This window comes from Cygnus atratus, chromosome 6 (genome assembly GCF_013377495.2).
Source record: "Cygnus atratus isolate AKBS03 ecotype Queensland, Australia chromosome 6, CAtr_DNAZoo_HiC_assembly, whole genome shotgun sequence".
Lineage (NCBI taxonomy): Eukaryota > Metazoa > Chordata > Aves > Anseriformes > Anatidae > Cygnus > Cygnus atratus.
The window spans coordinates 4658467-4946824 of record NC_066367.1 but is presented as its reverse complement, the minus strand read 5'-3'; the positions used below and the strand labels follow the sequence as shown (position 1 = coordinate 4946824).

Genomic DNA, 288358 nt, shown 5'->3' with positions numbered 1-288358 from the left:
GTATTAAAAGTTAAGATAAATAAGGAAAATACATCTTCTCTTATAAGTTCAGCTTTATCATTAACACAAAGCATTATAAAAATGATGAAGTCTTAGAAGACGCCCAAAAAAGCTGTCGGGCAGAACACCACTGAAAGCTATGAACATGAATTACAAAAACATTATCAAAAATGAACTAGAGACAAACTTGAGTTTTTACAGTTTCCATCATACAAAACTGATCTTTCAAATTTGTATTGAAATAGTGTAACAATATAGAAATTATAACTTTCTGTATAATAAACTGGAATTCTGAGATTGGTGAAGCCAATTGTAGTTCCAATGCCTTAGAAAAGGTATTATTTCCATTAGCTTTGATTCAAGTCTGTTATTACAATATACAACTGACTTTATTACCTCTCCTGTCTTAGCTCACATCCTTTTTCACATCTTAAACTTAGTAGTGACATTCTAGGCAAGGACTCTGTCTTCCTAGACTTGATGCAGCACCTGACACAAAAGGTCCTTTGATGTAATTTGGGCTTTTGACTTCATCAACATCTACGTAAATAGTCTGCAAATCTGAGTATGCACACTTGTGAAAATGCAAGTTTCTGCAAGCAAGTATTGGGCAATTAGAGTAAATATATTCAATGTAACATAAAATCCATCAGGGCCATCCCCCAGTGGATAAAACTGCCAAGAAAAGTCACTGCTTCAGGAATTTTATGACCATATATTTTAATTTAATTCCTACAACCTAAAATCCCCCCAAACAAACTTGAAAGGTACATTAAATAATCTCTTGGATCATTAACTTTAACACTGCCAGCATGTCCTCATGATTGCATTTACTTTAATTAACGTAAGCTAGTAATTAATGGCATGCTTTACACAAAGGACTGCTCTAGCATATTGCCCATTTCAAGCAAACACAATACAGAAACTTCCAGCTGCTGAAGCAAGACTGAAGACAATTACAGGTCAAAAGTATAGGGACAAAAAAGATGAGAATACTGTCATAACTTAAGTCCAACATAGGTTTAACTTATTATAATGTATATGGCCTGCATTTTACCATATTTCTTTTAAGTTTTATTATACTAGTTTGATTATCAATAAAAATTTAAACCTGCAACCTACAATTCTATTCAACATCATGAGAATTAGAGAAGTGTTAATTCTATTCTAATACAACAGTAAACATTAAAATAGAGCTCAAAACATCATTATCATCCCGCTACCTCACACATTCTTCACCAGAAGATTTCTATTTCAAGCTCATTTTCCCCTAACTCGTGTGTCGAAAGGTTTCAGCTTGGGGTAAAACTGAGTCAAGGATAATCTCCATCAAGGCACAAATGTTCTTCAAAGCACTTTATACAAAATTTCATGTTTTTGAGAACTAAGACAACAAAAATCCCACTACCAAAAGTGCATAAGTGTACATAAGAACATAATTGTACATAAGTACAGCAACAGGGTTTAAGGTAAAAAGCTTATCTTTAAAATATTCTAAAAATGAGTAACCTGCAAAAGGCCTTTACCAGACCCTATGACTAAATTCACTGTGTTGTCCAAAGCCAACAGTACTATTTCTTCTGCAGTCAATACAGCAATTAGACAGTGAATTTTAATTGTGTGCTCCTTGGAAGAATAGGTCAATTATCAAACTGACAAATCTTATTTTACTATAGAACAGAGCATGTGGTATAGCTGATATACAGAACAGCAATGGAAAGGGAAGCTCAGCGAAGTGAAAGCCCACTTCTTTGACTCTTCCTCTTCCTTCCTGGATACTGACTTGAAAGAATAGACCTAGGTGAAGTTTGCATGACATTAGCACAAATGTTTTCACTGGCAAAGAATGAGAGACGCTATTGACAGGAAGAACGCAAAGTGATCCCAGCTATCCGATTTCTTTTCATTGATTCCAAAAGACATCTGTATGCCAGTATTAACAATTTACTTGGAGAGCCATGTGTGGGATATATCTGTACCCAAAGTCTGGCAAAAACTAGTTTTTCTTTCATAACTGATTAGCTCACTTTCTCCCTCTGAGAACAATAAAGCTTCCATGTTTCTTTTTACCCTCTTTAACTGTTACCTCTGCCTGTTCTCTACCCTCTAACAAGTTAGGGACATGATTACAGCTGTAACACTAAGGACCAGTACACTTAATCCATGCCTACAGTTCCCCCCACACTTCAATTTGCTATTCCCTGAATAATTGTGTTACTTTCACTGAATTATTTTGCAATCATTTAAAGATTTGATTTACTTTAAGTTAAAATATTTCTGTCCATTTCTGTTTTCACAGAGCATTAAAGCATTCATAGAGAGAACTGGGAAAAATAGTGGGACAGCAAAGAACATGAACAAGCCTAATTTGGAGAGGGGGGTGCACCACAAGCCTTTGTCCCCCTCCTGATTTTTTATTTCCACCCAGAAGCCTGGTGTGCTCTCCATCACTGCAGTGACAGAATTCATTTGGAGGTCATAAACAGGTTGGAGTCCTTCAGTCAGCTGTAACCAAGGCAAAGCCCGAGCCACTTCAGTAAATCTCTGCATGCAGGTGTATGTAGTGCCTCTAGATCTGCAGGAATGCTCAGTGCCAAGGAACATTCATCTACTGTCCCTTATAAGCTTCAATTTTTCTTCATGATCTGGAGTTGTGACAAAGGCCAATTTAAAATAAAATGTAAATATGTAATTCAGAATGCACTGGCATTTTTACAATTTAAGTTTGTATGTTTAGGGACTTTATTAATGGAGAGTACTCAAAAACTGGTATCATGACTGCAGTAACATGACTGATGAAGCATCAGAAATCAAGTGACTGCAGAATCTCAGGCTAAAACATCTGAGAAAAGCAAGTGAAATCCACCTTGTATAAGTACAAGCCAACAGAGCTCAGAAACCAGTTTAAGCAAATAAAGTTACAACATGAAGAACACTGAAAAGTTATATGAATTAAAGACATCGCTGCAGGATTCCCAATATAACCAGTCTGCAAAAATGGCAGAAACAATGACAAGGCTTCATTTCTGTATCAGTACAGAAGAGAGATCACAATACAGAATCAGCAAGTCAATTCTGATCATGCTTCTTTACAGTCATCCTTGATACCAACTACACAAAAAAAAAAAAAAAACAGCGCATACCAACCAAGATAATGTTGACTATATCATTCAAAAAACCTACCATCAAAATTAATATTTTTAGTCAGCTAATGAGTAGAGTGCAGCACATGATAATGCATTTCTGAAGAAATGAACTCAAACTTGATTGAAAAGAAATAACACCTTGAAATTTATCTTCAAGAAAGGGAACTAAGCCAAATAAATTAGACTAACAATGTTTAATATGTAAAAAAATGCAGATTTATCCTGTCAATACATAGAGATAAAGTGAAAAATCTATTCCATTATTTAAAAAGTAATAAAAAAATTACCATTGCAAAAAAATTAGATTTAACAAAGTTGAGAATTACACTGAGGCTGTGGGGGGAAATTCAGAATATTTGAAGGCAAACCAAAAAAGAACAAGGAAATGGACTTTAGCTTACTATCACATATCAGATATGAAATGGATTGAGCAACCCAATCACCTAAGTTCTCTCCTAAAAATAAAAGTTGCCACAGCTCTCATTGAAGTGATACAATTTCCACAGTATAGAAAGGACCCCTCCCCATATCTACGGCTTTTCTGTCCCTTTTATTCTCACCTGCAGACATAACAGTTGCTGAGATTAGCAAAAAATGAACACTGTCCAGAGGTCACTTTTAGTTATGTAACAGTGGCATGATTTATGTTCATCTTACTACTGATATCTCTAGGTTTTTTTTAACCTTTTTATCTGTTGATCATATATGTGCTAAAGCTTTCATATGTCAGTGAAGTACGGCACTTCAAAATATACATTTCCTGAAAAGATGATACAGGATGAACCCAGCCATCAGGCTGTTCCAATTTCAAAGCACACATTTAGGGATAGATATGTATGCATTTGACATCACATTCTGAACTATACTTCAGAACAGCTGTGTAAAACTGTCTAAGAAATGCCTAATTTGTCCTTAAATATTTGATCACTGACCCACTGCAGGGACGTCAGTGGCTAAACAATAAGCCATAGTTTCTGAGGAAGTGATCTGGAAATCACTTCCCAATTAAAATCAGTGTAATCCTTCCCCATGGCAGGACATATTCAAGTACAAGTCTGACAATACTCAAGGGCTGTCAACCGAGAAAATCTGAGGAAATTGTCCACAGTGGAATAACATCCTCTACAGTTCAATGCAATTTCCAATTTAATGTATATACATACTAAAACTAAAAACAATTTTGTATATCTGCTCCACAAGCACTTATATTGTATAAATCATTTGATCTGAGGAGCCAGTACAATACCTGACGCATGCAGAAGTGACAAAAAGTCAGCCAGTTCGAGCATGCCCACACGTACAGCCTTCAGTGATGCTATTTTTTCTGCCCCAATCAAATTTATAGCTGACTTTGTTCATTGCTGTTAATTAGTTTCTTTGGTCTCTATAGCAAGACCTATAAGAGCCTTTTTTTTTTTTTTTTTAGTGCATAGGACTGGAAATGGTTGACTATCTTACAAAAATTATACAGATAAAGTCTGACATGACTAAGACTGCTAATCCCAAGTCTTTTGCAGTAATTGCAACATCAAGCAATGGACAGGCTGATTAAAATCAACATTTTCATCTGAGCATATCAGCCCTCCAGAATCTAGTCCATCATCCAAATTGCTAGGAATTACCCATGCCTTGTTCATCACCCCATAGGCAGAGACTTGCACTCAGGATTTTGAGCAAATCTTGAAAAAGCCACTGTTGCCAAGAAAGATTCTCAAAAACGGATTTAGAAAGAAAAATTCTTGCATTTCTTTCAAAACAGTTCCTATTCAAGATCCATTTGCTCATTTAATATTTTGACCTACATGTATCTCAGGATTATAAGTATATCATCAAGTTACATCATTGTGTTAGAACAATGTAGTTACTTGGGAAACCATAAGGAAATCCTGATTCAACATAAAATACTGGAAAAAATATAAGGTACATAATGCAATAGAAATAAATATTATTTTATACATCTTAAATTATCCAGATAAGTACACACAAAATCACATACATATATATATATATTTGGACATATATTTATCTCAGAGCTACAGGGAAAGTACATTTCTAAGAACAGCTAAAGCCATAATGGTCTTGAAAGGAACACTACTCTTGTATTTTAATTTAAAGCTTAGCATGCATCAAATGAAATGCTAACTAGGCATACTCAAGGATTCTCTTCTGATCACAAGAGGGCCAAGGCAGAGGCATCAAGACAGAACTTCCCTTAGATCATTAAGTTTGCGTTAAATGATGAGGTAAGATTTCTAACTTTATTTGAAAAAATGAAGCAAGGCTGACAATTAATATAGTTTGTGACTCCTAACATTAGACTGTTTTAAATGTAATATAGAAATTACTGAATCGTGTTTTAAGTCACACAGATAATGCTAGATGATTATTTAGCCTATTCCAAAGCCAAGAAAAGTTGTTTACCAGACATTTTCCCCCTTTTACTCTGTATAATCCAATAATGATTCTCAAATCTTGAGTTGTTTTTGTCTCCAGAATCATTATTTGTATAGCCAGTAGCTTCTTGCAGGAATCTTTCCTTTAAAACAAACACTGATTTGTCAAGGGCACATTAAAATAAACTTGCTCTTTGATGCTCAATAACAACAAGCTTCCCTTGTAAATACAAACTAGTATCTTCAAAGCGTGCCTCAACTGAAAACAGAGCAAAGCTTAAAATGCTTACTCTTACAAATCTTGGTAACCTGAAGTCAGAGGTTTAGTGAAAGTGCTTTTCCTAAATTTTCTTGGAGTACCAAAGGTCTACATGCACCAAGATCAGCTGTAAAACAGAAATGTCACATTAACACTAAGCAAACAGGTCAACCACCAAAAAAACTATTTTGACATTTTGTCCTCAATTTATAATTACTCCATCAAGTCAGGTGTTAGATTGATTAGCACAAAGCCATTGCATAGCAGATCATGCATTACTTGCTGCAACCACCACAACTTTTACAGTTCTGTTTACATTCCTCTTGAATAAATATCATAAGCAATCAAAATCTACATGATCACCTCCATAAATCACAAGTTAAACACATTAAAAAGTTACATTCTGATGATCCATATTTACAACTGTGAAAAAAAGATCAATCAAGGTGTTAGATACTGCCTGTCAGCACTACAGTATGATACATAGTATACCTAAATGTAGAGATAAGAAAGTGAAGTTATTTCCAAAGGCTTAAACCAATTTTGAAGTGTCTAAAGACAAGCCATGGCAATATTGCTGTAACAGTGTTGAGTACAGTCTACCTGTGTGCACAGAATAGCTTCAAATCTTGTTATTCTGGAGAAGCCTTCCACTTCATATTTCACAACACGAAGCAACATATCGATTGGCTGTTAGTTACATCACTGTCGCCCACTGAGTCATTACTGCTGGCAAAAGCACATTACATATGAACATTCAATTTTGTGTAAACTGTTGACTGACTTCCTACAATCCTCAATACAGATATTCCACACCAGTTTTCTGACATAACTTGGCTAATCAGTTCTCCATTTGAAAACATTCTATTTTGTAAAGTTGTGAATTCAATATCAAGATGCACTGAAGCAAGAATACAACATAGCTGAACGAGTCATCTGTAAAGATTATAGTAAAGGTTACAAGCCTGAGGCTGTGTACAAGTTACGTCCTACAATTTCTTTGTTAGTGTAGCTATACAATTTAAACTCTTGATTTCCTGAAGCCTATGGGAAAAAACATAGATCCTGAAATTCCCTCTTTTACATTTAGCTTAGACTTGTCAATAAGGAAAACAATGTTGTGCCAAAGAGGGCTGTTTGCCCCAACTGGCATTTTTGGAGTTTGACAAAGAGAAGCTTGTAGAGTCACTCCACTGTCATTCCAGAAAGTCTGGCCTCTATCACAATTTGACATTTTAAAGAAATAGAAATTGAACTTGCAGGCCCTCCATTATGAAAAAATTAGATCTTTAATAGAGACAAAATTGTCCTTTCATCAGAAGATTGCTGTGATTTCAATAGGATTGTCTGACTGAGTTGTTAGGTGATCTTAGTTTACTGAATAGCAAGGATAGGTCAAGAGTTGAACCAGTGATTAAATATTTCATAAAACTCGGGAAAGCCTATCCAGCCTGGAGATCTGCCATAGAGCACAGATTTAATAAGTGTTTGAATTAGCTCTTCCGAGAATTCTTCATTAGAAAGTTACTTTTGATCTACAGCCAGGTGGAAATGATATGTTTTGTTAAAATGGGATTCCATATACACTAAACAAGCTGTTACTAGAAATGTTGCATGCTTCTGTCCAATAAAGGTACATGAGCTAAATTTAAATGACTAAATATAGAAAGAACATTTCCTTGGAGGAATTTGCACACATGGTGTAAGATTGCTTCTTCAGTATCCCTAAACTGGCAAGTTTGTGAAACAAATGTTATTAAGAGATAAGCATACTCTTCACAGAAAACAGCACGATGCTGACCACAACAGGAAACAGTGATCTACTTTGCCATTCTCATTAAATAATGAAATTTAAACAAGCAAAATTAATCTTAATCACAAAGCATCTACAATGAAACGGAAGTAACTTTACAAAGACTATAAACACCATGATGTATTCAGGGTCAGTTATGATAACTTACGAAGGAACAAGCTCAAAATAAGCAGTGTTTAATAGCTTATAATCAGAACCAACCTAAGAAAAAAATACATTTATTTGTTTTTTAAAATTCTTAGGAAAAAAGCTAGAGTTTAAGGGACAATGCATTTTCTAGTTGTAAAAACACCAGATTCCAGTTTGCTTCCTCTGCCAGAACTTTGTTATTCCTGTCTGTAACAGAAATCAAGACTAGTGCTTTGACAGCCTTCACTGTGGAATGTTGCCAAAATGCGTATTCAGTCTTTAGCTTCTTCAGTTATGATATGACACCAAATCATTAAGCATCTGAAGACTGGTGTGGATCAAGAAGCCATTAAGGGACTTGGACAAAGACAGCAGTGTCCAAGTCTCTCTACAAGAGCAAGCAGCAGAAGCAGGTTCATGTGTATGCTACCTCACATTGCCAAAGTAGAGAGGATGGACTTTGTCCTACAAGATGATTTTTCAGTGATGACAATGGGGGTTAATCTGGAAGGAGTCATGTCCCTTCCTTCCTCCTCATTTTTGGAGTAGATGCAGTTATTCCATCTGTTGAACAATGAAGTGAGAGGACAGGAAGGAGTTGAAAATAGTCACTCTAGTTCTCCTGAAAAATATTCCATTTGAAAACTCCTTTGCTTTTGACCCAACTCAATCCAATAGACTGCACCCTTCCACTCTCACCAAACAGATGACTAGAGCACATTACAAGTCATATGAACATGGAACAGCAACATGGATACAGACAGCTCTCCAAAAAATTTCTTTCCCTCTCTACACACCACAGAAGCATTTCTGCTGGCAATTCTAGGTAACTGTTGAAGTTTTCAGCAAGATGAAAATGTATTCAATCTCAATAGAAATGTTTTAGTTGTGTTTACAGGAAATATTTATACTCAAAAGCAAATTTCAGACTCTCTGGTTTATAAGTTTAAAGCTAGCAGGTAATTTTCATTCAACATATTCATTTAAAATCATGACTATTTTCTTCCTAGAGCCCTTGTTGCAGTTCATGCTCATTTTAACAAGACAAGAGTTATTTAAGCAGCTATAAACCACAGTTGAAGTTTTGACCAATTGATAAGCAAGCTAAAGTATTTTACTGCAGAGCCCAAGGTCTTAAATAATCCCTTTTTACATAGTATTTAAATAATCTGCAGCAAGTTAGCTCAAAGTATCCAGAACACTGCCTTAGAATGAGTTTTGGAATGAAAGTACTATAGTGTGCTTCTCTTTCTGAAGTCTTTAAAGGTTTACCCTTTTGCACATCAAAAAAGTGATTTTAAGTTACTACTATGGGGAAAGTATACAAACTAAGTTTGCCTAGTAGCTGTATTACTTAAGTTACAAATGTTCAGATAGTCTGACCTACTATTCTCTCCTTGTTAATACTTTACTTTTCCCCCAAACAGCTGAGTAGACAGGGAGAAAAGGAAATGATCTTCTCTGTACAGGCGGCAGGAGCAGAGAAGCCTTCTTACTGAAAGTAACAAATGCCGGTGCTTCCCTCCCTCCCCCCAGCAAATATTGGCAATGGGATCAGTATATTCCATCTCAAGTAGCCTAGGAGGACATGCCTTGAGAGAACAAGTCAGTCTAAGCAACTCAGCCTGTACCAAGTATTTTTGCAGTAGCTAAACAGTTAAGTCTAGGATGAATTCATTATCACCTCATGGCAAGACTTCATTACAAAATTTGATGAATCTGTTAAATGAAATAGCTACTGCTGAAGGGCTTTATATAGCCAAGTTTTATGTTTAAGAAAGCACTCTCTTGATTTTGACAAAAGCAAATTCATTAGAAGACTTCTAGGAGTGCCTTTAAGAAATTCAAGGTATCACAATAGACAATTCCTGTTTTAATTGCTATCACAAGATTGTTCTATTACTTGTTGAATTAAAAGAAAGAATAATACATGGGTAAAAAAACTGAAGGTAATTTGAGTACATAGACATTTTGCTCATCAGGCTCCGTTTCCCATATTTTCCTAATTTTATCAGTTTCATAACCCTGCATACTAAGTTTAGAAATAAGTCTGTGTGACTGAGAACCACAGAACGGAATTTATTCAAACCATTCATTTTAAGTGCAACATCAAAAGGGTAGGAGATAAAGTTTCCCCAGATCTGTTTGATAAGCCTTATGAAAGTAACTAACAGTTCATGATAATTGTTTAAAGCATTTAGGTTCACCATTAAAGAATGGACTGTTTTTGACATGCAAAAAGACATTCATCTAACTGGCAAACACAGAAGCTGTAACACAAGTATTCATGTCATCTGACTGACATACACTTGAGATTCTCTTCAGTTTCCACTTAGTGATCCTCCTCTACAGGAGAGAGAAACCACTCAAATCAGTTCTACAGTTAAATTGTTCGAATACATTTGTTGCTCTGAAGTAGTAACCTAGACTTAGCATTTTTCCCCCATGCCAAGAATTATTTTTCATAAAAGAGGATGAGCCACCTCATCATAAAACATTGCCATAGGCAGAAGAGTTATGCCTGTCAAAGAGTTCCTTAAGAGATAAACATGTTGTACTTGATACAGCTTAAAGGGACATGTCAAGTCTAAAGGAAGACTTGGAAAAGATGTCGTTTATTGGTAACACTCCTCCCAAATATTACAGAAAAATATAATCAACAAGTATTGCAGCTAACATCTGGAAATAAGCTTTGTAGTAAAAACTAGCATTAGAAAGAGTCTCTCACACTACTGAGATTACTACTACCTTAGAAGTCAGTATTCTTCAACATGCACTGTGCAAAGAGGTGTAAACCCATCCATCCAAAATAGAAGTGACAGCTGTCCCAAGGAAAGACTGAATATCAAAAGTAAAATTGAGCAAGTGACATCCGGTGTTCAGTCAGATCATATTTCCAATATCAAAAAGCACCACTGCTCTTCCTTTCATCCAGAAAATTAAAAACCTCAAAACACTAAATCAGTGCATCCTCCACACAGCATTAAACCCTTTATTTTCTAATAGAAGCCTACTCAAGACATATGCTTACAAGAAGAATTCAGAATGGAATAGAACATTTCCAGGACTCTGAAGCAACAAATCCTATGCCAGGTCTAACACTTATTCTTACTTCCACTGCTCAGCAATTGCTACTTGTTTTAAAAAAATTTCTTCCAGATATTCTTTAACTTTCCAGTATTCTTCAGCTTTCTACTGTTTGAGACTTTTGCTTTCAAATTTTTTGTAAGGAAGCCACTGGCAAGTGCTCACTGAGTTTCAGAAAGTTTGTTTTGCTTACACCTTTTTACTTGTCCCATGAAGAGTTACAGCACAAGTATATACTATTTTTGAAATCTTTAGTGATAACAGAAGGGAAGGCATTAAGTTTCTTCATGCTTCTCCTCATATTCATATCTCTGTAGAGCTTTAATATCATGCATAAGCTAAAACATCATTTTTCACCCAGTTTACAAAATTAGCAGAGAAACAAAATGAAGTTTAGCACTGTACAAGTGAATTATCAACTACAGCTGTATTACAAACCTCCCCAAAGGTTTTATCATTCAAATTATATATTATTCAAATATGTTTTCCAAAAAGCTGGAATTGTGTTAAAACTCTCCTAAGTTTTCATTATTTTCAGGCTTTTTTCTTTCACGCACTTAAGAAACGTTGAATTCATTGTATTAGTCTTCATCACACAAAGCTTTGGTGAAGTGTTCATGTCAATTAGTGCAGTAAATGAACTAAGAATGGGGATTCACAAGTTACATTATCAGAAGTTAGCTTTGTTTTATGGAAAAATGTTTTTGCACCATATACAACCTGTATTCTTTTGTGGCTGCTCCAGGGAAGAAAATAAGTAGCTGAGCTTATTACAGCTAAGCAAATGAGTTAGAGTAGTAAAATCCTTATCAGGCAAAACTTCAGGAAGAAAACTCAAAGAGCACTAAGCAGCTTACTTTCTCACCAGCAGACTGGGAAGTAGAAGGAACAAGACATAGCAGCCCCTTCTCTCACTTGAGAATCATTAGCATTTACAAAGTCTAAGCCTTGAAGGGAAGAAAGGCTTCCAAACACTCTGCAAAGAAAACCTGTCAGAGATCAACCAAGTGCAAATAAACCATGTGCCAAGTTTGCTACAGAGAAAAATGTGAATGCCAGAAAGTTTTGCTTCCCCTTTCTCAGAGGTTGGAAAGAAAGACAAATTGTTTATGCTGAGTCCTATAGTAAAGTTCCCACAGAGATCTCCACAGAGGTCTTAACTCCTGGTGTACAACTAAGTGGAATTCATCAGTAAGCAGGCAAGAAAATTGATCAAGTACGGGGAATTGTCTTAATAGTTATTCCACAAAATGATCAATAGATTTAATAAAGTTCTGTGCATCTACAGCCACCCTCAGTTAAGCACTATGATGTTGCCAGGACCAAACACCTGATCTGGACTGCCCTAGCCAGCAAGCTCAGAGGCAAGAAACAAGCAAAAAGTTTTGCTATGTTCTCCTAACTCAAGCCTGACACAAATTAAAGATTTTGATGTTGAAAACAGTTGTAGGAAAAGAATTAAACACTAAGATTAAATAATCAAACACATAAAACTAAGGATCATTTGTCTGTTTTACTGCTGAAGTTGCAAACACCGTAGCAGTCAATATAGAGGTAGATATCTTCAGATTTGATTATCACCTGCTATGCAGAACCTATTCCTAACTTCAAAGGACAAAAGAACAGATACATTAATGTGAAAGAAACAAGTCGATAGAGATAGCAAGAACTGTATTATACTCCATTCCTCTGTTGCATAACATGTGGGTAAAGTCATTGTGCAGGAAGATTTAGGAAGAAGTGTTGGAAATCAATTTAAGTGTCCACATAGGCTTGGAGGATACCTGTGCAAGACAGTTTTACTCAGGCTTAAAACTTACATACACAGGATCACACCTTGCTGTTAGTTTCTGCAACATTTGATTACTCTTTCAAAATAACATCCTGTTAACAGGCTTTACTATGTTAACAGACTATGCTAAAATAACCCAGCTCCAGAGCGAAGGAGTTAAGAGCCACATTTCACATTGGTTTCATCTTTCTCCTTTTCTTGGTTCTCAGTCTTCTGTGGCCACCTAAAAAACTTAGTAGTTTTTTCTTCAAGATAGATGACAACTTACCTACAGTCTCTTCAGCAGCATGATGCCATTTATGAAGCACTTGGAGAAACCCTCTCTAGGTCCAAATTCACCTAGACAACTGACATATTTAACCTAGCCTGTAGGATTAAAGGATGGGTGTAAATTTTGGGTACCAGTCTCCCACATACTCAGCATTGCAGTGCTGTGGTCCCATACAGGTCTTAACTCAAGCACAATTGGGCCGTTTGTCCAGGTAGCTGCTTCATCTCATGGCTGCACTAACAGGCAGCAATGTTATTGCTACATTCGGTGAAGAGTACACACAAATGCTTTCTAAAATTTAGAACACTTTCTTAAATTTAGAACCAAAGTTATATCAGATTATATTAGTTTTGTCTGCATAAGCAGAGGTTAGATAACTCAACACATCACTTAAAACCCACTTCTCCATTAAGTTCCCATTTATCAGACCTACAACTGACAGGAATCTATATCTTCTGGTCAATCTTTTATCTGTTCTTTGCATAGTAATTAATTGCAAAGTTCAAAGGAACACTTTTGCTCATCTGCTTTACTCATCTGACCGGATGATTAAGGCATTCTCCAATCTGCACTTCCATAAGCATATATTTCTCCAAAACTAATCAAACTTACTAAAGTAAGTTTGAAGCACTTGGTCATAATTTAAGTCCAGTGATTAAGTTCTCAGATACTTTATTACTAACTTGATTTGAAAGTCTATTTTCACTTGGAATAACTGTTTAGCTTTTTTGAAGGCGTTATATCTCTGTGGCCAGCTAGCACAGGTTACAGTAGTTAACATGGCACTTAACATTTTACTTCTAGTCAACTTAAACAGAAAGCTCTATAAATGCTTTTGAGTCACACAGAGCCTGCCCCACAAATCTCCTCTGATTTCAGTTGAAGCAAATTAGTAGCTTTGTTTTAGAAGCTCCACATAACAACATACAACTCATCCATAACAGCTTGCATACAATTTCCTGGCCAGTCCTCTGGCTCTGCATACAGGGACTACTGTTACAGCCCTTCAAGCTCCATTTTTTCTTGATTTGATTCTTTTTGGCCCCACTTGGAGGTAACAAGGCTTTTCTGTTCAAGACATTTCAGAATATGGGTTTTTGCTTAACACCACTCATCTTCATAGCATCTTACCTCAATTTATCAGCATCTTCCCTCTTATTCCATCACAGAAATCAAACCACTAGCCTATCTACCTGCACACACTTCCTCAGCTGCATACTTCTCCACTGAGCCCTCCAGCCCTAATGAGATAACAAAGGTCCCTCGCCGCAGGCTCAGCTCCTAAGCATGAGCTCAGCACACTGCATGCCTGAACTACCTTTACAGACTTCATACTAGCCCTTTCACAGGCTTCATTGCATATAACAGGAGCAAGAGGTTTGACTGATTGTTTCTGAACTACCAAAGATTGTCTTGAAGAACAGTGTGTGAGCATCCAGTCTCCCATGCATTGCTAAGCATGAACAGTATACAAAAATAGGAAAGTCTCCCACTACAGCTAGTAGTAGTCACTTTCTCTTCAAAGCTTTGGGATCTTCAGAAGTCAGGCATGCAAATTCCAAGACCAACACATCCAGAAGAAAAAGAAACTTCCCAAACCCAAGCAGTCTGAGGACAGCTACAGCTTTGCTGTACATAGAGGCTCCACATTTGCCACATAGGTGTATTACCCAGCCTTTGCACAACAAACTGCAGTTGCCTCCAGTTGCTGCTTCTTAAAGGTACATCTTGCTTCAGCCAAACATCCAAATAATCAACAAGCAGAAAGTAAGACCATTTAGCAATCCACCACCAATGACAGTACCTACTTCCCCAGGCCAGCTGAAATAATTCTGCTCAAATAAGGACCAAACTCTGCTGCTAGGAAATATTTTTTCCTTTAATAGATACATTGCCTAGGTGACAGCACTTGAAATGCCTAATATCAAATTCCTCAGCAGTTTCAGTATTTTCACTCTCCAGTGACACTGAAACAGCTCTGCTTTCTAAGCATGCTACCATTAAGGTCTTCAGTTTTGTTTGTCTCTCTCAGCAGCTGACTTCATTTTCCCAATGCTATTCTGTTGCCAAGCCATGCTACATTTTAACCATGAACCTGTAAATATGCCTTTTTAATAGGCACTTATTTTGGACATCTCCCCACACACCCTGAATTAGCAAGAGTATGAAGAGTAACATATATATCCCCAACTCCACAACTTCATGCCCATAAACCGAGTTTTTCCAGTCAGGCAGTAAAAGAGAAGATTTAATGTTTAGTGCCCAAGGACCTTCACCTGCTTTAATTATAGCACCTTCTAGTAAAGCAGTTTCAGGGAGGCAAGAAAAAAGAAAACCACAAGCAAGGAAAGTTTTGGGGTGGCCATATGATAGCTGTTACTGATTATTACTTTTAATCTAAATAGTGCAAATAAAGGCACATGGCTCTATCCTTTAGTCATACCACCACCTATGTCCAGCACACGTTAGAAGTAGCTACCTCTGCTATCACTCACACACTTTTGAAGCAGAGCAGATTACTCAAGCTAATATTCAGCTGTATTTAAGCTTACTGTCAATACTAATTTATAAAAAGTGTCTTAAATGGCTAGCAAATGTGACGCCCATCTACAAGAAGGGCCGGAGGGTAGATCCGGGAAACTATAGGCCTGTTAGTTTGACCTCAGTGCCAGGGAAGCTCATGGAGCAGATTATCTTGAGTGTCATCACGCGGCACTTGCAGGGTGATCAGGCCCAGTCAGCATGGGTTTATGAAAGGCAGGTCCTGCTTGACGAACTTGATCTCCTTCTATGACAAAGTGACACGCTCAGTGGATGAGGGAAAGGCTGTGGATGTGGTCTACCTTGACTTCAGTAAGGCTTTTGATACTGTTTCCCACAACATTCTCCTCAAGAAACTGGCTGCTCTTGGCTTGGACTGGCGTACGCTTCATTGGGTTAAAAACTGGGGTTGGTTTAAAAACGTTGGGTCAAAAACCCAGTTTCGTTGGGTTAAAAACTGGCTGGATAGCTGGGCCCAAAGAGTTGTGGTGAATGGAGTCAAATCCAGTTGGAGGCCGGTCACTAGTGGAGTCCCCCAGGGCTCAGTACTGGGGCCAGTCCTCTTTAATATCTTTATCAATGATCTGGATGAGGGGATCGAGTGCACCCTCATGTAAGTTTGCAGATGACACCAAGTTAGGTGCGTGTGTCGATCTGCTCAAGGGTAGGAAGGCTTTGCAGGAGGATCTGGATAGGCTGGACCGATGGGCTGAACCGATGGGCTGAGACCAACTGTATGAAGTTCAACAAGGCCAAGTGCTGGGTCCTGCACCTGGGGCGCAACAACCCCAAGCAGAGCTACAGGCTGGGAGATGAGTGGTTGGAAAGCTGCCTGGCAGAGAAGGACCTGGGAGTACTGGTTGACAGTCGGCTGAATATGAGCCAGCAGTGTGCTCAGGTGGCCAAGAAGGCCAACAGCATCCTGGCTTGCATAAAAAACAGCATGGCCAGCAGGTCTAGGGAGGTGATTGTCCCCCCTGTACTCAGCTCTGGTGAGGCCGCACCTCGAGTACTGTGTTCAGTTTTGGGTCCCTCGCTACAAGAAGGACATGGAGGTGCTTGAGCGAGTCCAGAGAAGGGCAACAAAGCTGGTGAGGGGTCTGGAGAACCAGTCTTACGAGGAGCAGCTGAGGTTGTTCAGCCTGGAGAAGAGGCGGCTCAGGGGAGACCTTATTGCTCTCTATAGGTACCTCAAAGGAGGCTGTAGCGAGGTGGGGGTTGGTCTGTTCTCCCACGTGCCTGGTGACAGGATGAGGGGGAATGGGCTAAAGTTGCACCAGGGGAGGTTTAGGTTGGATATTAGGAAGAACTTCTTTACTGAAAGGGTTGTTAAGCATTGGAATAGGCTGCCCAGGGAAGTGGTTGAGTCACCATCCCTGGAGGTCTTTAAGAGGCATTCAGATGTAGCCCTTAGTGATATGGTTTAGTGGAGGACTTGTTAGTGTTAGGTCAGAGGTTGGACTAAGTGATCTTGGAGGTCTCTTCCAACCTAGGCAATTCTGTGAAATTCCTTTCTAGTCACAGAGCTGACAAGTCATTTTTACACATGAACTTCATTCCAACATTTAGCTCTATTTTACTTCCAGATTGTTATCAAATGTTCAAGGGCACAGCTATCTCTAGCACTCTCCCACATTTGTAGCCTTTCTGCAGGCAGTAGTTTACAGGTACCCCTCTATGTAGAGATGGATATTTTAAGTCAGATCAAGGGCAGGGTTTTTTCTGCTTGAGGATGCTAACATGTGGTTTTCCATAGCACTTGAAATGAATAAACTAGTGCCCAGATCTGATGAGACTTGTAAATCTAGAAACTAATATGTTCCTTTTTTTTTTTTATAGACTACTCGTATCATGCCTGCTATTACTTTAATTCCTCAATTTCTTGCGTGCTTTAATATTTGCATCTCCTGACATCAGGCTGACAACAGCTCCATCCTGCCTGCACTTTCTTGCTCTGTCACATTCTATTCTTAGTAACTGATCAGTTCTCTTCTATTGCAGTAATCACTGTTTTGATAAATTAGGTCTAGATACATAGCCTGAAGTCTTTCCAAGTCTACCAAATACTCCAGCCATACTTTTCAGTGTTTCTTCAGAGCAAAACATTATCCATACACTCCTAGACCTGTGAAGCTTAGATATTAGAGCAGGGGCTCCCTACAATCCATTTTTGACTTCCATGTAGAAAAATAAAACATTGGATGATCCTACGTGGTTGGTGATACTGAGTGTTGACTGCTGCATGCATGGACTGTAGTTACCAAAACAGTGTCCATTGTGACTTAAGTTATTTTTCATTTCAAACAAAACCTACATACAGCCTCAGAGGAGAGCTCAATTTCTACCTGACAATACCTCAGTCTACAGCATGAGCATCATAATACTTAACCATTATAAAACAGACAACTGGTAATCTCAAAGTTAGTACTACTTGAGGCTCAGCTTGTCTGATACACCTTTACTTAACTTCAATACTGATTAGCAGTAGTGACTACTTTCTGCACCCCAATAAGCTAGACTTCTTACCATCTTTTTCCCTCTTTAATCTCCAGTGAAGTTTGTGTGTTGGAAGTGGAAAAGTATAGTGAATAGGTTTTTGTATTACATAGAATTAGTACAGAAAGCAATTGTAAAATCTTTAAAGTAAAAGACATGGTTCTCCTACAGAATTGCATTATTTTGAAACTTATTCCACAACAGTAAAAAGCTTGTTCACTTTGAGCAGTATTAGCACAGAGCTATAGTCCTGTGCCCTTATTAAAATCAAAACCAAATCAAGAACAGGAATCCCCTTTTTTCCACCCCATAAAATACATCTTCATTTATAAGACAAATGATTTTAAGAACTCTGAATTACCTTGCAGAATGATGTTTTTCTAAGAGTACAATTTTAATGACAAAATAGCAAGCAATCTGTGTGTTAATATTTTGTTCTTCATCTGCAACACCAATCATTGAAGCACTACAAGGTTAACATTCCTCTCAAAGTGTTTCTATTTCACATAAGTATCATTTGTACCTGGTGTTCAAAGTAATGCTTTATTCATTGCTCCCTGTACAGTACTGATTGACCTTGTAGATTAGTCTTTATGATATTGTATAAAATCTTATTGTAGTTAAGGAGAATTATATCTAGAGTGTTCCATCAGCCCCCTTTGTTTCAAATTCTTGACAATTCCTTTTTATTCTGACCCTTCACTACACAACCTTGGTGTGTAGGAGCTCTCCACTTTCAATTGTTTTATCAGTTAAGACAGAAGAACTGATTTAGTAATGTAATCACTAGGTAAAATTCGTGAAGATAAGGAAAATGGGTCATTCAAGATCCGGGACCCCCTGTCACAAACTTCCATATATGTTTATATAGTTCCTATTTTAAGCTTTTCTGCAGTCTTTCATTTTGCACTTTTCAGGTGATGAACCTTTTTCTTTCAGTAGTTTGAATGAGATCTTCAAGTCAAAGGTCAGAAATATTATGCACATACATGACTGTTTATGCAGCAGTTTTCCTCTTTTGCCCTCATCTTTCTTCATCCTCCCTACATCAGGTTCATGACTGTTACCAGATATTGTTAAGAGCAGAGACAATTCTGAAAATGATAATGGTATAATGCAAAACATCTGAGAGAATGATACAGTTCACACATACATCATGGGCAACGAAGGGTAATGCAAATAATGTTTGCAGTGTGCTTTTAACCTATCATCCTTCATGTTTTTGACTTTCTTCAGCCAGTTCTGCATTCACAAATTACTCTCAATAGTACAAATGTACAGAATATTTCCATTCCTCTGTCACATTACTGAAATAGGAGAGAATCAAATTAACTTTAAAGAAACATTGTAAATCTATGTTTGAACACAGTTCACTCCAGCATGCTTACCAAGTCAGCAAATATACTTTAGTGCTCACACAACATGCCTCCATGTTTCATTTACACTGTTTTAAAACAAGGTGAATAAATAAATCACCAAGATTCACTCAAGCCCCACACTGTCCCTTCTTTCAGTTACTATGTAAACCTCATGACTAAATCTCAAGTACATTGCAGGGGAAGCTCTTGTAAAATGATTAAGTTAATAAAAATATTCTTAGCTATTCCACACTCAAGTCTTTAGTTTCACTCTTTTCCCACCCCAACATTTCCCAGTAGAAAATAGCCTTCCTGTTCAATGAGCAATAGCTCTACAAAAATTGCCATTTCTCTGACAATAGAGGTACCCACAAGCTAGGCATATTTGTACAGGACTTGCTATTCTCATTCTGGAGCAGGAAGAGCTTCAGTAATCTCTTCTCAGAAGATATTTGATCTGCCCCAGATTCTCTCCCCAGTTATTTAACAAATTAATGTCAATTAAGCTGAGGTTTAGTAAAGATAAAACTTTTCACATTAAAACTTATACTCTGATATCAGATCTATCAAGAAATGTTTTCTTTCCAGTCCCTATTGCTTGCAATTTATCAATCAATAACAAATGTTTTGTTTGTGTTGCCTACACTCAGTACAAAAACAGTTGTTCAAGAGCTTCTTCCTCAAATGCTACCAGACATATGAAACCTCATCCTAGGAATTCAAATAAATGGATCCATCTCTGAACACACAACCACAGAAAAAAAACATTCCTTGATTTTAAAGGAAAATGTGATGAATATTTATATCCTAGACCTTCTTTAGCTTGTAGCAGTGCACAACCCTATCCACAGAATCCAAGAAAAGCCATGAGAGCCATTTGCATTCATCTGAGCGAAGTCTTAATTTAGAAATATTTATGATTTGAACATATTTTGTTCTGTGTTTGCAAAGCACTTGGGATACAAGCCTTCAAGTGTTTTCCTAGCTACAACAACAGTTTTTTTATGCTTTTATGCTTCTTCTAATTATTTCATCAGAAATTTCAATAATCTTTGAAAAATAGAACCTGCAGAATAAACAACCAATGCAAAAACAACTCAAACATCTGTCCTTAATACACAAATCAGTATCTACTACATCACAGTCCACTGAAATCCAGCCATTCACAGTTGTTCCATAGGAATACTTACAGGATAGCTAATCACTCAAACACTTCTTTCAAACACATACATACTCAGAGCACCTGCTCTACCCCCACCAAGGCTAATGCTTCAGCTTTTCAGAGATGCTTTCTGAAAATTTTATGCACAGGTAAGTCATGAATAAGCACAGTACCTAAGGATCAGAAGGGTTAAATCTACAAACAGGTAAAACTGACAGTCAAAGCACAAGGTATTACTCGCATTTTTTGAGGTAAAGTTGTTTTATTTAAAACATAAGAGTTGATAAAATGCCTTCAGTCAACAGCATTACCAGCAACTCAGAGTACATTAATAATGGCAGGAGACAACAATTTACTAATAACAAATGCATAGAGCAAGACTTTCCATTTAGAATGAGAAAAAAAAAGATTGACAAGACACTATAATTATTTTGAAGGGTGCAAGAGAACATTACTTTGAACCCAGTTGAAAAATTAAGTCTTCGCTGACAGTTTTTTAGACTTCAGATCTTGTAGACTTGCATTTTTTGACTTTATTTTAGCTTGTGCTCCTAGCAGTAATTCTGAAAGCTGGAAGTACAAGGTAAAAAGAGATAAAGTTATTTGATAAAACTCTACATGATCTTTTATTATTTCAAGTCTTCTAGTTTGTAATGTTAGCACAGCAAAGTTTAAGTAGCCTTACTTCAGAAATCAATAACCAAAATGTGTGAATTAGTTTAAACACATTAAGGCTGGGGAATCCCCTGTAAGTTGAAAATATTAATGAGACAAATCAACCAACTATAGTCAGGCATGACTGGTCTGCTCACTAGATCCTCATCTGCTTTCATCTTAGAGAAGTAAGCAATTTCAGTAGTTTGTGCACATGGCTTACAAAACACTAAATAAATATTTAACAGCAAACTGTCTTGGTTATGAAATATTTCTGGTGTTGCAGGCCAAATCTTTAATACTATTGTAATAATAAATAATTTTGAACTGAGTAGCACTTGAAGTAACTCTTGGAGGAATATATTTAAAAACATTTCTTTTCAGTTTATAGGTAAAGATAACAATGATTGATACTATGCTAATTGTTTATGTTTAAATAGGATGAAATGAAAGATAAAGAGCTACTACACTAGCTAGATCCCATCCTATAATAGACACCTTCAGAGCGTGCAGACAATGAATGCAATTATTTTGGTAGCACAATCTGAACACTTGAGAAGCCTAAAAGTTTGAAATAACTGCAGTAATGAAATGAATACTTTTACAGTCTCATTTTCCCCCTTATCTCTTTGGAAGGGAGCTGCTCTCAATTACATCTTCACCCTCAGGGAGGCTATTAGGTCACATAACAGTAAGGAATGTATTTTTCCATGGTTAAGTCTTAAAATTAAAGAACCATTTAGCTTTCTTCCTTGTCAAGGATATAATAAATTATAGTAGTATTTATAATCTGGATGTCCCTATTTTTTATTTGCTATATTTTAGAAGTCACATATAACAAATTACCAACATGACAGACAGGAGAGCATAGCCACCATATTTGTGAAACAACTCCACCTGTCTCTCCCATGTTTTTAAAAAAATCATTTCAGATTTCCTTGGGTTGTTAACTGTCTTGATCTTCTGGTTTCCTTAACTTACTAAACACTTTCTATTAAGCTCAATAAAAGCAATTATTAGTGTTACTATACAGAGCTCTTTTTAACCAACATACGTAGAGTACATTCACCTTTCCAAGCTTCCAGTAACGCTGAGCAAAAAAAATAAAAGTAGTCTAGTAGGAGTACTGAAATGAAATAAGCTAATAAAACAATCATCTTCCCTTACCAATTGTAGGGATGCTCTCATCTTCAACACTGATGATAATCAAGGGACAGAACTAATGCAGAAATGAGAAACCTCCTCCTCACATCTAGGCACAAAAAAAAAAGTGTTTTTTTTCTTAAGAGAATTATTAAATTACATATGGAGTAACTCATCATTGTGCACTAAATTCAGAGAACATACAAGGAAAACAAAGCCAAGAAGAAACAAGGAAAAGCTTTCTTCATTAAGAAAGCAAGCAAGGAGACAAGGCTAACCACAACACATCCAGCGGCAGTATTTTCACCACCAAGGATACAGGCCCACAGACCTGAACAATGAAAGAAGAAAACTTTAGAAGAGAAAGTGAGAGCAGAAAAGAAAAAAAAGAAAAAATACTTGGAAAAAATCAAACAGAACAAATTGTATATATGCAATATATATACATAAAACCCATAGAGACTAAAAGCAATCCGTATAACTTAGTGCAATAACATCAGTAAACATATGAGACAAATACAGACTGCCATGTTGGACCAAAAGAGGAATTGCAAAGCCCAAGCAAAAAAACACAACAAAAACAACAACAACAAAAAAAACCCTTACCAACATCTCAAAAAAAAGACCTTCCTATAGCTTGGAAATGGATCTTAAATAGATTTGTGCTGAGGGTGTGTGTGGGTGGAGAGCCCAGGATATCTGATCTGAGCAATTAAGGCCTATTGGTACACACTGGGCCTTGCAAATGAGTTAGCTGAAGCTGATATGATTCCTCGAGGTAGAGAATAATTGGCTAACCTGCATGTTTCAACACAGCTGGATAATGTCTTCCCTGAGGAAATCATTGATTACTCTTACTATACTTGGGTTGTCACAGTTATTACTAGATTTTCTCTGGCTTATAGGAACATACTCATAAATGGCAAGGTCATTTCTCCAAGTCTCCAAATAAAGCTGAGTAAAAGAAGTGAAAATATACAGCATGGTAGGAGTACTGAAAGGAGGCACATGACACAGACAGATTACTAATGATATGGCATGTGTATGACTGGTTCAAAACATTTAACTAAAATTGGAAAAAAAAAATAAAGACTAGAACTGCACATTCTCCTTTTTGATAATGACAAAATTTACATTTGTTTATGGTCAAGTGAGTAGATCACAATAAATGTTGAAAACTGCAGCAGCAACACCTGCTCTCGTGAATTTTCATATATGTTCATCCACCAATCTGTACATCTAGAAGGATATTTAAGAGATTTCTTCTGAATGCTGATATGCAACAACATTCTTATTTATGTAATCTGCTTCAAAAAAAAATTGTCACCCTTCAATTTATGATGGATCTGATCATTCTATTGTTTAAAAGAAGAAAAAAAAATCTCAGGGAAAAAATGTTCACACTTTTAAATCTAAGTTAGTTAACTTTCTTTTTCAATCCAATGTAGAAATGCTATCACCACTGTGACAGAGCAAGGCTGACCGTGATGTAACAATATCACAGCATTATATAGTACCACATCAGACCTATACTCCTCATTGATCTGTGAGGGTCTAATCAAATAGGAAACAGCATCTGCAGTATGAGGTAAAGCCACAATATTTATTTCTTCCAGCTTCTCTCAAAATCTTCCTGTAGGGAACATTCTCCACATGCTGCACCATCTCAAAGAAAGCTCTGTTTCTATATATTGAGAGTACCTCCACAGAAATACTATGGCAGTAACAATCAGTATATTTTGAAAAAAAAAATCCTGAAGAATTTCTTCATTAAAAACAATCTGATGATATTTTATCACCAGTAACTTAGCATTTAAAACATGGTTTATTCTGATGGATGAGAGTGTTTGGATCTTAAGCATTATTACTTTTAATATATTTAAGTGTATGTTTGTATAGTAGCATGATTACTTATGTAGGACAAAATCAACCTAAAATTATAAAACCATTAAAAGAACTAAAGGAAAAATAGACAATAAGTTTGGAACTATTTATAAAGTATGAATGTAGAAATCTGTGTAAAGAAATCATCCTGGAATTATTTAATCTTCTTTTATCATAATTTACATTGTATACCTGAGTACCTGTTTCTACCAGTTTCTATCTTATGCATCAGGAATGATGACTGCGACAATTTTTCAAAACAGCAGCTCCTTGTTCTGTTTCAGACATTACAATCTATATAACTTTGCTAAATGAAAACTTGACCTTCTCTAAAGAACAGACAATAGTTGTTCCACTACCCAGTCAAAATTAAGTGAAATTGTTTGAAGAATCCTTTCTTTGTTCAGCATTATTATCGTGTTTGTCAGAAATACTTTATAACACAACCTTCAGTGTTTTTCCTTATATTGCAGTATTGCAGTGATATTCTTTTTTTTTTTTTCTCATTTAAATCCTACAAAGAAACCGGTCAACCTGTGCAGGTCTGGTTTGAGAAGAAAAACTTTTTAAACAGACTTCATATCAAGTAGCTGGCAAAATAGACCTTGTGTAACCACAGGAGTTCTCCATTTCTATAACCCTGAACCTACAAATTGCACTTTTAATGATCTTATTCAAATAACATGAGAAAGAAATGGCATGTCCAAATAACCCATCTTTGTACAGTTACAATTAGAGTGAAAGGTAATTGAAACAGTCTGTTAAAGGATAATTTTGGGGGGTTTGATTGTTTGTCCTTTACCACTTTTCCATTATTATAACAAAGCCTCATTAAACTAAGTAGTCTTAAGCATGAAGGAAAAACTGAGTCAATCAATAAAAGCTTTTCAGAGCAGCAGAAAGTAGCATAACTTTTAGTTAAGCCTTGTTTCAGTGTAGTGTTCAGCTCAAAGAAATGTGGATATTTAATTAAGCAAGTGGAAAAGAGAGGAAAGAAACCTCTTGTAACTTAATCCGAAGAGACTACGAGTAACTGTGGGGAACAATTAATATACGTGGCTTTAAGTTTTAAAAGGTGAAATCTCAAGTATTGATTAGTAAGTATGTAATAGGGAGAAGGCATTCAAGAGAGATATTTTCTGGAGGAGTGACAAATGGCTCTGCAAAGAGCCAATAGGTACAAGACCAGTAAAACAATTTACACCAAAATACTAGTATGCAGAGTGGCATGGTGCAATATAATAAAAACACTGTCCCTTAAAGATTTCAATAGGTTTTTGGTACATAAGGTCAGAGGCCTCAGTGCACTAATAGGTCTTAAATGCCCTGACCAGACACATCTGGGGCCTCCTCTGAGCAGGAGCTCATTTAAGCTCAGGACCTGGTCTAGCCAGGTTTCTGAAGGACTGTGTAGTATTACTGGGAAGATTGTGGGCCTGGCTTGTGGCATTGTTGTGCCTGATGATTACCATATCTACTGTTATTGTTTGCTGCTGGTACTGTGGGATCACGCTTTTGTGGTGAGTTTTGCCTAGATAGCATTTAGCCTTTCCTTAAAAATTTAAAGTGTTGGATGTAGTACTGGGGTGGGGGTGGGGGATAGGGAGGATGTATTAGCTGATTAGGTGTCTAAAGGCTCCAGAAACCATACCATAAAAGAAAAAGATATATTTTTTTAAGCAGACTACTTTTCCTGTATGAAATAAAAAAGTAACAGAGATAATGGTAACCTTCCATCATGAAGTCATGCCCATAAAAGGAGAGACATTGTATATTCTCAAAGGAAGGGGAAAATAATTGAGTATACACCAAAAAAGATAGCAATAGTTGCTGCAAGGCTTAATGTAACTTATGCAGGATAAATTTTATAGTTGCTTATTGTGTGCTGTTAGGTAAATAAGCAGACTGTAAAAGCATTATTTGTCCTGCTTTTAAGGACTAACCTCACCTTTCCTGGGATGATAGGAGACAGTCGGTGACTCAGAACAATTTATATTTCCTTTAGAAGGTACTAAAGATTTCTCTTCAGCTATATATAGTGTTAAAATAAAATAGTCTTATCTGAAAATATTAAATTTTTTGACACTTTACTCATTGAAGGATAGGTTACAATAAAGCAAGATAATTTTTTTAAGCATAAATCTTATCTAATGGCTGCTCAGGGAAAAGAAAAAAAAATTGAAAAGCTATTGCAGTGCCACATCTCTGATCTTAAATAGGTGATCTTGACTTCCACGGCTACTTGATCAAACCCATTTTTTTGAGAAAGGTATGCTATTCTAGAAACCTTAAGTATTTTTAAGTGTTAAGTGATAATGAAAGGATGTCTATGGAGTATTTTGCCCAGAAACTTTTTATTTGGAGATGTCTGTGTGTATCAGATGAGAAATCAGAGTATTTCTTTTATTCAGCTTCTTGGTTTACTGAAGCTTAAAGAATGTCATGCCTGTTTGTACTTGAGTGATGCATAGAAACTATTTTTGTGTGTAGACAGACTTTAGATGGGCTGCAACAAGCTGTTGGTTATTGTCTGCGAAGTCTAAGCATTCAGTTAAAGATGCATTTAGCTGTGCAAAGGAAGTTTTTAGATTGGAAATAAGCGAAATGGATCATTTGGCTCAAATACTATATTAAATAACTCATGCATTAATGTCACATCTCTACCTTCAAATATTGATTCTACAGGGAAGTTGACATGTTATGGGAAACGTTTTATAAATGCTTCTCAGAGTAAAACAGTGTTCCTTTTCAAGCATTTTTTGTTTGTTTTAATCCTGGGTTTGGGTTACCAAACTGGATCCAGTGAACTGTTTTGTTTGTTTTGCTTCTGACTTTACGGCCTTAATATTGCTCTTTTCAGAAATGCAAAAATTGATATCACATTGAAAGGCTTGGTTAAATACAGCATAAAGGTACTACAACAACATGATAGATTACATATCTTGTTTCAGAAACTAATTAAAAAGTATGTTTTGCTGATGTGATGTATTGTGTGGTAACTAACTCTGAAAACATGCTATCTCTCTGCCTAGCCTCTAGCACCTTGCTAGTTCCCCTGCAGATTGATGGCATCAGAAGCTTAGGAACTGAGTAGCTGCTATCAGGCATATACTTCTCTTGATTCTATTACCCCATTTTCAGTTTGGTCAAGTCTCACAATATGAATGTAGATTAAGATTTCATAGCTATTTCATTGTCAAATGACACTTCACATATTTGCTTTTCAAAGCTTCTATCAGCAAGAAGATATTACATTGTACTTGATAACATCTACAGTGCTGACAGTAGCAACAACATTCTCCCTGCTAACCACCTCCAAGAACATGACATCTCCAGCAGTAGTTTCCAGGCTGTTGTGGGGAATGGCATTAGTTTTTTGTGCCCTGCTATATGGGACAGGGGTAAGGCATGGTAGGGAGATGCCCTAATGCAGGTTTGAGGATGAAGGGGAATTTAACTAGTGAGCTGCAGCTCTGAATGTCAGAGAGAATGAAGGCAGCAGAACAAATTATGTGAAGAACTCTTTGTTTAAACTATTTTAAACAGCAAATATTAAGCTTAACTCCTTTTCATTATCTGGCTACCTTACAATGACCTGTGCTTGTCAAAAAAGCCAATTACAGTGGAAAAGTATTGCACTTGTGTAATATTTGTAATGCAGCCTTGCAGTAGACTGTTCAAAAAAAAAAAATAATCTGCTTTTATGCAGATAGTTAATATCTTGCATTTACTAGTATATAGGTTTAAAAGCTGTATGGAAGCATAAAAAAATGTTCAAATGCCAAATTTTGGTGATTTTCTTGTTTTGGAAGAAATCTATAGTCTCCCACTGAGATCATGTTGAAAATCTGTAATTTAACCCTGAAAAAAAGATGGTAGCATTTTTAAGAAAGAGGAATTTTTCATTTTCATAGGGACCAAGTCTTTCCTACATCTGTTTTTGTCTATTTAATTTCATGTAACAGCTATGTATTTAAGTGAAAAATAGTGGAGCAGAGGGCATAGTAGTTAGAGTTTTGTGAATTGGATGTACTTTCAGTGTGTGAAAAGCATTTAATTTCACATTGCATTGTGGAAAAACATCGCTCTCTATATTTCTCCTGTTTGCCTTCTTCCCAACAGTGTTCACTTCTATTGAAGCTTGTATTTGTATCTATTAATTGAACTGCATCTAAAGGGTGTATGTGTGGCAGGTCTGAAGAACACCTCTATAAAGAAAGGTTTAAAAAAAGCAAAACTTAACCTGTTGACAAGTTTTTCTAGTCCCTAGATATTTATATTGAGTTTTTGTAGATCACCTTGCTGTCTGACAGCAAGATCTATGGGCCTTTAGGACTAAAGTTTGCAGGTTCGACTTCCTTGAATTTGTATTGCCTGCTTGATTTTCAATGTTACTGATGAATCATTCTTTTAGTACATTTTGAGCAACCAAGAAATTAGCTTAATGCAATTATTTCCTGTAACACATATTGCCCATTATGGGGAGCTTTTAATGTGAAGGAGAAAGTTCACTTTGCTCTGTCATTGTGATATTCTCTGTAGTTTCAGTGGATTGGCATCTCTACTGGGTAGGAGAACAAGTATTTATTGTGAATGTGTCTCTGTATTTTAGGTTTCTCTAGCAAATTTTTTTGATCTCTGGAAAATTTTGGATGGGTACCATATGATATAAACTCATGTAATAATTTGATTTCTGAAATGTGTAAAACACACCATAAAACAACCTCGGTGATACCAAGTTTGTACTTGGTTGCTCTGCAAGTAATCTTTCTTTTTCTGATTAAAGAATGTATGTAGCAAAATGTGACTTTGTGGTTGTCTTCATTTTTCTAAAACAATAGAAACCTGACCTATGACATACTGACTTCTATAGTCACAAATTGCAGTCACAGCTTGATAAATGAAGCTAAAAATATTAGTTTACAGAATTCATTGTGGGGCTAATGCACTCTAATATTTTACCTTTGGAAGTATTTATTTGGCAAGGAAGAATGGATTTTGCTTTTCTCCCCTGTAAATAAAAATGCCAGTCTCAATTAGGCCTTACCTGCACTTACCTGCATCTTGAATTGATAGTGATATGACAGCAAAATAACTGCAGAATTCTATCTACTGTACACTGCTTATATGATTAGGCTAGAAATAAGTTACCAGTGAACTGTGCTCTATATTTCAAGTTTCTGTATGCAGACATGTCAAAAATCACTACCAAAAATAAGGCAAACTTCAACAGTGTTTGAGTTTACCAGTGCTGAGGTGATGGGGGTAAAGTTCAGAATAACAAACCTAAAAGTGATGTTTATCAGGTGGATTTTTAAATTAGAAGGGGACAACCTGCAGCTGAAAACTAGCAGGTAGCTAGCCATCAAGTCCAATAAGCTGAGAGCATGATGCCCAGTAAGAAGTGGTACAGTTAATGGCTGCTGTGATGGGGTAAATGAGGATCTTCACTACTTATTACCTGTTAAACTTCTCTGTACTTGGTCCATTTCCTGACGGGGTCAGGATTTGACCCAGGACAAGACCTAACTGTTCCATAAGAATGTCTACCACTACTTACTTAAGCTTTATACTACTTTGAAAATAGGATTTCTGACAGACAAATGGTTTGCAGTATGAATTAACATGTTTGTAGTTTCAGTCAGATCACACATTTTAGGTTACTTATCTAAAGAATCTGCATCTTTTGACCTCTTCACAATTCTCTTGCCTTCTCTTCTATTGCTTGAACCTTGGGCCAATTCTAACCAAATGTAAAAAGTGAAAATATTTTTTAGCCATTGTAAGCTTCACTAAAACATATATGAGGAGACAAATGGGAGAAACCTCAGGTACAAGAAAAGCTGTGAGTTCAACCACACTGGAAAAAAAAAAGGAAATAGCATATGATATCCATATGGTATATCAGGTTTCAAGGCTTACACTGCTTACACAGTACTTAAACTACTTCTAATTTAGACTAAAGCAAAAATGTGAGTGCCTGTTCCTTCAGACATTATCAGACAGCATAGATCAGGCTCCCCTAGCATAAACACTAAATGAGGCACATGGGCAACAATCAATATTATTCCTTCAGCAAAATATTATGGTTGGAAAAAGAGTTGGCTTGCACAGGGGACACAACTGTGTCCCAATAACAGTTGCATTTTCCTGCAAGTGACTGCTTTCTAGTTTGTCTTCCTATTTTTTCTCCCTGGACTGACTATAATGGTTATCAAGCTCTCTGATAGTCCACAAAGCAAGTTATATGTGCAATATATTCCTCCTACCTTCCTTAAATAGGTTCCTCTTCAAGGAGAAGCTTTTCTTCAGAAAGCACAACACAAATTGGGGGGGAAAAAACAAACAAATGGAAAACAAACAAACAAAAAAAAACCACCACCAAACCAACCCTTTCTCTTCCATTTAAAACCAAAACACAACATCCAATGTGTCTTGGGAAGACATTGTGTAACTAAGTCAAAACACACATTGTCTGTATTAGCTGGCATATTTCATTGACTGAAAAGTTTGTGTAAAGTGAATTTAGACATTTCTGACTCCATTTATGATGTAGTTGGCAGTACTATTTTCTTACTGAAATTCTATCATTTCCTTCCACAGAGGAATAATCAAAGACAGGTGTTCTTTGTTTCTTCATATCAAATGTATGTTTTTTTTAAAGAGACAGACCGGGAAGTGATTACTTCTGTAAGAAAAGCATGTCCTGGAAAGGTGCATATTTATCTATATTTTACGTTTTTTCTTTTCCCTCTTGTCTATTCGATACTCATGATCTGTGTGTTTACATGATATCTTGATCTACTCTGAAAAATGTCAGAATTGCTTTCTGGAGCTACGAGACAATGATGGTTTCATCAATCTTTTCAAATTCCCCTAGTGTTTTTCTCCAGGGCTCTTGCTCAGTTTTACAGCTGTCAAAAAAACTAACCTGGAGAGGAGTAAGATTTTGTCTTAGGTTTAAAGAAGAAATATCTTGGCACCTCCCCCATTTACTTCACATCCTATCATTTCAAAAACTGAAGAAGTAATCCCATCTCCACTTTGTTCAAGTTACACAGAACCCATTTCAGAAATCTGAGCAAGGATCATGCCTGTGCCCAGAAGCAACCAGCTGTACTCACTCTGGTTTTGCATTGAAGTGAGTGGAGCTATTCCATCTCTGCTCTGCAGTCACCTTTATATTTCAGTGTTCAGTATAAAAACCTATGCCAAATGATGGAGAAACAAAGGAAAAACAAGCAAACAAAAAACAACAGAATTTGATATACCAGAGAAAGTTAAATACATTACAAAGGCATGAACGTTGGCCTTAGAATTTATTAAGAAAATTCAATATATTGCTGTGCACCTTTTCCAGCAACATAGAACCATCCTTCAAATCAGAGCTTGTTTCTTGTTTGTTTTCTTTTCCTCTTGGAACACCATCCAGAGTACAGCAATAGAGCCAATACCTTTTTCTCCACTGTTGGACTTTGGCTTTCCCTTTTCCCACCAGGATTTGGAGGTTTGAAGATGCATCTAATGCTTGCTCCAAAAGGGACAGGTCCATAATATCTAGGGAAAGAGAATTTTATTGGCTCCAGATCTCCTTTGCAACAACAGTATCCAAGTATTACAAGCAACGCTTCCAGATATGAATAACAAATATAATTTAGATTAACATATGACAGCACAATATGCATCAACAGGTAAGTCTTAATGTGTTTCCTGAATTAGTCAAAACAGTCCACATGCTGAATTACCATATCCAGTCTTTTGTCTAGTGTGTGAGTAGGCAGAACAATATTTTTTTCTCCTCCCCATTAGGAGCTTTCAGTGATGTAGAAATATCACATTATTCAGACTTCAGTTACTTATTGTTGTATCATGCCTGATCAATTCACGGGTTTTATTTTACTATCATCAAATTAGATATCAGGTGAGACAAATGTAATAGGCATGGGGACTATCTTGTTTTGGTGTCATGTGCCTACTAAGGCTATCCTTCACAGGCTAGTGAGGTTAATTCACAGCAAGGTGCAACAGTAGACTAGTAATTATCTTAAAGGCTTGCTGCCTCTTTGCTGTGAATTTGCAATGAAAATATCCTGCCAGCTTCCAGAGGCAGGTAAACAACCTGTATATAAATTGATCATCAGCTGGGAGATGACACCTACTACGATGAACAGATGAATGAGTTTTATTTCCGTGTATTAATCAGGTTCATGACAGCCATTTTGTATGCAGGATTTTCACTTCTTTGACACCCCTTTGACACTTTGTGTAAACTGCTATCTTCAGTCCTTCTCTTGCCCAGACAGAAAGCAAGTGACGATCCAGAGGAACCATCATTTTTCAGGCTTTCAGTAGACCAACATGATACAGAATACCTTCCCTTGTAAAGTCTCACCAAACAAAGCAGAAAAGCCTCTGAAGTATATCTGTAGTCCAGATCACTGAGCAGATAATCCAATTTGCTTTTTTTTCTGCTTTCTTTTACCACCCCATCATCCTGCTGAACTGCTTCCTGAGAAATCATCTGCACTTGAATGTGCTTAGTTTCTCTGAGGACTTCTTCACACCAGAAGGAGCAAACACTGTTAACAAATGTAATCGACATGAAAATAAATTACAAGGGCTTGAAAAGGAGCTCAGATAAGGGTGGGGGGGGTGTCACTATTTTAACTGTAGATAAGATTTCCTGTGCACACGTTGAAAGTGACTTGCAGTAGGACTTGGACTTTTTGGTGTTCACCAGCTTAATAGACAGTTATTGGTATAAGAAAGTTAGAAACGATCACACCAGCTGATTGTCTGCACAGTAAGACTAATGTGAGACTTCTTTGTATTGTAGAAATAGCCTGTAATTCCACATTTCAGAAGTATATTCAACAATTTAACTGTATATATTTGAATATGTAATCATTCTCCCTATTTCTTGATCTCTGGGATTTTGCTAATACTGCAACTGGTAGCATAATTTGGGCAGTAGAAAAAAAAGTCTATGCAAGACTAGAACACAAGGAGGTAAATCATTCAAATGATATAATATTAAGACATACAATTTCCAACCTGTACAACAATGATCTAAAATTAACACTGTTTATCTCGTAGTTTTCTATTTGCATGCAATTTAGGAAAAGTAACAAGACATACTTCAAGAAATATAATAGTGAATGCAATTTGTATGTAAATTTACAGCACATGTTTCTGTTTAAGGTAAATGTTGCTTTAATCAGTTCTGCAGTGGTGGAAGTATTATTCAAATTAGTTTTAACGTGGTGCAGGTGGCTTTCCAGGCATAGCCAGTCTATCTTGCAGTCATATAATGAAAAGCAAGGGCCATGACTTCACCTATGCTTTGGACCTTCTGGTGTATTTTAGGTTGTTTTACACTCTGAGGCTATGAAGTAGTAGATGCTAATATTGTTAAATGCACTGACTTTCTTCTGTGTCAAGTTGGACAGAAGAGACTTGTTTCTGTAGGCAATTTTTCTCCATTTTTTTTTTTTTAAAGACTAGTTCTTACCTAGTTTCCTTCTTGTAATGTAGGAAAAACATAACATATTGTATCTATTTTGATAGTCAGGGCACGCAAATATAATCATGTAAAAAGGAAGGAATGTTTTAAGGTTCATCTTCACTTATAGTGTATGGTATATAGCCAAAAAAAAAAAAGTCATATGATTTATATGTAACTTTTAAGGGTTCAGTCCTGCTGCCAAACAAATTAAGGGCCAGAGTTCTTTTGTGCTAATCTTGTAGCATTTGAACTGAATAATGCACAATTGTGAGTGTTAATAGAAAGGTTTCTTGTTGTCATTTACAACGTAATCACGTAACAGTATGTATTAATTTCTACCTTTTGTAAAAAGGTAAAACTCAATTTTATTCTTTTTTAATGATTAGGAACTTCACTGGACTTTTTATCAGTTCTAATTCTAAAACAAAGTATGTGAACAACTTACATCTGGGCAGTTATACGCATGCTCAGAGAGCTGACAGATGTTTGTAGCATGCACTTACATATTATGTAGTGCTTTCAACATATTCAGCTGAAAATTCGTAGATCTTTACTCCTCAATGTCCCTTTGTTGTCCTTAGGACACTTCTTGTGCTTGCTACCCACAGCTGAACACAGCCCTGAATGACAGCCTTGTTATTTTAAGTTTGTTGTGGCACACAAATTAAATCATAACAGGAATACATTTCCAGCAAGATTTTTATGTCCCAGTTGGTAACAAATGCTAAGACAATGTGATAAAATACTACTAGTCAATTCACTGTGTTAGCTGTGCTCCTGTCAGATTTGGTCTTAAAGGTCAGCTTCTTATGTATAGCTCTCAATTATCAGTTAACTTTTCTGATTCTTAGAATTAATTAATATTTTACCCAGCAGGTTCAATCAAAAAACCACTAAGTGACCTGTCAACTTTCAAACTCTTCAGATTTTAAATATAGGAAAGCTTCATTATTTTCTACCACACATCTTTGCTGCTTCTTCCTTTGTTATGAGTTGCTGTATACTATGAATTAAAAAGGAAGAAAACTCTGCCACCTTGCCTTTTCTTTTTTTGAGCAAGAGCAGCCTTGCACAGATTATCAAACACCTTTGTTATTTGAATGCAAGCCAAGTTATATAGGGGGAAAAAATCATCTACTTTGATAAAGTAACTTAGAGAATTCTTATTCTTTTCTCCATGTACACTCTGTTTCAAGGTAGAATTACACTTTTTTTTTCAGACTCTTGTTTCTAACAGAAGCCTAAATATTTTTGTTTTCAGCAGAACATTCCTGCTTCTGCTTATATCAGATCTTCCTTCAACACTGCTGGCTGGAAGACTGGATTTCATATAACAAGCTAGCTTGAAAAGGGCTTATCTATTCTTGGGAATTAAAATGGGCAACTTGGTTGTTTCTACATTTTATTTATTTATTTATGAAATGTTCCTAACCAAGGACATTAAAGCACCTCTACTTCAAACTGCTGACTTGCAACTGTGGTTGTCTTTCCTTTGGAATTTTTCCTTTTTTCTAACAAAAATATTTCTGCAGCAAAGTAAATCTACTCTTTCTGAAAACAGCTGTTTTAACTTGTGATTGTGTATTTCATGTCTGTTTCACTATACTTCAGTTAAATGTTTAAAGTTTCTTTTGGAAATGAACACCTGGACCTAAGCACTATTTCTGACTGCTATTGATGTTAACTTTCTACAGACTTGAGTCTTTAAAGCCACACTTTCTCATGTTCCCTTTTTTCCTATTATTATTTTTATAATGCTTTTTTTTTTGCCATATGAGAAAAATAAACAGGCAACAGAACCTCTCTGTTCTGCTGCTCATATGCTGAACACATACAGTCTTTATGCATTATGACTGGGACATAAAATCCAGCTGGTGTTGATTCAATAAGGAGACATTAATCAAACTTCCTTCATTTTTAATAAAATTGCAGAAGACTGTTCCCAACTGCATTGACACTGAAGATGTCTTCAAAACAATGAAACTGTAATAAGATGGCAAAAGAAAAATAGCTCTGTCTTTATGAATGCATTTTTAAAATGTATAAGCTTTTAACAATTGAACGTTCCTTGGCACAATGTAGCATAGCAAGATTCAAGAGGAAGGGACATGCAGTGATGTAACACATGCTGATAACAGCTCTGATATAAAAGTCCATAGTGATCTAAATAAGCCTTAGCTTATTTACATTAGCATCACTTTTTCTTGTGAAAACCATGTTAACCTACGAAGTTTGTTTTCTGTAGCTCTGTTATTTTGTAAGGTCACAATTTAAAAAACTTAAACTAGATTAAAATGGGGATGGTGGAGGACTTCAGGAAACAGTCATGCAATAGCAGGGTACAGGCTAAGTGATATTTTGCATTTTTTCAGTATCTGAGTCTGAAACCTAGCTTATAATAACAATGGTAAAGAATTGTTTGGATGCGGCATAAAAAGCAAGATCAGTACAAGGACCACTATCAAGAACTGGCATGTCATTCAGCTGTGATAGGTTAATGTTCTTATCTCATAGTTTTTTAATAATATGGATTAATGATCCTCAGGGAGGGAAACATCAATTCATTTTGCTGCTGAACTTAAGATGTTTGCTCTAGTAAGTTCTGTCTGTAAACAGTTGATGCATAACCCATCAGTAAATTATACCCCACAGCTTAAAATTTCAGTTAGTTTCATTGTCTCCTCCCTTCTTTGGGTCACTTGCTACTGCAGTTTTCATTTCCTCTTTCTCTTCCTATCTTTTTCTTTTTCTCCCCAGAGTCCTCTTTACTATATTCTCCAATTTTTCCTATATATTTTCATAAGAATTGCTTTCTGTATATCCTTAACTTAGGGGTACATGGAGTAACTGGACTCCATTTATCTTTCTTGTCTCTTCTTCACTATCTCTCCCAATTGTTGTTTGCTGTCCTAGTTGTCCCAATCAATTATTTTTAAAATCCTGCCTTCAAACAGCTGAGAAAGCCAAAATGAAAAAAAGCCTATATTTCTAGGTTTCTCTTCAACACAGATATTTGTAAATAAACCTACAAAGAGGCCTCACAAACAGCTCAGCTAGCATAATTAAAATCGAGGAAAGAAGTATCTAAGGGTGAAGAAGGAAAGTTATCCTTTAAAATGTTTTTGCAGTCAGAAATTACCCAAGGAATTGCGTCATTTTCTTTGACCTTTTGTGCATTATTTAAATTGCAGCCAAGGAACTTTTATTGGGGGAGTTTCACTTTGTTTAATTTTCTTTCAGTTCTAACAATATATTAAAAATATATCCATGTGGTATCCATTTTGGGCATTATTTACTACATCTAAACCCAAGTGTGCAATACTTCTAGCTAATGAGCAGTATAGATTAAGGGCAGATGTTTGCTGTAACCATCAAGTTGGCTTTCATCTCATACCAGCATGCTTAATCTGTGCTGTATGTTTACTTCTTGGTATGTTGGTTGTCAAGTAGTTGTAGTACTTCCATGTTGCTTTTGTGTGTGTTTTTGCTTTTTATTATTTTTTAAAGCCTCCATCTTGTACCCTTCAGACTTGTAGAAAATGGGAACTGGTAGTGTTTATCAGTGCCTCATGCCAAGCAGAGAACAAAAGGATGCCCGATTATCCAGAGGGTACTTGAGGGTGTGAATCAACAGGAAATTTTGAACAAAACCAATACTTTGAACAAAACCAGAATACTTTCTAAACTGAGGAAGTGGGATGACAAATTAAACTTTAGAGACATTTGAGCTCTTCTATTGCATGGTTGTAGAGTAAAAGTTCCAACCTCTCTCTACCTTTTTATCTCAGGTATGACTTTAGGCATGTGCTGGATGGTTTCTTGTTTTTTTTTTTTTTTTTTTTTTTACTATAAATTGACAAGTGGATGTATGAATCTCTACTTGGAACAAGTAGGTACTTAGTGCAGCTAGCTTTATTATTTATCTAACCATGTGTGAGACAATTTGGTGCTATGATCTTCTCCCAGGGATCATTTCTGTGCAATGATGGATGCTTCCAGTGCTGTTTTTCTTGTGCTTTCTGAATAGGCGATATTCAAATTTGAGGGAATATTTATTTGAAGGTCACTTTTGCTTACTTGGTTCCATGTTGGGTTGTGCAAACACAAGATGGGATAGGAGGGGGGCCCAAACAAAAGGTGGAAGAAAGTGCTAACAAAAGAAGGGTTAATATTAAATGACATCTACTAGAAGAACAGGGAATAAAATAAAGAAACAATTTGTGATAATACAAATAAGGGGACAGCAACAAACTGAAGGAAAAATACAGAATTGACATTTCTGATACAATATAACAATAAAATTATTTTTTATAGGAACACAATGAAAGAACATAGAAAAATAAATGACAGAATGATTCAGAATTATATGAAGTCGGAGACAGCAGAAAATGATTAGAAAAAATATTCTAGGAACAAATACTAAGAAAATACACTTGTAGGGTAGTTACTCTTAATCTATTGATGTTGGTAAATGAAGGTATTGCCCTTGCTTCATTAAGCTATAGAAGAGAGATTGCAGTGGGATGATTAGGAGGCTTTTCCAGGGGCATTATTTGGTTTGAGTTGCTAATATGCTGATGTAAAATCATGTGCCATATTGGAAAGTTACTTTTTCCTGAATATGAAAAGCTTTGCCATTCTAAATGTCAAACATTGAAAGGTTCTGAAAGGATGTCATTCTTCAAGGTGAGCTAAGGAACTTAAAACATAACAGGAAAAAATTGTATGTTTAGGAAGATTAGCTAAGGTTCTTCTTGTTCTTCTAGCCATGAAACGAAAAAATTACTTTTGGAAGAATGTTTTTTCTATAGGGAAGATCGTGGCTGGGTTATCATGACATGAGAAGTTTCTGGTTCATGCGAGGTGCAGCAACAGCAACTTGTAAGTTAATTTGTAGACTGCTGGAAATGTGAGAGAACATATTTGCTCACAACTTTGTATGGTAGCAAGACTGGCTTCAGAGCTGATGCAAATGCATAGAGTAAAGATGAAAACTACAAAAGACTCAGCAATAAATAAAAAATATTCTTTATTCCTGTGCTCCCATGTTACATTTACTTCAGTTGGTAGGGATGCCAAAGGCTGTCCCTCCTGTTAACAAAATCTGAACAATCAGTATGGGGAGGAAGGAAGAGACTCAGCTAAAGCCACGTAACTGCTATATTGCATACAAAAATTAGGGAAGAAATACGCAGCAGCGAGTGCAAAGTAGAGACTGAGACAGCTCTACTCTGGAAAGAATGAAAAATCAATAGAAGGAAATACAACCACGGAAAAGACAAGAATAAGAAGTAAAGAAAACAGTTCGGTATTTTTTTTGTGAAATGGGAAAACAATGCTAAAATAGGAAAAAAAAATTAGAAAAAATATTTAAAATGCCACATTTCTGACATCTGTGTATGTATTTCATGTATCATCTCTATAAAAACTTCAAGCTCATTTTGAGATTCCTAAGGAATATGCACAATGTATATTCATCTAAAATATATTTATAGAGTATTGTCACTATCCTAACTCTGGGATAGTTGTAGTTTTCTCCTTTTCTAATTTTGAACGTGATCCTGATTGCTAGGTGGGGAATAAAGGAAGGGAAATGGTGCTGAATTGTTTGTTTTGTTTCTGCAGCTAAAGCATGCCTTAGAAATTTCAAGTGATAGCTAGGAAATGAGATTGGTAGCAGATGTGTATTCTATTGTTCTTATGTTTTCTTTAGTAACTTTTTTTTCCGGATTCTTTTAATTGAGACTTCTGAGATTTTTGGTTTGGCAGAACAAATTGGATTTCCTGTTTCTTATTGATTGGCAAGGATGGAATGGGCTACCCAGAGGTAGATATCCCAATGAGCAACATACACCAGAGATTCATTCCACCCACGTGTGGCAATCTTTAGTAAAGAGTACGTGTATGTTACTCAGCTGTAAGAATCATTTTGTAAGTTGATACTAGAAGGTGTTAGGAGGCAAAAAAGGCAATTTACTTGTTAGGAATTAACTAGCAAGAAAAAGGTGGTTGGAGAAATAACTTATTACAGAAAACTATTGACTGATAAGTCATTATTAATGTCATTACTAAAATCAAAGTTAATCAAAAGCAAATTTTTCCCCTTTTCTCACACAAAGTGAGGCTACAAGACACCCAGAACAAGTTATCTGTCAACTTTGGTATAGTTATGTCTTCTTTGGTACAGCTATACTATACTGCTGTTTTGACTAGCAAAGTGCTTCATTAGCATAGTTTTGTGAATTGTATGCTCCTTATTCAAAGGATAATCACCCATCACTTTTTTGAGTAATATAACAACAACATCTGCCATCATGAATCAGAACAATTATTACTTTCAAAGGAATGCTTAGGCTTCATTTTGAAATGTGCTTAATGTTAAATAGTCTCTAGGGGGGTGTAGGAGTTGTGGATAAAGTCAGGGTTCATCTTGAACAAGATTTTATCACAATATTAAAATGTTGCTTCATCAATAGTAATTTTTGGACTTTCAGGGAAAGTATTGCACTCCATGTAATTACATGTACATTTAAAATGCACTCTGTTGCATCGTTTCAAAGTTCAGTCAGGCCTTTTGCCCTACCAGTTTCACGTTAGTTTTAAGGAACAGCTGTTTGAGACATGGTCAGATGTACGGTCCAAATTTTGGGACATGTTTATTCCTTTAATTTTTCATCCTTTGTTTTCACAAAAGGGACCTGTAGAACATCATTATGAACAGAATTCTAACTGCAGTTTCCATTAGGGAAAGCTGGTTTTTACCTCACCACCTGTGGAAGATGGACAGCTCTGACCAAGGGACTATAACAGTCACTAACATCAGAAGACCATGAACTAATTTTTGAGACTGTCAAGTATGAGACAGACAATATATTTAGTTAGGAGAGTTCAAAATGGTATCAGTCATAGGCCTTAGGGGATATCAGTCATCAGGCATGTTTTAATGTTCTTCAGATTTCATAGATTCCTTGCACCCACTGCTTTATTTTTATAATGTACTGCTACTTTTCAGATGAGTTGAATTTCCCCTGCAATATCCAAGTACATTTACAAGCGGTCTACAGCCTGAGTAGTTTCTCATCTAAAAGCACAAACCCAGTAATAATTATGTGAGATATCTACTAACAAAATGGAAAAAGGAAGAAAAAAAGTTTGAGAAGCTTGGTAGGGAATAACAGACGAGTCTCATTCTGGTAGCCATGGAAATGTGTTTTCATTGGACACAGGGTCACACTTAGACTTATGAATAAGTTCATAAATCACAAGTATCAATTGTCAACTAAGAAGTAATTTTATATTCATTTCTCACTCCTGTAATTCAAGAATAGTACCTAAGAAGATTAGAGGAAAACTTCAAAGTTAATTCAAATATCTAGATAAGTCTGTCCAAACTCTCTATTTGCAGATGCTGGCTCAAGGGTGCATTTTCAATTACAAGGTGATGTTCTGTTCTCCTTGCTTGAAGGTGCCAGTTTATGCCAGCTCTTGAGAAGTGTGCACCAGAACACACCAATACCATGTTTTAAAGTGATGTTTACTCCTATTGTTTTATCTAAGAAGGTAGTTTGTCTGGCACTTACTAAGTATTCTTATAGTTTCAGATGGAACATCCACTGGAAGAGATTAATGGAACTTACTGCTTTCCACATGTGTATTCCAGGACAGAGGGTGCATATAAAAATATTTAATGTTGAAGTTCTAGAAAGAAACACGTAGTTCTGTCTCTGAAAATTGAATAAGCAAGATATGTTTCATGATTTTGGTAGGACTAAAGGCTCATGATGGAGACAAGTAGTTTTAAAAATGATTGCACAGCTGACTAAAATGGATGACAGCTCATTCCTGCAGAACACAAATAATGCCAATAATTAATTACACTCCAGACTTCCAAACTATAGAGCAGTTGTAATTGGATGTATATCTTCCCTGCTACAGACTACAAAAAAACATTAAATGTAACTTTATTTCTTTTTCTTCCAGTATTTGGTCTTTGTTTTGATGTTAACCCTGTGCTGTGCTCAGCATTCATATCTTTCTACCAGAATTATCAAATGTCTTATTTTTGAGCTTTACATTATACGTACAAAATAATTTAAAAAAATGTTAAAACATGAACATTAAATGCATTCTTTGTCATCAAGATTGTGGTTTACATCTCTAGGACAATATATCTAATATGAATAAGTAAAATTCATCCTTAACTGCGAATGCATCTACATCTAATCCTCTGCATGTTGCATTAAGTGGAATGAAATATTACATGTGGAAAAGAAGGAAATGAAAATAGAGAAAAGTAAGGGTTATGAAAAATGCATTTAAAATATTGAATTGGCCTTGATTTGACAGTCTCAAGTAAATTTTTGGCTTTTGTTATGCCTTACCTGAACTATTTTACTTAATAACTTTGAAGATTTTAGTTTCTAGTTTAACTGTTGATAGATACTATATTGTTTATGTCAAGGACTAGAGATTCTTTCAGAATTCCATCTCCTTTGTAACATTTTATTTAAGAGAAGCCCTAAAAGCAAAGGGTTTAACAGATAAATTTATTTTTAGAGGTTTTATTTTTGAATAAATATTTTATTAATATATTATGATACTGCTCTCCAAAATCCCTGGGAAAATTCTTTGTGCATTCAAATAAAAGCTGATGTGAAATTTCACTTGGATTTAGGCATAATTGAGGACATTTTTATTGCATCTTTTCAGATACTAAACAGTTTTGAAAACTGATGTCCACGTGTAGTATAGATGATAGAGTAATGATTTCTTTTATTGTCCCTGTCTTAAAGAAGCATAATTAGGTTTTAGGCTGCCTTATGGTTCTAGAACATTCTCATAGAATAAGTAACAGACTATTTCAAATACTTTCTTAAATAAATGTTCTACTACACTTCAAAGGATAACTTGCTCAGGAAAAAAAGTGATTTTAAGTATTTTACACTCCTGTTCTTCACAAAGAATACCTTATTTTCATATTAGCCTTTTATTTTTAATGAAGAGTCTCCATTGTGTCTTCATTCCACAGTTTTGAGAAAAGGAAATGCCTCTAGTCTGTTCTTTTTCTCTCCTGGCTTTGTAGTTCCAATAAATAGTCTGTGAGAAGTTCTGCATGAGAAACTGCTTTTCCATTTTGCAAGTATTTTGTAGTGGTGGCTACACCACCTTAATGTTACACACTTCCACAAAACGTCAGGGATACAGAAACTGAACCCTTTGGGGTGGAAATTCTACGAGGGGTAGCATAGAAAACCTTCCTCTTCAGATAGATTGTTAGTTGATATTGGTCTCATGCTCAGGTTTACAATGATCAACAGTAAATCAGTCACTACCGATGGACTACAAGGACTCCAGTCAGATGGAAGCTTTAAACAACTCAACTTTTTAAGACACCTGGAAAAAACTGAGGAGGTTATGACACCTGGAAAATTTAATAGTTCTTTCTGAGCATATTTTTTCCCAATGATGAGGAAAAAATCATATACACAAACAAATTCATGTACACGAGTGTTTTTTCTTATGTTATATATATTCAGCAGGAATCCTTTTATAAATGGATTGAGAGGAATGCAAGAAATCTTGTAATTTTGAGTCAATAACCCTTCACATCTTTGAAGTATGACTGTGTTCCCAGTTAATCAAGCTAGACAAAATGGCTGTGTTTCATGTTCTTCCATCTCTCCCAAATAACTCCATATCAGATCTTCCAATATACATAAGCCTCTGTCATAGGCTCTCAGTAAATCCTATCTCAAGGGTTTCTGGTCAACTGTCAAACAAAAGTGAAAATTAAGGTAACGTGTTGCTATGTAACTGCTGTCAAGAGGCCAACATCTGCTCGGATGAGCTGAGGAACAGCTACGTGGTTACCCAGTTGATTAAGTTTATAGAAGATAAGGCAACTAGTTGTCTGGGTATTCAGCCCTCTTTGGCTTTGCTGTCTCTGATGCGATACACAAACCGACACTGCTTATGATGTCTTTCCCTTGATTGATATGCACACCTTTTTTTCCTCCTCCTAATGCCATTCAGATCAATGTTGGGATGTGATTTTTGTTTACAGTGTAAATATTGCCAGTTTTCTGGTAAAGCAAGGAAAACTTAAATTGAGGGTATAAATTATACTTCCATGACACCATTAAAAAAGGCCCACAGGTTAAATAAGAAATCAAGGACGGAAATTTCTCTGGCAATTTTTCTTCATAAGACAGATTGAATGGAGGTACTTTGCTGTCTTATTCATTGAACATTACTGCAGGGTAATGCTTATTTAGGTTTTGGTCTTTGTGAGGGGTGAGACAGTGCTCAGTAGGGAGGTGAAACTTTTCAGGTTGTGCAATTGGTGCAATCCTTTAATCTTTGTTCCTTCTAGTAACTCTTTTCTGTTAAATCAATCCAAGTGATTAATATTTACTCTCTGATCTTGGTGCAGGTACAGATGTAGATGAATGTGGATTCCATTGCTTTTGCACATCGTGTATTTTCTCCACTCAGTCATCACTATCTCTTTACATGACTGATGCTTACAACCTCACGGGAACAATAAAACATCCTTTCATATAAGGAGACAATTTTTATGTGTATATGAATGCCATTTTGTTCTCCCTTGAGGATATTCTTTTCATTTATTCTGTGCCTGTTCTTTGCTCAAATTCTCTGCAACACTCTAGAACGACAGCCCCAGGAAGGACCTGACTTGGTCCACTTCAGGTTCTGGGGACCTAGACTACAGAGGAAGTCACTGTTTTATTCTTTTTCCTCCTAGACTTGAACACGGATTATGCCACTTAAAAAATAGGTAAAGAGGTACTATTTCTACGATTCCTATGTTTCTGCCCTACTTTTCCTCTCACTGTTCTTATTTATTCACATAGGTTGCCATTGTTGATGGGGAAAAATGACAGGAGAAGAAAAAAAAAAAAAACATTTTTCTCTATTCTCCTCAGGGAATATTCACTGAATTTAAGTTGAAAATAGGTTTGCTCTACATTTCTTCTGTTTAAATATTGCAAGTCAACCTACATCAAAAATAACACATTAAGCAATACAAAGCTTCTCACTTACTGTTTTTGTGTTTATAAAATGTCTCAGTTTTTAAGAAACTAATGTGCATGCAGAAAGAATTTTTAAATACATCCTTTCCTGAGGAAACACATTCTACACATACAAATATTTTTATAGCGTTCTAAATGGTATAACTTGAAGTTGGACAAAATCTACCCTGACTTCACACCAGAAAAATCTGGAAAACAAAACCAAAAACAAGCCCCCCCACACGCACTCTATCACATTATATTTTTAATTTTCTCTGATGAAGAATCTGTCCTTCAGAAAGTACCCTTAACTGCACATTTTCCTTGCTTTTTGGATCATTTTCAGAGAACTGAAAATAATGTACTTCTGTAGCCAAAACGTTTTCTGTTTTTCTATTGGGTTCTGCTTTGCTATTGTGAGTGAGCTACTGACCTTAATTAGAGTTTTACTAACATTCTCCTGAAGCTTAGTTTTGCAAAGTGTAAAACCTGTAAGGGAGGCTATGACTTCACAAATATATATATTTTCAATAGGTAGATCAAAACTTTGAGATTTCATCTAGTAACCTAACTGCAGCTGAGCTTCTCTGATCAAAATAAAAACAGTACATATACCAAAGAGGTTTGAGTGCTTGTTTGCTACATCCAAAAAAAATTAAGGCTTGGATATATGTTTTGAAAAGCCAAATATAAAAAGATGCTTCCTGACACTGAAACGAACTGTAGTTTTGTCTAAGAAATCAATACACAAACTGCCTTTTTCCTCAAAAATGGTCACACCTATAAGAAACACAGGTGATGAGTCTACATGCTGCACACAATTAACAAATCAACCTTGAAATGGGCTAGATTACTCTGCTTTTATTACTCTTAAGCATGGTTCTGGGTAGAAATTTACCTTTATTTTTTTCTTCCATGCTTGCGTAGATTTCATAGATTCTCTCCTTATCCTTTCTCTCAGTTTTCTACAGGCAAGTGGATAAGGAGACGCATGCAATGCTGCTGTCAGTTTCCACAAGATGCTGATGAAGGGTGTACAGGCATAGATGTCAACAACAATAACAAAGTATTTTGGAAGTGTGTACCGACCACTCAAGGATCAGCTGTGAATGAAATAAAAGCATTTTTCTCAAATTCATTAGGTATTCAACTGTCTTAATATTTCACTACAGACAGGTTTATTATTATTTTTCAAAATAATGTTTAATATTTTCTGGATGCTGAAAACTATTCCTGGCTATGTTGTTATTCAGGATATAATTCACAGACAAATTTCCTCAAAAGGTTTTCCACTTTCCATCCTTCACAGGAAGGATAAATTTGTCTATTTATCTTTTGGAATTTAGCAGGTATGATTCTCCAACAGTTCAATCTTTTTTTTACACCACAATCCTTTGCAACAGCTTCCTAGCTTTAGTTTATTGGTAAAGTTTACAAACAACTCTGAAAGCATATAAGATGTTAGGGTTTGTGTCTTTTCTGTGAGAGAATTGAACTGATGGAAAATTTCAGAAGCCTTCTACTAACCTCTAGAGTAGACATAATTTGTCTCATTTCCATGTATACATTTTGGAGGTTCTTTATTGAGGTTAGGAGTGAATGGAAAAGGCAGCCAGACTACTCAACTTTTTATATAATTCACATCTATGCTTGTAATTACCTAGGAGTTACTGATCTAAAAAGCTGCCTGGTGTTGATTTTTACCCTTCATGTTTATTCCATCGTGATCATTTCGCTCTTAACTGTAAATTGCCACCCTGAACTGTTTTCCATCTATAAAGAAAACAAAACACCCACTACACATGAAACACCTTTCCTTTGATTTCAGTGGCATGTTTTGTTCTGCTAAATAGCTATTCTTGGGGTTTGTCTGTTGATCAATGAAAAATGAAAGGCAACTTGCACAGCAGTGCTGTGCTGTGAAAAAAATCAGCCGGGGGAATGATGGATGAATTCCCTGCCTTTCCAAAGACACTTCCTATCCTGTCACTGGAGGTATCATGGCAGAAGGCCATGGGGAATAGAGGAGAGAGGGCAAACTTGAATTCCTTTTCTTCTTATTAGAAATATGGTGTGTCCTAAGTAGCATCTCCCATAACTTGCAAAATATATTGGTGCAATGTTCTGGTGTTTCCAAAAGCACATTTTGACAGGGATTACGTGCAGGGACTGCATCGTTCAAAGGCTATGGATCTAAACACTACTGAGAGACTTACTCTTCATCACAGACTTATCCAAGATGTGTAGGAGTGTCTCCCTTAACTCCCTTTCCCAAACTCTGTCTTTCCTTGAGGCGTTTTGAGCCACTAACTTGCAGTCTTGATCCTCAGTTAACACACGCTCCTTCCGATTGTTTTCCTCCTGTGTCCTCACCACTTTATCGAGGAAAGCGCGCAGAGCATGAGTAAAACAAGCCGCGGGGGCTGACAGGGCGCGAGCAGCCCGCGCTCTGACCCTCTCCTCAGGAGCCGGGCCCCCTGCCCGAAGGTCGGCTGGGCGCTACCCGTCCCTGGGCGCATCCCCTCAGCCCCGGGGCGGTGGCGGCGACGGCTCTCCCCTGCCCTCAGATGCCCTGTTGTGACGCTTTCCAGCCGGGGATGGCGTCACCGAGGCTGCTGGGCGACCTCAGAGCCGCGCCTTTTGCCACAGCTGCCCGTGGACACAGCGGGCTGCGGCCACCTCACCTCAGAGCCAACCGCATCAACGGCTCCAACCAAGGGCTGCTCCGCGCGCACCGGTAGCGGCGCCCCCTGCCGAGCGCCAAGGGGCGCCTCCTCCTCCTCCTCCTCCTCCTCCTCCCGGCCGGAGGCAGGGGGAGCCCGGGAGCAGCCGGCCCGGCAGGCAGGCGGGGTCCCCCGGCCGTCCGCCCGCGCTGACGTCAGGAAACTTTTCTCGGCGGCTCCGAGGCGGGAGCGGAGCGGGGAGGCGGCCGCCATCACCCGCAGCTAGGGTCCCGGGGGGCGGCTCGGGGTGCGCTGTGAGGGCAGCGGGGAAGGGCAGCGGGGAAGGGCAGCGCCTGTTGGTCTCCTGTTGATCGCCGCTCCCAACTCGGCCGACGAGGTGGGTCCCCGGGGTAGGTGTGGCGGCGTGAGGAGCCGGGTTGTGGGGAGAACTGGGGGTCGCGCTGCCCCAGGAAACTTCCCACAGCTCGCCGGGCTTCGCTCTTTAACTTCCACACCGCGACGAGCTGCTGAGGGATCCCGGCTCTCCGGGAGCTGCCCGGTGGGTGCTGAGTCCCAGCCCCAGCCCCAGCGGGTCTGGAAGTTTGGGCGTGCTGCTGGCTTACAAGTTACTCGGGGTGTCTGCATAGGGAAGTGACCAAAAACATGCTCCAGACCTCCCCGACTGGGAGGCGAGGCACGTACAGAGGTGATTCGCAAGGTTCTTGGCTTGCGTGTAGAGAGAGGCAAAATGTTTTAACAAAACATGTTTGGTCTACTCAGTATAAATATGAACAGTCATCCTTTTTTGCTTCTTATGTGCGTAGCTGTGCACCCACGACTTAGAAATACTTGTGTCTTTTCTATAGTTTTCTTCCCCTATGTATTAGACTAAATTCCAACTTTGGTAGTGCTGTTCTGCTGTTGTACTGATGTACCGTTCCTCAGAGCTTCAACCCTCCGCTTCCGATGATGGTAATCAAAATAAGACAATTCCTACAAGGAGGGAAAAAACCTTTCTGAAGGTTAAGCTTCTATTTTGTGGCCATTTGAACAAGAACAGAAAAGCTTGCCTTTAATTATTGAACGGCTTAGTCAATTGTTATGTCAGGGACAGCCCCTGATGTTTGGAGGTTATCCACATGCACACAGGGAAAGGAACAACAAAATAGTGGGGAAAATGGTGAGAGTAAGTATGTGGTTATTTGCCGGATGGTTTGGGGTATGTGTTTCAGTTTTAGGTGCGTGGCTGTGTAAGTGATTATAGTGATTATATAAACTTGAACGTTTATATTTATGTGAAAAGGTTGAATAAAGGTTGTGATTCACAGATTAAAAGCCCAGGAATTACAGTGCAGTATTGAGGGATGCAAGGGAACAGTCAGGTCTATGCCTTTAACGGAGCTCCTGAGACAGGGACGTCAGTGAAAAGAGACTGGAAATCAGCAGGAGCAAGGATCGCCTTAGCAGTAAGGATGACAGTCTTAAGCATGACCTGGGTAGTGTTGGGCGTGTCTTGGGAGTGATGGGTACAGGAAAGAAAATGATTATGATGCCAAAAAAAAAAAAAAAGAGAAAAAATCTCAACTGCAACAGTGAACCACTACTGCAGGATCCTGTGTAATGCATTTTAAACCTCATGGGGAAATGCCAAACTGGTACTGGATGAGCAAAGCTGAGGAAGGTGTAGTTAGAGCAGCGGATGAGACTGTTATGTAAACTAATGGTTGGCACTGCCTTGTTGGGCTTTGGTAGCAACCCTGTAATCTTTTTGAGGCTTGAATGTCTTTTCAGAGTTCAAAGACTGTATCTACTGCTCTGCAAAATGCTCACCTGGTGGGACCTTTCAGAATGTCCTTTAGGAGCTCATTAAAGTAACGCATTCATCCTTTGCCTTTAGACAGTGTTGCAGAACCGAGACGTAACAGCAGCATGTGAGTGGGTGTTTACCCAACATTTGTAAATATTGTTGGATGCTCTGAAACTCCAAATCAAAAGACTTACACAAAGAACTGGAGAGGTCAAATACAATAAACTGGCGTTTATGTTACGGTTATCGAATTAGTTTTTCGTGTGAGATAATCCCTCAAGAGCATATTGCTTGAATTTGTCATAAGAAAGTAATTAAAGCTACTGTGTGAAATAATTAAAGGGCAACTTTAGCTTCAATGGGGGACTACTGTGTCTTGAAAAAGAACAAAAAAGGAACTCCCTTATCCTTGAATTGTTGATGTATTTGACATGAATTGCTTAGGATGCTAATTCCCTCGGTTTTGGAGGGTCCGTAGTGTGCCAAGAGCCCACCCAGTGCAGCAGGTTTCCTTTGCAGCATCTGGTGGCTGGGAACCATCAGTTGTCGTTGGGGGTGAAATGAGTGGCTGAGGCTGTATGGCGATTTAATCAGCTCGTGAGACAAAAAGTCCTGGATTAATCGGTTAGTAGAGCTGTTGCATAAGAATACACTAATTGGGCACAAATAAACCTTTTCCCCATCCCCTTTTTTGCATTACTGCAATCTGATTTTGGAAGCGGTAGGCGCCTTTAGAGGACCAGCTCTTGTCCCTGGTAAGAGTGAACAACACTGCCACTGTTACAACACACAGTGCTTCTGCATAGCTACCCAAGTGTTCTCTTCAGGTCTCTTGCCCTCAATACACAGCTTTTCATTTAGAGATATTTGTTCAAGTCCTTGTTCCCAATGGAAGTCAGCCCCATCTTAGTACCTCCTGAATCCCTGATTTTTCCATGCAGTTAGTCTCACTAGTCCTCCATCAGTGCTTCGCTGAAGATGCCCCATGACTTAAATGCCACATCAAATTGTTTCTAGCCTTAGATATTCAGGCATAGACCCTGTCTGTGCCACTTCACTTGCATTGTTGAGGGCCCATGCAGGTTTTTACCTTTCCATGGGCACTGAAAGAACTCTAGTGTTGGTCAGACTTAGATTCTCAGCCTTAAAAGCCTCACTTTCTACCTAGGGTTTAGCTCCACCCAATCTAATAAGCACAAGGTCATCTGAAATGCTGCATCTTGCCAGGTAATTTCAAAACTTGTTTGTTATGCTGAACTGAACATCAAGAGAAGGAGGTGATGTTACTAGGTAGATGTTATCCAGGATTTCAACAGAGAGTGTATCCAGCTGGAAACTCATCTTGAATTCCCAGGGAAGAGTTTACACTTTAATTCCTCCTCCCCTCTGCTGGTTTAAGCAGATGTTCTAATCACCAAGCTATGAGGATACTCTGATAACCGTCATTTCCTCAGGTTGAAATGGCTTGCTGTTTTTTGGGGGCTATAATTGTGTATTAGGCAAAGAACAACTGTACAATTTTGTAGCTTAATGATACAGACACTGCTGTAGAAGAGACATGATGTGAGTTTGTAACAACTGTATATATAGTGAGCTTTCACTGGAGCAAGAAACAGAGCTTAGGGTTCCCAACACCTGAAGTTTTATGCAGACTACTTTATAATGTGGCAAAGAAGTACCAGAAAAGCCCTGAGAGTAAGATACTGCATTTCATCTGTAAAGCAAAGATTATTTCTATTTTTAGAAATGTGTGACTTTTAAGGCAAATATTTTGACATTCAGAAGTGTCTGATGGCTGTTTCTAGCATGCTGTACTGCTTTAGTGGGGCAGGGCGAGCAGGTATTCCTGTGTCTGGCAATAGCTGTGGATAGAGGAGAGTCATCTCTAAGGGCTGCCATCTTCTTGGAATCCCTAGAATAACATCAAAACTTTAACATTCAACTTTCTGCATGTTATTTTTAGATAAAATGATTTTTTTTTTTTGAGGACTGTTGGATTCTCTGGATCTCTGCAAGATCTTCCATCTGTGTGTGTGTGTGTTTTTTGCTTTTTTTTTCCTCCCTTTCTCTGCTCTCCTGGTCCTCCGCAGTTTTAATGGGGGCAATCTTGGATGAAGACAAAATGCAGTAGCAACATGCAAAGCAGACCCCAGAGTGCTAGCTGCTGTGCTGTTTTACAGCGCATTCTCTTTTTCAGTTTTGTCCTTTTAAATGCAGATCCTAGATCTCTGCTTCTTCCCAGGCAGGATGCACTCTCAGGAACTTAAATCTTGTGCTTACACTTCCCAGGTGCTCAGGGGCACTCAAAACCCTTGCAGGAGCCCAAGCAGAAGGCAGGGCTGGGTAAGGCAGAGGCTGTCCTGGCTGGCAGCAAGAGGCTGCCCCTCTCACCCGTACCCTGAGGTGCACAGCATCCTCTGAGCTGCTCCTTGGCTGCCCTCTGTAACTCAGGATTTTCCTACACCTAGAGGCACACAGAACACAATCAGTAGATTTTCTCTTTTGCCAGATTGAGAGACTGTACAGATTTTTTTATGTAGTTCTTTTAAAGAAGGTCTTTTGAAACAATACTTTTTTTCTTCATCTGTTGTGAAATCTTCTGGAAAGCAGAGCAGAAGTGAGGTAATGAGCCTAGATAAGTGACTGTGTTCCCAATAAAAAATGATTTTTCCTGCAATCACATCTCAAAATGTAGTTTGGAACAGCAGTCATCTTTGCATGCCAATTACATTAGGAGTTGTTTAAAAAAAGTTTGGTGTGTCCTCAAACCTATTTTCTTAATGTTTGTCCGGAGCATCTTTCCAAATGCCTTGCTGTGCAGATATGTGCTGTCTCTAATGCCTCCTTCCTACATGCTGTGTTGGCAGGCGTATGCATTCAAAGATCGTGAGTCAGGTCCCATAACAAAATTATGAAATGCGCTTAAAAACAATACAGGCTTTCACTTTGTCCTTTTCAAATGTTTAGCGTTTTCTTCCTTCTTTAAAGTTTTTTTCTTCTTTTTTTTCAGTTCCTTAGGACTGAAACTTGATTATGTTAAACGGTGTGGTTCTTTTTCTTTTTTTTTTTTTTTTTTAACAAGAGCTCAATTTTAGGTCTTGAGTCTTCTAGAAAAACATGTCTGCAAAGCTTGCACTAAAATCATGAACGATGGCATCGCCATGTCTGAGCTTCTGCTGATACAAGCTCCAGTTTTAAATGGGAAAAGTATGTCAAAATATTTCATTGTCATTCTTGCTTATAATCAGATGCAACACGGGTCTCTGCTGATGGTTCTAGCTGCTTGTTCATGCGCTGAAATCAAAGCAGATTGAATCCCGGGCCTGAAAATACCAGCTGATAGTGTGTCTTTTCTTCTGCTTCCCACCTCATCGAGTGACAGCATGGGCATAGTCTTCACTTCCAAAGCAGTGGGCACTTGGTGTCCAGCTAGATGGTAGTTTCATCTTGCAGGGTATGGCATGGTGTGGCATGCACGAGTGTATGTCTGATGGTGTACACAGGTCATACCTATTTTAGAGGAACTGCAGTTAAAATAACATTAAAAAAAATCCCATTAAAGTACTGTGTAATAGTGAGAGGTGAATTGCTTATAGTATACATATAATATGGTGCTGAATCTTTACTTAGGACGGAAAATGGTAGCAGGGGACCATGTAGCCAGCAGAAAGTAGTTTGAGAGCCTAACCCCCACCATCATGCCCCTTAATCTGTTTCACATGTGTGAGCTTTCAAGGAGCATGTACAGGGGATTTGTAAGCACAAAGGTCCTTAACATCTGAGTTTAGTACGATCTTGTTCTTGATTTAGGTAGCCTAAAAATTGCAGTACTATAAGCTGTATGTTGTATTAATATTCAATTTATTCTGTTGTGCGAATAGGCTTAGGATTGAAGAAATACTTTTCCAACAAATTCTGCAACTGGAGCTGATACTAATTCTCTTATCTTTCTGTGCCATACAGTAATTGCACTTAATTGCCTGCTTCTGCTGTGTTTTGTGGTGTGAAATGCAGTATGTCAACACTGCTAAACTGCAACATCAGTGTGTATAATGCTGATGTTATTGAAAGAGAGAATTTACAGATCTCTCACCTAACTGGGTGAAACAGCTCTCCTGCAGCTGCCAACGCAGCCCTTTCTTGTATGTATTCTTGTAGTGAAAGCTTGTATTTTTTTTTTTCTCTGTAACATTATTGTTGTATCAAGTCTTGATAGGGATTTTTTGTGTCCTGTGTTGGACTGTTAAGCTGAAAGGCATGGAAAGGCAAGTCCATAGCTAGGAAGCCAGAGTGTAAAGACAGTAACATTCTCTTACAGTCCCTCAGAAATGCTGGAATTGTCATGAAATGACTTAATAGCCTTATAATTTAGCGTAGCTCTCCTAACTTGAGTCTCCTTTATCTTTTTTGAGGCATTTTAGTGTTTTGCAGACTCTGAGAACTTACCTAAAGAGGTTGCAAGTTGTAAAAAGGATTCTACAACCTTCCCTCAGCAGGTGGCGATGGGAGGCTCCGGGCACCTTCCTACATCCCAGCTTCCCTTCCCTCCCTGTCGGCCACTTTCTATGCTGAAAGGTAGCCAAAACTCCCATAAAGAACGGGGAACTAAAGCTGTTTTTCTGTAAGCTGCTTGGATTCTTCCAGAGGTAGGAGGAAAATACCAGCTGAAAGACTGGAAATCATGAGGGAAGAAAAATGGTGTGATTTTGTGTTAAGGTTGAAAATACACTTTGCCCATGGTTAGCTCAGTATTACAGTTTACACTTGAATGAGTATACAAAGGTGGCAAATTAGAAGAAATACAGAGGAAAGCAAGTGGAACTGTGACATTTGACAAATTGTCTGCTTGTCTTACCCCTGCAAAAAGTGGGGGAAAAACCTTCTATTCAGAAGTGTTACCTGTGTATATGAGGCTTTGGAAATGCATGGGATGATGATCCTCTTGTCCCCCTTCACATGGAAAATGATATTGTGTCCTCAGAACACCCTTTTTCTTTAGTTTCAATGGGACTCTGCATGCTTTTGTATTGGTTTTGACTGGAGCGGCCTGAGCCAACTCATGGCTACAGATAGCAAATCTGCAGGTGTGGAAAATTCAGCTCAGCTGCATCATATGAGCTGTAGTGATCATCTGTCAGGAGATCACGACGCAGCTGACAGCACTCTTGATTGTTTCTCTCCAAAAAGTGCTGGTATTTGCTTTGCTTTTACACTGACTGGCAAAGCGGGAGCGATGTGACTGCAGAGGGGACAGTGCTGCCACGAGGCAGTAGGTATCAGTGTCAGTGGGCAGGGCAGCAGGCAGTAAGTTCAGGGGTGACTTCAGCGTGTCGTAGCGTGTGCTGTGTGTGCTCACTGTGTGGGCTTGCAGTAATGCCACAGGGAGCAGCTGCTCCTTACACACAGCAGTTGATGCAAAACTGCCTTGCTGTTTGGGTTTTCCCTTTTGTTGCTCACTTTTCTGAGGGTAAGAAGAATGAGAGAATTATTGCATATTACTTAGTGATAATACACTGCTGAGGTATCATGTTTCATATATCTATGTGTTTAAAATAGATAATTACAAAATATGGCAATTTATGTTACTTACATTGTTTTATATGAATGTTTTATTTACAACTTTAACCTCTTTTGAGATTCCACTGATACTGGGGGAATCTGGGATGCCTCAGGCAAGTGTAGTATCAGCAGGAACAGTCAGCATCTGATCTCTGCATCCAGTACGCTGAGGTGCCAAGCCATGCTCTCACTTCATTCTTTGTAAAAACGTGGCAGTGATTCCTCTGTGATCTCTCTTGATATCTCACTTAGAAAACATCAACATAATGGGAGGCAGAATCGTAAATTATAAAAAGTAAGATAAAAACCAAGTTAATTCTTTTGATAATTCCCACATAATCAGAAAAACATTGCGATCTAGGTACTGTAATGGCTAATTCCTACAATGTTAGAAGAGCTTTTATAGGAATGTGACTGTCGTGCTCAGTTTCTAAGCAATTGGAAGCATGTGAACTGGGAGAGCAAGGACGTACTTCATGATGCAAGTCCCAGGTTTGAATGTGATATGCTTAATTCCACTCCTCTTTGCTAACATAACTATGGATGTCAGAACATTTTGTGCTTTACCTGTGGTACTTACCGTCAGTGCCTTTTCTGCTTTCCCTTTTCTTACAGAACTGTTGCCAATGTGTGTTACAGAATTGCTGACATTTTACTCAATGCATTTTATTTTCGAGTGGGTTTGAAGAATTTCCCTGCTTATCTTCATCTTGGGTGGGATGTTTCTATGCAGAAGTGGTAAGCCTGGTCTAAAGTCCCAGGCTGTGTAACACAGGTGGTAGTGACCAGATGAACACCAGCTTCGTTGCATCACTCTGTACTGCTTCATCCATCAATTTGTGTGGAGATCAGGGAAAATGGTGCTTTCATCTTCTGAGGCTTTGGTTCTGCTCTGCTCATCAAAATAGAATTTTTCATGGTAGTAAGAGTTCTTCCATTGGCTTTAAATGGAGGCAGGCAAGGAGGTAATTTGCTATTGCATTCTTCTTCTCAGGTTTAAAGAAAATACAGAACCAGGTCATATTCGGATAATTTAAGGATATTGCACTTTATTATGTAGTGTTTTTCTTATTGTTCTTTGGAAATACCCTTACTGTTTATAATTTTGTGGTTTATGAATAGAGCCTACATGAGATTTTTCTCTCTCTTCCCACTTTGGAGCTGTTTCCTCTGTACCATTGTTAGGCTTGATTGGAATCTAGGAACTTTCTGAGTAGTGAGTCAGGAAAAAAAAATAAAAAGCAGAGCAAGGAAAAGTGGAGGAATGGGAGAGATTTTAAATGTAGTTTAAAACCTTTCAGCTCTAAGCTAGAGGTATAGTTCCTTCCCTGTCCATGCACACCTTCTGCTTCCTCTTAATTTTTTCGCTTTTCTTCTCTTGCCCTTGCTCTCACCCCCCAAAATCACTATGGACAGTGCTGTTGTGCCTTCCTCAGACAGATTTGTAGGATATGCCTAGCTGTGCTTCTTCAAAATAAGACAAAGAAAAAAGTTTTCAACTGTAACAAGTTGTTTTAGTAGAATACACAGAACAGTAAATAGGCATATAACCATAAACCTTAATGATTCCACAATAGTCTCATAAGTATTTCTCACTCACTCAACTATGTTGTGACTATATATGCTTTCAGTTTGGGATTTTAACATTTTTTGACCTTATAACCGAACAGTGGTTAAAAGGTGTGAAGAAACGGATCACAGATTAGATATTTAGTGAAAGGTAAAGAAAAGCATACTTAAGATTAGTGGAATGTATTTGAGATGTGTTATGTTACCAGCATACCCATATCTTCTTAAACCTTGAAATAATCTGTTTTCTATTTAATCCAAATCACTTCCATTTGCTAAGTTATCTGCAATTTACTTTTGCTGAATGAAGTTCTTAGATTGCTTAGCCAAATGGCAGGGGAAAAAATGTCCAACTACTGAAGAATATGCCTGGATATTAAGGAACAAAATAAAATACTAAACATCTCAGTTCTGAAAGAAATAAGTGGTTGGCTAGAGATAAATGCTTTGAATTCGTTACGGTGAATTTTGCCAGATGTTCTTAAAGAGTGTTTGTGTACGTTGTATTTACTGTGGTGTTTCTCGTGCTCGCTGCAAGGCATGTGTATTTCTAGGTCATTTGATGCTGTTTATGGTCTAAATACTCCCCTCCCCCCCTCCACCTCCCCCCAGACAGCAGTATCCAGTTGTGTACTATGTTCAGATGCTTATTAGAAGATGTGATCCAAACATTAAGTCCCATCCAGCGTTTGTGTATGGTAAAATTAATAAACTGTATTTCTTCTCAGCTGGCAAATTTGCTTTGAATCTTACTATGTCTTGATAGAAATCTGAAACTTGAATTTTGCTATGTACCTAGGAATGCTTTACATGGTACGATCCTTAAGGAGATATTGCATCTGAAAGACTTTTTAAAAACATGTCTGGAGGAGGCAACTTATCAAGTGTACTCTCAGCCTCATACAGCATGGAAGGGTGAATGGCAGAGAGATCTATGCTCTCTACTAAAAGATCTCATCACTCATCTGAAAATGCATCAGTTACTCCTTTATAGTCTGCCCTGGTACATGCGTATTAGGAAAATCCATGTTTGTATATGGCAAAGTACTGGCTAGAGCAGCAGCGGATGTGTGGTCATCCAAAACATGGGTTTTCCACAATTATCCTGTTACTAGTTGTGTTGTGTCATGGATATATTAATTCTGTTCTTGTCTGTGCTTTGATTTCTCAGAGTATGTGTCTTCTCAGGGTATGCAACTCTGCAGGTAGCTTGACACAGCAGGGTGCAGCCGACAGGGTGGTCCAAGCCTTTCCCTATCCATTACCACCTTTTTCTGCCTGGAGCACCTTTCTCTGGGTGCTGGCTCAGGTGTGTGCAATATTGCACTGGGAACTGGGTCAAGTAGGACCAAGCACTTGAAGGGAGAGACAGGACAATTCACATGTGTTCAGTCTGATTGTGGAGCAATAGCATGAGATGCCACAAGGTTGCTTTTCAAATTAGCACGTACCATGTGCGAACCTGCAAGCCTTCATTCAGTGTGTGCAGGATTTTTTTGCTGCTTGCAGAAGAGTTCGTCAGCGACCTGACCAGAACAGATTCATGCATGTAAACAGTCTCTTTCTATCCTTCACTGATGTAGTTTTATATTCTGCAAGGCACGTCCACTTTAACAAGTGAGGATAAACAGTGCTGTATTGTGGAAAACACAGCTGCTTCTTACTATACCCAGTTTATTAAGCTTTGTCATAAATTCAGGTTACTAGAGATGTGTATTGGGGAGGTTTGTTTATTTTCCTGCAAAGCTTCATCGGAATAACACAGAAGTGTGTTTTTCTGGCTCCTGCCTTTCTTTCAAAATGAAAAATGCATTGACTTCTGAATACAATAGCATACTTATTTTACTCATTAAATAATAATAGAAAAACAGGAATTGAGCAATCCTTTAAACTTGTTTTCTTTGGGTTTGATTTCTTACGATTTTTTTTTTTTAAATGCAGACTTCCCTGAGTGGCCCTGCTGACTGCTTAAAGAAGGGAGACTGATGGCTTTCTTTCCTTTTTTTTTTTTTTTTTTGTCGTTGTCATAATATATATCACAGAGAATAAATATTGTGGATTCAGTGCTCCTTCCATGGCTAAATAACCAAAAACGCCTTGGTCTAATTTATGGTGTTGTACGTTGCCTTATGTCAATCATCAGGCTGACTGTTGTGGAGAAAGACATTTTTTGCCATTAAAATCAATTTCTGTGGCAGTCCAAACAGATGAGTAGTTTTAAGTTCATTCTGTGTGTGCTTGTGCCTGTCCTTCTTCATCAGAGCTACTTGGAAGTGCCTGAAGTTCATTTGCCAAATTTGATTCCCAGATTTCATGTGTTGATAAGAGATTAAGACAAGCTTATATTTAAGATAGCTACTTCATGTTAGGAAATTAAATTTAGCTGAATACTGATCTCTGCTGAGAATGGAAGCTGATACTCCTCCTGTTCCTGTTTAATAGATCAGCTGGGGGAGAATATCATCGTGTAGAATAGATTCATGGGCTGAGAGCTTTTCGGGCCAGAAAAAACAATGTGATAGTTCTGGCTTGTCCAGGGACTTGTGGTTGTGGCAGCATCCCCGCTCAATAAAACATGCTGTAGCTGAAGATTCAATTTTCACTTGGAAGCTCCACTGTTTTAAGTCCTACCATAACGTAGAGCAGAGCGTGCCAGTCCTTAACTACTTTTCAAGGGATCTTTTTACGGTTGGTGGTGGTGCTGCTGCTTGGATAGAGAAGGATTCTGGTGCTTTGGGGACTGATTGCTCTTGAAAATGAAGGCAGAACATTAAAATGCTTTATTTTCAGACTAAGCTCTAGTGGAATTAGGCTACAGTGGAGTAATCACATTTTTTCCTTTTGCTTTTCTCCCTGCCAATAATTTTGAAGTGTTGGCCTGCTCCAATTTTTTTTTTTACACATTTCACAAAACCTGATGAATGGTTAGAAGAGAGAGAGATTGGTATTAGCATCCCTGTGAAAGATGTGTGGCTGACTGGAGAATGACGTGGGAGAAACGCTGGATTCTCGCTTGTTGCCTGAAGCCTGCTGATTTTTAGTGACAGAGGTACCTGTAATTTTTACCTGCTGAAAACACTTTTCCCTTGCTCTGAAAAAATTATCCATTAAGCCCTGTCATTGCTGATGAAACCTAGCTAGTACTTTATTTTGGACTGATCTTACAGGTGCACAACATTGTGAAATTTAATATTGTTCTTTATCATGCTCATGCAATTCATTCAGTCTTCTCTATTACCTATTATCTTTTCTATTTTTATCACATTTTATCACATTCTTTTGTCCTGAAACTTTCATTTTAGCCCTCTTCAGTCTTTTTTTCAGCAGACACAATCCTTCACTTATAGGTAACAGTGCTTCAGCAGAACTGGCGTGAGACATTCAGTATATATACAGTATATATAAATCTTTCTTGCCCAAGTCTCCTTATATAAATAATCCTCATTCTGGATTTGGGGTGTGTATGTAGTTTGCCAATTTTTCTGTGGGAATTTTCTGTTTTCTATTTGCCTGAAGAACTTGTATGAACCCCATGTGCTCCCAGAATTTGCAGTTATTTTTTTTCTTACAGATTCCTTCAGAAACCTGGGTGGTTTTAAAACTGGACAGTATGTTCGGTTGTCTTCTGTGTTTCTTATTACGGAAAAGCTTATGATGCCAGTTGGGCTTGTTATTTTTCAGGTACTGTTTCTATATACTTTGTTCAGCAGTGTCCTTGGATGACCCTTTTCTCTATGTGCAACATCTGAACTTGTCAGGTTTTTTTTTCTTTTAATTACTTTTGTGTTTTCAGAGCATGGTATGCTGTAGTGCTTTCCATAAATAAAAAGCTAATGGAGTTGGAAATCCCGCGTGTTGTCTCTGCTGTCTGTTCTCCCTGTACAAGCAGCTACACAGCAACGCCTGTCCTGAGGCTTTGAAGGTTATTATTACATGAAAGAATTTTGGGATCTTCTGTCTTTTACAGGGGAGCTTCCCAGGGCTGTTTCATCAAATGTGCTTGTTGGATTGGTAGCTCTTCTATATATTCCTTCTGTTGTTTGTTGTTTGCTGCTTGTTCATGGTTTTTTATCTAGGCTTGGAGTGATTTTTTTTTCTTTCTTGTTATTCTTTTTATCTGAATGATCCTTAAAATTAGTTTCATATATTTTTAGTTATCTGTTCCATCTGCTGAAGATTATTTGTTTGTTCCCCTTCATTCCCTTTATACCTCTGTTTGTCCACCACATTCTTGTTAACTTTGCAAACGCAGGGCTTGGCCACTGATTTTTACAATCCCATTTGCATCCCATTTACTCTAACTGCTGTAGCTCAATATCACTTGAGTGTTCATTTCTTCTTGCACTGAAACCGTATGCATATGTCTTTCTGCACTCCCAGTTTGTTTACCGGAGTTAGTGAGAACTTAATTGATGCAAGCAAGAATTCAACATTTGGAGGAATATCAGGCACATTTGGTTGTTGTGCTTGATCTCTGTCTGTGATTCCTCAGGAGTAAACAAGGAATGTGGATTCCTTTCATGTCTGTCTCCTCTTTAGCTGTCCTTATAGAAATGCTGCTGCATTGCCATTGCAGGTCAGACTCTGCCTTTTTAACCAGGAATACAATTTTGATCTCTACCATGTTTCATAAATATTCTGTTTCCACGACCACTCTGGGGCTCTGTGTTCCTAGATTTCTAAGCTGATTTTCAAGATTTGGTGCAGACTGTGGATGATGAAATAAAATGTACCCAGACCTCTTGGAATAAATATGATCTGGTGCTATCATCTGGATCAAAAGAGAAGACAAATCCTGTTCTAAATTGTTTTCCCTTCATCTGCTGCATTGCAATGATGTCATGTAACAGGACATTTTTAACCTCCTGTGGTTTTTAATACTTAATGTGTTTTACAAAAGAGGCTTTTCCTATTATTGTTCCCTTGTCCTCTGTGATGAGAAATGCAAATGTCCTGCACAAAACACCTTGTGTAATTTTAGCTGGAATATAGTGCTGAGCTGGATAATGAGTAGGACTCTTAGGATGCAAGTGTGATAATACCACAAGTTTCAGCAAGGTTTTCTGGAGATTTAAGGTAACTGTTAAGGCCAACATGCTTAAAGTATGTTTTTTTCCATGTTTTCAAATTAAAAGAGAAAACAACAGTTAAAGTAAAAATAAATCTGTGATGTAGGCTTCAGTCATAATAGTAACTCTATTATTTTATTTATTTTTCTTCTTCTAGAGTGAATACAGTTCATTAATCCTTAATGTCCAGGGCTTTAAAATAATAGTATCATGCCATTAGTGCAACAACTGCCAGTTCAGTGTCCTGCAGCTTTTCCAGTCCTGAAATGCACATTCTAAGTGCGGTGATAGCTGTGAAAGGAGAATACATGTAATTGTGCTGTGCTCTGGACTGCAAATGTAGAGTGTGATGAAAGACCTCCTTGTGGTCTAAGAAGGGTTTTGAAAGAATCCCGTGCCTGAAGGGAGGGCACTAGTGAGCAGATTAGATGTTTCGCTGTAACAAACTGGGAATTTGGTGACAGAGAGATAAAGGTTTTTCCTTTGAGATTCCCCACACTTGCGTCCGTTTGGTCCATAGGTTAAGCTATTGATAAAACTTGAGCTTATATTTATTGCTTAGAATTGCTTTCAGAGTTATTCAAAGTGCCTATTCTTACTTAGATTGCAATATTTCAACTTGCCATTGACTTGATCACCTTGATCCTGATTACTTTTAAAACATATTTTTTAGTTGTGACAAATAGTCTGTTTCAGTCACATAACTTACACCAGCCCAAAGGAGCCTGTCTGCAAAGAACACTGAGAACCCCTCTCTCAGAACATTATACATGTTTGTTTTGGTACAGGCAAAAAGTGGCTTGTCCTATTTGTGTCAGTAAAAAATATTCTTTCCCCCAAAAGGAAAAGATTTGCTATTGTAAATCCGGGATTCGGGGTCCTATTCTGTATCGTCCAGGAATAACTGAAGTGTCTTTTTATGCTAGCTAGCAAGTAAATTATCATGTACAGTCCACGAAAAAGAAGAGGCTAACGTACTGCTTAAATCATTTGTGATTTGTTTAAGGAGCTGCTTTTGTTAAGATAAATCTGCATAGTTTGCTGTTTCACAAAGGTGCCTGGCTGTGTGTGGGTGTGCACCTTCTGAACATTTGGATTTGCAAAGTAGCAAAGCCAACGTCGTTTTGTTTTGTCTTTTTTTCTTGTTGCTCCTTGAATTGGTTGTTCATGGCCATAGACCTAAGATTTATACTGAAATTAGTATCTGTAAATACGTGACAGAGTTTTTAGAAGTGCAAGTGGTGCTTTTTTTGTGCATTTTTTTCAGTTCTATTTGCTGAACCCTGGCTCTCATTGCAACAGTACAACACTGATAGCAGGGGCTTAAAGAAGGCGGAAAAAGAAATAAGTATAATTTCTGCAATTCTGTTAAGAGTCTTATAAATTAAGAAAGTGTGCAAACCTGTGCTTGAGAATAAGACCATAATTATTGATCATACGTGTTGATGAGACACGTCAGGTCAGACAGACCTGAGCACATTAGCTTCTGATCTGAGCAAACTAGCTGGGAGGTAGCTCCATTTCAGAAACAGTGGGTTTATACCTCCAGAGTAATGTTTTGTGCTTTAATACTCTGTGAAGAGAATTCAGGAGAGGCAGAGTTTTTGACGTAATGTGATAAAGAAGGGTGTGAAGTTTCAGAGGTTGCACAGGTCGGCTAGAATTCAGAGTCATGCCATCCACCAAAACTGGGATGTTAAGAGGCAGCCTGTGAGATCTCTCCAGTTTCAGTGCTGCACCTAAATATTAGTGCCGCGCCATTTCTTCTGTTTAGTTTTCTTAGCGTAACGTCTGGCTGTCTCTACGCTTGTTGTTAGTTCATGAGTGTATTCAGAATCCTTTTGCAAATTCTTGACAGGTACAACTGTTAGATTATTGTGTTAGAGTTTCAGGCAATTGTGCTGTAAGTTATTTGGGGTAACATATGTTGAGAGAGGCATTTAGGTTCATTTTCATATTTGCCAGTGGGCTGTAATTTTGAAAAGGAATAGTTTGTATGTTAGGTTGAGGAAAGCTGTGCGTTCATGTAAAAAGTTCTATCTGTCATACAGATGCTTGCTTTGGACTCCCTCTGCGTAAGTAGTAGCCTGGGGGTTTGATGTGGCTTCTGTATGAGGCTGTGTTCTTACTGATTTATTAAGGGTCTGTGTACATATGGAAGTAAACATACTCGGCTTGAATAATTCAGTTGAATTAAAGTGAATACTTTCAACTTGCTGTGTGTGCCTAATAGAAGGGAAATGCTGGCAGCAGTAGGAATTTGGGGGGAACAGGAGAGCAGAAGTGTGAGGGAGGTCTGGCATGAATATTGGTGTGTCTCGGGTAGTCAGGATGTGATTTGCAGACAAATACAGCTCTGTTCTTTGTAAGAACAGGTAACTGTAAGAGCTACTACGAAGCACAAATATCCTTCAAATATGTGAAAATGCTGAAGTATTTGCTTAAGTTATTATTTGCTTTCTGTTACAAATGTAAGTGTTGGGGGGAAAAAATTGTTATTAACCTGAAAGTAGATATTAAAAATACCACTTATATTTCAAACCGCGTATGTTGTCCTCTTGGTTATCTTGAGACATTTGTCAAATTGGCACATTGCACTTGCATTTTTTAATATTTTAAAATAGTTGCTTAAGAGTATGGCTATGAAACCATGTGAACCGGTGTACCTAAAAGGTCAACTAGTAACCTACGGTGAGGGAAGAAGAATGAGTTGGGAGCAACTGGAGTGGTTTAGCAGGAATTGCTAAATCCGTTGCTGATGGAGCAGTGATGTGTGATCACAGCATTATGCTGTGGCCTCTCAAAAGGAGTTTTCTTTCTCTCTCTCTTTGCTTGCAGCTTTGTAATACCACTTTTTCATTGAACTGGTTTTCATGACTGATTATATACTTGTCATTCTGGAAGCATCTTCGAGTGAATCATAGCTAGTCCACAAAATTGAGGCTACATAATAATCTTAGTTATGAATTCTCTCTACTAGCAGTGGTGTTTGTATGCACATCATAAATGGAGATGATGGAATTTAATTTCCTAAGTTTCCCAAATACTTTCCACTATATAACTCTACTTTTAACTTAAATTTTTACTAAACTCTTAGCTTAAATTTTCCGATATAACTTGAGCTATATTAATAACAGGGAGAAAAAAATCTATTCAGAAAAGCCCCAGAAATAAACCTCTGAAAAAAAAAAAAATTAATATGGTTTGGTCCAAGTTGTAAAGCGTCAGAAAACTTGTAATGTGTTAGTGACATGTAGTATCATTTTTCTCATACCAGTCTTATATGAGGGATATGCTTTCTATTACTTTTGTATTTGGGAAATTTGCAGAATTCATTTGTATAAGCTAAGATTTCCTTCAGGTTCATATCTAGAATAATCATAGAATACAATTTGGAAGGGAATGTGGGAGGTCTGCCTGTCCCTTCCATGCCAAAGTGAGCCTGTAGTCAGAAAAGAGAGAGAGGAAAACTTGGGTCAAGATTTTAGGGCAGGGAGTCTGGCAATGAGAGGAGAGGAGCTTGGACTAGGAGCCAGTACTGGGTCAAATGGCAAATCTGAGGGGAACAGAAGAGCAAGATCCATTGGGAAGATGTACCTTGATCAGAGGAGGCAGATGTCACACGAAGAGCTGGTAGTTAAGGTAAAATTTGGACTTCTTGGATAAAAAGATAGAGACCACGAACTTAGATGGTATTAAAAATGGTCAAGGAGCACAGTGGATGTTTTGTAAGTGAGGAGGGACTGGGAATCAGGGTGATAGTAGGGCAGAAAGGGGAAGGGATTTGTGCAGCCTGTCTGGAGAACAAGCACGAAGATATTGGAAGGGATTTGGACGGAAAGGGTTGATCTTGCATAAAGCAGGAAGAAAAAAACTTTGTCCTCGAGAACTTATTTCCCTATCCAGAGCCTAGAATTCAACTTCATCAACCAGCTGTTCTGGAGAATGTGATTTTCTCCCTGTTTCTGCCATTCAAGATGCTCTAGAAAGCTCTTCACTTCTGTTAGAAATACTTGACTTGAACTCCTGGCTCTGATTTCCAGAAGTGTTGACATTGTATCTGAAATCAAGGGCAGCTTGCTTTGTATATGAAGCACTCCACATCCTATAGCTCTTTCAGAAATAACACCTGAGGGCTTAGACACGTGTTTCTTGGCAGATGGCTTCAGTAGTTTCTGCCAGGTTTTACTGCACCTGCAGCAAGAAAGTGTAGTCTTTGAGTGCAATCAGTCAGTGCAGCACCAGTCAGGAACTGAGTGTAATCCACGTCGCGCTGGAGTAGGCTGCTGGATATTTGATAGCAAGTGTCTTCAATTGGGACCTCCAACTCTTCAATCTATTAAATGCTGAACAGCCACTGTAAAATGAGGACAAGACTTTTTGTGAGGGGTTTTGGGTTTTGAAATGCAGTGCAGTTTGTGGGCCATCGAAGTGCTCTAGTGAGAGCTGCTGTAGAGCTTTCTTTCATGAGCATCGACTGTTTTCCGACTCTGCTTTCAGGAGTTTGTGGTGAACAATGCACCGGGCTTTGCAATTAGCTATTGAACAAGTTGCACATTTGGGAAAGAGCACACATTTTGTGTGATGAATGAGCAGCAGCCCTATAGAAAAAGTCTTTCATTACATAGATGCATGCTGTCATGATGTATGCCCGTAAGGGATCCCAATTGGGATCACATAGCACTGTTCTGGCATTTTACAGTTTCTGAATGATTACTAACATTGTTCAAGCATTGCATGTAGTATTTCACCTGCAAGATGAGACACTAGCATCACATCATTCTGCTTTCAAAAAGGACAGAGCCTGAATTCAGACAAGTGGGACAGAGCTTTGAAGCCACCATCAGACCATGCTTTTCGCTCCCTGGGCTGTGCGGACGGCGAGGCGTGGACGGCGAGGCTCGCCCAGCTTGCTGAGGGAAGTGGCAGCCCAGGCCTCCACTGCTAAGTGCTCTGTTGTCCTGCTCTTTTAGGAAGAGGCTACTTAGCTGTCTTGTAGCCTTCCTGGTGTTCAATCCCTGCAGAGTTATCTGGTGTTTGATTAACCCCATTCCTTCTGCCAGAGTGAATATTGGTAAATGCTGCATGTGTAAGAACTGTGCCTAGCTTGTAAAAATATAATACACAGAGAACTGAAATATCAGCATATGGCTCTGTGTTAGCAATCATGACGATTAGTGGTTAAGCTGGTATACTGTATCTGCTTCACAAATGTTTACGTTGTCGCCAACCAGTGTTGTGGAGACACAAAGTGCAGTGTGTGGCAGTGATCTCGAGCTATGGCCCTATAAAACAAACCAGAGATATGTTTGCTAGCATAGCCAGTCCTAACCCATGCTGACAGGATCATTTCTTCCTTCAAAGAAAACAATGAAGTGACTGAGGTCATTGTCGTTCAGTATTTTTACCCCTCTGTGTCTGTTTGAAAACAGCGTGCAGTGCTTATATGTTACCTTGCTGTCAGCTGAGGAAGTAGAAAGTTGGTCTTGTAGGATGCTGCTGCTTCTGATGGTCAAAGATTCTGACAAATGTCAAAAGTTGAGCAATTGCAAACAAATGACTGTGTTGCACTGTCAGCTGTTTGGTCCTTTGAATCCTGTGTTCTTTGAAAAGACAGATCAGCTAGTTCTTTGTTCCTTTGTAATTTAACATGAGATCATTGCCGGCTGGGATGTAAATTTTTAACGTTTTACATTCAACATATTCAAGTTTTAGAATTCTTAAAATTTAAGCAAGCCTGGAAATAAAATGATACTGATGCTTAAATAAAACCTGCCTTATAGATTTTGAAATGTTTTGGAATGTTTTCTCATTTACCAAGTACATGAGTAAATAAAATACACAATCTCTTTGTCTGTTCCGAAAATGCAGGCAGTTCTGTGGTGGAAGGCAGCTTGTAAAGTCATGCTGTTGTCATGAAATTTCATCCACTGATCATTGTCCATAAAAATCAGTGGAAAAAGCTCTATACTTTAAATGACCTCTGAATCTAACTTCTCCCAAGTGGGAAGAATGTGATAACTTTGTATTAAGTTATGATAGGTATTTAAGCACCAGAATACTTAATTTTTGCTATACTGCTTCTCCCATTGCAGAACCTTTCTCACTGGAAAGTCACCTCTGAATAGCATGGTGATTGGAGAATGATTTGTTTAAGTTAGGGATACAAAATGGAGCTTGTTTTAAAGTCTTTGTGAGTTAGAGACAGTTTTCTGGAAATGTCTGCATTAAGCTTTTGTAATTGTAACCATGAATGTCTACTGCGAATAAAAACAAAAGAATAATTGAAGTATTTCTGGTTGTATTCTTCCTGAAACTAAGACATGATTAGTGAGTAATTAATTGCCAGCGTTATGTCTTTGCATGCTTTCCACTGGCAGCATCCCAGAAGTAGTGTTCCCCCCCCGCCCCCCCCCCCCCCCCCCCCCCCCCCCCCCCCAGTGATGGAAAAAGATGGAGGGCTTCTTGCCGTTGTCAAGCTCAAGTGGCAGAGAGCATGGGTTCCTGTGACAAGTCCAGAGGGTGACTTGGGGACCTTCTCCTGGGTGTGTAAGTTTGTAGGGCAAGCACTGCTGGGCTCTTCTATGTTCACGGAGTTCTCAGTGAAGTGAGGTGTAGCCTAAAACTTGAGGTCCGAATGACTAAGCTCATATGAGTTTTTAGTACATTTTTAGTTCTTTCCCTTTTGTTTGGATCAATCTATGGGAACAGTAATTTTCCAATATCCTAAACTTAACCTTGGTGATGTTTGTTAGAGCAGGATACGTGTACCATGGTAAACAAACCTTTTTTTTTTTTTTCCTTGGAAAACACTGTGTTTCACGTGTTTATAGATGCTGCTATATAGATTTTTTTTTCAATATGAACCCCTTCAGAGTGCTGAAAACAATCTGGAAAGCTAATTGCCAGCTTTATTTCTCCCCATCTTCAGAGGAACTGCTTTTGTTTATTAAAACCCATTTTTCAATCTGCAGTATTTGGGGAAATAGATTGTTGATGAGTTTGCTAAGATTACTCAACATGTTGTTCAGATGGTAGACATATGCACAGCCCCTAAACTAGACATTTTTCTTTGTGGATATTCTTTATCTCACTTTCACATGCTGTTTATTTTATCTGTAGCTTTACTTTTATTTCATTCCTTCCTGGCTGGCCAAAGAAGACATTTCAGTGATTTGTAATAACAGCTCGTAAGAGCCTGTTAACTTCTTTGAAGAGTTGTAGTGGATTGTGTCCAAGCGAGTGCATACCTCTCCCATATTTTTACGTGCATTCCACCCTAGGAAATTAATTAATTTGTTCTTGGCACCAGTGCAGTTTTCATTTGCAGGTTTAAAAACAAAGGATCAACTGTGTTACAAATCACCTACTGGTTTGTGTTTGACCAGGTATTAGGTTAGATAAATCTGATATTCAAGAGCTGGTAAAATATGCAAGCATGAATTTAAGAAATTAAATGATCTTATTGGATCAACTCTTCATAGCTCATGATTGTGGTTTCTGGGTTTTCTGACAGATACCTTTCAGGTGAGATGCAAGGTAGGTGGGGAGGAGACCAAGTTCAGTAATAACTCTTTTTTCTGAGTACTCGAGTATACTGAATATCTACACCTGATCATAGAAATGTGCTGATAGCACTAACAGGTAATCAGTTGTGTTGGGTACCTTATGTTGATAGAGCTAATTTGTATTATATATCTGCTTGCCTGTTCCTGGATGAGAAACAAGATGACATTTGATTATGCTGGTTACACAGGAGAAAGTCTAGAAACACTCGGTAGTTCTTAGAGCTTTTTCTTATTCAGATTCTGTCTGCAATGCAGTGCTCCCTTTGATTTTGTGGTGATGGTAGCCACTGAAGTAGGAAACACACAAACTTTAAATTTTAATGCCTGATGATGCAGTTGTTTCAGCAGTCTGGGCAGTATGTATGTTCATCTACAACAAATTTATCTTAGGGTCTCTGTAGGCAGAAAAAGTCTTGTGTGTTCATCAACAGTGTGCTGTGCCCAAGAAGTTGTATGATTGCTGGTGGGTGGGGAAGCGTTCGTTTTGCTGAATCAATTATGTGCTCAGGATGAGACGCGTAGGTCTGACTTGTTTGTGATCAATAGAGTGCGTATTGAGTTCACAAGGTGCTGATTTGTGCTATCAGCTGTAGCCACTGAGTAGGAATATGATTCCTTTTATATCATGGTGTGATTGACAGGTGTAACGATATTGTAGTGAAGATTGTTGCAGCTTATATAATGCTGCTCTTTTGCCATCTGAATGCTTTCCTTTGCCACTTCAGGGCAGATGAAATGGCAATAATCATGGAATAAAAGAAGCTAATCTTTGTCCTAGACCACTGTGTGTAAGATCTTTCTAACCAAAACGCCTCCACAGACTCGTGTCAGCTTTTGGTACTAATTTACATTTCCTCTGTGTCCCTTTTCTTCTTGGATTTTCTTTCTCTCTCTTTTGCATGCTGCTTATTTTATCTGTTGCTTTACTTCTATTTCATTGCTTCTCTTTACCAGGTTAGATCACAGAATGTGCAGATGCAGTTAACAGGGCATTAGGTAGATAATGTTAGGTCTGTTTAGTCAGAATGATGTTGTCATTAGTGCTTTGAGAGAGAACAGAAGTCTAGCTGTTTTGCTATGGCAGCTTCTTATGAAAGTGTAATGCATAAAAATGAAATTATACTTCTGAACTTCTACTTGGGAAGCCCTTTGCATGCTGGAGGTACGTAGGTAGGCAAGTGAGGACTTGCTCTTGACGAACACATAGCAAGAGGTAGCCATGAAACAAATACCAGGATGCTTTCGTTTGATGAGTTGACTTGCTCACAAACACCTCTTATCATTCAAGATAAAATGGATTTTAATGTGCATGTTTCCTGTTGTAAGAATACAGCTGCATTTCTGATAAAAGGTGAAGAAATGTGGGGTGGAAGGGCACGTGTTCGTGCGCTGTGTCATGAGCAGTATTAAGCTGCATGGGTTACGCTGTCAGAGTTTGAGTGGCTGACAAATGATGCTTTGACACATGTAAAGTATCATAGCTTATGCTGACGTCTCTAGATTAAAATATTTCTGTGAAAGCAAAAATGGCTAGATGCTCAGATGAGATGCCTCAGACTGTGAGCTTTGGTCTCTTAGCTTAATGGAAAGCTTGCGTAAACCTGAGTTGCTGGGATTGTGCAAGCTCTTTTTTATATTTTATTTCATACATTTTATTCAAGTAAATTCATGTCTATAAGGAGGTGGTGTATCAAGGCACCAGGAGTGCCTTGCTGGGAGATGAGTGGCTGGAAAGCTGCCTGGCAGAGAAGGACCTGGGAGTATTGGTTGATAGTCGGCTGAATATGAGCCAGCAGTGTGCTCAGGTGGCCAAGAAGGCCAACAGCATCCTGGCCTGTATAAGAAGCAGTGTGGCCAGCAGGTCTAGGGAGGTGATTGTCCCCCTGTACTCGGCTCTGGTGAGGCCGCACCTCGAGTACTGTGTTCAGTTTTGGGCCCCTCGCTACAGGAAGGACATGGAGGTGCTCGAGCGAGTCCAGAGAAGGGCGACCAAGCTGGTGAGGGGTCTGGAGAACAAGTCTTACGAGGAGCGGCTGAGGGAGCTGGGCTTGTTCAGCCTGGAGAAGAGGAGGCTCAGGGGCGACCTTATCGCTCTCTACAGTTACCTTAAAGGAAGCTGTAGTGAGGTGGGGGTTGGTCTGTTCTCCCACGTGCCTGGTGACAGGACGAGGGGGAATGGGCGAAAGTTGCGACAGGGGAGTTTTAGGTTGGATGTTAGGAAGTACTTCTTTACCGAAAGGGTTATTAAGCATTGGAACGGGCTGCCCAGGGAGGTGGTGGAGTCGCCATCCCTGGAGGTCTTCAAAAGACGTTTAGATGTAGAGCTTAGTGATATGGTTTAGTGGAGTACTTAGTGTTAGGTCGGAGGTTGGACTCGATGATCTTGAGGTCTCTTCCAACCTAGAAATCTGTGTCTGTGTCTGTGTGTCTGGCAGCATTCAGCATATCTCCAGCATGTGATCAGGGATTCTTGATCATCAGAGTAAATTGATCTGTTGCATAAATTGGGAAACAAACAAACAAAAAAGAAACACCCCGAACTACACAGAAATATGAGTTCTGCAGAATGAACAGTGTGTTGAAAGTCTTCTGAACTTCAGATTAGGCTCCTAAAGATACGTTTCAGCTGTAGTTGTCAGTGACAGAGACATATAAATGGGCCCTTTCTGCTTCCTCTTCTCACATGAGACGGTCAGTCGGCCTTCTTATAAAAGAGTCTGTATGAGCTTCACTTATTTGTCAATTTTTTCCCTCTGCCTTCTGCCTAAGTATAAAACCCTAAATTTCAGTACTGGCATTGTGAAAATCGTTAGATTCGTCCAGTTAGAGTGAATACTCTTCCAGTGTCTTGTTTATTGGGAAGAAGAGAGGGGATGAATAGAAAACTGTTGTTTATATCTATATTCCCTGTTTACCCTCACTGGCATGCCAAATATCGAATGAAAAACTGCCTTGTCAGTTTTTTATTTATTTATTGAACAACGCTGGTGTGATCTTATGGTTCCATAGTCCTAGGCTAATATCCTACAAATGGCGTTCATTTCAAGCTCTGTCTTGGCATCGTTAACCCCACCTGTAGGATTAATGCAAGATTTTATTAGCTTCCCCTCCTCCCTTTTGCCTTCAGTGTTAATTTACACAGTAGTACTGGGTGCTTATTATGTTCAACAAGGAAGAGAAAATGTTATTTTGCAAAGGAAAACCACAAATAATTCTACTAACCAGTGTACAAAATGTTACCTAACAGCCTCAATTAGCATAACACAAAATCCAGATCAAATACAGGAAAAGATGGGCTGCCTTAGCCTTGGATTTGCTGCTGTTGCTATATTTTATGGTGATGGATTCATTTGGCAGGTCTGCCAGACAACCGAGACTCAAATGGTTAAAGAATAAATTCTCAGTTTTAATCTTTTTCAAGGAAAAAAAAAAAAGAACCTTTGGAACCAAGGTAGTAATTAGTTTGAAGCAGCACAGATTAGCTCCACTTAGAGTGGAATTTAATTATTTGAAAGCAATTAAATTAACAGAAACGGAGTCTGCTGAGCTTGGGTGGGGGAGGGTTGAGAGCAGGGTTTTGTGCCGAAATCCAGTGGTGAACACACTCCCTGCTTTGGATGTCAGTGAGAGAAGCACAGGGCTTTCATCTTGCAATTTGGCACCGTGCAAAGACAGCAAGCTGTGGGGCCGGGTGGGCTGCTCCCTGCCTGGGGTAGGGTGTGCACAGCTGGCTTTGGGTTCGCTGCCAGACTTCCAGGTGAAGCAGCCATATACCCCTTCTTCCCCCCAAACTGATGCTGCAGCTGTTGCTTTTGGGTTTTGGCATGTGAAGTGCAGTGTGTGTCCTATCTCCAGTGGGTGGGTGCCTTAGGTTTCAAACCACGTTGGTGTCCTGAGCTCTGAAGAATCCCTTGGATGTGTGGGACTTAAGCCGTTTTTCTGTAGGGACAGTAGGTTTGCATTTTGCAGCTCTAGTAAAGAGTAATCTGACTCTGTCTGAAAATCTTACATGAATTTGCAATGTGGTTTTGGCATATACTTTAAAAGGAGGAAAGTAGGTTCAGATTAGTGTATTTCCAGTGCTAGGCCATTTTAAAATTCATGGATAATCTTTTCAAATTTCTCTTGCCATCTTTTCACTAAGCAAATTGCCGGTGTGTGTTAGTCAGCCAGCCAGACTGTGGCAAAACAGTCAGCAAATGGGCCCAAAGTGATCAAGCCATCCGTAACGTATTACGAAACCCTCTGTGTTCTGGTGGCCGCAAGAATGAAGCTGGAATGTAAACTGCATGTGAAAGAGCAGAGCCCAGCTGGCCCTGCTGCTGCTCGGAAACTTACTGAGCTGTTTTCAACCCAGAAGGCAAACTTACAGCGAAGTGGTGACCCCAGCCTTCCTCCTTAGCCTCATACGTGTTGGGGTGGGAAGGACAAAAAAGGCTTTTCCTGACATCTTTCATCTTCTGGGCTGGGTTTGTACAAGGAACTGGTAATCCTACAGCCATTGATGTTATTCTCCCTTTTCCTTGGAGGGAAGGGGACTAGGATCCTTGGGATGCACCTACTTTTTACTGCCTGGTTGGAGAACCTGGCCATGTCGCTGCGTAATTTTGTAGCAGCCTCCTTACAGCAGTGTGGGCGCTGCTTCCAGTACCAGGCACTGAAGCTTTGACCCGATGGGCTTTATTAAGTGCAGTCATAGGTAGACAAAAGCTACGTTTGTAGGCTTTTTTATTTACTAGCTGCAAATAAACCTACTCTGCAATTTGTTCATTTTGCTGTGAATGAAAGAGCGGATGTTTTGATTTGAAAAGGGAATCTTATTTACAAGGCAGAGTACAAACAAACTGCGGGAGGAATGCCTCCTTGGAAAGCACAGCAGCCCCACCAGCCTGTCTTGCAGGAGGCAGTTCTGGGGCACAGCAGTACCCTGGAGGGGTATTGTACCAGTGACAAGTGTGCAGGTAGTTTTAGAAGGGCTTCCAAAGGGCAGCCTGCTGTGTGTTGGTGTGTTTCTGGTCCCATGTTATGCAAAAGGCGGTATGTTCCCAGCTCTGCACTCCTCATGTTTCAAGTTGACAGCCTGCCTTTATCTGCTCCCCATGAACCCCTGACTGGCACAGCGAATGGGAGGCTGGGTGATGACAGAGCTGGCTTTCTGCCTCAGTTTCCTTTTAAGTGGCATCAAACGGCAGTTGCTTTCGTTTTGCACTGCAGGAAGAGCAAGATACAGAGTTAGGGTTTGCTCTTCCCCTGCATTGTGTGGGTGGGACTGATGGAACAGAGCCAGAAGAATTTGGCAACGTAGCAGACTGTAAAGGGAATAATCTGTTTCTTCTGATGATGGATGGCACTTGGAACGCAGCTGAGCCTGACAGCCATTTCTTGTGCTAAGACTCTGTGATGTGCAGGTCAGCATTTGAACAAATGCAAGCCTTTGAGTGCAAGCTAATAGCTTGGCAGGTTGTACCTGACAAGCAGCGAGCAATTCCAGTTTAGTTCCTGGGCATGTGTGGGGTTTTTCTGCTTTTCTCTTTTCTTTTCTGTACTTTTTTTTTTTTTTGTGGATTGTAACATCCAGTAATTTTAATATTTTCTGAATTGCACGGTGACTTGTTTTGAAGTTAAGAAGTACCTTAAAGAAGACTCAGCTAATAAGGAAATCCATTTTTGTTTCTTAATATATTAAATTTCTTTAATGTCTAGAGAGTAGTTCTATTTAACTGCTGTTAAAATATAGGTTAAAAAACATATTTCAGCTTATTACCACAGCTGAGCAGGTGTTACAATCCTGGCCCCTCATTTTTTTTAGGGGCCCTTGATACTAGTGAACTGACAGCTCGCTGGGACAGAGCATCTCTGTGCACTGCCTTTAAAGCACTGGCTGTGTGACACTGACAGTGAGATCTGACAGGAAAGTCTGTAGTGGAGAAAAGCCGCATCCGTACAGGGTACCAGTTGTAAGAGGAGCTTCCAGCCTAATTTGACAGGCGACAGTCTTCGCTCCTGGAGAGCTGGTAGCGTCACACTTGTCTCTAGTTTTAACGGAGTTCTGTCTGGAAGACTGCTGGAGGAAAGGCTTCCTGGTAAATATCCAAATACCGAACTTACCCTCGGAGGCTCAAAGCTGGATCTTGAAGAAATCTAACCTTTGAAAAGCTGCTTTTATTTGGAGTTAGAGTATTAAGATACAAGAAGAGTTTTGTATTGAATAGCCAATTGATATACTATCTATATAAACAAGAATGTCCAAAACCATTCACGTCCCATTGTAAAATTTGGATTTTTCTCCTAGAAGATAAATCTGTGAGACTTAGTCACTAGCATGCATGTTATCTACTGCTCTGTGAATACAGGAAATTGTCATCTTTAAACTGGTTTTGGTAATGTTAAGTTCTGTACTGTGTTCTACTTAAAGGATTAGGCTTTGGTAACAGTTCTCGCTGTGACAATGTAAAGTTATTAGCTAAAACCTGTTGACTGCACAAGTAGGCTTTGTGAGATTGCATTCTTTAAGCAGTAGAAGCTTGACAATAAATACATTTACTTCATTTGTCTGAAGCTCACTGTTATCACTTGATTTTTATTTGATCATCACAAAGCTGGAGTTTGGTTTTACATGAATGTGTTGACACAGTAATCATGAATGCAACTTTTTCATATTTCTAAAAGTTTTACTAGCCAATATATATATTGAGATATTTTTCAAGACATAGACATGTGTTTGTATCTTCGTACACGTTCACTATATGCAATTTTTTTTAGGAATATTCAAGATTAGCAATGGGGTTTGATAAAGCACTTAGGAACATCAAGTCTTTTGACTTCCTTACCATCAATGAAGATACACAGTATTCTTGTAGCATGAACTCACATTTCAGCTTTAATTCAATATAACAACAACATATGGTGGTTACTAGTTAGTACAGGGTAAGAATCTGTTTCAAATTCCATATTCTGCTCTTCATGTGACTTCAGGAATTGCCCAGTGCCATGATAGGAGTGAAGTATTTCTAACGTCCTGGGAAGTATTTTTTTTCTGGATCTTAATTCTGAACTCAGAAAACATGTTCCTGTTACTCTGTTTATCCATATCTGGATGTTACAAGGACAACTAAGTAAATGTTGCATGGTATTTGTATCCTGTTTTAACTGTGATCCTATAAAATCTTGTGACAGTTGAGGCTAGGGTTTTTTCTGTATGCAGAGCCAGGTGTCTGCACAGAGATCCAGGAGTTGGTCTTGTCCTCACGTATTTGTTCAGCACAAGTTGGAGAACAGTGGCTTACATCTCTTAGCCTGAAACAGATAATTTTGTTTAATGCCAGATACAGTGTAAGGTGTTCACTGTACAGTTATTCAGGATAATCCAGTTAGTAATTGAATATGCTGGTGTGATTTAATCAAATAATGTAAAAAAAAAAAAGTCTCCAAAATCAGGGGATTGCCAATCTTATTTATTACAGCCTTGATCATTCTTATCTCCAGAAATGTGTTGATCAGATGGACATGAGACATTCAGAAATAACTCAACAATTGATCATGTAGGAGAGATCAGGCAAAAATTATAGGTCTGAATACCTTTTGTGTAGAACTGATATGCCTGTGGTGGGAAGTTATCAGCTCTGGAAACTTAATTGGTTTACAGGAAATAAATGGTGAATAATGCCAGATGAACAGCCAGTAGGTTGCTTACAATATGGATGTCAGCCTCCACAGAATGTAGAAATAATGAACATATTCGTAGTTTTATGTGCAAAATTATGTTCTCTTTAAAAATAAAGTAAAAATCTAGACTGTATTCACCAAATTCAGAGTGACCCTTGGAATTTTTTTCTTTTGCTCTGCACTTGAAAGACAGAGTGATACTGCCAAGTTTTAAGCAAGACAGCAACAGATAGATGATGCTACATATAATTTCCATTCAATTCAAGTTTACTAAAATATTTAGAATTTTCCTCTGCTTTTTAGAGAACGAATCCCATACAAGGAGAAGGGAACATGACAAGTTCATACCAATTGGTTTTCATAATTATACCTTTTGTTAAATTGATGCTCCAGACTTTGACTTTTTGCTAATGTTGTGATGTTTTCTTCTCGGGCAGTTAGGCGAAGCTGTGTTATCCGATCAAGCAATCAAGTGGCATAAGGCATGCAGTTGCCTACCAAGAGTCACTTGGCACTGCCGTACCATTACTCAGTGTGATTGGGTGTACTGGTTCTGCCCTAATTTTATAAATGAAAAGGATGTTGGCTACCTACTTGTGCCAAGTCCTAACTTAGCCAAATGTTACCTAAAGATTATGAAAGTAACTGTTTTATTTTGCATTTGCACCCAATGCTTTCTGTAAGTGTATAATGTTGTTTCAGATACTAGATATGAATCGGGTAAGAAGCTGTGTGAGTGCATTTATTGCCTGGAAACATTTTTCTTGTGCGGTGTCTCGGTACGGCTGGCATTTTTCCTAGCTGCAGCTGTGTGTGCTGGGACATGGCTGTGTGCCCGCACTCTGAATTTGACAGTCCTGAGCCATTTTTTCTTGCAAGTTCAAGGTTTTTTTCCAAGGTAAAGCCCCCATTGTTCACTAGCCTCATTGCGAGTCTTCCTGGAAAGTTATAAGGAAGGAATGCGTTGGCTTTTAGCAACTTTGTTCTCTGAGACTTTTAAAAGCTGTACTACTTGCAGGTGGTGGCATGGGTGGTCAGTCATCCCATGTCCCCTTGTGGCAGATAATGGATGCTTGCCCTGCTGTGCAGTAATGTGTATGGGAAAACATACTGACCTGTTGCAGCAGAGAGCGAGTGGGTGCCATATCCAGACTGTCCTGACAAGGAGTGCCCATTTCTTTCTACTTCTGTGAAAGAAGAATTCATCCATAACAGAATTACAACAGGAGAAAGCTGTAAACCAGTGTAGTTGAAATAATTTACTGTGAGATCTCAGTAGGGACAATGACAAAACAACAAAACCCTAGCCTAGACTGTCACTATTACTTTGTGTTAGACCCGTATAATCTGATAGCTGTCCTGGGAGGAGGAAAAAGAAAGTTGGCATTGAGCAAAGTGTTTTATGTCTAAATCATAAAGAGACTTTGGATTTCTTTAAAATAGTTGGCACTAACCAAAATATTTTGTTGCACAGAACCTTTCAGAGGGATAAGTGGTTTTGAGTTGAAGGAGACCTTACTTTCCACCTAAATCCAGAGGCATAACCTAGGAAACTCTAGTCAGCTGACAATATCTTAATGAGTGTTTTCGGTAATGCAGATGAAGTAGCTCATTATTCCTTAATTCTGGAAGAAGATTATTTCTGTTTTTTTTAGATTTTTGTTGTTGTTGAATTTTTGTCACCTGTGCTACAGTTTCTTCAGTTACCTGATTATTTTGTAGGTAGGTATAAAGCTCCAAATCACTTGGTCAGTTAGACTGCTAGTCTGTTGTTTCAGGGCTGCTGGTACAGTTAAGTGCTCTGTGGTGGTAGCAGTGGCTCAAAATGTGTTAAATGGCTGAGGAGGTAGACATAACTTTGGCAAAGGGAGCCTGAAATTAGAGGTGATTCCTATAGAGTGTCTCCCTAAGCTGCTAAGTGTGGTAGGATTTCCTTTGACCGGTGCTTTCAGCCACGTGGAGTAAGGGATGCTAGCTGTACATTGGCTGGACTCCTTGCTGGAAGGACCACATGTAGTGTTCAGCCTGGCAGAGAGCTCTGAGGAAACCAGCAGGGAGGCTTGGTAAAGACATGGCCAGACCTGTGGCCAGCTTCACTGGACTGGCCTACAGCAAAGGAGTGGTGGATTGCTTGAAATATTGCATGGGATAAATGGATTCCAAGGAGCAAATGTACAGACTTTTACAAAACAGTGTTACGGAAGGTGACTGCTGTACAACATCGCTGTTGCTCACCAAGTCTAACTCATGTCTGAAACCGTTCTGGTAAGGACAGAGGGGAAAAAGAAAAACCCCATTTTTCTTCTTTCTGTGTGTATAAAGACAAATTGGAAGAAGCCACGAAATTATTATTGTCTTCCAAATAACTATGCAAACTTGAGATCTGCACTATACTTTTGTATGTACTGATATTTTGTCTGGTTTCTGGAGCACCTAGAAGAGACAGCATTTAGTGCTGCATTCCTGCTGATTAGCATAGATCACTTCCCTTGTAGTAGTAGGAATATCAGCAAGAACCTGAAACAAAATTTGTTTTCTTATCAGAGTAATTACTCTTATTCCAACCTCACTAGATAACATGGTTTAAATTTAGCACTTGACACTCCCAAATTTCTTGTCTTACCTGCCACAGTTAAAGTTGTCTTTTTTCAGCGCTAGCCATTCTCTGTCCTTATGGAAATTAAAGCTGGGATTTGCTTACTCTTTTTGTAAAGAGAAGGTTTAGAATTGTAATTTCAAGGGTACTTCAATACCTGAATTTTGTAGTCATGGATTTTTGTGAACTCAAGTGTCCAAACAAAGAATCCCAGGGCTTGCCCAGTGTGCAGTGCTCTTAGAAACCCTGGGCTGCTCTGTCAAAAAAATAGCTATTAGCTGCAGTTAAGAGGACACAAGTGAAATATTCTCTCTCTCTCAAGGCTGCATACGCAACGTCATGAGAACTCCATGTATTATGAAACATGAAATCCCAGGGTTGGTAACAAAAAAAAATGGCTTCCATTCCAGTCTGGCATCTTTTGGAATTTCTTGAAAAGTTAAAGGTTTAGGTAACAAAAAAATTCTATGCTTGTGTAATAGGAATTGCTTGGGGGTAAATTGGAATTGAAAATGTATCAAGTGTTAATTGAAAGCGAAATAGCTCTATGTGCAGCAAAGTTACTTAAATAGGCAATTGTTTTGACCCATCAATTCTTGTTCCTCTTGCTGTGCACTAAGACTTGGATAACAACCATGGAACAACTCTTCTGTCATTCGTGTAGTCTGAGGAGAGAAACATCTTCCAAACCCAGTAGCTTTTTTCTCTGACAAGGCTGTTCTGAAAAAGATCAGGAATAGAGGGAGGCGAGGTGAAACAATGGAGCACTGCTACAACGTGGAAGGCTTCGTGAGCCCTCATCCCCCGCACATCATCATCCCCTTCTGTTCTTAAAAGTAAGCGGCAGCCTGAAGTTCGCAGCCATGGTGTGTTTGTTTCCATTTTTGTAAAAAGTGCATGCATCTTCTATGATTTCCTTAAAAGAAGCTTATTAGGGTCCAGTGTCATAAAGGTGAAATGAATCTTGGCAGCTGCATCTGAGTACGAATTGTTATCTGAAGTCTCCCTGATGGCATGTTTCATGCTGTTTAGTTGCTAGCTCTTCGTGTTCTGCCAAAAAATGTGAAGTTGTATTCCCAACTGCTTTCTTTGGTTTTTAAGAGAAGAATGTTAGTGCTTTTGTTTCATAATGGAGTGGCAGATTTTATTGATGGCAATGTTCCGGTATGCAGGTACTGTGGTCACTTCATTTCTAACACATGTTATGGCATGTTTGACGATGTAGGAAACCACGGAACTGGAATTAAATTTAATGCAGTTGTTGCTTCTCTCAAAATCCAGTTTGGGTCTCTGTCAGCCTTATGTAAGAGGTGTTAAATAAAACAGGTGAGCTACAGCAGATGGTACTGCCGACTGTGCTGACATTCAGAAGATACATGCTCCTGCTCCACAAGTCTCAGCTGGGCCAGCTGCTTTGTAAACTACATATATTTGAGTATTTTTCTTTTAGTGTTCTCCAGAAGCTACCAGTAACTTTTTTTCAGACCCTTTCAGGTGACAGTGAGCTGTTCTGATGCTTCTAGTTGTATCAGCATTTGTCTCCACCAGGAAAGTTTTGAGACTAATCAGTCACCTATGCCTGAAATAGTTGTTCTCTAAGGAGCTTTCTGTCTTCTGTGACACCTGTGAGTCTGGATTGCATGTGTGTTGTCAGTCTTGACTATTTGCAAGAGGTGGTGAATGATGTAACGCTAGTAGAGAGAATGAGGTGAAACGTAAGCGATGGAGTAGGTGATATCTGCTTTGCCTATGTCTCAATGAAATTTGATTCTAAGGTACAGTCTGAACCATGATGACTGCCTGCAGACCAAGCTGTTTAGAAACTGGGTAACTGTAGAAAAGATCCATAAAATTGCGGAAAAAATTGGCTATTAGGGACTTTATGCTTATCAGAAAGAAAAATGAGAAGTGCCCTTGATGTATTGGAAAATAGTGGGTAGTAATGCAGGTGCTCATTTGGAGGGAGGCACGTAACAGGAGTCAATCACCAATGCAGGTGCTGGATAACTCACTTCAGAGACAAGGCATATGTTTTCAACTGGGAGGATGATTAATCTGTTTAACAAACTACCATTTGGGAACAGCACTGTAGCCATCCTTTGAATGTTTAAATTGAAACTGGAAGTTCTTGCTTTAGCTTTTCAGATGTGGAAATTTTAACTAAGTGAAATTTAATAGCCTTTGATAGGTACAGCAGGCAATCTTAAATCCTTAAATCCAGGAATGCTCTTTCTTCCTAGCTTTGTTTTTGTGATCTGTTGTTAGCAGATGTGTACAGAACAGTCTCCTTTGCTTAAGTGCTTTTTGCTAAAATGCGATGTGATCTCGAGGTCCAGACACAAGTTCCCCAAATCACTTCAACTGCTCATCTGTTGGATGTTGTAGAAGCTTCTGCCATCTTAGTAAACATCTTCAATAGGTAGTTTCTCGTTGATTTGTGCTTCTCGCTTTTGTCACATTGTTCAAAACTCAGTCTCCTGTGTTGTTATTTGAGAAAAAGGCATTTTTTAGGATCATGGCAGGTACAGATTCATTTTGTTCTTCCTGTCCTGATAAGCCATCCTACAAGGAAGGTTTGGCCTTTAACCTACTGGTATCGTAAGTTGGTGTTATTTATGGCTTCAGGCTGCACCCAGATTTTTCTATTTTGGTGTCTTCACCGATGCATTGGAATAAAGCTCTAGTAGAGCACCCTGTCTTGTTTATTCTTAGCACTGTGGGCACTCCTCATGCTTGCGGGGTTGCAAACAACTGTATTTTTTTACACAGGACTTGGGAAATCTAGGGGATGGCGTATCTTATGTTACTTGTAGGTTTTTTGTGTAGTGGAACCATTTCATTCCCACTATATATTGTAGAAAAATCTTGATCTAAAAAGTCCTACAGTGTTGTCGTTGTTTAAATTAGCGTGACCTGACTTTAATAGCCAAACTACTAAGGTAGGTGTCATAACTGTGGTCAGATGCCCTGCCTTGTGGCAGAATGACCACTTTGATGAGACTGAGTTGTCTTCAAATGACTGTTTCTATTTTCTTTCCATTGGATTTGCTGTGTGTTTGCATTCCTTTTTTTGCCAAGAGTGTGTAGATCAGGGCCACCAGGTGGCAGAAGGGACGCACCTTCATCCCCTTAAGGACAAGCAAGCCTGCTGATGGGAGAGGCGTTTGCAGAGCCATTGTGACACCTGCCAAGTGCTGCATGAAGTCACAGCTCACATGAAGCCTCAGAAACTGCAGTGAGGAGCAGAGAGAGCTGGCAAGACCCCACAGGCTACAGAGGCTAGAAGGGACAAGAAGCAACTCAGCTAGTATGCAGACTCGCAGACCTACCACCTTGACTCAGCTAGAAGACATTTTAGGAATGGCTGCATGGAATCAGATAGGTGCTGGCTTTGTGCTGACCTGTTTGTGTAATAATTTTCTTCCTTGTTGTTTGTCAGGGAAGAGTATACAAACACAGTAGCACACAAGACTTCTCTCTTCCTGATCTGTAAGTCAAGGACTTCATGGACCAGAGATGAATTCTTTAGTGCTTAAGTGAATTTACCCCGATAGGTCTGCCCAGCCGTTTTTTTCAGTACTTGAAAGTTTTGAGCATGCAAAAAGCATAAGCTTTTATCGGTGTTGAAGCTGGAAAATCTGTGTGCCTGTGTATTGAATGCACAAAGGGAACTTCCTGTTATAATAGCATAAATACAGTTGCCAAACACCAGTAGTGAGCTGTTTCTTTGACCATGTACGTTTAAATTGACCGCTGAAGGGGCTTTGAATATATTTCCCTGATTTCTCAGGGGCCAGCTACCTGATTAGTGGACATCTGTTCAATATTTTAGCACAGCAGTTGAAATAATTAATTATTGTGTGATCCTACGTGTCTATTCTTTAGAGCTCAGTTTGAAAAATCATGCCCTTTAAAAAAAATAAATTGCTAAACTGTATTCCTGTTATAAATGATGGATGTAGGGGGAAAAGAGGCTCAGCAATCTCACTAGTTACACGCATTGCTACATGCTATGTTGCCTCCAGAGAAATGGCAGGTTGCTTCAGGAATACCTCTGAAGGGACATCTCAAAAGGAAATTGAGCACAACGATGTAAACTTGAGTGTCATTCCATGGGATAGGAAATCTAGAAGATAACTAAACTGTGAGAGGATAGAGGTATTGCAGCAGTTGTTTCATTTCATCAAAAATCATAGCAGTGGTAATGTTCTTCGGTTCTGTGAACCATAAAAAGTGAAGTTGTACCATTTTTTCAAATATGTACCATGTTTTTGTAGAACACTGTCACAGGCATGGAAAATCCTATAGAATTAGCTCATGAACTTTGATTTTATATATAAATATATTAATAAAAAATTGTAAGAATTCACTTTCATATCTGTCAGTCTCATATATGTAAGCACAAGTTTCAACTGGGCCTTTCTGAATTCAGAGGATTTGCTTATATAAACTTGGGAAGGTCATGCCTTACTTGGCTTTTGGAGCATTAGAAATCTGTGTAAGATTTACTATTAGCCTTGCTCTTTTCACAAAATTCAGTTATCCCACAAATGAGGCCCCCAAAATTCTAACACTCTAAAGAGGTGAACTGTAATAATTTTCAGGAATAAGTGGAACAACCACATTTCTGGTTTGTACAGAGATTTTATTCCAAAAAGGAGGGAGCAGGGAAATAGGTTTGTGTTTTAGATGGTGTTTGATATATGAGCAGAGATACCTTAAAGCTTTAGATAGTGAATACCTTATCAAACAGGAAGGATTTAATATAAGTTAGAGAAAATGCCAAGGTTAGACACTATATTACTGTTATTGATCCATCATTCACAACTGATGCCGTAAATGTGGGAAAAGGGGGTGTGTGGGGTGGATAGCATAGGCAATATGCAAAATGAGCTAACTTAAAATCCCTTATCTTAGAAAACTTATGGCTATAAGAATGAGAATGGTTATACTGAATGAGACAATTTTATGTATTATACAGTAAGAAAGCCTCAAAAGCTTTACCTTGTAGAATTTTTTCTGTATTTTGCCCTTTTTCAGTACAATTCAGTACGCTGCCTGTTTTAACTGTTATCACTTGAATTGAGCTTTCCCAGTAGCAGTTCTGACACGTCTATCTTTGATATGATCACAAAGTTGCTGTTTCTTGCAATAAATCTTTTGTTCAAATCTCCTCACCATTTGGTTTATGTTTGCATCATTAAAGACTATCCTGCTTCAGTACGATTATTTATGGTAGTGGTATAAATTTGATTTGACAAGGGCTTCCTTGGGATTCTGGTTTCTTTACAAGTCTGTCTTCAGAAAATCCATTTTGACATGTGTTCATGTAATGTGTTATTTTACTTATACAGATAGAGTGAGTGAGAAGTGCTTTTCAGATAAAGGTATCTTTATAGTGATGATTAACATGTTTGTGTCAGTCGCCTAAAGTTTTGTTCATGATCATGTAATTTGTCAATTAAAAAAAATATAAATCACTTCTTGGACTTAGAAGTCTGACTTAAATTATACTTAGCTAGAGAAAAAGGCTCCCATCCATTTCTCCCTGTGTTCCAGCTACCTGTCAGGGGAGCTTAGCAGTTATCCAGGGGCTTTAATGACTTCAGATGACATGCAAGGCATTTCCCACTGAGGCTCTGCAGGTCATCAGTTTCCCTTTGCTGCGAGCTGATGAGATAAATCAGCGTCTTCTCTCTGTTCACCCAACAGCCTTGCTCAGAGCTGATGCTCTGTTCATAGTTCTGGAGGAGGTTCTGAAAAAGCTTTGCTGTTGTTCTGGTAACAGGGGGTTGGGGCATGGATGTTTGCGTGACCTTGAGTTTTAAGAGCTATGGTAAGTGTTCTATTACAGAATATAAAATAATCAGGTGAAACGGGGGTAGGCTATCTTTCCTTCATTTAACTTCCCATATTGATATCATTAATATCTTGATATCAGCTCTTGTAGTTTTTGCAGTTCATTTTCTGCTGGACTAGCTTCTAACTAACTGGGGGAAGTTTGACTTAATTCAATAGGCAGTAACGTCAGTAAAATAAGTTATAATTCTGCTAGGATGCTCTGAAGCTTACCTGACCAGTTTTAAATTGCTGATTTCATCTTTTGCTAATCTGTACTGTATATCTCATATCCTGCGTTTTCCTGAATGTGTATGTATGAGTGTTTTTCCAATTGGGTTGCATTTCTCTTGTTTTTGGCTGTTTAGTAGTTACTCTGCATTAACAAAAGGTCAACTACATTTTTGCAGTTAAATTCTGGGTTTAGTATACCAGTGGTCCCAGCCTTTATAAAGGACTGCCTGTTTGCTGTAGGACTGTGCACACAGCCCTACAACAACCTCTTTGTAATGTATTAAAAATGTTATCCACGTTTTTCCTCAAAGTTGTGGTTTTTCCTCAAAGTTGTGGTTTTTCCTCAAAGTTGTGGTTTTGTATCTATATAAGAAGTATTTGCTCCCCACAGTAGAGTTAGGTTGGTCCTAATCTGAAATCAGAAAAATACAGAGATCAGGTTTTACTTTATTTATTTATTTTTGTTTAAGTAATTACTTTCTAGAAAAGTAAACACAGCCATAGAAGGCAAAGCTCAGATAAATTCCTGCAGAGCTGTTGGAGGGAGCTTGTGTTGGGTCAGGAGAAAATCCCCTTTGAATGGGTTCTGTTGTTATCCCCTTGGAGCTGGGCTTGGCTGCATGGGCTTGCACTGTGTCCAGGCCTAGTGGCTGTATTGTGGCCACATCACTGCCCATCCCACCCTGTTCTGTGGCAACCCTCAGCAGTGATTTTGCTTGGGATGGTTTGTACAGCTGGATTTCAGGGACCAGCGTTAATGTTTGAATAGAGGAGCTCTATTACTGATTTGTAGAGTTTACTGTGTATTTATATGCTTTGTAGAATCCTCAGAATGCTTTTTATCTACTTGGCAATTGTGGTTTTGGTCATTACATACACACACAAAAATTGTCCAGACATAACTTGCTGTAATGAAATATTAGTCCTCGTGAAAGTGAATGCCATATTGTGTTTTAACACAATTCATGAAACAATAGCGGGACTGTAATTGTAGCACAACCTGAATTGTACTCATACCATTTTATTTTATTTTATTATTTTATTTTATTTTGGCATATTACAGTGTGCCTCAGGGATGAAAAGGCAATGTGCATCGTAAAGAATATCTAGCACAGCCTGGAGAAAAGCAGAAATGGAGTGTGCAAATGAGTCCATCAGGCTTCTAGCCTCTATAATGCTCAGTGGGAAAGTGAATGGCTATAGGCTTGAACCTGACTGTGTTTGAAGCAGATACACCTGTAAAATGCAAAGAGGAAGGGATGTTCTTAGCTTTTTCTTTTTATCTATCTATCTGCATTGCTACTTATAAATGAAAGCTTACCTTATACATTTTTTTATCTGGTTTGGAAAAGGATTGATCCAAGCACTAACCTGGCAAGAAGGTAATGATGAGCTAAAGTGATGATATGATTTAAAATTAATGCTTCAAAGGCTATGGAGTAGCAGTGAAGGCTTTGAGAATATAACGTTTGGCTTCATACAGCCAGTATTAGATTTGGACCTTTCTACAATGTAGTTGTGTTTAGAGATGATCTAGAAACAGTATCTTTCCCTATTTAGTCGAGTGTTTGCCAAGCATGGCATCACCAGGACTCCATCATACAACATGATATTATAGTTGTGTTTAACTGAAATTGTTAAATAGCTGTTGCTGCCCAGCTCCAGCAATAGCAGTCTGTTGCAGAGCACAAAACACAAGGTACATGTAGCAGTGACATCCAGAAGTTGTGGATTACTGCAGGCATCTGTGTTCCATCATCAGTCAGTGTAAGTTGTGCTTTCTGTCATCCCAACAGAGAGAGGTTTTAACCAAGAAAGCAAGGGAGGGAAAAATGAAAGATGTATGGCAGCCTGTAAAACTGTCTTTTAATCTGTGCTTCTCTGAACATCTGCCATCACGTTTGCCACGGGATTATTGACTAGATATATAGCATATTAAAAGGATGTTATACGGAGGGTTGTGTTTCTTGTATTTATCCTCTAGATTTTACTTTGCTTGAAACTTTTGGCAGAGATGTTTAATTCTATTAACGGGTTTGATCCAGGGATAGTTTTTGAGCTTCTTATCTAAAAGTGTTTTATCAATCTAAATAATACATTTTTTCACTATGACTTAGGCTTATCCTTGCTTTATGTAATGTGATTTGCAAAACAAGAAGTTGAAGTGTATCTGGCTTTAGGTCACTGATTACAGCTAAACAGGCTTTTCTAGTGCAACGTGTTCAGCAAATTAAGATCTCTGAGAGCTTTTAAGTATTCAGATCAAAATTGAACTTAACCATCTTGTGGTTTAATAAAAAAAACTTAATACTTTTATCTGATGATATGGTTGAGAAATCTATCTTAAACACTTTAAAAGTATAGTTGTCTTACTTGCTTCTTGCTAGAGGAGTTTTTGCATTGTGAAAGTTACCTATACAATATCTTTATTCTGGATTAAAATACGCAGCAAATTGCTGATTATCACAATATGTAGTCTAGTTTTGTAACTGATAATCAAATGCAGTGTTGTAGTTTGGCATTTTTTTTAATTGCCTTCCTCTCCTTCTCCTGGATACAGTATTCTTAATTATATTTAAATCATATCTGAAAATTAAGATTCTATCTTACTTCATATAAATAAATGCTGAAAGGTTTCTTAATTTAAACTGTAGATTGCCTACATGGTTTGTCATGTCAAGTGTTTTCTACCACCTGTGTCTGATAGCAATTAGACTTTATCTTAGAGGAAAGGCAATGTCTCTATGGCCAGGACAATCTGAAATAATGCCAAGGAAGTTGCCAGGGATGCTGAAAGTGTTGCAATCCTAGTGCTCCCAGCACTGCACCGTGCAACTTATTGTTTCACCCTTCTTTTTCTTTGCTGGATCACTCCTGAGAAGTGGGATGAAACATACAGGATGAAGCTGGGTGGTGCTTCTAAAGTCTTACTATGTCTTGCATCAACCAAGCCAATTTTCTTAAAGGTCAGGGCAAACTTCTGTACGTGATGCAGCTGCAATGTTGGTATAACCCTAGGAGTTGCAGTGAAGCTTGTGATCTTCATTCCTTGTATTGCTTCCGTCCGCAAGGGCAGTCACACTTCATGTCATGCGTTTAGTCAAACGCTCCAAGCCTGTAATTAAGGACAAAACAGATTTAGCCAACAGTAGATTATAATATTGTGACTAACTCATGGACTGTAATCAAGAGCAGAGCAATAAGAAGGATCTTTAAAAGGTGTGATCACAGGAGAGAAATACGATTATCATTTCCAAAGTAATGTCTTATTTACTTGAAACCTGACACTTTTTTTCCCACTTGCATATCATTTTTGTGTAATGGCATGGTCACAACAAGAAATAGTAGAGAATGAGAGATGATATTTTGTAAACCATTGAGTTCTGCACCTGGAAACAATGCTGGAGGTAGCATATCATGTGCTTAGGCCATTACAAGGTAGCACAGGTGGGGCAATCAGCAGTGCTTCCAAGTGTAGGTATATGCAGTAGTAATAAACAGGAAACTTCTCAGAAAAACCCAAGGGGACACAGTTCTACAGCCCAGCAGTGACTTCAACTCATTGGAACCTAAAGTACAAGAGAATCTGAAGGCTCAGCTTTGATAATATTTTATTTTTATTTTTTAAAGCCTTGCTTACAAGTGATGTGCTGCAGAATATCTGGAGGGCCACGTATGTTCTGAAGGTGTCATTGGCAGGTAGATGAATCCTTCAGGACAAAAGCATTTCATCCACTTTTCTTTAAATGGTACTCTATATATTTCAGTTGTAATCACTGTAACTTCCTTTTTCACTAGTTGAAAGAATGCCTGGTAGTTATCCAGATGCAGATGTCAGGGGCTGACCTCTGAACCCTGCCAACCCTTAGCAGTTGCTTCACTGTCGGGTACAAAACTCTCCAGCTTTAATAATGAAGGCATTTTTCATGACCAATCCTGAGCAGTATTGAATCGGTGGATGTTGACATCACTTTCATTTGTTACAGCAGCAATGAAAGTAACTACGTCTGACGTCCAATCAGATCCAGATTTGGTCTGTTCGACAATTTCTGTTAGGCGGGCATTTTCTGATATGAAGCGATGTTGCTGTCGGTTGCTCCAGATGTGCCCGTACCCAGGCGGTATGTGCCCACGTACTCCCTCCCAGCACCTCCGTGTGCCCACTACCTATGTGATGTTGGAGGAGCCATCAGTTGGTTGGGATTGCGTATTGTATGATTTGGAGCTCCTAATCTGATTTTACTTACTCTTAAAAAAAAAAAAAAAACCTTCAAATAGTTTGGGTTTTCTTCCTGAATAAACCTAGGATTGAAGAATTCAACTAAATTATATTTTGATGTCCAGTGCATTTACTCAGTACTTTCTGTCTGGACACAGAGAAGATGCATTTTATTATTGGAAAATAATATGGCCATTTAGACAATCACCCAGGCTACAATATTTGTGTTGGCAGTTTTATTTTCTGGGCATAACAGTTCTGTTTCCTTTTTTATACCCATTTACGCAGAGATTAAATCATCTCCAATCAGTTTTTAAGGGCTGTGATGCTCAAGTTATTCTGTTTTATGCAGTTTTGGGCTGCATGGGTATAGGCAAGCTGTCATTTGTAACCTGGCTTTATTTAAGTAATCATTCTCAAATCGCAAATGTAATTGAACTTCTAGCACTGGGTAAAACAATTCTTTTCTTTAAAACACGCTTCAAATGAGTAACGTGTCACTGTTCAAATCCCAGTTGCTATCCAAACAGGAATATATAAATGAAAACAACAACAACAAAAAACAACAAACCCAAACAAAACCGGCAGAGTAGTTGCTTCCTTCCTTAAATCAATTTGAGACGAGCAAATGCCAGGTTTATGGAGAAGGGGTTGAAGGCTCATTTTGCTCGTGTGCCTATAGGACTAAGGGATGCACAGAATCTGCACAGAGAAGTCACTGTAATGGCCAGCTGTGGCCACCCTGGCTCTGGGGACAAGGGGCAGGTCTCCAGCTCAGGTTTCAGTGGCTCCTCTGGCTTTTTGCAATTGGAATTGACAAAACTATTGTAAGTCTGAGAACCCAATTTGGTGCTCATGGAAAAGTACCAGCTGAAGCTGGGTGACTTGCCTGTGAGTCTGTGGCTTGGAATTTGCAGCCCTTAAGAATATAATTTTACATCCAAGGAGGGCTGTGGGGATGGATGTTGGTTTGCCTCTGATGTGCAGATATTCTGAAAATGCTGAAATCCCTTGTAAAAGTGATGTTAGGGCATGTGATGGAACTTGTGTGGTTGCTATTTCTGAATCATCTTGATTTATGTATTATGATTGGACTCCAATAAAGCCTAAAAAGCACAGCCTTTTCAGGAGCAAATAATTCGTGTGATAGCTAAACCGAAGCGCAGCCTTGTGTGTCTGTTTGTCCATTAGCTTAGCAAACTGGAAAACTCTTTTCTGGTGTTCATCACCCAAATCTCAGCTTCATTTACTTAACACATTAAGCACAAGATGGTCCTTTTTCAAAGGTAAAGGGAATATTTCCCAAAGCTGTGTGTGTGTGTCAACTTATTATAGGCACCTGCTACAGGGGACTTTTTCCCTTCTGCAGCAATGAAATTGAACTTTGTCTACTCTCCACCTTCCCTGTCTCTAGCTCCATTTTCAGTTCTGCATCTGTCTTTGGACAATGTTTATAATCACTATTGTCTTCTCTTCTTACAAATCAGGTCTGGAGTATGCACTGAAATCTAGCACAGTACAACTAAGGTGTTTTTTTTTCTTCATCTTGTTGTGTTAGTGATGCTTCAAGAGACTTCAGAGATGCTTTGAACTTGCCAGGCCTGTAGCAGCCCTGTGAGAGAAGCAGCCTTACCAAACAGTAAATCCCACACTACGCAGGGTTACAGTATAAACCTTTCTTACAATGAAGGGATCCCATGGGGATAAATCAGAGCAGTGCAGAACAGCTTCAGAGCAAAGCTGCTCTTGAGGGCAATGGTATTTTTACTGTCTAGGGAGGAACTCGGACTGTTGGCATCTTCATGCACTCAAGCCCACAGAAAACAAAGTTGTGTTGCAAGAGTGCTGTTGAGCAAGAAGCAACACTATAATTACATTATGAAGTGTACAGAGGAAAGAGTCCTGAATTCCAGCTCCTAAAATCCAGTTTGTGCTCCTTGGTTGCAAAACACTTGCTACTGAGCCTTTCTTTGTTCTCTGTGTCTCATCCCCAGGCAAACTTAAAGAGGAAGAGAGTGAATGGCTGAAGGGAAGGCTGGTTGTCTGCTTAGGAAGCTCTTTAGGGAACGGTACCACCAAGATCAATAACTGAAGTATACAGTGCAGAGAAATTGCACAGTGGGGCTCTATAGATGTATACGCGCACGTATGTATACGTGCTCCTTCCATTCATTCCTCAAGTAGTTAAAGACAGGTAATTCTCTGCCTTATTTGTTTTTTTGTTTGTTTGTTTTTTGATTGTTTGCTTGGTTTTAGTGAGTTAGTGTGCTGATTTATCAGTGTTCTTTTGATCTCAAACTGTGATCTGCTTGGAACTATTTAATCTCATAGGCGTTTTGAAGCTAGCATGTGGGTATAGATCAGAAAATCCTTTAAAGTCTCCTTATGAATTAAAATATTCTGGTGGTGAAATATTTTGCTCTGGACATTTTCATCAACACATGAGATATTTAAAAAGTGCTCGTCTTTTATTTCTGGCAGAATTGAAGTATTGGGTGGTCAGTGACTTTCTTGTTTCTGTGGCATCTCTTAAAATATGGATTAGAATCAAACTGAAGTGTATCATGCCAAGCTTTTTCTGTTTGGTTGTAGACAGCTATCTCATACATACCTGAAAGGTTATGTAAGAGTAATGGGTGTGTACATGTATAAAGATGGACAAGTGAGCAAAAACTTGTGCGATCGCTTCTTAGGTACTGCACTTGGGCTAGCCTTAGCCTTCGTAAGGCAGGGGGCCACATATTAGTTGATAATTGTTTTGATTCTGGTAAATAAACAAATTCAGATAAATATTTTGGAGGTGGTTACAATTAATAAATGAGATGTAGTAGTAAAAGATTTGTATTTATATGTGGTACTGTCCATTCATGTAGCAAAACATGTTCATTTCTGTCAGCTTCCCCTGCTTACATTGTCCTCCAAAACATACTGGTTACCAATGTCCAGAAACGCCTGTGAGTCTTTCAGATTTTTCCAGGAGTCTTTGCTAACTCATTCTGTGTGGTGTGCTGATGCTGTCCACGTGCTACAGATCAGTAACCGAGGCATGGTTAGGGGACATTTAATGGCCAGCTAAGAAGTAAGCATAGCGCTGCATCTTAACTTTCAATTCACTGGCCCATCTGATCTCCACACTTCACTGTTCTTTTGTGTTTTTATGAAAATTTCCGTTGTTCAGCACTCCTACAGCACGGAAATCGATGTTTTCTACATTGTTGATTTTTTTTGTGTGTGTGAGAGTAGTAATAAAGCAAGCAGAAAACAATTTCATGGCACTATCAAGAAAGACAAAACATGAAATATATTGTCTAAGAGTAAAGTGTATTCACTGCCCAAGTAGTCTGTTCTGACAGGTAGATCACCCCCAGTCACAGCAGTGAAGGCTGGAGAATGAGTCCCATACGGCTTGTCTCTGCTAGGCGCTGCAACTTGGGCTACGCGAGGGTTTGAGTTAGCTGGCTGCAGTGCCCACATGCTCCCTCCTAGCATCTGTAGTAGCATGTAAAAGAATGATCTCTGATGACTCCAGTGACTGCTAACTTGTCAGGGTTTGGTGCACCTTCTGAATAGCTGGTGAGATAAACAAAAATGTATGTCCTAAAAATACTGTGCTCTGAATCTGTTTTAAGCATCTTATATTATTGTGTTGAAACGATTTGCGCAGACCCTTATCTGGATCTGCTGCCTATCAAGAAGCCATAGCATCAATAGGATTTCAGGCATGCAGCATTTCTTCAGTTTGCCTTCAGTTCTTTAGGGTGCAATCAGATTCAGGCTTTTGGGGCCTCTTTGCAATCATAAAAAGACATTTCCTTGATCTTGTCAGATATATTCTAACTATTAGTTGGGCATAAATTAAGCAGTAGGAATAAAATAGTTGTTGCATCCTGTGATAGGGCTGTCTATATATTGCTCATTTCTCTAGTCTTAGAGATCTTCAAAATATCCCAATGATAAATTTCTCTCCTACAGAGGAATTAAGAGGTGTTCTACTTTGATATTTCTTCCCAGCCTCAGAATGCCTGCATCTTTAGTTTCATCTTCGCAAATGCATTCTTATTCTATCTATGTTACCTAATATAAAGTGTGAGATATGAATATGTCTAAGCTGGGAATTTACTTAATCCTTTATAGCTTTTTCCTCCTCTTTCTGTTTTATAGAGGACAGTGTGATTTTTGAGCTGTAAAAAGTCAGAACTTTCCTCCTGAGAAGCACCCTAATGTTCTGCTCCCTGAATTAACCTTAAGAGAAGAACTTGGCTTAATGGCTTTGGATTTTGCACTAATTGGTTTGCTCACCTTTCTTTCCTTGACATCTCTAATCACCACATTGAAGTTATGAAAGCTTCCTCCCCCCTTGTTTTTAAGACTGTATAGGCAAGAGTCTGTCTAGATGACCATCAGACTTGTGGAGAGGTTTTCTACCTATGTGAAAACAGTTGCTGTTGCCTAATCCATGTTCTAGTTGCTTCCTCTTTGAGTCTGCTGTATCTCATTATTGTGTGGCACATGCGTGTGTTGCATGGCATCACACACTGTAGACTTTACTTCAGGACTTTGTGTCCACTATAACAAGTGCTTCATCCAAGAGTTTCTGGAAAATAAAATTTAAATGACTGGGAACACTTTGCTCTTTGGAGTAAACCCTTTTGAGATGATATCAAACATTCTGTACCTTGCATACATTTTATCGCTTAGACTGAAATGCCGTATGCTGCTTTCTAGAATTGGCATCACATCCATCAAGCTATAATTATGAAGAGGCGTCTTCCCTCCTTTGAAGGTAGAATTAAAATGGAATACTTAAGATGAACTTATACTGCATACTAGGACTTTTATAATTTGGACAGTGTTCTAATAGTGGATTTTTTTTGTGCTTCCCCTCCCATGTGTTGTTGTAGGATGTGGCCAGTACTGACCTGTGTACAGCTGCTGACTCTTGACATGTATAAGTGAAAAAATTCTTTACCACTTTTATAGATGGTGTACTTTATATGTGGTGCACATATTTTGGCGTTATGATAATTAAGAGATGTAAATGAGGAGGGATATTGTTACTCAGTGTTATGGATGCTGTTGTACCACCCACCTAAAGCTGAAGAGCTGCTGCAGTACTCTGAGACAAATTACTGGCTTCTGTACAAGAACAGAGCACAGCAAAGGGACTTCTGTGCCTTCCTCTGATAATTCCAGTATATGAACTTAGCTGCATGATTTCTGAAATGTCTGCACCTTGAATAAAACTGGTGTACTGCCTTAAGCTTCTACTACACATCTGAGTCCTTTTACTGAGAGGTGCTCTATGAATATAGTTCTTGAATATTGGTTACACTGATTGCAAACGATGCCATAGGAATGAGTTTGTGAATAACAATTTCCTGGCAGGTGACTATGTCAATGGCTTCAGACACTGTAGGATGAACTGTAAATAAATAAGAGTATAGCCACTGGGTCAGTGATTTCCACTTTCATTGCTCCCTTCTGAACCAGTTTTGAATGCTGCATTATTGGGTGGCTGTTGTCCTCCAGAGTCCCATGGCCTTTCCTTTTGTCCTGCTTTTACTGTAGAAGGGAAAGTTAGAATGGTGTTGTTAGTTACCTTCCTCTCCCTGTTTCCTCTTGTGATTAAACAGCTTTTTGTTTTTGGATTAAGCAGTGTTTGCCTCTCAAGGGTGAGGTGTCAAACTAGGTGTGAAAGACACTTTTACATATATTTCAGATGCTTTTCTGGATTGGTTTCTGTATCAGACAGAAAAATGTTAGGATGGATGCTGTCTTTAAAACCTAAGTTTGCAGAGAGGGGCTGAGTACCCAAAGCTTTTGTTGTTTTTAGGGAGATGAGAGGTGTACAGGCTCAAATACAACCATGAAGTTGTTGTGTGTGGTTAATGGTTTTATCCTCTCAGTCTGGAATCTGACCCTTTAATAGTGCAGATTTGCAGCAGAAACAAAAATATGTTGATGCAAAAGATGAAATTACTAGTGCTTGCTCTCTTTTTTTTTTTTTTTCTTATTTTTTCCTAAGGTAAAACACAAGAAATAGAGCATTAGTGTGAGGGTATGGCATTTGCTTATTGAGTTTGGTACTGTCATGATGATGAAATGGTACAGGATATATTTCACATTAGATCAAAGAAAAAACCTTTGTACATTGTAACTCTTGAACATACACTCTGACACAACCTTCAGTATTTATTATTTTGGTTCTCCTACAGAGGGTTGATAGAAGCAAATGAAATAGGCGAGCATGACATATTGCATAATTAATAAAATATACATGTATTTTGTTTAGCAGAATAACAAGGCAGTAAAATTACAACATTGTGGTGCAGTGTACGGTCTGTTAGAAAACATTTCTGATATGTTAGCACTCAACTTTTATTCTACTGGTATACTCTATCATTAGTCTGGTACTTTGGGGGTCTTTTGTTGAACTTAGCATACCAAGTTACAGGAAAAGCAAGAAGACAGAAGGGATTCTTGTTACTTATACAAAGAAGCAACCGGTAGCAAGCAAGAAGCATTTTCAGATTTTTCTCTTATTTTTTTGGTCATGTATTGCTTTTTAAAAGACTTTTTGATTGTTCCTTAACTAGAGGTTTATAGGAAAAACGAGGGAGGCAATTGTGAAATTATTCTGCCAACTTGTTGACTTAAAAACAAACAAACAACAAAAAAATAAAACAATGAATGTGGTATACTCAAAGTATAAATCAGCAGGTCTGAAGGACATAACCAGTTATTATTAGAGGATATAATTAATGAACTTACTGAACCGTTGGTAATGATTTTGAAATAGATAGGTAAGTGAGGCTACAGCAACCTGCTAGATTAAATGAATTGGAATATTAGTATTCAAAGATAAGTTTTCTTCGGTAGATCTGGCTTTAGTACCTAGCAGCACAAATAGAATAAGTAAGTGCCTGGTACAAAGTCTTGAAGCCTTTTTTGCTTCTGCTGTTCCCCTTCTTGACTAGAAAAGAAAATCAACAAAAACAGTCTTTACTTAAAATAAAAAATAGGTAAGAATCTAGATCAGGATTTGAGCAATGATGTGCCTAGCTTTCAGTAGAGACCCTCAGAAGTTGAAGTTTAATAGGTTTAATAGGAGTTTAACCTTCTTAGTAATTTGAGACCACAGTGAAAAAGTTCAGAACTTCACTTTCATAAATATTAAGTTCATGTGTGATGGTAGAAAATCTTTGTGATGACGCTGTATATATATACACATATATATAAATTTCAGACAGTCATTCAGTATCAACTATGTCATCTGTTTTATTGAAGTTTCTATTTTGTGTTTCTATGAATATGTAAGGATGAGCTAGTGGTAAGAACTGTAAGAATTGGTAAGAATTGTGTTTGATAAGAAAGGGAATTATAAATCATTATTCTTACCATAACAGAATACTGTAGTAGTCTTGAATATAACAACCCATCCGCTGAGTAAACCCTGTCAAATCTACTTCCATTGCAATGCATTCTGAATTTCTACTTGAATGAAATAAGGAGAGACAGACAAGGGAAAGGAGAATATATGAAAACAAATAGTTTGATAGAAAAGATAAACCAAATCAAAACCCAAATAACTTATTTTGAATAAGAGTATGAGGGAGAGAACTAGGAAGAAAGCTGCTTCATCCTTGAGAAATGGTTGAAAGTAAGTGAAACCAGAGAAAGCTTCTTAAAGAGGCTTGGGTGAAGGTTGTCATCCACATAAAATAGCTGAATCACTGAAAGGACTAAAAAATCTAGAAGTTCGGGATCTTCAAAAGCATCCTTTGGCTTATTTTCTCTTTCATACCTCAATTGAAAATTTCACTTCGAAGCATATGAACCTTATTTGCTGTATATTGTTTCTATCCAAAGATAGCTCTGGTATGTCACCAAGTGCGAGGCATGGTGCTTCACTGGAGGCACAATTAGCTGGCCTCACGCTACATATAGGTGTCCTCAAGGCTTGTTATCTCCAACAGGCCGCAAAGAGGTAATAGCAGGGTAGGAACCAGTGTAAACCTGCTCTTTATTACCTCCAAGTAGGTTTCTAGTTCTTACTCAAAGCCAAAATAAGTTGCTGGGGCTGGGCCTGGTGGTGTCAAGTGGCCGAACATGGCAAGGCCTTTCCTGCCTTAGCAACCAACAACACGGGCCTTCAAGAAAGGCTGAGCTGAGTCACCGGTGGAAATGGCTGCTGCTATCCTGTTGAGTTATATTACAAAAGGTGTTTTTTTATCATTATTTTTATTTATTTGTATATTGTATCACCTATTTATTCATTGTAGTGGAGTGAGTAATTATTTTTGTTGGGCTCTGTGCCATAGTTGAAAAGCCTTTGACATTTGTGTTTCTTGAATTTGCAATTGAAAAGAGATCCTCAAAGCCTTGAATGCAAGAGCTTTGATGTTCTTGAAAAGTGACTTAACAGCAAATAAATAAATAAAATGTAATGATAAATCAGAGGGTGTTGTCAAATAAGGTGCTGGAGGCATTGGCTTCTGCTCTGCTTTGCTGTCTTCACTAATGACAAGAAAAAAGGAAAGCAATTAATTTGACTGATTTAGGTGCAAATAAGTTGAGAAGTAATGAGAAAACTGACAATTAGCAGAAGACAAGGTACAGGGTGGGGAAGGACAGCACCATATGATGAGGAGTATTTTCTTCTTGAGTAAGAAAGCAACCATGTCAGGGAAAGAGGGAATGAATCAGAGAAATAAGAAATGACATGAGTTTGCATTTCTAAAGAAAACCAGTTTTTACATTAAGGCAGCATAAGACAGACTAACGAAAGTCATGCCTGCATAGAAGATCATGATCATTTCATGCTTCAGAGGAGTGCATTTCATGCATCCTTAGCTGTTTGGGTAATAATTCTTGGTATTGATATCTCAATACCTGAAAGTTGTTAACAGATCTGAGAGGATTGAAAGGAATAGTGTAACTGAACAGCTCAGAGTGAATCATCAGAAATACCAAGAGGAAAATTTGTATGGCAGATTCAAATGTTTAGTTAAGATGGTAAGAATATTTTAAAATCCTCTGTAAGTATCTTAAAATGGAGAACAGCATGGAGTGAAGGCCAGGCAGGTTACTTAGGAGGGCCATGTGCTATGTGCTTCTCTGGTAATGCCAGAGACAGGGAGCAAGAGCAGACTTCCTTGGCACCTGTTTTTGTAGGAGAGTGGATTGAATTTTCATGTGTTGAAAGAAGATATGGTACTATTCCTAAAGATGAACTTCCTAGCATCTGTAGGAGTGCAGTTCTCTCTCTCTCTCTCTCACGATAAGATTACCCATCAACTTTTCCTTAAAGGAAAAGGATTTTGGTCTACTGATGCATGCCTTGCATGTCTTATGTTTGGTGGACATCAATTAATAAATGGTCATGCTATTGTTCTGTGTGTTAAACGGTGCTTTTGTTAGTGTAGGATGGTTGTGGATAAGGAAATTATGGGAACATAATTGGAATCAGAATTCCTATCTGAAGATATGCTTCTATTGCTGATTTAGATCTTTCCAGCAGAATGCCACTAAAAACATAGTGGAAATAATGTGAAATAATGCCTGGTTGGTTGGGATGAAAGGCTATTGTTCTGACTTTTTTCCAAAATAAATAATGTGAAATAATGGAAATAGTGTGAAGTAATTTCCATTAATCTGATAACACTGCATTTCAAGAAAATACTTTCTATGCTTTTATAAAACACCAGTTCACTACTACTATGCTTTATTTTTTATTTTTATTCTAGTACATGAGAAACTATAAAGCACCAGTGACAAAGGTTCAAAAATGTTGACAAATAAGTGATTTCTTCCACATGAGATTTAACTGTCTGCTCTATTCCTTGGCAAGAAATTTGAATGTGGAAGAGTAAGTTGTTTCAGTGGTTGCTGTTAACTACTTTATATTAAGTAATATGCTAATATTTGAACTCTTTTGGTTAAGTGGTTGGAGTTTTTTATATAAGACTGTGGAATTCAGGTCAGATTTTTTTTTCTTTTAAAGAACTGTTAACAAAGCCAGATGGCTAAGTTTATAGACTTTGGAAGTTATGGAGGTGCTCAAGTCCACTTTTATTATCAAACAGTACCTTTATTATGGTCAGCCACTGAGTGTGTGGCAGGTCCAAGGTGTTGATTTAAAGCTCTGGCAGACAAAGCTACTGCATTTCAGTAACCATGCTGCTGAGAGACAGTTTGCCTGTTGGCATGACTATTAAAATTTGACTTTTCCTCTTTTTGCACTTTTTTTTTAATGTCCCTCCCTTCTCCATGCCTGATAACTCAGCACTTACATTGGAAGCACTGCTGCAGCATCCCTGTTTCTCTTCTCTTTACTGTAGAGAGAAAGGCTTACTTGGGTAAACGAAAGGCAGCAGATGTGAGGTTTCCATTGATTTATTGGGGGAAAAAAAAAAGGCAAAACTCAGTAACTTAGTGTTATGGATGAGGGAGGTGGCTGTGTTATACTTGTCTAAAATATTAAATAATAAAGCTGAATGTTTTGTAAGTGTGGGTAAGGAATTAGGAGCCTTTGGAGAACTGAATGTTTTACTTAGCAAGTTTGTACCCAACTTTTGTTTTTCAGACATCTGTTGATAAACACTTGTTTAGCAATCCAAACATTGACAAAAAATTTCTTTTGGCTTGCTTATTTCAATTGCAGCAGTGTGCTTTAAAGCAAGTGTGTATTGCTTCATTTGATTATAAATCCAAAAATCCACTCAAGTCCCTCTGAGAAAGTGTAGAGCTTAAGTCAGATTAGGCTGAGTCAGTCTGCTGCTTTCCCAGAGGCCACCTTTAAGCACAAAGATGGCTATTGCTATGATACTGCAGCCTCCTAAAAATGCTCCCTTATTTTCATTACTTCTCAAAAAGAAATTGCTAATTTACATTTCCTATCTGACAGACACAGACACAGATTTCTAGGTTGGAAGAGACCTCAAGATCATCGAGTCCAACCTCTGACCTAACACTAACTACTCCACTAAACCATATCGCCAAGCTCTACATCTAAACATCTTTTAAAGACCTCCAGGGATGGTGACTCCACCACCTCCCTGAGCAGCCCGTTCCAATGCTTAATAACCCTTTCGGTAAAGAAGTACTTCCTAACATCCAACCTAAACCTCCCCTGTCGCAACTTTCGCCCATTCCCCCTCGTCCTGTCACCAGGCACGTGGGAGAACAGACCAACCCCCACCTCACTACAGCCCCCTTTAAGGTACCTGTAGAGAGCGATAAGGTCGCCCCTGAGCCTCCTCTTCTCCAGGCTGAACAAGCCCAGCTCCCTCAGCCTCTCCTTGTAAGACTTGTTCTCCAGACCCCTCACCAGCTTGGTCGCCCTTCTCTGGACTCGCTCGAGCACGTCCATGTCCTTCCTGTAGCGAGGGGCCCAAAACTGAACACAGTACTCGAGGTGCGGCCTCACCAGAGCCGAGTACAGGGGGACAATCACTTCCCTAGACCTGCTGGCCACACTGCTTCTTATACAGGCCAGGATGCTGTTGGCCTTCTTGGCCACCTGAGCACACTGCTGGCTCATATTCAGCCGACTATCAACCAATACTCCCAGGTCCTTCTCGGCCAGGCAGCTTTCCAACCACTCATCTCCCAGCCTGTAGCTCTGCTTGGGGTTGTTGCGCCCCAGGTGCAGGACCCGGCACTTGGCCTTGTTGAACTTCATACAGTTGACCTCAGCCCATCGCTCCAGCCTATCCAGATCCTCCTGCAGAGCCTTCCTGCCCTCGAGCAGATCAACACACGCACTTAGCTTGGTGTCATCTGCAAACTTACTGAGGGTGCACTGGACGCCCTCATCCAGATCATCGATAAAGATATTAAAGAGGACCGGCCCCAGTACCGAGCCCTGGGGGACACCACTTGTGACCAGCCTCCAACCAGATTTGACTCCATTCACCACAACTCTCTGGGCCCGGCTATCCAGCCAGTTTCTAACCCAGCGAAACTCCTTTTGACCTCCCTTGTGGATCTTGATGTCCTCAACATTAGGTGTATGCAAATACTAACTAGGTTTCAGTGAAAAGCTCTGTGGATTTGGAATTACTGCCACAGCATCATGTTGTAGGATGATGAAGGATGACTTCAGTTATTGCTGTTTTCCAGAAGTCAATGTGTGTTTATGACTTTATTTTGGTATTTCCCCAACGAGCCTCAGACAGGTCATCTGATTCTCATTTCCTGGTTGGTTGGGATGAAAGGCTGAAAGGCTCTCGTTCTGCCTTTTTTTCCAAAATAAAACAGAAGAGATATAAATCCTTAGCTTTCTTCCTTAGACTGTTTCACTACTTGGCAAGAGTTTGTTGTTGAAATATCTTTCTCCCAGGGCAGATGGGAGCTGAGACAAAAAAAATATAATAATCATAATAAAAAATCTACACTTGTCAGTTGCAAAAGCATCTTGTAGCCTGGGAACAAATGGAAGGAGATTAGATATTTTTTACTTTATTTTATTTTATTTTTCTGACAACATCACCTCAAAATCTCTCCCATGCATGCACAGGATTCACCTTTTATCTCTGCACTTGAAAAATACTAATGTGTCTCCCCTTCCAAAATGGGGCAAAGCCAGACCCATTGCAGACAAATATCCTTCATAGGACTGATTTCCCATCCGAAACAGAGTCACTTTGTAGAAGCAGATCTACTTGAAACCGATTTATTGAAGATGCTTAGATTCTTGTGTAGCTTTTGCTGATTTGCAGCAGGCTTATGCAGTATGTGGACTTCTGGATTTTAAATACAAAGCTGTTTTTATACGGAAAGTCCTTTAATTTTAGGAACATTGACTCCTTGGACTTGTAAAGGTATGTGTAGACTTAGTATCCATCCTTTATTGTAATTAAAGGAAGAATGTAGCATTGCAGTTACAGCAGAAATTACATGGAATATCCATACACTTGCACCGAGAAATCTTTATTACCAGGCTTAATCAGTGACATTACCAAAATCTGATGTTGACTGATAACAGGATCTAAAAACTCCAAAATTGTGAAGGAGTTGTAACTTCACTGTAGTGAAGTCGAAAGAAATGTTTCAACATTCCTATGCTATTTAGCACAAGTTTAACATTTCTTTTTATTACAGCTCTAATGTACTGCGGTAGCAAATGGTGGGAGATTCTAGTATGCACGACCTGGTTCAGCTGGATAACACCATTGATTTTTATTTTTTTTTCCAGTGCCTCTGGTTTAGTTAATTGTAACTCCATTTTCTGTTTCTTGATTAGCTCGGTGGTAAGTTGTCATTACAGCATTCGACTCCCTAAGGACATGATCTATAAGACAGATCTTTCCAGTGGAGGGTCATGATTTAGCTAATTTACACATAATTTAAACAGCAGTTGGCCTAATACCCTGAAGTGGAATTTGAGATGCTTGAAGTCCAAGAGCGTAATACCATAAATTAGTGTTTAGGTTAAGTGCTCTTTAGAGACCTGCATGAGGAGCCAGTGGGACAAATAATGCCCCTCGTGTTCTTTTTTCAATAGGCAGGTGGAGTTCAAATCTCAAGAAGGATTAAGATGACAGTCGAATTTAATACAGAATTGCCATTTCATATTTCATTGGAAAGGCTTTGTTTCATCCAAGTTGCCATAACATTTGTTTCTCCAGACTTTGTATTTACCCATATACTTTAATGGCCCATTCAAATAAATTAGCATAGTAAAAATGTCGTCTTGTGTTTAGAGCAAACTAATGAACTTTGACTTTTCCAGTTCATGATGTTTTGCATTTTGTGTAAACTTAGTGCTGAGACTTTTAGTTACTTAAACAATTTTTATAAGATACTGAGAATTTGTTCATGTATTGGCATCTAAATGGTTTTGCCAAGCTGAGCTGATATCTCAGAATGCCACACAGGCGAGGTAGACTGGGGATAAATGAGTTGGATTCACATCTTTCCTGATGGGTTTGGCCCAGCCCCTGAAGTGTGACTGTCGCTTCTCCCAAGGAAAGGTGGTTATGCGCTGAAACAGTTCTATGTACATTCGTGCTGTGGTTTCCAGTTCTAGCAGTAGCAAGCCAGTGTAGAAGCTGGCTGAGACAGTCCTCCTCTTCTTCCAATTTCTAGAGCTTATTGTGATCCCTTACTTCTTGTTGGCATGTGGCAGGCTAAAACTTCAATGCAGATTTTTCCCTGACAGTTTGCTGTGCAGGACAGCTTGTGCCAGTGCAAGAGAAATGCAGCACAAGTGGGAATATGTGTTTCAGGACAAAAGAAGGCAAGGAGCACAACTGCTCCAAGAGTGCATTACATCAAATGTGGAACTATTTACATGATTGGTGATAGGCATGTCAGAGCTAAATGTGTTTGAATGGCTAAAATGCATTAAAAAGCTTTTTTCCTTAAAACAATTAAAACCATTTTTGTTTTTCTATAGTGGTCTCAGAATGAGTAAAATACATTAAGTTGGCTTATGAATAGGTGGGTGGGGTTGTTATCTATACAGACTGGATTTTGAAAATTTTCCCTGTAGATCTTAAGCGTACAGGAAAAGCAGTGAAATCTAGTGTGAATTGCAAGGTGTTTGCCTCACTGGGAATTTTCTGGGGAGTGTTTATGGAATACAGCAAGTTCCTCTGTACTGGTAAAGACCTGACTGTGCTTGGTGGTGTTGGCTATGATCTCTTTATTTAAAGCTCTGTTTTCTCTCCACTATTTCTGCCTGGCAGCTACTGTACCACACACTGGGTCTCTTCTTCCCTTTCTAAGCAGCTGGGCTGGTATCATCACTGCTTTTTCTTGGTTGGCTCTATTGCCTGTGGTACCCTTGTGGTATGGTTCAAGTTGCAAAATTGCTTCTAGGCGTGCTTCATGGTACTCCCTTGAGTTACTTCTTAGCACCTATATTACAGGCATCCTCCTGCCATTTGGGAGAGAGTCACTCCTTTTTAGAGGATCATTAAACTCTTCTGAAATTGTACAGGTGGTGAAGATTCTGCCATATTTTTAATTAATTTTTTCTTTATAGACCATTATCCTTTTTTAATCTTGCTTCTAGGTTATACGATTTTTATTTTTAGTTCAGCATTAGGCTTTAGCATCTCTGAAAGCATAGCAGTTACATCATTGTAAAGCATTTTTATCTCAAACTTTTTGCAATTTTTAAAAGAAATGGGTGCATTTCTGTGCCTGTTGGCGTAATGTGTAGGGTCAGACTGTAATTGCCCTTTAGTTTAGGGTACAGTTGAGATATAATTGTAACTGCTTTATCCCTGTTAATTTAAATAATCGTAATAGCTGAGGACTTGCATATAAAAGGAAGGTGTCCATTGATAGCAAGATCTGCCCTGTCTTTAAGAAGTGTTAACACTGCAGAAGCTATTTGATGTAGTTGATCAAGATTTTGGGCGCCCTACTGCATTGGTTACTCCATTCTCTGCAATTTACTTAACTAACAGAATAATCTGGTTGACTTTGTGCATGATACAAGGAATGAAGTGGTGTCCCACATGATCACTCACACGTGCTTTGCAGCATGACAGCTCAGCATCTAATCCTTTCTCATTCATGAAATGCCTTAAACTGCAAGTTCAGATTTGATATTCAGGGCTAGAATCTTCGGCCATTTCCTGAGCTTCAGTTTGAACTTCCTTACAGTGACATGATACATATTTGTCAGGTCAATTTAACTTTCCATGTGTCCCTTTCACCTCTCTCTGTTTTCTTCCTTGTCATTGTTATTAACTTACATTATTAACTTACATCCTTCTAATTAAACCTGTGTCTTCATGCTCTATGAAATGATTTATGCTATCGCCACACTTTGGTATTGCTTGTAATTAATACACCTTCTTCAGTGGTTTTGGTTTCCTGTGGTTCAAAAATACACTCCCTGCTTGCTACCTTTTGCTTACGTATAGACTAGTGCAATAGAAAACCATTCTGGTGGCCTTTGGAAATGTTGTGTTAGTAACGACTATAGCAGTATTATAATGAGTGACGTAATATTCTGCTGTGTGTATTGAGTTGTACTTTGAATATTTTTTTGTTCTTCATGCTCATTTTGCTCTGCTGTCAGATAAAGTAGCAAGACAGAAATGGAGGTGGTAGAAGAGGTCTGTAGCATCAAAATGCTTGGAAATCATCATTAGATGGGATATTCTGGGATGGCAGGGGCAGGAGGAAAAGAAAGATCCCCTCTGCATCCTGAACTCCAGATAATTTTGGAAAAGGAAGGTTATGTTATGTGCCTTCCATCTTTCCTTTATGCTTCTTTCAACTGCTTTAAAAAGATATAAAATTAAAAAAATACAAAACATACCTCCTATTGTTTGTAATTGTAAGCAATGTACGCTTACTTCTGTGCTAAGCATGGCTAAACTTCTCAGCACCTGAGCTTAGCTGCCCTTTGGCTGTGGTGTAGAACTTGATCTGGGAAAAGAAACCAACAGCTCAGAACTCCATGAGAACTCTTGTTCTAGTTTGTGTTTTATCTTTGCCTGATAACTAAATTCAGTAAAAATCAAGTACGAAGGAAATACTAGGGATGCTTTATGCCTTAGTGCAGACTTTTCCTGAAGGCAATTGATAAAGGTAGTTGTTACTTAAAACACGCATCAGTGCAAAGGAACACACTTTCTATTCAAAATAAATTAAAAAAAGAAATGAAAGAGGATGTGATGGGTCCTTACAACCTGTCCGAGACGCAGCTATATCAGCAGCCTGGCTTCTGCATTTTAGCTGGGTTGAACTCCTGTAGTGTTTACATCTGGGTAGTTCCTAAAAGTATAGCAAGCTGACCCATTCCACTGTAAATTTTCTGTAGTTAACAACAGCCACTGTATAGGTTTCACAACAATGCTATTCATAATTACAGAAGTACCTATAGCTTTTATCAACCCTGGCTTTATTATCTCATTAGTCTGCTTTGGGGTTTTAGATTTCTGAGTATTCTCAGCACTTAAGAGCTTTGTGTGCATGGGAAGGAGAGAGAGAGAAAGCTGAACTAGAGAAATTTCTGTTGACTTGACAGGGAACTCTGTGTAAGAAAGCTTTGGGTTTGGGAAACCTTCTGTTTACTGGCAAATCCTGGCTTTTCTCCTCACCGGGGTGTCCTGGGTGTAATTTATTCTAGTATGTCGTCTTTTGAGGAGTAATAATAAGTTGGGGGAACACAACTCTAGTTGTTCTGATCTTTAGCTGATGAATTCTTAGAGTAAAGAATGTGTATCCACCCCAATAAAAGGTTGGTTGGTTGGGAAAGCAAATGACCCAAAGTGAAATGTGTCTTTAATTAGCATTCTGATCAAAGTGCCAGACATTAAAAACGAATCGAGGTATTTCATATTACCAGAAAGGGGATCATGAAGCTAGTTTAAATTAGTGAGATAGCTTTCATTTCTGGTGCCAGGGATATGACTGCTATAGCCAAGAACTTTATATCTGTTAGGTCATTGCAAAGAATTAACGGCTATTTTACTGTCTGCTCTTTTTAGGGTGAGTGGAAGGTGCCAGATAACCATTCAGCGCTTAGAGGTGTAAATACGCAGGTGTTAGGTGTATGAAAATTTCAGCCAGTATTGGAGAGGGAATGTAATCACAAGTAATCCCTTTTTTTCCAAGTCAGCATATACTTGCACATAAATTTGTCAAATGAATCCATGAAGGTTATGACTGTGTGTTTGCACTGCTCGCCTGTTGTTCAAGTCTAGTTCTGCTACTGTTGTGTTCAAAAGCACGAGCTTATGAGATTGGAGCTGGTTAGTCACGCTGTCTGTAGTACTGCACTGGTGTTGTAGCCGCCCAGTTCTGCACTTTGAAGTAAGTGAGGCAGAGAGATTGAAAATTGTAGAAGTCTCTTCCATGTATGTGAATTTTCTCTCTCTAAAAACTGCCTGGGCTGTAGAAGAATGAGAAGCTGCAATAATTCTGTTAAGAATAACTTGGACTTTGATTCATACCTGTTATTTCAACTTGTAGTTCGTATCTGAAGCAATTGAGCAACATTCCAGTATTTGAACATTCATCCTTTTAGTTTTGACAGTACAGAGCCAACTAACTTGATCATGGTGTTTGTGTGTTGAGAAACCATTTTAGGGTTTTGTTGAGTAAATCATTGTATAAATGCAGGAGATCTTAAAGTGCTTACAGGTAAGGTCTGACGGATTCAGATGCGTGACTTCAGAGAACATCCCTAGCTGCCCTCCTTGTGCTTTATGGCCCAGACTGCAGAGCAGGATGTACGTGGGGTTCAGCTACACTAGCTTTGTTTGATGCAGTAGCTCAAACCAACTTCCATCATCAGTTTTAGGTAATATACTGCAATACAGTTAGGTTTCCTAACTTACTATAATACTGATAACCAGAAGGCCACCAAAGCTATAGATTAGTGCCGGGTAATTTTTGTTATGTTTGCAAGTGGCAGTCCTGGGGATGTGGAGTGTTAATAGGACTTCCATAGCATGAATCTAGAAATAATAATTGGTTTTGTCATTCTGTAGCTGTATGTAGTAGTGATGGTGCACTGCCTGCATCTAGGTTGCTTTGCTTGGCCTCTCATCAGGAAAATACAGCTGTTTCTGCATGCTCTGTTTCCAAGTTGCTTAATCTGTGTTTAGTTAATCTGTGCTCATGAAGGCCATACTTGAGAGAAGGAAAAAAAAAGAAGAAAGAAAATGATTAATGGTAATGGTTATACACACAGTTATTTTTTTCTTCTTTTGTAATCTGCACATCATAAAAACAAAAAAAAAGGAAAATGAAACTAGCCCATACATAACTATGTATTCAGTTGATGTTATAAATGTTGATTGCTATGGCACAGGGTTTTCATTAGATGAAAAATATGATCTATTACAAGTCCTTTGTATGATTTCTGTGTAAAGAAAATGATTAGGTTAGATAATAGAAGGTCTTTTGAAGTGGTTCCCAAAAATGCTGTCAGCAACCTGAATACATGTAATCTGTGTTGAAAGCAAACAAGCAAAAAAAAAAAAAAATTTAGTGGGTTTTGTTACTGCATTTCTGATTCTTGCTCTTTCAACAAGCAAGCAACAACTATTGCTTGAACTGGGTTTGTAAGAAATGCCCATGTCTGTAGTTTGCCCATTAGATGTCTAAATGCTGACTTGGGCTAATCATATTCTGCCATTGAAAGCCCTCTTCAGAGTGGTTTGCTTCCCTTCTTTACTTATCTACCAAAAAAGAAAAAAAAATTACAGAGGTTTACTTTTCTTCCTGGGTAAACAGTGAATCAAAGTATCAGAGGTCAGCTTGGATGGTTTTCTGAGACAACTCAATAGCATGTTTTATCCTTTGTAGCAGAGATGCAGACAGAGAAGTTGCCCAGCCCTCCTCCATCCACCCCTCAGTCATTTTTTGAAAAACAAAACAATCCTGATCACCAAATTTCAGTACTTTTGAATCATGGTAAAGTCTTAAATTACAAACCAGTCAGTCCATCTGTGGTAAACAGCCCAGTGGCTTTACACTTACTTGTTAGGTAATTTCATTTTTTTATCTGAAACCTGTTACGTGATACGTGAAATTGAAGAAGACTTTCCTCGAAACTTCCATATGCCATCTGTTGCTGCTTCCTATTTTCTTTTATAAATCACTTTAAGATCTCTCTCCCTAAATATATAATTCTTAATATGAAAGCTTTTGTATTGCTTATATCCACTCACAGTGAAAAGAGCAATTGTGTTTGTATTTGGTTCACTCCTCAGATAGGGAAGGAATTACATTTGACATCTCTGTGGTTATGTATATAGCATGCAAACGTGTAGTGTTCTTGTTAAGAATCAAGGTACTGTATTGTAATTCATTTTCTATTTATTTGTTCTTTGTTTATATATGTTTTTTATGTTTATAAATCACTGCCTGGAATTCAATTCCAGAGTTGGAAGATTTACAGGCTTGTTTATCATGTAATCTAATTTAGCAGGCTGCTTGATGCTGGCCTTTTACAGTCACTTGAACTATAGAAATGCTCTTTTTTTCTCCTTGTTTGGATTACTTGTAATAAGTTTCTTCCTTTTCATCCTCACCTTTAATTGTGCTATACCACGGAGGTGGGAAGGCTGGAGCTGCCCAAAGTGTAATCAATGTCTTATGTGCATTATAACTGGCATTTCCATGGTTCTGTATCCTACTTTCCTCATTTTAATAACTTTTTCACTTGTTCCTGGAATGGAAGTACAAACACCAACTAGACTTACGAATGTCTGAAACATAATATGAGGCAAGGTTAGGGTGTTGCTTCACCTAGATATCATCTAGGCTGTAAATGACAGCCTGGGTCGTCGTATTTTGAGGGGGTTTATGTAAATCTGTACAGCTCAAAAACTTGGTACGTGATTAGCCATTAAAAAATAAAAACTTAATTAGCTCACTAGACACGTATAGTGCTTAACAGCTCTGTTTTAGATTTTTAAGTGACTGGAATTCCAGATGGAGAGGAAAAATCTGAATGAATGTAATTAAGTCTTTCTAGATTTTAAACATAATCCACTTTGACAGGAACACTTACATTTTGGTCTATTTAAAAAAAAAAAAAAAGGAATGAAAGAAAGTCAGTCCTTGATAGCCATATAGGTCATGTTTCAGTGATGTAAAATAAGAGAAAATCAAAGCTCAGCTATGAAATATTACTGGTTTTAACAGGTTTTTTTTGTTTTTTGTTTTTTGTTTTTTTTGAGAAATGGTTAAAGGCTCTCTACGAAGTTTTTAGCACCTCAAATATAACTATCCTTAAAGAAACGTTTACAATCAGAAAATGGAGATTAACATACCACTTTTTAAAATTCATTTTTTAACTTTCATCTCCAGTAGCAGCAAGCAGGGCTTTTCTCAGTCCCTCTTCTACATGCTGCTTTCATCTCCTTCCTTTTCAAGAAAGTTTCATTTTCCTGGGTGAATTGAATCCTTCTTGCAGACTTATTGCTGTGAACTTGACTCTTAGTGTTTTGTTATAATGTGTTTACTTTGCCATACTGGGCTATTAATATGTAAGTGTTATAAAAAGTGTATCTGGTTGACTGCCCCCCCGCTTTTAGCGGGCAGCGCATGGGAGCTGGGTGCTGTATTATGAACATCTAGGAAGAGTCCTCTTCTACCTGTGAATAAATGACACGGCTCAGTGCTTTGCAATTTTTTATTAGGAAGATGCTGTATATTTTGTGACTTGTCATTCACACTGTATTTCAATAGACTTCTGATAAATGGTGTTAATCTAAAACTGCCAGTCTTATGATTTTGTTTTATTCCTCCCCCCCACCATGTTGTTCAAAATTAAAACTAGTGTTTGTTTGCATATGCTTCTACACTTCTGTGATGGTTTGATGTGGGTGCTCTGCACATGGGCATGCTCCATGTTGCTGTTATCAACGTGCCCTCTCAAAGCACAGAGCATATTTCCAGGAATATTGTTCCTACCACTCAATTATGTATATTTTTTATATACCTGTTTAAATGCCTTTTTCCCACTGTGTTTGAACCTTTACAGCTAAATGGCAGGAGAAATGAGTTCTCCAGAGCATCAGTCTTTACTCGGCCATTTAAAAAATGCAGCTCTGAAGTATAAAGTTAGTGGATTGTTACTACGTGATTAAAAGAGGTGTCAAATACTATGACAATGGCGGCTGTGTGGATATTTAAGATAAGCTGGTAGCCAAGACATATGAATTCCATTGTGCTTGTAAAAGTCATACAGCTTAGACAAATGATTGAGGTGTTATTGCAGTTTAGTGAATCTCTGTTCATGAGATAAGCAGTATTAATTATGCATATATTTGTTATCATGACAAAAACGAGATAAAACACTGCATTTTACCCTTGAGCGAAAGTAGTAATTGGTTAGTGTTTCAACTTGGTCACATAACTTAAAAGACAAATTTAACAGCAAGTTTATGTATCTATATCCATATATGAAATTCATCTATAAATATATATATATTATTTCTTTGATTTGAGGAGTTATACCCCAGATTCTAAACTGATGAAACTGACTTTGACTTGAAAATATCACAAAACTGAGTTGTTAGACTGCTTGGACTGCACTAAAATCCAGCATAGAGTTTAGTGGTGGATATCACAACATTTGAAGCATGTTCTTGGCCTTTGCGGTGATAATTTATGCTCAAATTTTGATGCTGCTCATAGGTATCTTTTCAACAGCAGGAGTGCAGCCTGTTAACTTGTCCTAAGAGGAAAATGCACAGCTGTGTGATAGCTAGAAATCTACTGAATAACAAAAGTTCTCAAAATTAACTTGCTATTTCCCCTCCTCGTAATTACCAGTGTCTGCTAGCAGCTTTCCATGTATCAGTGATGAATTTCTATACCATCTGGTTACTGAATTTTTGAGTTTGGGAGTACCGATGTGCAAGTGGTACTATAGAGATGAGGCTCTTTGGTCTTGTTAGACCCCACCTGGAGTACTGGATACTGCTCTAGGGCCCTGGACAAAACAAGGGCACGGCCCTATTAGAGAAGGTCCAGAGGAGGGCCATGAGGATGATCATGGGGCTGGAGCATCTCTCCTATGAAGACAGGCTGAGGGAGTTGGGGTTGTTCAGCCTGGAGAAGAGAAGGCTCCAAGGAAGACATTATAGTGGCCTAAATGCGGCCTACAGGAAAGCTGGGGAGGGACTCTTTGTCAGGGAGTGTAGCTGACAGGACAAGTGGTAATAGTTTTAAACTTAAAGAGGGTAGGTTTAGATCAGATATAAGGAAGAAATTCTTTACTTGGGGTGGTGAGGCACTGGCCCAGGCTGCCCAGAGCAGCTTTGGCTGCCCCATCCCTGGCAGTGCCCGAGGCCAGGCTGGTAGGGGCTTGGAGCAGCCTGGGCTGGTGGGAGGTGTCCCTGCCCATGGCAGGGGGTGGAACTGGGTGGGCTTTAACGTCCCTTCCAACCCAAACCATTCTGTGATTCAAAGGCAAAAAGAGGTATTAAGGAATGGTCCTTTGTGTGGGTAAAATAAATAAAAACAAAACATCATTTTGACTTTGGGTGTAAAGCACAGATTTTTCTAATGCAGTGAACTGTCAGTTTAAATAATTTTGATCAACATATTGTAGTGGAATAGTCACAAAGCAGGCAAATCAATAGATGTAAATGTCATGAACAAGGTTGTTCTTCACCCTAAGCAAAGGAAAGATTTGGTTTCATGTGAATGAATTTGTTGTGTGCTAGAGATAGGGACACAGTGCCAGAACACAAAACCAGACAGACAAAACAACTAGTAAATGAGAGTTTGGGGATATAGTTTAGGGTGATACTTGTATTAAAGTTCAGGGCAAAAATGATTATCTGATGCAAAGCAAACTAGGGAAGAAGCATAGGAAAGCTTTGTTTATTTTATTGTTTGTAAATTTGTTCAATTTTTATTTTCTTTATCAGGAAAGAAAAAAAAAAAAGGAAAAAAGGAAAAACCCTGAAAAGCAAATACCATCCTTTTGAGAGGAAGCTATGTAATGCTGGAGACCGGAATTTGTACTAGGCAGTTAGACCAGTCTTGAAAGGTTTTAAGGCTGCGGACATTTTAAATAAGACAGTGGCAAATTATTTGAAGACAAGATCTCACCTTAGTGTCATGCAATACCAAAAAAATGACAACTAACCCGAAGCTTCACTGTACTGAATGCAGACAGTAACAGACAGCTGATGAAAATTGTATGGTAAATGTAGGATTACTTCCTAGTGAGAGAGCTGTAATGAGATAGCTGAGCAGAGTTCGAGGTGTGGCAGTGAATCATTTCTCCTTTTATTCCAGGCAGTTGAAGGAGAAACTCCTTGGGTATAAATTTCTTAAATGAAAAGTAAGAGTACCATTTGGCAAAGAACTTGCTCCAGTTCATCAGAGCAACAGCAAGAAATAGTACGATATGCCCTCAATGTCAAAAGGTTTCATAAAGCTCAGATGGCCAGCTAGGACCATTTGAAAGACAAAGTACCAGTGAGAGCAGAAAAAGAAACCAGTAGTATAGTAGGGAGAGTAAATCTTCATTGGAATCCATGACGAGTCCACAAATATGCACAAATTCAGTGATTCACAGCTTTACTACAGGAAAAGCAGGCCTGTGAGGGTAGGGGTGCCATCCATCCTCCTTTGTTGATGCTAGCTATGCTCACAGTCACAACATGAGGAATGGGGCTAGAGAATTCATGGAGGCTGGCATTCTGTCCTGTATGTAATTCCATCTTTCTTCTCTTCTAACTGCTTTGAAACTTCTGCTTAGCTATTGGCTAACCAAATAGTTGTGAGATCTGTTTGAGAAGTTTACTGGTTCTGTAGTAATGTAAATTTTAGAGGAACCAGCTAAGCTTGCCATAAAAATATGTTGAGAAAATATCTTCATTTTAATGGCCTGACTGAACGCTAGAGAGTATTTTCAGTTCAGAGAAATCATTAAACAGGAAGGTGGAACTCAAAACTCCTCGTTTTTACTACAGCTGCCAATTAATTCTTTCAGTGACATTGGGAGGCCATGTATCGTCTCTGTCTTTATCTATCCATCTGCAAGATGAAATGATGATAATCCCATAGGAGTACTTATAAACTTTACTTAATGTCAGTGGGTACTTCTGCATTATTTATTAAAAGATATCATAAATGCTAAGTAACATTATGGGAGAAGAATCGGCTTCCCCATTGTTTACAAGCAACTACCTTTTTTTGTTACACCAATTTTAGCTCCAGCATTGCTTTGGCTTAAAAAAATATATATATAGCATTCGGCTTATTACTTTGCACTCCTTTATTATTTTTTTTCCCAATTTTTTATCACAATGCAGAGGGCATTGTGGTAGCTTGTGAAATTCTACAGAAGGAAATCCAGAGGTTGAATAATGTGTTTTACTTTAAAGTTGCTTTCTAATCTTATTTTTTCTTCTGGCTACTTACTGTGTACAATTGTTTGGTTGTGTATATGTATTACAAATGAAAAGACTACAAAATACATCGTCTCCTACCGGTTTGATGCCAGTAACATTTGAACGGTTAATACCTACTAAACGGTGTTAGTAGGATGCTGAAATCATTCAGGTTTCAGTGGCAGCATGGCAAGGTTTTGCTGCTTGGAAAAAAAAGAAATCTTATAGTGGCAGTTTCAGTGATACTGTCCTTCAGAAGGACAATAAAGTAAGAAAAATATTTTCATTTGGCTTCTGTGGCAATCATGCTTTTCTGAATAGGCACAATCTTGCTGTTTCTGTTTATAACAGAGTTTTTAAAGTATTGCTGGTATTGATAGTTCTTGTGCTTTCTTTAGTGAGACAGAGTCCAGTGATAAAGTAGGGATTAATTTCTGGAAGGCTAAGCATATGTGGTTAAAGTTTAAAAAAAAAAAAAAAATCTGGGGAAAAAAAAACAAACAAACATTGAATTGTGGCCAACAAGGTAAACATTTGGAAATGCAGGCAGCAGAGAGGTAGATTTCTGGATGAAACAGAAAAGAGAGATTAAGTTTGCACAGCAGTTTGTTCAGTGGAATCATAAAAATATATATAAGCAGTTCAACAACCAAATTACTAGTTGCACGCTCAGTGTCATAACTGAAGCGAGGAACGAGGACAGAGGTTTGGAAGATTGAGCTGGGACTTCTGTCCATAAATGAGCTGCAGTACTTAGTCTCCCATTACTCCCAGCTGACAAAGATATTTCCTCTTCAGTTCCTTTCCAGTTTATCAAGGCATGTAAGTAATTCCACATGCAGTTTTCTCTCCTAGCTAAAATAATGGTTTAGGCTTTCAATTTTCAAGGTAATTGCTAATTAGTCATTTGATTTTCATCTCTGTCCCCCCAACCATAACAGGACTATTTTTTAGTTCAGATAATGAAATTTGCGTTTCGGTGTTTTACATCAATATTGTTGAATGGTGTTTACTCCTTCTTTGAGAAGTACAGTTTTTCTCAGGAGTGACCTAAATGCTGTTCTGCAACATCTTTTTAGAGGTTTTCGTTTTTAAAGGCTGTTCATCTTTAAACGTGTTCAAAAGAATTCATAAGTCCTTTTTGTCCGCATGCCATCAGTGATCCAGTTTAAAGTGCACATATATGCAAATGCATTTATATTCATGCACTTTCCAAGGGATGAGCTTTGCTTGAGTCTTCTTACATAACTTTTCCATTAAAACATACCAGATTTTGGAAAAGCACAGAAAACTGTAGTTGAAAATGTGTTTCTGAGCAGGATTTTTTAGCACTGTGCTGTAATGGCTATTCCAGAGTATAGAAGTTCTTATGCCTTGCTCCAATTCTCACTCATTATCTTTGTGCTCAGTTTTTTCATTTGTGATTTCACAGCTTGTTCTTTTTCAGTACTCCTAGCTATTTCTTTTGAAACAAAGTTCTGTGAAATACATAAATACAAACAGGGATGCTCAATTTGCTCTCTTGTATAGCTGATTCTTTGACAATATAGTGTAATTCAAGTGTTTTGGAAAAGTGGTATGCAAGAAATGTTCGTGAAGTTGTTTACGTAAGCATCCAAAACATCAAATAGTGTAACTGTCATTAGCAAATACTAGTATTATTTGTATGGACTTGTCCTGTGAGTAACTTAAGTAATCTGAACAGCTATGCAAGCTTCATTAAATTGGCAATGAATATGTTTGCTGTTGGGGGGAGGTGAGAGTAGCATGAAGTTTGGTGCAACAGCTGGATACACGGTGCAGTCTTATGTTGTGGCTTCTGTTTTTATTATTTCCACAGTTGAATCCTAGATTTAGTTTGCTGTAGCAGCACTTTGTGAAGTCCTTAGATGCAGTAGAGGTTCATGTTATCTTCTGGGGTTTTGCTGTGGTTTCTTGTTTTGATGGAAAAATGTGTGGTAATGTCTTACCTAGAGACCTTAAAGATTTGTTAATGTATTTAAAGTGCAATTCATTTTCCCCTCTTCACCTGCACAAATATATTTGAAAAATTGGACTGAAAGTCGTATTTGGTACACTGTGAATCCGTATTGCTGAGTTCTAGAAACCTTGGCGTCAAAGCTGAAATTTCTGAAAGGGCTAAGGTGCTGTGCAACTCTCATAGTTCTGCTGCTCCAGCATTTAGCACTCTAGTCACTGGGACCAAAGACATAGATCAAGAGAAAAACCTAAAACTTTATCCTTGAAAATATGGCGTGTATGGGTACCTACTTCCCCCTACACACCTTTTTGCCCTTTGCATCCAGTAGTTGAGTTATGGGGTCAGTCACTGAATCTACTCTTAGTAATTGTCCAGATTTTCTCTGGATACACCACGGAATGATCTGTATTTGTTTCTCTCCTCTGTTTCTGGGGACTCAGCACAGAATGGTGCCCTACCTATAGAGGGAGCTGCTTTATGAAGTGGTCTTTGGATCATGGTCCAACTCTCATATGCTTCATGAAGAACAAGAGAAGACATTATTTCTTCACCACATATTAAAGATTCCTTACTGGGCTTTTCTATGCAGAGCTGAACAAACTGTGATTATTAGAACTGTGAATTACATTTGCAGTATGTCTCAGCTACGTGGAAGCTAACTGGAGCAGGGGTGGAGTTGTGTCTTCAGGGTCCCAAGCAGCCAGCACAATTCTGTGTTTTAGTTGCAATGCGAGTTTGAGTCTAAACTTGCTGACCTGTCATGATTTTAAAAAATTACACATTTTTTGAAGTCCCAACTGTGTTAAAAGATACAGAACACTCTTAGTAAGGAAAATTGAATAAATTTAAGCCTCACTAGCTTGGAAATTCCATTATGGAGGAATATATATCTTGGTAATTCTCATCACTTCTGTTAAATTGCTCTAGGATGGATCACTTATCAAAAATCCTGAAATAAGATCCATAGTAACCATAACAGTGTGCAAAATCTGAATGTTTCTCCTTAATGCACATTGTAATGAACTACCTAAACATACCTGCTCTATGAGACGGGGATAAGGAGATTAATTTGTAATAAATATGATTTGGGTTTCTGTGCTTTTCTGTCAGTTTCGTATCTGTGCTTTAACTTCATATCATATTCTTGTCAGAATGCTGAGACTCCTCAGAATGTGATTGGAAGGTGTAAAATAGATAAGTTTTATCATGCTACATTTATTTTGCTTAAAAAACAATATAATCTACTTCTTGAGGTACTTGCTCTGAGACTGATTTAGTAAGAGTGACAAAATAGGTATTGCCAACTGCTTCTCAATTTTGAAAACTGTCACAATCACTTAATAAAGCTTTACCTGTCTGTATAAACACAACTTAATGCTGTCCTTGAGGCTAAGCAATTAATGATTCTGAACGTGTTACCATTAATGAGAAATCTAGTGACTTTAGTATTAAGGCATCCATGTTCAGTATTGCAAATTTTAAAAGTCTTTGTGAAGTGACAGACTTTTTAAACATGCTTTTGCAAGTCATAATTTCAAAACTATGTAATTCGTTAATAAATTGCTTATGAGAAAATGAATTACTAGAAGCTTGTGAGGCAGTGACTTTTTTCAATGTGACTTTTAGCACTAGGAGGAGGTGATCATGGGATTGTAAAAGGTAAGAAAGCAAATATATATGCTCTACACAGTGGTCTGAACGCCTAAAATTTCCACAGGTTTCTTTTTCTCCTTGCAGGGGAGGTGAAACAAAGGTCTGCAGATGAGAGAATTTGTAAAAATATTTATTTGAAGTCCCACAGAAAAATAGGTTTAAATAATGTTGTTGTCTTTGCCTTTTTTTGACATGGTTATAACTGTTTTTAGGATATACTTCTAATTTCTCTAAGTGAATAATTTCTGTTATTGATCATACTGATCTTGCATGCTTAAAACAAACAAAATTTAAAAAAAAAAAGTGAATTTAAAGAGTTACAAACCCATCTGTCACGTCATAGTTCAGAGCTATTGGGGAAAGGGTGATTAGCAACGTGATAGGAAAGAAATATTAAATTGTGGCAAGCCCCGTGAGCTTCTAGTGAAAGGACTGTAGCAGAGAAAACATCTAGTATGCACTGTGAGGTCTGTGCAACAGAAAAAAAAAAAAAAAAAAAAAAGCTGTGTTTTATCCATTTGGAGATTACCTTAAGATACCTAATGAGTCTTTCTGTGTCTGCCTTTCCTTTCAGTGGCATTTATTACAATATAATTGTGAACGTGTGATCAATGCAATAAATATAGCCTTAAAAATTGTAGAAGGTTAACATGAATTTGATGTTGTTTGAAAAAAAAAAATAAATAAAATCTGCCAGTAATGAAACAAACAGCTTCACTAGACTGCGTGTGCAGCAATTGGCTTTTTCAGGGATGATGCCTACATAGAAGTGACCATGTTCAGTGTCAGGACGCTATCATTTCTCCAAACTGTACATACCCATCCAAGCATAGGACTGAGTCTAAAATTTTGGAGGCTTACTCGTGCTTCAAGTCAAAAACCTTGACAGTCTTGTATCCCTTCCACCAGAACGGTTTGAAGAGCTGTTGTATGTTCTTCTGTGCATGGTGGATGCCATCACTGAATGCACTCCAGTGTTTCTAAAAACAAAACACTGGCAAAGCTCTGCAAACTGTCCACCCACTTCATGTCTGAAGGTGGTGGAAAAGAGCAAAATCTTTCTCAGATCCTGTATAGATGATCAATTGTCTAGTCGGATATCAAACACTGACCCCCTTGTATTCAAGTGAGCAAGATGTTTGCCATCTGTTTCTTTTGGATGTAGAAGGAAGTGACTGTATTCTTTGTGAGGGAACGTGGAGGAAGCTGCTTCGCTGGCTCTAAGCATCTGACATCTGTAAGTTCTCGTACAGCAGAATAAAATAGGCTGACATGACTGAAATCTTTCACCGTGTTTCTCTAGACACAGGAACTTGTGGATTTGAGGGAAAAGAAAGCTCCCGAGCAGCCCATTAGGATTGTACTCTCATAAGGAACAAAATAAGAGTATTGATTTTTCTTGCAGAATGTAGGAAGTTTGGGAAGGAGGGAATATTCCTGGTTTTAAAATTACGTCTTTCATTTGTAGTGTGTCAACTTCAGTTTGTTCCATGAGTAATGTAATCCACTAGTAAACCCTCAGCATAATGATAAAAATTACCTGATTACAAATACATTTGCTAAAAATGCAATATTTTGTAAATTAAATATCTTGTTTAATGCTTTAAGATCTAGATCTACTTTGTGAAAAAAAGTAAATTTTGTGTTTCTGTGTTTTTTTGTAATAACATTGTGCAATTTGCAGCTGGTCTGAGGATTTATTGGTGTTTGCACTGAAACTTAAACAAGCTTTCTTCAGAGTGCTACACCAAGTACTTTAATAGTGGGATTTATTTCTTGTTGCTGAGAAGCAACACTTACTGCTGATCTTCTGTGAGTAGTTTTTGCTACCAGCTGTCTTGGTGATACCCACCTGTCACCTGTTAGTCATCTGTATTTTCTTTTTGAGAAGCCTTTCCTATTGAAAAGAGGAGGTTATTTTTAGGAAATGGGGGTGGGAGGGTGGGGGTGGCAAAAAGCTTGAACTTTTTGGAAACTGATGTGAAATGCATGGGTTCCACGTATGTTTTCTGGTTCCTAGCCTCTCGGTGTTGATATTCATAGCAAAACACTGTCCTCAGACTTTCTGTGAACACTCCTGTAACCCTGGCAGACATGCTGTATGTGCAATGCTTTACGTGTGCTCTGAAAGACTTCTTGCTGCGCAGGAAAAAAGGATCGTCACAATGGTGCCAGGCCTATATTGGTTGAGAGATGAAAAAGTGGTGCACGCGTGGTTCTTGCACTGCCCTGCTGGTTTCAGGAGCTCAGAGCAAACAAGAGGCTGGAGGAGCATTTTTAGCCTTCAGGTTTGGGTGTTCCTGTCCATGCCTGTCACACAAGAAGGGTGAGCCCCTAAAAGAGGGCTGTTGTTCCCCACTGTTTTGCTACTTGCCACACCATGTCTGCCTATTTTCCATCATTATGTCACGTCATATTGGGATATTTGAACAGTGTTGTGTTCTAACTGAGCACAAGAATTTTCTGTCTGTTACGTTCCAAACTTTCTCATCTTACCTTCAGAAATAACTTCATAAGCCTATGGTTCACTGGAAGTCAATGAATCACACATTCCTGTGCGCTGCAGCCCTTTCAAAAAAAAAAGGTTTTAAAGCTTTTTGTGCTTGATTCTTTAAGAAATATTATCCAATATGTTTGAAAAGGCTGGGGTCTGAGAAAAGAATCCAAATCTTCAGTTTTTCCTAAGCTAGATTTGGCTTAGTGTGCAATCTGTGTGTGTTTGAGAGGGAAGGGGCAGGTTTGACTTATTTTTATTTTTAAAGGGGGCAGGTGGGTGCAAACTGGGGGTTTTCAGGGAGGTTTTCTTGAAAAAAATGATTTGTGTTATGAAAAAGAGTTATACAATAAACTGGTTCCGCCCAGATAATCGTTATAGCCTATACCATTTGAATGCCATTTGGGGGGAACCCAAATAAATCCTGAGGAATGCCCAATTACTGTGTGGGAATGAGACAAATTACATGTGTAGTTTTTTCAGCCCTTTCCTAAGTAACCTCTCTCTTGGCTTGTCTGAGACAGATCTAAGTTTAGAAAACATAGCAAAGCACACAACATTTCAGAAGGAGCCCACAGGCATGTGCTGATGTCTGCGTGGAAGCCTCGGTGTGGCTGCAGCAGCCAGGGCAGATCAGTTTTCTGTTCAGTGCTGGAAGTCTGCCACTGCCTCCCTTTGTTCTGCTTCCTTTGCTGCACAAAGCTTAGAAGACAGCAACCGCCATTATCATTAGTGATAAAAACTAATTACGGAGGTGATGATTTCAGCTTCAAGCCTCACCACCCTTGCACCCACCAGACTGCAAACCTACAAACACCTCAGTCACCAAATCCACTTCCTTGCAACCCTTGCCATTTTGCAGTTTCTTCCTCCCTGTGAGAAGCTCCTCACCATGAAAAGTAAGGGGTTAATGCCAGCAAAGACAAAGGGAAAAGGAGATGAAGGCATTTGTTTTCCCCTGTTACTGTTTTGGTTTGCTATGGCAGCTTTAGTACTCAACTTGCCATGCCACATGATTGCTGTTCAGACTGACAACGCATCCATGCTGCCCAGAATGTTTGGCTGTTATTTATATTTTTATTATTGTTAGCTTAATGAAAATATTTGCTAAGCCTTTTCTCTCTCCTTTCTGTCTCTCTTTTGTTTCTTTCTGCCCCCAAATAAATAACCTGAAGTAACCCGAAATTTCCCTAATCTGTAGCTCTTCATATTTTGCTAATTAATCATTTTGCGCAATCACGTGCGAGTTTGTTTTTCCAAGAAGGGTTTGGTTTCTGGACAAAGCTGAAGAAAACTCCTCGTAGTAAGGTAGAGAAACATTCTTTACATAGGTGTGTCTTCCTGTGTGATGAGTAATGAAGTATTTTGGTCCATGTGCCCATTCCCTGGTGCCTCTGATTACTACAGCTGTTTTACCCTTTCTTAAACAAACAGTCTCACAGGAAGGACTCCCCCATCTGCAGAGGGTCCCACGGTCATGGGATTTTCTGACCTATGTTCCTTTTGGCTTCCTTATAAGCTCTTAGCAGAGTGTTTTGCAAATCAGTTTCTTCCAGCAGCTTTGTGCATCGCACATTGTGAGAAGCAAAATGATGCTTTACCAGAAAATCTGTCTAACATTCATGATCAGAACTTACTAGTTTCATTTGTCTGTTGGAATACTGTGAGTAAAGGTGTCACAGATATGTCTAACCATAACTGTTCTCTTCTCCTGACCAAAAACTTGCCAATGCTGTTTACAACAGTCTGATGTTACCCTCTTGCCCCTTAATAGTGTTCATAGTTACGATTTGTATTAAACAAAGTACTTTAAAGGCGTTCTCTAGAACCATGGGCCAGCCAACAGCCTGACTGTGTGCATATGTACATGTCTACTCAGATGTGTACATCTACAGCTTGAAAACCAGAAATTTGCATGGTCTTAACTTCATCACTTGTTGCTTCATTTAAAACCAAATCTGTTGTCATTTTCACTTGATCATATTGGATGATGTTGATGGCAGCCCTTGAAGTCCTACTTGGTGGCCTTCCCTGCGAAGAGAACTCGTCGTGCTTGGGAAGCTTCGGGTGAAACTCTCATGGGTTACTGGAGCTGCCAGTTCTGTTCCCCAAGAACAGCAATGTCGATTGACAACTGGATAGCTTCTTGGCATTATTTCCGAATAACTAGATGGGAACTACACTTTCTTATTTAACTCTATTCTCCCTTCTTAAATGCTCAGTAAAATTTGTAAAACAAAAACTAACTGCTAAATGTTCTCCCAAAAGCAAATGTTGCTTTGTTGTAGATCTAGGATAATAGATTGTAGGTTAGGTAAACACTGTTTATTCCTTCATTCTCATAGTATTGCATGGAAAAGAAGTCCTACCAAAACTACAATTATTTGAAAATAAAATGCAGAGTTTTTGTAGCAGTATTTGCCCACATCCTAATCTGAAAAATATGAACCATCTATATATTGAGAAATTGGGATAGAATTGCTTTAATTTAGTATTGGATGTAATTATTAAGACAAGGCAAACACCACAAAAAGTGTTTGAGTTGCATCAAGTATCTTTAATAATAATAATAAAAAATCTGTCATCATTGTCTTGCTGCTAGTCTTTGAAATGTTGGCATAACTTTGTCTTCATTCAAAGCGGTACTAATGTTCTAGCTTACTTCAGAGAGAATGTGATACCAAGTGTTTTGATTTATTTTTTTCTCTTTCTTTGACCGATTCCTTTACAGCAGGGCAGAGTAAGGGCAGAGGTGCAGCTTTTGACTGGATGATCTGAGCAAAATGGAAAGAAGTGGAGAGAATATCTTTGTAGTTGAAAAAGAAAAATCAATATTACGAAATGGGATGGTTTGGAATATTGATTTTTTTTGGCTGCAAAATATTGGTCAAGAATAAAATTCTACTAATGTGTTATGACTAATCTAAGGGTTTATCAGTGTTTTTCATGTGAAGGAAATATGTAATTTACTGCAAATTCTGTTACGCTCTAAACACATGTAGCTGTATAGCTGATATTTACACTTGACTTTTCCAAATTTGATCCAATCAACATACCTGTAAGGACGCAGCCTGAGGCAATTGGAGTAAGGAGGTAGTTGCACTGATAGAAAGCAGCTTTTTGGTATTGAATCCCTGGGTGAAGAGGAGACTTTATGTTGTGATTTTTTTGAACGTCAAACCCACATGAAGATGAAAGCATAGCTTGAAATAACCTGTCAGCTGAAATGACACACAATGGGGCAGTGCAAATGTGGACCGAATGATTTAGGGAGTTCTGGACTCAACAGTTATTTTAATGCTTTTTTTCCAACCTATTTGTGTGTAGTATTTGTCTTTGGGCATACGTATACGACCGCCTGCTTCGTGTCTGAAATGTCAGTGAGAACTTCACAGAAAGCTTTGAAATGTCTTCCTGTATTAAGTACCACACGGCATTAAAACATAAATCTTCTCAATTCTGTAGTTTATTCCTCAGCAAAGCATGTCTCTTCTTTTTATTTCTCTGCATCATTTCAGAATCTTTAAAATCATTTGTATTATCTTTAATATGAAGATAACTTTCTAACTTCAAATATAATAATGGTCATTTCTGTTTTCTTGTGTGCATTGTTCTGCAGGTTAAAGTGGGGGTGAAAACACCACCAAACCCAGAAGCATAGTTGACTGGACATATTTTCAACATGAATCGTGCTTTTAGCAGGAAGAAAGGTAAGTAATTTTGTTAATGTTCCATGGAAGGCATAAATATCCTGTATAAATTCTCTAGAATAAGAATTTTACAACAACGTACTTAAGAATCATTACGTCTAATAAATTAAGTAGAAAGGAGCAACCTTCTATGACGTACAGAGTAAATTGTTCTTGATTGATAAAGTACTTTCTAGATTGTAAGGCTTATATTGAATTGCATACTATTTTCTTCACTGAGATGTGTGCACATACATTCGTATATATGTTTGTATGTTTGTGGCTTTTTAACCTGCATGCACCAAGGGATGTGCTAGAGGGTTTTAGAACTTCTGAAGAGTTAGTAACTTCTGCATTTAATTTATATGTTCCATAGGTTCTTGGAGAAGCTGTTTCAGAAAAAAAAAAAATATATGCTTGAAATATCTCATGCTGCAGGATGTCGCTTAGCTTTAAGCAGCTATTCTGAACTTGTAGCATTCTGAAATGTACCCTTTCCAAAAGTATATCAAACCACTAAATATTCAGAGTTGCTCTTATGGCTTCCTTATTTCATGGTCTGCTTATGATTAAGCATCATTTTTAGACGAAGCACAGGAGGTGCAGCTTTTTTTTTGGTTTTCTTTCTTTGTTTTAATGACAGGTTTGTTGCCATTTTTCCTATTTGTTTATAAAGTAGGAAATATCATCTATTAGGGCTGATTTGTTTTTCATGTTTTCTTCTAAAGATCCTTAGGTATGACACACTGAGCCAGAGCCTCTGCTTCAATAATTAAGTAAACTCCACTGGAGCAAGTGTAAATGTTATGTTTATATAACAAGAATTCCTGCTTTGGTATCAATATCAAAGCTTGAAAGAAAAGGAATCTGTCATGCATTATACCAGCATGAAGTGATAGCATCACTGCATCCTTCCATGTCTAGTACGTTTATTTGCTACATTGTGATGAACTGAGATAAGTAGTTCAGAATACCAGAAAACGTAGCTCGATCACAGAGAAGATAAACATATTCACAAAGGCTGCAACAAACAATTAAGGATAATCTGATACCTCAGAAGCAAGACAGATGCACAGGAAATAAACTAAAATACATAAACCATGTTCTTAAGTACTTACATGTTTTCTTGTGTAGATATTTGTAACATCCCAATCAAGAATCTGTCTACCAGCTCTCTAATAGTGCTGCCTAGCTTATTCCAAATAATTTGAGAGACTGTTCCAATATCTGCATTCAGTATCAGAAACAGTGTATTACATGGCCATCTTACTGAACAACAGGTTTGTCCTAAATCACAGCAGTCCACTTTAGAGCCCAGACCCCCGTTTTCATTATTCCCACTACTTCATTTTGCAACTGAGCAAAATTCTCAGCAGAATTTTATACTGTGTGTATGAAGTCTAGGGCAAGTACTCAGTGTAAATTTATTTTTGAATGCCATGATGAGGGAATGAAACAGCCACTTCCAATGACTACAGGTGTGCTGAAGGCTCTGTCCTTAAAAATGGCCATTACAGTCATTGACCATCTGAATCCCCAAGATTTAGCACAAAAAGGAAATTTTAACCTGAATATTTTGTTTGTATTTTAGTTGTAGTTATCTCTTATTGGCTGATGGTCATTTTAGTTGAAGGCTTAATTGATGTGACAAAATCTTGAATTGAATATGAATAAAATCAAGCTTTTCATCTGTCACTCTAATAATTATAATGAAAAATATAAGAAAATAGGAAGTTAAAAAAAAAAAATAAGCTTGTTTCAGGGAGTACTTACACGAGCAATCAAAAATAAATTGAATCTTTTTTGCAGTCCAAGTTATAATATCTTTTCTAATCAGTTAACCTTAAGCTCATATATAAGGGTAACAAACTTTGTGAAATAACATTGACTGAAAAAAAGTTCTTTTCTGTTATAAATAAAACAACAACAACAAAAAACACCTTGGTACCTGTTCAAAGTAAAACAGTTTTTCTGTTGACCTTAGAGTACATTAGTTGGACTACTGACTACATATATTAAGGAGGAAATTCTCTGTTTTAGAAATGTTATCTGACTTAAGAACTGTACAAAAATATATACTCTGTTTTCCATTCCTTGATCCAGTGAGTGCAGTATACTCTAAGAAGTGTTTATGGATTATCTTTTTTAAGTATCTTTCTTTTTTCTATTAAAAACAAATAATTAAACAACAACAAACTATTCAAGAGCAATGTTCAGTATGTTCATGTGACTTTGTTAATATGACCAAGCTTGTGAAAATATTTTTGAATCTATCCACAGTATCAGGAGCTTGCTTTTGGATGCGATCCAGTTTTCATTCATTGTTTTTGATGATCTACTAATTTTTTTCTTTAAAATCAGGTGTGGTAGCATGATTGCTTTGAAATGATGTAGCATGGGAAGTGTTAGAACAGAGTCTGTTAAGTCTTTACATATTTTTGTATCTTGATGATTTCAGTGTCTCTTTTAAGTAGTTTAGGGATTTGGATGTAAGTCTTTTGTAAAGGCCTTTGTAAATGCTGTGTTGTCATACTTTTTTCTCATTAGTGTACTGTTATCTAAACTGCATTATCTGTTCTCAATTTATGTGGTAGTGTGTAAGTATAATGTGTATATGCAAAGAGAAAGTATTAGCTGTACTGTTTAGTTGCTGTTGAGGGTTGTGTGTGCTTGATTTTGGTTCTTGGTTGTCTTTCTTTAGTTTGCTTGTTCTGTTCTTGTTCCGTGGTCTTCCATTCAAAGCCATTAGTATAAGACCTGGTGCTTATAAGAAACAAGAATGAGCTAGTCTTTGTTGGCTTTTGTCCCATTAAAAATGAGAAAGGAAACTACTGTTGCTTCTAGATAGAGACCTTTCTAAGTATGAAATAGCTGTAATCCAAACCTTCTGGGAGTAAGAGAGTGAAACTTTGAGTGTTTAAAAATAGTCCTAAAAATGTTGCTAGCTATATCCACTTTGGGCTAAATTTACCCCTGAATTACAATATGTGAAATCCAACGAACTTTACTGAGGTTGTGGAGGGCGTAAATCACAGCTGAATTTAGTTCACTCTTTATTATACCCCAATGGTCTTGCTTCATCCTAGAGTAAATGTCAGCTTTAGTTTACATATGGCACAAAGTTCAGTGCCAAAGCTGCTGTTAAAACTGCTGTGAATCTGAAATTTCTAATGTGTATGTTTTTTTTTCCTTCCATATGATAGCAGTTCATAAGGTTGGTAATTGCTGCTGGATTATCAGCTCGTGAGATGTAGATGGCATTCATAATATTAAATTGAATATATTGAGTTAATAGCCTATCATAAATCATAAGTTTCAGTGATAGCGTTTCAGTGTAATGGCTTTTTATGAGCGTCATCTATGAAAATGTAGACAGATGCATTTAATCGTCAGGGATCGATATATGAAAAAAATGTGATCTAAGGTTACAGGATGCTCTCTTCCAGGAGTGGACTGGCTATAATGTGATCTTCATTTCTATTGTAGACTTATGCTACGTTCCAGAGATGACAAATGTTTTGCTTTATCTTTATCTTTCTTTTTTGAATATGCAGATAACAGTTCCTTTTTAGCTCATTAACTGCCTGTGGATTTGTTTGTGTTTTAAGTATTTTTGTATTATGATACTCTTCTCATTAGGCTACTAAGGTTCCCTTTTAAGTATGTCAACAAGGAGAGCTGCAGGTTTACTGCCTCAATTTGGAAAGGACCAAATCCTTATCCATTGGTGGGAGAAGGAAGTGTCTTTTCCTGCAGCCTGTGTGTATGCATGCACTTGTATGCAAGCATATATTTATTTATTTATGCGCTTTCCCTAGGGATCTAAAAAAAATGTTCCTCACCGTGAAAATAAAGCAAATAATAGCATCTCTGGGTTGTGAAAGCAGAGGGAACAGGTCTAGCTGGCATGAATTATTTAGGAAAGAAATGGTTATAATATGTGTTTAGGGGATGCACAGCTGCAAATGAGGAATACTCACTGGGAACTCTCTGTAGAATTCATGTTGTGTCTGCACAGATAAACCTAATTTTTCTTCTGAAACTTCATGCAGTTATTCTGTCCCTCTTTGGCCCTGTATAATGTCTTGTTCCTTTTGGTGATAAGTGTTTGGCAGCACCTCCATAAGGCCTAAATCTTAGGATATTCTTAGGTATGAGTGAATTTCTTTTCCCCAGCTGTTAACATGAGAATAGGAGGACAGGATTGTACTTTCTTGTTGCCTATTTTGCCTGCATTATCTTCAGAAGAGTATTGCAGAAATAATAAGTATTGTACCTGCTTAAAGAATATCTAGGCAGCTCACAGGATAGATCTATGAATGTTTACAATTATATTTACCGTAATAACTATTTTCTTTTTCCTCTTGTAAAACCGAAGGGGCTCCTTTCAGAACATACACACTCCTTACCCATAAAGCACTAACTACTGACTCTAAAACAGGAACAGCACTGGGAGGAGTCTTAAGCTTTTTGGTTTCCATCCTATTAAAATGTACGCAGCCTCATTTACAGAATATTACTTGTTTTGTACAGCAGTTAGACAAGAGTACCTTTCAAGATCTACAAGCTAATAAATTCTTGGTGTAGAGTTATTAGTGTATCATGTAGAGTTGTTGCTCAAGGTACTATTTAGGTTGCTACCTTGGGGAAGTTACTCTGAATGTGCTTCATGAGTTGCACAGGTACCCTGCTATTTAACTGGATGAATATCTAATTAAAGACAAGATGCATTATTCTGTGTGAGCATATAAAGTTCAAGACATAAGTTTTACAGCTCCAGTGTGACAGCTTTGAAAATCTGTCAGTGAAAGGTCAGCCAATGCTTTTCTCAGAGACCAACCATTTTATAACTCAAACTTCTCGGCTTAGTGCATTTAATCTTCTGCATTTTTTTTTTGTTTAATTAAAATGGAATGTCATTCTTCCAGTGAAATAAATTTGGAGTCATGATGACTACTACCATTTGTAGGACTTCATCTTATAAAACTGTTGAAAAATTAAAAACGATATCCAAGGTATGCCATTCAGGATAATTTTATTTTGTGAAATAACGTCCTTTAGATGCATAAAACCACGGGGCTTGTATAGATAAATGAGAGGAAGCTACAGATTTACATGTTGTAGTTGTTTTGAATGTTTATTGTCACTTTCCTTTCTTCTCTTTCCAGTTTACTGGCATTTAAAAAAATATATAATTTCAAATGAAAACAAATTATTACAGTATTTTAATCTTTCTGAATAAAAAAATATAGTAACTCTAAGTTTAAAATTTCCCAATTGTGTTCCTTTTCCTTCCAAACTGACACAAGTAAAGTTCTTGAAGTTAGAAATGGTTTATAAAATTGCCTTTTAATTTTTATCAAGCTTAATTGATACTTTCCCACATTTGTTTAGTGTTATAATGAAAGGTTTAACTGAACTCTGACTCCAAAAGCAAAAGTTGGAGATCTAGTATTGATCTGTGTGTACTCCTTAGTGAAAACGTATGAAAACTGTCGTCACTTAAAATAGATTATACTAGCCCAGTAATCTCTCTTTGAACTCCAATTCAAAGCTTGTAGCAAAGACTAAAGTATTTTAGTGTAGCTCATTTGGTGGCAAGAAGACAGAAGAAGGCTAAAGAGCTCTCTTTTTCCTTTTTTTCTAGTAATTTAGGAAACTGAACTTGCTAAAAGTTCGTAACATCAGCAAACAAGAAGTGCAAAGGCAAGGATTTGCTAATTACTGAGTAGTTGCACTAGTATATTGATTTGTCTTTTCTCTCTTGTCAAAAGTGTCCTAGCTACTAGTATCCGTGTCTTAAAATATATAGTATAAAGTGCGTAGGTTGGGAAGTGAATGTTACTGTTTGAGGAAATGCAAATCCTAGATATTTTCTTTGGAGGGGTATTCTGTAACTGTGCCAACTCAGCCTTGCTATGATATCATTTTGCTATTTTAGTAATCAGCTATTTAAAACCATTCTAAAGGTCCTGAATATTACAGTAGAAGGACATAGAAAGGCTAAACATTCTGCAAAACTCATTCTGTTCTAGGAAGATAGGCTTTGATGTCTTGGCAAAGAATAAATGTCTCCAAAGAAAGCTTTGTTTGCCAAAAATAAAAAGATACAACAAAAGTAATTATTTTAGCATTATGTATGTTGACTGGCATTTGCTTATACATATTTCGGGGAGAATTTGGCTATGATTAAGCAATTGAAATAACTTTAATAAATTACTGTCATTGAATATACAGATGGTACCCAGTCATTCCTCTACAAGGTGGCTGAGGTGAATACTCTAGCCAAATTACAGGCTAGGGGTAGGTTTCTGTTAATAATGTTTAAACTCTGTGTTTAGGTCAAAACTCTGGTAACAACCATCAAGTCTCATGGCTCAGTGTATCAGTTGGTTGTCTGTAGTAGTTGAGAAGAGTGATTTTACCTTACGTGTTGATGGATTAGCAAAAGTGCAACTTGGGAAAACTTGGCTGTCTGTTGCACTGCAGGATAAAGGAAATGACTCATCAGGGTGACAATTCTTGTATATCCCATTGTGAAGGTTTTCTTTATTGATATAAACGTAGATAACCTAGGAAAAATGAAAGATACAGATATATATATATATATATATATATATATATATATATACACACACAAGTAAGCTCCTTCTTCCTTGAATTAGTAATGCATAGATGTAACACTAATCTTGTAGGATTGTCTCTTCTTCAGCAGACTGCTGGTAGACTGATTCTCCTATGAGATCTTTCTTTTCGTAGCAAATTTTATAAAGCAGGAAGACAGTTCCAAGATCTCTTCTGTTGGTCAGGAAAGCATCCACTGATGTCAAAAAGTCAGTAAAGAAGATAAGCTTTAATTTTTACCTTCTAGATACGACTGTATTGTCACTGGAGCATTTAAAAAAAAAAAAATCAAATCAGACTCTCTCTGTTCATTGCATTAAATGGAATGGCCACTCGGTCTCGTGCTTTGATAAATGCTTTGGAAGCAAAGTTAGGCAGAGCCACATGTAGAATCCATGAAGTGTGGGCTTTTTGGAGGCTTAACTAAACTTGCGCTACTAAGCATTGTTTTGCCATTTAGAAAAGCTAGTTCAAAGTTCAACTATTCCTCTCTACACAATTGATTCTGTACTATCTGGGCACTAAGTAACACAAGAAGGAATTTATCTCAAAGGGAGAACAATTTCTTGGCACTGTTACTGCTTTCCTTTTTGTTAGATAAATGGTCAGCTGTGCTGTTATCTAACCTAATGTCATCCTCCACTAAGTGCAGCACAGTTGATCTTGGTACTTCATGAAGTTCCTGAGTCTATTGACTTCAGTGTGTGATTTGTCTGCACGTTTCTCTTCTGCTCTCTAATGTCAGTGAGGCCTCTGAAGTGACTCACACTGGTGCATCCTTGTTCCAGATGGTGTGATGAGCAAGTACTTGACGTAAAATGCAGATTGTGGAGGAATCTCTCCTTTATAGAAAGAGGCTGGTATGAGTTAGGGGGGACTAGAAAAGAGTGAATTGCTATTGCAGTTCTGTCCGTCAAACCACTTGCAAATATTAGTTTTATGTGGTTTTCCCAGTGGTCTTAGCTGGCTAGTGTACGCTGGTAGAGAGGAAAATCTGAGAGGCTCTCACCCTATTCAAATCCTCTTCAAAACATGATTGGATGCTGTCCTACTGCTACAGGGCATCTCTAAACGTCTGCGCTGCACAGCAAGCATGCAGAGCGTGAGGAGGGCTTGCATATAGGTTACAGGATCACTGGCTTTCTTTAAGCAAGACTGTGGCTTACTCTGTGCACTTGAATTGTGAACAGTCAACCTTCTTCCCTTCTTTATGCCAACATAGTGGTACTGTGTTTGTCAAAACCACCACAAACTCAGGGTTTTGCCTCGTAGCATCTCTCATGCTTCATTCCTGTTAAATTCTGTTTATGCTTTCATGGACTGCAGGTGTCTGAAAGTCATAACTCTCAAAAGAAAAAAACACAAAACAAAACTGGGCACTTATGTCAACTTCAATGTAAATGTTAAGGCAGCCTAGATTAATAGCTTCAGACACATTCTGGAATAGTTGTAGTTTTCACCAGGTGAAATAATAGTAGTTTTCACTTTCTGTGTTATGTTAGATGCATACCTGTGTCAGTTTTTGTTTTATCTAGGCCTTTGGTCCTTTCTTTAGGACTTTCTGTTTTTTTATCTATTAAATGTCTAGAACTATTGCTTCTATATAAATAATAAAGTAATAATATGAGCTATGTTCTTCATTGCATTTCATTGTAGGGTTTCATATTGTTTGTTGCTTCACAATGAATACATACTAAACCATGACAACCTATTTTAAAATAATTGTAGAAGTGAAGGATCATGCTAATAGCAAGCTACACTTATGTCAAATGTTTAAAGGAATACCTTTTTTTATAGGTTTTCTTTTTTCCTAATATTCTGGTTGATTGAATACAGTTTCTGAAATTTGATATTTCTCATCTGCTATGAAATCAAATTAAGGATAAGCAGTATTTCAAAGAGCTGCTGAAAGATAGAGGCATAAGCCCAAAATAGGGGCCAGTTGAACTAGATGATCCTGGAGGTCTTTTCCAACCTTAATGATTCTATGAGTCTATGGAAATCAGAGCTTACAATTCAGAGGGAAATGCTGGTAACAAACATTTCTGTAACATCTGCATGACTTTTTCTATATCTTTGCTATCAATGTGAATTTTGCCTCACATTGACTCTGTTCAGTGAGAAGAGTTCTTTCAAATATGCAAGTAACCCATAACTATTGCGTGCCTCTAGGAAATAGGCTTCCAACATCTGTGGAAAACTTACTGTCTGTGTCACACTGTGCGGATCTGCGTGTGGGTGTTGGAAATGCTGTTTGCCAGCTCGGTGTTCTAATCAATGGCACGAGATTCATAAAATCCAGGCATTTTTTTGGTACATGGCAAAGTTACTGATTTCCTCTTCCTTTTGACCAGAGAAAACCCAGTCGTTTTCCCTTGTCTTCGCATAATTAAGGATGCCAGCAGTAATGGAAACACTTTCCTAGCAGTGTTATTCCTTGCTTCAGTTCCTAGAGCTGTTGTATCATTGCAGTTTGATGTTGATACACATGTGGCTGACTTCACAGAAATATTTCAGGTAAAGCTTTTTGCCCAGTGATAACATTGGAAACATTACCAGCATTTCCAGCTTGGTTCCTGAACTAAATAATGTTATTTTTCAGCTTTGAACTTGTCCTTCATGGGGAAGAAAGTATGTGACATTTTTCAAAGAGTACTTAGTTTTCCTGGTACCCAGGTAGTCAATGTAGGCTTTAGAAACTTCAGCCCTATTGCCTGTTTGTGCTAGTGCTAGGCACTGAAATGAGCGGGGGATTGGTTTTGTTGCTGTTATTTTTAAGATATTCAATATTTTATTTTGGAGCATTTTTTACAGGGTTTTCCTTTACAAATTTATAAATATGCTAGTATCTTGCTGAAGTGAGTAAAGAGCTGATGTGCAAGAAATGGGTAAATAAAACATCCACATTAGCAGTGTGAATGCATATTTCAGAGCTTAGATTTGCACTGTGCAGGTCTTCACTCTGCTGTGGTGAGTGGTATGGTGTACAGTGTGGTCCCATCTTACATGACAGATTCTCTTTGACCTGGGACTTCCAGTTGAGAGCGGGCGGTAGCCTGCTCGCCAGCCCCTCAGCAGTGCTCTGACTTGAAATGTAATGCTCACAGTTAACTTTTGAGCTGTCAGGATTTATTCTAGTGTTCCTAATTCACACCCATTTTGTTCCTTTTCTACTTGTGGATAACAGTAGCTGTTGATGCTGTACTCAGAATGGAGATCAGGCTTCAGATCTTAAAATATTCTGGGAAGTCAGTCAGGTTCAGGTTGCTGAATTCCAAATACAAGGCACACGTGAAATGGGGGGAATTGGAATTGCAGCCACTGCAGTGCATAACCGTACTCCTGCCTGCCTCTGAGTGGACAAATCCTGCTTTCTTAATTAAGAAGTGCTAATGTCATTCTTCAGTAATGCAGCTGAACCCATTCTCAGCTAGAAGGAAGTTGCTTTAAAGAAAATAATTTCCTCTGGCTTTGCAGTTTTGATCCTGTTCCTGTGGTGATTATGGTGAATATCTTGTTTAACAGGCTTTTTGCTTCTCTATGTTCACAAATATTTAGTTTGTTTAGTGTCAATAAATGTCACGGCTTTTGCTCTTGAGCAGTTTGAAGTGGGCTGGATTTTATTGTTCTTATGCGTAGCTAATAAAAAAAGTAATTGCTGTAACTGCAAGTCCCATTAAAGGCAAGGGGAATTGTCTGTGAATATGCAAGGGGAGAGCTTTGCTTTACGCTATTATTCTGTTACTTAATTGAATAAAGTTCCAGATTTGTGACTTTAATTCATGGTAATTAAAAGAGAAGTGGTGTCAAGTTAGAAAATACTACTAAACATTGAATGTGGGGAATATAAATTACTCAATGGCATAGACTCCTGCAGTTGGTAATACAGTTTAGTAGTTTGGAAATTCTTACTTTTTTTCTTAAATGATTTCAAATACAATAATAAAACTTAAATATTTCTAAACTTCTAATAAGAGTAATTTTTTCTAATGTTTATAGTTCCACCCTAAATTATGTAGAACGTTCTAAATGGCTATTAAAAGAGAAGGAAGAAAAATATATTGCACAAGTAATAAACTTGTGATGTAACCATATGAAGTATGCATTGGGAAAAGTAAGACAAAAGTACAGTCTTGTGGTGCAAAAATTGGTAAAAGAAAATAGGCAAATTTGTTTAGAATATGTCATGAAAAATTGAATTACATCTAAACTTCTGAATCACTTACCATGAGCTGACCTGTTTCTGTTTTCCTACAGAGAGATCAGGGCTTTTTTTTTCATATGAGTTATCACTGATACTTTTTCAACAATAATTTCCTTTGTCCCTGTAATGTCTTGATAATCTATCAGAAAAAGCCCCACACAAACATCATTACAAGTGCAGCATATCGTCAGTGCTTTAAATAGCAATAGGATGCAGAAAATACTGATGTTGAGAGACAGAAGCAGCAAACATCCTTAGAACAATAAACATATTGGAGGGGGAGGAATTGGAGTAGTTGCAGTAAATCAGGTCAGTTGAAACAAGAAATTTAGCAAATGGAAGTAACAAGGTTCTTTCATGTAAATGTTTGTGTAGTTGTGAAATATACTGTGTTTCCATCTAGCCCCAATAACTACTTCAGACAGATAATTATCTGAGGAAAATTAGGATTGTTGATGCTTTCCAGAAAGATATTATAATAGTTCAACTAACAATTGAATAACCTATTCAGTGCTTCTTTTATTTTGCTTTTCTGTAGACAAAACATGGATGCACACTCCTGAAGCCTTATCAAAGCATTATATTCCCTATAATGCAAAGGTAAGAAAATATGAAGTTATTTTCTCCTCTTACCTTTAGAACGCAGTGCATTCTATCTTGCTTTTCATTTGAAAACTGCAGGGACATGAAGTAGCCAAATGAAATAGCGAGGAAAAACTTAGTAAGTAAATGTCTGTTTTGCAGATGAAAATGTTCTATTTCTTAAATAAGGGCCAGATGATTCTCCTTCTGTCTGAATTACTTGATTTTGTAGAAAGCAAACAGGTGTTTCTCTTCTGCTCGATTTTCTACTTCCTTTTAATAGATGCCAAATGGATGGAAATTTGGACTGCAAAGGAATTTAACATCAGGTTGCATGTGTACAGTGCTATAAGAATTAAAATGAATATCACTCCTTTTGAACAGTAGTAAAGACAAAGAGTAATGATCCTATCTGCTGGATACATTGAAATGTCAAATACTGAGAAAATATGGTAGAATAATAACTGTATTTTTGAATAGTAAAATCAGAAGTCTTACTCCGGTGTTCTCTTATCTCAGTTAGGATGAAGTGTTTTAATTAGCCCAATGACATCTGTTCATAGGAAAAGAATCTTTCCAAAATAACAACTTAGAAAATGGCAACTTATTACTTGCCATTATAGTGGGAGGATATTTCAATGAGATTCCACCATGGTATGTTCTGGATAATGTTCCCTGTGTTTTATCCCATAATTGTTTAGTTTTGTTTTGCTTTTTAAACATAAAATTGAAAATTATTTCACAGACCAAGACTCAGTTTCCTATGCTGGCACTTCCTGCAGTTAGATTTGCAATTCTTTTTTTAATTTTTTGTTTAATGCTACCATACAGTGAGCAAGTGTTTGTAGTGGAAATTTGAATCATCTTCTGCTAGTTGCCAGCTGAACCTGTTTTTATTCTGTGTGCTCTCAAACTGAATTTTCAACCAATGGATGTATTACCATTTAACTGGATAGCCCTACCAGACACCTTGGCTTTTATATTACAATTTTTGAGAGGGAGGAATACTTGCTGGGGTTATTGTACTATCTGTTTTAAGAGCAAGTTGAAGCTATGAATTCTATTCATGTATTGAACAGGACCTGTTCGTCTGTTATCTTTATTTAAAGAGAAAAAAGAAACCTCCTTAATCTTTCCTGTCTCATTGTCTTTCTTAAAAGCGTATCTCATAAATAGGTGTCAGTACAGGTACGCAGAAATATTTCTTAAAATAAAGATGACAGTGATGGGGTGGTGCTAACTGCAGAAGCAACACTGTCAATAACTGCTGGGACAGAAGAGAAGAGGTGGGAAATTCCTGTCCAAAAGTCGTCTGCTTTATTTAGGTTAATATATGCTCAAGTTCTTCTGCTCCTGTTCACTGTGAATTCAGGCCTCATAGTGTATGTATGTTTTATAAAAAAAAAAAACAGGTCACATTTTATCTGTTAGCTTTAAATGATGTTTTCACTTCAATTCTGAAGTATCATTTTTATCCAGTTATTCAGTATTTTTCTGTTTAAAAGGAGACCTTGTATATATTAGCATATCATTTGAGTTTTGTGACATCTTGATTTTTAACTAATATACCCGGCTGATTTCAAATCTTATAACTGGGTCGTGAACTAATGACTAAAAACTCAGGAAGCATCTGTGAAGCTAGTATTGAAGAAGACTCGTGGATTACTTTTTTTTTTTTTTTCAAATCTTCATAGCCATCATTTTACTTCTCATTCTATAACATTCTATCCATAAATCTTTTGTATTTGTTAGGAGGAAATGACAACACTTTTCCATTTGATTTCTTTAAGAAGGTAATTATGTGAGTGAAGAATAATAGAGAATAAAAAAGATGACGTTCAGAAAATTAAATCTAGTTGATGGAAAGTGTTCTTTTCAGAGGTGTTCTTTTTCCATGGCAAGTGAGCTTTGTTCTGCTATATAGTTTCTTGAATGTAAATTACTCTGGATGAAAAATCATGTTTTTTGCTGTCTTAGATTAAAAAAAAAAAAAGGCATTTCTATGACACTAATCTTCTGAGATGATCAGAAAAAGAAGAATTTTACCAAAAAAAAATTTGAAAAGATGGGTTTCTGTTTCTTTACTCTTTTTCCTTACACATCTATTAGGAATTAGCAAAAGCATGTTGACAAAATGCAGCTCATGAGTTAACTGTTGTCTTATAAAGAACATTCTTACTCAAGGTAATAGGATGTTAAAAGCCACCTACGATATACAGAATTGCCCTCTTTTGCACAAACTGGAGAGAACTCTTTAATAAAAAATCAGTAACATCTGATATCTCTTAGGGCATGCATCCTCTGGATGATTTATGGCAATAATCCTCTTTGCGACAAAACACAGGCAAGGTTGTTTCTTCTGCAAGTACAATCTAGGAGTCCATGAGAAGTATCCTTAAATAAAAAAGTGAATGTTCTGTTTTTCAGCATGGTTTGTGTATGGCATAAGTTGGGGGAGGGAGTTGGAGTTTACGTTGTGGAGGGTAAAGGGGGGTTTATTTCAGTATGGTCTGGAGGTGAAATCTGGGCCTACTGAGGTGAGAATTTTGCAATCAGTTCCTTTACGAACCCCTGTTTTTCTGGAATATGTAACTCCAGCTGAAAGCATATTAATCACATAACATTCCCCCCCCCCCCCCCCCCCCAAAAAAAAAAAAAAATCATTTATAATCTGGGTAGTGATAGTCGCATTATAATATGATATACAGGGGATGCAAGACTCATTTAGATGTAACAGCATGGAAATTTTCACCTAACAAAAGCTATTTATGTTACCAGGATATAAAATTTGAAGGCAAACTAAAATTTCTCATTTAATTCATCTTTCCTCTGTAATGCTCCATAACTAAGAACAGATGTTTGTATTATTTTCCATACTGTAGGGAAGAAAGGCTCTCTTTTGCCCTCAAGTTAATTTTTTTGATTTTAGGCCAGTGTTTTCTCCGCAACAAAAGTGTGATCAAAGTGTGACTTTATGGAATCTGACTGCAACCTTCAAAATGGACTGACTGTTGTCATCATGTAATTGATACTGCCCTGAGGGGTGTGTTTCTGTTAAGCTGCTGCCCAAAACAACAATAAGTTTACTATGTCTCTCTGTATTAAATTATATTTATATTCTTCCAATGTTCCCCTTATGGTCACTTGGCCGTTTTTTGGTTTATATCATATTTCTACATGCACATCTTTCCGTTTTGCAGATTAGAGGTTCTGCTTTGCAAGTCTGGTGTTTATGTTGGCTACCAGCATCCTATGGAGCCAGTAGTGTCAACCTTGCATGAGGTCTGAAGAGCTGCTATTTTGCATAATACATGGCACATTAAAACCTTTAGAGTTTATTTTACCAAGAGATATGATAGCTTCCTAATTCCTAAACAGCTATTGTCTTACTGCTTGCTTCATGTTTGTTTTGTTTTAAAACTTCATATATTGTTATGGATATACTTATGGTTCTTGATGAAGTTTAGAAGAGATTTTGAAGATAAAAGACCAAAGTTTCTCAAAAAAAAAAAAAAAAGGTAACCTCACTTTGTATTGTTGTGGCTTTTTTTGACAGTTAATTGTGAATTGTTGTGCAGTTTCGTGAATAATCTTTCAATTATTAAATATGTACCTTGGACTTATATTGCAACTGTAGAAATGAGAGAGTGTATTAATAGTAAATAGTCTGCTTTGCAGTACCTAATACTATTATTCCTTACTGTGGTACAATAAACAAAATTTAGTACGATTTCCTATTTCTTCAGCTTTCTTATCATTCGGGACTAGCAGATAATGCTTTTCTGGAGCAAGAGTTTTAGGTGACAAGTGTGCTACTTACGTGGTGCAACTACAGTAGCAAGCCTCCTGGTGCAATTGTATCATTTGAATATCTGTATCATTAGCATGATGTATTATCAAAAGCTGTTTTCATGGTGTAAACTGTGTTCCTACTACAAGGTGATATGGCTATTCTTGCAAATTCTCCTTTTTCCACAGTAAACATATTACAGAATAATTGTGTGTCAGTAAAAACAATTAATGAAACTAATGAAAGAGTATGAAAGAGAAAATTGTATATAGATTTTCCAGGTAAACAAAGGTACAAGACACGCTCTTAAAAGTATACTTAAATTTAAATGGTGAAGTTAGGTATTGCAAGATACTCCAAACAGAGCAGGAAAATGTTGCAAATGAGAAACTAATGAAATAGAAGAGGGCATTAGTGGAAATAACTCATTTTCCTATATTACATTTATTATAATTAGAATTAATAACTAAATTTCAATTAATTTTCATTAGTCTCAAAATGCCTTGGATGTAAACATAACGAATGTAAGTGTTTAACTACAAGAAAAATGAGTATCATGAAAATATCCAAATGAAATATGAAAGGAGTAAATGCAAATCTGAACTTAGTTATTTCTGATACATTGCAGTCATTAAACTTGGGGCTCATTGTGCCAAAGATGGAATAAACATGTAAACAAAACATAGAGACTACAAGGGGTACTGCCAGAAGACTTCTGTGCTTTCGAGAAAGGGATCTATCTATTCCATTTTGCTTACAAGTTAACATACTTCGAGGAAAAGGGTAGGAGGCTGGTATCATATGCACAAATATGCTATGAAATAAACAACTTTGATGCAAGAGGATCATACATAAACTTCCAACAACAACAAACAACATCTCCTCTAAGTAGCTAAATGAGGAGAGCTGCATTATAATTGTTCAGTATCGAGAAGTTCCAGTTGCTGTCTTTTGTCTATGTGAAAAATGGTGAATGTTTGGTTTCCTTAAAACCTGCACAGTTAAGTTACTCAGAAAGCTCTGTTAAGTTCCTCAGAAAGTTCTTCTGAAATTCTCTAAGTATGCTTTCTGTAAGTATGTCTGAGCTTACCCAGCCAGTTTCCAAAGGAACGAGAACTAAGTCTGCATCTCCTGAGCCTTGTCTAGCCTTCTGAGCACAAAACCAGCCCTTACTTCCAGTCAATAGTCTATCACCGTACAGTGGGAAGATGAGTAGGATTTGCAGATCATTGTAGATCTCTACCTGCATATGAATGCACAGAGGTTCAAAGGCTGTATGAATGCATGTTGTGTATACTTAGGTAGCTCACAATGCCCCCCAGATGTGTGCATGTCAAGACCATTTGCAAGAGTTGGAAGGTATGTATGCCTTATGCTGTCTGCGTGCATCTGCACCTAGAGTTTTGTTTTTTGCATCAATTTACTGCTGCTTGTCTGAAAGCTTTGAAAAAGTGATTTGCTTATAATTGGAGTGCCGATGTCTTTTATAACTGAACACTGGCTGAGAAGTTTAGACAAATAGCAGAAAGGCAGCTGTGCAGTTTTGACATGGGTACGGCCTCTTCCTTGGTGTCTAAATCCCTCTTAGTTACAAGTAAAATACGCAGCTACACAACCTCATGGTTTACAGGTCATTCTTACTCCTCAGAATGTGTCTTGCTTCAAGGAAGGAATGAAGTTTGAGCAATTTCATTTTTTCTTTCTGAAGGTCCATTTCTGTGTGTAGCTTTAACAGAGAGCTTTAGGTTTGACTGAAGCTCCCAGTGTCATACATAAATGCAAGCTGTGTATCATTTTTGAAGTGTATAGATGAGAGCGAATGCTTAGATCCAAGTAATTAAAATTTGACAAGGTAGTAAACACTTGAAGAGTGGAAGTTGAGGGTATGTGAAGTGTTTTGGATGCTCCAAGTACACACTGCTAATTCTGCAGTGTAACGATTGAGTATAAAGATGAATACATATTTGTACCGAAAGCAGGGACGTGATTGATCAATGTGCTTTGACTAATGCCTATCTTTTAGTTTACAAATACTACAGCTAATTTTAGGCAAACTTGAACGTAAGTCCATGTAAGTTGGGCTGATAACCTTTTCGGTTTTGTCCCTTGAGCTCTGTAGGGTAAATGAAGAGACTACAAATCTGCTTCACTTACCCTATATCCATACCTGGCAGGGTATCCCCATCTGATTACTGAAGGCTAAGAAAAACTAGAACGCGGTTGAGATACTAGACTAAACTGTTTAACATGAAGTGTAATTTCTTTACTTGTCTCAGGTAGAACAATTAATAAAGCAGATGTTGTAGTCTGATATTTTTGATAGTGGAAAAAAAAATCTCAGTGATTTTAATTGTGAGTGAGATAAAAATATTGGTTGTGGTTTTGAATACATTATAAACTGCAACTAAAAGACAAAACAGTAGCTTTTGATCTATTCTCCAGAGCTCTCATCCTCTCTCAGGTTCTGCTTATGATCCCTTCGTTTCTTCCTTTTCACTTGAAGCTCCATTTCACTTGAAATGTCTAAGTACTATATGACATGCTTCAATTATAATTGTGAAGCATATTTGCAACGCAGATAAGAAACAAGCTATGATTTCATGGTGAGAATTAAAAATAGATTGCGCCAATTAATGGTTGCATATGCGCATAGGATCTCTCCCAGTATTTTAAGTACCTTTCTCATTAATGTATTAAATAGTATATTCAAACTTCTCTGTAATAAAGCAATCTGAATTGAAGCTAGCCAGTTACCTGCCACAGCTTTGGAGTTGTGTCCTGGACAGTTAGGAGCAGATTTCTTTCTTTGGTATGCAAGCTGTTTGTTTCTCTGCCATAAATTGCCTTATATCCATTCTGCTTAGCACCGTAGCTGCTTAATTACAGTCTTTCCCTCTTTCTCTGACTTTATGAGCAGTCTAAGTTTAATTCTCTCATAGGGGAAAAATATTTTTGTAGCAATCAACAGCTTTAGACACATTTTTGTAAGAGGGCCTAGGATCGCTTATTTGGCACTGTAGATATATCTAACAACTATAACCTGGATTGAAAATGTAAAGCTGCAGAAGACTTAGCTCATTTTTGGATGTTGAGGCACGATTTTAGAAAGATCAAATGCCTTATTGCTTGAATGTTATGGAGTTGTCCTTTGGCTACAGTTATATTTGCACTAGGATTTGCTTTGGCATTGAAATGTAGGAATCGGCAATAAATTAGGTTGGAAGGGGTCTCTGGAGATCATCCAGCAGATTCCTACCTGAAGAAAGGCTAACTTAAAAATTGGGTGAGACACAAGAGAGCCTTATACAATCAAGCTTTAAATTCCTGCTAGGACAGAGACGTGCAGACTCTGGGCAGCCTGTTCCAGTACCTAATCACTGTCACTGTGAAACTTCTTTTTCCCCTCATTTCTAGTTGTAGTTTCTTTTGCTGCAACTTGTGATTCTTAGTCTTACACACATCTGCACACACACCAGCCTTGTAATCTTCAGTTTGAACAAGTGCTGCCCCCTTTGCTTCTCACAATGAACTGTTACCCATTTTCCTAACCACCTTGTTAGGCCTGAATGCAATTTGTAGTTTATTTTTCTTTAAGAATGGGTTATTGTTGCTCTATTTCATGTTGAGACGCAGAGCCTCTGGAGTGTGAAACTCCTGGAATTCATATAACTTCTAGATTACAAGGGACATAGTTTATATGTGGGAAACTTTTTTTTTTTTTTTTTTTTTTTTCTCTCAAGGCTTTTCTTAGCCTTTCACTGTAAGGGCTTGGTCTCCTGGGTGTGTTCACTGTCTTGGCTAAGTCTGAAAATCTGCAGCAGGAGGCTACATAGGATTGATTTATCTGGCATGGTCTGCAGTTAAAAAGACTTGTTGACGGCATGATTAAAATAGTACACTGATCAATACCATGGTACCTGAGACATATCTGCCAGGTACATTCTCTGGATTATTTTTGTTGTAGAAATAATAATTGCAATTCTATTCTTGCTGTAGAAGAGTTGTTTTCTGGAACGTAGAACAGACATAAATTAAGGTGTTAATCCAACAAGCTCTGATAGTAGAAGAAAATATTAGTATGTATGACATACAGAGAAGGAAGCAGAAGGTTTGTAGTAGTAATAGCAACCCTCTTTCAATGGCAGTTCTTTGTAATATGGCATTTAGTATTGAATACAACATCTAAAGTATATTTCTAAAGACAGTGTATTAAACAAAATTGTAAAAATAAGCTTTGAACATAAATGCATCGCTGCCCGTACCTAGTAGCTCCCTCAAAGATGCTGAGCAATGAGACTGTTGAGACAAAGACGTAAAATCATTAGAAGCTTTGTAACAACTCTGTGTCATTTTCTTATTCTTTAGAAAAAGAATAAATTAATATTTGATTATAGATCTTTAATGACTGTGCAAGATGCTCAGAATCCTCAGTTCCTCAAGCTTGGCAACACAGAAAGGAGCAGGCACCACAAGAATAACAGGCAGTGAGTGATACAAACGTCTGTTCAAGACAACTAAACAAAACTCAGAGGTGTGTCCAGAGAAAATGAATGAAGTAAATATCAGTATGCAAGGAAAAAGGACAGAATTTCCAAAAACCTTAGGTCAGCAAAGATATGCACAACTCTCCCTTCATCCCTTTCTGTTCCTTCTCTATTGCTGATATTTATTCCCTTGCCTCTTCTTAAGGCTGCTGGAAACTACCAATTAGCCTCATTAGCATGCCCTCCAGGGATTCTTTCTGCACAGTTATATTTCCATGTGAGCTGTTGGCTGTGAGAATGTGAGGTTTCCTTAGGCAGACTTTTTAGCCTCTGGACTGTCAAGTGAGCTGCATGTCTGACACTTGAACTAATAGGCTACAGAGTTCAAACATCTGGATTATTGTACGTGTGGGTTAGGTGGCCCCCAGCTGTTTATGGATTGTTCTTGCTTTAAATTAGGATCAGGCCTGCAGATGAATTAACTCCTTCTCTTCTCATCTCCCATTTTTGACAAAGCTGGATATTTCTGCTCTCTCAGCCTTTGCTGTATTTATGGAAACACTCCCTTCTTCTCACATCTACTATGCACTAAAAATAATTAGGCAACTCTCCCAAAACAAACTGGAAAATATAAAAATAGAACTGAATCAGAAAATATGAAAATGGCACAACTTTTTGAACAGGAACATCTGTAAGGGCATAGCTTGACCAGTTAAAACAAGACTACAGGAATCTGTCCAACAGCCAGGCAGAACAGCAAGTAAAGTAAATTCATTATTCTAAAAACAAAAGAACTTCATACATGCTCATCTTCTTTATGAGGATTCATCATCAAGAAACCGTTGGACAAGTTACTAGCTGCAGCCTGTGACTTTTTAAACTCTATTAGAATAATAATGTATGTAGCCAGTTGTGGATCCTGGACTGTAATGAGTATTTTTCTTAGAAATGCCTCCTTCGGATCGCTTGGATTTAGGAATTGTAAGGTCCGCCTTGCCCTGTCTTAAAAAGCACATTGAACTTTGAAACTGAGAACCTAAGCTGTGCCATGGCAGAGAACCTTTCATTACTGGTTTGGGACATGGCCAAGAATCATATTTGTATGAACTAATTTGTAAAGCTTTGTTCAAATATTTTGCATTTTTACTAGAAATTATTGGCCACTAAGAGCGAGAGAGTGTTGGGTTACATTGATCTGCGCTTGAAAAAAAAAAAAAAAAGATGAACGCATACTTTTTCATAGGTATCATTTTCTTCTTTCTGAATCCTTAAGGGAAACCAAATCTAGAAAGTTCCTGGAGGTTTTACAAGTGAGAAATCTTTCAATTTGTTGCTGTAGTTTGTCTAAAAAGAGGAAAAATGGAAAAACAAGGATATACATCAAATCTTGATGATAAATGTGGAGCCAAAAGGTGCATTGGAATGAGCAGATCATTTGAAGCACTGACTGAAAATGTCCCCAAGGCATATCTCGTATTGTTGCTGTAGCGCTTTTGTGCTTTTGAAACAGGAGATCCTAGAGAGAGAGTCAGAGAGAGAAGTTACTCAGCAAATCGCATGAATTAGAGTATTCAGTTAATAAGATAAGGTGGGAGGAAAGTTGTCTACTCTAGAATATAACCTTGTTGCTGGAAATCCATTGAAATCAGGAATGTTTGGGTCATCATAAGTCAAAATTCAGAGGCCATATTCAACTTGCACTACATGAGGCTTTGAGGAACTGCAACTGTTAGAGGCAAACCATTCTCAAAATGGAAAAGTATTCACCAAAACTGCATGTGCATACTTAATGTTCCAACCAATTTTAAAAGGTTTAAAAGTAGATACAGCTCTGGGGATTTTTTTTATATTTATTTATTTTTATTTTTAACTGAATGGACATCTAAATGACATGGTATAAGCTGTCCTGATTTCATATGTGGTCAGGTGAATTCTCCTTACTTCTTTTGTACCATATTTCAGGGGCTTGCAATCTTCCCCTGGAATTGAGGAAGGTGAGAAAATCGAGCCTCAGTTGCATGCTTTTTGTCTTTAAAATTTGAAAGCACTCTGTTCGTTTTATACTAGTTTTAGATTTTTACTTGTATTTTTTATTAGCTATTAGAATGTTGTCTACAAGGAAGAATGTGGCTCAATGTTTTATATTGATTTTTATTACTAACACTCAGAGGTACTAACTGAAATTATGCTGTGCATTTCCAAGAGTTTATCGTCATTTGTCACAGTTCACTTAGATCATCAATTCCTTGAAGCTAAGGGCTATCTTTGTGTTGTTTGTGCAGCCTCTAGAATAATGAGATGGAGCCTCTAGGTGGTACCGTGATGCAAATAATCATAGATCAAAGTTCAGAAGAAGTAAGTGACAGAACACCTTGGAATTACCTCTAATGAGCTTACTCTTCAGAAAGAGTAATTAAACTATAATGGTGACAAGAAATGGGTGAATTATTACCCCAAAGATATGGAACTGAGGTAATACTGGATGTTTTCTGCAAATTTGTCCCAAATGACTGTTCTTTAATCAGATCTCAAATTTTGAATTCTAATTTAGTGCCTTGAGCTCAAGACTAAATGTATTCTCAATATCTAGTCTCTTAGTAAAAAGGAGTATGTGGCTACTTTAAAGACTAAATCCTTATATGATTGTTTTTAAAATACACTGTTTTCTTATTTTGCACTCAGCTGATAATGCGAGCATCACTACAATGATCTAGACGAGATTAATTTTACTACTTTAGCACCAGAAGATAACTCTTTTTATTGAAAAGCATATTTTATATGAAATAAGTGGCAGATAACATTACAGAGTTGGATTAATTGCTGTCGTAAAATAATGTACAAAGTAATTTCCAGCTCTTTTGAATAGTTCATTTGAGATGTCCATCTCATCTACTTATCAGTCTTCAAGTTAGCAGATATTAAGGTCTATGTGGCGGTGGTTTCACTTCATGCTTCATGCTGACAGGTTGAATATGTCACTACTAAACATTTTTGCAGTTGTTAAAATAATCTTTCTAATTAAAAAATCCATTCCCTATAAACTATATTATTTAGAGGAAAATATTTTCTATATTTAGTTAGTGCTCTGCAAATTTGTTTCAAATATCTCTGGAATAGTAGAGTAAAAAGGCAGTGCAATCTCTTACCAGCATCTTGGATTAAATAGGTCTCTTCATAGCTAGGTTTGGAGAAACTGCTAGTTACTGGTGTTCTTGAAGATACTGAAGGCCAAGTGTCCAATCATAGTGATCCCTGTATGTAGATTTTATAGCTGGCTTTAATGTGAGATCATATGAATTAAAGAAAGACCATCCTTTACATGAAACAAGTGTATAAAGCAATAATCAGCTCTGAGAAGACCGTGTTCTGGTTACATGAAGGAAAAAAAAAAATTAAAAATCCAATATAACAATATAACTAAACCAATACAAGAAAATCTGTCCTGGCTTCCCTGTCCCTTTTCCCACAAGATACCCACTTAATTTTAAGATATTTTCTCAGAACTTCAAGTTTAATGCAGTTTGGGGGTTCGGGGGTGTCACAATTGTTGCTCTGCTTTGTCACCTATGTTTTTTTTCTCTGCTCATGTAGCTTCTCTCTCCAACTCCCACAGATACTCAGCTCATCTGATTTTTACTTGGCTACCCCAGTCAATTCTCTCAAACTTCTGAGGGTGTTCTGTGAATCTGGTGACTCGAGAAGACACTACAGATGTCATTTGCATAAAATTAACAATACTCTTAGGGTAGTAGATGTAGCTTAGGAAGTGTTTTTTTAGGAGCAAAGGGAAAAAAAAGACATGTTACTGTCAGAAAACACATTTTCTTGGCCACTTATGTCAAAATACTGCTATTACTTTATGTGCATTTATTTAAGCACATCTATGTAGATTATTAATGTGATTAGGAATTACATTTTACTGACTCAGGTTTTTCACCACTGAAATTGCGTTACTAAGAAAATGTTGGCTGTTTATTTTTTTTCAAATGGTGATTCTCAGTATAGGAACTACAGTATAGAAAACAAAAATAAAACAATGACATAAACAACAACAAACCCACCCAAAGCTAATTCTCAGTTCATGTTTCTGTTAATATACGTATCTACAAATATCTGTTCTGTGGTGTCCATTTTCTCCTCGGAGTCACATTTCTGCTTGGAATGTATGTATAAAAAAGTATTTGTTAGAGAAATTATAGCTATAACACTAGATTTTAAAGAGCAGATGATCTATGGTAATGAGAGTTAAATGTTCAGATTATGCTCAAAATTTTTGTTGTATGAAATAATCCTTGAAAGTACTGCTAAGTTTCCAGTGTACTAAAGTTAAATGACTAGCTCGATGTATTCGTGATTCTTTCCCCAAAATATCTGTTTTCTGGTGTGCTGCTTGTTCTCTGTTTGACAGCCAAGTGTTTCTATGAATCAAGAATTAAAATAAGAGTCATTTCTTTTCATCTGTGGTACAGTAAGGCTCACAGTGTTACAGTTCCTAATTTAGAAGAGATGCAACATCCTTAATATAGGCGACTTCATATTTCATATGAATAAAATGGAAAAGGACTTTAATAAAGCAAGAGTAATGGTCAATAGTTACTTGTTCTTATTACTAAGGCTGTTTATGTTTGAATGAGAGTTTTGTTCCTAACTGTGACTTCTTCTGTTTTATCCCACAGGGGATTCCTGTTTCTGTGTTTATAGTATCATTGCATGTTGCCATGGCAAGTGTGTGATACTGCAAGTTCAGCATTATCATGTTAGTGATGGACAAGGGAGGTAAAAAATGGGTTTAGATGAAAATAAACTTCATTCACAAAAATTGGAAATGTGTGTGGCAATATATCTGCTTTTGTAAGACGTTAATATTTTTCACTACAAAAGAGTAGCTTCAATATTTTCTGTTTGTCTTTATTAATATATGTATAAAAAAATCCATTACAATTTCTTCCACATCTTGTAGAGCTGATTTACATTGAACAACAGCTGTGATTGTGTCCCAGCTTCAATCTGAAGAAGTTATTGCCAGATGAGCACTTAGAATTGCACAATCCCACCTTGAAATGGCACGTGAAAACTCCTGCTTGCTCTCGTACATCTTGTTTTGAAAGAAAGAATGTGAAGCCTGTGTTCCTCTAAATGCGTGCCTAACACTGAAATCATCTGGGAAATATCTCTTTGAAGGAACAACTGTTTTCTGAATGATGTCATGGCCTGTTTACTCATGTGGCTTGGAGATGCACCCCTAGTTCAACTGGCTTCATTAATGATGTTCTGAGTTAATGAAAATACTCCAAATTTTACCGAGCTTCATCTTATTGGTAAAGTAGATTGGTTTTGCCAGTTTTACAAACTAGGATAGGTTTTGTTATCAAGTATTGAAAACATGTTTTGTTTCTTCATAACGGTGTTTCATCAGCTCAGCTCAATTTTCATTATTTTTAGGGAGGCTTTATTAGCCTGAATATTTTGCAGCAACAGCAAAGTCAGCAAGACAGATGGAGCTCAAATAAATCAGCTTCAAGCTTTAACTTGCTATATTTTGTGGGGGGAGAAAAATGCTAGATTGTTCGCAGAATGCTAACACAGAGCAGACCAGTGCATGCTACAGTTACAGGAACAGTGGTGTTCTGAAAAACAGGGGGTTGATACTTTGGGCAAAGCAGAGTCAAGAACTAGGACAGCAGTTTTGTGTGTTGTATACAGGGCGTTATACTGATAACTGCCAAGAAAATTGTTGCGAGAACACCACCACTTGGTGTCCTCATCTTACTGTTTTTTTAATGATAGTGCTGTACTAGATTGTGGTTTTCTTTTTGTTAAGTTTGTTCTTCACTGTTTTGTTGCATTTTTTTTCTCTTTGTTTTGGGGGGTCCTCTATTAGCTTTATGGGAATACTAAAGAAAATGAACTGTAACCTCAGTTTGGGTAGACTAGTGTTTTTTTGCAAGTGGTAGCAATGAAAATATTTTTTCACCCTGTGGTGCAGTGCAGTTCCCTTTAGGCTTGCCAGTTAGTTGCTAGTTAGCATCTGCAGTGATTAAGTGGGGATTAAAGGAAGGTGGTCTCTGCATTCTTAGGTTTCTTGCAGTATGTTGGATATCTTTGCAAAGGGATCTGTAAACAGAAATATTTGTACTACTCCAGTACATATGAGTGGAATATAAGAGTTGCTGAAGTTGTGTCTTACTGTTAATTCAGTTAAATCACTATGTTGGAGTCTCCTTCATGAAAAAAAATGCAAACGAGATGTCAACTTCCTTATATTAAGATATTTGAAAATATCTCTGTTGTGGTGGAAAAAAAAAAAAGAGTATTTCATTAAATTTTGATGGCTTAGTCTAACTTCACTACTTCCATAAAGAAATGACACTTCAGTCAAATCCAATTCCTGTGGTGCAGAACTAAGTCTACTGTCCAGTGGTGGGCTTGTAAAGCTGAAAATATGCCTATTCTCTCATTAGGCTGAACGTTTGAAAGTTTAAAATACTGAAAAAGCTGAATCATGGGCTTGTGAATCACGGGCTTGTAAAGCTGAAAATCTGCATATTCTTTTATTAGGCTGAATGTTTGAAGTTGAAAATACTGAATGTGAACTATTTTGGGGTAGACTCTTCAGTCAAGGTAGAGTTTTATAGTAATGAAAAAAAGTTTATGTAAATATTTTTACACTGGCAATAATCCAGTCAAGAATACAATCTTCAGAATTGAGGCATTTCAGCAGTATTTTGTCTTTGGTGACCAAGTATCAGAGGCTTCGTGTTCGGAATATACCTTTCTGAAGGAAATGCCAAGTTTGTCAGTTCTGTTTTCCCTGTCTGGATATGTGGTACATTCACAGAATAGTTCCTGTGGGTGTTCAAGTACCTTTTCCTGTGCAACTGCATGAACAGAATTAAAGTCTGCTTGAATAATCACCATCACTGAATGTTTGTTCAGTAATGATAGCATCTCTTTCTTCAGGTAAGAGTTATGTTTTAAGTTTCGACAATGAATTCAGAGTTGCTAGTTCTTCTAGTTCTTGAAGGTCAGAGACTAAATGAAATGTGAACTCATATGACAGTGACGATGGAGGATTGCAGGAGCTGGAGTTATTGAGTGTCTCTAGTCAGGGATAGCTCAGTTATTTTCTAGTCAAGTCAGGAGCGACTCACAAAGACCATAAATGGGTTAAGCCAGATCACACTGGTCAATGATATGCTCATCTGGTGAGTTCTTTCTTATTTGTTATCCTAAAACATTTATGAGATAACAATGGCACACTACAAGAAGCTCTGCAGAGCTGATGAATAATAGTGGTGAAACAAGATACGAACGTGATGCCATTGTTTCCAAGGACACTAGATGAATATCTGTGTGAAGTGCTCATAGTTTCTGTACTGAAGCAAAGGAGCTATTATGGCTTGAAGATGGTGCCTTTGGATTATCCACAGACATCCCCTGTTGCAATAAAAGGAGTGGATGGATCCTTTCGGAAAAAAAAAAAAAATCAAATCAAATTTGTTCTCACGTGTAAAGACAACAACTGAAGACACAGAGTATATCCCAACTGTTCCCAAACTAAGTTCGGAAGTGTTTTGGTTTTTGTTTGTTTGTTTAACTTCATCTTATCCACTCTGTGAGCATAGGATTCTTACATGTGAAAGGTAATGACAGTGCAGCACACGTGAAGAAGGCATGTCCCAGTCACAACCAGGAAATATATGATAACAAATGATTTTCCTCCAGAGATAATTTGCTCACTCTACTATCTTCCCCTTCTCTTTTGTCCTTTCCCTTTTTCCTTTAATGGCAAATATTCTCTTTGATTTTTATATTGTTTTGTTAATATACCAGCTATAGGAAATGTGCTTAAAAGAAAAGCAGACCTTCGATGTAATCATTTGTGCATGTTTTAAATCTTCCCTTTTAAGCTCCTTTCCCATACAACAACAGCTCTTTATACATTTTTTTAAAAATTACTTGAGCTTGCACTTCTTTGCTCAAACCTGGAGTATCCATCAGGGCTATTCATATGACCCTGCTGCTGCCCGTGTGCTCCTGCTGGGTACTAATGTAGAGCTCACTTGAACCAGCAGTGAATCCTTAACTGCACCAGACAGGTCTGCAGAGCAGCGGTAAAGAACTGCTTTTTCCTCTTCCAGTTTGAGGAGGAAGCAAATCTGCCTGAAGCTGTATTTATTCTCACTTTGCCTGTGGCAAAAATTTGGGAAGCTGATAATGGGGTGTGCCGGGGGAGTGCAGCGTGCAGCCCACCCCAGCCCCTCGGCTCCGTTATAAGCTTCAGATTCAGCCTGACAGCTCTTCGGGCATGATACAGTTTGATATGCACTTCTGAAGCACTCTGTAGAGATTGATGGACTGAAAAAATGGCGAATGTTTTTTCTTGTACAGCTGTTATTTTCTACAGTGACAGTCCTGACAAGATAAGCTTTTTACCTTTTTTTGCTTGCTTTCTCTGTTCCAGCCTGCTTTTATCTTCCGTGTGGAGGTACCAGCTGTATCTCTTAACATTCTTTTACCTTTAGGATGAGATGTTTTTTTGCAGAGAACATCTCTGGTAATGTGTTGGAATCTGACTTGGTTTCAAATATATCCCTGTTGATAGCTTTCCTAGCATATTACCATGCTGACTTCTCGGAGAAGCTTTCATCTTTAACAAAGTGTTTCCTACGTTCTCCTGAAGTTCTGCTTGCAAAAACACTGGTTATATTAATATAGAATTTACACTCCTATTGTGTTTGCCTCTTCTTGTGGCTGTGGATTAAAATGCAGTGGCACTTGAGGAATCTAACCTGGTGCAGTTATTTTTTGCCTTTAAATTTACACCAAGCTTACTTGGATTTAGCTTACTTGGACCAGGCTTTAAGTCTCTTCCCAGTGAGAAGAGATGTAATTTCTCATCAGAACCATCCATGGGTCAGAAGACAGGTGTAGGCAAGATTAGGACTGCCTAATATCCTCAGTTCCTCACACATCCTTACCAAAATATCTTTAGATATTTCTGCTTCCAACATTCAGGTCCCTGGCAAGAACAGCTCCAAGAAATGTCTGTATTATTTATGTCCATCAGCTGTTCAAAGGCATGTTAAGCTGTACTTATAAAATTATCTTCATTATTGGTACATTGCATCAAATTTAAAGACTGAGATGATTACTTACACTTTAGTTAGTAAAGAGTTTTTAGTTATTACACTACTAGAAAATAGGAGAAAATTAACCATCAGGGCTTGCTGGTTGCTTAAAATGAAGCATGGCATGTTTTACATCACTATGTCTCAAAGATTCTGTAGTTAAAGGTTATCTAATCATTTTAGCTTCATTTCTCTAATGATGTATTTTTTGTCAACATTTTATCATTGTTTTTCTTTCTTTATATTTATTTGCTATAATTATTTGCGTTAAACATTTTCACCTGTATTTTCTCTCACACTTTTGGTTTAATCCTACTGATGGATGAAATACCTGGTAATATTTTATTTCCATTAAAAGACACTTATTTTTTTCTATATATTTCTAGTCATGCAGTCATGTCTTTTTTCGCAAATAGTACCTGAATACTCCCTCAGAAAAATGCCTAAAATGTTTTTCCTCTATCAGAGTCACTATTTATGCCTAATGTTACATGTCAGACAAGCAGGGGTTATTCGGTATGTGCTGATGTCTGTGGCACATTTCTCTCCGTACTCTCATGTGGTCAGTTTGATTTCTGATCTCATCTGAGCAGCAGTCATGTCTGGGACAGACAGTTGTTTTTAAGGTGTTGCTAGGCGTGCAGATCCCCAAAGGGGAAAATGCAAACATTTCTGTACCCTGGCAAAGACTCTAACCGGCAGAGAACTAAGGACGCTGTTACAGGGGGAGAACTTAAATGTAGGGAGTGGGAAGAGAAGGAACCCAAAATAGGAAGAGGTGGGCATTTTTGTAGTCCATGTACCTCTGTTTGACAGAGAAGACTCATGTATGCAAGGCTGAACAAAAATTGTTCATATCTTAGGATATGATTAACAGCTTAGACGTCTGTACATTTTCTGTGTAGATTCAGTACTGGTCTCCCAGCTCTTTCATCCTAGTTCTTTACTGTGTACTGTCATTCTGCTGCTTTTAGAATGTGGATATATTTGCTTTCCTTTAATCAGTAAATAAGCATTCCATCAAATTCTTCTGGAAAGTGAATTTGTCAAATGTTGGCAGCAGGTATCCAGTAGTTTGCATTACTTATTTTCCCTTTCTTTACAGTATTAATTCAGTAAGTACTTTTTTTTTTTTCATTTAATGGCATATAAATCTGTATAGGAGAATTTCTTCACATTCAGGTTTTCCTGGTCATAAAGAAAAGTGTCACTATGAAAGACTGGAGTTTTTTTGTTTTTGTTTTTAATTGAAACGGAATGGCAAAAGAAAACATATTACTAATATATCCTACACTGCTCTCTACTGGAAGAGTCTATATACATATTCAAAAATGTACCTAAAACTATTTCTTAATCAATATTTTCTTTAATGATGCTTTTGACTCCAGTGAAACTCGTTTTTCCTAAGGGTGGATGTGTTTTTGTTTTGTTTTAATTCCCTGTAGTTTTTGAAGAAAAGCACCTGGATAGACTTTGTGTGTGAAAATGTTCAAATGACTGCAATTTTGAGAGACAAAATCTAAGCTGATGGGGAAGAATTACTAGAGAGTGTGTTGTGAATGGCAAGGAAAAAAAAAAGCGTTAACTCACCTGACCTTATTAATAGCTATTATTTTAATAATTTCTCCAACCAAAGTACAACTTGAAAAGCATTTTTAATAATTTCACTGTGGAATTGAACCATAACATGTCTTCCTTAAGTTAAATATAAAGTAAAATTTTCATTTAACTCTTCCTTCTGCGTGGAGTTGATTACCCACAAGGGGTCTGTTTATAAGTTTGCTGTATAAGACAACCCTCCTGGCCATTGCAGGGCAGAATTATTCTTCCAGTTGCTGTTAATGATAAAACTTCTGTTGATTCTAATAAGATAAAAGAGATCCCGGTAATTGTCCACAGCTGCACTATCTTGCAAATCTTTGTATGTGGAGCAAGCACGTCTGGTCCTCTGCTAATATTGGATTATAAAGAATTCGATCTGAGGTGTTTGTCTTGTGTATGGCTGCTCAGAAGCTTACTTTCTTAATAGCAAGCATCAATAAGGGAAAAACAAGCTTTAATATATTTTAAATGAAAAAAATCTGTTAAACTGTTTGACTGATAAGATCTGTTGATGTCATAGAAGTTACTTCTGACTATAACCAGCTGCAAGTGAGAGCAGAATAAGTATTGCATTAGAAACTTAGCCTTTTGTCAGTTTTGTAGGGAATGTGTTTGGAAGAATGGCAGACTGCAATGAAAAATGAATAGTAATTTGGAAATAAATATGCCCTAGTCTGCTATATGTTTATACAGAGTATTAGCTGTCATGAGCTTTAAACTTCTTAAATAGTTCAAATGGAACTTGGTTTGATTCTGGTAAAACTTCTCATTAGCACTAAACTTAATACATAAATATTTACAGAGATGGGTCTGGTGGCACATCTGACTAACTTACTGAGCCTTTTTGTTTGAATTGGCTTATTATGCACAGAGTGCACCAATTTGAAGAAGCCTTTTACTACTTGCAAAGAGTAAACATTTCTAACACAATCACATGTAAATATTTTAACCTGTATTATGTATTTAATGTTAATGAACACTTAATAAATTAATGCACTTATTAAATTGCTTTTAGGGTTAATACTGAATGATTTGAAGGAGAAGTGGTACATTATTTTCTCTACTCAGCGATTATATTAAGGAGTAGTAATAGCTTGACTTTCAGGAATAGTTATGTTTCATGGTGGTGGTGTTCTGTGTCAGATGGTTCTGCAGAGCCAGCTGTGGGACAGAACCTGAAGTGATCAAAGCAATCACTGACTTAACAAGTACCCATCTTTCTACAAATCTGCTTCCTAAAGGACCCTTGTCTTGAAAATGGGAATCTAATATTTATCAACTTTGATTTGAAGTTTCTCTTCTAGAACCTCTTCCACTATGAATATTTATACTTGCAATGGCACAACTGTACTGGATTCCAGGTATAACATATTTTTGTACTCTCTGTGTGAGATTCAGTGAGAAAAATCTACTGAAAAGACAGTAAGGAAATAGCCATCTCCCAGATTTAAGAGGATGATGAATTAGTTATTTATTATTTTTGAAGTCCCAGAGGTGACAGAGCATCAGTTATGTTTGGGATTATACAAACACAGTGGCCATCATGCCATTGAGCTTGTCATCTAAAGTCTCAGTTTATGTATTTGCTTAACTACTGTGAGTAATGCCATAAGAATTGGTAGTTAATATGAAAAAAATGCAGTGGTGTAGCAGATGACATAGAAAATGTGCAAAGCAGATGAAACAGCATGCAGTAAAGAGCCTCTAGTTAATATGTTAGCTATATGTTAAACTTACATTGTATACTCGTACTTTATTGTAATTAGAAAATAAGTAGTCTTGATTTGAAATTCTGCTAATATTTTGCCCCAAAATAAATCAGTCTAATTAATACAAACGTTCAGAATATTTGCTCTTTTCTCTTGATTACCGTATCTTAAAAAAAAAAAGAGCTTATGGAGGTCAGACATGAAATGTAAGCAGTTATGACTAAAATTCAGAACAAAAAGTAGAACTGCAGTTAACAGACATATATATCACATGCAAACCATATAACCCATGGCATGTATGGTCTCCTCATCTCCGAGTGATATTGACAGTAATGCTACAAATCTCCTTTATATTTATAGGTTAAATGCGTCTTGCTGTATTTCCCTATGCTGAACAGTTTGATAAATATAAGCTGTAATTCTAAGTTCAAATTGCTGAGTGTATTAAAAATTTCAGTAGCGATATTTAATGTCAAAATGGATGTTCATCTGGAAGGTAGGGCATTGCGAATGATTGGGAGAATCTGTGCTAGTGACATTATGTTCCATAAATATTGATATAATGCTCATGATGTTTCTACATACTTCAAGCCTTGGTGATTTCTTTTATAACATATTTAGCAAACACAAATCGTATGTATTTTTGGGGGGGTTTATCAGTCATTTCAACCTGTGCTTTCAGCAGTTTCTCTCTGTACTTAGACATCTAGTGCCCCCTCCCCTCCATGATCAGAAATGAGGGAAGGGGCTGCAGGTGAGGCAGCTACCCCAGGACATCTAGAAGGGCACTTGACACAATCTCAGTGTGTACTGAGGAGTATCGGTCTGCTTACACTGATGGAGCCCCTGGAGCTGCAAGTTTCAAAACTGTCCAAAGAGGAGGAAGCTGAAGTACGCTCTTCCACCTCACTGCACACAGCAGGGACCTCTGCTTGCTGTTCATCTGAGCCTTGTCCACATCTGCAGCTGTTATTTCCTCTGTTTATGCAGGATTCCTGTACTGTATATATAACGTAGTAACGCCTCAGCTCTGCCTAGTCACAAAACCTACAGCAATTATACTTTTGCCTCATGTTGTGCCAAGTGTGTGGTGTATAAATATGCATGTCTGTGTGTCACATGCAGTATTCGTAATTCAGGTATCATTCTTTTTTATTCTATATGCATTTTCTGAAGCTTTCACTTTTCCAGGGAAGAGCACATCCCTTAACTGAAGTGCTTGGAGTTGTTACATGAAAGACAACAAATCAATAGAGATTTCTGCTTTGTTATTGGAAAACTTTGGTCTCCTAACTAGAAAGTTATAGTATCAGGGAGCATTGACAGCAGATGAGTCTGGATCACTGTGTGTTGATCTACACCCTGTTGTATTCAAGGTGACACAACACATTTCTGTCAGTAGCAAATTTATAATAAGACTTAATTATTGGTAGAGCTGCAAAGTTTCTTTGCCACTGTACAGCTTGAGAATATAGTCTTTCAGTAAAGTTAAAAACAAACAAACTTTTGAGTTAGTGTTGAAAGCATCTGTAGCTTGACAAACTCAAGTTGCTTTTGAAACTGCTAAGAATTAAAAGTTATAAAACCTTTCTGTATCGTGTCACACAGAGAAGCCTGTATTCTTCAGAGAAAAGAGAGTATTCATCTTTTCTTGCTAGCATTATGTTGGCATATTACAGGTACATGGTGTGACTAAATCAAGTGTACTTCAATGTTGAAATCAGGTAGGCAATCCATAATTATTACACAAACAAATGCAGTTTGAGCTGGATTATCTCAATGTTCATAAAGTTTAGTAGAAACAAGCAAAACTGCACAGAAGGACGTAAAGGAATTTCAGTGTACAAATAAAGAAATGGTAAGATCCTGTAGCAATATCATGATTTGTGTATTCACAGGTGTATGTTTGGTTTCCACTTAAAAAAAAAAAAAAAAAAAGTAACCTGTATTAAAAATTCTTTGAATCTGAGCCTTAATATAAGTTAGGACCTGTTTCCTTTAAATCTATGAAATTACTGTACCAAGCAGCTGTAAGACTAGAATCAGTCCTTTTTAGTTTGTCTTGTACCACGGTATGTAATTTTTAGTTACCTAGTCTAAATCATTGGCCCATTTTGATCAGTGGGAATTATCTTATATCCCTGTTTTTGTATGTTTTCATTATTTTCTAAAAGAGATATTGCCAGAATGACAGTTTCCCAGTGGAAAAAGGTACTTAACCTGTAATTCATGACTTGTTATAGGATCAAAATATATAAAATGGTTTTAAAAGCTGCTTTTAATAACTGTTGTTTGTCTGACTATAATTTAATTCTTGTTACTCTCTTGATTACGAATGGCTATGTATAGATATGTTATTAACTATTGAAATGATTGTCTTTCCAAAATATTATTTGGAAATAGTTGGGAAGTATATTTACTTGAGTCGGGCCTATCTTATTTCTCACAATTACGCTATTTTCAGTTTCTTGGCAGCACGGAGGTAGAGCAGCCCAAAGGCACAGAAGTTGTCAGAGATGCAGTTAGAAAGTTAAAGGTAAGGAACCTTTGTAATGAAATACAAATAGAATGTATTCTTAAGCTATTCACACAGATAAGACAGTTTGCAGGTGTTTCCAGATAAATTAATGAGTTCTGGAAGCAGTTACTTTTACTTGACTTTTCACTGGAGTGTAGACATTTCCCTATTGTGTCCATATTATCAGATACAGCTTTGACTTTACTGTTAGTGACAGCCAATATCTTTAAAGCTCTCCAAATGCTATGAGTTGTGGTGGGAAATGCTGATTTGGTTTGTTTGCTAAGTCACCTCACAGTGGAATTGTGCTGGTTTGTGCTAAGCTGCTGAATATACTACTCGAGCATTGGTTTATTATTTAGCTGTAAAAATTGTTCTGCCTATTATTGTACTTTCCATAACTACTACTAGGATTTTCAGTGTTCATTTAAACAAGAGCCCCTCTGAAATATATGGAAAATTAGGGAGTCTATGTGGAAAATCTTGATTCTGTGTTATTACCATAATTACAAAAAAAAAAGGGGGGGGGGGGGGGGGGAGTCAGGGGATTAAGGGCATGAACCACACTTCATGTACTTCAACTTGTAAGATTGAGGGTTCCCTTGAATAAGCTTTCTTTACACAACTGCGTAGTAATTGTGTTCAGTTGTATTGAAACAGTTCGTCACTGTCATTTTGTTCTACTAAAAAGAGTACAGCTGCCTTTAAAGACTAGCTTAGTCAATTCTTAGTCTTTTATGCCAAAAAGATGTACTGTATTGCAAGTTGTCAGACATTAACGCCTAGATGTTTTCAAGTGTAAGTGTATGTAGATATGATCCTTTTTTTTTAACAGAAGCAGCATACTGCAAGTAGAAACAAAGTGTATGGTTTTGTATGTACCTTACACAGTTTACAGGTAATAGTGAAGTGAAACCTGTTGTATTGGATCCTTTCCATTTATACAATAACACTATGCAGAACAAAGTTAGCTCAGTGCAAAAATAATGTTAATATAATAGCCTGGCATGGGGAAGCTTCAATTTCATTTTTAAGATGTTATGTTAGACTCCTCCTAAAGTAAAGCATCTGCTGAGTGTCCCTGTCTATCAAGACAATTCACTGGTGGATCCACGATACCCTGGGCTTTTGCTGAACACTACAGGTTTTTGGTATGTTGGATTATAAGATTTGGTCCCTTAAAATACTTTGCTCTGAAACCAGGATTTTAACCATCTCATGTTCTCTGACATGCATGAAGATCCAGAACTATTTTTTCCTTCTTGGGTAAAAACATTTGGCACCCTAGCATGAAAATTTTCAAGTAGGAATTTTCAGTATATTCTTCTTCTGCTGATGGAGTATATAAATAGCTGTCTTAACTTTTTATGTGTGTTACCTAAATAAACCACCTTGGAGATGTGTGTCAGCATCACTGCTGACAGAGTGGCAACATTTTCTTCAGACTTGGAAGTTCGGAGCTTAATTGACAAATATTACATGGAATCTCATATAATTTCAAGCTGATTAGAAAACTCAAAATAATTAAAGATAATTTTTGGAAACAACTGAAAAATATTGGAACAGAATTTCAGAGAGCAAATAAAAACAGATTATGTTTGAAGTAATCCTCAAGCTATTGAATACTTACAACATAAAATGTTGATTTATGTTCTGTATCGGAATTCTTTGAAGAGAAGCCTAGAGATACTGAGTTTTATTATTAACACAAATCTCTTCTTTTTAGAGAATGTTAGTTTAAAAAAAAAAAAAGCAAAACAGCTTGAAAGCTAATGCCTTATATTAAAAGGAAAAGTTCTTAGTGTTTTTTGGAGTGAGAGAGTTGCTATATATATTTTAAAGTATGTAGCTTCTGGTGCTGTATTTTTGATTATATACAGATTGTTTTTAATCACAATTTTTTTAATCACAGTTTTTTTTAATGAAAATTAATAGCTAGAAAAAATATAAAAAAAATATGACAGCACAGGGAGCTACTTTTACAACTGGAGAGCATTGCATTAACAACCTTTTGAATACTGTCACTGTAAGCTATTTTTTCATCACATCATCAAACTAGATGAGAAAATACATTTGTAATGAACCTCTTCACTTCTTTAAACCAAAAGCTTTCCACTCATACAACAAAGAATTTTTCACTTGCCAAAAATAAAGTTTTGCAAAACTAGTATGCAACTCCTTGAACTTGCTTTCACCAGCAGGTGGGGCTGATGTTCTGTAGTAAAATAAAATAACTTGGAAGAATTTACATTTTCTTGATGCTTCATTCTACTTTTTTAATCCTGAATGCAACTACTACTGCTATCTAAATACTTGCTAGTTTTGCTGGTTCAGTTCCAACGTTGAATATACAGTTGCTTCAAGTATCTCTATTTAATTTTTCTGGAAGGTTGTCCAAAGTTTTTATCTAGTCAGGATTTTCACTTGTATTTTCAAACTTGGGGCAGTACTGCAGGACAAAGAAGAAATTTGTACACTAATACTTTCAAGTGTGTTTTTTCATTTCTAAGATAAGGGGGACTGTTCTCATAATTTGTTACAAACAATTTTTTCCTTTCAGTTTTCTAGTTAAATCTATAAAATGAAATAAATACTCAGCAAAGTGGTACCAAGATGTTGGATCAGAATAAGTCTATGTTAGTCAAATGTGTAAATGTCAAATCACACTTGATAAAATAAAGTAAAATTATATGTTATTTTAATTAAGGATGGACATAATATTTCAATTAGTCTGCAGAAATGAATTTGGACCTTGTCAAAAAGTTGAAGGGTTGCCAGAGGTGAGAAGAGATTGCAAGATCAATCTGCCCAGGGAAGTGGCTGAGTCACCATCCCTGGAGGTCTTTAAGATGTTGAACTTAGTGATATGGTTTAGTGGAGGACTTGTTAGTGTTAGGTCAGAGGTTGGACTGGGTGATCTTGGAGATCTCTTCCAACCTAGACGATTCTGTGATCAGCACAACAGATGGAAAGGGCAGCATAACCAGACCCCTAGTAAGAAAGTGCTGTTGAGCAGGGTTAGGGAGAAACTGGAAGTAAACACTTGTGTTTTGGGCTGTTCTTGTTTCAGTTATGGCTGTTCTCTTTTACCCACTTTCCTGCTCAGTGATTATGAATGAACAGAGATTCTGTAAGTGGCACTAATCACTTTGAAGCCACCTGAAATATCATAATTTCATTAGATCCACATAAGATGTGCATGAGAGCTTGGACCATAATAGGACCTAGAAGAAATGGTGACTGTTTTCGTCAGGCATCTCTTTATAGTGAATGCTGTTATGAAAAAGTAGAGGAAAATCATCTTCTCAAAGTTTGGTAGAAAGCTGTCTTTCAGCTTAGATAACTGTGTTACCCCCCAACAGACACCTTTATAGATGTTCACATGAAGTGGCACGTGTGGTGTCCGACACACTGGAAGTCTGTGTAAAATGAAGGAATTGAACCTTTGTAGCCTCGGCTGAAGATTAGCACCCAAATCATAGAAACTTCCACCTTTGACATTGCATGGTTCTTCTTAATCACCAAAAGAAGTGTATATATTAAATAAAGGCACATAGATTTGATATGCATAAGTTAAAATTGATTTTGGCAGAAAAGTTTTTAACTACTGTTTTTTTTAACTGAAGCTCCTGTCTGATTTTGAAATGTTTATTTTCCTCATGTTGTTTCTGCTAATCAGCCTTCTGATTGCAGTTTACTAATGCTCAATGCCATAAGCATTTCAAATATATTTTTAATAATAATATGAAAATATGTTATTTTCCCTGCTACTTTAATAAAAGATAAGACACATGGAAGTTTTTTCTTTCATTTAAAAGCAAAATGATACCATAGAAAATAGATTGATTTGTATGTCTTGCTTTCCTTTAAAGGGAATTAAATTATTTTAAACTATATTAAAGTACAATGTTAATTCTAAAGCAGTTAAATAAAAACCAGCTCATTCTACTGAGCTGCTCATACTATGATTGGGCCAAATTTGGGTGTCTTGCCTGAGAACAGTATATGTATAAGCTAACTGCTTAAGAATTTGGACTGTTGTATCTTGTCCCAAGCCATGCTATGATTCATTATAATTTTGTATCGTTGTCCACTTTTATGCCAATGGGAGGCTACAGATTTTTACGCTCTTAAATAATGTTGTTACTGCATGAGCTATGAATATTACTTTGTTTGCAGTGTGTGCTGAAAGGACAAAATGAGGAGTGTAAAACTCCTGTGTCCAGAGGCCCCCGAGAGTCCATGTGTCCTAGATTCAGTTAGGACAGAGTTAATTTTCCTCCTAGTAGCTGGTAGGATGCTATGTTTTGGATTAGGATGAGAAGAGTGCTGATAACATGCTGATGTTTTAATTGTTGCAGAGCAGTGCTTACACCAAGCCAAGGACTTTTCAGCTTCTCGCTCTGTCCTGCCAGCAAGCAGGCTAGGGATGCAGCAGGAGCTGGGAGGGGACAGACTCAGGACAGCTGACCCAAACTGGCCAAAGGGGTATTCCATACCATCTGGCGTCATGCTGAACAATATATAGGGGTGGCTAGCCGGGGTGGCCAGCTGCTCAGGAATAGGCTGGGCATCGTTTAGCGGGTGGTGAGCAATTGTATTGTGCATCACTTGTTTTGTACACATTATTATTAGTAGTGCTATTATTATTATTATTGTTGTTATTATTTTCCTGTCTTAATAAACTGTCTTTATCTCAACTCACAGGCTTCACTTTCCCGTTTCTCTCCACCATCCCAGAGAGGGAGGGGGGAGGGTGAGCAAACAGCTGTGTGGTGTTTAGCTGCCAGCCGGGTTAAACCACAACACCATGTTAGCAAGAATGAACACATAGAAGTAATAGGGAGAGGAGAAAAAAGTCAAGTGGCAGTTACCTGAGTATGGGTTCAGGTCTGCTGGTCAAAACCTACACAAGTCTGGGAGGTGGCTGAACCAGGCATTCTGAAGAGGTCAGGTGCAAATAAAATTACTTGTCTGTATCTGTATGGTATCATTACACAGATCAGGGAGTGGGCAGGAAAAGCATTAAGAAAATAGCTACACATTTTCTGAATTTATCGACGTGTACTTTTCAGTCACTGGATCTCAGTAAACCTTTGATTTAAAAGCTTGTTCATCTCTCTTGGATATCCATGGTGAAGAGATTCTTTTCCTTATGTCTTCCATGATTAACTTGTTTTTGATTTGCACCATTTCTGTAGTTGATAGAGCTGCTTATAAAGTGCCTTTCTGGCCCTCTGCTAACTCTTGCAAATATTTAGTAACTTTTCTCCATTTTGTCAGCATTCCTCTGAATTTGAAAACTTCAGAATGTAGAATTTGAGTTGTGATTTCACAAGCAGTTGATACAGTGCATCCTCTCTGGTCTTCTTAAGGACTAATTTAAAATATCCAAGGATTGCATTATTCTTCCTGATCATTGCATCATGAGAACAGTCTACAGTTTGTGGAAAGCCTACCGTGACACCAAGACTTACTTAATTCTTTGTTCCTAGGTTAATCTCTAAAGAAAGAAATTTTGTTCCCAAATGTATGATTGCAAAGTTTTATTGCACCAGAGGTGGCTTGTTTGCATACTGGCAATGTATTCTTTACATTATTTGCCACTAGATCAGTACTGCTATTCTGCAAACTTGCTCTGTAATGATTTGAGATTTCACTACATATCATTAGTAACTTTTTCTCTCATTTTTTAATCTTTTTTCAGCCTGCAGATTTTATTAGTAATTACTTTATTCCTGGTCATTTTTCAATACTGTCATGCTTAAGAAATAAACCCTGCTGGAATACATTAGAAACATATCTGCCCAATGACAATTTCCTGTTTATAACTGCATCTGGAGACTAACTTCACTAATACTTTCTTTGTATTGCTTCATTTCCTGAATATAATGGCATGCAAGGCTTAGTCAAATACCTTGTCTACTTTGACAAGCTGCATTTTTTTTCTTTAAAAAAGCTTTTTGATCATCATTAATTTCATTTTGCTTAAGTTCTTCAGTTCTTCAACCTTACATATACCTTTTGGGAGCAGAGACGTGGTAGGGTCAGTTTGTTTACCCTTATTTAGTATTGGCAGGAATCATCTTCTGGAACTTCCTCAGTGTTATAAGACTTCTTGACTACTTGGAGCAAGCTTTGGCCAGCTGCTCTAAAACTTGTGTAAGTTACTCAGATTCACTTAATTAAAATTGTTTTCATGTTGTAGCTGTTCAGGTCCTTGATGAGATTATTAAAGTTGGAAACCCAAGCCTTTCATCAACATTCTTAATATGCACTGTGGCTTTAACTCAGTAAAATTAAATATTATTTATCCTTCTTGTTAACTACTGCACAGAAATACTTGTGCGCATCTCCCTTATAATGAATGGGACCAGGAAGCTAGCGTTCATTCAGGTTCATTCAGGTTCAAGGCTCATTCAGGTTCATTGCATGCTCTGGGATTATTATTTATGGGGTAGGTATGGTTTTGTGCATTATGATGTGCATTGGGAATTGAAATGCCCAAGCTTTCCAGGTGATGCGTGTGTTTTGTGGTCATTCAGTTTTACATGTATCAGAGTAAGCCAAGCACAGAGCCCTGTTGTACTGTTAAAAGGCAACATGTGTGTCCTTGAAGTTTTACCCCCTAAAAGTTTATAATCAAACCATAAATCAGAAATGAAAGACAAATTAAAATAAAATGCGAAGGTATGAAAATGATCTGAAAGATGATTTAATTTTATATTCACCTTTAAAAAAAAGTCTATGCTAATAAAACATTTGTTGGCCTATCACATATTTTTAAAGCAGAGGTATAGAAATCAAACAGGTTTAACTGGTAGTATAACATTTAAGTCTTTGGGGAAGGAGTGGTTGGATTAATTTTTATTAAAGAAAAATATTTTTCCTACAGCAACTTTGAAGTTTCGTAGAAAGTCAATAAATATTGATAGCCAAAGTGCCTGTAAAGCTGTTTCATTTTTTTCAATTAAAACTATATTTTTAAAATAAAAACTTCATATTCGATGACCCACCTTAAGTAAAATAAAGATTAGGGGGTTGTTATTAGACTGTACTAAAAGTGTACTTTAAATGTGTGAGAAATGTGCTTGAAGACAAGTAGGAGTAAAAGGACATATAAATTGCAAGAGCTATATGCATGACACTGAAGACAGGCAGAACAAAAAGTTAGTTCAGATTTGCTGAACTTTTGAACAGCTGGTTTTCTCTAGGAAGTCATCATGTACAAACCTTCATTAAATACTTGGTGAGTGACTGTAGCAAGCCCAGCTGTTGAAATACAAAATGGCTAGTAAGATTTAAGGATCAGTTTTGAGAGTGGTGTGGGGTTTTCACTGTGGCGGGCTTTTTTTTGTACTTCTTTTGGTTTGTTTTTAACTAACTTGGAAGCATGGTACAACTTCGAGTGTGTTCATATAGGTTCCAAGCAGAGACTCCAGCTCCTCTGGCCCTCAGTGAGTTATTGTCCTTATTTATACATTTGAAAGGAGCATTCCCAGCTGTCAAAGACTGGAGAGGAAAAGGGCTGGTAACAGAGCAAAGTGCAGAGCAATGCCATATCTTTGCTGAGAAAGTTACCTAAGTTCATGACACTTCTTTTGACAGCAGTAGCAAATTTTAGGCTCTTTGTTTATTTTGTACACAGTGTTCATGAAGGAAAGGCAAGTCAGATCCAGCTGTTAAAAAAGGATTTATAAAAGGACAGAAAATATATTAAATAGGATTTACGACCCAGTTGTAGGAAATGTCTGGCCATCATCTAGTGAACTGTTAGCAAATAGATCCTGAGAATATGATAGATCAAATATTTGTGTTGACAGCTGTAGTGCTTTCACACTGAACCTGTTTAAAAGAATTAATTTTCTTAAAACAATACATACCCTTCATGACTTTGTATGGAAATGCATATAGGATTAGTGTAATGTGGAAAAAAATAATAATGCTCCCTGCTAAACAACCAAGCAGTTAACAAACTGTCGGAAGGTTTTCGTATTTCTACTGTTCTAGTAATCTGATGTAACACTGTAAATTAAGTGCATAAATTACAGATAATATCTTCAAGAGAATCAGCTAAATAATTTAAAATTATAGTTTCCTATGCATAGGAATATTCTATAGTATGCAATCAGAAATGCTGTTGTGTGACCAAATATGACTGGGAATGGTTGGTGGTGTTTGTAAGAGCTTGTTGGAGAAGAAAGGAAAGAGCCCCAGTTTGCAGGAGTTAAGAGGAAATGAGAAGTAATTAAATAAATAAATACATTTATTAGTTATATGATTGCTCTAATGCTTTTCATTTTATAGTTTGCAAGACATATCAAGAAATCTGAAGGCCAGAAGACTCCCAAAGTTGAATTACAAATTTCAATCTATGGAGTAAAAATTTTAGATCCAAAAACAAAGGTAAGAGAGATTATTATTTGTGATGCTAAAGCAGTAACTATATATGGATTTTGCTGCTTTTAATGTTTATATTGTTATATATTAAAAACAATTACAACAAAAGCCAATCTGTTGATGAAAACGTTGTCTTAAAATGCCATTTCCTCTTACAACATGTAGGTAACATCTTCCCAGGAAGGTACATGATGCCCAGAAATACAGACTTTAGCTACTGTGCTAATTTTTACTGTGTAATTTTTACTGTGTTTAATTTTTATAATCCTTCCACACCAGGACTTTTAAACTCTGAGGAAGATGAAAATGCATTGTTAATTATATGTTAATATGCATGTGGTGAATTCCATTCCAAGTGGTTGCCATGGTGTGGGTGCCCCCACGTAGGTGTTTTTTGTGAATGTGAGGAGATGGTTTGTTTGCAGTGACTCATTCCTCATGATGCTGCTTTGGAATTGCACCTCACTTTCTTTAACTCGTTCATTTTTTTTTTCCCTTCTGGTATTTTTGAGTTTTATTATTGTGTCCCCCCTTCCCTAGAATGCATATGTTTTCAGGTGTTATCCATTTGTCTGTAAGCTTTGGGCCATAAGGACTACTGTATGCTTTTCATCTAACAATTCCTGCCTTTTCAGCAGTTGTGGTCCATTGTGTCATCCCACTGATGGGCTTTTGGTTTGTTTGTTTGCTCTGGTATTTTGGAAGGGGTTACATACTAAGAAAAACATCCTTCTCACAGACTTCAAACAAGAAGAATGACATAAATATGATCAAGCTAAATGAGCAATTATTCCGTAGTCAGCAATTTGTAACAGATGAGTGCTCTTAAGTCTTCTATGCATATGTTGCATTTTGGATTTGAATGAACTGTTTGTTGCTACTTTTTAGTTCTGGAATAATTATGACCGTTCCGAGAGTGATACTGCCTTTGGAGAAAAGCTAGTGTTTGTTCAGGGCTGTATCTACTGGCAACTTATTTTCTCTTCAAACTTGTGATACAACCACAATGCAGTAATTCATAAGCACAGGGAATAAAAATATCCACATCAACTTCATTGCAGCTTTTGCATCCTCCTTATGTTGTATGGCAGAAGGGGGTACCAAACCACATGTTCTGGAAAAAGCCATTTCAGAATAACAGTTTTAAATGGGAGAGAAAAAAAAAAAAAAAAAAAGGAAAAAAAAAGATAGAGACTAACAGAAAGCTGTGGGACAATTGGTCTTGGGGGAATAGGAGCATTTTAATCTCATTACAACTTTGTAAGTACAAACTCCAGTGGTTATCAGCTCTGAGCAGTCTTTTTACCTCTCCCCTTTCTTTTCTTAAAGCTATGTGTAATAGCAAATGTGAATCAAGGTTTCTTTCTTTTTGCAAATTTTACTGATGCTTTAGGAAATTACTTGAATTCTGTATTATCGTCACTGACTACAATATTTTTTTCAGTGTGTTTTTGAAACATCAGTGTCATTACAAAGGAATATTGGTTATTGCTCATGTGATGACTATTAATTGTGGTTACACTGATCTATGAACCTAAAAGAGCCAAAACAAGCATATGGTAACTCCATTAAAGAACTATAATGGGAACAATTTGTGTGAGAGATTTGGGGACACTAGAGAAATAGGATGCACAGAAGAATAGCTGTAAAGATTGAGAAGGGAGAACCCAGTTAGGGCAGGGGGAAGAGAAGGGGAAAAGATTGGCCATATGGTACATTTTTGGATAAAATGCTGAGTGCAGAGAGGGCATGTCTTTGTTTATGAGTTAATTGCAATCTGGGAAGCCCAGTGCTGCATAGAAACTTTTTTTCCATAGATAATAGTTCACATCTAAACTGCATATTTTCCTTTAAAGCAAATACTGCTTTCCCATGTAATAAGCCAAATAAAATAAAATACCAAGAAGAGACTTGAAGAAAAACAACAATTTTTTTTATTTCAGTCTCATCAAGCTCTCTTAGCTGAAGAACATTGCAACTGCAACTTTTTAAGTAGCTCGTACATGCTTTCTAGTGGAAAATGAAATACAGTATCTACAATATGTAAATAATAATGTGTAAAGCTATTTATATTACACCTTAAATAAGCCATTACTAAGATTTCTACTTTATTTCTCAGTGTCCTGTATCTAGATAACAATTCATTTTATTTTTGTTTTCTGCACTTAAGGTAAAAAGGTAGTAACTCATTTTAGTACAACCATTTTAGCAAAACCTGGGAGATGATGAAATCTGAAGATGGTTTGCATCTGGATAAAGAAGAAAGTATTTTACGTAATCAGTCCCTAAATATATTGCACAAGGACACAAAGAAAAAAGAAAGTTTTCTAGAATAGAAATTACTGTCCAAATAAACAGTATCCAAATAAAAACTTCCTGCTTACATTCAATAAAAATGGGAATATTTGTTAGACAAGCTGAGTTTAACTTTTGTTATACTCTTAAGTCCATTTCTTGGGCTCTCTCTTGTATACAGAGGTTTTCTGTATCCCAAGCAAGTATAGCAGCAATTCCTTGAAAATAATCTTTATTTTTATTTGCAGGAGGTTCAGCACAATTGCCAACTCCATAGGATATCATTTTGTGCTGATGATAAAACTGACAAGAGGATATTTACATTTATATGCAAAGACTCAGAATCAAATAAGCATCTGTGCTATGTATTTGACAGTGAAAAGTGTGTAAGTATGCAAGATTCTTCTTTGGAAGAATGTGGGTGCCGGTTATGGCATTTGCTTTTAAGATAAAGCAAGAATGGTTAACAAAGGCAAATTGCCTGCTTGCTAACTGGGCTCTCTGATATAACCTTTCTTGCTAATATAGTGCCTTGTAAATTAGATGCATTAATTTAAAGGAGAGTCTTTTTCTTTTTTGGTCTAAGATGGTTTTCTGGGACAATCCTTACTCCCCAGCTCAATATCCTATGCCAAGGATGTGAAATACTCTCAGAGAACAGAGTGCATCCCACCAAGCTTGAAATGTTTGCACAGCTGTTTTGCAGAGATTACTGCAACCCTGTGGTTGAGATACCGTCACAGGCACTTCTGCCGATGTGTCTGCCCCAGCCTCTCTTCCTCAGTTTTTTGTAATTTTTTATTACAGCAGTGCCCCCTTCTCTGTCCTTCCTCCCACCCCTTTGCCACGTCTGTCAAGCTTTTAGTGCCTTGATCTGCTACCAGAGAATTAGTTTCACCAACCACTGACATTCTCTCATGTCTGAGATAAAGCAGGGCAACTGTTCAGTAATGTGCAATAGCAGAAAATATATGTATATAAACTTCAGGATAGGAAATGAAGAAAATGGTGTCTATTTGAAACGTGTCATGTGTTTTCCTTGGCAGAAAGTAATTAACAAATAAAAATACTGGAATCAACACCAAAAACGATGCTTAGTTGCAATTTGTTTGTTTTTTTTTTTTGGTGGTGGTGGTTAGGTGTGTGGTTTTTTTTTTGTTTGTTTGTTTTTTGTTTTTATCTAGAGCCTCTCTTTCTGATTTGTTCTGCAGTAGCTAAGATATACAAAGAAAACACTAGGGAACTAAGTTTTTATTTTTATTTTTTAGAAAAGAGTTGCATATTCACTTACATAGAATTGACATGTAATTATATATCATTCTATTACGTAGACATTGTTCAGAATTGCTGTGCACATCTGTTCATTTCTTCTCCATTTCTATCCTTTTTACACACATTCGTGTGATTTTAAATTGACCTTGCAGTTTCTGCACAGATGTTTGTCTTCAAAGCCAACCCTCCTTTTCCTCCCTCTGCCCTGATATTCCATTTACTGTACTTCTCTTCTTTCCTTTCACTTTTTGTTCACTAGCACCCTCAGATTTCAAAGGACACCACCACAGCCAGCCGTTATCTTTCCAAGAAGAGAGCTAGCACTGCATACTCTCTCTATCCATTACACTTCTCTTTTGCTAACTTAAACAGTTATTCTCTAAAGCGGTCCCTTGTAAGGTTTTTTTGGTCTAATCAGTCTAATTTGCTTAAAATAGTTTCTTGTATTTTTGTTATAAAGGTCGTTTTATTTTTGTTTCCTAATTAACAGAGGCATTAATTTCCCCGTCCTCTAAACCTGAGGTCTTCACACACCTTTACTGAATGTCGTGCTGATGGAGAAGAGGCTGGGATATTTTTATGTTGCTTTCATAATGTTTTCTGTACTTTGCCAAGGAGTTTTTGCCATGCTCCTTTCAGTGTTGATTTCATGACAGATGAAGCAAACCCTTTGAACGTGATACATGGTGTAAAGTATTTTGTGATCATCTGAAATGGAAGTAATCATAAAAATATTTTTAATGCACTACTTTCAATTTGTTCTATGTAAAGGCAGAAGAGATAACTTTAACAATCGGTCAAGCGTTTGACTTGGCTTACAGAAAATTTCTGGAGTCCGGAGGAAAAGATGTTGAGACAAGAAAACAAATAGCAGGTTTACAGAAAAGAGTAAGTTTGAACTATAATTTCTAAATAGATAAAAGGAACATTCTGCTGTAATTATGTTATGTTTTCTAAGACAACATTATTTCCATTCTCAGATTAGGAAGAATTTCAACAGATACTTAAAAAGAAAACTAAATAAAGACCTGATAAGCATGAAACAATATTTTGTTCTTCCATCTTTTTGAGGTGACTAACAGAAATGAAATGTTGAAATATATAAGATACAGATGTTCAGATTTAATTATTTTTTGTAATCAGATAACTAGATAAGCATTACTTCTAAATTACCAAAACCCAGATAAAGCTTATTGTAAATGGACAAGTTATAGATATTGTTAAAATGAATGAATATCCCAATAGCTGTTGCAATAACCACTTGCTTTGTAGATTCAAGAATTAGAAACTGAAAACACAGAACTGAAGAATAAAGTTCAGGATTTGGAAAATCAGTTAAGAATAACACAAGTACATGCATCTCCAGTAAGTACAAGAACGTAACTCCTATATCTAACGTTATTCTAAATTTATAATCATCTGTGTTTTGATAATTATTAGTATCCATGTTGTTTCCAGTGATTATGATTAATACAAGTGGTCATGTCACAAATCTGTAGAAGTGCAGTACTGAAGTAACAGTAAGATTGTGACACAACAGAAGCGCAAATGGCAGTCTCAATATATGGCAGTTCTTCAAGCGTCTTGTCACACCTATTTGTTGCTGCATAAAGACTGTAACTACTCCTTTGCAGATATCTAAGCATGCTAGCTAAGGATGAAGAACTCTGTTTTGAACTGAAAGCATCGGGTTCGAGAACACTGCTTTGTTTTTTTTTTTCTACAAACTTTCTGTCACAAGCATATGGTTACTTACACCTTCCGCTTTCTGAATGACTTCTAAAAACTGTTGTCTGTCTTTCGAGGAGTCATTAGGGCCTCAGGAACTAGCATGGCAGGTAAAAAGGATCACCTAAGGGTTCCTCAACAGTCAAAATTTCTAATGCTCGTTCCAGTTCCTATAGATGACAAAACTATTTTTAAATGACTGATTGACAGTGTCTTGTGTCTAGGCAGGACCCCTAAAAATGCAAGTTGCATTGCAGATTGAGCCTAATGGCTCTCCCATTCTTAAAAGCTTATTCTCTCTATACACTGTTAGGTAACTGTAGAAATAAATTGAACTTCTTAATGTACTTATACTAAAATCTTAGAAAAAGACATACTGCTTTTAAGTTGTGTACCCTGGGCCACCCTGTTCCCACCCTGAATGTGCACCATTTATCTTTAAATGGATGTTCAAAAATTTGGGCAATGTAAAAGTATGTTTATAGTGATGACAATTTTTCAGTAGTGTCTATAGGCTTCCTTAATATTGATTAGATGTTTGTTTGCATGATGAAAAGTCAAGGTCATTTCATTTTCCTAAAGTCTATTTAGTAGAGAGAGCACAATAAATTATAAATGTTTTGCGTAACTCCCACAGTTAAAACTGTTAATTATGGATGTCTTCTCACTTATGAATCATTCAATAAAAGGAGATAAACTTTTCCCATATGCTACATTTAAAATCAATTTGGTAAAAATATTATATTTTCCTTAATTAGCTTTAATTATAATTTGTTTTATTTATGAATATAAATGTATTTTTAATTCAATTAAGCAGACACTGAAGTCTTTTATCATGGGCATGGTTCTCTTTCATTTAAATTAATGAACTAGGTAAATACATGTAGCAAAAAATTAAAGAAATGTATTAATAATGACCAAGAAAAATATCCTATAGTGTGTGTAGCATGCACTCGTGTTTCTTTTCTCTTTTAATTCTGTAGTGTCTTATCCATTATTAAAGACGGTGTTAAGATGGAACAGTGATTTGTAAACTCTAGGTAGTGTTTTATTGTTAATTACTGTTGGTACAATGAATATGTATGTTGCTTAAATATCATGCTACAACAAAATGATATATTAATTATTGATGATTACTAATATTAAAATATTAAATAATCATTAATTTAAAAATTTCTGAATTCTCTCATGACTAGAATTGCAGTAAGAGCCAACTAACAGCCTATTTAATATCTACTTTGCTTCCACAATAAAATAGTCTTAGATAAATTGTCTGGATAAATATTGGAATAATTTGCCCAGACATGCTGGGGTATCTATAACCTTGGAGATATTCAACACCTTGCTGGGCATGTTCCTCAGCAGCTCCAGTGAAATGCATCCTGCTGGAGCAGGAGTTTGGATTAGGTGACTTTCCAACCTATGTGATTTTTTGATGAGATGCGCACTCAACAATAAAAAGTAAACATTTTTAGGAAAATGTCTTTCTCAGATTATATATAGAAACGTAGTCTTATCCACCAAACACTATCAACTTTTGTACTTTACCAAGAGACATCATTCAAATAGGTCTGCTTTAAACTAGATTGTATCAATTAAATTAAAGCCATCAATTGTGCTAGCATAAAAGCAAGTACATACAGATACAACATGTAGGTTGAAAATTTTCAGTGTAAGGAAGAAGCAGCATAAATATCCAAAACTGAGTTTGATGAAGGGACCATAAACTGGGATGCTTGGAAGGGCAGGAGATATGATTTGGTGATAAATATTTTCTTTTACTATGTGAGCAACAAGCGTGTGTGAAAGAAGGAGGTTATGAACAGTTCATAGCACATTTCATTGTCTGTTATATTTTGCAGTAAATCTTACACACTTAATTCAATCAACTATTATTTCATACATGACTTTGTAAAGCTCCCGCTCCTATTAGAAGAGAGCAGAAGCAGCTTAAGGATTTTTTTTTTTTTCCCCTTATGGACTGTATCAGTGCAGTTTGCTGTTATTTTGTGTGCAGCGGTCTAGAGAGGCATCATTTAATGAGGGATGGCAAGTTTAAGCTCTCATACTTGATACCTACTCTGGTAATATTACTTGTGCCATTAACTGGCAGCACTGTAATTTCTAACAAAATGTTTAGTTTCCCTAGCCAACTACAGATTGTTGTAAAGCTGCTTCTGTTTATGCTTAAATAATACCTTGGATTTTCTGATCTTATGCCTTCTAGGTTGTTTTTGGTTGTTTGCACACTGCTTGTACTGTTTTTTAACATTTACTAGATGTGCTGAAATAGCTTTCCTATCTTATATGTTGTTGACTGTGCTCTTCTTTTAGTGATTAATGCATGGTCTTGGAAGCACTTGGTAATCAGAAAGTGCTTTAGCTCTTTAGCAGTCGACATTAGCAACTTGATTAAACAAGCATATACTTGCAGAAGCCCACGATGTTGCAAGGGGATGTGATGACAGTTCCCAGAACATGACAAATATAAACATTTGAATTGCGTGTGCTACATCCTCTCCGTCAATCCCCATCCCTATGGAAGGGAGCTGTAAGCTATGCAATCTCAGCAGATGTAATTTTAGGCTGACAGTGGATGTGGCTTTCTTCTTCCACTTGAGGGAAGGCTTGGACTTTTAAGTATTTATTGCACCTGTAGTGTGGAACAATGCAGTTACAGACACCAAGTGATGCCACTATCATGCTTTCTTTGTTAAACTATTGATCTAGAATAGAGTGTCTTTCCCACTTGTCACTTGAAAACCATTTTTTTTTTTCCATTGTGTCTACCTGCAGCACCAGTGTGGCATTCTTTACTCCTGTTGGTTCCTCTTGAAATTTATTGATTTTGGTTTCTTTAATTATTCTATACACATTAGTCTTCCTGTTCATTTTTAATGAAATGAAGTAGGTGAAAAATACCTTTAGAAACTTGAAGTCCTACTCCATTTGTATTATTTCACTGACCCTGGACACTGTTGCTAGAAAACAAACAAACAAAAAGCCATTTTCTGCTTTTCCTGCCAGGAAGGCTGAAGCTCAGGTCTTCTGATTCCTAGATCATTTTCCAATAAACAGGATCAGATTTTGTCTTCTGATGGGACTTTGGTGTCAAAAAGACAGAATCTGAGTTTCTTTAAACTGTGGATGTATAAATTAATATGTGTATAGGATTAAACAAATGACCGCACATTTAAAAAAAAAACATACCTGGTTTCAGCATGCTTTGGTTTTGAGCAGATGACTCCAGATTGCCATTTGAAATAAACTTTTCTAACTCGTAATTTAAAATAGGTTTGGTAACTAAATATGAAGATGTACATAAAAGCTGTTTGCTGGAATTGTATTCAAGATCAAATATATTACTATCAAGACTAAAAATTCAGATAGTCTTTTACTTCCAAAGTATTTAAAGATATGTTGTCTGTAGTATCAAAGATGTTACTTTATATCTGTGATGCTTAAGAACAAATTAGTGGTACCATTCTAGAGTGCAATATGTGATTTTACTGACAGATTTACCTCTCCAAAGGAGTTGTTCATGTGATCATGTGTTGAACTCTTGAGTAATAATGTAGAACACTTCATTTGCAAAACACAATGCTAAAACTTTTTAATTTGCAGTTCTCTAGTAACAAAACACATCTAAGGAATATTACGCATGGTCACTCTTCCAAAAATTGTCAGTGGTCTAACTAAGAGAGGAAAATGCAAATAGTGAATTATAAGCTAAAGATTCACTGTGAACACAGAATTAAAAATATTTTTGAAGATTGACAACTTACATATGAGAGTGTTTTACCAGCTGAAGCATCCATGTTTAATTGTTTTAATTGTATTCTTTTTTAGGCAATGATAATGAAAAGAAATTTGTTAGTTGTTAGTTAGGTGTTTGTTGTTAGTTCGCAGTTGTTCCATTAAAAAAAAATCCACTCATGAAAATTGTAAATAATAATGATAACATTTTACAGAAAAAGGTGACCTTTCTTTCTAGAGTTCATATGAAGTCAAGTTATAGGCTCCTTTGTGAAATACAAAAGGAAACCTAATCTAAAACTGCTTTCCTGATTCTTCTTGCTTCTACTGCTGATCTTTTGCAGGCCATGTAAGGATTTATTTGAGGGCTCATTTTAAAATAATTCTGGCAGACTGAAATGGCTGCAAATTACATACATGAAAAATGCAGTCATGTGCCCTTCACGTTTCTGGAACATGTAAGCAGGTGTGAAGTGCTGACAGCAAGTAGGCTTCTGCTTTTGAGGGATATATCTGCTGTCAAAATTCTCAAGTTTCTTGATTGTTAGCATCACTAACAAAATGTTTCTTTGGCTGTTCTAAATCTAGACAAATGGCCAAAGTAACCTCAACCTAAGTTAGCTGCCTTTTCTATCAGTTTGTAAACTGTATGAGAAAAATAAAACTTCTTTCTGAACCTATAAAAGAAGCCATTAAAAGCAGTGAGAAACAAAAAACCAACCAACCAACCAAACAAAAAAACTATATCATATAACCAATACTTAAGAATAAAATCGATTGTGAAAGTCAAACATCAAACTATCAATCTTCTGCATACTTTTTCTCTCTGAGTATTGTAGCTACTTAGATTTAAGGTTCCTTAGGAAGTTCAGTAAATAATTAACTGATTAGTTTTTTTCTGCTTTGGGGTTGATGTTTTTAAGTATGCTGGTCTTGCTGAAACTTTTACAAGCCAGTCACTAAAATATAAACATATTTGTATTATGCAACAGAAACTGTCACTTTTTGTCACTTCCTGAATGAATCAATAAAGGGCATACTGTATCGAAGTCCAGTTGCCTTAGTATGGTTAGCTGCACTTACATGTGCCATGGGAAATGTTGGCATGGGATGTTTCTCTTTTTTCTCACTCCCTTGCATGTACAGCTAAAATTTCCATTACTTTTGTATCTGTGCTGTTTGCTTTTCATCTGTTTTAGTGGTTTGGCAATACATTAATCACTGGTCTTTCTTGCGTTTGGTCTTGATTATGTGGGAACAATCTGATTTTCATTTTGTTATTTACTTATGATGAGGCTGCTTGAGTTTGTATCAAAATAACTCTTTGGATGCTGCTACTATGTATAAATCCAACTTCCAAAGATCAGTGCATCCCTGGGAGCACTATTTGACGTGACATGTTGTTCTTTTTGTTTGTTTTATTTGTGCTATTTAAACTGCTGGTGTTGTTTAGTGAACAGCCTGGGATAGCTGTACACAAGGCCTTCGTGTGGGCTGTGGTTACATACAGTTAGCATAGTTACATACAGTTAGCACCATCAGGTTTTTTTAGTAGACTGGACAGTAAACCACTGTAGGCCACTGAGGAACCTCTAATAAGATAGAAATTGTTAATCTGGTTTGGGCATGTCTGACATCTCAAACGTACCTTGAAGGCTTTCTCCTTGACCAATATGGTTAAGAAAAGAAAGTAAGTTGAGACAATGTCCTAACACCAACTTTAGAGAGGAAAAAAAAAAAAAAAGATTATTCAGGATAAGAAATTTAAAGAGAGAAAAATCAAAGTCTTCTGAAAAAGACTAAAAAATAGAAAAATAGACTATAGATATAGAAAAATGGACTACAACTATGAAAAGACTAAAGACTATGTAATATGTAGGTGCCTGGTCAATACTTCTTACTGTGGTAGTGTTGCCAAAATCTCATTTATTTATTTTTTAGCAAGTCCAGAGCATTAAAGATATTGATTGATCAGACCTTTTTTAATGTTAAGTAGTGAATTAGAGGAGCATGGGCCACCTGCACCTGTTACCCCCATTTAATGTGTGTGTGAAATGTTTAAAAAAAAAAAAAAAAAAGAGAGAGAAAAAACCTGTATGCTTATTTCAGTTATTTCAGAAAACAGTTTTGGAATGTGTTTAGGCATATCATTTGATTTATATTTCCGTTGAGAGCGCCAAATGGGAAAATGCTCGTGTTTTTTCTTTGCCTATTTTCTACTCCTTCAATTTTATAATATTGTGTATTCAGTTCATCGATATTGTTTTGCTGATTTGCATCCTATATGCATTTTACTACTTTCTGTATGTTTTTTTTTCTTTTTTTCATATGATATACTTGCTTTTTCAATGGAAACTATTCATTGTCTGCTGTTCTGCATTCCAGGGAAATATTTTGCTTCTTTAATTTGACTGTTTATATTTAGTATCTTCCAGTATTTATTTTTATGAGTTCTATTTTTTCCATGTATATGTATAGCAGCAAGTATTACATGGCAGTGGAAGAAAAATGCTTTGCAAGTCATCTGCTTGTAGCCTAGTAACACTCTTGAAAAAAATAAGCAAAATGATATAAATCTTTTTGCTTTTATTTTTATTCACTACCATTCCAAATCCTCAGTTCCACAATTCCCAATACAGAAGTATTCTTTATAATTGCAATAAAACCATTTTTTTCTTATAAACTGCAACTTTTGAAATAGAGAGTTTTGTAGTGTTTGTTAGTGTTTTCCTAAGTATGGCATTGTTATTAAATTTGGATATCCAGGCCCTAAACCTGACTTTTGTGTATGGAAAATGAAGCAAGGAACTAAGACTCAGTTCAAAATGATTTTAAATTTTCCATTTTATACATAATAATGAGAAAAAAAAAAAAAGGAAAGAAAAGTTTAAATTCATTGATTCCTGATCTGCTGGAGTTATGCAAACTTCTAATGAAATAATCACATCGTATCAGATATGTAATGCTATATGAAGAGAGTGAAAGTAGACTTAGACATTTTTGCTGCACATATCTACCACTGCTTCATCCTGGGCAAGCCAGAGTTGTTTTTAGGCAAGGTACCTGTAGCACAGGCCCAGTTCCTGCCTTCTAGGTGTGTAAACTCCTGCTCTAGCCAAGAAGAAGTGTCTGCACATATGCTCAGTTCCTTCTGTTTGGTTTCAAAGATGAATCTGTCCTTCTCTAAAATCTTGCCTTAATGATGCGAAGATGTTTTTGAGGTAGAAATTACAACTTGGCCCCAACAGAAGGGTTGGTTGGATGTTTCTTAAATCACATATTTTAAGACATTTTCATTCTGCTTTTCTTTCCAGGATCAATCCTAAAGGCTCTGTGTTTCTAATTTCACCTAGAAAAGATCCATTTCATTTGAAACCTGTTATGCATAGCAGATATTTCTCATTCAGGCAAAATTTAAGGGACTTTTTTTTTTAGTCAAAATGGGCAACACCTTCTGGTTGGCTTTCAATACACAATGAATGTTGCTGGAATGTGCACTTAAATACTCCATGTTCATGTGAGACAGCCAGCTTCAGGCTCTTGTCTGTCTAATTCAGACCAGAACCTTGAAATTATCACACTCATCTTAGGTGGATGCTCTTGCCATCTGGTATTGTGGTGTGACAGTTATTCATTTGCCTCTGTTAGAAACTGTACTGTGGGTCTTCAGAGATCCAGAGAATCTTGAAACCGTCAACATTTTTCTTTCAGCAGCAGCAAAGTGTTATTCTGTCCTGGATCCTGTGCTGCTGTTGTAGGGGAATGAGGATCCCTTTGTTTTGCAACAAAGGATCTCAGGTTTTGATTTACCTACTGAAAATCTTGTTCTCCAGGTTCAATGAATTATTCATATGCACAGAAAAGATGGCAGTTGTTATTGTCCATAAATGTTTACATACATAAATTCTACAGATAAGGAAATGAAACAAAGTCTAGTATTGATATAAGCCTTAAAATTTGTGTGCCGTTAGCTTCTATTGAAAGAACATTTTAGTGAAGTAATTATTATTTTTTCTATAAATATTTATGGGATTTAAGTGGTAGGTGTTTCCTTGTATGGAGAACGAAAAGTCTGGCCTGTGTGTTAACCACCAGAGTAACTCTATTACTCGACATCAGATATGTGCTTAACTGCTAATTTACACGTGCATGTGTGAGATATTGCTGTTACTTTGGTGGATTTTGATATTTGTCAGTTAATCTGACATGTCTACTTTTGAAAAGATCCCTGTCTTCATTTTGTTTTGATGTGATTATCAAGGTGTGGATTTTCTTTGTTCCAGTTAACACTGGGCTACCTCTTGTTGCGGTACATTTTTATATTTTGTTTTAAAGTATTATTGAGTTTTGTAACATCACTATCGCACTGAACAGCAAGTTGCAGACAAACCCTTTTGAAGTATGAAATGTCTTTTTCATCTTTCCCTGACATTACCACGTTCAGTTCCTCAGAATGTTTTCTCTTTCTGTGATTCCTTTTCAGCTGCTGCACATAAAGTGTGATAATGATGAACATATGTTTCAAAGACCCTCTACTTTTTTCTGGTGTAACAATGAGGATTCACCTCCTTGTTTAGATATCTCTTCCATTACGCTTACTCCTAGGAGTTCTCCTGACTCTAGACTACCAGCTGGATTGTTAATACCACCACCTTCAAAAAGTGGTCTTCCAAAGACAACCAGTGAATACAGCTGCCCGAGACCTCGTGTAATCCTGCTGTGCAAAAGCTTTTTCTTTTTTTTTTTTTTTGGCTTTCCTGTGTTCTGTTGTGTATTAACTTGTGTTAAAAATTTCACATTTTGTACAGTGGTTAAAAGACAGAGCAGATGTATCTTGGATTCTCTAGCAGTACTCTTAAAATATGGAATTTGCAAAGGCTTGCTCTTGTTTCTATGTAGCTTTTTCTCTCCCACCCCCAAAACAAAATTCTTATTTTTCCAACATTTTAAATTAGTCCATTAATGAATCTGCTATCTATCAATCTTCTGTTGAAATTGTTATACTAAGAATAGCTATTCAAATCAAGCAATTCTGAAGGTCCAGTCTGAAGGGCTTTTTTCCTTCATGAATTAATAGAAAAGTAATCAGCAGTTGTCTACCTGATGGAAAACACAGAACACCGGTCTTAGTTTAGGCTGCCTGTTTCTTGTCTTTCATCTAAAGTATACTTTATAAAACTCTGTGCAAAATGAAGGTTTAAAATTATTTTTAACTATAAGCAATGCTTTTTCATAGCAATATGCTAATAATCTCAATTTCTCTTCCATTTGCAAGTACCATTTGGCTGTATTTGGCAATCCATGGCTTTTTGCATGTGTTCACTAAATAAAAATGCTTCTTGTGCTTATAGGTATTTAAAACACGCATTTCTTAAAATAACTGACTTATAGTTTTACTTAAACAAGCAGTATCAAAATGTCCATCAACTTTAACAAAATGGCATATAGACAGAAAATGTCAATATAGTTTTTTTGCTGTTGTGCCAAAAAGGCTCATCTATGACTAAACATAAATACTGCTTATTTATCCATCTTCTATGCAGCAATAAACACTTAGCAAATAAGAAGAATCCATGTTAGTGTTTACTGTTTCAGAGTCTTTCCAGGATTATCAATGTTAATTGTAGATTAATATAGGGCAAGTACTTATGTATTGAACCGATCCCACCTTCCAGATGCAGACAAAACCTACCTACAGTCAGACGTGGTTTTGTTTGTATGATGAATGGGATACGAGACTCTTTGTGTGTTTACTTTGGGTCAAGCACATACATTGCCCTGCTTTGAGTCAGATCAGATGTCTTCCTATGATCTCCTTCAACACAAATTATACTGAATCTCTGACCATGCATGAAAGCACCAGGAGGTTAATGTAAGGTCCACGGATGCAGTAATACGGGACAATTGTGTCTAAGAATATTCACTGAAATCTTTTCACAATAAATATTTGAAATTGCTGTGTTGTTTCTCATATTGAGGTCAGTAAGGGATCTGTGTATGTAAAAATCTTTAAAACTAGTCGTTTTAAGAAGCTCAGCTCAGGTCTGACAGGGTATACCATGACAGAGGGAGTTCTTTTGTTTGTTTTTGTTTAAATAGGGGTAAAAATAAAATAAAAATAAAGCAGCCTATGACAATGTGGCTTGCTTTTATGCTTGGCATTTCAGTATACCCAGTTAGAAATATTCCTGTTTTTTGGAAATATTGAACTTTTTTAGATCTCTCCTTGTCCAAATTAAAAGTATGGATTCAAAACTCCTAGGAAATATGTAACGTAGGACCCGACAGTCTAGTTTTCTTTTAGCACTGTACTGAGGAAGACCATGCATCAATATCCTTTCCTTCTCAGCAGCCACTGCAGCTTCCAGATGTAGTTCACGGCTACCTATGGGCTTTGCTTAGAAATCTGTGTAATGTGTCGTGAGTGGGCTGCTGCAGTTGCTGCAGCAGAGACACTAAAGAAAGAAACATTGCAAATAAGACTTAGGGCCATAAAATTCTCATGGACCAGCATTGCAAAAGACAACCCGTTTGGCAGGTTGTGGTATTCATGTGTTCTGAATAGAAGAATCCATCTGACTTAATTTAATCTGTGCTTAAAAATTTTCATGTGAGTATTTTAGTCAAATTGGGTCTTAATTAAAAGTAGCAGATTTCCCTGGTGCACAGCAGTGTGTCATTCTTATATGCAGAATGTAGGTTTTTGAGACGTCTAATTAATACCATTGACATTAGTTTTCCATATGCATTTTGCCTTCAGCCTGTCAACGTGAGTTTTAAACTATTTTGTCACCTGTTTTAGCATTCAGTATGCTTTGATTTAACTGTGCCTAATTTGTGTCCTGAATTAACGGACAGATGGCAGGAGGAATGAGTCATTAAAAAATAAATATGACTATAGAGTGGTAGTTAATTGTCATGTTTGGGGTTTCTTTGATTATCCAGTATTTTTTAGAAGCCTGACAACCTTCTGTGCTTTATGAATTTAGTTCCTTCCATTCTACATGAAGGATGAGAGTTTTATTTTGGAAATCAATATTCACTGTATCTCGTGCCCCGGTTGTTACTTATCAAAAAATACATGTGAAGCTTTGATCACAGTGGGTTTTTTTTGATCACAAACAGAAGAAATAGTAAAGAAGTAACACTGGGATTTTGTCTTCTAATTTTAGCTACTTGTTCTGTGCATTCAGAAATGTAGCGTATTGCTGTTGCCATATTTCCTAAAGTGGGTCTTGTGAAAATAACTGTATTCATACTTCTGGAGTATAGAACTGCTTATCACCAGCTTTTTCAGGTTTAACCATGATATATTCCTGGTTGTACAGGATTTACTGAAAATGGAAAAATTACGATGCTGCTTATGTATTGGGGAGTTTTAGCATGTTTGAGACTCTGAACTGCAAATGCCATTCGCTTGGTGTCAGGAGCTGTTTTGTGCATGCTGATGTTTATTTTTAACTTTTTTGAAACTGTAGCTCTTATCTGCATGCTGAAAAATTCAGTGTTGTGATTTTTTTCATGTGAAATGTTGCCCTAATATTTATTGTCCTTATTGTAGGCAGGCAGTGTGACACCTAAATCACCCTCCACTGACATCTTTGATATGGTTCCCTTTTCTCCCATATCCCCTCAGTCATCAACACCTACTCGCAATGGTACACAGCCTCCTCCAGTACCCAGTAGATCTGCAGAGATCAGTAAGTTTTATGACAAATGACCTACTTTTTTCTTACATTTTATGTATCTTTTAAAAATAAAGCTTCTGAAGAGGTTTGCATACATTTTGCTTGAAAAGCCAGGTATGTTTTTTGTAAATCACGTTTGATAATGACATTTAATTTTTATACCATCTTCCCAGTCATTGATGTTGCTGCCAAGTTACATTATAAACAAATGTATTTACGTGCTGAAACTGTATGGGGACTGTAATTTGCCTTTTCTTTTATAGTATGTTTCTCATAGTTAATTCAGAAAATATTTTGACTTCCCTTTAGTTCTTTCCTTGTCAAGCCACATTTGTAGCACCTAAAATCTATGTTTCTTGGGAAGATAGCAGGTGGAATAAGTATGGTGAATGATGATGCAGAAGAGAAAGAGTTTAAGAAATCCCTCAAACTGTAGATTCTTGGAATAATATTTTTAATACTACATTTCATATATCATCTACAGGTTTGTTTTTCAGTTATAGTTGATGAACCTCTCAACATTAGAGATTTTCAGGAATTGCCCACTAAAAGATGATTAATAATAGCAAATGTATTTTCCAAATGTTTGAAGGTCGTTAGATTAAGATTCTCAGCTTCACTGGAAGTCATTTAGGAGTCCACAGATTGTTTCTGAAAGTTTTGGAAACCACTTGGGGGGAGGTGAGGGAGAGGAAAGCAAACACACAAACAATGTTGGAGTTTGTAGCAATGTCAGTATGAAGGTAGTACTTTCTCTCTGTCATGCCTATTTTAGTATGGCTAAGGAACATTAGTGTTACTGTCTGCCACCGTACACCATATTTGAAGGGTTTCTACCCATCTTGGGGGAATGTTGCTAGTACATAGAATTTTTGGGTATGAGTGCAAACTGTGCACAATTATAAAGATGCATTGTAAAACTTCAGTCAGCAAGCATCTTCCCCAACACCTTATGTACACACCTTTCTTTTCAGTTGCTTACTAAGATTTCACCCTCTGAAGAGATGTTGAGGGTGTGGATTTAATAATAAATAAATAAATCAAATCTATTTCATCATATTTTATGATTTGAAACAAATTTGAGTTTTTTTAAAAGGTCTGTTAACAGAATTAAAAAGTATTAAAATAGTTTATGTTCATAGTTTGGTAGAATATTAAACCAAATAGTTTACTAGAAACTAAACTGTTATAGTAAGATTTTTTTTGTCTTTGTAAAGAACAGAAAAAAAGACACCCCCCCAATATTATCTGTTTTTGTTTTTTTCACAAAAATACAAACTTCAGATATTGTCATAAAATTTATCTCAATATGCATATCCAGATTCAAAAATAGTAGCTTGAATTGAATTATAAGACAAGATTATTTTAGCTGTTATCCTGCCCTGGTTCCACTGCAAGAAATTGTGGGTTTACATGGAAGTCAGCACCCAAAACTGAGTGGTTTTGAGTATTCCACCTGTGTGATTTTTTTTCTTGATTCACTGGACTTTCTAATAGAGAAAATATGATAAATAATGATGTGCACTGTTTAAAAGTGCTTTGTTTATTTTACACTTGATTCATTTGCATTTAAATTAAGCTTACAGAGTTCAGGGACGTGGCAGGCAGTGCTACATCTTGTCAGCTGCCTGTTAATACTGCATGTGCTCCTCTGTGTGCCATGCTTCCCAGGGAGATTACAGAATGATATACTGTTCTGTGTATACTGTTGATCCTTGCTCTTTCAGTCTATGTCCTGGTATAATATATGTTGCAAACTGTTGCATTCATCAACTATTAACATCTTTTGGCATATGTCAAAAATGCACTTTGAAACAGAAGAAGATTTTGTATTCAAACAAGGACTTAGTGTCTTAGATGAGAAAGTTCAGATCCCTTAAGATCTTCATTCAAGCTGTGTTATGTTGCAGTATTAATAATATACAATAATGCATTGTTTTATATGTTATTGCTGCCGGTAGAGGCAGGCTGGCGTTTCTTTCTCCAGTACAAGTCAGATAGGTGGCAACCAAAATGAGCCAAAGTTTTGAGTCTCTGATTTTCTGAGGTCTTCTTTCGTGTTCTTATCTCTTCTTTCTTTGTCACAGCATTTTTTCCCATCATTTTTGATGAAATTATAGGATGGTTTTATTGTTTTTTATCATTTTTATAAGTGACGTCTTTTGCTTTGATTAGTGCTCAGCAAGTAGTTCATGAAGCCTCACACTGTAAATACAGGAAGAAGAGTACAGCACTCACCTTTTATTGGAAAGGTTATCTCCAAATCATTTCAGCTTTTTTAAAAGGGAAAAGATTCTTGCAGTTTTCAATTCTTGTTCAGCAGTAGAGCAATATGGCTTCTCAGTAAATGTCTACACAGTAGTGGATATCCAAGTAATAGCAAATGTTTTTTTTTGTTTTATTTTTTTGGCTGTTTTAAAGGAGAAAAGTTCATGCTCTTTGGGAAGGAATTTGTAGATTGGTCATATACATGATGTCTCTTTAGATAATAATTACAAAAGAGTGACTCTTTGAAAAACAAAAGACCTTTCCAGAATTGTATTTCTACTGAAAATGTTTCTGAGAATTATTTCTTTTAATACTGATTTTACAGTGACTGGCTTGCAGGCTAAACAGAAATATTGCAGCCCAGTACAATAACTATTTAACTGAAAGATTGACACATACTTAGTGCAACCGAAAATACAGTGTTAAACACCATACTGCTGCTTCCTCAGAGCATGGGGTAAGGGACTGCAAGTGTTCTTGTAAGTTATTTTGAAAAATAATTAATTTGTGTATTTCTTGTTGGCACAGCATTATTGTCTTATCTCAGAGAAGAGTGGAGAGGAACATTCTGTTGAATTGTCCAACATTTATTTCACTCAAAGGCATCTGCAGTAATCCAAGGTCATAACTAGCAGATGTAGAAATCTGCTCCAAGGTGCTATCTTTCCAGAGTCCGTTATCAGAATAATGGTGGAGCCATTTTTTTTATGGTGTAATAACTCACTCACACACACACACACACACACACACACACACACACACACACACACCCCTCCCCCCCCACCCCACCCCCACCCTCAAAAAAAAAAAAAAAAGTAGCCTGCAGCTAAGGGAAAGGTTTCCTGGACCTCACTGCCTCAGCTTATTCCAAATACTTTCTTGGGTCCTTATCTTCAGTGTGATTAATTTTTGTCATCACAGCTGCTCCAGGACATCTGGGGAAAACATGTATCAGCATAACTCTGTATCTGGATGATAGCTAATGTAAAGAAGATTGGGATGCAAAATACAGCAGAAAAGCCAAATATTTGTAGAGTTTTGTTTGCTTGGTTATTGCTAGATTTGAGTTTACCACGGACTGCAGGCTGCTACTCTCCAGTATTACTTGTTTCTTGTCCTGAATGTCAGATCACTTACAGAAACAAGAATTTATTACCTGTTCATGTCTTTCTGTGGTTTGAATTATGCACATAGAACATTAGCATTTCATGGTTTTGAATTTGTTTGTTGATTCCCAAGCAGTGAATTTATTTCTTCCCAAGAAGGAATGGGATTGGATAGAATGAGGGAAAGGAAATTATGTGTGCTGTTTGAGGAGATTGTTTTCAAAGGCTTACTGGTTGCTTTGTATTGGAGAAAGAAATGCCTATCTACACTACAGTTATTTTTGAGTGTGTGTCAGGCAAAATATTCTTGTTATATTTAATATATTTTCATGCAAATACAAAAAAAATATTGCTGGTTTCTCTTGCCTGTATTAAAAAGGAGCACCAAAGCGAAAAGTAGGGTGAATACCAGCAGAGAAGCTTATGGAGATCCCATACAACAGTGGAGCTCTGTAGTGACTAAATCTTAGTATTCATCCAGTTTCCACATGTTCTTCAGGTTCTGTTAAAAAGAGAAATACTGATGATGATATTGAAAGTATTTCGTGGTGCATTACTTCTCCCTGACTCTTAGCAATGCAATCTCTCATATAACACACAACCTCTAAATGCAGAAAAGCAGTTGTGCTATGCACTTTTACAGCCATTTCACTGAAATGGTTGTCAAATTGAGAGAGTTCCCAAACTATTTCACAGAAACTCAGCCAGGAAATACTTACCTATTTTTAATTTGATTACATACAGTTTTAATATGTTTAAAAGAAACTGTTTTCATCTTTTTTTTTAATCTGTTTTTTAAAAATCTGTTTTAATAAATTACTCCGTGGATAACATTAAAGTTGGCCTTGAATAACAATATGAATAAAATAATCCTTCACGTGAAGGCATGTTCCACTTAAGGAGCTAAAGCTTCTGCCGTTCTCCTGCTAATTAGCTCAGTACTGTCATTAATAAAAGCACAATAATTAGGCATGAATAAGAAAATGTGCAGAATAATGTACAAAATAAGTGCGTTCAAAAATAGTGATGAGGCCTTTCAGTCCTAAGAAATGAAAGAGTTGTTTCTTTCATAAATACATTCTTCGAATATTTGTGAAGGCTCAGTGTTGAAACTGGCTGCTTTTAGCTGTCTGAACACACACAGAACTGTCAGTTCCTTTTTTGGGTAAAAATAACCTATGAAAAAGAGAGGAGGGAAAAAAAAAAAAGTGGACCTACATACTGAACAAATAGATTTATGAGAGACATAAAGCATCATCACTTTCTCCTCAGTAGAGGTTAGTTTGAAAGTTAAAGCTGCTCCACATCTGGAGGTCACCAAGTAGGAGCATAAGAACATGTAAGGACACTGGTTACACTGGAGCAGACCCATTTTGGATGTGAGAGAGGCAAGGGGTGAGGTAGATCCTAATTTTTACATTATATTATCCCGGTTGAAGTCTCTTTTGCATAAAGGTGGTCTGCCTCTGCCAGGAAAGATGGAAAGACTATATTTTTGGGGGGCTCAAGTGGGCTTTTGGAATAAGGTTCTCAGATCTGGGCCATCTTCTGTTCTCATGTGACAATTTGTAGCTGCTAGAGGTGATTTTAAATGTGTAATTAATCAAGTTCTTGCTTGTTTCTGTACTTTATTATGGGAATAATGGTAGCTGCTAATTATTTAAAATATATGCATATATTTTAAATATGCAGCATGGTAACATCAAATGATTTAGGTCAAAACCCATGGACACTTGTGTGTACAATAAAATGTTGAAGAGCCTAGACAAGTAGAGGTCTAAAATTTGGACTCCGTGGATGCCAAAATAATTACTTATATTTACCCTATACGAGCCTATGTACAGCCTTTTCAGCATTGACAACATGAATGGTTATGCTGACATGGATTTTTTGTCAGGTTCTCATGTTAAGGGTAAAATTTTGGGCTAAACCAGAAAATCAGCTATTAATTTCCAAGATATTAATAGACCTATTCAGGCTTTTAAGGTAACACTTTTAAGTTAGGTAGTATGATTACCAAGTTTCTTGCTGGTCAAAAATGAAAGTCAGAATAGAAGATAATGGTTTTAATATTTTCTCCAGCAATGATAAAACTGCGTTAACTTTGAGTGTTGCCACCAACGTGGTTGGATTGTGTTAGAAAAATGAGCTTCATACTAGTTTTGGCCAAGGCAATGTGAGATAGAACATGTGTATATAGATGGCACTGTTACCTGTAGAGAAAAATATTCTTATTATTGAGAAGAAAAAATATATCTATATATATTTAGACTGTCGGATGTGAAGAAGTAGTAGCATTACACTGTTCCAGTAAGAAAAAAAAAGAAAGGTATTGGAAGTGTTTCTTATTCAGATTAAAAAAAAAAAAAAAAAAAAAAGGCACTAGAAAGTATCCTGCTTTTAAAAAGTTTGAAACTGTATGTTGTGACAGAGAGAAATTTGTAATCATTGTATTTATGGATACAGGTTTAGTGGAATTTTAGGGTAAGTGAGCTTTCATGGTCTTCTACTTTCTCTTTCACTCTTTTTTTTTTTTTTTTTTTTTTTTACCTGTTCTTCCTTGCTTGGGTTTTATGGCCCTGGTAATTAGTTGTTACTACCAGTTGTGCACTGAGGTACTCTATCAAGTGACCTTCAATGAGTAACGGTAGTCATCTGTCTTTACAAAAGGCCTTAACCTGATGGTGAGGAGTGGCAGACAGGAGATAGGAAGGCTAATTTATTTGTGAAAATATGCTTCTGACATAATGTTAAGATGAAATTTGACAATTGACATGCAGTTGTTCCCTCTTCATTTATGAAACCCCTATATAGCCTGATTCCAGAAGGCACTTCAGTAGGAGCTCCCTTATTCAAATTGGAATTTCTTCTCATCGGGTCCCCAAAATTCCTCTAGAAGGCACAAGCATTTAATGAAAACTACATGGAGGCTCAAACAGAAGTTGATGGTGTTCTTGGAAAAATATTTGAGTATAAAGGTTTGGAAAACTAATCAACACAGGACTTTCAAATATGGATGTTAAAAATTGCAGTTAATCAATTGCATATCTGGACGTGCTATTATTCAGCTTTTAAGGAGAAGTAAGCTGACTTTTTCAAGGAGCTATTGTCATAGATCATACCTTTTCTCTCAGTGACTCATTTTTCTGTTGTTCCAGAGAGAGACCTTTTTGGAGCAGAACCTTTTGACCCTTTTAGCTGCGGAGCAGGAGATTTCCCTCCAGACATTCAGTCCAAACTAGATGAGATGCAGGTAATTATTGAGTTGTTAATTATGTATTTTTCTATGGCCATATGAATATTATTGAAATACATCTTTAGAATATTTTTAAAATGTTTTTTAAGCTGCACACACACAAGTACCTGCGGAAAAAAAATCTGATGGTTTCTTTTTGTACTCATGGACTTTGAGTTGGAATTTGAATTTGCCTGAAATTCCTCTCAAATGTTAGCCTGTGGTATTAAAACAGACACCTGCACCTATTTAAGGCTTCTCAGCAGTGTAAGCAAAATGGATACTGCTATTTCTGCCTGGGAAGGGACTGAGTGAAGTTTAAGAAAGAGCTGAGGCAAGAGCCCTACAGATGCACTGACCATTTTATTCTTCAGCAGTTTTCTGCTGTCTTTAAAAGTATCCATATTTGACTATGGCATTCTGGGACTTAATAGTTAAGAGTTGATTCAAGAATTCTGAACTGATGTGTTTTTTCATCAGAAAATGTTTGTTATCTCTGAAATAGTCTATGGTATCTGTTCAGATATTGACCCAATTTTGAAGCAGTGATAGGAGAAAACTTTCAAGTTGTGGACTAAGTCAGTCTTCTCAATCAGACTTTCCAAACTGCTAGTTCCTTGCAAACTTGCTTATCTGTTTTTTCAGCAGCCTGCCAGCAAAACAGAAGGCTGAAAATACTGGGAACTTGAATTTCTAGATTCCTGGCTCCTCAGCAGGAAGTGTTCCCAGACCCCTTGTATATTGACAGCCTGCAAAGTACAAGAACTAGCTCTCAGGCTCTCGAAGTTCCTCATTTTTAAATGTCTTTAATACAATTTAAGTACAGTTTAATTTTCCGAAGTAAAATTTTGGAATTCCTGTTCATGGGCAAATTTAATTGTTCATGTCAGTTTTAGGGTGGCACCACTGGCAAAATCCATTCACTGTGAGATATAAAATGGAGATTCTTGCTCATCTGCACTTTGGCCTGCTATCATTTCAGATAGTACCAAAAAGTCAAAGCTGTCTTCTTTGCACTTCTGTTAAAATTACTTATGTTTTGTGAATGCCATGATGTGGCAAAAAAAAAATCCTGTGGTTATAGGTAAGTTCACATGGTAGGAGTTCTTATTACAGATGATGTTCTGACAAAACTGTAAATTGTTAGGCCATGACTTCTAAGTGTCATCACTTTAAAATATCAGTAAATGGGTCAGTAGAAATCTTTATCAAAGATTTTTGAAGCCATAAAATGGAAAACTTCTTTCAGCTTTTACTCTGACCGAAGAAAAAAAAATAAATAAATCTTAATGCATTGCTATGTCCTGTTGCAAAGAATATTGCATTAGCTTGCCCTGTACATAAATGTTTATTTTTTCTCACTTTTCTGTGTGATTTGTAAACTAGCCTCACAGAGAGTCTAGCATACCCTGACACCTTTACTGAAAATGAATTATTAGGTCTGTGTTGGCATAAAACTTGTTCACATGTAATCCAGTCGAGATCAAGGGCAAAGCTGACAGGATGGGGGGGGTGTGGGCAGAAGTCAAGTCTGAGATTGGCCAAAGCAAAAGCTATGTCCAGTTACTTTGCTATGACAACCTTCAATCACTTTGTAAGTCACCGTTAGATTTAGTTGCCATGCAGAAGTTCTTTCTATAGATTATATTAATATGAATCAATGGTGAAAAATACCGATGGAAATGTGTTTTTTCCTAATATCTCTTTTATCTTCTTATGCTTTCCTGGGCGCCTAGCGTCAGCGATGGTTGGTATAACATATTTTAATAATGGTATTTAAATCATTTACAGATGAAATGTGCACTTATTCATGTATGGGGTTTTTATTTTTATGAATATAAGTGTGTGTGTGTATGTATATATATAAAAGCTTTTAAGATTTGTATTTTATATGTGCAATCTTGTAAGTCAGGAACATTTTCATTTTTAGAAGCCTACAGTTTTTAGATAGAGACAGCTGATTTTAGTTTTCTTTAGTTGATAATACTAAGTCTTCATTTTCTTTGCTGTTTGCTTTCCATGTGTTCTAGAGAAATGTCCAGCTCTTTTCTTTGGATTGTCATTGATGAAATGGTCTACCCAAACGTGATATATAGATGTTTTTTTTTTACTAGTACAGTCAGTCATGATAATTGTCCTTATAATTGGAAATACTTTAAAACTTGCAATGAGCAGAAGATAGCTGTGCTAGAGGTCAGCGGTTGTTAGACACAGCCTATAAGGAGGAAGAGAAAAATGGCTGCTACAAAAGGCAAAACCACAAAGTATGTAATGTGCTCTGAGAAATCTAAAATTAGGGAACATGAAGGAAAAATATAAGCTGCTTTCCTTCTCTGAAGTGCCATGTTAAGGGAGATGTTGTCTTCACATTTTCGAAGTACAGCCTCAGCTTCAGTAAATATGTTATTTCAATAAATGTACAAATGTTAGTTTTTTAATAAAATATCTAATAGTTCTAACTATAAACTTATTCTGAGAGGGTATTGTTAAATATAGCTTAACCTGCAGTCAGAGTGGCAAGTCAGCCAGCCAGTGGTTGAAGTAGCTCAGTCCAGTCTGTTGTCCCATTCCTCATATTGAGCTATGTCAATTGTCATGCCCCAGTCTGAAGAAAAGCTGTTTCATAGTACATGTGTGCTGGAAGGTGCCATGTAAGCAAAATGGGAGAAGAAAGCACAGCAAAGCAGAAGAGGCATTGGGGAATAAACTTTTCAGTAGTGGGTGCTTTTGCTTTGTATCCACTATTCTGAACTTAATGAGATCAGATCAAATTCCTCGACTTCTGGGGGGAACAGCTTGCATTTAAACTTTAGGGAGGATCCAAATTTCATAGTTAGGCTCTTTCTATTCCATTTCTCAGTCCAATTTCTGCTGATCTTCTTGGAGAGCTCTATACTCCAACATGTGCTGAGATGTGAGTTTTACAGCTCAGACCTCTCTCTGATGACTCTCCAACCTCCTGTTTCCCCACCCTTGTGCTGAAACATATTTTCATCCTATTTTGACTGCATCCAGGCATTAATAAAATAAATCTATTTTCCCAGAAATCTTGCAGTGAAGGGAAGTTTCCCTGGATCTTGAATCATACTAGCAACAGCTGCTATGATTTATTAAAATCTCAAGGTAGTTAATATCCTAAAGCTTCCAGGAGCTGCAGGCCATTCTCCCTGCATGGCCCAAAGCAGTCAGGAGGCTTGTCTTATTTCCATCTGAAGTAAGTTATGCTCAGCCCTCTAAATTATCTTCTCAGAGACATGTAGATTTATCATTCATTGGGTTTGGGCTGAATTAAACTCATTGAGTAAAGGCAGGTGGTGAAGGGATAAACAAGCTAACCTCAGGAAGAGCCATAAGGGTTGACTTCGACATATTTACCTTGTGATAAAATGGATGTACTTGTCCTTTTTTACTGCTTTTTTTTTTTTTAACCAGAATAGTTCACATCTTTATATCATGAAGAATCAAAAGATAAGTGGGAGTTTTGGAAGAGGGGTTGTTTTCAGGTTACATTTTCTACTGAAAACAAGCTTTGCTTCTCTGAGAGACCCATCATATCTGTTAGCAAAATATTGTCATTTTTCTGGGTAACTAAGATATTCAGTACTTATGTTAAGTCATCTTGGAAGTTAAAAAGTTACTTGACACTGTTATTATGGAGATATGAGCACAGAAGCAAGGCACGATACACTTTATAGTCCTTCCTCTTCCCATTCCTCTCCAGTATCTGGGGATGGTCTTTTTTTGTGTTCCCTAAAAATCAGCTGATTTGAACTGTTCTCTGACTAAATGAGAAGTTACTGTTTCCCGAGTCTTTAAAGTACAGGAAGCCATGGTGCACATGTTTTTTAATGAACAGGCAGTGTGTTATGCTAAGAACATATATTTTTAGAAGCTGAAATGTTTATATTAAATATTTTTAAATTCTGAGTATTAAAATTAATGATATCTATTTTATATATACAGTACGTAATGTGTACCAAGTGCTGACGATATATCATTTTAAAGAAAAAGTATTCTGCCTAATACATTAATCCAGTTTATTAGAAAAGGATAAAAATGAAACAATTTGTAACTCAATTTTTGACTACTCAGTGATTCCAACTGACATCATTATTATTACAGCTGTGAATGCTGGGTTTTGGAGCGGAGAGTAGAAGGTAGGCACATACTGTATGATGGGTATTATAATAATCATACAGTAACGACAAGTAGGAACCATAAGAATTGAGAGAAGTGTGTGTGTATATGAATTGTATTCCTGAAAGTGGATGTAAAGCTGTAAGTGTTCTGCATCACCATGAAAACTACAGCATAGGATGCCGATATTCTTGCCTGCATAAATCACGGCTCAGCTGTGTCTTGATATAAAGTAGAATCTTTTCTTAAAAGCTTGTCTTTCCACAGCTTGGTTGATGACAGCTGATGGGGTACAATTTTTAAATTATCATATATTTGCCAAAGTGGAATCTGCAAAAATACAGAATTATTGAAGAATTTGGAGTTAGCTTGAAAAACTTGTGGGGCTGGGAATGGAGATGGATGTGGGAGGTATCAAGTCTGTGCTTTCCTGATCTTCAGGAATTTGATTGCAATCACTTTGCCAAAGAGTCTGTTGGAATAGTACATTATGATTTTTTCCCTTTTTGAGTGCCACATTTAATTTAATGGGAATTTTGGTTGAGGCAGTCGAGCTTCCTTTGAGTGTCCTGGTTTATAATCCTACACACTTCTTTTCCTCTACCTTAAATACTCTTAAAAAATAAGTCTATATTTGACATTCTTTTGAGGTCTGAAAAATGCCCTGGTGGCTATCCTGATGTCCTGTCTGTGGCTGTTTGTTTGTTTGTTTGTTTTTGTTGACTCTGTGGTTGCCCTGAAAGTTAGATCCTACTAGTAACTGTAGAATCTGACCCTGTGATGACAGTGAGTTTTTGTGTGATGTAATAGGTGAACATCAGAAAAAATCCTCCATGATCAACATAGCAGCAGTAAGATAAGCACACTTACAGATCTGATTTGCTCTTAGCTGTCCAGAAAAACAGCACTGGACATGCAGCTGCATGAGACACCAACAAACAGTGCTCAGAGGAAAGATAAGAGCATTCAGGAGGACATGAAAAGTATGCGTGTTCAGTCATAGGGCTGGCACAGCTTTGAAAGTGCTCTCCAGAGGGCTATGTAAGAACTTGCATGTCCTTGTTAAACCAGTGTATTAAGCATCTCCAGGTTGAAGCACTGACTTTCCCTTTTACAACCTCAAAACTGGAAGCATTCTTTAAATATTTAGACAGATTATGATAATATTTAGACAGATTAAGATAATTATATATTTTTTTATAATTTTATAATTTTAAAATTTTAGACAGACTAAGATAATATTTAGACAGCGTTTAAGATGCGCAGAAACTGAGGGTTTTATGATTCAGCAGGCTAAAATGTAGGGCTAATCCTAGGATTTGTGCCCTTGTGTAAGCAGTCCTCCTCTGTTACATCAACAAAACTGCATCCTTTGGGTAAATGAGCAATGTCCATTTATAACAGGTTGTGTTTGACTTGGAACTTCACGCAGTTTGCTCGAAATATCTTCTGCATTGAACGCTTTTCCTGATAGCTTGTTAAAAAGCACAGAGGGGGAAAAAAAAGTCAAATATAGCAGTGCATTTTGGCAGCACTATGTCACTCAGGTAAGGCAAGTAAGCACAGTTGGAAAAGGTTTACAGTCCAGTAATGCTTTGTCTCACCATCTTATAATATGAATATTAGGAAAATGTAGATTTTGTTTGGAAGATCTGAGATCATTTAGTAACCATTTCCAGGAATTTTATTCTATTTCTCAGCATTGCTCTTCTGATGGTAGTAGCTGGTGGAGTTATTAAATATTCATACACTTTTAAAAATCTAGCATGTGGTTTACATTTGTTTGAAATGAAGCTGATGTAATTTGTGATTTATCTTTTAAAGCCAAAAGGTATCCTCTTGAGGTACTCCTATGCATTATGAGAAAAGACTTGAGTTTATGCCCAGTCCTAGTACAGGCTGCCTTACTAGAAGATCTATTTTGTTTACAACATGCTTGCTTCATAAAAGCACATAGTATTGATTTCATAGCACATGATCAACGTTGTCCAAGTGAACTGTAGGCTCAGACAGTACTGAGCTGAACATTGGAACAGGTGCCACTGGAGTCGATGTTCTCATGGCCTTTCTATTCAGAGCCCTTGTTTCCAGTTGCTTGCAGCTTTACAATATTTTCACCTAAAAGACCAAAATTTTCTGGTTTTAAAGGTGACTTTTCTTTTGGAGGTCAAGACATAAATAATCAGCTTATTTCAAAGAAAAAAGAGAAATGAAAACAAGAGTATTTTCCCCCTATTAAAAGTGATGTTGTTATTTTAGAATTGGTGCAAGCTAAGTACATTTTGTAAACCTAATACAGGTACTTGAGAAGTAAGTTATTTTCAATAGAGCGGGTGGTAATGTCTACCTTGTCTTAGTGCTTCTGCTAATAAAATAGAAGAGACATTTTTATCTGAACTTTTTAAGAATTCCTTTGCTCTTTCTAAAGAGCATCATATTTTATTTCATTGAGTGTTACACGCCTTTGAAATTCACCTTTTGTTCTTTGCAATAAAGCAGGTATGATTTTATTTGCCTTTTAGCAAGGCTCAGATAACCATATGCTGTAAAGTATACACCTGTCAGTGTAACCACACAGTGAATGATTCAGAACAAGCCTCTGAGATTTTGTTGTGTACCACTACGCTTTCCGTTGAAGTACTTCTAAGATAAGGGATTACTGATTGTAAGAGAAATGTGGAATTAATAACAATGTCCATGACTTAGATCTCCTTCAAATATAAATATAATAAACTTTTTGCTTATATAGCAATCTGATCTTTCCTGCTTATAAATCATGTTGAATTTTACTCAAGAACAACATGGTTCAACTTATGTAAACTAATATTCAATATTTTTATTCTAATAATACTTTCTTCATTTCATATGCAAATGTTATTTCTTTTGTTATACCACAGATAAATCCTATACATTAATGACTAAGAGAAACTTAGAAAAACTGGCTGACCAAATAATGTAAATGTCTGTGAGTTATCCTGTGAAGTATCCTTTCAAAAAGTCATAGAAATGCTAATGCTCAGAATTTGACCTAAAAATAAGCTTGAATGTACATGTTTGTAGAAAGAGGTGATATTCCTCCTGAAATTGCTTTCCTTTTTATTAACTATGTCTTGTTTCATTGCAGGAGGGGTTCAAAATGGGATTAACTCTTGAAGGCACAGTATTTTGTCTTGACCCACTAGACAGCAGATGCTGATGCCAAGAAAATAAATGTGAAATTCCTACGCAGTGTTTATATTTTGAACACATATTCACGAATATTATCCATGTGCCAAAAATTGCTTTTTTCAACATGTAAACTCATATGAGGTTTGCTTCTGTAAAAATCCAACTTAGTTCCAGTCTTTCCCTGTACAAATGTAAAAAGTTGTATTTGTTTATGAAATATGAATTAAATTACACTGTTGTGTTTCTTTCTCTCAAACATTTGCCCAAGTTTACTATGCTTTATGACTATTAGCCTGGAGAAGTTCTTCAGAAAGCTCACACATACCTCTCTCTGCAAACATGCAAGCATGATTTTTACATAATGCTTTACTTGGCAGTATTTCGAAATGAAATTTTTAAGCCATTATTTAAAGTTCAATCAGTCAAATGATTAATTGCAACTGCAGTTAAGAAAGCAGAAAATACCTACCATTAATATATGCTTAAAAGAAATCTAAATGCTATGTAATTAATTTCTATTACCTTGTACAGTTATTACACTGTATATCTGTTGTTACTAGTTTGTAAAATCCATAAGATTTTTAAGTCCTTAAATCATGTTTTAGAAGCTAACAAATTGTTAGTCTGCTAATTAGTGTTTAATGAGCATAGAAGAGCTGCTAAATTGCAGAAATGACAAAGTCACTGCCCTTTGTTTTGATATTTTATAGCTAAACTGTAAGGTGTATAATTTGGAATTCATTACATGCTAACAATAATTTGAAAATGAGATTATGATCTTGCATTTACTTAGAAATTTCTGTAATTTTGTGCACAAGCAGGCACTCTGTTTACTGGGATCAATTCTGTAAGTTGGTTTCAACATGTGAGCATTCACTGTCAGGCTCTGTTGGATATTATTTTCACGGACTGCATCGATATTGTATGTCTTAATATAATTTTGAAGCTTGCTGCAAGAATTGAATATGTTAATAAGTCCTTCATACTTGCTAGTTGTTCATGTTACACAAACAACTGCAAACCAAAATTTTCAACTGCTAGTGAGTTCAACACTGACCTGTCTATGCATACTCTTCACTAATCTTGAACATAAGCAATAAAATAATATGCTAAACTTATATCATCATCAGTGTTTTGATGCCCGAACACCACCTTAGTTCAATTTAATCCTTTTAAAAATTCTCTTATTTTCCCCTTATAAAACATAAAGACGTGGAAAAAAATAGAGCTTTTTGTGTATTTTTTCCTTTTTTTAAAGAGAAGTTTTTTTGTGATAGTGTTATGGTTTTGTCCTTAAGAGTTACAGTTTACACAAAACATGTATTTTGCAAATTCACAGTCACATATATATCTTCATGCCCTGTTCAATGAAGTACTTCTGCAAAGGCCTTTGAAAGTCTGCTGAAGTGAATTCTTCCTGAATGTATTATTCCTCTTCTGAATTTGACATGTGCTCAGGTACCTTGCTGAACAGGGGCCTTAATGCTCTACATGACAATAGTCTTCCTCTCTGTTAGTCTCTTTTGAATGTTCATATAGAGTATTATATACAAATATATATAAAATCACTAACAAATAGAATAGTATATGTTTCATAAAGAAAAGTCTTTATAATTTTGTTTGTCATATAGTATTTTGGAATTTGTATAATGAGGATGTTTAGTAGCCATAGCAATGGCCTTTTTTTAACAAATAGAATTTGTATTTTTATTGTACTTTAAAAAGCTTTACATAATAAGCATATATTTAGTGGTCATTTATTATCAATGGTAACATTAATATTTGCACATTTTAAGAATTACCAATTTTTATGATAGTTGACTGCAAATGGCATGGTTAATTGTTGCATAACTGGTCAATCCATACAAAAACACTTAAATCAACAAAACAGTGCATTTTTAATGAAAAGGTTCTGTGATCCAATTGGAAACTGTATTTCTATGTAATCTCAAATGTCTGTTTAATTTTGCCTAAAATAAATGTTTTTAAATAAATTGCATCCTAGAACACAATGTTCATTCAGTTAAATGCTCAATGGATGGAGGGAGGGGAGGTGTGTAAATGTCGGGTAAGACCTGCCATGAAGAACAGTTCAGTCACCTTGGTAAGAACTGATGAAGAACTTGTAAGATCTGATAAGAGTTAAATCTACTGGTAAGAATCTGATGTCAGATGGTGTAAAATTGCAGACACGTTTTCTGGCCTTTGATTTTGAGTTTGGCCTGATCCGTAATCAGGAGAGAAAATCTGTTTTATATGCAGTTATCTAATGCTAGTAATTAGAAATTTTTAATTCCTCATTCCTTTCCTTTCTTTCTGCAGTGCTTCATGTTTTTAATAGACTCTTGCCTTTTTTTTCCGTATAATTAGCTAATAAATATAATAAGCTTCTAAATGAACCTATTGGTTAGTGAAGGAGTTTTTCCATTGCAAAAATTTTTGTCACGCTATAACTCAAAACCTATCTAACCTCTTCTATTTGCAGAGTTGGGGCTTGGACAGTTTATAGGAATGAACATTGTCAGGCTAACAAGAAAGGGGTATGTGTAATCTCCTGTGAGTTAAACATAAGCTATTCTTCTTTCCTTGAACTCGTGTATCAATGTTCCCACTAGTATTGGTGTTCTTCTACAGATAATGCAATAGTATTGCGAGCTACATTTTCAGACTGTTACTTTATATATTTGAGACCAGTCTAGATGATTGCTCTTGCTCTCCTTAGAGGAAATGGGAGTTCTCCCATTGCTCTGAAAATAACTTTGTCTTTGGAAGCTCTCTTGTTACCAATTCCTAGTCGTTCAATTATCTTTTAAAAACATAATCTCTTAAAAAAAAAAAAAAAAAAAAAAAAAAAAAGCTTGAGAGCTTGTTTGTGAGAATGTCAAGTGCTTCTGCTAATTGTGTGACCTTGGGCATTACACTTAACAAAAGCTTCCTGTTTTCAAGCCTGAAAAAGAGCAACATCATCTACAGGATTAGACATATGGTGCTACATTACTTGTGAACAAGAAATTTTTGGATTTGCGAATTTATCCTAAAATACCAGATTTGTGCCACTGCACTTTCTTCTTTTGTTTGGATATCTTTTTTTTTTGTTGTTTTCTTTTTTAAATTTCTTTGAGCTCTGCTCACACTGCTGACCATGCTCTGATTGCATTACTTCCTGATGTGTCATATTGGATTTTAGTTCCACTTGTCAGCTGCCCAGCTACTGCACTGCCATATCACACCAAGCTGTATTAACAGCTAGAAGTAAGATTTCTCCCTTTCTATTTTTTATTTATTTTTTATGATGTGGACTGTTTTTTTCCTTCCCACCTACTTACTACACTACCACATAAGTAAATAAGGTGCTTAGGTTAGAATACTTCTTAAGTCAAATAAGTTTATACAGGGTTAATTTGTGTGTTTTCTTCAATGACTTTAATTTACTGAGCATCATCACAGGATGTTCTTAGCTTAACCCATTCCTCTTTATGCAGATTGGCTTGTAAGTGTCTGTCTTTTGTCTCTCATGTGACAGATTTCTGCTAGATGTATAATTGATCAGGTCATTCAAATTGGCAAAGATACATCCTTCATGTGGCAAAAGGCGTTATATTTTATTTTGGCTTCCCTTATGGAAAGGAGGAGAGGAAAAAGAAATTTCCCCAAGTCTTTTCACACTTCTAGAGGTAAGCGTAACTGTGTAATCTCAAAGGTGATTGAACTTGCCAAGAAATGGAGTTGGCTCAGAGACTTCATTATGATGATTATTCTTCAATTTGTTGAACTAAGCAGGGTCTCATTCTCTCAGAGTAATTCTGCTTCACATAAAGAGTCCCCTCTGCAATGGGAGAGTGTGCCACTGCCTGAGAATTCTCCAGTGAAACATCCAGACTCCCAGTTTTCCTTATATCCTGTTGGTTGCTGCAGATTGTCACCCTTTGGACACTCTTAAGAAATATGTTAGTAAATGCAGCTGAGCTATCAGCTTTCTTAAGATGACACTTTGGGCTTTTGCTGCTGCTTTTAAAAACAGAGGATGCAAAAGTCACTCTTAAAAAATGCAGGTTAAAATAATCTGACTAACTAGCCATACAGTCCAAAAGCAACCAAAAATGCCTGCAAGCTGGTGTTCTGTAAGCTTCAGCTAAAAGACAACAAAGCAAGTAAGATTTAGTACATAATTAACCTGCATTTTTTCCCCATTTTAAGACAAATGTTCTTATGAAAGACTGGGACATTATTTGCATTGTCATCTAGTGAAAATTCATGGTACTTCTCATCAGTAGGATAGAGGAAAGGATCTCCTTTTGACCAATTATTTCAGATTGGAAGGGAACATTTTGTTCATAGTAAAGCCTGACATTTGTAATATATGTGGCATTCTTGAGACATTTCAATATTCAGTGTCAGTGCAGAGATTAAAGAAACTGCCCATTTATTTATTTATCAGATCAAAACACTGCCTGGAACTTACAACATTCTTTCAGTGGGTTTCATAGACTGCATAATATTTGTGTGAGGTGGGGTAAAGGTTTTCGAACGTGTGAATATGCAATTTACCTTTTGTGTTCAAGAAATATCTTGAGAGTCTAATTTATATACAGTTTGGGCTACATAACTGAAAGTTTATTCTCCCACAGTGAATTCTGGAATGGATTAAACTTTAAGGCTCATATGAATGGCAGAATCAGTGTTTGAGTTTTCCCTTTTTTTTTTTCCCCCACATTTTCCACTATTTAGTTCAGTAAAGCTTTATGCCTTGTAATAAAGAATAGGAAAAAGAAGGAGCAGAATAGGAAGGAAGTATAGCAGAAAGATGAGGTGGAAAAAAATATCATACTCTGCATCTTACTAACTTTGTGATTATGTTTATGAAACTTAACTGAGTTAATAACATCTCTCTCTGCCACATCAGCTTTTATGGCTATCTCAGTGTTGCACAAGGGCCACCAAGAAGCAGATTTGACATATTAGCTGTCCACAAGAACAGGTAGAACTATCTGAGCTAATCTCTTTATTAATCTCCTTATGATAAAAGAGCTTTCCCAAAACAGGAGTCTTGGAATAGACCCTGCAGGTTTTTCATGACTGCAGTTACCTTTGCAGTTTCATCCTAATGCAAGGCTTTTCTGACTAAAAAGATATCTGGAAAATCCATTCAACTGAGTCTTCTTGGGGATCTACCACATATAGCGTTTAAATAGTTGCAAGTTTTATTTCTTCTATTTTTGAATGTATTCTGCGAGCATTTTGTTCAGTTAAAAAAAAAAAGAGGTGTTTTTTGAAGCTTCTGTACAAAACCTAAAATGTCTTCTGTAATACTTTGTTAGATCTGAATTAGGAACACAAAACCTAAAATGTCTCCTGTAATATATATATATATATGTGTGTGTATATATATATATATGTATATTTAGATCTGAATTGGAAAAAAAAAAAAAAAGCTTCCTATAATTAAAGTTGGGGAATTTGGTTGTGTTATGTGGCTGTAGACTAACTCTGAGCCTGAAGACAAAAGGTCCTGTGGCAATATTAATTTGGTACAAGAAGGCACAAAGGTGACCTGTTAGAATTGGAATATTTTGAGCTTGTTTCACTGAAAATAATGAGTTCTTTAGGAATCTTTGCTGGTTCACTTTTGAAAATTTTATTATGTAGTTAAAATATATTGATTTTTTTAAAAGGATCTTTATTTCATTGTTTTCAAATAGTACTTTTTTATTTTTTCCCATAGTGGAATAGAGCTACCATTATGGCAAAATAAAATCTCCTTCAGTTTTAATAATGCAGGATTATGTACCAGTGGACAAGTTCCCTGTGTTTTTACAACCATAACGGATTAGGATACTATGAAGAAGCCAGAATAGATCTGAATTTCTGAGACACTGAAAGCCTGGAAAAATAAATAATAATAATAATACATGATCACAGTTGTAATTTGTGGCAGATTAATTTGGGATGCAAAACAAGCAACCACATTGTGGAAAGAAAAAATAAGGGAAGAGGGTTTTCATGAGGTGAGAATTAATGAGAAATTTCACATGAGAATGAAAATTCTGTTTGGGATTTTGTCTCTTTGGGTTTATCCATGCTCTCTTCCCTAGTGAAGCAATATTTATGTAGTTTTAACTGCTGATCAGGCATACTGCTTCTGAGAAGCAAAAGCCTAAATAATTAGTGCTGTTTTCAGATTATCAATAGCAGTGTCAAATGATCAAAAGTTTTATTCTTGCCTTTCCAAGTTGTATGTCTGTTTTCTCATCGTTAAGAACATTAAATCTGTCCTTCAAGGTGTTTAAGGATTGTTAGCATTCACTGTGTTTTATTACTACCTGTGGATTGCCATAATATTTAATGTACACTGTAAAAAAATAAGTCAAGCCTGTGATCTGGTGTCATCAAAATTGAATGCTGTCATAACATCACAATAGACTGAGGTATAAAACTGAAATAATATAATGTTGTGGAAGATTTGATTATTTAAAAGGCTTTTGAAAACATAGGTATTTTATAAGGACTAAATGTTATTAAAAAGTCAGAAACGTGTGACTAGAGACCTAAGTAAGCAAGATAAATTGCCTGTTGGCAGTATAATAAATAAACCAGTAAGGCCACTAAAGCCACATGAATCATATAGCCAAAATTAATTTACTTGAAATTTAGGAAACAGGGATTATTTTCTCAGGACCACAGATTTAGTCTGTCACAGACCTCCCTGGTTAAGAGGTTGAATGGCAAAGGGGAAAAAAAATCCCACACAATATTCTAAACAATATTTGACTCTGAACCGATGTGTTGCTGCAGATTAAGGTTGAGCTAATAACATGATCATCACCAGCAATAATGCAGACTGCATATAGAGGCAGTTTAACTAGTTAGAAATAATAACATTGCTTGCAGAAGGCATTCTCCGCTGAAAAAAATATAAGAGAATATTATCACTATTATAACTTTGGCAGTCTTATTTTAAAGTACATGTGGAGGGATTATCCTGATTCTTGGTGTTTTCATAAGCAGACCTTATGGTCGCAACCAATACTGGAAAGCAATGAGAAAGGAAAATCAACAAGAAAAACCTGTATTAGCAGAGACCACAGAAGACACCTGTGATGTTTAACTGTTCTGAAAAGAAGATAAATTTTGAGCTTTTTTCAGCTTATAATTAATTGAGAAAATGCTGCTGAGCAGTATCTATCACATATATAAATACTACTATACCTTTGTATTATTGAGAGGTTTTATTTTTCAGAAAAAGTGGACAAACTGTGGGCAAACTACACATTTACAGTATCTGAAGTGACATTTTCATATTGATCCATTCACATGAGAATTTGAAAGCCAGTACCTGTTGCTGTACACACTGCTTGGTGTGCAATGCAAATAGTAACGCACAAATGAGCGCATCAAATGCTTTTTGTACAGACACTGATGCCTCCCAATGCAGTTCCTATGTTAGGAGGGAAGTTTGAGGTGGTTAAACAGGGAGGTGCTTCATACACTGCAATTTCTAGACAGGAATAGAGATTTCTACAAACATCGCTAGCTCCGGTAATGTCAAGTCATTCCAGACCAGGATTTAAAGCACAGTGCAAGTAACTGCAGGCAGATGTTGAAAGCATTCCAGACACTGGTCCCTTCTGAGTTATAAAGCAGAAAACGTTTTAAATTTTCTTTTTCTCAGTCCAGTGTAAACCCTGGAAAACAGTAAGTACCTTTAGATACATTCCTCCAGAGTTAGGAATACATTCTGACTCCCCATATTTAATTAAAAAGCAAAAAGATAGAAAGAGAGAGAGTGTTTAATGGTATCTATGGTATCTATTAAAAAAAAAAAAAAAAGCACTGCCCCTGTTTTATAAATGCAAGCTTTTGAAACTTGGAGCGGTTACTCGTACACAGGACATTCCAGCTTCTATGCATTTGACTAATGCTTATTTTTATCATAATATCTGCTTAAATGCTATAAAATTGTTTTTATTTTTCAATCTTTTAGTTCTTTTAGAAAACTTTATGGGAAAGTGTGAGGTACGCAAACTAATTATATTTCAATATTCAGACAGGAAATAATGGCAGACACCTTTCTTTCTTAAAACCTAAAACCCAGTTGTCTACCTAGGAATCAAAAATTGCACATTGATGTTTCCAAGGGTAAGCAAGCCTACCAAGGAAAGCTGGAAAAAAATATTATGGTTGGCCCTGACAACCATGCTGTCTTCCAGGAATGATAAATTAGTTTGTAATCTACAGCTCCATGTGTTCTTGTAGTTGTGCTTTTTTCCACGCTGTATGCAACAGCATCACATGGGTTGAGCGTTGCCTGAACCTGCTCCAGTATTACATGCCTGGAAAGTAGTCCTTGTGGCTACTGGCCAGGAGAACACCATTTTAAGCATAAACTAATGAAGATTTTGTACTCCTTTAGGTGAAAATGTACAGGGAAACAAGATGTGTATGTACTAAGAGCTGTGGAGGCACAGGGAAAGTTCAAGGTTTTTGAAGTTTTAAACTTCTTGAACAGCTGTGCTCTGCTTTTTCTGATTTTCTGATGCAAGATACCAGAGGCAGTTAACCCAGTGCTTAGATGACCTGTGCAGGTTGACTACAACTTGATGTAGCCACTTCTGAAAGTATTTTTATAATATATTTTTTGTATTTGGCATGAAATCCTAGGAGCTTTTTTCTTCTTCTTCTTCTTCTTCTTTCTTTTCTGCAGTTTGACTAATTTTTTCAATCTTTAACACCTCTTTTTAGGTAGGATAATGTTGTTACAACCTTGTGGTTTATCTTTTTTTTTTTTTTTTTTTTACCCATCTTTTGGATATTAGCTTTATGATGCTGTAGTTTGTCAAAACAAAGCTTAACAAATATATGCTAGAAAAATTTTGACTATTTAAAGCAGGGAAAGAGAAGTGCCATACTTCAGTTTTGTAAACATAATTTCTGAGCAAAATTACCATGTGGTGTTCTGGGATTTTCTAAATATTAGCTTTTCAAAGCTGATTTGTTATGGCAAGTGTGTGTTGACTTTCCAGTAGTGCTCCTGTATTGCATGTTTCCCAGTTTCTTTACACTTGTTGATGTGGTAGGATAAAGTCAGAAAAATGCTTCTGGCTCTTTTTGTATGTCTTTGTGTCATTGGCTTGCACACCATTCATGTATTATCGTATGTACCTGCATATCTAGACGTAGACATAAATAACAGTATATATATATATATATATATATATATAAAATCTGTCTTTTTATATCATTTCACCGCTGTGGAATTATTCCCTTAAACTAAAAAAAAAAAAAAAAAAAAAAAGTCAGTTTTAAGATTAAGATTTAAGGCATTAGACACCCTCTGCATTGGAGTCAAAATTAGCCTTAAATAGGAGGTTTCCAAATTCCAGGAGGGCACAGCATTGAAGGAGATTCAACCAAGGCTGCTGGCACCACAAGGCCACCTGCTGGACATCACTGTCCCAATAGGGAGTTCATCAGACCCAAATATGCAGGAAGGGTTGTGTGGCCCAGCTGGCACTTCTAGCTCCATCTTCTCAGAGATGGTGACAGGTGCAGTTGAAGCAGAGACAGCGAGGAGATGTTCCAGTCAGAGTAGGAACAGGAGGCCAAGGCAGCCCCAAAATCCCAGCCCTCACTGGCCTTGTTGACTGTGAAATACCTTATGTTTTAGGATGGCTTGCATGTGCTGATGGAATGGCTGCATCCCAGCCTGAACTTAAGTGAGCTTCCATTTGATGTTTCAGCTCTGGATTCCTCCTGACAATTCCAGCTTACCTCTTCCTCACCCCAGCCACCCCTGGGCAGGCACCGGAATCATGCTTACATAGTCATATCCGCATTAATTAATCTGGTCTCTTGAGTAGTTTATACAAGTCTTTCTTTTCTCCACTTGAAAAGAAATCATGTATTGAACCTCTGTTGATATGGCTTAATTGTTTTTTTATTTATTTATATATATATATTTTTTCCCTCCACAAGCTTTAATTACTTCCTGTGGAGCATCTGTCTCTTCTGAGAGAGAAATGAGGCTTCCAAATGCTGCTGCTTATAGGATGTGTTTGAAGTATAAGTATTCAAACCTCATGAAAGACAGACCAGATACTTGTGAATCAGTCCCAGCTTCCCTTTAAAGGCTGTCTGGAACTCCTTTCTTTATGTGGCTGCCACCATGGTCCTCAGCAGTTTGTTGGAGATGCTGGCTGAGGCCAAGCCAAATATACTCTTGATTTCCTCAGTGCTCTCCTAGGACCAGTCTGTGGCTGTGGTAGACTAAATGCATATGGAAAAGCAAATAGCTGCTCCACAGGCTTGGCAGGCTCCACTGCCCAAAGTCCACCACCCACAGTATTCTCCGTTACCAATATTCAGTTAATATTTTCATCCTCTTGTGTATTGCTGAAGGCTCATGTGCTATTTGTTAGAAATCTCAAAAAAAGGGACCAAACGCCTCCTCTAAATTTTGCATTATGTCAGGGTAAGGCAACACATCCAAGCAAACAGTAAAGCTTCCAGCTTCACCTTCACCACTGATGAATATATTGACTCCCAAATGAGCCACTGCCTCTGGCTGCCATGCCTAGCTGTCTCAGGTCCTGGGCACTCCAGGGCATAGTCAGGATCCTGTGTGAGGGATTTTCTTGATGGTTGGAAGAAACATGTCAAACAGCAGTGAAAAGACAGGCCTTAGAAGGTTCTTGTGGTAAATGTCTTCCCACAAACTTCTTTCCTCATCGACTATATTTAAGATTAATAGATTTTCTTCTGAGTCTTTGCCAGTGTGGCCAGGGGCCTTCCTGACTTCTGCTGCATGTTAAATACTCTTTAGTCAGAGTCACTCTTTGGCTCTGGTGGAGAAAATTGAGATGTGAGCTGCAGGCCAGCTTCTGGGAACTGTGGGGCGCAGTATGTCTACGCGAGGCCTGCCAAGGCTTTTCTTGGGCCAGGCCAGGTTATGAGAGTTTTATCAGTTTCCTTTGGAAGCTGCTTCTGGAGCTGGTGTCTGGACAGTCTGGCTGGGCAAACAAGCACAACCACAGTGGTTGGTGCGAGAGGTGGTTTGGGTTGGGGACAAAAATGAAGGGTTTTCGCATCAGCAGCCTCTTATTGTGATTAAAAGGGAAAGGCAGAGGAAAGACTTGCAATTGAGGACAGTACAGGGAAAGGGAAGAGACAAAGCTACCCAATTCTGTTCTTCAGTCACTATTTCGACTTTGTGTCAGTATTTTTAGCAGCTGACAGAGAAGAAATGAGCCACGTTTATTGTCTGCGTTTATGTGCACAGTACATTTCGGTTAGACCTTCTGTGACACAGGGCATGCCCCTTCGGCTTCCCAAGTATTCGCTGCCTGACTTCATACCTAATGATGCACATGCACGGGGCTCATGATAACATATGGAGAAAGCCATCCTTCTCCAGTCTATACATTTCACAGTCGTGGAACTTACTACTTGCTAACAGCAAGGAGTTCCTTGGTCCGAGGGATATATTTATGTCTGTGCATGCGAATACATTTTGTGAGCTATCAAAGGACTATTATGCATTCAGGTGAAATTATATTGTTCTATTATAGCCTTTCTTGACAAAGTATAATGAATATCTCAAGCTGACAGTGATTCTCCCTGTAGTTGTCCCATAGATATCCTTAATTACTCACTAGGTAACATAGGCATATGTTACATGCCTAGCCTAGCACAGGCAGACATTATCCCCTCCCTATAATAATTAGCATAACATATTTCTAATTTTGCCTCTAGGGAAACTAGGTTATTCTTGGTTTTCCCCCTCTGAAATGAGGAAAAATGTCTAAGTTCATAAAGAGTAATACAATTTTCTATGTTGATATGAAGGTAACATTCACTTTGGAAAATCCAGTACAAACCTTTTGCATTTTATGATTATGACTAGAGTTAGGTTATCAACAAATACATTAAATTCCTCTTGTCTTTAATTGTGCAAATACTTATGTATATGCCTATAATTTCAAAGAAAAAAAAAAAAAACACTCCTGGAAGATCCCAGAATAGCACTGCAAGTAAGCAGATGAATTAGGACTACAAGCTGTGGTCTTCATCACTTCCAGATTAATGCTGCTATGAATCTTGTGAAATAATATTGTCCACCCAGATTTTTACTGGAATCTACAAGCTTACATACCCTAATGGATCTCAATTTTTATGATACATAATTTATATTAGCTTTACTTTGGGGATCTAAAATGAGTAGGAGAAAATAGGAATATTTTTTATTTACTCCAGCTTTTTCTGTGAATAATAAATGTGAATTTGCAAGAAATTGATAAAGAATGTAAAGTTCTTACTAAACCAAAATGGTGTTTTGCCACAGTTTGATGTCTTATGATGCTGGGTATATGTGGCATATGCTGTTAGTCTAAAATGGCTAAAACACTTAGGTAGAAAGCAAAACAAATTGCAACATGCTAGAAAGCTAAGGGTGGTTTTGTCAAAAACAAGCACCATATTTTGAAGGATTTTCTTAAAAGTGAAATCAATACATTTCACAATTTAAGCAAAGACAGCTTTAATGATATGCAAGAGGTGTTCTCTCTGTGCATCTTTTTCAGATGTATACATCCTAATACTAGGTTTTTTATTAAACAAATTGTTAGCATAGTTACCTATGTTGTGATAATGCAATAGGATGCAGTAGACAAGTGGCTGCATTCCTCAGGTGTCCATTCTTCCCACTGTCTGCTGATTCTCCCTAATTCAAGACCATTTTCTTTGTTGAAGACTTTCACCCAGCTTGGCTTTCAATGGCTGACTTTGAAATTTGCCAGAACCATCTTCTGAAGAAGCTCATTTTGTGAGCATTTTCTCCTCACAGACCTCCTTAACTAAGGTTCTTCTTTCTCATTCACACAGAGATACCACTGAAAGGACAAGATTATACAGCAAGCCTTGAGGTGCAAAAAGGTTCAGAAAGTGGGATGAAAATTTGAATAACATGATTAATGCATTATTCATTCTTCAAACACAAACAGATCATCATCATTCAAAGCCACCATACAAAGGGTTAATTTTTTTTAGAAATATGATTTCTCTCAATCACACAGAAAACTTCCTCATGTTCTAGAAGACCTGGAAGAAATAAAGAAGGAGAAAAAAATATCAGGGATGCTGCATCAGATGTGGTAGATCGTGCAAACATTTTAAAGTATGTTCAAGTATTGATGCATATTTAATGAAATATTGAATGAACAGAGAAACCTTTCCCTCTGTATTTGTGGAGTAGAGACCTATACCAGTGTTTTAGAAAACACAGGACTGTGAGTCAAAGTTTAGCTGTGTTCATTAGCTGTTTTGTTGTTGTTGTTGTTTGTTTGTTTATACTAAGCATTTAAAATAACTGATGGGTGCAGAAGTCTTCTTAACCTTCACATTTCCCTGTGCAGATAGATCAAAAGTACAGCTAAGTGTAAAAAGGATAAAATATATTCATATCCTTAGATTAAATAAATAAATAAATTTCAAAGTTCAGCATTTTGTTCCTAATGAGAAAGTAAAGCAGGGTATAGTAAGCGATATTCTGTTATTACTGCATCTCCAGTATACTAAGTTTTGAGTTGTTGTATGGTTGTCCACCCTGTCCTAGATAAAACTGTTGCTAGTTCATAGGTTAAGCTGCAACGACACAGCAGGGACACAGGGCTGGCTGCTGGCCTTTGAAGAAATGTCCCATGCCTCTAAGGAGGGATATTCCATAATCCTTGATGCAGCCTTAAGCCTATTTTCCTGCCTTCAGTTTATTATCAAAATGAAGAGATTATAAAGTACTTATGTGTTTAATAATTTTGTGGTAACATGTATTAAAGTGGAAATACAAAGTTCTGTTTAGTTCATAAGCAAAAATAAGTCAAAAATATCGATTAATAAATTATATTATTCTTCATAAATATTGCATTTAGAAGAAAATAATGAATTTATGTAGATGAATATACAGCCAGCACTTCGGGGTGGGTGGAGAGCCCAAACTATTAAAGCAATGGAAGCGTTCTTGGTGCTTTCTTTGTTGAGCCAAATTGTTTTGTTCTCTGAGTTGATGTTTTAGCTGTCATTGGTAGCACATGCCCTAGAAAACTTTAGTTAATTTCATTAATACTGCCAGCCTGCAAGGTTTTTAGGTCAGATATCAGTGAGCATTTTTTGCATCTCATTATATCTCAACTTATCTGTGAACAGAGCTTTTACTGCTGCCACTAGTAACCTGACCTTCTTTCATATGACGCAACCACAAGCTGAACTCTGCAATGAAAATTGACTTTTGTTTTGTCCCTGATCTGAAGTGATATCACATTTCCGTTGTTTCTGGGAAATCTCAAACCCAAGCAAAACTCCAACATGCTCTGCGGTTTTGATTCAAGTCTGAATATGTAGTTTGCAAATCTTCGACTGCTCTGCTAGGAAAACCTTGACAACCATCTGCTTCATTTTAGTTACAAAAATCTTAGAATAATTTTTGTCACTGGCCTAGCTTCATTGCTTTATACAGAGGGAAGACAGGAGTGATGAGATTAAAGATGAGAGTCGAAGAAGACAGCTAGGACAGAGCTCAGGAAAAAGCAGTGTTGCCACTCGTCTATACCTCTTGCTAGAGCTGTAAACAAGTTAATTTAAACCACCTTGTTATAAAGCAAGAAATTTTAAGCTTTTTAAAGAAAACAGCTCATGGAGCTTTAGAGAAAAAAATGTAATAATAAAATATATTATAACGTGGGTGCTTTTTATTATTATTATTCATTAAAAATGAATTTATCTGGCATTATCTTACTATAGACTGAAAAGAACTATATCTTATAAGAAGAGCCTAGTATATTTCTGTGGTTCTTTCAGCTACCAAGACACTGAAGTTATATAGGCCACTTTCTTTTACCACTTTAAAGTGCGGGTATAACATCTGTTTAATAGGAATATGGGTAAATGAATCACCACTTATTCTCACACTGAAAGCCCATGTCAGGTTCAGGAGCAAACTGTCCGGTTATGAATGATAGCACAGAAAGAAGTGGCAGGGGTAATGTTATCTAAACCCTAAACAGCACAAGGATCTTCATCTCAGCTGTTTCTGTTTATTACTGTGGCTGTATTGCTCATCTAATCCCATTGCTGTCCTTCTCTTTAATAAAGCATATCACACAGCTATAATTTTAAACTATTACTTGGGCCACATATTTATAGGAACATAACATGGCAGGAGCCTGCAATGTTTCGTAACAGCCTTTCAAAATGATTGCCTGGTGACATGCTGACCACAGCACAGTAGATGTAGTTTCTATCACATGCAGATGGCTCTCTTTGTGTGGCTTTCTTAGATGTAACAGCAATCTATGTCAAGGTGACACTGAACCAAATTACAACATGAATTAGAGAAGAAAAAACAACAACAACAACAACAAAAACAACTTACTGATGTGTTTATTAGACTGTTTTATTTGGGATGTTTGTTGGTTTTGGTTTTATGTATGTCCCTCAGTAAAATTCAATTTTTCTTTCCTCAAGGTGTTTCAGATCTATTATTAATATTGCCAGAGATTATTAAATTATTTGGGCTCATCTCATGTTTCCATCTGTTAATAGAAAGTTCAACCACATGCTTTTCTTCTTGATGATTGACATTATGTGATTTATTTTGAAAATTTTCTATTTGCAAGAGTCCTTATGTTAAAAACCTGGGATGTCTGAAAATCAAATATTATAAAAACTGCATTGAAAGATGCTGAGTGTAGCTGTAACCTCTGTTAGATATCCCCGCTTACATGCAAACTGATTTCTGAACATTGTTAAGGCTTTTTTTCTCAGGACCTATGGGGAATTCAGAACCCAAATTCCACAGAAGTTCAGAGGAAAATACCAGCTGATGCAGCTTGCTCTAAGTTTAGATAGTGGCAGTGGGGAGACAGAAGGGCAATTCACAAGTCTGCCAAGAAGGAACAGAGCTTCTGGGTACTTTGAGGCACTTGAACTCTATCAGTCCTGAGCTTATCCCTGGACTTAACTTTGCTAACTCAAAGACTCCATTGTGCTCGGTCTTTTCTTTCAGCACTCTCTGCAGCACGTTTAACCCCAAACCCCCATTCTCCAGTACTGTCTACAAGTGCACAACCTTTGCCAAGCCTTCTGATGAAATCGTTGCAATTAAGCTGTTTGGCCATCTCACTGCGCCTGAACAAAAGGAATTGTCCTTGGACTTGTACAAAAGCTTTTGAGGGTTACTTTTCAGCATTTGGTATCTGTAGCCTCCCATAAAACTGCGGGAGATGATGCAAGCTCTCCTGTATAAAACACATGCTTCCTCATTGGAAAAGTATATTAGTTCCTATGTAAAGAATACAGATGAGAGTAGATAATGCTGGAGACTTGGATTGATTTTGAACTTAAATGAAAACTCCAAAAAATATAGGTACCTGCAATAAGGAGTCTTCTGAGACACATTGTAGGCCAGTCTTAGCATGGACCATGGTAGTTAAGTGCTGAGTTTTCTCCTCATCTATTGTGGAAAATTATGATTTTTCTTCCATCACAAGGCAAAGATGTAAATTTATGCCACAAATCAAATTACTGAAGAGTCCTATTTAACAGTGTTCAGGCTTGAAAAACAGCTAAGTTCAATGGAGTCCTTTTCCCCTTATATCACTGGAACTGCCATTTGATTCACTTCTTAGCTAGCAACACCATTCTGCTTGGACTGTCATTCCAAACCTCAGGGATATATACCCTCTCATTTCTTTGTGAGGAGATTTAAGCAGGGATTTCCTGTTGTGGAGATCTGTAGAAGAAAAAGCCAACGTGACAGTTCCCAATTTCTTTTCTCAGTTACTCATTATTCAGAGACATCAAGTAAATCTATATTCCGTCTGTATTGTGAATCTCACAGCCTTAATGAACTTGTTATACCATTTTATATCAATATATCAATCATACAAATATTTCTACCAGTAGCTCATGTAGCCATTACATAATAATTTTGCTCAAGTGCTAAGATTCAGATATGTTGTTCAGATATGTTCAGATATCTTGTTTCCTAGATGTCTTGTTTGTCATATAGATTGAATCAGCATGTACTGCCCAAAGGGTCCATCCCAAAGCATGTTCGTCCTAATTTTCCCTTGCGCCTCCTCTAAACCTATTATGAATATCCTTTTTCTTCCCAGCCTGTTAGACTTTGTGCCAGGCATCACTGGTTATACTTATCACTGGTCTTACTCTGCACTCTTTAGCATCCTCACTTAGTATAAATGTAAAGCTTTCTTCTTTATGAAGCTAATTCAAGAATAAAAATACAGGTGAAGCAGTGCAACTGGTATTTCTTTTTAGAGGATGAAAAGAATCAGTATATGTGTGGACTTGACACATCTTTTCCATTTCCATCTAGCAGTCATTCTGCTAACCCAGTCCATTCTCATGAACCATTATATTTAAAAGGTCTCTGCTACATGACTATGCTTTGTTTTACTGTCTGCAAACTGTAAGTAATGTGACTTGATGGCCTGCTGATTCATCTTAAAGTTCACATGAATGCAATATTGCATGTGAGCGGCTCTGTGATGGCTAGTGGGAGAAACGTGAACTGAAAACATTGAGCAATATCTAAATAGTACAAATAAATAAATAATGTAAAAGTAGGTAACAAAATACATAGTTTGTGGTCTTGAGTTGAAAGCAGACACAACTTAAAAGTGCTGTAATTAGTGTTGGTGAATAAAATGGTAAATAAGAGACATTAAATATATTTATTCCAAGGACTTTTTTTTCCATGATTCTGGAAAGCTATTCTGTTTGTTATGCTATTTTATTGGGTAGTGTCTTTTAAGTTAAATTCTGCATAGCTGTGTGTTTAAATACATTGGTAAAAATAGGCAGCAATGCAGTCTTCTAGGACTTGCTAAATTAAATGTTGTAGTCTCATATCATTTCTGTTGAACCTTATTATTTGTCTCAGTATAAGTCCAGAAAGTTCTCACAGGGAGTCAATTCTAGAAAATCTCTATAATGTTGTATAGATTATTATAGTAATCTGCGGATTTAGTCATTATTGAGATCTTCATTTAGAGATTAAATACGTGAAAAGGTTTTATGAGCTACAGAGAAAATCATCATTTTCTGAATCAAGGTTTCTCTTTTCTGGTTCTCGTGGTTCCATTTAAATATATATATATTTATTTTTTTTTTTCTCCAGAGTTCTCTTACCTCTTAAATTTTGTTCACGAAAATCATCAAGATAATGCCTTACGAAATCCAATGATCTTCCAGAAGTGGGACTTCCTTACTCAGCGAATGAATAGAGGCCATTGTTCTTTTTGAATAACTGTACTTTCAGAGATTGTGTCAAGTATGTTGATATCAGGGTTTTGTGTGTTATGCAAGAATTAAGTGATGATGAACAGTTACAACTGGAACATCAACAGACTCTAAAATGTGAACTTGGTCAGACTACTTGGCTCAACATGAATGTTGACACAAAGAATAAAATAAAATATCCTTCAGGAAAATAGAGAAAAATTGCACTGAAGACTGAAATTTCTGGAAATGTGGCAGACTGACTGAAAAGTTTTGAGACATCCTTTTAAGTGCTGTGCGGGCCAATGACAAAGGATGCTATCAGAAATTGGCTTTATTTTTGATTTCTAATTCAAAGACCACTGAAGTAATTCTCAGGTCAACTGTTTCCAGGAGGAAGAGGAAAATTATGAAATACAGTCAGGGAATTCTGAACACCACATGGAAAGAAGGCGCTGAAAATGTAATAAAAGGCAGAGATTGGGATCCAGGACAAAATTTTGTCAGAGACTACTGCAGGACCAGAACAACCCCCTGATAAAATAATTAGAGGTTGGCTCGTTGGTCATGTTCAGATGGAAGGTGTAGAAAGCAGATTATCTTCTCACATCCATAAGATGACAGAGAATCAAAACCATTTCAGTGTAAAAAATTCAAGTGCATAACAAAAAGTATATTGTGCTGTCACGTTTGTCACAGCACATACAAACCAGAACAGTGGTCAGCCTCTGTAAGAAAGCACACACTGCTTTGTAAGTGCCAGAAGAACATTCAATGGATTGGCAGATAGGGTCACAAGAGCACAATTAGTGTAGGAAGCATGACAAGATCCCAAGTCAGGCAAGATTTTTCTGCACTCATGTTTAAAGAAAACATGCAAAAAAGAAAAGGAAAAAAAAAAAGAGAAAAAAACTCATCTTTTTTAACATAATATCTGGAACAAGGTAATGTATGAGACAGATCAAACTCAAAATAAAGCAGTTGAAAATAGAAGTACCTGAAAATAACCTTAGCGACAAATGTGAAAATTTCAAGATGAATATAAACATATAGGATCTCTGATGCCTGATGAAACACTGTTCCAGTTGTATGGAAAAAAGGCACTGGTGCAAAGAGTGAGGAACTGTACACAAAAAATAGAAACCTGCCCAGGCTCCAACAGAGTATGAGCAGCAATTACTGGACCTCCTGTGAAGGATAAGACCCAGTGAAGTGGATTGACTTTGCTAGCATAACATGGTCATTAGAGGACAATATTAGTCTGCAGCAATCCTTGATGAAATTTTTGGTATTAATGGTAATAATTCTAAGAAAAATGTTTTAGTTGACATCTAAAGGTCATTTAAGGATTGGAATAAATAATAGATGGCTGATGGTGGCCTCAAATAAACAGAAAACATCAAGGAAATTATTAAGACTTTTGCTCATGCCAAAGATTATATAAAATAAAATAATAAAAAAATCTCAAAGGAGACCATGTGAGTAACAGAAAAATCAGCTCCCTGGAATAAGTACAGATAAGTTTAGGCTAGGGAAAAAAAAAAAAAAAAAAAAAAGGTGTGAGAGCAATTTGTCTTAATCTCAGGCAGTAAGAATAAATTTGTGAGAGTCCACTATTGCTAGATATGATATATTTTAAATGAATGTCTGGCAGCTGGCAATAGTTTAGTGAATACCTGAAGAATTTGGGGCTCTATGGAGTAACCTCTAAGTTTTTTTTATCTTCAGTCTAGCAGGCTCGTAAGAAAAGGGAGTTGAAATAATTAAATGCCTACCAAAAATGAGGTGGCAGAATAATATGGATATTTTGTTTAGTATTGAGTCACTGTGTTAGCACTATTAAAAAATTCTGTAGGATTCCCAGGGATTGCAGTGAGAGAAACAGATCAGGCAGAATAAAACACAAGAAACTGAGGTCCAGGAGTTTTTTTCTGCTTTATCAAAGTTTCAGTCCAAGGGGAAGCAATGGTGAAGAGTAATTGTGCTGTATCTCAAACTGTGTATTTTTCTTCTGAGTTCTAATTTTTGTTATCCACAAAGTGTGTTGCTTCTCCTCCCAACCTCCTCCCCGTGCTTCATGTACTTTAGTGCTCTCAGTTCCTTGTCCCCTTCCCTAGGTTACCCTTTTCCCACACAGTCTTGTTCCCACTTCCCTTCCCTCTCTTTTCCAAAATCTCTCCACTTCAGGGGCTGGTTATTTCCCCAGTGCCTTGGCTTTAAACCATGGCAGTGGCACAGAATTCTTTGTCTTTCCAATGGTGACTTTTTAATTCTACAGATCCTTTAAAATAGGACAAAGGAGGAGGGGGATATACTGGTTAGGCCAATTTTCTTCTTTCTGGGAAGAAAAATTGTGCATTCATCCCTAATGGTGTGTAAAGTTCATGGACAGAGTGCAAAATCAAACAGCTTAATGATTTCTCTGCCTAAATAACTCTGGCTAGATATATTTTTTTCATTTTATTTATTTATTTTGGATATGGCCACTTGATGCATTGCAAATCCCTCTGTCCAAATGGAAAACAACACCGTCACAGGCCAGATTTGAAGTTGATTTATATTGCCATAGTGCTGTTTTATTTGACTGAACTTTGAACAGGGTCTAGCTATGTATCTAGAACTTAGCACCGCTACATCCTGTTTCCTGTTATCAACACATGAATCTGTATAAATATGGATATTTAATCATGTATTTTCTAATTATCAGACACGGTAGTATTAAGAAGAAAGAGAGTGTCATTTTTATTCTTTTCATTTTGATAGCTACTTATTTAAATAGAATATAACTTTTGAAAATAATTCAAAATTTATTTAGCAACTATAATTCAAGCTCAAATACCTAACAAATACAAAGCATTTTAGAAATTTAGTTCTCAGAACTTTGTAACAAGCAGTCTCTGCAACTGAGAGCAAAAAAGGGAATATAATTTTTCATGTTGAAATAAACTCTACACTCTTGCAATTTGCTTAGCCAAAACTAGATAAAGTGTTATACAGGACTGAAGGACAGGGTTGTGCCATTAATGTAACTGCCTGCTGGGTCATCCAAACTTCAAAATGTCATGCAGTTTCCTCCACCTTCTCAAGGAGGTGCTGGTGCTTCAGAGAAGTATCTGACAAAATTATATTGTTGTATTTTGTCAGGAGGCAGTTCTGTCCCTTTAATTTAGGCGTGTTACCTTTCATCCCTTTTAAATGCACAGCAACACTTACTGTTCTGTAAGAACAGGATCTGCTTTTTGTAACAGAGGTTTATTCATTTCCCACTGTTCTATTTCAGTCCACAGCTGTCCCTTAATGACTTCAAAACCAGCAGTCGACTGCATGGTAAGATGTCAGTTGCTGACTAAGAAGGGGGCTACTAGGCTTAGGCAAGCATTCAAGTGACAGGGACAAAGCTATCTTTATGTAATTTTTAGAGCTTGTTATTAGGTGCACGCGATTCTTTAAAGCCAAGAAGATGGGTTCTAAACTGTAGTGAGTGAAAACTAGAAGCCTTGGAACAACATCCCCTTGTGCTTGTTGTTATGAATGATTATAGGCTAGCTTATGTCTTCCTTGAAACGTGAGTGTGTTTCACAGACATAGGAGCTGGACAGGCACAAGGAGTAAAAATAAGAATAAATAAATAAATAAAATCCCATTTTACTGACTGCAGCTTGATTTTTTTCTTTTGCTGCAGAACAGCCCACACAAAGTAAAAGCAGTGTTTATCTTTTCACATGCAAAAAAAATATCATTATTTGCCATGAGAAAGTCAATATGCCCTGGAGAGAAACAAAGCTAGCAAAAATTGTCAGCCTGCCTTCTTTCCCATTTATCATGAGAAAGCCATCATTAACAGTCTGGCTTTGTTGCTTTCCACTCAGAGAACCAAAGCATATATCCTCACGTTCATCTCTGGTAGTGCTGACCCCTTGGTGAATGTGACACGGTCAAGGTCCCCTTTGCAACCATGCCTACTTTTGAAAAAAAGTTTGCAGAGAAGACACATGAATTTTGTTGTCAGTACTTTGCTTAAGGGTCATTACATAAGCTGGCACCAACATCTTGGCTTTCTAGACTCGGAGAACTGTGGTGACCATCTGTAAGATCTGAAATTTGCAGCTGGGTTCAATAAGATGCTGTTGGACTAAATCTTGGAAAAAAGTGGCTAAAGCCAAGCTGTCTATCACTGTCAGTTTGGCTGTGCTTTAAACTTACAAATATAATTTTCTCTGAACAGTTAGGAAACCATAATAAAGTCAAATGTCTCATTAAGCAATGCGCGTTTCATCCTAATGAATGTATCACATAGGAGATAAAGGATGAAGCATAATTAATTGCATGCCCGATAGCACAGAGGCTGTCTGGACTGTCCTGGCCTATCTTCCCACTTTAGGTCTGAGAAGAAAGTGGTTGCTTTACATAAAAAGGGCGAGGTCAGCAGGGCTTGTCCAAACCAGATTTGCCAAATAAACTGAATTATGATGGTGGTGTCATGCAGAGAGCCACTAACTGCAGACTGGCCTTATGTAAGGTCATTAGACATAAGAAAGTTTCTCATTTGTTTTGTGAGGCAGATGGGGTAGTGCAATCAAAATCAAATGCAGCAAGTAACTGCCTTCAAATCAGTCAGGCTTAAATCAGTTCTCGACTTTCTGAAACAAACAAAAAAAAACAACTTACATATAACAAATTTTATAGGTCACCTTGCTCAAGATCAATGAAATATAAGGCTGTCAAATGTCTGCAAGAATGGAGCTGATCATTCAACACTAATGATGCTTTTTTCTATTGACTTCATGGCCTTGTATTTAGATGTCACAGGGTTTTTTTTTGCTTTCTGATGGTTAAAGTAGAAACAATCAATTATTACATAAAAACATAACCTAGTAAAGGAAATCAAGGCAAAAAAGCAGAAAGAAGGATTTGCTTAATACAAAAACTGATTCACATTTCAAGTTGCAAACTTTATTTAAAATAGGGGAAAAATTGAAGATTAGCAAATGCAAGTATAAAAGCTAATTTCTTATTGACTCTGTTATTATTTGTTTTCAATAGGTGTTTATATTCTGTAGCATATTTTTAGTGACTTATTGCTATTGAAACTTAATTAGCGAGCTCAGACTATAGTGTAATGTTAAGTACATTAGAGAAATGCAAATTCACATTATATGTATTTTCATTATTAGATTTCTTTATTACTGAAGCATCCTACAGTCATCTTAAAACTGTTATAAAATGCTTCTTTTGTTAATGTTGCAAGTTCAAACAATGCCAAAAGTATAATATTTTTTTAAAATAATAATAGAAATGGCACTTTTCTAGGAGCAACTTCAGCTTGCAGTGACTTCTGCCTTACTGCTGTTCTTGTTCCAAAATGTGCAGCTTGAGGTATAGTTCTGACTTTCTTATTGTTTCATTTTATAGTAAAGGTCAAATAAAAAACATTTTAAAAACATTTTGATATGTATATAATCACCCCACAAATATGTAATCAGTGGAGATTGTTTCGAACTGAGCCAAAACCAAACCTGGCATTAAAGACAGTAAAATTTGCAGTACAGGCACTCTTAGTCTGACTAATGCGATGAAGAAATGTTTCATTATTCTCCAGTTTTCTCATGACAGGCTTCATATCTCTGGAGTTTTGATTCTAACAAGCAGCCAGATGATTCTTCCAAGCCAACCTACGATACATGCAAGATCTGACAATGTTTAATTTAAGAAGTAGTTTTCTGGGGCTTTGATATATTCTCCTAGCTCGCTTCTCTGCCCCTTTTTTCATTTCAGACTAGTGTAGCCCTGAGCACCCTTCCAGGCAAAGACGTGACAGGCCAGCAGAAACAGTCTGTGCAAAGCATCTGTTTGGGACCCGTCCTAAACACGATTCCTGCCGACCTCTGATGGAAATCATCTGCTGGAGAGCAGTGGGTGTGAGTCATGTCACCTCTTGGGGCTTAAATACCAAAAAAGAAAATTGCCTGGGTCCCTCTTGCTTGAGGGCTGCTTTTATAAAAATAAAATAATAATTAAAAAAGAAAAGAAAAGTTAAACATGAACAAAGAAAGCAGTTCTGAAATACCTCAGTATGAAAATGCAGCTTCTACTTCAAGTGTGTAATTTGCACGGCCCCACACGATAACACATTTATGTCTGTGAATGAAGACTAGTAAAATAAAAGGGAGATAGATTCCTCCCAGTCTATGTTTTGGCACAGTATCAAAGCAGGTAGAATGGAGGAGATTATTCACAGTTTACAAGTTAGATCATGGCTTTCAGGTATAGCTGATGGCCAAAAATAGCTTTAATATATCAAAGTTTATGGAGAAGGGCAGCTGAATTGTCTGCACAAGTTTGCCCCAACAGCACAGTTATAAATAAGCATGCCTGGTTTGTAAGTAACCCAGAATGCCAGTGGCTCAAGATACCATCAGCAGCACATTACCATGTCAGAATAACCATGAAAGCTGGTGAAGGAAAGATGTACAACGTCTTGATTAACATTTCTTCTCCATGCATGACAACATGAAGGTTCACCAGGTACTGGGCTAAGCTTTCTGTCTGTAGCTCAGAGGAAAATATATAGGTAGTGCTTCTGGTACATTAACAGTGGCAAGAAAGCCACAATGACCTTGTATAGCTGTGCTTATACATTTAGAAGCAGCAAGTGTTAGCTAATAAAATCTGTTTTTCTGGTGGAGAAGGGAAGATCTTTGTGGCAGTCTCAGTATCAATGCTAAGGACGTGTAATGAAAAGTTTGCTTTTCTCAGCAGCTACTACACAGCTGAGATAAACTTTGTGTACAGTAAGCCCGTTGAAGGTTGAAGTATATGAATACATTTCATTTGTTTCTGTTGCAAGACTTTTCTGAAGCAACGTCACAACATATAAGCATAGTATGTATTTTCTGTCAATCTTTCCTGAGGTCCTCCTTACTGGCAAGAAAGCAGATGTATGAGACTAAGGGAACTTCTCTGGTTTGCTACCAGGATAAGTATACTGACTCAGTGACTGTCTGAAAGTATTAAACAGAACTTGGAGAAGTTTCTTCCATAGCAATATTTGTGATCTCACAACATTTTGTGCAGTAACTTTGACAAACTGTGTTTTTATACAGGAAACTCCTAAAATATGTCTGGATTTTGAACTAAGATCTTCCATGCTTTGGCACAAAGATGTGCCTTGTGGCCATAAAGTAAGCACAATTTATATTTTCTGGGTGATACACCACCAATACACAGTATGTGATGGAACTGGGACTCTGTCAGATAGATGAAAGCTAAAAACCAGTGTAGCTGAGGAGTGGCTCCAGAAAGGACAGGCTAAAGGTCAGGCTGGAGGAAGAAGAAAATCTGCAGGAGTCCAAAGGCAGGATGCAGACAGAGAGCATCTTCTTTTTCAAAGTACTGGAAGTGTCTTTCTAAAAGAAAGCCTGAAAGTGTAGAAGCTGTACTCCCAGACGGTAAAGAGACCCTAAAATAAACATGCGATATTTGGAGTACAGGGATAGCCAGCAGGTTGATGGAAGTGATTATTCCTGTCTGTGTGGCACTTGTGGAGCCACATCTGGAGCAGTGTGTCCTGCTCCAGACATCCCAGGCCAAGAGGTTTCCTGACAGTCACTGGGGAGCCCAGCAGAGGTCCACCAAGATGGTTCTGATTGTACCCAGTCGTGTATGGAGGGGCTGGGGGCGTTGGGCGCATTCAGCATGGACAGCAGAAGGCAGAGGGCAGCTAGTTGCTGCTTTCAGCTCCCTGGGGGGCGCACATTGCAGGGAGGGCAGAGCCAGACTCTTCCCAGACATGCAAAGCCAAAGGGTGAGACACACTTCTAGCGACAGCAGCTAGGGAAATGTTGCTGGATAGAACGTCAGAGGTGAAGTGGTTCAGCACTGTACCAGGGAGCCTGGTCCGTCCATCCTTCAAGGTGTTTGGTGCTGCATTGGACAAGGTCCTGAGGAACCTGACCTAGCCCTGAAGTCAGCCATGCCTTGAGCACCTGACGGGACTGTACGGCCTCCGGGGACCTCCCAACCTACCCGATTCTGATCCTGATGCAAGCGGGCAGTGAGCCTTGTTGCTGTGGTCTGTGAGTCCCAGCAGGTGGGGAGAGGTTCGCCTTTGTCCTGGGTTCAGAGAAGAGACATGAGGAGTAAAGCAACAGTAATGTGCCATAGTTGTTGGTAAGTCAGTACCTATCTCATTTTTTCACTTCAATAAATAAAGCACGCATTTTCAACTCACAAAGCTAAATGCCACCTGGTTCTGTCTATTTAAATTGTTAATTAGTTATGTTCAAATGAGGATCAGGCAGCTTTGAAGGGAGAGTCACCAGCTCCCATTTGGCAAAAATGAAGGAAAGAAAATATTTTCAAATTCACACTATTCAAGTAACGTGATTATTTGTACTGCAGGTTGCTTGTTTGCTGCTGTTTGCTGGTGGAAAGTTTAAACAGCATATTGGAACTGTTCTGGACACAGTTGCAGATCTAGAAGTTCTCTAGACAATTTCTAATATGCACAAAGAAAGCTAACCACAAATATATTCAATTATTTCAGTAGATGTTTAGTCTATTGTTTACCAAAAATAGCCAGATAAGAGTATTAGAAATTGTATGTTTATAATTTATAGTCCTACAGATTTTTCAGGGAAAAAAAAAATCAAGAATTTGTGATAAGCATCTTTCATTTTGTTTCTCAGTCAGTCTGTTTGTATTATATATTTTTTCTATTTTCTCCTCAACTACACTTCTTTCTGGAAAGTACTCATGGGACATATGTTTTGAATGCCTTTATTTAACCTTAGCTGACATGGTCATCTCTAGAGCATACACAGATTTGCAAGTTTATAGACCTGGTGTACGTGTTTTGAAAGGCATGTCTATCACTACCAGTCTGTAATTCAGAAAGCTTTTCCAGCTCTTCAGGGCTTTACTGACAGCCTGGCTTGGTGTCTTATTCTTTAATTATGTTTTCTCTGAAGGCTGATTTCCTTTCCTATGTTTTGTTTTTTCTCATTTTATAAGCCAAACTAGTTCTTCAGCTTAGTTTATTTCCTTTCTCTGTTAATGGAACAGAAATGTTTTTAAACATACATGTTCCTATTTGTAAAATATGTTAGCATTTATTGCCTTCATTTATTGTATTCCATGTTGGGAACTGTTGCCACTTATAGTTTTGTCTCCTGCTTAGTCTAAATCTGTATTACTGGCACAAATCACGTCAACATCTTTTGGAGGATCAAGGCAAATATTTTTGGCTGAAGGGTTAGTTTGGAAACACATCCTCTGAGTTTTGAGGATTTTCCATTGAAATGGAAAATTTGCATAAGCAAAAGGACTATTCGCTTGCATGCATGCTACTCATGTGAGTAAAGGATTTTAAAATGTCCATTTCTCTTTTCTAAGTCAGAAATATGTGACCAAGAAGGAACTGAGGATTAGATCCTTGTGCCAAACACAGCAGTTTCACCACCCTCAGCCTGTACCTTTAATTACATTTCAATTAACTTTATTAAACTACATGAGGTCTTTGAGGAAAAGATTTTCCTGGCTACCTCTAGGATTGATAAAAGCAAAAAGGTTGATAAAAGGAAGCAGTATTTTAATGAGGTTGAATACATTCAAAATAGTAATTATTTCTATCAACCACAGCTCAGTAAAAATATGGTGTCTACTTTGTGAAATACTTCATTATCAAACAACGCTATGCTTTTCTGCTTCAATATCCAACAGTGCTTGAATAAATTAACAGCTTGTACTGAGTGCAGATCATTTAATTCCAGCTCTTTTGGGGTTTATAGAAAACTGGCAAATGAAGTAAATATAAAACACTTTTCTGGCAACTGAGTCTTGTTATGAGTAGATATGCATAAACATCCAAGAAGTTTCTCTTGATGGAGTTCCTCCCTCAACATTCCAGCCTTGTGGAAGAGGGTCAGCTCCTATGGAAAATGGGCAAACATTTCAACCAATAAACCCCATATTTCTCCTCGGTGCGTGGGAGGCCAGACCTGGCGATGGGAAAGACAAGTTTATGCTAACTGAGGTTGCTGGCACCAAAGGCAACATCTCCTGATAGGCAGAAACTGTTCTTCATTGCCAGAGTCCTGCATACATTGCAGCTACCACTAACGTGATGTTAAGGGCCACAGTTTGCTGCAGGCAGCCTTCTAGAAAACAATTCTGTTGGAAGCTGAGGATATGTACAGATCCCTTTTAAGAGAAATTCCTGAAGCACAGAGAATCACATCTTTTTTTCTTTCTGTCTGTGCTCATTTTTATCCTTTACTTAATTGATATTTTAAGGAAATGCATGAAATTTGATAGATACCAAATGTGCTATTTTAACTGTATTTTACAATAATTCAGCTGAATAATTCAGCTTTATTCTTTTACTTACCCTGCCACCTGGGACATAATTATTGTTGTTTACAGACTCTAAGTAGTTTGGTGCAGTATGAGCTAATTAGATCCTTCTTTTGTTTAAATCCTGCCCTAGTGCTGAGAGGAGTTTTGGCTTCTCACTCAAGCCTCTAAATCAGGATCTCCGTTAGCCAACTTCACTTATGTATCTGGGATTTCACCAGTGATGAAAAAATCTGCATCTTCTGGTGGTGAAAAAATCCACATGTTCATGACATGCTTGTTGTTTTGTTAAAAGGGCAAACAAAGAAATGTGAATGACAAACTATAAAGATATAAAATGGATAACCCAGCCATTGCTCCTGTCATGTGGTAGAGTAGGATATCAGGATTTGTTTGTTTTTGGTCATGAAAAATAATGTTTCATTAATCCTGTGCATTACTTGTGATTAAATCACATCACAAAACAGTGATGCATACAAATGCATTTACGGGCCACCCCACACATGCTTTTCCACTCAGAGAAGAGATTAAGGAGAATGAGACACAGCAAATGCTAATGGATTTGTCGAGGGCACTTGTGGGACCTGCTCAAGCACCACAGTGAGAGCATAGGTCATCTTTTCCTCCCATTCTGAATGGGAGGGTTCCAATCTGTGACTGAATGGTCATAGATGAGCAGCAAAATACAAACAACTTTAAAAGAGAAAGAGATATCTACTTGCCATGAAAGATGGATCTGTGTGTGGACCCATCTGTGGCCTGCAATGACCCAGCTTTCAGGAAATCTTCCATGGCTTATCTCTAGTCCAAAGCTTTTAGGAAAGAAAGGAATCTGGAAAGGCAATGTTTTTATAGCCAGAATTACAAGCTGACCCAAGGGAGTTTTCTTTCCTGGAATTGGTGAACATGGGCTTAGCTAACTGCATCAGTAAGCATAGTGCTGAATGCTGAATATGTAATAAATAATGTGTAATAAAATCATCTACTTCCCCTGATAATTTGTACCAACCCAAATGAATAATAATACAGGAAAAGAACAATAGCTGGCATATTTATAGGAAATTTTGCTTATGCTACTTCTAACTATGTTGCATGTGACAGAGAGATAGCACTTTGTGGATTAAAAAAAAAAAAGTATAAAAACTCATTTCTGTCAAGGTGCATATTGGAAGCTCCATGCAGATGTTGGCTTTGACCAGCATAAGAAATGGAGCATGGACCAGCTAATGTTAGATGTCTGCTCCTGGTCCCCACGGAGATGACTTGAGTTTATTCACTTTGTCACTTAATTAGGCACCAGAATTTTCAGGATTGCAGCAGTGCCCTCTAGTCTGACGGCACATTTAAGTTCTCTGTGTTTGGAGATTCCCTGTTTAGTGGTTAGATAGCATGATTTCACCTATGAAACATGCATGTTTTTCTGCTTGAATCAATTCTTCAAAAAGGCCAATTTAGCCTTGTGTCATCTGTCCTGTCTCTGAGGTCCCATGGGATGGGCTGATCCTAGCAGTGACCCCGAGTTTGTTCTGTATTCTACTTTTCAGTTATGGCCATTGGGTGCTGATTTGCTGCTAGTAACATTTAACAGCATTAAACTGTTGTGAATCCCATTCCAGAGCCTCTTTGGTAAAGCGATGTTTGATCTGAGCTCTTCAACAACTTGCAAGACAAGGCTGCTCGTTGGAAAGGTAATCCAGTATTTGTGGAGGCAGTGTTTTGCTCAGGGACTTGTATAGGACAGCGAAATTCTGCATGATGCTTGACTCTTTCACAACAGCTGTGTTTTATACCAGGGGTCCGGTGACCAAGAATATGACAGCAGACCAGCACTCGGTTGCTTCACTGTATGACTGAATTGGTCCTGAAGCTGGGAGCCTCTTGCTATGTTCCCAAGGTCAGATATTCGCCTGGAAGTCCAGTTTCATCATCCTTAGCTTCTTGGTTTAAATCAGTCAACAAAGCCTCATGCAGGTGGGTGAAAAAGCTCCTGGCAAACAGTTCTGTGCTGGGAGCAATGCCTAAATGGTCTGCTGGACACAAGGACAGGAGCTATGGGCAGATGGCAGACAGGTGCATAGGGTGGGAGTCTTTTCTGTTCATCTGCACTAATTAGACATGATGGATACTGTGGGTTGTGTTAGTTGCTGATCTGTTTAGGATTTTTTGTTGTGTAATGTGCTGCCTACTGCCCCATACCTCTGGCACAGCATGCTCTCAGCAGTGCTAGAGGTGAAACACGTGGCAGCTCCTGCCAGTGAGCTCCAGGGGCTGGTTCCAAGGGATACGGCCACATGCCGTGGGAGCACCCATCCCAGCCGCTGCTGGCCATTTCACTGAGCACATTTTGCTGTTTGCTTGCCTAGAAAGAGTGGATTGCTTCATTCTGCTCCCTGCTGTAAGTCTGTGATGGTGTTATCTGTATCACACTGTAATCTGTAATGCTGCAATCAGTGTGGAACGTAACTGGATGTTTCCAGAGCATTTGAGGGGCTAAAAGGTTATTTTTATGTGCAGTTGGTTAAATCATTCACACAGTTTCCTCTCTAAATAAAGTTTCATTGCAATTTTAGTATCTGCAGACATCATCCAGTTGCTAATGAATGTGAATTTAATTAAAATATAATTCTTTGCTAATAAGAGTGAGACAGTAAGATACAATAGCTAACAGTGCCAGGTCTACTGTTTGTTTACAGCTCTATACTGGTGTTAATTTTGTGAACTATGTACACGTTAAGGAATTAACAATTTCAGTCTGTTTGCTCTGGCTTATGAGATCTGTTTTTCCCCTATGAACTTTTGACAGATAAGGGAATAGTTGTTCCATCATTTATTCTGATAACACAGTAAAACATTATTTCACAGAGCTCCCTAGCAGTAGATAATTGGGCTCTCCAGTCTATAGTTTCCTCCCCAGATGAGTAGAGATCTCAGAGACCAGAGGTTAATTTCAGAGATCAGTTATATCTACAGAAAAGGTAAAGGTATCCTATGAATTTTCCTTAGCCACGTTGTCCAACAGTTTGGAACACTTCTGGTACCAAAAGAGAGCTCATGGCACATGGCCTACTTCATTTCTTCTCCTTCTGTTCTGTTATCTGTTAATGATAGTCTTCAGGTTTACCTTTTATGGCCAATTTTATTTATCTCACCATTTTGCGAGATAAATAATAGTTCTTGGACAATAAGAACAGTTCATCAGATAAGCTCCCCTTTGGCCTTCACATCCCTGCATGTGCTTCCAAGCCCCAAGGACCTTTCTGGCTAGGACAAGCACCTCTTGCTTTGTGTTGATCTGAGCTTCTGACAGTGTTATAGCCCTCCACACAGGAAAAGAAACATTTAATGTGTTTTAGTGTGACTGTTTTCATTTATTTGATTGTCTTCATTCTGGCAAGCTTAATAGAAAACAGAGAGCTGGCAAAAAAACCACTTAGCTCTGCCTAATATGTTGAGATGCATCTATATTTTGAATAAGAAAAAAGTAATTTGAATATAAATGCTACAATACATGAATCCTTCCCCTGTGTACCTATATGATTACAGAGTAAATCATATAGGTACACAGGGAATAAATTCCCCAATTATCATGCAGTTCTTGGTGTAAAAGAGAATGAATGTAGTCATGCAGCCAAGGCATAATCAATCAAAACCATTCAAGAGGCTATAAATAGACAAGATAGAGATTTTTTATTTTTCTAATTTTGTTTTTGATACAAGACCATGCATGTAGTTTAGTACCTTCACAGGCACAGGAGCTTCCAATTAACGAGGACACTTTAGTTAGGCAAACAAGGAAAAAACATACTTTTCAGTCTGAATTCCTTTTAGCGAGTGAATTACTCATGAGAGACCCAACTACTTAAGCCCCAGCAGCGTGGGAGCTGTCTGCTTTGACTGGTAGAAAAGTGAAGCTACAATTAAAGGCAAGATGGCTGTTTCATGGACCTATAGATTAGACAGAAATAGATCCAACACATAACCTACAGGAGGTTTTGTAAAGGTGTTGCTGTAGGGCCATTGGAGATATATGCTGAGGTGCTGGTAATCGAGATTGCAGAGTATGTGCAATCTTGAGCAGTGTGAGTTCTAATATAAGTAAATGAGTGATGAAAGAAAAGTTTGAGAGGGGGTCCTTAGTCGAGCTTTTTAAGAGATAATAAATTGTTTAAAAACAAATAATTAAAAGATTAATGAGTAAAAAGCAAGCAATAAGGGTAAAGCAGGCTTTGCCTATGTTCTGCCGACACCTTATGTTAGAAGAGTAGTACGTGCTTAAAAATAAAAAAATAGAAACAGAAAATTAATTACCACATTAATCAGTTACAATTTTAAATGTAATATAAATGGTAAAATAAATTTCAGGTATGGACATCTGCTGCCTTTCTTGTGTCTGAGCTTCACTGAAAATGTCTCTTTCTGCATATTAACCAGGTTGCCTCCATCAAAGGACAATCAGGTACATTTCCATGCCCACAAGGAATCCTTGCAAGAACCTTTCACTGAGTACTACCTCAGTTAATTACATGAAAACATCTGGATATTACATAGATCACTTCCCCTTCTGAATTTAGAAAAAAAAAATATCTGAAGATATCCATTTTAAATTAATTTAATTCAGTAAAGTGGTCCATGGCTGAATGGTGCATTTCCCAGCACTCTTTAAAAGTAAAGTCAAGGAGCACTTCTTTTTTAGTTGAATTAATTACTAGCTCTGAACATACCTCAAATGACGTGACACATATTTTTTTGTCATCCCTGGTATAGAGCTTTTGGAATGATGCACGGAAAGATCATAATATTCATAAATGTCATAATTATCATAATATTAATAACATTCATTCCTATTATCATAGAAATAAAATATGACTTTTTTTTCCCCTTGTCAGTCCTTCATTTACTTCCTCATTCTAAAATTTCTTTTGAAGGATCAAGTTATCTTGCAACTCTGCTCTTTTTTGAAATGTATTTTCTGACAACTGCCGTAGTCAAGAGCTGCAAGGTCTGGGCCTGTAATTCTTTTATCTCTTGCCTTATGCATACATATAAACAAAATTAAACTAGCAGAAAGTGGTGCAGAAAAAATGAAAACATACTTTTGTCTGCTTGGTTGTTTCCCTCCCTGCAAAAAGAGAAAAACGAGAACTTCGCTCCACATATCTCTATTTGACTAAGGCAACTAGCCACTGATTAGTATAATAAAACAAACTTTCCCAAGGGAAAAACTATCAGGCTAACAAAATAAAAATACAAAAAGAAATGTGGTGAACATGCAACTGGTGACAACATCATTCAGCTATGTCAGGTCTGCACAAGCATATTTAAAACACTGCAACATTATATTTAATTGCATGGAGTTCTGATTATGTTTACTTTTAACTTTGTGAAGGCAGTGGTTGGTTTGTTTTGTATTTGTTTATTAAACTGTAAATGTCTTGACATAAATCAGTGAAGTATAACTAAAAATCTATTTTGTGTATTTAAAAACAAGTTATTAATGCATTATTAATTCATAGACACTTTCTTCATTGAAAGAAGCATATGAGAAAAGAAGTGTGGAACTTCAAGTTGGCGATGGCAAAGTTGAGAGCCTCTGGGTAAGGATTAAGGGATGAACAAATAAAGGGGATGTTGTGGGAGTCTATTACAGACCACCTGGCCAGGACGACAACACCGATGAATTATTCTTTGCAGAACTAAGAGATGCCTCGAGATCAACTCCCCTTGTCCTCATGGGAGATTTCAACTGCCAGACGTCAACTGGGATCACCACATGGCTGACACGAGCAAGTCCAGGAGGTTCATAAAGCACCTAGATGATAACTTCTTGGTGCAGGTGCTAAGGGAACCCACTAGGAAAGGTGCCCTCCTAGATCTGTTGCTGGAGAACAGAGAGGGTCTTGTGGGAGACGTGGCAATTGGCGGCTGTCTCGCTCATAGTGACCATGAAGTGGTTGAGTTTAGAATTTATGGTGACAGAAGGAAAACTGGCACCAAAACTTCAGCCCTGGGTATAGGGAAAGCAGACTTCAGGCTGCTCAGGGAACTAGTCAGCAAGGTCCCCTGGGAAACTGCTTTTGAAGGCATTGGCGTCCATCAGTGCTGGTCAGTCTTTAAGCACTGCCTCGTAAAAGCACAAGATCAGGAGATTCCAAAATATCGGAAGTCAGGCAGGCAGGGCAGAAGGCCAGCCTGGCTGACCAGGGATCTTCTACTGGAGCTTAGGTGAAAAAAAGAAAGTGTACGGCTGCTGGAAGGAGGGTCAGGCGAGGAGGAAGGAATATAGGGATGCTGTTTGTGTTTGTAGGGAGAAAATTTGTGTGGCCAAAGCCCAACTAGAGTTGAAGCTGGCCATGTCTGTGGGAGACAATAAAAAAGTTTTTTTTAGATATGTGAACAGAAAAAGGAGAACCAAAGAAAACATAGGTCCGCTACTAGATGGGGAAGGTCTCCTCACAGACAATGACATAGGCAAAGCAGAGACGTTTAACGCCTTCTTCGCCTCTGTCTTCAACACTGATGATGGGCTTCGGGACCCAGGGTACCCTGAGCTGGAGGACCATGACGGTGGGAATAACAAACTCCCAACCGACCCTGAACGTGTGCGGGATTTGCTGCTCCACCTGGATCCATACAAGTCCATGGGTCCGGATGGGATTCATCCCAGGGTGCTTAAAGAGCTGGCTGACATCATCGCGGGACCTCTCTCAATTATTTTTCAATGATCTTGGGAATCTGGAGAGGTCCCATTGGACTGGAAGCTGGCAAATGTTGTGCCAATTTTCAAGAAGGGTAAGAAAGAAGACCCTAGCAATTACAGGCCTGTCAGTCTCACGTCAGTGCCTGGTAAAATTATGGAGAGGATGATCCTTGAAGTTATTGAAGCGCACCTGGGGGACAATGCAGTCATTGGTCCCAGCCAACATGGGTTCATGAGGGGTAGGTCCTGCCTAACAAATTTGATTTCCCTTTATGATAAGATCACCCATCTAGTCGATCAAGGGAAACCATCTGATGTGGTCTTTTTGGACTTCAGCAAAGCTTTTGACACGGTTTCCCATAGGATCCTACTGGACAAAATGTCCAGCATACAGCTAAACAAAACCATCATGCAATGGGTGAGCAATTGGCTGACGGGCAGGGCTCAAAGGGTTGTGGTAAATGGGGCCACATCTGACTGGCGGATGGTCAGTAGTGGGGTCCCTCAAGGCTCCATTTTAGGGCCAGTCCGCTTCAATGTTTTATAAATGATTTGGATGTAGGACTAGAAGGTGTTTAGAGCAAATTTGCCGACGACACCAAACTTGGAGGAGTTGTGGAGTGGACTCGGATGAGGGTGGAAAGGCCTTGCAGAGAGATCTGGACAGTTTGGAGAGCTGGGCAATCACCAACCACATGAAGTTTAACAAAAGCAAGTGCCAGGTCCTGCTCCTGGCGGGGCAGCCCTGACTATACGTACAGACTGGGCGATGAGACACTGGAGAGCAGCCCCGCAGAGAGGGATCTGGGGGTTGTGGTTGACGGCAGGTTGAATATGAGCCAGCAGTGCGCCCTGGCAGCCAGGAGGGCCAACCGTATCCTGGGGTGCATCAAGCACGGCATTGCTAGTCGGTCGAGGGAAGTGATTGTCCCGCTCTACTCTGTGCTGGTCCGGCCTCACCTCGAGTACTGTGTGCAGTTCTGGGCACCACAGTTCAAAAAGGACATGAAACTGTTGGAGAGTGTCCAGAGGAGGGCAACGAAAATGGTGAAGGGCCTAGAGAGGAAGACATATGAGGAGCAGCTGAGGTCACTGGGCCTGTTCAGCCTGGAGAAGAGGAGGCTGAGGGTGGACCTTATCGCAGTCTACAACTTCCTCACGAGGGGGAGTGGAGAGGCAGGTGACCTATTCTCCATTATCACCAGTGACAGGACCCGCGGGAACGGTGTGAAGCTGAGGCAGGGGAAGTTTAGGGTGGACAGCAGGAAGAGGTTCTTCACTGAGAGGGTGGTCGCACACTGGAACAGGCTCCCCAGTGAAGTAGTCACTGCACCAAGCCTGTCTGAATTTAAGAAACGATTGGACTGTGCACTTAGTCACATGGTCTAAACTTCTGGGCAGACCTGTGCGGTGCCAGGAGTTGGACTTGATGATCTTTATGGGTCCCTTCCAACTCAGGATATTCTATGATTCTATGAATGCATTATTAATTCATAGGCACTTTCTTCATTGAAAGAAACATATGAGAAAAGAAGGTATGATATGTATAAATTTAGAAAGAAATCTTACTCTGAAGGACTTCTTGGTATTGTTTGAGTGGTAGACTAGTGAATGTTTTCTATAATTGTTTGCAACTTTAGCACCTGAGCCAGTAAAAACATTTGATCAGATAAATAAATTCTTTAAGCACTTGTTGCACATCTCATACAATCTGATCAATGTAACTTCTAGATAGCTAGCAAACCAACAGAGCTGTGAAAAATAGAAATGTGGTTAGTCCATCCCTGCTAGTTCAACCAGCATTTACCTTAAGGAACATTTTATGTATAGCTCAGTACCAAGAAAAAAATCAAGAATAGTATGTATCTCACAGAAGGTCTGCAAGCTCCCATGCTATTTCTACTCTGCTGAAGTGGGAATCTGGTTCTCAAGAATCACTGCTTTAACTCAAACAAGAAATATAACGAGTTCTAGTGTTAGAAACAAATGACAGGCATGCCTTCATATTGCTCAGTCTTTATTGTATGGAGAACTTGCATTTAACAATTAATCGTATTTAGTTAATGTGAAACACAGACACTAGGACCTGTACTTTATAGCTGTAATATGCTGTTCAGTTATTAAGAGGAATGTGCAGTGCATCCTTTGTTAACAACAACAAACCAGTTGGGGATGGTCACAGAGTGTAGGCAGCATCTTCTCCACAGCGTTGCCACAGAGGTGCCAGCTATAAGATGCCCGAGTCCAAGGGAAGGTGGCTTGTGCCCATCCACACCATAAAGTGGATGGATTACAATCTGGATGGATTACACCCTGGTGCATGGGCAGCCATGATTTGCCTCTGCATTTCCAGTGAAGAGAGGTCTCCTGGTGATGCTTAGCAGCTGCTCTGGCGGCATGTACTCTTAGCTCCTACAGTTTGGAATATCTCCCAGACCCAGGCACTACACCTGTCTTCCCTCCAACATTCAAACAGTGCGTAGACTAGCTGAAGTGAAAAGTGAGTGTGAAGCACCACTGTGGAGACTCAATTAATTCAAGCTAAAGAGGTGGAGTGCTATTAAAAAAAAATACTGGCGCATCTTGAGTAAGGCAGATCCTAATAGGGATCATGAGTACAATTTTTCTTTTTTTAATTTTAAAGAGTGAATAGAGCTGACACTTCCTGGAAACCAGAAATCCCTCCAGACACTTTCAGTTCCAACTCATCTTTATCTCATTAAATAACTAAGACGATCCAACCATCCATATCAGCATGAGAAGCCCTCAGTACACACAGAGTAACTCCTTGTGCTGCAAGTAGGGCCTTGCTTTGAACTTAATGGTATCTTTCTTTGCAATGGTCTACAGAGGATGTGGACGCTGACATCCGCTGCTGCACAGGTGTGTTAGCAATTCTAGAGGTTATTTGAAAATAAATAAGAAATGTTTTCTGAAAAAAAAAAAAAAAACACAGTGAACAGACAATTAATGTACAAGTTCTGCTTTCAGAACTACTGAAACTGCTACACAACTATGAAGGCTTTCAGGCTGGGCAGTGCTACCCGGGCACTGCCAGGCTACTGTGTAGTGGAGATGCTCACTGTAATGGATACACTCTCATCTGTCGCTTCTGTAGAAAAAACAATAGAGACCTGTCCAGGTCCCTAAAAGCCTTGCGTGTTTGCCATGAGGGTTTTCAGAGGGCTTAGAATGCAGCTTCAGTGAGAATGCAGCAAATGAAGTGTAGGAGGACAAAGTACAGCTTAGTCCTCGGGCAGCCAAATGGCAGAGCTTGAGCACAGCACTGTCTAAATTCAGCGGTGCGGTTTCTGAGCTGAGCTGGGACGCTCACAGTGCAGTGGTGTTGGGTTTGCTAGCTCGAATCCCCAGAAGCTGTGAGCCTCGTGCTCTGCCTCAGGTGGGACTTGTGCTTTGGCCAGGCTGTGCTACTGGTATGCCCCAGACAGAGGCTTGCTGCTGATCAGTTATTGTTGAGTCAAGGATGCTTTTAGCTTGAGCTGCCCGCTGCCAAGAATGAAAATGCACCAGATATCTTCACTCAAATTAACTTGTTCTCTGTCACATTCTTTCTCCATCCCAAAGGTTATTTCGACATCTTGCTGATTTGTTGCATTTACTTTCTCTTACTCATCATGTCTGCTCTTCTTAGCACAGGGAGAGCCCATTGCTTTGCTTCATTAAAACATTTACTGTAAGGCTGAGATCACTTTCCCAAGTTGCATTAGATGGAAAGCACTGGCTGTATCCTTTGTCTCTCAATATTCATTCTCTGCTTTTATCTAAGGACAACTTTAAGTGATCCAGTCATATATAGACTGATTGATAGCCTGATGGCCTCTTGCTAATGATTTATGCACTCTACCAGCATGGTCAGAACACTTCTGCTACAGAACGGTTTTTGGGTACCCAGCCATTCATTACTTTCTATGCCTCATTTTAAAGACCTGTATTTTTTTTCAGGTAGCAAGGTTGGCCAAGATAACAGCGTATTATAATGACTGATTAAGTAGGATAAATCCTAAAAAAAAATATCTCTTCAGGAATCTTATCATCCTAAGGATCTTATCATCTCAGGTTTTTCGGACTTTGCTTCTTTAAGAACTGAAACCAGATTGCACAATGTTGTGTTTTAACTCTGCATCTGTATAGTTTTCAGTCCCATTCTCCACACTCCCAAGCCACAACTGTAATGAATAGGGATGATTTACAGATGGATTATGAGCAAGCAGAGGTCTTCCTCCTGCTGCTGTCTGCTGACCACTGACAATTCCACTTCAGACTTCCATTCAAAACAGAGTGGGCTGCAGGAAGAAGAGTTTCTTTGAAAAATAGTCAGGAAAACATCTGTAGTAGAAATGAAGAGAGGCCAGTAAATAAAGAAGCTTCAAAAAAGAGTCTGGCTATCCTCTTTTATCAAAGAAACCAAGAATGTTTGCATCTCTTTACAAGGTAGTTAAGGTAAATTAAATGCTTTTATAAAAATGTATCCAGCCTTATTTCTTTAGTTTTCCTCTTACCAATTAAGGAAGTAATGTCATTTCTTAGTCTCCAGAAGGTTCAACTCTCATCCCACCGTGATTAAACTCAGTCGCTGTAAGAAACAACTATATATCGTATGTGATAGCCTATTCCAATTTTATCTGTCTATTTAAATAATTTCAGAGTTTCTCCAGGATCGTGCTTTTCACCCCAGGGGCAGAGGTGATCAAGAGGAATCAATAACATCTGTGTGGTGCATGTGACATGTCACAGCACACAGGTAGCAAAGAACTTTCTGCTCCTTTTTGGTTGCAACATGTGCCAGGAGGAGAAATCTAATCGTACAGTTACACTCCCTGCCTGTGGAAGAGCTGCAGAGCAAAGAAAATTCTCTGAATTGGCAAGCAGTTCTCTGGTACTGTTATGTCTGCTCCTGTTCTTTTTTCAGGACAAGAGTCATAACTTCTGCACAGGGAGAGCAATCAAAAGTCCCTACATTTGTAAAAGGAATGTACTAAAGCACATAAGGAAAGCTTTCAAGATCCCTGATAAAAACTAATGTGCATTGATTCTTACTAATGTGAAATTGCATGTGGTGTTGTGCTTCCATTCTTTGTTACTGTGTCTTCCTAAGGAGATAAATTTTAATTCGAATGCAAAGAAAATTCTTCTGAGGATTTCAGTTTGGTCTCCAGTAATCCAGTGTTTGGGGAACATGATGATCTGTCCTTTATTTTAAATTGAACTGCTTTTTCTTACCAAACACAGAAGGTATTATTTCATCCTACAAGGCAATACCAATGTCAGCATGGATGTTTATATATTGGAAATGACCTGTTTTTTAAAGTGGAAACAATTATAGCAGAAATTGAGGTTTCCTCATAGGATTTTATGATTCAGAACAATTCATGACATATAAACAGAATTGCTTCCAGCCTGAGAGGACACGTATCAGTTTTGTGGAATGATGATCCCCAAATGGCAAATGGAAATAAAGATCTACAGTAGAAATTAATTTTATATTTAATTTTCATGTTACTAATGAATTTGCATAATATGTAAATATCAAATATAATAAAATCAAAGAGAATAATATAGCTTTTAGTACCTACATTATCCCAAAACAATAAACCTTACATAAATAGTTTATTTCAGCTAGAAAGAATCCAGCGGTGTTTGTACAAGCGTATTTTTTCTATACAAGTTATATTGGACATAGAGAGCTATAGCACCGCTCACTGCATCAATCTTATTTCCTAACACACTGAAGTCACTCAGCAATATGTGTCTGAACCAGTGTTCAGGCACGCCGGATCCCTGGCAGACAGTCAAGGCATTGAGTCTGACACGGAATTTCTCAGCGACTGCACCCACTGGCAAGCTACGTCTAGCTAGGCTCCTTCTCATTGTCTTCTCCTATAGGGTCAAGCGAGGCCAGAAGAAGCTCGCTGAGAACAGGCTTCTGCCTCACTTGAGTGCAATGGGAAATTGAGTGGAGAGACTCTGATGTCTTGCATGCATATGACAAACCAGCTATCCTCCCCTTGTTACCTTGTGGCTTTGGGATTGTGTCTTGTTTACATCCTTTCTTCAGCTTCCTCTTGCGACTGGAGCATTACTCCTGGCAATAAGCATCTGCTCTTTACCACATCTCGTACTATCTCAGAAAGTTAGCAGAGCAGGAATGACCAATACCTGTCCGCTTCTTTATGGTGTGATCTTATCCTTTCATACACGTACAGTGTTCCTTCAGGTTCAGCTGGTCCATCTGTTGGACAGACTGCCTCCCACTGTTGACATGAGATTCACTGTCTATGCAGAGTCGGATCACAAGTGAATAATGGGATAATTCTGGCTTGCAATTTGTTCTGAGTGAGGTTTGTACCAGGTCCATGTTTTGTGCTAGAGCTTCAGCAGATCTCTGAGATATCGAGTCTTGTTGGAAAGTCTCCGAGGACCTGAACATCTCTCATTGCATGAAAAAAAAAAAAAAAAAAAAAAGCCCCTATAGCTAATTCTTAGTACATTTTGATTTTTTTTTATACTTGAACAGGAACTTAGTGCATCTCATTTTGCATATAACTGATAAATTAAGAATGCTTTGCTAGTTTCTTTCTTACAGATCGTGATCAGAATATTTTTGACAAGCCAACCCACTTGATCTCCATTAGCATCTTGTAAGGTAGGTTTTCCGCTTATTGCAAGATTGTTGTGATTCTTTTATGAATCTTTTTGGGACAATAAACACCAGAACTATACAGATCTGTAATTTCACTGTGGTAAAACACAGAAAGAGCTTCTCTTGATATTCTGTATTTCCTACTATGACTCTGTTCCTGTTAACTTTATTACCATAAGCCTTCTGAGTCATGTTTTTCCTAACGTAATTCCTAAACACTAGGAGTGTCTTGCCTGTCATGTTGATACTTAATTAGGTAAGTGGACAATAGCCTTTTGGAAATTATGTGCTGCAAAGCTTTGAACAAGCTACCTTCTGTTTCTGTTACTCTGATAGCCTGTGTATGGAATAGAGGGGAGGAGGTGCTGGGGTGAAAGAGGGAGAGTGTGCTGGTGAGAATTATTTTGATGGAGTTAGATTCTAAAGGCGTCTTTAGGAGGAGAGGTCCCTGGAGGATGTCAAGAGGATGAGGTATAATGTATAATCACTTGGGTTTTCAAAATGATCCTCCCAAGCAAGCTCAGTAAATAGCATTTACACCACTAAAGAAGTCTATTGTCTGTGAAGTGAAAAACATAAGGGCCATTATCTTTTGTAACAGTTTCTTAAGAGAAATTTGAAAAAAAATGTTGGGTTTGTATGTCACTTTTTTCTGTTCTTGTGCCTTTGTTGTTGTTTCTTTTTAATTAGATGAGCTGACTCACTTTGGTTGTGAGATATTTATGCAAGATTTTCTGAAAAGTTCTCCCCAGCACATCAGTAGAACTGATAGGATGCAGTAAGTAGCCAAAATAATTCCTTTTCAGTTTCTTACAGTTTTCTGAAAACACAGGCCTTCATGCTTCACGCATTCAGCCATTCTGAATGAAATATAAAGTGAATAATATACAATATTTCATTTGGGGGGGAACCTGACATTCAAACTGATGACGAAACACTTTTTTTTTTTTCCAGAAGTTTGGTTTGAGTGTGCCCTATTGAATTAGGTCACTTCCTTTGGAAAATGGAATGTGTTTCTGAGCATCCTCTCACATTCCTAAATCACCAAAGCAGCATACCTGGGCAGGCTGGGTGAGCGATGCGTGCTGGATGGGCCATGTCATATCAGTAAATATTTAAGCCAAACTACAGCGAAAGTGCAGCATCTCCTGCTCCAGTGCAGATGTTTTTCATACAGGAAGTCTCTAATCCAGACTTTCCCTCCTCTCCTCTTGCTGGCCTCACATGGCCTCGTCGTGCTTTTTGCTCATTCTGAAACAATTATATACATTTGAAAGGCAGCCAGATCGTTTACAACCTGTGTTTTTCAAAAATTAGTCAGTCGTTCCGATGATTACGTTTAGCAGAGCATTCAAACACACCAGGCTGCAGGTAGAAAATATTTTGTTGTTGTTAGAGAGTATGACAGCCCACTATGCAAATCCTCTGTCTTCCTCAAGATGTTTCCCATACATCCCGTACTTGGGCACAAACCCTATGTATGGATATGTCTTTATTCATACTAGCAGATTTTCTTGACTTTTAGAAGATACTGAGGATTGCACAAAGGAGATATTTGGCAAAGCATTTTTCTAAAGGTTTTCTACATTTGAACAGAAAACAAGGCAAGCCCTGAAAGATGCTGTGCAGCACTTTGTTTATGTTATACTTTGCAAAGTCCAATTCAACAAACCAGTTTTCCTGTGGTGAGTTACAGTCTTGTCACGAAGTGGCAGGATGTCAGAATGACATAAATTGCTTGAAGAGTTGAATACCAGACCTGAAATAACATGTTGCAAAGGACATATGTACTCCTTGTGTTTCCAGAATTAAGAGACACTTTTGTATTTTTTTCCCACTGCCAAAACACACAGGAAAGCATGCGTAATCTACTGGAATTCAGTGGGATAAGGGAATTCTGAAGTACTTTATTTAGATTTTGTTCTGTTTAGAATCCACCATCAGTCATGGGTTGGTTTTTATTTTGCAATTTTCTAATGTTCCCATTGTGTGTCTTGCCTACAACATGCTTCTTGCAAATTAGCAAGTTATTAAACAACCCAAGCACCTACATTTATTCCCTCCCTTCCACATCACACAAAGACAGAACAGCTCTATCAGATGTTCTATTGCTGCCACAGAGATTCCAGGACACCATTAAGGGAAGAAGGATCATAAATCACACCCAGTAAATCTGTAATCCGTTGGCCCCTTCAAATGCTGTTGTCTATATTAGTAAATCCATGTGTTCCTGGGAACATTTCTGTGTGGAGTGTGAGTGTCTGTGCTAGTAAACAGAAGTTTACCTGGCACAAATTCAACCTTCTGTAAATAATACTGTACCCAAGCAATTTCTGGGCATGTTTTGGTGCTTTGGCTGCTAAATTGTTGTAGTGACCATTCCCTGTTGGCAGACCCCTAGAAACTCTTGTTTTGGAGGCCAACAGCCATTGTCTACCATAGAGGTAGGCCATGCCAGGCCCCTTGGCCTCAGGGCCTAAACACATTCTCATGCCTAATTACTTGACTAGAGCAAATATAGCCAGAGGACTTCTACAAGAACTAGCGGAAACTGATATTTCCTGGGAGCCTGTGCTGTCATGGAAGGATATTTGGAAGAAAAAAAAAGAAAACAACAACAACAACAACAAAATTTTCTCAGATAAAGAACATCTGTTCCTTTGCGATTTTAAAGGCATAAGGTAACATACTGAACTAACGAACTGATATATCTCTTAAGTTTGTGACAACTGACTTGATTTTTGAGAGAAAATTTTCAACTGAAATATTCCCATCTCAGCCTTCATCCCAGTTTATTTCAGTTTCCCACAGACCTGCTGAGCTTAGTGTTGTTGTTGCAGATGAGTAATGGGAACAACTACGATTATCCTGAAGTTTCAAGGCAAGATATGTTTTGATAAAGAAACTCATCCCTCTGGCTACATAGTGGACCTCAAAGGAGTGGTTTACAGAGTGCTTCAAAGAATGAAAACCGTGTTCTGCTAAGGTTTGTAGCAAGATTTGGCAGGTTGAAGATGATGTTAGAAAGCCTCAGGAAGAAGGAAAATGTTGACTGATAATTTAGTGCTTGTTGATTTAGGATAAATTCTTCTCATGAAAAATAGCAATAACAATAATTCTATCATTTAATATAACAAGGAAAAATTAAGATAGAAGCTGATGAGTTAGGCTATATATTAAACATTTGAAATGTTTGTCATATACACCATTCCTAACTAAAAGCCAGAGTAGTAACATGGAATGATTTGTGCCTCAGACATCAGAGTTTGATGCAGTTAGCGGAGGCTTTTTTGTTATAGTGCAAAGCCAAAACATGACTTTTTTGAGTAGGTTGCTCATGCCAGGCTTTCTTCTAGGAAAGACAGAGAAAAAATGTTTTTAATCAGTAGCAACAAAGTAAAATTAAAATGAAATAAAACAAATCTCCAGTGTGCACTGCACACCAACATAGGTACACCTTTGATACTTCCAGCAATGTGAACTATGAAGAGAGGAAGCTCAGACAGTGCTTCCAGTGAGCTCAGACATCATGCTCTTTCCCAGCATTAAATAAAGAGTGGAAGTTCCCCAGTGCTGCTGATGGGCTTTGAGACCAATGGGCAGCCCCATGCCTTTCCCTCCCAGTCCTTCACTTGTAGCTGGCAGGAGGCAGAAACTCTGGGAACAAGAGCAGTAATTAACAGCATAAAAGTCTCTTTGGGTTGTCTTGGCAGAGTTGTGTTCAAACCTTGCTTTTCGACTTTGGACATCTAACTTGCCATGTCCTATTTTCAGGATACAGCAGGATCACTGATTTCTGCCTGGTACCATTTCATGGTATGTAGCTGATTCCAGCGCAATAGAGAGGTGGTCTTCCCTTTTTTTAAGGGATATGTCACAACAGTTATTGTGGACTGACTATTGCATAAAAGAAGCCATTGCTTGGAGTTTGGCTTAATAGGAAACCTGTAGGTATTGTTCCATCCCATTAAGTTTTGTTTTCAGTAGAAAGGAGAAACTGAGGTAACTGAGCTTTATGGTGGCAGTATTCCAGATGATATTCATTTATTAAGAGCAGCTCACATGTATATTGCCTAATGCAAGTTAAAATGTGAACTTCTTGAGTGGAAACCACAAACAGAAAGGCAGCCCTGTCTGAGTGAATATTGTTGGACTGTATTAGTCCAGAGACACCAAGCACCTGGCATCTGATATTTATCTGAAGGTTTGGCTTTGGGTACTGATCTTGGCAATATTCAGGACACTCATGAGAGAGTTCAAACAGTTGGGACACTTATCATAATTTGGATGAGCACTGTCTTTTCGTGTGGGCAGTAGGCAGTAGGATATTTACTTTTAGCAGTAATAATTATATTGCAGCTCTTCTGGAAAATGTCACCCATTTTCAACTTTGATTTTTACTTTGTATAGAGTATGAGTAAGCTGTATTTATATTAAAAAAATAAAAATACTGCCATATGTCTCTCAGCTGGTATGTCTGACACTAGCCAAAAATCCCAGTGAGAAATCACGTGAAGTCAGAAAGCTTCCACCAAATTACCAAGCAAGGGGAATTGCCAAGTAGTTACCTGTCTGACTCTGACCAGCTGGTATTTTTCATTCTCTGTAAGCCTGCAGTGCCAAAGACTCAAAGGCAAACCCTTTACATTTCCTAGTGCTGGCTTAACCAGCAGAAGTAATGAGGCTACTGTCAGCTGACTGAAGGTGAAGCTTCAGCAAGCTGAGATGCACAGACAGAGCATTACTACAAGTGGACAACCCCTGTCATTCAGTCAGAGGTGGCACCTTGCTGGGATAAGGGAAACTGGTAAGATAAATGCAAACCCTCTGCTTAGGTTTTTTATGATTTTGAGTGTAAAAGGCAGATTCTTCAAAACAAATAATTCTCTTGGTTTGAGTCAATTTATTCAGCTGCATTAATGAATCACCAAGAATGAATGCAGGAACATGCATGTTGAACATTCATTCAATGAATGCAGGTGAGATTTTGCTGAGGTTTTGGATTCAGATGATAGGAGTTGATAAACCAAGATTATTGTAAAAATAATTCAGAGATAGACAATTATAGATCTGGTTCTAGCTCAGGTCCTGAGGAAAACTAGTAAAATAAAGCTCCATTTTAGGACTAGTGATTGTATCAGGGCCAGTGTTTCAACTGACGAGGCTTTATAAAATAAGTATATTCTGTCTGCAGCGGCAGCAGTTGCTGGCCTGTGATTAAAGTTAAGGCTAATTCTAGTGTTCGGGTAAAGTTTAATGCAGACAACAGCCAATAAGCAGCTCCATATGAAACTGCTTGCCCAGTTTTGACAGTGTTGGATCCATTGCCCAAGAGGATGCTCAGATAGATTCAAATTTGTGTTTTAGCTGGCGGTGCTTAAGGAGCTTGAACTACATACAACTGTAATATGTTTCACCCTCACAGAAAAAGATCTAGTGCCAACAGAAACACCCTAATTAGGTTATTTTAGTTGCCAAGAATTTTGGATTAGAGGAAAATCAGTTTATTGCTGGGTTGAAATTAGGGTTCAGGTTTGTTGAGGGCTGTAGAACCATAACTCCACGGGGGAGAAAAGCTTTCCACATGGATAAATCAGGCAAAGACCTCTTGACTAGGTCCAGGCTCTCCAGCTCATGTTTAATGTGGCAGTTAAAGACTCAGGACAGCAAGGACCTAACTAGCATTGAAAAAGACTTGGAGAGCCACTGCAGCTGGGTATGAGCCAGTGCTGGAGCTGGATCTCATAGCCATGGTAGCTGATTTATGGATAAATACAGGATAACAAGTAGGATTCAGGATTTTGCTTGATGAGGGAACCAGGAATTAAGTTTTAAATTATCAGCATTGTGTTGTACCTAACGAGTTTTAAAGCAGTAATGGATGTGCGTTGACACACGGTAAGGGTTAATGATGTGGGGTTAGGCATGATTGAAAAAATGTTCCTACTGGAGGCTTAGTCATAGCTCCTTGGATTTTCTCTTTGGTCACCTCTGGCTGTCCAGAGATCTTAAGCTCAACTGAAGACTAGAGTTCGTGCTGGCATGTAGCCTGGAAGGGCTTATGAATCAGTGTTACGCACGAGCCAGCCAGCACAGGGACTTCATGCAGGAGGAAGTTTCTGTGATGCACACTGGTCTTGGATATCTAGGGGCTCCGTAGCAGGGGTTCAGCCACAGCAAAAGGGATGATAGAAACTAACATTAGCCAATGGGCCAATGCTGGTAGAATTCCTACTGATAATGGAGATTTAGGACTGGTACTGAGGGAGCCAAGCATATTTGTGTCAGTCCAGGCTAGCAAAATTCACCATTTTATGCATATAGACAACTTCTATAATTTCTGTGAATCTAGAAGAAAGCACTTAGCTTTTTGCCTAGAAATATTGATGGGTTTGGTATGTGATTCTTTCCCTTACAAAGCAACAATTTTAGTCTTTAATCTAAACATAAGTCTTTTCTGGTCGGTTTCAGAATTCTGGGAAAAAAATCTGCAGAATAAAATAATTACTTCTGATTTTTAGTATTACAGTTTTCAGAGTTAAATCGTGTGTTATTAAGAGTAGATGCAATCTATTAAAATAATGCAATAGCAGCAAATTCATACTATGTGGTGTTAACCTGGGACAAAAGATAGATCCTCGGTGTTGGCACTGCATTTCTGTGTGGATGTGTTAAAGTTACTGTGCTGGATGGGTAGTGGAGCAGTCTCTTGCTTCCATGTGAGAGGAATTGCTTGCTCAGGAAGTAACTTTGAGAAAGAAGCTTGAATATATAACCTCTTCCTATTACTGGAATAGAGAGAAAAGCATAATAAAAGGCTGCAGCAGCAAAGTTCTCACCATAAGCCTTCTCACAATAAACAGACATATCTTGTTTAATGAGTTAAATTTGCACCAATAAACAGACCATTTGTTCCCACAGGAACATGCCCAGGGCTGTCTTCCACAGTCTAAAAATTATCCTAAAAGTGATCTGAAAAATGCCCCGTTATCAAAAACAACAGACCTGCATCAGTGATCGCTGCACTCTCTGCACTTGTCCTGCAGTCTAAAATGCTTTTTAGGAAAAAAAAACAACAATGGTGTGCCCAAATTGTCTTTATCAAAACAGATTCTGAGACATCCAGGCATCCAGGAGCAGAGAAAGCCAGATACTGAGCATTTTTCAGTACAGGAACTCTCAGGAGAGAGAAGTCATGCAGATGATATCTTCAATGCCAGCTCTTTCTCAAACTGTTGACAGTAGGCTGCATTGAAATGAGGTACGGATCAAGTCTTTCAAATCCATTACTGAAAATAGATGCAGTTTGCTATCTGCCTCAAAAATTTGCCTTAGTATTTGAATGTTTTTTGTCTGTCTTTTCTGAAATGGGTAGGATGAGGCTAGCCCCCAAAAATCTCTGCTTTTCCAGCTGATAGAAAACCCAGCTTATGCTTGCTGTGAATTCATGATTCAGTAACCACCACATGAACTATATTTCTCAATAAAAGCTCCTCTAGAGAAGATTCTAGCTGATTCAAAGTAAGTCTGGGAAGAAGGAGGCTTTCTTGCAGGTATGAAATTTAAATATCTGAAATGATTTCATGTACAAAGCCTACAATTCCTATGAAGCACATGATTAGAAGTGTTAAGTTCAGCATCTCTGTTGAATGAGGTCTGAGGGATCAGGGCTGTATTGGTTATAAATATTGCCAAACATCTCACCATTCCCTTACTGTAGATATTTATTTAATCTACATATCTGACAGTAAAATATGACTTACTGCATGCTTATTTTCAATAGAAGCAAAAGATTACCTACTGAAACACCCAGTTTAAAAGAATTCATTAATGTCTTTGAGTAAGTAGTAGCATAATTTGGTGCCTCTTTCTCACTTGTTTAAAACATCTTCCAGGTAATTCCAGCACTGGGTGCTGGGTAAACCATCATGTTTATCCAAGAAGGCCAAAGCTTATATTTATTATGCAGTGATAATTCATGAAACAAAGTAGGGAATCCAAACCAGTTTGCCTCACGTTTTTAAATAAGTTCTGTCTGCCAGAAACAAACAAACAAAAACCTTCAGCTCCTGTAAATGCTTACATATTTCATGTTTCCTTACTATTTCCAAGGTGGTATTTCTGATTGTGATCACCTTTGTGTGTCCTCAAAATGTTCATGGAACATTGACTAATTCTGGCTTTTTTATTTCAGAAAAAAATAATCACTCCCTACGGTTCACTTCTAATATGAGGTTTCCAACTCTAAGGGTGTCCAGGAGATTCCTAAGTATCTGATAGCCTCAGAGTTTAGAAAAACTTGAAGAATGGGAGAAAAAAATTATTTCATATAGTTTTATTCTGTTTCATCTGGAATAATTTTTTTTGACCTTTTGATTATGTTATATTAAAAATGAAAGATGTAAGAGTGAAATGCAGAAATAAATGACAAAATATTTAGATACATGCATGAATAATGTTCATATTGACACCAGTGGAAATATTCACCTACATAATATTTCAGCCATTAAGTATCAGTGTGGTTGATAATTAAGTGCAATGTTGCAAAAATTTATGTATATGACCATTACAAAATAGGTCCTATGACAGGCTCATTCTCCCAAATCAAACCTTTTAGAATTTTCTGTATTTCATTTGGATGTAAAGCCTGTTTTATATGATGCTGAAATAACTTCATCTTCCTTAAGACCTGACTTCTTTTTCCTTGCCTTACTTACTCCCAAACATGGAAGCTCCCCATGTGCAGAGTTCCTCCTTCTTTTCTGAGAAATTTGACTATTATTTTTTTTTAATTATGTGTTAAGATGATGGCACGGCTAATAGTAATGACTTCAATTTTTCCAATAGCTGCTTACAAAGCTGGTATTTTCTGTAAAATTTAAGGGAATTAAGTCAAATCGCAATAAATTTCAGTAGATGTTGGACACTGAACTGGCTCAGCTGCTTTGAAAATTCTGAAAGGCTAATGATTTTCTTTGTTTCTACTATGCAAATTTAGTTGTCTTTCTAAATCAAATGTTTAGAAATGAACTGAAATACCTATTCTGAATGGATCTAAACAGAGTAAAAATTTGGTAGCATAGCTCTTGAAATAGTCTATATATTCTCTTTTCCATAACCCCTCCTTTTGTCAGCTAAAGACCCAAAGAGCCAGCAACTGAAGTTAATGGAAAGGGAAGATGCTGAGCAACTTTGTAAACAAACTCTCACAGCTCAGTGAGGTATTCAGAGTAATATATCAAAATTGCATGTGTTTGTTTTTTTTTCCTGTTGTTTTTATAGTGTCTAAAAGCTTGATCACTGATACAGACTCCAAATGCAATTTCAATAAAACTTTGAAGGAAAGGATATACATTAGCCAGGGTTTTCCTACAGTCTCTCAAACCTCACAGGCGTACAGCAAAAGTAATTGTGAAGTGGGACCCTTGAACGCAAAGGCACTGGCAGGTATGGATGCTCATTACTTCCAAAGGAAAACTATAGCAGAACATGACTCAATGTTCATAGTAATTTTTACTATTTATTTTCACAATATCTACTGTATGCTATAGGATATATTCATGTCAGTGTGTGCATTCCATTATTTTTCAAAATTGTTCTATTATTTCTGTAGTTTTAGTGCAGAGCATTTCCATGGGACTACTGATTAGAAAGTTTTTCAAGTACTAAAGCGGTATTTTTCTGCTTAATTGAAATTTAAAAATTATGATATGGAAAGTGGCTTTTTTATTTTCACTGTTTTTGAGAATGTATGTAACACTTTGTGTGCTTTATCCATCCACACAAGTAGTCATATAATGTTCCACTTAAAAAGGAGTGAATTTAAAGGCCTTGCTTCAAAGTGTGGCTTCAGTCATCTGTTATAGTTTGTTTTCTGTTTTTTTTTTTTGTTTATTTGTTTGCTTGTTTTTTACGAATATATGGCTTCAAATGATTGATTGCATTAATAGCATACACTGATTTCAAAATACTTCAGAATCTTAGTACTTAATTTCATAATTACAAATCCATTTCCTCACTTATTATCAGATGGTGCATCTTCAAATAGGCATGACTAAAGTATCTTTGTGGGGAGGAAATAATAGTTATTTATCTCCTTTCACCTATTCTTGGCTGACCTGCTTATACTCACATTCTCTAAAGGCTGAGGAGTCAAAGCAAGACCCACAAAAGCTGTTGATTTTGTGAGTGCTGGGAACTTAAAAATATGAAGAACAGTGAAAAATATTCAGATAGGAAAATAGATGATACATGTTCTTCCTCACTTCATGATTCCTGATTCTGTGAGGTGCTAGACTTTTCTGAAAGGACAATTTTAGGGCCAAGATGAAAGGTAGTGTGGGTGGGAGAGCTACAGGATGCCAACTTCTCCCACTACATCTTGGCTTCTCTGGCAATCTAGTCAGCTGCAGATCCAACTCACGCACATCAGAAAAAGGCAAGTACATTTATTTAGGCCCAGATCCATGACTTAACATGTTATGTTTTTTCTGTGTATTCAGGGAAATCTGATGATTTAACTTTGATTTAATGGCCCTACTGGTGTGACCTCTCAACACCTGTTATGACTCAGCTAACTTAGGATACCAAAATAATTACAATTATTCAAGCATTTTATGTCCTAGCTGACTGTTTAAGTTGCTAAAGGTGTGCAGCGCAACTGTGATAAGGCAAAATCTTTACTATTAAATAAAAACAGTAAGAAATTAGATGTAGCAGTTATTACCTTTGAAAATTGTGGGTCTAACACTCAAGCTTATACAATTGTATAATATGGTGTATATAGACCCCTTTAAAAAGAAAATAGATTTTATTTAGGGTGTATGCAAACAGCAGGCAGACACAAAGCCATGTTCAAATGCTATGCCTGAAGCCATTCCATCTGTACAAGACACTTGCTCAGTGGTGGTGAAGGTGCAATGCATCCCAATAATAGTGCCCAAAGGATCAGATGCAGGAGGCACCGGTTGAATGGACTGCTAAGGTAGAGGGGGTTCAAACCCCCAAAGAGCATGAAACCCTTTTTATCTCTCTTGTTGCACAGTGACATGACTTCAAAAAGAAAACAAGATCTGGCAGAGCAAAGAGAAAGGTCAGCTAACAATGCATCCGCAACCCACCAGCGATGGCTGTCACCATCATGATGAGAGAGGCAGCCTCAGGCCAGCTTCAGCCTCAATGATTGCATTTGATGATTTGGCTGCCAGTGGGACATGTGGAAGAAGCTGGGACTGAAGACTTTTCCTACTAGCAGATTCATTACATGGTTTCCATCGTGCCTTGCTTGGTCTCTTGCAACTGGTCTCTCTCTAAAAATAGATATATAATGAACAAAAAGTTAAGGTGTCAAAAGAACTGCCTACCCCCATAACTTGCCAATTAGAAATGAATTTTTCTGCTATTTAATTTTTCCTATCTATCACGGTTTTCACATCTCACTATTTCTTCCAGAGAGCTGCTTCTCATAAATTGTGCAATGAGAGTATGATTCAAAATAAGGATAAGAGATCCCCACCAAAGAAATAATTTGAGGCATCAACTATATCGCTCTTGTTTGAGGATATATAAAACATTATTTTCAACATGCCCCAGCAAAAATAGCTGTGCTGCAGAATGTCTAGGGAAGTAAAGAAATTCTTGAGAATCTGGCAAACACATTTTGTGCTGAAAAAGTCATAGAACTCACTGAGAAGGAAGCTATACTAGAAAAAACACTACAAAACAAATCTAAAAGCAGAGAAGGTGAAGAAGTCAGCTTTCAGAAACCAGTAGGGTGTAATTCTTCAATTCTCTTCTGCAGATCTCAGAGTAAAAGCTCGTCGACCTCTCTGTGGGAAGGTATAAGAGCAACAGAGGAGGAAGCAAATGAAGTGTACTATCTACAGCTGGTGGAAGGAAACATACTAATTTGTTTAGCATTAGTCTTGCAGAGCTGAAGCTAAAAAAAAAAAAAAGAGAGAGTGAGAGAAAAGAACAATTATACAGCTCAGTGAATCTTTCGCCCATTTATTATCTTAATGTTCCAGAATGCACAGTAAGGCTTTAGAAGAAGGTTGTATAATTGCCATCTATACAGTAATCTGAGTATACCAAATTGAATCAGACCCTTGCTGATCACACACAGAGGTTTAGGAGTCCCAACAAAAAACAAAGTGTTAATTGCAGTGTGCCAAAATCGGAGGAAATTGACATAAACCTATCTCAAAGCGAAACATAACTCAAAGTACTCAGGTACCATTTTATACAATTGTTTTCTCTTGCTCTTTTGTTTTCCGTGTCTGCAGAAGGATATTTGTTCTGCTATTAAACTTTGCTAGCTGATCACTAATCTTCAACTGCTTTCTTTAATAACAGATCTAGCACTGTATGTTCGACGGCTGATGCCGGAGCCTTGGCCTGGGAAGCCATGAGCATTGCTCAATGAATACTTCCAGTGCAGGTCTGACTCTGTTTCTCCACGCTGACTCAACAATCTATCCAACAAAACATTGCATTATGTAGGCTCCGTGGGACATGTGGGAGACAGAATAGAGAGCATAAAAGGGTAGGAACACTCCACTATTATTTTCTTATTATTTTGCAGTTACAGAACGTTTGGCAAATGGTGGTACACACTGTTGCAAGGCAGATGCTATAAATTGGGTCGGTATGATATATAGGGCTGCCAAGGAGCAGTTTAAGTACATTTTCACTGTTTCCAGCAAAAATAACAAAAAAGAAGCGAAGACATCCTGAAGTAATTATATCATTTGGAAGGAAAATATGGCCGCAATTTTTGAAACGTACGTGCAAAAGAAAGAACAAATTGAACACGTACCGTGTTTGAAAACGTAATGGAAAAGAATTAACTGATAAACACAAAACTAGAGCTCTTGAGTTAAGGGTTATCTTACCCTCACTTAACCCTGAAATCCAAATCAAATCTTATGCAGGGTCACCAACAAGCTGAAAGGTAGGAACTGCTGTCTCTAATTTGGATACCATTTGTACTTTCCGCCAAAGGAATAAGGAGGTTTGTATTGGTAAGCATGTTAACAAATTAGAAATTAGTTAAAAGAATAGAACATCTAAGAGAAAGTCAGTGAATCAGTTAAGCTGTTATTATAGGCCATTTATTCAGTGTCTGAAATACAGTTTAAAATCATCATAGCCTGTCATGATAAAATCAAATCACACTTTAAAAAACTATAGCCCTTTTCTAAAACAATAGAGAATAAAAGACAAACAGTTTGCTTGACTGGGGCAATAGGTTACCGTTCACTGTGACTTCAGTTCTGAACTGATTATTTTTGGACTTTCATTCTCAGATCCATCAATAAAGGCTTTGGGAGTTGCCAAAATATCTAACCAAGAGAAAAGAGTCAGACTGAAAGGCCTTCATGCTCTTCACTAGTAAGTAGTTATCTTTAAAAGTTCTTAATCATCCATGTGGAGACAAATGTTAAATTAGCGTTGATCTATCTATTGTGATAGATCGTAATGCTCAAAACTAGCATTTCAATGCTATCATGATGACTCGGTCAGGGTGATGTTCCAGTTGTAGCCCACATTTTGGTAAACAGTCACCAGTCAGCAATAATTTGCAAACTATCAGCTAATGATCCTCTTTCCACACCACTAATTCCAGACCATTGTATAATTGTAAGACTATAATATCCTAATTTTATGGACTTGATGACTTTTTGCATTCCCTCCTCAATAAAGAGAAAAATCTTGGAAACCTCAGAGTGATTCCCTCTGAATTTACTTGTGTTTCATCTGAAGAGTAAGTTCTTATATGCAATACCAAAAGCCCCAGTCTTCCCTTTAAGGTCTGTCCACACAGGATACGTACTACCCTGCTAAAATCTCTATCAGGAAAAACAAAAGTGAAGTGGAATATGTAAAATAGCATTTTTCAAAGCTTAATGCATGCAGAAGGGAGTAAGGGTCAAACAGTCAATGTCAAAGGACAAAAGGATAAAAAGGAGAAAGGGGACACCATGTAAATCTCATGGGGAAACTTCCCTAATATGAGTGCCAGAAGACAGTGCCATGGGAAAATACAGTGAGAACCCACTTAATAATGGACTGGACTGCAGGACTGTGTCTATGACTAAATAAGTCCTAAATGACTAAGTAAGTCCTTTCCATCTCTAATGTCTCCAATAAAACCTCTGCCCTAACATAATAGATATCTGTAGAGAAGCCAAAAAAATAAAAAGATGTTTCCTCTAAAAAGGACTCCAGGGCCTTGAGGGAAATGAAAATGAAATGATTTTGGTTTGGAAGGAATTAACATTGTTATGGGCTGTGGAGACAATCAAAATCCCATAAATGAATTTAGTAATAGTAAATGCCTATCACCTATAAAATTAAGGGAGGTTAGTTAGTTGCGTGACTTGAAAATACCTCTGAGACATTTCTTGAAGACTCATGTATCTTTCAGAACACAGTCCTTTGTTACCAGGCCCAAAGCTGCAAGTCATCAATGAGACTTTACATCTTTTTTTTTTTTTTTTTTGGTCATGGACTGTCTGATGGATTTTCAGGATTTGCCAGCAAGTTTTTGTTACAAATTTCCTAAGCTCATTTTCTAACATGTTAAATTTGTCATGCTGCTTTCCTGAGGCCCATCTAGTGTGTTATTTCACAGGGAGTATAGTTACTATGAGCTCATTGAAGTGTTCGGCATTAAAAAGAACTAGCTAGCACTGTCTCCTCCAAGAAGAATTAATACCTCCTATCTGACTCTCTTAGCATTGCTTTTTTTCTTTATGCAACTACGTGTGAGAGATTTATAGCCAATGTTCTACAGCATGCAACTTTTCATGCTATTCCTTTTTTGGTGTGGAAAAAAAAACCAACAACAACTATACTCTATAATTCTGTATTACTCACAGCAATCTTTCATATTTAACCATTTTCTGACACTGATTATGGGTTTGATTTGTGCTTCAAACTTGCAGAGTCACAGCATTTCTCTTGCACTCACACTGGAATCAAATTCTGCTCAGGTTCATTCCATGTATTATGAGCCATGCATTTCTTTGAAAGACTTCTCATAATGCTGGCTTTTCCTTCTTGAACCTTTTTTTGAACATCCCTTCTCTCATTGCATCATATGAAGCAAATCTGAGGAGATGTAGCAAGAGAGAAAGCATCAAGAATACCTAGAAGATAGGAGAAATCTTACAGGAAGGTTTCACAGATTAGTAGAGCTCTCTGAAGTTGAAAGGTTGAGCCATTAGTAAAGGTAGAAGAAGGAAGAAGGAATTAGCAAGCAAAAGATGTAGGTGTAAGTTCCACAGGCTTGGCTTCTATCTCTGTTTTGTTGTTGTTGTTTTGTTGCTTTGTTTGTTTGGTTTTGTTTTTTGTTTGTTTGTTTGTTTTGCATATACAGAGTGCGATGAGAAATGTTTTTTGCTCAGGACTTGCATCCTCATTATTTTATTTATTATATCCCAGCAGCATGATGTGGTGTGCCAAGATCTCAATTGGAGCTCTGGCCCAATCTCCAAAAATTAAGCAAGTAAATGGATGCAAGTCAAGTTAGGGCTTTTCAGAGGGCTCAAAAGTGAATTAAGCTGTCCTGTAGATACTGACTCAGTCCATGTTGCCCTGCTTTCAGTAATCACTGAAATGAAATACAATGTGACATTACTGACTTGGGCGCAGATCCCACCCAGCAATTCTTGTCTGCTTTTTACATTCAAGGCACTGACCTCCAAGGGGGCTTTTCTTGTAAATAATGCTCTTTCAACTTCCCCGTTTCTCACCAGTAACAGCCTTTTGGCTTGCTGGATCTAACAAAGCACTAAAAAGGTCCTTGAATAAGTTTTGTTCATGTCCATGGTAAACTTTGCCCAGGTGATAAAATAAAAAAGTTATTTCTAGTAGCTCCACTGACAAAAAGAGCAAGCCACATGCCTGTCAGAACAATCACGCATCCAGAGCAGCTCTGAAGTTACACATAAACGAGTACTAAACTACCCTAAGCGTATGATGGATGATGCCTGGCAATTATTTTCTCCTTCCTATTACCACTGGGTAAGAAAAACTGGCATGAAGTATGCAGCTACAGTTGAGCAAATTTTTTAAATTTCATCTGGTTTAAATAACTAAATGCCTTTCTGTCATCTTGAAACTATCTTTATAAATTCTCCCAATATAAGGCTTTGAAATGATAGTTCCTATTACCCAGTAAAATGGCATGTCTTGAATTGACAGGATGGGCAGAAAGAGAGCTTCTCTTTGCTATATCTTTACCTTCCTTTATGAAAGGGGTGGGAAAACTGGAAAGGCAACAAGGCAGCAAAAGCTATACAGGCACCATAAGATGCTCTATCAAACGACCCGCTGTTGATGTGAAGAACACACTATTCACCAAAAAGGCAGTTTTATTTTTCACAGGGGTCATAAATTGCTCTTTGGTGCACCATATCTAAGTGTAGCATTTCTCACTGATGCTATTTTCTTTTACAGTTTGTCATAAAAGCAGTCCCAAACCAACAACTATCTACCGCAGTCTTGTGTGGGATGTTCCCATGGCCTTCGAAGTTTCTTCTGTTCTTGGAAAGCAAATGCTACTATTCACAGCAGTGTGTCCTCTACACCAGGATAAAGCCTGGCTCTTCAGGGTGAGGTGTGTTTTGGTTACAGGTTGTGGCTCCTGGGTCACGCAGCATCCCCACAGAGCTGGAAAGAGGCTGCTCTGGCAGAGGGTACCTACCTAGACAAAGCAGCTGGTGACAAAAGTAAAAGGAGGTAACATGGAACAGGGGGAAATGTAGATAGCCACAGCACTTGATGGTGCACTCACTTCTCTCTGCTGTGGCCAAAGCATTTTTATCTGTAGTTCCGCCTACAAAAGATAAAGAGGCCATCTTCCCTGAAAATTAGCATCTATTATTTTGTTTGTTTATGGGGAACAAGGTGGAAAGAAAATCTGAGAATGGCCAGGAGCAGTGTTGGATCTCTGTCTCCAGGACGTCTTCGCTTCCAGGACTGTTGCACAGAAAGCACATTAGGAGCAGCTGGAAATTCAGATACATACAGGATGCATATGTTCCTGTTCCTGGAGATTAAATAGGATTTCAGGAAGGAAAGGGGGAGCCAATGAGGCAGGGAAATTGAATACTTTGTAATGCTGGCATGCTTGGAGGCATTTTGCAACTTGATGAATTTCTCAAGCGATATGTGCAGAAATCCCTGTCCTGGCCAGCAGTGTGGTGTCTGTCCCAGCAGTGCTGTGAATGTAATGCAAAATCCATCACAGCCTACTGGCATGGAAGGGTGCTCCTTGGCAACCTATAGCATCGAGTCAAAGCTCTCAGCCTATTCTTTTCAGAGACCATTATCCCAAAATAGGCTGAAGGCCTAAATATTGCTACTCCCACTACACACCATTCAATAATATTTCGAGTTTCAGCCTCCAAACGTAATATTTTGGAGTAAGATGCTTTGTTCATTCTCTTCAGATGGAAAAAAACCATCTTTCATAACATTTTTTAGCCCAGCTTGTTCAGTCTGCCCTGAAGAGATTTCCAGAAAAGCTGTATCTGGACTTTTCCTCCTGGACTTGATGCCAAAGCCAGGCACTTGTAACATTGCCTCTCTCAGAAGGAAACGCTACAGGAAGGGAGCAGGTGCAAGGCCAGCTGCATAGCAGAGTTTTGCTTTTACTTCCTTGAATGAGCCCCACAGTGGTGGCAAGGAGGGCAAAAAAGAAAAAAAAAAATCTGTCTGAAAGGCCATGTGATATTTGGCTTGGATTATCAGCAAGCAAAATGTGGAAAACTGCTTTGAAAAGTATATGCACAGAAATGCTTCTGTAACTCAGCCCTTGTTCATGGGATATGCAGAGGGATTCTTCACAAGTGCATTGTCTGAAGACAGCAAATAGCTAATAAAGTCTTTTTTTGCAACATAGCTAATATTAACATTAAACTAAAACAAGGCACATCTTTTTCATACACCTTTTTCACACACCTTAAATTAAAGATGTAACAAGTTAATTATTATTTAATCAGATTAATTAATGCATTTTGTATCAAAGGCCTCAGATATACATCGAAATTACTGGCTTCATTTTCAGTGTGACATTAAGGACTTGTTTCAGACTTAGATTGTATAGAGTCACCTAGTCAAAATGAAGTAGGGATGTTTGGGTGACTTGCTGCTGCTTGGTAGAAGTTATGCAGTTGCTGCAGTTTCTAAAGTTTAAGTACCTGGAGAAATGTACTTAGGAAGTCCAGAATTCAGAGGAAATGCTTTATTCTTGTTTCACTAGAAGCACACCAGAACAGGAGCATTTGAGAAAAACAATGGAAAGGTGGATACGTTACTGTGGCTAGACATGCTAAAGTCCAATCTTTAATAATTCCTTCATAGGAATACATAAGGGATAAGTCGGTGTTACTCACGCTAGAAAGAAGAACTTTGATATTTTTTTTTCATTTTATACAAATGTGCCTATGCTTTTGTTGCTTCTTAAGTAACAGTAAACAGATCCTGTTAAGGACATGCAAATGATGTATATATTATTTTTGTAATCTGTTTGATTTACCAAGGATAGCATCTCTATGAAATAGCAGCTTAAGGAGAAAGGGAATGGTCTTGGGCACTGCAACAGGAAAACACAGGAATTAAAGTTGTGGAGGACAGGGAAGATCTCAGCCAATCACTGCAAGCGTTTTTTTTCTATAAAGCTAAGAATGATAACTAGGCTATTTTTAAAAGCAAGCTGTACCTGTAAATAAACTCTATTAGGCAAAATATTTTAGTGAAGTAATTAAATGTCCCATTGGCTTGATTGCCCCTAATTGGGGGTCTCTGTATAATGTTGCATTGTGTGGTGTGAGTATACCCATTCCTTTGCCCTCCAGTCTAGCCATATAATTGATTGATTGTTTTTAAGCCTCTTGATAATTTATTTACTCTACAATATTTCCTCTTAATGTGGAAGAGAAAATAGAAAACTGCTAGAGGAGCTGCTCAAGTAATCTGTGATTTATATTATGTCCTTCCTTGATTTTTGTTCTGTATATAATCATTGTTGCAGCAGAAATAAATAAAAAATTCCACTTGCCAGTAATGAATTTCATAGTTATACATAGGTAAATGGCATCTAGGATGTCCTTCATCTAGGATATCCTTTGGTCTCTGCACTCCATGCTATAATCTCTTCAGATCTGTCGATTTATGGCAAGAGGCAACACCTGGAAAGGAGATTTAGAGAGAAAACTGCAGCAGAAATAGCACTGGCAGTTCAATATACATCAATCACCCTTCCATGTCAGTGCTAAAACATTACCCTTTAGTACAGTATTAAGGGAAATAGTACTGTTAGGGTGGCTGAGTAATATTGTCTCTTCCGGTATCTTTATGCCAAGTAAAAGGTTGAAGATGCATAAGGTATTCTCAAAGCCTCTTCCTGTTGAAAGAAAATTGCCTTGGAATAGGATCTCTGTCAGACAGCTGCAGACTGCTCTCCAGAGAACACCTTCTAGGCTCCAGCACGCCAGCTGAGGATGGAGCCAAAGACGAAGGCTAGAGGAGCATGCCAGCAGCACAGCATTAGCATTATCCCAGTGCAGATGTTTGGAGTGGCACTGTGATCCACCAGCACAGGCTGAAATGTGGCCCAGGCTTTGTGCTTTTTAAGTTATATTGCAGTTGTGAAATGTGAATCAGGTGGACGTGAGAACCTTTTAATATTAACTTTAGCTACTGCTTTTTCTTTTTCTCTCCCAACACCCTAATTCCATGGGCTCTGTGTACTATGCATCCATGGCCTCTCCTCACAAGAGAAAGATAGTCAGAGACCTCCAAGCTGAAGATTAACAGAAATGGTCACGATGCATGTGTGTGATGCTCCTTGCAAGCTAATTAGCTTTGCTGAAAAGCAGCAGTTTTCAGCTTTGGCATCACCATTCTTGAGAAAAGCCATGTTTGGGAACCTACACAAGTAATTCTGCATTCATGCTGTATTCTGCATGATTGGTACTGGCTGGTTTTTCTCAGATACTATTCCCCCCATTTCCATGCATTATATTCTGCATCTAAACCGTCTCATGTCACATTGCTTGTGCTGTTCAGCCTCAGGTATTTAATTTCTGTACCAATGCATCATCATCCTGAAAATTGCCATCAGTGCAAAGCAGATTAGAACAGGCACGTATAGACTTCTGATCTGTTGTCTCAAAAATTGGACACGCCATATATAACTTTCAACACCTTGAGGGGAAAAATATTATAAGGTCTATGTGTGATTCTTAGGGTAAGCAGAAGAAGGGTCATGGATAGCTGAAATTACAAAAATTCTCTGTAACAATATCACAGTGTTTCCAGAAAGATGAAGAAGTGTAAAAATGGATTTCAAAACAGGTTGGTAGAACCTATCTCACTGAGAAGATGGTCTTGCTATACTGTCCAGTCAAAAGCTTTCCAAGCAACATAGATAATTTTTTTCCACTGTTATTTCAATTATATTTTTATTCCAATATGATATATTCACTAAATTAATATGCGTGGTATACGTGACTATTGGCAGACTGGAAAGGAAACCTCTTTTATTAATGAATATCAGGAAAATCAAGCACAGATTAATCATCACTGATGGATTTTTAAAGAATTTCCATCAGTAAAATAAATTGTTATTTAATTTTAGTTCTGTTGCTATAGCAGCTAATTGCTCTCATTATAAGGTTTTTCAATTAGCTATCTCTCTCCATAAATAATACAATATTAAAACAGATTTTTCTGGATTTTAGAGAGGCAGCTGTGTATACAGAACTTGTGTTGTCTTTGCTCAGTTCATTTCCTGTTTCTGTAGAGTAACCATCTTCTTAATTGTAAGTTCAGGGATCATTTAGCATTTAAAGTTCTCTTTTGCTTCTAATTTCTTCTTGGTTTATTGCCTAAGACTGGACTTCAGGAAAATCAAATCAAGCACAGCAATTTTAGCAGCTAGACTTGCTGTATGATTTGTTCAACAAAATGATCAGGTAAGCCTAATGTCAATATAGGCATTAAAAACTTCTGTGCATATTAACATTACATTTCAATAGAAGCTACTTATTATTTCATGTTGGCGTAACCAAAAAGGTGCAGCTTAAAGCCCTCAGGTATTTAAAAAAATAAACAAAAATTTAAATAAGTCGTGTTTGACGATTAGTAGTATTTAAAGTACCAGTTTAAAAACTATAGGTCCCAAGAGGTTTGTGAAATGTCACTGGAGCATATATAACATTGGCCTGCAATAAGCCAATCAGATTTTATTTGCTTTTTCATATTTAAGACATTGATATAAAATCATTGTTTTAAGAGCCATTTAGCTATCCTGTCCTAAATTCAAAATTTATTATATTTGGAGTTAGTCTGAGTATAATGTTTAACTAAACTGTCAGCTTTTCAGCTTTTGAGAACACAAAGATAAAACTATTAACATTTCAAAGAGCATCTATTGAAAGTTTTAATTTACAAATCATTTTTAATTTCAACTTAAAAAAAAAAAAAAAGGAAAAATCACTTTTTCATTATCATTCTTGCTTAGGTTGTCAGTAAAGCCAAATGAAAATATTCTTTATTCAGAATACATGACAACATGCTGAGTTAATATGTCAAAAAAATGTCATGACAGCCCTCCAATAGCAGTTCTGTCAAAAATTGCTGACATAACGTTAAAACTAGTAGATTTTGCAAATTATCAAGTACATCTCAAAGTTAATTTTCATAACGCCCTTCTTCCTTTTTATAAATCTGAAACAGTTCTCTGGTATGTCCTTGAAATTTTTGGTTTCACCTGTTGAAGTAAATACTTTCTGCCTCGCCTAAAATGAGGCAAAACCTGATTTATGACATATTTAGCATTGACAAAAACTTATGCTAACTAGAAGGAACCTAAAAATTGTTCAGCCCTGAGGACTTCTTTGAAGCATAATGCTAAGACTTTCTAAAATCATTGTTGTTTAGTGTCTCACAAAAGCTGGCACATCCCTGAAATACAACATGGGAAACTACAAAAATTTTCATGCTTCATTTGTGTAGATATTTTGCATCAATTCTGTTAAATTGAGTTGGGGATCCAGCAGCCCTGGATTAGGTTTTGAACAACCCATAGTCAGGTACAGAAGGAGAGTGGAGAGAAGCATGGCTGTGACTATTAGGCACATGAAAGAATTATCTATTATACTTCCTTACTATGAAATTATTCATAAATTTGGTCCTTCTGTTGCCTACAGCTGACAATTACATACAACAATAAAGTAAGGAAGAAGAGGGCTACAGAAAGCTATTTCTAGGGTTAAGCTTCCTGAATGAGTAGTTGTAAATTATTTTTGGAAAAACAGCTGAGTCCATATGTGGGTACTCAGTGAAAAGAAAGAAGCTACATTTTGTGCAGGCTAGTTTGGAGGCTAGGAGGTATTCTACAGTTTGGAATTTAAATTTAGAGAAACAATGCAGGAAAAGCAAATGTCCAATGCAAGTTTCTCTAAAGAGTTTTTATTTTGTATTTTATTTACTTTGTGGAAGACATCACTGTTCTTCATGTGATTGCTATCTCTTTTATCATCTCATAAAAATAATATTTTTTGCTTTAATCTGTATGACACATATATATGAAGCAAAATATAGAAATTTCATCAATTTGCAATCTAATTTAATCAATTCCAAAGAAAACTTTCATATTCAAAGAAATTAAATGGCCTTTGTCCTAAATATATCTGCAAATAGGAGGAAATTCTTCACTGTAAGTGTAGTGAGGCACAGGAACAGATTGCCAAGAAAAGCTGTAGATATCCCATCCCTGGAGGTGTTCAAGGCCAGGCTGGATGGGGCTTTGGGCAGCCTGACCTAGTGGAAGTTGTCCCTGCCCATGGCAGGAGGGTTGGAGCTAGATGGTCTTTAAGGTCCCTTCCTACCCACACCATTCTGTGATTCTATGATTGCTGTTTGATAATGATAAAATCTGCATATGGTATTCTAGATTGAGTTATCTTAAGAAAAATATTGATTAATCCCAGTCATTAGAAAATAAAACCTTTATGCCAAATATTAAATATTGTCAATTACTTATGATACTTTTAGGAAAAGGAAAGGATTTTATTCATTTTTCTCTTTTATTGAGAATTCACTGATCAACTCTGCTGTATCACTAAAACTCTTTATTAGCCTATTCTGAAATTCAGCAAATGCAGAGAGGAATCAGAGCTGTTCTGGTGTAGAAATAAATTTCCTGACATAAAAAGGAGCATCTGGTTTATGGAGGAGGAAAAAATAGTTAAGTGCATGGCTCTCAGGTAGAAAAGGTTAATATTCATGGGCTTAGCTTGTAATTTTGAGCTTCAATGGAGGTGATGATAAACCCTCCAACTTCATAATGGAGAGTTTATAATTTATATCATTTCATGAGAAACACCAGGAGAAAAATGTGACTTGAACACAATTATTTTGCTGTTTCTCAGTTATTGGAACAACGGAGTAATTTATTCAACCCTCTTGTAATTTTAACACACCCTCCATCATAAATCTGGCCACATCTGTTACCGACGCACAGGGACCTAGTCCCAACCTGTAAAATGTCATCTTTTATGCAGGTATATGGACCTCATGGCCTCCTCTCTTCACTGCTGTGCCTGTAGTCACCACTCAGAAGGACCAGCAAAATAGACTGTGTTTCCTGCTGCTGTTACACATGGACACGAGGCTTGAAGGTACAATCAAACCTTTACAACATCCTACTGGCAAAAGAAGCCAATCTTTAAACAAGCCATGTCTGGGTTGCCCTCATGTCCATGAGCACTGCTGCACCAGCCTGTGTGGATGACAGCTCACAAATGAAATTATATTTTGGTGTCATTGCAAGATCTAAGCTGAAACCCACTGAATTTCATGGAAGGCTCCCATTTGTTTCTGTTTAAACAGACATTTCCAAAATGAAGCACAGCGATTCTTTTAAATCAACTAATGCACCCTCTCACCAGCAAAGGGCTAGTCATTGTAGGGTTTTGCTCAGTCTGACCTTGAGAGCAGTATGTCAGGTAGCTGCTTCCCACCTGCTGAAATGGGGCAGGAAATAGGGTGGCTGAGGTGCCAGGGTAGGAGGAATTTCTGTCTTCACAGAATCACTGGTGCAGTAAATCATACATTAGGTTTAAATTAAATTGTGCTGAAATAAATGGATTGCTTTCTAAAAAAAGATTACAGAATTACTAGATGAAGAAACATGAAATAAATGAGCTAATTACATGCCCGCTTACCTCTGTGCTAAGCACGATAGATCAAAATGAATTTCTGTACACTTATTATAGGCATACCGTAGTTCTCTGGTTTACATAGCAGTCTTAATTATTTTGCAAACTATTTGATATTGTATCTTTTAAATTCTACTCCCAGTCTAAATTTTCTGGATTAGAAAAATCACAAGGACAGAAAGCTGGATCAAAGACTGCAGACAATGCATAATAATAAATAGGACCAAACTAGCAAGTGTGTGGGTAGGTAATAGTGAGTGAGCATCCAGAAACAACGGCAGCTAATATCATGCCTCCATTAACAACTTCATACACTGTCTGAAACTGAAAGTAAACAGTGTCTCAACCATGAAGTGCACAAGTTGGACCACATACAAAGAATTTGCTCACTGCTCTTGGTAGTGAAGAGCATGCTTTTTGCTTGGACCATAATTTCACTGATTCCTTGTTAATTTCCAGAGTGTTGATGTAAAGTTTAGAAACTTGTTATATGTGATTTAAGTCCTTAAACTGATGGATTTCCTTCCTTTGTTCAGATAGTTCAGAGTACAGACTGCATTCATCTGAAGTGCTTGAATTGCACTAAGCACGATCACCTCACAGTTTGTGGGGAGTAGCTATATTATAAGAAGCAGAGATACATTAAGTTCTACAGTTACTCTGAGAAAACCTCCTTTAAGGAAACTTAACATTTCCACTTGTCATTTTTTCCAGCGATATGAAATAGTACACTGAAATCCCTGTAAAGTCTTGCCAGAGAGAGGACTTCTGAATTTCTACAGTAATGCAGACTTTCACTGCATGCTGTGTCTATCCCATTGACAGATCAATTGAACCATGCACCACATTTTGTTTTAAACCAACACAGAAATTAATGAAAGAGCTGGTAGCCATTTTAAGAGGTTGGTGTAACTTTTGAAATGTCTCGGAATCACCAAGTGTGTATCCATACAATGTGTAAACAAAGTTTTATTTTGCAAAGCTCTGTGATACAGCTGTTTCTCATTTTCATCTTGCAGATGCTATCTTGCTTACAGAGCAGCTTAGTTAAAAAGCTGTGTTGACTCATAAGGCCAAGATGTACAATATTCAGTTTTGGTTGAAAAGTGCATAACTTCTTTATCATCCACAGGCAAAAAGCTTCATGGTAACAACCCCTATGTTCTACTAGGAGCAGAAGACTGTAGGTCTGAAAGTGGTGTCAAAACTCCCTTTTTGCGAGAAGCGGGCATAGTCAACTATAAAAGCCTGAAGAATATGCTTATTCATCTTATTTTTATGGAAAGTCTTGGTGACTCACTGCATTGGCGAGAGAAGAGGGTTTAGTTTAGTTATTACTGTTTGTAATTCACTTTTCCGTTAAGATGGAAACAAAACAGAAACAACATGTAAGATTCCCTGAGCACAAGCGAACATGCCTGCTGCCTCTCGGTGTTCGCATGCCCTTTGGGCGGAGGAGCAGGGGAGCTGCGGGCACATCCCTGAGTGAGTCGGTCACTAACTGTGAATGAGCTGTGCCTCGGACAAGAAGAAGAAGAAGAAAAGAAGTTTCATTCTCCTCAGGACAAGGACTTGGAGCGATAGAATTTCCCTCGTGGAGAAGTGAAGACATCACGTCTAATTGCTAGGACATAATGACCCCAAGGGAGAGAGCCTGGTGGTCAACGGGGCAGAAGAAAACTGACTCCCGTGTTCAGAAAGATAGAGAGGAGAAGTGACTGAGTTCAGGGCATGTGCAAAGAGTTCATGCGCCCAACCACAGCCAAAAGAAGGCTCAGGAGTATTGAGGCAAAGGAAGCAGAGATGTCAATGTTAGCCTATTTTGCATGGATTTGTCTGTCTGAATGCACACAGGTATTCTCCAAGTGACTAATAAAAGACAAAACTCTTGAATCCATATTTTGTTTGCTTTCAACCAATACATATTTCTGTAAATACTGCAGTGAATGAGATCTGAGAACAGATTTTTTCAAGCTCCTGGAGAATCAGAACTAGGCTAGATAATATAGATCTAGGGAAGGAGATGCAATTTCAGTGATAGTAGTGACCAGGGAAGCTGTTCCCCTCAGTGTTGAGTGCCACAGGAAGAGTGGGAGCTGAAGATTGCTATTAAGAAAGCACTTGGCCGCTGCACCAGCTTCTTCTATACACAGCAAATTTGCACATTCAGCTCTGCTAAGGTTGTGAAAGAGAACAACATTTGTACTAAGAGATAAGAAAAGGAGTTATTCTCAGTAAAGAACTCACTGCAACTCTGTTTTATCTGTTGTTACCAAACCTGACTTCTTCTGAAATGTGAGAGCTAGCAAGTCAAATTAACAATCTCTGAATTAGGTGTTAGCGCTTTCCCTAAGGAATGTAAACCAGCTTGCAGAGAGTTGAAACCTTCATGCTAACAGCATTTCCCCTTCACATCTCGCAATCCAAATTTCTTTTCTCCTCAATGAATTTGTTGTGTTCATGACTAAAGTGCAGGTTCCTTTTTTTCCCCTTTTTTTCCCCTCTGAGTATTCCAATCAGTAGAACTTTGCATCTGAAGAAATAATGTAGGTTCTAGCTAAGACTTCCCACCTTTATTTTCAACTTTTACTATCCAGTACACAATATAGCATGGAAAATATCAAACCTCAGAGAAAGCAAAGGACCAAGATTGGTCAGTAATGCAACAAGATAAGTCTTCCAGAAATGCTAACAAGTAAACGCTTTAGCTAGGAGGATGCGTGGGGGTACTGGTGAGCTGTGGAGTCAAACAAGTCACACAGGGACTTAATGGAGAAATAATTATATTTTTTGAGAGTACCTTACAAACACTAATTATGTCTTACTCCTTAATTTTCCAGGTGAATACAAGGAGCTAGAAACAGATTTATCATCTTGCTAACATCCTGGAGCAGGCCAGCAGCAAGCTTAGCAGAAGGTCTTTTGAGTTTTCAATCTTTATTGATTATCACACATCTTAAAGCCTACGTCTCTCCCTATGTGCCCAAGACTGAATACCTGTATTCACATGAAAGAGGGCAAAGGAAAGTTACATAAAAAGATGTATTGGAAAGGTACCAACCAGTTTAGTTAAGAGTGCAAGCCTTCTGTGTATCCACGTTGTTAGTTTTTTTTCACTTTCCCCTTCACTGTCCTGAAGTAAAAATGATGTTGGACTCAGTTTCATTGGAAAATAGATCTCTTTGATAAGTTTACACATCGTTAGTCATTGCATCTGGGAGGTAAGTTGCCCTTGGCTTTCTGCATCTGGCCCCAGTGTAAGCAGATAAAGACAAATGCCTTCCGAATGCCAGGACTCCACAAGCACACAGCCCAGCCTACCACGGCTCTTATATTTCTCGTTGCAATCTCTTCAAAAGATGCTGTGCTTTAGAAGAGCCAAGTTAATTATTTTAAAAGTTCCAATAGTTTATTTTTCAGTAAGATTCTCAGACATATGAATCACCAGGAATAACCGTAGTTCAGGAAAAATTTCTGGGAGTTGGACGTAACTGCTAACACTTGGTCAGAGTCAATTACAGGGGACCTGGAGGCAAAGAAAAAGGGAGAAGCAAGGTTTTGCAGTACCCTCTGAGCACACAGGGGAAAAAAAAAAAGAGGCATCTTGGCTCCATTGGGTGTCATAAATGAAAAAGTTAAAAAAAAAAAAAAAAAAAAAAGCAAAAGTTTCTGACCCTGATTTCATTAAGCTCTTTTTCTTAAAACAGAGCACTTGCATGCATGTATACTGAACACTGCTTGAACAATATAAGCATGTGCTTAAGAGATTTGCCAAGAGGGGAGAAATTTTGGTTGTTTTGTTGCATTTTTCTTTCTCTGTGTTCAATATTCCTTATTATATTATATTATATTATATTCCTTCTTCCAAATGAAAGGATACACCCTCAAATGACCGGTGTCTTAGAGATACATTCTTGAAATGTAGCAGTCAGTTCATAGAGCTCACGTTTCTGTTTTGAACTAAAGCAAAACTGGGTAGACCAAAAGAACAAGGGAGCTAAAGTGATTTTCTCAAGCTTTTATACCAGTACATGCTAAGCCTTCATATTAGTCATATAAAATCTGTGCCTCTAATAAAAAGTTCAAGCAACAAAAAGTAGTTTTAATATTGAGTAGAAGCAACAAAAATGAGAACACAGTTTATCTACACCAGCAAAATATGTTTCTGCACAGAACAGAGCATTTACAGGGTTCATGGTAACAGTATATGGAACCAATTTATGCCTGGCAAGGAAAATAAAAGTATAACATTTCTTTTGCAAAGTTTTTTCCACATTCACTCCAACAGCGTTTGTCATTAGTTACATCTGTGACAAAAACATCACTTAAAACAGGCTAGGAAAGGGAAACCTTGGCTAGCTTACACTATTACTTCATCTCTAGGGTTTGCCCCAGTGCACTTTTCCAGTAATGTGATATTTGGAAAGGCTTTGCATTGTCTTATATAAAAGAAGTTACTATAATAGCATCCCCATAATCTGTGGAGGATCTATTATTCTTTCATTGTTAAAAAAATTACATCCATTAATTTGATAATAATATAGAGGTTAGCCCACATAGATCAGTCTTACTTGTTTATACGCCAGATTAATTACCAACTTCTCTTGGTTTAGGCTCTTAACTGGGGTCCATCCCTGTCGTTGCAGACTGAAGGTTCTGTGTTCGCTGTTGTCATTGTGGTTTTATGGAAAATATAAACTGATTCCCAGAGTGGTAACATGATTTCATTTGTAATTGTTTATGAAAATTGCATCTGTAATGAGATTATAAAAATGTGAACTGCTGTAATGTTATTTCATACTCATGTACAATCCACAGAAAAGTTTTTAAAACAAAACCGAGTCAATTGTGTGTATTTCATTACTGAAATGATCAAAAACTTTCGTTACTTATATTACTAAAACACAAAACTGATTTTTCCTTTAAAAAACAAACAGGCAAACACTACAACAACCAATTCTATGTTTTTTCAACAAGACTTGACAGCAGCCAGTATCATTCCTTGCTGAAATATGTTATATACTTATGAGCTGTTTGCTGTTATATGTAATTCAGTGAGGATGAAATGCAGAAGCAAATCTGAGAGAAGGACTAGGTAACCGAGCAATTTGCACAGAAATGCTTAATGTTAAATGTCACCCTTGAGAGTCCTCTCATCTGTGAATCCTTAGTGAGAGGAAGAACTCTGAAAAGAATAGGATTTAATACATTTAATATTTCCTGTGCTTAGTTTTATGTAACTCCCTGTTCTCATGTGCAAAAAAATAATAGATAAAAGGCTCTTAGAAAATGGGAAATCCACAAAATAGTAAAAAAAAAACAGGCAGTTCTGATTAAAACTCCCTGTTGTCACCAAGGAAGAAAGCCAGCTGGTCTAACACAGTGGAGTAAATGAGACACAGGGTATCTGCAGGGACACATCCAAAAAAAAAAAAAAGAGGCAGTGGAAGAGGAGGGGATTCTGTATACCTCAGACTATACCTTTTCTACCTCTCAAATTGCAGTTCTGAATTCTGTAGAGTGGCTGTATAATGAAAACACCCAAGTGTGCAAGACCCTCAAGCTGGAGGACAGTTGGGCTCCTGCAGCAGTTGTAGCTCAAGGTCAGCTGTGGAAGAGCTACATGGCCTCTAAATCACAGAGCCAAGTATCGGCAAAGTGGGAAGGTCATTTTAACTTATTTTGTGCATAGTAGCTTGGCTGTCTTTCTTTTCACCCTTTCCTTGTTCTTATTTATATTCTGCAATGACAGATGATTTATTTTCCTGGGAATTCCTACTGCAGGAAGTCATTTGTTTTTATGCAGATTTCCTTACTTTCAAATGAAACCTTGCTGTTCAAGGCACCACTTTTCAGATGACACCAATGCTTACTGCAGTAAGCTATATAACAAGAAGTTCAAAATACTATAATGTTATAAGGGCTGCCCCAACAAATCTGACTACTCTGAAAATTCCTTGACCCTCAGTATATAGGCTGAGTGTCAGATAATGTTTTTGTAATCTGTTGAAAAAATAATAATCCATTTGCTCTGCTTGAGGGTGAAATTAGGCATTTTCATTTAAGAGGACTTAAACAATTTTATGAAACTGTCTACCGAGAACAAAAGAAAGTAAGTGTACTTTTTAATCCATCTTCTATAATAACAGCTAATATATAATCAGGACATGACAATAGTGAAGAAACAAACTACAAATGAAAACAAGTAGAATCCAAAGATAATTAAATTCATACTTTTGTAGTAAAGAGTTGAACTTTTCAGCCTGTTGTGGTGCAAAGTATGGAATTATCCATATCTACATTATACTACGCTAGAGAGAAAAGTTGGTCTACCAGATTCCTTATTCATCAGCGCAAATGCTCACATATTGAATTAAAATTAGAATTATGCTAAATCTGAAGCTCCCTCCAGAAATGAACGCTTGGTATAAATGGAAGCGTATGTACTGCTCTGTTGTCTCTAGTCCTATCCCAAGAGTACTGTTAATGTTTTTGATGATCTTTTGTGTATGTACAGATGCTGGTAATACCAACATTACTAGAATTCACTGTTTCTTATGCCATCATTGATGACAGTGTTGAAGTGCAAAGTGAGTTCAATTTTCACCAATTGCACTTCTATTTTTTCCCTATACTTCTAAGCAGGTGTCTAGAAGGAAACTTTCCTCATGGCATTCCAAGATCTCTTAAATTAACTGAAGGAACCTTGGAGAAATATTGTACCTTTTGTTCCCAGGTAGGTCTAATTTTGCCATTACCCTGAATGGTCACAGGAGGTCACTAGTATAATACCAGCCTCACAGCAGACTATAGGAAGTATTTGATACTGATGGGCATTGCATGCATCCCAAGCATTTCAAAATCTCACTGAGGATCTGGTTCCCATGACTTGAATTCTGGGTTTAAGAAGTAGTAAGACACATCTTTTATAATAATAATTCCACTACAGGGTATGGTTTCCAGGAATTCAGAATACTTATCGCTTTAAATCCAGGTTTTCAGAAAAAAATTAAATCTCATGTTAAAAAATAAAATATAAAAACAGAAGCACTTGGATCTTCCAGCTTGGAAAGGAATTTGTGCAATATAGTTTCTATTCTTCCAAATTTCAAAGGAAAAAAATGACATGGAAGAAAAATTGGACAGAGTAAAAGCTAACATATTTCTGCACAGATATTGCAGTATCAAACACCTACTCAGTGATTTATGTAATCATGAAGCTTGCTCAAATAGTTCTTGTCAGGCAACAGCAACACTAGAGCTGCCAAAAGCTGTTGTAATTAATACCATGCTTGTGTCCAAATTGCTGTCTTTAAACTCTGTGTAACCCCAGTATAGTCACTAGGACTTAAAGCATATAGGTCTGCAATGAAACACGAAATGTTTACTGTTGTATAGACTTATTCATACTGAGAAAAACAATCCATTGGTGTATCCAAACCAGCTAGAAAATAACTTGCATCATGCTCTGCCTGACATGTACCGCAGCAACTCTTGTCTTAATTACAGTATTTTTTTTTTTTAATTTATTTATTTATTTTTTTGCTTATGTTGCCCTGAATCTCAAACCATCAAGCACAGGAAACCAGAAACAAGAAAATTCTCTGCCTTTTACCACTGTCTCTCGTCTCATTGCTAGAGGAGGGACAGTGAAGTAAGGGGTGGGATAGTCAAATCATGTCTGTTATTTATAATAGTGCTGAGAAGTGGGGGGGGGGAGCAGGAGCTGGGGAAAAAGTGAAAATAGCTGCTCTAGAAACTTCTGACTGCTGGATGAAGCCAATGTGTTCTCTCTATCCAGATTTATGTAAAACACTGCTCAGATTTTGACCTGTCAGGGTTTAGAGGGGCCCAATTAAGCAGAAATGTTTTCAGAGTTTTCTTGCATTCTTTTGCTCTGACATGTATTTCTCCTTTGATGATTGCAAGGGTACTGCAACCAGGTTTGCCAGCTGTGTGAGTGCCCGCCTGCTGGAGAGGAAGGAGTTACAAGGAGAGGAGATCAAAGCAGCTGGGATCTATCAAGCTATCAGGGCCCACTGCCAGAGAAGAGAAGGGACTGGGGCTAAGAGGATGGCTTTGATCCCAGGAAGAGAGGGCTGTGGGTCAGGAAGCATGAAGTAAGGCTAGCTTTGTTTACTTTGGCCCTGTTTTTGAGAGGTACTTTTTATTATTATAATTATTTGAATTAATTTTTGTAAGTATGCTATCTGTTTTTGCTGTGGCCTTGATTTAAAGTTTACCTGTATTACAGCAAACATGAAGGTGGCTGGAGAAGCTGTACTGCAAAACTGTGTCTGCACAGAGTAGGGTGGTTGTATGTTTGCTACAGCTTTGTAGGAGGCTGGGTGGGGATTTTGTTTGCTGAAATGAAGATGGAATTGTCCTAAAACTAGTATAGAAATTTGTTCTAAGGGAGATGCTGAGAGGAATTTTGCTCCATGAAGATAAATATAAGGTGGAATTTACAGTACTGTTAGAATGAAGTCACTTTCTTGCAACAGAGGATTCACCCTTCCATAGTTGTCTGTAGTTGAGTGGGGGTTTTTTGTTTGTCTTCATGTAAAAACAAAATCATAGAATCATAGAATATCCCGAGTTGGAAGGGACCCACAAGACTCATTGAGTCCAACTCCTGGCTCCACATAGGAACACCTAAAAATCAAACTACATTTCTCAGGGCATTGTTTAAACGCTTCTTGAACTCCAGCAGGCCTGTTCCTGGGGAGCCTGTCCCAGTGCCCGACCACCCTCAGCGTGGAGAACCTTTTCCTAACGCCCAGCCTGACCCTCCCCTGTCCCAGCTCCATGTTGTTCTCTCAGGTCCTGTGGCTGTCCCCAGAGAGCAGAGCTGAGTGCCTGCCCCTCCGCTCCCCTCATGAGGAAGCTGCAGGCCTCTGTGAGGCCTCCCCTCAGTCTGCTCTGCTCTGGGCTGAACAAACCGAGGGACCTCAGCCACTCCTCTTATGTCTTGCCTTCCAGACCTTTCACCATCTCATTTGCGCTCCTTTGGACACGCTCTATTAGTTTTATGTCCTTATAATGTGGCACCCAAAACTGTACGCAGTGTTCAAGGTGAGGCTGCACCAGCACAGAGCAGTATGGTAATGTTATTCCTGTTGATGTAATATTATTGCAATTAACTAACTTCTTTGTCATGACCACATGGTAGGTGCAATGTTGTCTGCTTTCTGTGCATTTTAGATTCTTTTCCACAGCTTCTCTGTGTACAAAGGGCAAGCCTCAGCCATTAGGATGATGTTTCTGGCATATTGTGCGTTCTGTAAGCTTCATAGCTTTTTAAGAGTCTTCCATTAAAATCTTCATCCTTTGGAATTAGGAAGTTTTCTGTATGCACAACCACGTTTGTGTTGAATCAGGTTACACAATGTCCACCTATATAGAAAGGAGAAACTGTAGCTGTTAAATCATATGTATGATTCCTACTCCTGACCATAGAGCAATCCTGTACTACTTAGTGTGGTCTCCAAAGATTTTTGTGTCTATATTGATGTTCAGATGGATGTAGTTTGAGCCAGTGCACAAGAATGCTACATAAAAATTGGAGGAACTGTGAGTGTGTATGTATGAGTAAGTTGGTGTTGTAGCATGTACCACAATCCCCCATGGAATATTTTGGCAAGGGGACAACTATTCATGTGTTGAGCATAAGGACAGGACACTCATTAGCATGAATCAGAGTTGAGAGAATGAAGTCAAGAGTAAAATGGTGAGCTTTGCACTTAAGGCTCCAAGGTCTGGGAATTAACAGGTCTTCTGTTTCTTCATAAGAGCACATCGAGATCAATCATGGATGACTTTTTCCCTTAAGTTATTAATTTTCTAATGTTTTTAGAATTCTTTTATTCATATATAAATATATAAGAGAAAAGCAGCTTTGTGGTGTGGCTGTTTTTTGTTTATTTTCTTCATATAAAGTTTTAAGCCAGAAACAATGAATGCAAAGTTTGTTGTACTGCTTGTTAACAGTATGGGGTGGAGTGGAATTTGCTTCATTAATAAATTAGAGGAGGCTAATGCCTTGTGTAGATAAGAGACACATTTATCACGATTATTTAAGAATACAGGAAAGTTGCAGCTGGTGTTAAAGTTGACTTCAACTCTGCAATAACTGTCAAATGCAAGAATACATCATGTTCAAAATCTGTAGTTGGCACTAACTTGTTCTGGCATGAACTGAGATTTTTTTTTTTCCACAGTGAATCGCCTTATTAACAGTAAAAGATCAGAGATCAAAATACAATGGAAGGACTAAATTAATCTGGAATGCATTTTGTTATAAATCTGGGTGATTCCTAAAGTGAAGTCAGATGATAGTGTACTCTGAGATTTAAAGAACTAGAAAAGATGTTGCTCAGAATATCACAGCTGGAGAGTTATAGAACCTTGTACATACTGAAAAATATGATTTTAAAACAAATGTTTCTACTTATTTGCTGCCTTAGTTAAGGAATAGGGTTGTTTTATTTTTTATTTTTAAAAATCAGCAGTAACATTTGCATGCCTGCTTCCAGAAGGCACATCAAGTATTTTAATTTTCTGCAACATATAGACTCCAAGACTCTCAATGGGCATTGACTTCTATATACTCTATTGGTCTTAGTGCATGGTCTTTTAAACTTTGAAATTAGAAATGTAGCTCTAATTTAAGATGATGCTGAGGTAATGTGAAACAGGGAGATTTCCTCAAAGGGGGGGAATTATACTTAATTTATTTGTACAAGTGTAGGACACAAAAAATACTGCCTTAATTTGGGGGGGGGGGGGCGGGAATTAGCAAATCCTTGATAGATTCCTGAGGGAATAGGGTGATAAATGATGTAGTCTACATAACACTTCACTGTTTCTTGTTTTTTTTTTTTTAACTGGAGGAAAAAAGTGTTACTTTTTTCATTTTGTCAACTGTAAGTGTAACGTAGCATTTTTTTCATTCTCACTGTAGTGACATTGAGCTCTGCTGTTGAGAATTATAGAACAAATATTTTCTCTTTCTGAAGACAATAGGAAAATGAATTCTTAATGTGTTTATTAATGCCTCTGAAGTACACACAGTGGAGTTCAAACTGGATGTAATTTCAAATATTTTGTTCTTCCAAGATAAGGAAAGAAGGGTATTGCATAATGCTGATATTGATATAGTCTGGGATTGTTTTTAGTTTTCTATGATGACAATTTAAGGATTTGATTCTACGATTACTTTGGGCCGGTTGCGGCACTGGGAGGTTAATATTACAGGCTAAAGTACTTTCTGCTGCAAAGAGATAAAATACCAGACTGGTGTTTTGAGTCATCAGGAGTTTAAATGAGTTGCAGTCTTGAGGTATTGACTTCCCTTACCTCTCTCCCATAAGACTGCAATTGCATTGGGCTGCGTGTGTAACTTGAGTTGCAAAATCTAATCAGTCTTTCTCATCCCCATGATAGTGCTAGAAACGACTGATATTCTGTAATAGGAGGAAAGAAAACACAGATAAGTAGCTTTATCAGACACCAGTTGGCACTCAAAATTTCTTGATGCTGTGCACTGTTGACATGAAAAATCCTTTTTTTTTTTTTTTTTAGGTCAAAATGTAGTGTTTTATCCATCTTTTCATTTTTTTTCACTGGTGTGTGAAATGAACTTTGTGCTTCATCTGCTTTTGGGACTAAGAGGGCAAAGAGTATTTTTGCCTGGGGGGGGGAACGCAAAACAGTAGCTTTGTTTCAGTGTCTAATACTCATCAATCTGGAGCTATACATGATATATCAGACCTCTTGGTTAGAAGTTCAGCATTTCATTCATTTTCTTGGACAGTGTTTAAAATCCTGTGTCTTCATCACAGACATTTATAGTAAAATTATGAAGTCTTGATATATAAAAGAACTAAACCCCATAGATATGAGTTAACCTAAAAATATATCAAAGAAAGCCTCATCTGGTATCAAAGCAAAATGTCTGTTTCTAAACAGACTCTAGTTTATTTAGAAGCCATAACTCAGTGATTTTTCAAAAGGCCTAGGGACTTTCAAGTTAAAAAGTCAGCGTGACTTTTCTTCTAGTTTTCATTCTTAAAAACACATGGAATTGATTGTAGCATCTGTTGATCCCAAAGCAGTATTTTTCTTGCACAACTTTTTTTTTTTTTAAAAAGACTTTCACAGGAGTGCTATGGGACTTGCCCACTCTTTTGTAATACATTTAAACTCCTCTGGTGATAGGTATTCTTCTGTTTCAATGCAGCCAAATCCCACTACCTAATTCTGTTCTCACATTCAGTGTTGTCAGTGTGATATTTTTAGCACGATTTAGGAAAACAGGCTAAATGGAGAGTCCAAGAGCAGGAAAGATGTTTCCCAGGTTCTAGTGAAGACAGATTTATTTTTTTTCCCGGTCTTCCTCCAAAGTGGGGCTTGTTCCAAACAGTGAAAATTTTTAGCTCTTGATATCCTGTAGGACCAATCAATTTATGATCGGAAGTCTCTAACTCTAAGGAATTAGAGTAGATGTGTGCCCATATGTTGGGTGGATACAGCTTGTAAATTGCTTACTGGTGTACTTTTAGAATCTGCTTACAGTTTGCTAGTACTTGACTTTTTAAAAATACATTTAAAGGAAAAAAACCTTGCAGGTCTGTTGGCATGTATATACTTCTAATACATGGAGGTTTGGCCATTTTGTGGTATTTCTGTTAGCTCTGTTTTAGTAGCTAAATGTATTTAATAGGGAGATCACTTTTCATTCTGAATTACTTTTGGTATTATAGGTTCATCTGCTCATCCAGCATAACGAACTTTTGAAGAGTGATTAGGTAGTCCGTAATGGACAACTCTCAGAATCACAGAAAAAGAAATGAAAGACACCTGACAGACGACCTAATTTTCCTGAGTCAAGGCTTATCTGGACAGGACTTTTGTTGTTTCTGTGCTCCTAGCCTTTTCATAAAATTGTTTGGTGTTGAAGACTGTCACCTTTTCAAGCAACCTGTCCTATGGCTTTTCTATCTTCATTGTTAGGAAATATTGTCTAGTCTGAATTTTCACCTCTGGCTAAGTGGTGGTTATTTTCACCACTTACTAAGTTCCTTTTGTCATCGTACAATTCCCCCACTTTTCCTAGGATTCAACTCACATATAGTATGTTAAATGTTTAGCACTTTTGCCTTTTTTCAGTGTTCTATAATTTCTATCTGTTCTCAGTAGTAGTTCTTAAGGGCTTTGAGGTATTGAGCTAATTTTCTAAATACTTGATGTTGCTGTTTTGAAACACCTGTTGTAATTAAGTACCTGTTAACCTGGTAATTCTCTGCTTAGCTCAAAATAGTACCTTTTTACCACCAGGATTAGCTTCTGGTCACCTGTTTGCTATTGATATATATATTTTTTTCTTTATTATGTAAAAATTGATGGGAGGGAGGGAAGAAACATAGGACCAGCCTCAAATGGTCTTCCAACAACTGACTCCTGGGAGGTTGTATGAAAGCTCGCAAGCCAGTTCTTTAGACTTACTGAAACCTGCCTCTTAGAGATACTTGATTTTTATTTTGGTGGTTCTCTCTTTCCTTTTCCCTTTTTTTCATTCTGAAACTTGTGACCGTTTTCACCCAAGATGCTATCCATTAACATTCTCCAAAAAGCTGTAACAAAGCTGTTCTGGGAATGTGTAGATCAGTCGCTACCAAAATTTCAGGTCTAATTCTGTTTACTATCTGTTTGGGCAAGTGTATATGATTTTTGTAGCACAGAAAACCATTCATTTAATCCCCTCTCCTCTGAACAAGCTCTGAACTTGAAATTAAATATCAGGAGATAAATAGGCTATAAGCTAGAACTATAGCAGGTGCCTTAATGAACCCCACCTCATTTAGAGACCAGTTGGGCATGCAAACAGCAAGCATTGTTCTTAAATATAACCTGGAAATGATTCTATACATTGCAAGATATTACTGCCAGACTTCCTTTGTTTGACGTGGAATCCTAAATCCCTGTCTTGAAAGACTTTTTAAAGAGAAGACTCAAGTCTTTAAAACCTCTACTGACCTTGGCTTTCCACCAGGTAGATGTCCAAAACACCACAGCATTGTCATCTTCTGTCCAAGACTTGAAGCAGGAGGCATCAATTTGTAGAGAGAAAACAGGCTCAAACTTTTGGGTGTTTTTTGTTTGTTTGTTTTACTTTTGTACTAGTTTGGGAAGCAGAAAAATATTTGAACCCTGCTTAGATTTGCTTTTGGCCTCAGCGTCAGAACATCAACAAAATTCTAACTAAACAATTTTGCCAAATGCAGGAAAAACCCTGAGGTACACAATGAGAAGTTACTGTTCATAGCCATGTTAGAATTTGTAACAAAGCTTAAGAAATGTTCCACCAAAATACTATATTTTGTGTTTTAAGTATCTCTTCCGTTCAGGACTTAAATTTGTAGTGATATTTATAGGAAAAAGGAGAGCTATAACATTCTTTAGAAACACACTTTCTGTTGGCATGTCAGTTCTGAAAAGCAATTGATTCAAAACATCACAGAGAAAAAAAAAAGCCAAATCTTGTTCTTTGCATGAACGGATTTGACACATTTTTATTTTTGAGAAATGAATGTCCTATTAGAATGCTAAGGGTAATTGGTTGAATTGAGAGTCTGTTCTGAATTACAGCTAAGACGACAATCCCAAGAGATGGATTTTTTTTTTGGAAATAAGTACTTTTTTTTTCTCCTATTACTTCTAAACATATGGGCCATCACCAACAGTACATGCTGACTTAAATTTGCTGCAGCTCAACATCTTTCACCTAACAGAAGTTAAAGTCTGGTTACCTTCTGAGTAAGTGTTTCCACACGTTTAATTTTGACCCCTTAGCAGTTCACATGAAGTTTGCAAGCGCTCCTATTTAGGCAACGTCTACGTGTAAGAGGCAGGGCAGTGGGTATGGTGATTTAAAAGAATGCCTTGCATGCTGTGCCTGTGCTTGGGAGTGTCCACCATTTCAAACGCTTTTATAGGGTAGGATGATTCAATGCAGACTCTAGATGAAATGCATGCTTAAAGACGAAGTCTCTGGACTTACTGAAGTCAGGAAAATTTCCACTGAACTGAAATGAAAACAGGATTTCACACGTACCTTTTTGGTATTTTAAAGGTCTAGTTTATCAATCTGAGGAACTCCTGTCATAATATCTATAGAACTCAATGCCCAACTTCAAAGCTCAGTTGCTGCAGTTCTAATGTGATTTTAAGGAACGACTGCTTTCATTTATCATCTACCACATGCGCCCTTTTGTCTAGAACATACTGTAGAGGGAATCAGTAATATAAGACTGGTTCAGAGAAGAGCAACAAAGCTGGTGAAGGGACTAGAAAAAAAAAACAAAACTTGTAAGGAGCAGCTGAGGGAACTGAGATTGTTCAATCTGGAGTAGAGGAAGCTGAGGGGACACCTCATCACTCTCTACAACTACCTGAGAGGAGGTTGTAGCGAGGTGATTGCCGGTCCCTTTTCTCAGGTGACAAGTGACAGGATATGAGGCAGTGGCCTCAAATTGTTCCAGGGGAGTTTTAGATTAGACATCAGGAAGAATGTATTCATGGAACAGGCTGCCCAGGGAGGTGATGGAGTCGCCATCTCTGAAGGGTTTATGGATGGAGCACTTAGGGATGTGGTGTAGTGGTAGACTTGGTAGTGTTAGGTGGCTGGTTGGACTAAATAATCTTAAGGGTCTTTTCCAACCTAAATGACTCTAAAAGTGGAATTTGCCTGGGAAGCAAGAAGGCAGTACTAGTGTAACTGCCCAGAAAGTATAGTTCTTCTGTAGCTCAAGATAGAACAGGGAGATATAACAAGAATGCTTTAAAGTATTTCTTAAATATTAATTTTTATTTCTTTATTTACAGAAAGTGCAGATGCTCTTTTAGGACTACCACACCTCTCCTACTCTTTTTTTTTTTTTTAATAAGAAAATCAGCTAGTGTGTGTGAAGTTTTGGTTTTGTTTTTATTTTTTTCTTCAGCATAAGGAATGTGTAAGGGAAGAAAATCTTAAAAAAAAAAAAAAAAAAAAAAAAAAAAAAAAAAAAACTATGTACCTAAGCACTAGCTTTTAACTTCTTTGCAAAGTCATTGGTATTTTATGTGTTACTACAAGATAATTGTACTGGTGAAGCTGTATTAGCTCTGGAGTATTAAAGTTATCTAGATTAACGCAACAACAAGAAACCAAAGGTGCATTTAATCCTTCTTGACACACACAGACTATTGCCTATGCACTCCCTACAATCTTGCTGTATGCATTAAGCAAAAGTTACCAGTTGCTAGAAGAACCTGGTGGGCTTCAACTACAATGATGATAACTCAGAAGGTCTCTACTGTTGTTCCAAGCTGTTTGCTAGAGGGCTCTTTCTGTGGTGGAGGTTGGCATGAGAATAAAGGTGTAAAAACCGCATCAAAGTTGTTTTAATCTGGAGGATAGAATGAAGCTTTAAAACATTTCTGGAGCAGCCCCACACTAAGAATACTAGAAATTTAAGCATTAAAAAACAGCTACCTTTCAAGAAAAAAAGATTTTGAGTTTGTAGGCTTCTGCTGCCAAAAACCAGACTCAAAAAACAAGATGATCTTGTCCTTAAAATCCTCAGAGTACTGAGTCTCAGGAATGCCTCTGTAGCATTGAGTCATTTGTCTGAATCCTCTGTTGTATACACACTAAGGTTGTTTTTTTCACTCAATTTATATAACTGACACTTAATTCCAAGAATTCTGAGAAAACGCTCAACAAATTATTAATGCACATAAACTATTGGTCATTAATTTATCCAAAAGAAACTTTGGCATTACTTTTGTTTAAGAATGCACCTGACCTTTTCTGTTTCTTTGTACAATGCAAGTATGAGTGTCAGTAGGAGTTTAACAAGACCCAGACAATAGAAGGCTTGCCAAAATCTCCTTACAGTATACGTATTTACTCCAGCATCAAGATCCTTTTATTCATGAGACGCTAAATGTTGAAAAATATCTGCTTTCCAGATAAACTTGGAATGCTGGGGTGAGGAGGGAAGGATGGGGGTTTGGAAACCCAGAAACATGAAGCAGCTCACACCCTGCTTTTACTCTGTGAGCCCAAACTGGAAGAGCCTCACTTGAACTGTGCGTTGTGGTGGGAATACTGTCTACATAGTCTGTATGAAGACTTTTCTTATATTGCAAGTCTCTGTGATTATTTCTTAAAATTTTTCCGTCTCCAGACCTTACCTGCTTCTGGTCTGTTCACACTGACTTAAAAATGAAGGCAACAATTCAGTATGCTTTGAAGCACAGATTTCGAAATCACTGGAGAGACTAAAATGGGATAGTTGATATTTAGACAAGAAAATCCTGTAAATGATAGAAGGCAAACGTGGGACACTTCTAGAAATTTGTGCTCTGTGGAGTCCTTTTTCCTCATATCAGCTGTTGGGCTCACATGGTGTGCTGGGAGTAACTTTATTTGCATCTTCGATATGACTTTCTTGGGAGAAAGTAGTGTTGTTGCACTATAGCCTGCTGTGTTTGCAGGGAGGAATTTAATTTATTTTTCATGCTTCAGCCATAAGGTATTTGGTTTTGGCTCTACCTGTATCTCCACTTGTCTTCATTAGGCAGTTTACTCTTTGCATGCAGAGCATCCTTCAAAGCGGGACTTCTGCACATGCAAGCAGGTGACCGTTGCCAAGCCTTTCAATGGGGTCTCCACCAAGGGTCCGTGATGCAGTAATGTGCTTCCCATCAGGTCTGCTGTAGCACCGACTTGTTAACAGCCTGGCCATGCTGCAAATTACTTCCAGTTATGGAAGCATTTGCATCCAGGGTTTTATTTTCTGTCCCTGTCACAGCAATGTTTGGCCGTACAGTGATATTTATTGCCCTCATGTACAAACTACAGCTGGAGTTCCCTGCCAAACTGACAGCAGAAATTTTTGTTTGCTTTTTGAATATAAAAATTATCAGACAAATTATATCAATCTTTTCTTTAATCTGAAAAAGAAAATCCCTGAAAGGAGCATTTTAAATAGGATTTTACGGAATTCAAGATAAATTCATTTGAGAGCTTCACAGCAAAATGTTCTCAGTGGAGGTTCCTATGGCTAGCTTTTCACAAGTCACCCAAATGACCAATTCCTATTGCAGTTTGGAAGATCTTCACCTGGTAGTTCATTCCTAGGAAAACTTTGCATCATTCACTGACAGTGACATAAATCTGCAGGAATCACAGCCAGTTTTACCTGTAGTTCAAGGTGCTGTGTCACCCAGGATGCTAGTGGAATGGCAGCATTTGTTGGCTTGAGCATATCGTGTTTGCTTCCCAGCAAAGTTACAAAACAGAGTGTGAGGGCAGCTCCCAGATGGTTTTGTCCATTAGGCTGTGTTAAATAGAGTTCATGCCCCACTTTAAGCAACAATGTTTGAATTTATTTTATGTAACCTTCAGGCAGTATTTAGGTGATCCTCTTTACTCTCTGTGGCTTGCTGCTATGTGCATTTGTGTATTTCAGGGCTTGTTCCAGTACCTAAAATTTCCTGGGTGTCTTTTTCAACTGAGCCTAAACCTAATGTCAATCTCCTATATGACCTTGCATCAAGTCAGGTCAAAAACCCCGCGTTGTCCTTGACCTCAGCTGTGCCTTGGATCTTTGAGAAGTGAGGTAGTTCTGTTTCTAGGCCAGATGAGAGTAGATCAATGTATGAATCAGTCTAGATGCATGAACTATCTTCTCTTGTGTTAAACATACTAGGAGTTTGGGCAATTTGATATCAGTAGATATTAGCTTACTTTCTGTTTTCTGTGAATTATTTATACCTTTATAACTAGATTAATCTGTATTTTTAAATAAATTTCCTATGTTCTTTATTATATGTAGTAATGAGTGATGTATAAGTATACTGCATTTTATCTCTTCTGTATTATGCTGTCTCTTCTACATAGTTCTTTACAATTTGGTAACATTTAGTGAACATCTTTGCATTTATTTCAAACAGCAATTTCAAAAAGTATGTGGATGGAGGGAATGCATGATTTTTAGGTGAATCTTGCCAAAATTTTGCTCCAGTATGCACTTGTGCCCTGGGAAGGTGGAGACATGCTCTGTGTGGCAGCACTTGGACTCTAGCTCTGCCTGTACCTGTCTCTTCAGCAAAAGAAAATGCACTCTGGTGCATGTGGGTATATCCAGTTCATCATAAACTCTATGACAAAAACTATTTTAGACTTGTTAGTGTTTACCCCACAGTCAAAAATCACACAGATATATGTCTTACTCTGTTCTGCTTTACAAAGAAAGATTCCCAGCTTCCACACTGCAGACATATAGTCACAGAAAACACTGAGGAATGAAAAATATGCTTATTTTACATTAAAAAATATATTTCAATTTCTGCATTAACATCTTTAAGAACTTCTTTTCTTTTATTTCCTGGTTGCAGTGCTAAAAGGATAATGCTTTTAATTGTCAGCTGCTTTAAAGGAGGGAAAAAAAAAAAAAACAACTAAACACAGAAGGTTGTTATCCTCTGCCACTAACAAGTTAAAAAAATTTGAATTTATCCCTGCATATAAAGTTGCTAAAGCAACTGCCATGAGCACAGATGTCTTAGCAAGGTATTTCCAAGCAAGGCAAATAGCCAAGGGACAGAAGGTTATATGTAGACAATCCAAGTAACAAAGTATTCTTAGGTATAGGGAATAATAATGCAGCCAAAAAAAATTAAAAAGGCTTGCACAAAAAGGCATAGTTTCTTTTAGTTACATGAAATACATTTAAATACTGTGTTCACATAACGTTCTGGCTGGGTTAGTTGTATGAAAAACAAAAGAGTGCCAAAGTCAAGTCATAGATTGCACATATCATCCAGAAAAATAGAGTAAAAATGCCAATTCTGCCTTAATGTGCCTAAAGCAATACTGCTGTAAACATGCGAAGATAATCTGTGGCAAAATTATTGTATGCTGCTCTCATATCCCTTAAGGTAAGGTTCAAAATTTACTTAAATGGTGTGGTTATCTTCTTGTATTTCACTTGTTAGAAGGGTGGCATTTAGAGTAGATGGATCCGATTTTGGTTGCTGCTATATCCTAATTATAACCATAAATGCTTTTTGTGTTATAATGGGAATCTCTGTAATGCATGAGACTCAAAAACGAAGGAGTTGTTTTAGACCTATTTGTGCATGTATATTGACAGTAAACGTGAATGGGGCCCCTTATTTCAGTAGAATAGCATGCTTAGGAGTTAGTATGCATAAAACTTGAATTATATCTGAACAGAAGTCACAATTGTACTAAAAGATAAAGAAGGTGCTGTAGTGCTGGCCTATTTGCAGAATGTCAGATCATCAGAATATAAGGAACGATATGACATTTTTGGGAAGAAATTGACAAAAGATTGAGGAAGACAAGGGGAAAGTCTTCTGAACTCTGACAATTAGTTACTAGAATTTGCCACTTGTTTAGGGTATGGCTTTTTTGTTTGTGTGTGTTAGCTTTTGCAAACTTGCTTTTGGCTAGCTTTTCTAAGCTAGGCCAAAATACAACGGCATTTTATTATTACACATCACTTTTTCCAGGAGTGTTGTTTTTAAATTGGGAAAAGTAAATCAGGTCTACACTGTAGTGCAATTCTCTGAACATAGCTCCCTTTGCTCTTGGTTGGACTGACAGGCTGTTACCATATAACTCTAAAGAGATTTTTTTGTTATAAAATCTAAGTCTGCAGGAATGTTGTTTAGTGCCTGGGAAACGGAGTAATTTGGCTGAAGCATTCTTTCGAATAAAGTTGTTGACAGGTCAGAAGAAAGAATTTGAAGAGAGACTGCTTTAAAAAATAATTCAACAATTAAATGGTTAAATTACAAGTGAATCACTGATAGGAATAGAAATATTTAGTAGGCATCTTATGATTCTTCCTTACTATTGAGAATACCTTCCTAAACACAATGTCACCTGCTCTGTGCCAAACCCAGAACCTACTGCCAGGATAATTAAGGAAACAATAGTATATGAAGTCCTTATTTAAACCTTTGGCTTTGTGCTTTTTTAGTACTGGCACCTCACTTCCCCTATAAAACTGTTCTCAGTGAAAGAATTAGCTATAGAAGCTAACTGGGCAGGCAGAAACATTGGGAACTCTCCTTTTATGTGTGCAGTGATTCAGATGCAAGCAAGTTCTGCTGGGTCTGGCCAGAGCGCACAGCCTGAATAATGGAATAAGTGATTTTTGCTTCGAAGAATGAGACAAACTTGTTTTCCAGTTGCAAACTTTTTGCAGTCAAAAGACCTATTGAACAAGTAAGACTATGTGACATTTTACACCAGACCTATAGCTTATAATCTATTTATAATCTATATTACTTGAAAGTGTTTGCTTTCATTGCAGATTAACTGTTTTCACTGCATCTATCACCAAAATGTAGTTTTAATTCAGACTTCACAACATCGCAATATTGAGCTCTTAATCTGCCTCTCAAATATTTAACTAGGTGTACTATGGAAAGATGGAAATAGGGTGGTATTTTCCTATACATTTTCTAAGGTTGATATTTCCACCACCAAGGTACAGTTATGAAAATTCAGTCTTTGTCTTACTGTAGCTTTAAATAGTATGGTGAAGGTTTGCAAAATCCTTAAGTGGCACAATTCTAGTATGTATTTTTTCTTTAATATTGGCTCTTTATTTTCAGTTTTGAAGGCTTTTTAGGTCTATCACACTTTGAGTTTTATTCACTTGTATAAAATACATATACACACATATATGTGAGAGGTTTCTCTCCAGCCTGCTAAAATAAAAAAAAGCAGCTGAAAAGCAGGTACCAGTGCTGGACTCTCGGGAGCAGCAAATACTCAGTTATTCTGGAGAAATTTGGAGAGGAAACTTTGAAGAGACCCTGCCAGCTCCTAGAGCTGGGCCTAGCTGAGCTCTTCACCTCCACATACATTGATATAATGTTTGGATGGCTCTAGAAAGTGTAGCAGGGATGATTGCCCCAAACGATCTGGTGCTTTCAGATAGCTTGAAAGCTGCGCGCTTTGCATCTTTGTCCCAGGGTTGTGACATGGCACTGGTTTCCAAAGGCTTTTGGAGGAATCATCAGCAAGTCCTTCTTATTGGAGAAGATGGTTGTGGTGCCCCAAAGTGGCACAGGAAGTGGTCCTTATGTTTTCAAAGCAGGAACTGTGGGCATAGCATATCGTCTGCATTGACTTTGCAGCACTACTTTTGCAGTGCAGTATTTCGGGTTTGCAAAACACTTCTGGATGCTGTCAGCATACGTTTGGACTCAGTAATGCTGTTGGCCATGGCTTGTATACACGGGTAAGATGTTTTTGGAACTCAGAACACATGCATGGAGCTCCACCAAGATGAATCAGCAGCTCAGGAAACTTGGTCTTAGTACATCTTTCTAAAGCCAATTTTTTTTTTATTATTTCTTTTTAACAAGTGAAGGCTTAGTGCTGAACTTTTTTTCCTTCCCAAAGTTCGTATTCTTCTGCCAAAACTTTGACCATCTCTGAATAAATGTCTGGGATGGTCAGAATAGTGGTGATGCCAAGTGTCTGTTCTTACCAGAATGCAGTATTGGACTCGGCTTCATCACAGTGAAAATATACTGAATAATATTACTTACTAACTTATTGGTCTATATTACTAATGGGTTTAAAACCGTTGATAAATGTTGTTCAGTATGTCTGCTTTTTACGGTAAGAAGAGTTATGGCTTGGATGTGTTTCATTGTTCCAACTGCACTTAATTCTCTATGTATGTACTTCCACCTAAAATATTTCAGGCTTTTACTAAGGATAGTGGTAGGAACAGTGTGTCTATTTCCATTAATTTCACAGGAATTAATGGTCCACATAACATACTTGATTATCTAACCGCTTTAATGTATGCGTTATCTCTTGGAGACAGAAGTCTTCTCTCTCACTGATGCTCCACAGTTATATTTCTCATCTCCAAATTCAGATGTGTATTTCCAATATTAAATGTTTGGCTTTTAATATAGAATATTTGCAGAATAAGAAATAGTGCATTGCTCTTCTGATGATATTTCTCCTTAAGAAAAATATCAAAGTGTGTTTAGATGTGGAAAAAATACTTTATTCACACTGCAGTAAACTTTGCTGGTTCAAGATGATGCCATGTTTTTGTGAAGGGAGCAGCAACACCAGCAATTTTACTAAGTTTCATTCTTGAGCAGATTCTGCTACCTGGAAATACCAAACATGGAAATAAGTTAGTCGATGAAGAAATGGGAAAAGATCAGTATTTCTGTGATAAGCTGCTCTTATCTTTCAACTCATGCAAGAGTTCTCTGAAATTTTTCACATGCAGTTAGGCCTCTTTCAATTTTTAGTTTTGTAGTGGTAGTCATGTCCAGGTGACTTCTCCATTGGTTTCTCTTTCTAATGCTTTCTTTCCCCCGTTTGTATTACCTTAGTTGCTGTAGTGAATTAGTAAAATAAGGTAGCTGTAGTCTTAAAATAAATAAATAAAAATATGTGGTCACTGGAATAAATACTGCTCTTTCAGTCATTCTCATTGTCCCTTAGTGTTATTTTTCATCATCCCACGCAATTTCAAGTAAAATGTCCTTAAATTCTGCAACCTCTGGCCAGCCATCTGCTTTTCCTTATATCACATAGAATCTCCTAGGTCTGAACTGCCATGTAGTCAACACACGAAAAAAAAAATAAAACAGTCCGTTTCCACTTAATAGTAACAAAGTAGATGTGAAAGAAAATTTAAAAAATGAGGAGACTTCAGATGGAAGGAGGAGTCATGTTCTTCCCTGATATCCTCTCACTCATGGAATTCTTTTATTTATGGAATTAAAACAGTAAGAAAAATAACCTGTCCAAAGTAAGCAAAGATGACAGAATATGGCAAAAAATATTATTTTTAGATAGCAAATGCCTCAGTCTTATTTATCTTGCTTTCACTAAATACTTCCTGACCAAGACAGGAGAAATTCAATCTGTCCAAATCAGCAGTTTTACCAACAATTGAACTGTTTTCCCCTTCTGTCCCCCACCCCCTGATTTCACCTCTAGACTGCATTTACCAGGAAATTATAAATGGTCTTGAAGTAAAGACCATCAGAGGAATCCCTGTTCAACTGCAGGATATTTTTGCTAGCCTTCAGATGCCATCTTCAAAATGTGTAAATTAATGATCAATCATACCAGCACTATTGGAAAGCATTCTTACAACACAAGCTACTCTGGGTGTTCTGCAGTAATTACTAGATTGGATGAATGTTCAACTAAACCTTCCCTCAAAACCTAATGGTCAAATCTC

At 37.5% G+C, this 288358-nt stretch overlaps 1 protein-coding gene and 2 long non-coding RNA genes across 12 annotated transcripts; all 3 read left to right on the top strand.

The window, feature by feature from the left end:
• The first annotated feature begins 47521 nt into the window (after nucleotides 1-47521).
• GULP1 (GULP PTB domain containing engulfment adaptor 1) lies at nucleotides 47522-199816 on the top strand. 8 transcript variants are annotated; one of them, XM_035536827.2, is made up of 12 exons: nucleotides 47543-47726; nucleotides 124040-124130; nucleotides 135476-135537; nucleotides 158700-158771; nucleotides 167061-167159; nucleotides 169697-169834; nucleotides 171492-171608; nucleotides 171993-172085; nucleotides 180688-180912; nucleotides 183766-183904; nucleotides 190425-190519; nucleotides 197763-199816. In XM_035536827.2, exons 2-12 carry the CDS (start codon nucleotides 124103-124105, stop codon nucleotides 197832-197834), a joined length of 1140 nt encoding a protein of 379 aa, XP_035392720.1. In that variant the 5' UTR covers nucleotides 47543-47726; nucleotides 124040-124102; the 3' UTR covers nucleotides 197835-199816. The 8 variants fall into 8 exon arrangements, with proteins under 8 accessions (XP_035392724.1, XP_035392720.1, XP_035392723.1 ...); XM_035536828.2 differs by having other exon boundaries at nucleotides 47559-47739; XM_035536829.2 differs by lacking the exon at nucleotides 47543-47726 and adding an exon at nucleotides 91519-91647.
• Nucleotides 199817-200992: 1176 nt separating this feature from the next.
• On the top strand, nucleotides 200993-217578 carry LOC126913342 (uncharacterized). The gene is made up of 3 exons (XR_007708462.1): nucleotides 200993-201058; nucleotides 201330-201480; nucleotides 215994-217578. It is a non-coding gene; the product is annotated as an uncharacterized LOC126913342 (long non-coding RNA).
• A 35535-nt stretch (nucleotides 217579-253113) lies between these two features.
• On the top strand, nucleotides 253114-266868 carry LOC118243100 (uncharacterized). Of its 3 annotated transcripts, none has more exons than XR_004777179.1 (4): nucleotides 253114-253197; nucleotides 256270-256429; nucleotides 263385-263501; nucleotides 265174-266868. It is a non-coding gene; the product is annotated as an uncharacterized LOC118243100 (long non-coding RNA). The 3 variants fall into 3 exon arrangements; XR_004777180.1 differs by lacking the exon at nucleotides 253114-253197 and adding an exon at nucleotides 254942-255076; XR_004777178.2 differs by lacking the exon at nucleotides 253114-253197 and adding an exon at nucleotides 254957-255082.
• The last annotated feature ends 21490 nt before the right edge of the window (nucleotides 266869-288358 follow it).

Bases quoted from the DNA above. Each gene is read 5' to 3' on its own strand.
- GULP1 (XM_035536827.2), top strand. From the start codon at position 124,103: ATGAATCGTGCTTTTAGCAGGAAGAAAG. The intron at 124,131-135,475 runs GTAAGTAATTTT...GCTTTTCTGTAG, and splicing joins TGCTTTTAGCAGGAAGAAAG to ACAAAACATGGATGCACACT. The intron at 167,160-169,696 runs GTAAGAGAGATT...TTTTATTTGCAG, and splicing joins TTTTAGATCCAAAAACAAAG to GAGGTTCAGCACAATTGCCA.